The sequence below is a fragment of the Drosophila mojavensis genome, unplaced genomic scaffold (genome assembly GCF_018153725.1).
Source record: "Drosophila mojavensis isolate 15081-1352.22 unplaced genomic scaffold, ASM1815372v1 contig_36, whole genome shotgun sequence".
Taxonomy (NCBI): Eukaryota; Metazoa; Arthropoda; class Insecta; order Diptera; family Drosophilidae; genus Drosophila; species Drosophila mojavensis.
Genome location: NW_025318858.1, coordinates 18,217,928 through 18,443,526, shown reverse-complemented (window position 1 = coordinate 18,443,526; position 225,599 = coordinate 18,217,928). Strand labels below are relative to the sequence as shown.

The following is a 225,599-nucleotide window of genomic DNA, read 5'->3' as shown; positions in this document are numbered from 1 at the left end:
GTGTATTACAACAAAGCAGACTACTCGGTGTTTCTCATAAATTATACTTTCAACTTTTATTTCTGTTTCTTATCTTTCAGTAAGGAATTTAATGGAACGATATTCTCTATTTCTGCACTCTCTCTCTCTCTCCCTCTCTCTCTCTCTTTAGTGTTAGTTATATTCTTATTTAAATTTATTTAGTTACAAGAGATCAAATAAATGTTTATTGTAAAAAAAAAAAAAAAAAAAAAAAAAAAAAAAACAAAACAAAAAAACAGTATTTCATAAGAAATCAAACGATGTTTGCTCATATTTTGACTAAATTATATTTGGACTTTGAACAAATTTAAATAAACAATTTGTTCAATATGCTATGAATATAAAAAAAAATCTTGATGAATTTATTACATTATTGAAAAACCAATGGAAATATAAATATTTGTAAGTAATATTAGTATTTTGACGGAATTGTGTAGTTAACAATTTGGAGCTTGACCTTAACAAGGTCAAACAGATGAACAGTCGCAGTAATCAGAAACCTTTTTGCTTGACAAATTCATACATGAAATAAAACTATGCTAAGGTCGCTCACGTAAAATTTACATAAAAATTAACTTTTATATGCAATGATTTATTAACTTAAATTGTGGCCTGCTACAATTTTACAAAGATCTCCTGAGCATGATATGTAGACAGTGCGTATGCGTAATATAATGCAAATTATAAAAAATTTCCGGAAAATTTTCTGCAATTATCGTTTACACAGTTTGATTCGTAATCAATTAACAAGCCATTAGGTCTATCTTTATGATTTAATTTCTGTGAACATTTTTTGTTTTTGTTTTTTTTTTTTTTAATATATTTATGGCAACAACAATTTAGATAAGTGACAAGTTAAAAGCCAGCTGATAAGCAGTTTAAAATATAAGCAGTTTAGTATAATATTTTACCTTTTTGCCAGTATTGCATAATTGAAAAATTGCAGAATTGCAGAAGAAGAACAAAAGCGTTGAACTTCAACCAAATGCCCCTGGGGCAAGCCATTGAAAGTGAAGAAAGGTAAGAATTTCATATATTTTAATGCCATACTAAGCAGCTGGGTGTATGACACAGCCCCTCCACAGTCAACTTCACTTATCAGCAATTACCAAAACTGGTTTGGACTCGCCAAAGTCCACGGTAGATGGCCCCCCCGTGGTAGCTGAAGTTTATTGAAAGATTTAACACGGCCGATAGCCGATAGCGCCGATAGCGTTGGCTTGGCCAACGAATAATTGCGCCGAGTTTATTGTTTTTATTAGCAAGCCAACAAAATAAAAGCAAAGCCAAGCAAACGCGAAGCAAAGGCAAAGCAAGCCAAACAAGCAAAGTAAAACCTTAAGTAAAGTACTTCTTCATTTGTTTAACATATATAAAAGTAATTTTAAATGCTTTATCTGAAATTTAATTTGTATTTATTGCAACAATAATTGTATTAATTTTTAAAATTTCAATTTAATGATAATGATGAATGAATGAATAATAATTATAATATGTCGTACATGATTTAAATATAAATAAATAAAAAAGATAAAATTTAATTAAAATAATTATATTTATGATAAATATACATATTAAATATTTTATTTTTATAAAAAAATATTAAATAAATTTATTTTTCCTTCCCATGCGCTACAAATTAAATTTCAAATGTCAAAAACTGCAACCGCAGAAAATACAAAAAAGAAAAAAAAATACTGCTAAACTTAGCTAAAGCAAACCGAAACCAAGACACAAGCAAAAAGCCCTCAGTCAAACTTGAAAAAGCTTGCGCATATTTGTACTTGAAGGCAAAGCTTTGCCTTGAACAAGTTGGCAGCGCCGCACAGAGAGCGCACAATCAAGCAAGCGAAGCTTTTTATCGTCATTATCGAAGTATCGCAGCTGCTGTTGCTGCTGTTGTTGTTGTATGTATCTCTTGTTGTGTTTTCTGCTGCTGTTCGCTTCTTTTACATATTTTGCCAAGCTTGAGTTGGCCCGTTAATTAATTTCATATGCTCGCTCGCAAGCTCCCAACTCAGAGTCGTTTTAGCCGAGCTACCAATTGGACGTCAATTGTCGCGCTCGCGTTCTTAACATATCCCAACTATTGCCACTTTGCCGTTACACCGTCTCGCCACCTCGCCGCGTCCTGCCCATAAACATTACAAACCGAAGCCTTTGTACACACTGCTTGTGTGTGTGTATGTGAGTGAGTGTGAGTGTGTGTGCTTCGTGCGTCTATTGAGCTTGCAAAATCTTTGTAAAGTGAAACGTGAAATCACTTTTTTTGGCCCATTGCCAATTTTGTTTCATTTTTATTTTTAATATTCAAGTGAAACAGTGTGAATCTTAAACCATTGTTGCGGTAAGTTACGCTCAGGTCACTTTTCGACTACCAGTACTCAGTAATGTTGCTGTTGTTTCTACTGTTTCGTTGTTGTTGTTGTTATTTAGTTAGTTATGCGCATGTGCGGCAGCGTTGACACACTTTCTGCCTTCGCCTGCAGCAACAGGCTGCCACAGTAAGTCCGGCCTGGCATTCAAGTGCCAGTCGAACGGATTGGCAATAAAAACAATTACCACTTGACTGCTGCTGTTGCCTGCCGCCTGCAGCATTTCGTCAGCGATTCAATCTAGCCGCCTATAGATAATCAGCACCATCAGCTGCTGCTTTGGGCTTCCATTTGCCCGTAATGAATTTCATAAATACATAAAATACCTTTAAGGTCCTAATCTCACGATAAATCGAAAACACTTTGCATAACTACACTTAAGGAAAAGGTGGTAAAATGTAATTAAAAGGTGTAATCGCCGATTTGGCCTTGAAGGTGAAGTTTTAATTGAAAGTTGAAATTTAATGAGAAGATTTATTTTTGATTTTTTTTATATTTTTTTATTTATACAATATGTTGACTGTATGCATATGCGGCTAAACTAGTTGTATCGTATATAAACCATATATAGGCCGCTTCAGCTCTTAAGGAGTGGCTCTAGGAATGTGCTGGCTGTGACCGTTTTAATGTGTTGTTTTTGGTCAAGAATGTGATTCAAATTATTTTCTCTATTTTTTGGACTATGTTAAATAATTTAACTAAAATAGTTATCAAAAATTAATAAGATGTTTGAGACTTTCGGCATTACTGTCGTCCAAGAGTACCAATAACAACAAAAGAACTGAACATAGTCACAATTCAATATTCGCATTTCCCTTTGAGCACACCTCGTATACTCATTTATATTCTTCTTTTTTTTTTTTTATATGTAGTCATATTAAAGTTCAGCAACTCAGGTCCAATTGCCTGTTCTTTATTTATAAACTGCAAACTTTCTTCGTAACTTGAAAGCTGTTTTGCTAAAACTTAGGATCTACATGTACATTGTACATATGTACATTATATATACCTTTCAAGGGTATAAGGGTAAACACTTCGCCTTACCCAAAAATTAATATATATTACCTTCAAACTAACATATTTTCAAAGTGTAGTTACAAAAAACGTAAAAGCAGTAACTAAACAGTTGTTCCTGTAATTTTTTCAAATAACCTGCTCATACTTTTAGAGCCAAGGTACAAGTCATTAAAATTATTTCCAGATTTTAAATTTATTTTTTGCAATTTAAGTGGGCGAAATTGCTTGAGAAAGTTTATAACTGAGGGAGGAACTTTAACCCATGAAAATCGTAATAAAGATGTTATTTGCCGAGAGTGTTTTTTATAATTTTAGTTAAATTAGCCAAGTGAACGTAGGTCAATAGGACGCATTGTAGATAAGCTGCAGCTTAATAGACAGTAAAAAGACTTAGTCAGCAAAAAGAGAGGAAATGTATCTGTATCTGCATGCTTATCTACATTTGAATTTGTAGCTGTATCCGTATTTGCCGCTGTCTTTTTATATTCTCTGATGTATCATATACATATCAACGAAGTTGAGCTCATTGTTATTGTAGCATATGTTGAATGGGCATTAACTTTGAGTTGTCCCTTTGTCAGTGTGTTAATTGAAGGTTGTTGAGCCCGATACGCATGGCGTTTGATTGCATACAATTTGCAGTTTGCCCGAGTATTCGCATTCGCAATGGTACGATATACAAATATACCTTCTGTGCTATTGCTGATTCATGGGATTCGCGTACGTTGGCCTTATAAATATTTTATGCCAGTCAAATGGTCAAGCATTTGTGCTAATGACACCAACACGTTGCGATCATACACTGATACTCTAGCCGATTCCAATTGTGCTTCAATTTGTATTTGTCTTAACAATTTTAGGCTCTTTCAATAAAATATCAACTGCTGAAAATCAATGGCCTTGATGACTCGACGACTTTGTATGCCGAATAAGCCAAGATGCAGTCAGTTTCTGAGGAGCATAATAAAAGTCTGTAAAATAAAACTGAAAAACCAGTTAAACATCTTTAACAGTCGCTAAGATTTCAGCTGTGTACATGTGTTCCACCAACTGCCTATGTATTTGTCCTAAGCATTTAAATTGTCAAGTGTGGGCTGCAAAAAAGACACAAAACATAAAAATCCACCAAAGCCGTTATTGAATTAGTTTTTTTTTTTTTTTTTTTTGGTTGGCATTTGCTTATATGCGAATCACAGATTCGCATGTGTCAATCCGTTCTTGAACTGAAGGCAAATATAATGCATAGTATATATAATGATATATGTATATGTCGTTACCAATGATTGGCATCGAAACCGGCTTTACTTGGTTCTAGAGCTCGGTTTCTTGACCGGCAAAAGATTTGGTTTACGATATAACGTTTGTATGCAAATCTTTAAGCAATTTTAAGTGACAGCTACTTGTGACTAGCTTTAGAGTGATTGCAAATTTTTAAATGAAAAAATCAGAGTTATTCGGTCAAATTATTTACGGAAATGAACATTTGGTACGCAAGAGATATAGAGTGTAAGAGCTACGGATATAGATAGAGAGAAAGAATGAAATGTTATACATATATAAATTAATTTTTTTATTTAAAGTACTTTTCCATATCCTTAAACCTTAAGACAATTTTAAAAGATTCTGTTTATATCATTTAACACGTTATATATCTAAATCAGGGTGACTTGCATAAATCTTGCCATCCATCTAATGTATTTGCAACGTTAGCATGAGCTGGGCTTTATATTCTTTTTTGGGCGCGTCGAAAATTAGCTGACATATAAATATTTTAGATTTAATATATATAACAAACACCGAACCCTCATGGTCAAATTTTTGTTGTTGCTGTCAAAACAGTTTGCTCTAACCTTGTTATTATTATTTTTTTTTATTTTTGTATTTTTCGTACGTGATCATTTTATGAAGACTGTTTTTAATTCTTTTATTGAATTAATTCTTGGAAATTTTTAGAAAATTATGAAGTTGGCATGATTGGTATATATTATATTATCTTTCATTATTTTCTAATAATTGAATACTGGGCATTTTCTTTCCACTACTCAAAAAAAAGTCTTTGTCTGAAAGTCTAAAAATAATAAAAATTTGAATAATATTGTTAATTACACAAAGTCGACTTGTGAATTTGATGAAATCATGCCAATATTATAAAAGAACTCTATACATTTTGGATACGAAATTGATTAAAAAATCAAATAAACAAACTGAGAAGAATGAAGGAAATAGCATAAATATAAATATTTAAATAGTATGATAATAATATAATAAATATCATTTTCCATTTTTTTGCATTACTCTAATAGCGAATTGAAAAATATATTAAAAGCTGACATGTCTATTGGCTGAGAACATTTTTTGAATTATATAGAACTCTCATCGATTGAAAAACAATTATTAAAAACAATTCATAGCTTCAGATTAGAAGAATAATAAATAATAAGTATTGATATAATCTATACAATAACAAACTCATATTGTTCATAGTGAATTGTTTAGATATATAGTCTTATATGTAAACCAATACAATTTTGTCATTTCGCTTTATCTTATTGTTGTATCGGTTACTGCAAGCGAATTCAAAGTTCAGCTGGGGATAAAACCCAACATATAATGAGCTCAATTTGCATTTAGCACTATCATTTCTGCCCGCAGGTAATTGTGAGTAATTGCTGGATGTGCTAAGTTCAGTAGACAACAAGTAAAAATGGTTTAGTCGGGCGTCAATGATTGCCTAATACTTGTTCTCTACTGAAAACCTGTTGAATCGGATTCAGTATGGGATTGATCAACAAATATGCAGTAGAATAATATGAATAGAATAAATGAATTAATAAAGTCTTCAGTAGAACTCAGCTTTTCGTTCATCAATAGAGGAGGGGACCAAGAGTAAGCCAAACTCTAATTCACGTCTCTCGACAGAGTATTTCCTGATTTGCCACACCGCTTGACGGCGCATCAGAATCTCTATAAGACCAGCCCATCAAAGAGTATATAATACAAATTTCAAGCCTGCATTCTTTTTACTTCCTAAACGAGTATAAATACGATCTGTGTGTTATATTTCTAATGTGTCTACATACATACAGCCATCAATACAGGTTATTCTACTTGGCTGTCATCAGAATCTTTAGTTTACAGTATTACGAAATTGTTTTCACGACTCTTGCAATTAGCTCGTTACCAGTTTGTGAATAGTCATTATAAAGGCGGAGCTCAGGCAGTTCTCAGACCAAAAAAAACGACGACAGAGACTACGACTCGGACTACGTATGCATATATCTATAAGCTATGCTGAAGCTTATTTATTATTGTCAAGTCATTGGCAAGTGTATGTGAATATTTTTTCACTTTTCCACGATTTTTTTTTGCTGGTTAGAAAACAGTTACTCTTATGAGGTCTATAAAATTTGTGTAAAAAAACAGTAATTTGCATTTAATGATTGGCTGCCTGATCAATTCGAGCGATTGACCGGATTTATTTATGCGTGTCACGCTATATCTATATCTAAATATATTCATAGATATAGATATTTATCATTAATTTTCTTTTTTCCTTATGACTTGAGCGCAGTTTGGAATTTTACGGGCATTTTCTAGCAGATCGTGATATATTAAAATGCCATTTTCTGATGTTATTGTTTTTCTAGCGTTAATCAAGCAACTACTGAATTTAACTTTCTATCGGGTGCTTAAGAGCTCTAGTATGCTTAGAAGATAATCGATTGCACTTACAATCTGTACATGACATATATATTTGTATGTTATGTACGCAACCCATTAAGTATACAATGTGTGTATACATAAGGCATTTAAATACCCTCTGGAAACTACGATAATAACAGTTGACTAGAGATGGGTGCGTGAATTAGCGTGAGCGTGTTGTGTAAGTCCTTGAAACCAGACTCAACTTCATTGCCATTTCAATTTACCCAAACAAAATTGTAATTTTGTTGTAGTCATATATATGATTTAATTTGCACCTTTATTTACGTCCCTTTCTTTTGGGTTCGTGTAGGTAACAAATTATAGTAGCTGTTGCTTGCTTTTAGTGCATTCAAGGCCAAATGTTTTTGGTAACACACCAACATGAATGACTATTACATAGCAAAATTCGCCAAATACTTTTAGTGGTAGTCTATAAAGTTCGCTCTTATAGTTGTGGATATAGGTAACATAGGTATATAGACTATATACAGAAAAAGAATGAATGACTTTGAATGTACGAGTGCATTTGCATAAAGAATGGTGCTGATTGACATTTTTTGAATTGAAAACATTTTCAATATTTTGTGTTACTAAATTAATTTTTATACAACTTTTAGGCTTTGCTTTACATGTTTAAATTTTATTGTATTTTTAAATTTTATAAAAATACAAGCGCCCTTATAATAGCAATATTCGCAAACCGAACTTTGACTCAAAGAAATATATATGAAACTAAATGCAAATTTGGAAGGTCTAGCTTAAAAAAAATGTAAGAGATCTGATTTAATAAACATTGATACAAGAAGAGTTAGCGAATATTTTAAATAAATTCAATATGCTTGTGCTGTAGAAAGAACTTCAAAAAGGTCTCTAACAGATGCTAATTAAGAACAAGTAAGAAGGCTCCAGTCGAGACTGCTCGACTAGGAGATACCCTGAACCCTCCAAGCTGATATTCTAATCATTCTGCACTTATTCTATGTAGACATACATATACACATGCACTTATAAGCACGCGCTCTGCTAACTGCGTAGTAAGCAGCAGCTGCGCTTGGGCTGCGCTGCAATGTGGACAATATGTATTATGACAATTTATTTGTCGAATAATTTCTTTTGTAGACATACAATCTTAATAAAACTTTCAGAGCGTAATAATATGGTTAAAATGTGTGTACATTCCAAAGCACAAGTCTCTAGTACTTGAAATGCGTTTTTTACAAATTGGGGGCGAAGGGGGCGTGGTATCCAAAATCTGTAAAATACAAAATCTTTGTATCGATTAACTTTATATACAACGCAAATTTGAAGACTCCAGGTTTAAAAGTGTTCAAACTAGGCTGAAAAAACCAAGTCGATTTTTCGATTATTCTCGATAAAAAAGTTATCGGATGAGTTATCGAAAAAATAATGCAAACTCGTACTGCCTATGGTATACACGAGTATGCATGCCAAATTTCAGCTCTCTAGCTCTTATATCTTCTGAGATCCTTTTGCTCATACGGACGGACGGACGGACGGACGGACGGACGGAGGGACGGACGGACGGACGGACGGACAGACGGACAGGGCTATATCGACTCAGCTCGTCGTCCTGATCAAGAATATATATACTTTATGGGGTCTGCGATGATTCCTTCTGCCTGTTACATACTTTTCACAAAACCATTATACCCTGATTTCCCATTTTCAATGGGTTCAGGGTATAAAAAGTCTCGCTCTTAGGGGAGCCATGCAGAGAAGAGCTTCAAATCTCAAGGTCGAATTTGTTTATAAATAATAAAAGGCATTGATTTAGCTCGTCATTCTTATTAATATAAATTTTCTGGGTTCAACCACGTCTTCTTCTGCTTGTAATGTGCATTTTAACAAACATATTAATTGCGCATTTTCCATGTGTTCAGGGTATGATTATAAAAATGATAGAATTTTCCATGTTTTCCCCATTGCAACTATTTAGTTAGTTAGCTTAGGATTTCTTATTGATTTAATTAAAATCAATCGAGCTGGAAGTAAACAAGTTCTCGTTTAATTGTGGATTATATTTAAATACGATAAATAAATTAGCTTAAGAATGCAACCTGTTTCAATGGATTTGTGCTTCACTTACTCGCTCATCTCTAATTTCATTTATGACTTTTGCATTCGGCTTTGTTGCTTTGGACTGGAGCGCATAAATCTCTGTGTGTGTATATTTAAAGAAAAGAGTAACCGATACCAGTTATCAGCATACAAATAATGCCCAATAATTGCCAGTTAGCTCGCGACTACTGAGTGATTAAACGAATACATATTGATAGACAGCTAGCCAGCCAGCCGGTCAGCTAGTTGCTTATATTTACTTGCAGTTTTATACAAACTTAAGTCCAGACAGTTTCCGAGTTGCCGTCGACAGTGATACGTCTCATTTGCTCTGCAGTTCAACAAGAAATTATAGCAAGCAAGGTCAGTGATAATTGCAACAGGAATATACTGCATAAATTTGTCGCAAAGGCTTAAATTATTCGCTTTATTGACGTACAGAAATGTCGAGTAATTTGAGTCGTTAAGTATAAATAAAGTAAGCTGATTACCTGTAGACCTTGACTGAGAGTGGTTTTATTATTTGATTATCTCAGTCAGCGAAAAGAGAACTGTACTTAAAATATATTTAGCCCAGCCTTGAGCGGGATGAATCAGACTGAATGCCAAAGGGCGAGCGAACTTTCAGTCTTTAAAAGTATACTGAAGGGCGATTGTCTATATGGGTTATTCATAAGGATAAACAAGTTAACAACAGACTTAATAAGAATGTAGTTTTGATACAAAAAAAAATAAAAACTCTTTAATCTGCATAACAAAAGAAATAAAATGGTAAAAGGGTTAATTAAAAAGTGAATTCAATAATTGATTTTTTATATTAATTATAGACTTAAAGTTAAATTCTATATTCCTTGACTTCCATAGTCTCCTTCCTTATTAACTATTAGCACCTTTGTTCTCTGTTTCTTTGTGAAAAACTGTCTCATAAACTTTTTTTTTAAACCTTGATGCTCTGTTAGCAGCGGCTTCTTTTCATCGAACGATATGCACAGGGAAGTCGAATAAAATTTAATGTTTTTATCTGATATGCCATAGAAATGTTTTGTTTAGGAACGCTTTGTTTATGCATTGATCGAAAGCAGATAATAAAAAACAAAATCTATTGCGAAATATATTGAAATACAGGTTTTATAGCTAGCTGGAACAATGACTCAACAGGAAGTTTATCTTTGCTGTCAAATTAAAATTGTTATCTATCACAATATATACGAGATTTACTTAGCACAACTTTTGGCAAGCTTTCACTGAATATCTATATTAGATATAATCAAAATATTTTGACAGCTTAATGCTTGCAGATCGGTTCGTCCTTTATATAATTGATGATCAATTTGATTTTTCATAGCGGAGCATCATTAAACGTAATTTTGTTGTCAAGCTTCTGTAATTTACGTGACACTTTGCATGCGGCTAATTGGTAAACACATTTCAGTCACGATCCGCGGCTCAAATTAGCTGCACGCTGCATTACTGTCTTAGCTTTGTGTATTTTAGCCTGTTTTTATGTTTAAGTGCTTAAATTTACTCTGCCTTACATTGTTGTACATAAGGTCTGTAGTCAAATTTATGCGCATAAATTTATAGATTGTTGAACTCGAGTCAAAGTTGACTTAAATACAAAGCCTATAAATAGAAAAGACAGTGAGTAAAGGAGAGAGTGAGAAACCGAAAGAAAAACGGAAATATAAAAAAAAAAAAACTTGAATTACAAAAATTTTCAATTTTTTGAGTGTACGAACTGCACACGTTGCCTGAGTGGTTAAACCACAAACGCAAATATCAGCGGTTTCTATAGATTTCAATCATTGTTCAAATTGAATAGTAAAGCGGCTTCAGCTGTGCTCTGGCCTTGACTTTTACCTTGAAAATGTCGCATTCAAATAGATTTACTAATTGCTTATTGGCCGAGTCGTAAAACGGCTTTTCGATCAGTTTGATGGGCGCCTTCTCACTCACACACATAAACACACACTCTCTCTCTCTCTCTCTCTCTCTGTATATTTGAGTTTTGCTCGCTGTTACTCTCCTTTTTTTGCGCTCTGCATTGGGTCAAGTGTGGAGCATAAGTCGCTACGTCATGCTCTGTCAAGTTTGAGCCGCTTTTTTTCATTTTGTTAACCAAGTCGTTGCCAAGTCTTTTACGTGTAGCCCAAACTTGCTGAAACATAAAGTCGGCATAAAAAGTTTTGTATGCAAATCGAAGCTTGAATACTCTATACAAATATTAAATGCGGAAGTTTGTGAAGCAGCAGAAATGGGAGTTGAGCTTGGCTTGATAAGATCTATATATATAAGTCTATGTATATAGAATTATACATATACATATACATATACATATACATACATAGACTATAGATTATCCATGGGAAACATATATAAAAGAGCTCGTTGTTGAACAAAGAATAAATGAAGAACAGTATTCATATTTATAATATTTATATTTATAAACTAAAATTTTTATCTCAATTTTTATATTTACTTTTTGCAGAAATTCTTGTATTATAATTCACTCTTAAATATATGTAAGATTTCTTTCTTTTTTTCTCTTTTAACATTTATACTATATTTCCATATATAAGCACAATAAGTCGAATTAAGAATTAATATTTATAGTCAGCAAATTATTTCGAAACAGTTTCAGATGCACTATAGATAAAGCTAATGAAACCTTTGCATTCAACTACTACAGTGATAGCCAAACTTCATTGTTTATGTTAAGCACCTCTGCTGTTAGTGTGTTAATGAAAACCTTAGTGATTCTTCGGCGAGCGACGTGTGTCTAGTGACGTTGTGTGACCAGTTTTGGTAACGTTGTCTATTTGCCGCCCTAGCGTCCCCGGCCACTGTTTTCGGTGTATGTATTGGTGTTTATTTTTTTGTTTTACGGCAACGTCTTCCGTTGTGGGCTTGTTAATGAAGATCAGCATTGAGTCATGTTTTTTCGAGCATTGGGCCAAGGCATTGAACCGCTACGAAGGGGCGGAAATAACCCAGTTGCGGCGATAGATCTACGGCTACAAAAATCATGGACTTTACCGAATTAACTTTTATTCTCGTTCGCAGCACCAACTAGTTAAGATGGGCAAAGCGGAATGCATTAGCTACGATGACAACCATGTGCCATACATAGATCTGGGCAGTGCACGGATACGTATGGAAAAGGAGCAGGCGCCCGACTGGGCCCTCCAGAAGGCACAAGACGAGCTGCGCGAGTTGCCCGGCATTAAGGAGCAGGCCATCAAGGAGCTGAGAGAGTTGATACAAAGTGATTAGATAAGATAAGCATGGCAGTAGTTGCAGTTTATTTACATTCACGATTCACAGATGAGAAGCACTTGACCTTGCCGTTAGATGATGAGTATATGATGATGTTTTTGCGTCCTTGCCATTATTATCCCGAGAGTGCGCTGAAGAGAGTAAGTTTGCAGCTATGATATACATACATATGTGAATATTTGTTTTATAATTATTATTTTTCATTTTCGGCAGCTTAAGAACTTTTACAACATGAAATCCAAGTATGGCATCGCCTGTGAGAACATTGTACCATCAAAGCTGAAGAATGTGTTTGAGAGCGAGATCTTAAATCTGTTGCCCAATCGAGATCAGCATGGTCGTCGGATACTCGTGCTGGAAGCGGGCAGTAAGTATATAGCATGGGACAGATATATGTAGATATAAGCTGAACTCTGTTTACTCTTCAAGAAAAATGGAAGCCATCGAAGGTGCCGCTTGTGGATCTGTTTCGTGGCATACAGCTCACCGTGCTGGGCTCCATGGTGGAGCCGTTTTCACAAATCTGTGGTGCCGTTGTCATAATTGATATGGAAGGTAATAAAGCGCGAGTTTATTGTGTTAACGGCACACTGGTTAACGGCCCATTAACACATTTTAATGTCTCTATTGCTGCAGGTCTACCTTTGAGCCACATAACACAGTTCACGCCATCGTTTGCCGCCATGCTGTTGGATTACGTTCAGGAGTGCATTTGCATGCGCCTGAAGGCCGTTCACATTGTGAACAACTCGTACATCTTCAATATGCTCTTTGCCATATTCAAGCCCTTCATTCGCGAGAAGCTGCGCAAGCGCGTAAGTTGCATATTTATATGTTTGTATATACTTGATTTCAATTAAATATATTTCAACTTATCTGCTTCTCTCTTTATTGCAGATCTTTTTCCATGGCAAGGATTGGAAGGCGTTAACGTCGCACATTGATGCCAGTGCTTTGCCGCCCAAGTATGGAGGCACTGCCACATGGGAGCTGCCGCCCGGCCCGTTGCTCGGCGAGTTCTTCGACTGCTACTCGAAGGACTATGAACGTAAATACCCACCCTAAAAATATTCTACAGCTCACAAATATAATAATAACATTTTCTCTTTTTACAGAGGCCGACAGCTATGGCTATGATGAGGGCTACAAGATGTCAAAGAAATAATTTAAATATCTCTGTTATACCTCATTTTTGTTTGTATCGTATTTTATATCAATAAGTTGGGTCATTTGTGATATTGCAAATATTGTTGTACTTTTGTAATTTGTAGTTATTTTCTCTAGAGTATTCAAACAGAACATCGGACGCCTAACTAGGGTTTGTTTTTGCTAAGGTTTATTGTACTATATAGCTTAAGTATTTGTCTTATGTGCGTATGTATGTATGTTTGTATACGTTTATTCTAATGATTGCTGAAGTTGACGTAATAAAAATCAAAATTTTGTTACCCATTAAACAGACCAATATTATTATAATTATTAAAACGATTTCTGAATATCATTTCCATCGAACGATTTTTATGCTTGAGCAGTCAATCCTACAGTTTGGGGGCTACTGTGGCACTTGCAAGCAGTGCGAAGCTATTGGAATTAAATTTGCTTGAGCCTCTTACACACAAGCAGTGTATTTTGTAAGCAGTGTTTTTCGACAAATTTCACTTGAGCTTGGCTACAGTTTTAAATTCACAGATCGCAGCTCTCTGCAAGCAATGCAGAGTTAAGCAACAGGTTTTATAAGCATTGTATGCAGCACTTTTCATTTCAGTTACGGTTTGCCATGTTTTCAAGATTATTTAATAGTAAAAAATAAATATTGGCTATAACAAATATCACGCATTCTATAACAAAAAGCCAATATTTATGCTTTTACTTTTAACCACTGTTTTATTTTATAAATTCTATTTTAATTTATTTTATTATACAGTAAATTGATATTTATTTATTGTTTCTTGTAATATTTCCGCCAATACAAATTATATAATAATCACATATGTATGTATATTTTTGTATATGCATATAAAATCTTTAATTTGATAATCAGTTTTAACATTTTAAAATTTTTGGTCATCTTCATTACCCTAAAATTTCAAATACCAACATAAACTTATTAATATATGTTCTATGTATATAGAGTATTCGTAAGATATGATTTCATTAATTTCTTCTCCCAGCTATATAATCTTTGGCATTGCCAGCTATGAATGTATTCCGGAGTCGGAAGGTGTATACATACATATATACACACATATATATATATGAAAATTTTTTTTCCTAAACTAATTGACTATAAACTATTTAAAGCACTAGGACGGCTAGTTGTTCCAGTTGAATTGCTTTAGTCCTCCGGTTTGCTGTCTGTGCCCTTGTTTATGGCTGTGACTTCATTGTCACTGGTCTGTGACTTGGCTATCACTACGGCGGGCTTGATATTCCGTTCGAGCAACGGTGAGCTGTCTGGTGATTCTCCAGTATTTTTCTCGCACACCAACGTGGAGGCCTTGGACTTGAGCTCCTCGGCGCTGGAGAACTGAGAGCGACTCTTGTACTGGCCGTTGCTCTTCTGCTGTGTCTTCACGTCGTACTGACGCGACTGGCACCAGCTGAGCAGCTGCTGTATGGGCATCCAGAGCAGCAGAATGAGACCGACAGCCAGGCAGATACCAGCAAAGATTTGGCCAGCCAACAACAGCACGGGCAACAGCTTGAGCTGATCAGCCAGCTCGGGTGTAATTGTGACCTTCTGCTCGAACCAGATGAGTGGAAAGAAAATGCGTGGAATGTCTGTATACAATTGAATGCCGTCGATGGGCTCGACGAGCATGTTGACCTGAAAACGTGCCGCCACCTCGAGCGGAATGCCTGTGCTCGGTTCCACTACCATATAGAACTCGTGCTGCTTCTTATCCGGCTGCAGTCCCTCCACCTGCTCCACATAGTACGGATCGGCATTGTAGAAATGCGGATAGGACATGAATACAGGTGAGCCGAAGCGACAGGAACTGATGTTCATCACACCAGAGGGCACGCATTCTCCGCCACAGAAGCAAAGATTCTCGGGATAAAGTGTGCCTGGAAGAGAAGAGTTTAAAATAAAACTAGAAAAATATATGAATTGAACAAATTTAAAAAATATCATTCATTTAACATTTATGCTTTCAAAAACTACTTAATCTTTCTGGCTTTAGGGTATGTATAAGTCTAGCATTGTTAGCGTAAGCCTTCTTGTAAAAGTTATTTGATATCTGAGTCATATTATCTACTCATTCATTGGAAAATCATTTTTTCATGGATCTCTTTCTGGCTCTATTGAAGCAGAAGATTTGCAATTGTTCGAAATTCGTGAACAGATTCATCTGCCTCAATAATTTAGATGGATTTAACTCATGTTTAACGTGAATACTATTCATTACATAAAATCTATTGATTGTGAATTTTAATTGTTGTTAATCTATACTCTAGACAAATTATATGGCAACCGAGGCATTTGGCTAAAATTGATATGCAATTCAACAGACAGACAGACATCAGTATGTGGAAATCTTCCTATAAGCTGCCCTTCTATTAGTATATATACCCAAGTTTCCCTTAGCTCATGCTTACCATTGTCAACGGAGCGCTCGCCGCCAGAGAACTTGTAGCCCTGCAACCCCTCGATTTCCACCGTCTCCACATAGTCCAATGGCAGGGTGCGGCACATGTCCGGCGTGAAGAGGCCAACACTGCCGCCGGGTTGCAGCTGCTGCGGCTGAAACTCGCCAGCCGAGCCATTGGTCATGCCGCAATACGAATCAAAGAAGCCCGTGTGCGTATTATAGTTCCAGGAGTGCATCTGACCCAGCTGGGCCAGATTGTCGGCGCCAGTGTAGACGTTGAAGACGCCCGTTAGATCGGCGCTGCCGTTGCGCGTATAGAACCAGCCGAACTTGTCGAAGGGCACCTTCACCTCATCCCCGAAGATGGGCATGGCCATGGCCACATCGATCATGGAATCGCTGTAGCCAGTGAAGAGCATCTCATCGACCGTTTTCGTCACCGACATCTCCTGGCCATACAGCTTCAGGCCCACATCGACCATGCCCCGCTTCACGGCGTTCCACTGCTTGGCCGTGGCTGCCGCTGACTGCAAGAGTTCATGGATTGTTGGACAAGATCGATATGAGCAGGGGTCGGCATACTTACCAGAGCCACTGCATTCAGTGTGGTGATCTCATCGTCCAGACTGCCCGCACTGCCGGCCGCATCGAAATAGTAGAAGCTGCGCCGCCGATAGGTAACCGAGCTGTTTGCCGGATGCCAGCTGATGTTGACTTTGTCGGGCTTATCGATGAAGCGATATGGGCCGAGCTGCTGCAGTATGGGCTTGCTGCTCAGATTGCCAAACTCCTCGGGATTGGTCCAGTTGTACAGATAGATGTCCAGGTGCAGCTCCATCGGTGGCGTCTTCCAGTTCTCATAGACACGTGTGTCGGGCGCGAGCGCCATTTCCTGTACAAAGATCAAATCCCAATTGCCATTAATTAAAGAATCTTAACAAGTGTGCATCAATTGAGGCGGCTTGTTTGAGCCACCTGCTCGACGCGACTCGTCTCGTCTCGTCTCTGATTTGGCTTTTGATTGGCGTTAAGCGATTGCAGCTGCACGCATCACGTCGCCTTACCTTATGCTTGATCCAATTGAATATATCTTCCCAGAACATGCCGCACATAATTCCAAAGAGTCCAAGGCAAAATCCAAAGATGCCAATGAACAGGCCGCGGTTGCTCTTCTGCCGCCACATGGCGCTGTTCTGTGTAGGCATGGCTGACGTCGCTCTGCTGCTTTCCGCTGCTCCAGTAGTTAAAAGTGTCTCAATGCTATTATTAGCCTAAAACGTGAAGCCATAGAAAATTGGGAAATTCATCACGTGAAAAAAGCAAATAAGAAATAGGCTAATAACTAGTTCTACTTCTTGGCCAGACTTTAATTTTGTTGTATGCTGAAGTCGTTAATGAGGTTGAGTCGGCTTGAGCAGCTGTTGCAGAGTGATTTGTTTGATAAAAGAAATTTTAAATGTTTCCTTTAAGTGTTAAGAAAAATGGTTATGAAGCATTGATTTAGTTTGCTGACTGTAAATGAAAAGTTTCGAATTTTCTTGACAAGTTTGTATTTAAAAGTTTTTGACAAAAAACTCTTGGAAATTTAAAACACTTACAACTCTGTTTTGTTTTTTTTTTTTTTTTTTTTTTATTGTATTTGTTAAAACATGAGTTTTACAATCAAATTATATGACTAATATATTGCATACTTTAGGGAATGATTCAACAGGGAGTCTTAGAAAATGTATATAATTAAGCTGCATTTAACTAGCGTCCATATATAAGTAAAAAAAAAAAACATTTTTAAAAATGTTTAATTTAACAATATTATATTTTATTTCTGAAACTAAATCTGGTTAAAGCTGATCACAATCATTAATTTAAAATAATAAAAAAAATTATTAAAATACAATGATTTTATTCCTGCAACTAAACTTGGCTAAAGCTGTTCACACTTATTACTGGCCTTTCCTGTTTTAAATAAAATACATTATAACACGAAAATTGCATATCAGTAAATAAATAAATATTTTAAGTAGGCGGGCGAGTGAGCTGTCTGTGTGTCCAACAATTGAGTGGATTTTGCTAATAGCTGTGCAATAATAATGACAACACGTGAGTAACTTGTTTACACCCAGCCAAAGTAAATAATCGGGCATTTGTATTCATATTTATTGCGATGGTGTGTGTAGCTGTCATATCAGTGTTGATAATTGCGAAGACTACACATGCAAGCCGGCATATATAGAAATATACATATATGTATATTTTTTCCATATTTTTATAATCGCTGTGACTTGATACGTATGCGTAATGTATGTACGAATACTTAATGTATCTGTAAAATGTTTGAATTACAATTGCCGTTGCTGTTTACAGCTACCACAAACGATATACGTTTGAGCTTGTTTGAATAGAAAGCAATTGATACGCGGACCACAGCGTCATCAAATGGCGTTAATCAATTGGGCGGCTGTCAGTGATAAGCGTACTTTGAACCCGATAAGCAGTGGCGGTAACTGAAGACAGCCGGCGTGCAAATCCCGGAAATGCAAACGAAATTACATTTCACACTGCAATCTTATCGCTGGGTCACAGGTCCACAAGCCATATTTCCTTCCAAATTCACACGTAACGTGTCACGTTCAATTTGTTCAGATATATTTCTATATACATATGTATATAAATATATGCTAATATATACATATATGTATATGGCGTGGCTCTATGCATGTGTTTGAATGGTCGCTCGGCTCTGTGATATTTTGCCATAATTGAGTCTATCAATTGACCCCGATGTGAGCTATAGTTGGGTCTTTGACACTTAACGTTCTGCCGTACCCAACGACTATATATAAAAGAAAAGCTCGCATATCTATATAAAGAGAGCAGCAACGCGTTGATGAATGCATTCATGATGTTATGAAAAAAAAAAAAAAAAAAAAAAAAAAAAACAAACAAAAAAAAACAACTACTTGCCGGCAATTCGTATAAACTTTTACTCTATTCTAATGGGTATTGTAGCTGGCATGAACTTTGCTACCAGAGCAGATTGAGCTACATCACTGCCTATAGTCGAATATATGTCTATAAGGGAATGTTTATTCGGAAGGAATCCTCATAAAATTGTTACAAACATATAAGAAATTATTATTTTATCTATTTATTATAAATAGAGCTGTCAAATTGAGAAGTAGATCCGTTGCATCTAGTTTTCATAATATTATTAATAATTTCAAAAGAAATACCAATATCAACTTCTAAAGAGATTTTTACAGTGACTGCCTAAAATAGAGTATCTGATCTTCGACGTGTTGCAAATTGTCTTTTTGATTGACAATTACTTAGTTATATTTATCAGGAATAATATGAATGCTTTTTAAGTGTGCGAATATATTTTTTAATATAATAAATTTAGTGAAGTAGTATATATTATATACAATCTCCACATTTTGGAGAGAGCATTTAACGTGTACTTTTAATGTGAATTTAACTTAATTGAAATCAAGATCAACGCTCAAAACATAAAATGACATGCATGCCATGGTACCCATATATATCTGTATATAGGGGCCAGATGTTGACTAAATTTTATGAAAAGAGTCGAAGTCTTTGCATGGAATAATTGCTTTCAATTAGGTTCGTTTTTTCTTTTTCTGTCTCTTCTTCTTCTTCTACTGAGTGGCGATTCGCGCTCTGCGGCAAGCATCAAGCATTTTTTTTTCATTATTATTAAATTAAGCATGTGATATTCCACTTTAATAATAAATCCAAAAAGTTAAACGACAATGTGATTCGAGTGTGAAAGAAATGAGTTGTAAATGCCAACAAATTGTTGACGAAAAAAAAGTAGAGCTCGAGTTAACATTTGTGATCTTTGCATGCAAGGGAACTGCAGCAATCGTATTCAATATATAAAACTATAAAACTATAGACTATAGACAAGGATCTCGGAAATTGGATATTATTCTATAATTTCTATAATTTATTTGCTTTGCTCTGTGATCTCTCTCTCTCTGTCTCCCTCTCTCTCCCCTCGCAGAAATAACTAAATATGAAAAATATGAACATGTTAAATGAAATGAAACTAATTTCACGTGCAAGTCCCGAGCTGCTCAGCGCTGATCTCTACAGATCTACTGGCATTACTTTGTTGTGTATTTTTAACAGTTACATGTGTACTGGAAATGAATGAATTATTTATTTAATTGCTCTGTTGATCAACAGCGTTTAAAATAACATACTTGGCGCAGGTTTAAATCAACTGCTACTTGATTAATATTTATAGTATATAAATTAATCAAAAAGTGACTTTTGGATATAATTTAAAATTTTTAAAGAATCATAAACCATAAAATTCTATAAGAAAGATCAATATTAGTTCTAGTCAAAACAGGGTCTTAATTTTTTTTTTTTTTGCCGACGGAAATATATCTACTAACTATATACATATATTTTTGTTTCAAGCTTGAATCGTTTACAATTTTGATTAGTAAATAAAATTATAATAAGCAAAGCTAAGCAATTGCAATGTTTCGTATATAGTATACACATAAAGTTTGTAATTAAAACAAGAGAGTTAATCACGCTAGTTAATCATTTAATTGAGCTACGTCAATGAAAATTATTTGCATTTCTATTGATTATGCAAATATAAAATTAATGTGAGAACTGAGAACTTCTAACCACAAATACACGTGAATATTTTATAAACAAATGGAAACTAGATATGCTCAGATATGCGAGTATATGTATACATATATACATATATATATATATATATATATATATATATATATTTTGCATAATCAGACAGTGAGAAGTGTTATAAGTGCAGCCTAGTCTAAAATGATTCCTATTCAGATATTAATATTATCGACAGTCCGACTGAGACTCGAATACAGAGCTGACCGCAAACATGGCATTGTGGCATAGACTTGACTCTAAAAACGATTTTTTGTGACAACAGCGCAATTTGCAATTGTTGCTATGATTGTAAGTACCACATAAGTATATATACAAATAGACATTTACTATATCTTTGCACTTGCTTCCCACTAGAGAGAGATATAGATACAAATGCCGCCTTCTCTCGCCTCTTCAGAGATGTCAGCGAGCATTGCTTCCTGACCTATGCAATTGAATTTGTTCGTATTTTTAGCAGTCACTAAATGTTCATTAAATGCAACAGCTCCGACTGCTCCGAGCGCTCTCTAAATATTTATTTACTCTATTACATTTCCGTTTTCTTTTGGCTCGTGGGACGAGCAGCGATTAGCAAAGCGCTCAAGTGAGTTGACAATGTTCATTTAATTGGCTTTTAATTAGCTGAATCATAGACAAGTTCCAAATAGCTGTTAATTTCTTTAACAGTCGAGTTGAATCAGAACCAAAATGTGCCTTAAGTAAAGTTAAAGTTTGTACTTTTACTTTTGGATTTGCCATTGTTTGTCTGGGCCTATCGGTAGCTAGATTAACAGCTCAAGTACTTAGTACTTGTGTGTGTGTGTATGTGTGCGTGTATCTATAAGCGTGGCCATTGTCCATTGTTTGTAATCTTGAAAAGTCTGTGTGCGATTAAACAATAAGCATTCTTTTCTGTTCAATATTTATTCTTGGTTTATTATGATTTTCCATTTTCTTATGGAAATCAGCTGCTACTTTTGTTCGAAATCCTTTGATTTCTGTTTGCCCAACGGTAACTCACTTTTGTAGCTTGTCCACACGCTCTAAGGCTCTGAGGATGCGCGAGCAGCGCTTGCGACACGCGACAAAAGCCGAACGAATAAAGTCGGACTGTGAAAAGCGAATGCGAACGCGAGTGCTAAGTAAATTGCGCTTGTGTACCGTTACTCGCCAATGCTCGATTACGACTGTTCGCGGCCCTCTCTAGCGGACGGGCAACTCACGGGGCTGGCGTTGGCGCTGCCTCGACGTTGGCTACGGCGTTTCTGTTCTTACTATAAGTAGCTGGGGACGGGCGGCTGCTGCTGCCGCTGTTGCTGCGGATGAATATTTGCCTCTATGCATACATACATAATTGTGCCGGTGTGTGTGCGAGTGTGTGGGTGTGCTTGTGTTCTAGCGTTAATTTTCACTTTACTTATTTCTATATGAGTGTCATTGAAATTTGAATTAAAATGCATTAAATATCAAGTCAGTGGCTCTGCAACTGCAATGTATGAGCAATCCTATGAGTGCCACTCAAACTGTAGCTTGAAGCTTGAGTCTCTGTGAGTCAGGCAAATCAAAGCAGTGCACTTTAGACTGTAGCTAATTATTTATTTATTTTCACCTGATGTATTTTGAAATATGCAAGAAAATTGCAAATTATTCGTCAGATCAGCGCAGCTTAAACTGTGGCCTAGTTCTATATTTATTTAGCCTTACATGCATTTTTAAGTACATTAAAAATTGTAATCATTTTTGCTGGGCAATCTGGAGCAATTGTAGAAGGCGTTATCAAGCGAACGCCCCAAACGCATTCACTTCACAAGCGCACATATGTATATATTTCACTCTCCTCGTATACAAGCTCCAGCTGCTATATGTGTTGAGGGCATTTCATTTTTGACGGCTGTACATATGTATGTGGAAAAGTAAACAAATCATTAAAATCGAATGGTACTGATATCAAATTGTTCAGGTCTTATCAATGCGGCTAATCATTCTGATTAGAAATATATATATAAATGCATGTATTCGCATTTACATACATGCATATATTTATTACGCTTCGAATGTAAGTAGTCCATTTGTTTGGGCAAACGCAAATATTTCTCGACAATTGAGCAAAGCCATCCAATAGACTTAACATAAAATTGTCACCTGCTGAGGCAATAAAGCAATCAAATGTCGTTACACTAGTTGAGTTCGCTTATTGGATTATGTGGCTAGTGCGCGGTGACCAAATGTCGTGACTATGCGGATTACTGGTACCACTGATTAGTGACGGATGGCGCCTAAGCCGAGCGCTGTCCGTCTGCGATTATGCTAGACTGTGGCAATTAGTTCACACTCGCCTTTTCAGCGAACTGTGAACGACAAACCGCTGAAAGTAGGACAATTGTGCGCGTCTCTTTTGCTCTTTTAACGGTTGCAGTTCGTGTTTTGAAAAGGTTGCTGCACTGCTTAATGGTATATAATTTACTGCTTGATTTGCACTGCTTGTTGCTGAAGGTTTGAAGCTTTTATATGTGCTGGCAACGCCTTGAACGAGAGCTCGTTATATTTTAAGAGTGTTGAATTGAAAAACACGGAAAATACATAGGTGTATGCATATAAAGGGAAATAAATTTATGAAATATTATAATTTTATTTTATTTATTTATTTTTTTTTTAAATTAATATACTACAAGATATACCTATGCATTAAAAATCTGCCTACAACTATATATAATAGAATGAGCAGCATGAGGTTTAAAGTTTTAATGTCTTGTTAAGCACTTTAATATGTCAATAATTCTCATGATTCGCTTTTTAGTTACGGCTGGCGTTTATAATTTTTAAAAGGTTCATTCAATTGAATATTATTTCATTTCAGTTGAATTGTGCTAGCAACTCCGAGAACTGAAGAATATCTGAGTAAATCTTGAAAGGCCCAAAATGAAATTTGCTTTTGTGTTTTATTTGGCTTGCGGCCCGTTTCTAATTGTTTTGGGTCACAGGCAGCACGGTAAGAAATAGAATTTAAATAAATTGTTTCTCATTGAATTCGAGCCTCATTTTAATTTTTATTTAGCTATTTGCCGGCTTCCGCCGGGTGTAAGAGGAACGTGCAACATAGTTCGTAATATGTGGTCCTACCATTTGGATACGAATGAGTGCGAAATGTTTCCTTATAATGGATGCCTTGGAAATTCAAATATCTTCCCAACACTGGAGCTCTGCGAAGACGTTTGTAAGGTACACAGAAAACATAAAAAAATAAACACCGATGGGAAAAGGGCAGAAACAAGTTAAAATAACAAACGATCGATTCTATAAAGTAAGCCAGTTATGTTCATCTGGAAGAATATTACCATATATAATCCAATCCAATTAATGTCTGTACTAAATACTTTTGATAACAAATAGTTTTAATAATGTTGATATTACAAAGATTTTTAAAAGACGATGTTAATCTTAGTTCAGTTACATATAGTCCGTATTATTTGTACTTCCAAAGTCTTCAACATGATGAGTGGAGCGAAATTGTATTAGTATAATGAGGTAACATGTAGCGGCGCCAGTTATCTGCCGATGAGAGCCATAAATAAATAACTTTAATGAAATATTCGTATTTATATGGAGACTAACCGTGAAAATAAGCGTGCGATCCAAGCGAAACAATCCAGCGGCGGTGAATTTGACTTTGCGATGGGAGAGCTGCAGTGAGAGACGGAACAGCCGATCCCTCAGCTCCGGCTCGTCGGTTATATTGAGAATCTTGTGCACAATGGCGGCGCTGCAGCTGCTGTGCCTGATGGTGCTGCTGCTGGCCTCGACGATCAGAAATATGATCACAATGTACCAGATCATTTGAGTTAGGAAGAAGGCAAAGAACTCATCGGCTTCAAAATAATCCAAGCGTTTCGGATTCAACAGGGCCTCCAGTATATAGAAGTCGTCGAAGAGTATGAAGAGGAAAGATATGGCAATGATACCCAGCAGCGGATAGGTGAAATACTCCTCGATCGTGTGGCAAATGTCGCAGAGCAAATTATGTATGTTGGCCACCTGTTTTATGGCGTACTCTGGATTCTGGCGTATTATCGACGTAACACTGTACCTTTGCATTGGTGTGCTGATCAAATTACGCAGCCGATGCGCATACCGATGATTGTTCACCACCGAATGCATGGGCGACAGCTCCAAAGCGCTGTTCAGCTCAATGTGAGCATCCAGAATGTCCTGGAGAATCTGTGTAAGTAGCGGTTAAATATCAATTTTTATTTTAATAAAGAGCATAACGACGTATATACATATACATATAATATGTAATTATATCATACGTAATTTGATATTACTTCAGTCATCTATCTGTAGAGACTACACATTGTTTACACATTATTGTTTTTCTGTCCTCGTTGTGAGCGTGGCAACTCGTAAAACTTCGGCAGAAGAAATTTAAGAACTTTGTTTGGACCATGAAGGAGTATTATACAGTTGGTTGGGTTTGACTGAATTATTCGTATTTGTTTTTCTTCAAATCTCTGTTTCTATTTATTGTCTCCTGATTGCATAAAGGTCTAAGTCCATATAGTAGTTTGCATAAGAACTTAAATGCTTATGTGCATTATCGCTTTCTGAAATATTATTCCTTTTCTGTTTCGCCTTTTACTTATGGCTGGAATTACTAATTTTATAAAGCATTTGTATTAGTTTATTTACGACTGCAGCTCCAAGAATAACTCTCAGCGCTGAGCAAACTCATAAATGAACAGAAAATTAAATTTGCATTTTATTTGGCTTGTGGTCAGTTTGAAATTGTTTTGGGACATATTAAATCCAGTAAGATACATAAAGCTAACTAAATTTAGCAAATCAATTAAATTTGATTTGATTTTAATTTTTAGTTGTCTGTCATAATGAAGTATTCCATTGGGATGGAATATTTCTTGACTTTCTAAGGACTCACCTCATTCACCATACTGAAACGACTCTGGGCCAAGTGGGTGGTGCAGAGGAACTTGAAGACCATTAGGCTGATATTGATGTGGGGCAGCGCGAATGCCGTGAAGGTGACAAAGGATGGCGAAATGGTGGCGCTGACCAGCAGCCCATAGCTGACACACATGTAGACAACGTTGAAGATCACAATGCCCATGGAGATGAGAAAGGTGAAGAGGAGAATACGGCGGTAGTCCAGCTTCATGCCCAGGCGCACAAAGATCTCATCCACGATGATATTGTTTTGTATAATGCTGACCAATCGCTGGCGCTTGAACATGGCGAATCCGAAGATGGTGCACATGGCTATGATGCCAGTAAGGCGCAGTGTGCCATCGCCCAGTTTGGTGATGTTCGTCTGGAAGAAGTAGCCGATGATGGAGTCGCCCTCGCGTATGGATGCCACAAAGCACAGCACAAAGAAGAGGAAGTGCACAATGCCAGCTATGAAGGAATACGACGAAGTGTGCACCTCCTTGTCCGAGTTGAGGTTCAGCTGGAATGGTGCCAGGCCCACCAGCGATATATAGGTGAGCGGACGCAGCGATTGGAATACATTATCCGCCTGTGACATGCGCTTCAACACCTTCAAAACCATATCGAATCCAAGTTTGGTCTGCCGTGTCGCGAATTCACGTTAGGTCACCTCGCGCGCTCGCCGCTAACTAAATGCGAAATTGTTGTAGGTCGTCAGGCTGGGTCATATGTCAGCATCGTTAGCGCACCTGGAACAGAAGTCGTTTGGACAACTGGACGGCTTAATAAGCTAATATCAATATCGGTAAATATTTAATTAAGCTTAAATGCGTAGCATAGCGTCAGGTGCTGCTTAGCAAGTGCAACAAGTTATTTACGAAATATATACAGGTGTGTATGTATGTATGTATGTATGTATGTATGAATGTATGTATGAATGTGTGTGTGTGCGTGTGCGTGTAATTATGTATCTGATAAAGCCTAATTCACTCATACATACCAAATTCCATGACCAAAAGAGGGTAAACAAATTTGTGGACGACTTTAATGGATTATGCATATGAAAAGTGCTTAAGTTCATGTGGTTTTAAATTGTTTTTATAACTTAATATAAATATATTTTTTTTATTTAAAATTTTAATGTTACAATTTTAATTTTTTTTAATCATTAACGTGTTTGCCAATTGTAAAATGATTTTGTACACATAGTTTTCTTTTTTTTTTTGTTTTCATCTTTTCTTATATAATAATATATTTAATTTTAATTTTACTTTGAATGAAAATCGAAACAGGTTGCAATGTTTTTTTGCAAGTTTTTGAAATGAAATTATTTTGGATCAATTGGAAAAGATTGGGTTTGATTTAAGGTTTATTTCATCGTCAGTTAAAAAGTAAATTGTACTTTTAGAGTGGGAAACGACTTGTTGTATATATATTATGTATATAAATATATGGTCTTCATTCATATGCATATATAAAACTCTATATTCACTCAATATTTACTTTATAAACTAAAGTAACAGGGGTAATAAATATAGAGTTTTATTATATCTGCAAACGGGTTTTCTTAATATTAACAACACTTTCCAACTATTTTTTTGTAATTAATTAGCTTAATTGAACGAACAGGGATATTCATTTCCGTGCTACATTTTACACTAATAGAAAAGCTGTCGCCATAAATTAATTTTTACTAGATAAAAAAGTGTATGTAAAATTTAAGAAATAATCCAATAGATAATGTTATACAATGTCTATTTTATATAACAATACAAATATTATATATAAAAACATTTAGTATATGTTTGAAAATGGATTTAGCCTTTAGTATATCTAAGCATATTATATGCTTTTCATTCATTTGCGTTATATTACTTTTGTTATATTTAATCCAATTTTCATGTCAATCTTTGTACAAAAAGGGCATCTGTTGTCTTCCCATGATTATTTAGTTAAAGCTATCGACACCATAATTTATATTATGCCTCATTTGCTGCCAGATGTCATATAATCAGCTCAATAAATTTCTTCATTTATTGCTACTAATAAATAGATCTATGAAAAATACATTGACAATACATGCAAAAGCAACAGCATCGAATTAAACCGCTTAATATTATTGCCCCAAAAAACCATTGGACGTAACATCGACAAGTGTTTTCACCAGGTCCAGATTCAGCTCGACAAACCTCTCCGTCGCGCCACTAAACTGTATGATTCGTCATATTATGATACGCTTCGCAACAGTCGAAGCCGGTGCTGCTCTCATTACTGGGCGAATTAGATGTGAACTGTAGTAATATAATGAGGTATGTGGTCAAAGCACCGCTGATCTGAAAAATTGAGTAAAATAAATAATTTGTTTAAAAGTAAATTTTGAAATGTGAAGAGAAAATATGGTATAAATACGTTGTAAATAAAATTTATAATTAAGTTTGAAGTAATAAAAATCAATCCTGTATAAGATGAAGAAATTTTATAAAATTTTATTTCAATAATTAAAATTTAATAAAGAATATAAATATGTTTGTATATACATATGATAAACAAATTTTAAATAATATAAATAAATTAATAAAATGAAATATACAAGAATATTTCTTTTTATTAATTTTTTGATTTGAATAATATAAATAAATATCATCCATGAAGTGACTCCACTACTCACCGTAAAGTAGAGCGTGCGATCGATATTAAAGAGTCCAGCCGCAGTAAAGTTAATTTTAAGATGCATCAACTGCATGGAGAACTGATGCAGTTTCTCTCTCACTTCGGGGCTCTTGGTCTTGTTGAGCAGCGAGTGCACAATGGCGCCGGTCTTTTCGCTCTTCTTTATCGCCCGGTTGCTGCCCTCGACAATGGAAACGATGGCAATCAAATATAATATCATTTGACACGAGAAGAATGTCACGAATTCGACGGTCTTAAATTTACTCTCGCGCTTCGATTTGCCCAACAGAGTCTCGAGCACATAGTAAGCATCAAAGACGATGATCAAGAAGGCAATTGAAATGATCGTGAGCAGTTGATAGGTGAAATATTTGTTTGCAGTGGCAGCTGCCTCACAGATCAACTGATGAATCTCCATGGACTCCTGAATGATCTCAGCGGGATCTTTGGTTACGATCGTGTACATCGAAAAAGAGTCCAAGCATTGCAGTGAGCGTTGCTTCTGCACGGCCTTAATGCTGCGTGTATCCCACTGATGGGCCAGGTTCTTAAGTACCTGAAAGTATACGAAAAGGAAAATAATTAGCTCAAGCATAGAAGTGATTCAGAGTCAGAAACACCTCATTCAATGCACTCAGGTAGATGCGTAGCTTGATCAACAGTCCACTGATGACTATGCTAACAATGCATACTATAAAATTGGGCGAGAAATAGCTTACAACCACCCAGTAGCTAATGTATGAATTTACTCGGGGAAAAATCCAGATGAAGCTATAGATCACAAAGCTTAACAGCGTGAGGAATAGAAATGTCGACAGGCGAATGATTTTTCTGGTTGCTTCACTCTGCCTAAAGTTTACTCCAACGGGTGGAAACGCCTCCTGCTCCAAGCCGTCGTATATGGCCAACAGCTGCAACACGTCCTGGCCTCTAAGTATCGACGTCGCCATCACAACTACAACCCCAACCATGCCATTGAACAACTCCAGGTCAGCCGTGAACTTGGACACGTTCGTCAGTGAAAAGCTGATCATCATCGAGTGCCGTTCAATGCTGGTGTAGACAAAGTGCGCCGGATAGAAAAGCAGTCGTAGAACTGCGGTAAACAAACCGCAGTAGGAGAGTTTCAATCGATCTCCTGAACTGTCCACATAGTACGGCATAATTCCACAAAACATAGCCATATAGAAGATGAGACGGTAGCAGTCGTAGACATTGACCGGGTGCACAAATCTATCCAAACAGCTCGGCAGCCACATGGCGTATGAGCAACGCAGGCGATTAAGCGCCTAGCCCGAGTCATCAAAACCTAGATTTAGATTGTGCCTAATTAATTAAATAAAAAACCAATATCGAATGAAGCTAACGTATTGAATCTATGACGAATAGCCTTACTTTGTTTATAAGCAGAGAAATAGCAAAAAGAGCAGGGGAATAAATTATGAGCGATGTGTGTAGAGGCAAAAAAAAGGTATGGCATGTTGGAATACCAAGCAAATTGGATATATATTTGCAACCTATTCAGAATTATTCCCATTCGCGTTTACCTTATTCAACGCATCGAACTGTTGCCAGCAGCGGTGCAGAATAGCTCCGAAGAGCACGACAATGCTGAGCAGGAATAATTGAGGCACATAGAAGGCAACGGCCACAGTGTAGCTGGGCCGCACATCATTGTAGATTAGCATCGAGATCGAGCTGGCCAGATAGGCCAGCTGAACGCCCGCGATGAGAAGAAGTTTTGTGTGCCGCAGACTCATAATGCGGCTGTAATTGAAGCAGATGCCCACGTCGAGCAGGTGATTATCGATGCAGGCGATCATATCGCAATGCCGTATCAGAAGTCGCACGCGCAGGCCACAGCACAGGAAGAGCGTGAACATGCCGGTCATGCCGATGAACTTCTGCAGTGAGTCGCCCACCTGGGAGATGGGTGAGTTGAAGAAGTAGCCCACTATGCTCTGCTCCTGGACGAGGGCAGACAGAAAGCAGTAGCCAAAGAAGGTCAGCTGTAGCAGGGCATTCAGATAGCCCAGACGACTGAGCTCAAAATGGCGCGTCCCGTGGCCACGCAGCCGGAAGGGCGTCAGACCGAGCAGATAGGTGAAAAGGAGCAGCGTTTGCTCAGCGCCGTAGGCGTCGCGTGGACTGAGCAGTTGCCTCCAAATTGGCCACATGGCGGTGAAGAGCTCAAACTGATTTGGACAGCGGAAGTGATGCACCTTTTATAGAGCGACTGCAACTTAGTTGCTCACATTATTTATTGATATAGCTTAAAGCCTTGAACTTCGTCTAGTCGGAATTGAGGAGCTAGCTGTCAGGTCTCGCGTAATGGGAAACCTGTCGGACTCTCATTCTATTTCATGACACTTTCATTTTGTTTGTTTTTGCTATGAAATTATAAAGTGAGCGCACATGAGGTGGACAAAGCGTTTATGTCCCCCAACTTGCGAGGGATGAGTTAATTAATTTAATTGAATTTGCTACGCTGCCAATAATTGGCTGACGTTAACTAGAGTATAACACAAAGGACTTGGTATACGTAGGTGTATGTGTATTCCAGACAAAAAATATCCCGTAATGTAGCCAACTGTGAGTACGCATTGAAACATGCAATATTTTTATGTTGTTTGTAATTATTCCCATGTGTCATATTAATATTGCCGTGAAACGAGATAAGAACACAGATAAATAATGTTAAAATCGGTCAACTTATTTTTTTATATGCATAAACATTTTTAATAGCTTTTTAAGATTCAGTATTCCCTAGACTTAAATAATGACGTGTGTAAATACTAGTTTTTGGGAAACCCCTTGTGTTAAGTATGGCTGTGTACATTTCTAGAGAATTCTTTGTTCTATAAATACGTCACAGTATATAAAGTACAATAAATAAATATATTAAATGTATATAGGGGAGTAACAGAACAAATATATATAACTCATTTGAAGGTGATACAAATAAGTATTTGTAAGTAATGAGAGCGGCACTTGAATTCTATTTGTAAGAGCAGACGTAAGGTATGTTGTTCCTCCTGGGTTCGCTTTCCCAATGCTCGCTCTGGCTATATTTGTTCTCCTTAAGTTCCTTTAATTCGCTTACTTACCGAATTATTGCATTGTTAAAATGAAATTCAAGACGGTCGGACGTTGTTGAGATATTTTAATGAATTTTAAAATTAAATAAATGTATTGGTTGTCAATATGAATAAAGTCTTTAATATAAATTTTTGCCAAATATATAATTGTATGTGAATTTATTTTTATTTTGTAAATTAAAAAAAATTGGAAAATTTTGATAAACAAAATAAAAGTTAATAATAAATCAAATATTTAAGTATATAACAAAATAGAAATAAAAAAAGACAAAGTAAACTTGTTGAGTTAATTTTCATTATTATTTAATAAAAAGTTTGATACTATTGTTTTTAGAAATAAAATATGTAATAATAATTTGATCAATAATAAAATAATAATAGTTTGATCAATTTTTATGAAAACTGCCGTGAAGGATTTTTTTTTTCTGCACATCAGATCACATCAGATCTTCTGTATCGATTTAAAAAACAATATAGCGATAGCTGGTAGCTATTTTATTTGTGTGTACTCGTATGCCTTAAGTCTGCTGCTTACCTTGTTAACCATAACAAATCGCATCTCCACCAGGTATGTGAAGCAAGAGAACATGGTAATGGCTATAGCTATGACCGTATGCTGGACCATAAAGGTGAAATGCAGTGCCCAGGTGGGCTGCGTTCTGGATGAGTAGAGCACTGCAAAGGTGCCCCAGGAGAACCCAAAGTTAACGAGCATCATGGAGATCATGACGGCATAGCTATACCGCAGCACCTTGCTGTACATGATCTTGATGCCAACGCTGTGCAGCTGCAGATCCATGGTATGGAACTTTTGCAGGCACTGCTCAAGCCGGTGCTTGGGTATAATGGCCGTCAGATAGATGACCGTGACGCCAATGAAGCCGCTCACGATTTGCATCAAGTCGCCGAAGTAAGTGATGCGAGAGCGAAAGAAATAACTGGCAACGGACTCACAATTGTTGCGAATGGTCAGAGTATAGCAGACGGAGTAGACGACGATATGGGCAATGCCGTTTAGGTAGCCGAACCAGGACTTCTTGATGTCCCTGCGGCCGGTTTTGCCATCGCTGCAAATGTAAAACGATGTCAGTCCATGCAAATAGGTCACATGGAAGAGTGGACGCAGACTCTCGTACAGCTGCTTGGCGGTGAACCACCGACGAACGCGACGCCTAAACGGATGTTGCAGCATAGTATTCAGTTCGATTTCCACACTAATATCCTTTTTGGTGTCCATGCTGCCTTATTCGCCGTGGTCTGCACAGCTGGAGCTTTACGCGTCAACTGAACACAAGCAGCACAAATAATTTGCATGTTGCCGGGCGCCGGCGCTCGGACCGGACCGGACCCTGTTCTAATGAGGTGGGGCCAGAACTCATTCATTTCATACTTGTTGGCTCAAAGTAAATAATTTTAGCATTTTTATGCCGCATGTCAGCGAGTGCGAGTATGAATATGATTACAAATACAAATGCGAATATTAATACGAATACGAATATGACTGAGTGTAAGTGCTGTTAGCTTAAACTGTTCTATTTAATTAATGGCCATTTACAGGTGACTGGAAGCCTTTCCCTTGGGTCCCTCTCTTTCTCACTTTCTTACTACCCAGGAATCTAATTAGTTATACGATTTACCCACATTTTAAAAGGTTACACTTTTTTCACTGTCCGTCTGGCTGTCTGTCTGTCTGTCTGTCTCTGTCTGTCTGTCTGTCTGTGAACCCTTGGGCACTTTAACTCTTACTCAAAGAATTTCTAAAAGACAATTGAATTATTCATAAGGAATATTGAGCAATGCCGTAGCTCTGTTGATTCAGAGTTGGACAGACGGATTGATGACAACTGCAAAAGTGCTAATATAGCTATGTAGGTTCTATCTCTGTGTCTGTCCCTGTCTATTTTTCCACTCTCACTCTCTATCACTTTCTCTTTCTATTTCCCTCTCCATCAATCTCCCTCATTCATTCTGCTTCATTCTCTCTCTCTCTCTTTCTATTTACCTCTCTGTCACTCTCCCTCATTCCTTCTGCTTCACTCTCTCTCTCTCTTTCTATTTACCTCTCTGTCACTCTCAATCCATCTTCTTCACTCTCTCTTTCTTTCTATCCCTTCTCATTCATTCACTCTTCTTATCTCTCTCCCTCCCTCTTACAATCTCTCTATCTCTTTGTCATTACCACGCTGTTTCTTTTTCTGTCCATCACACTCATTTTATATCTTCCTTTCTGATTGTCTCTATATATATATATCCCTTTCACAATATCTGCGATGCTAGCACTAATTTAGTATGGTTGATATCTACTAAAATAACATAAGCAGAACGAGTAAATTCTCTTAGTTTTTGTTTTGTTTATATATGATTGTCCTCATGTAGCTTTGTTAGTGTCTTTTACTCTTATTAATACTTATTACTAAAACTCAAAGATATTTATGGATTCCCCGAATGAGCTGCAATATCTTCGCATAAATTTATGGTCATTGCTCTGCGGGAAATTAGCAAAATTGTTTGTTCATACAATATCCATAAAAGGGTGTAAAAGGTGGGAAGGATTTCCAGTTGTCTTCGAGAGCTTTGAGACGACAACAGCTCAGCGCTCAACGGCGTAGAAAGGTTCTGTGTGTTTTTAGAATTATACGAAATAGCTGGAGTACCATAAAAGAAAGGGGAACAGTAGTAAACAACAGCCTTTGCTTCCGTGACAATTATGATGCTCATAAAGCTGATAAGAGCAGCAAAAGTTTAACCCACGTGTGTTGCTTGTAAACTGTAAATTTATTGACAGTAAATGGGTTTGTTTACCTTTTTGGTGTCACAGAAGGATGAGATAAGAGCATATTAAAATATGATTTGAAGGACTTCTAGGACGCTTTCAGAGCATTATTGGGAATGGAATATTACAGCTGTTCAAGATACTTAGACAACCCTTTCTGTAAGTATTAATCTAAAATTATCACTAAGCTAATATTTTTACAAAAATACAATTTTTAATCGCAATATTCAATATATACAAAATATAAATTTATGTATATTCAAAAATTTAAGCTTATCAGAAGCATTACGATATACATAAGCTTATTGGATTTATTTTTGTATGCGTTATTTTTATCATGGTCTATGACTAGGGAGTTTCCTGTCTTTATCATAGTTATTTGTTATTTGTAATTGACAGCTTGACTGTCAGCTGACATGTCACCAATTACTATTTACAATTACTAATCGGGTTTTATCTTATCTTTTATGTATATTTTCTACTTCGATAATAGTTGAGGAAATATATATATGTATGAATATACATATATCACAATTTTTGATGAGCTTTGATTATCTAAGCATCAACATTATTGACTTTTGTAAAGACAACATCTTTAGTACTTACTGCTTGATAACTCTTTTCTTCTATGCAGAGGACATTTTAGCTTTAAAATTGACCCATCAACAATAAAAAGCAAATAACTATCATGCTGGGAGGTTAACATCGCTCCATATTGTTCAGTTCCTACCTTTTGCACCTAAACACACCAAAATAACAAAGCACCGAATTTATTCTAATAATCACCTGCACACATGTGAAATTAAATCTATTTAGGTAATCTATTAGAGGTCAGGTCACAAGCAACAGTTTAACAAAAGCGTAGTCAACAAATATCTGAATTAACATAAATTAATTTCACACTTGATTTGTGGCTGAGCAATAAGTGTTGTGCCCTTACGGTGAGCAGGCAATAGCTTCCCTCCCTCTGCCCTAGTTTCACTATTTGCGCAGGCCTTGAGTTGGGCTAGTCCAGGGAGTGCGGGTTAATCACCGTGATGTAACTTACCTGATTCACGATACTCAAACGTCGCTCGAAACTGAAGGCAATCACGCAGAATAAACAAATCGCAATCGAGACCACCGAGTGCTGCAGGAAGAAGGTCATGCAGACGCAGAAGGAGGGTGTCACGCCCAGGGACACGAGTAGCCGGAATACGCCCACAAAGTAAACACCCAGAATGAGCAGCTTGCAGACGAGCAACATGATCGAGTAGCGAAAAATCCTGGAGTACTTAACGCGTATGCCGATATTGGAGAAGTTCGTATCGAGACTATGGAGAATTGTCAACGTGCCCAGGAGCTTACAGCGCTTCAATATCGCCGACGTATAGATCACAACGCCCGTAATGAGTCCATTAAAGATCTGTAAACGATCGCCAATTGTTGAAATCTCTGTGCGAAAAAAATAACCGACAATTGACTCGCCCTGACGCAGCGAAGTGATGTAACAGAAGCCGCACAGCACAATGTAAACAAATATATTGAAGATGCCAAAGCACGACATCTTTATATACGATTCACCCATCTTACGGCGCACGACATGGAACGGCGTCAGGCCATAAAGAAAGGTAAGAAAAAGTAGTGGACGCAGTGCCTCGTAGACCTGCGACGATATAAAGTACTTTCGCACCCGACGCAACGCCGTGGACATTTTGTATGACAAGCGACAAATGATGAAGCCGCACAACCGTTAGCTTCCAAGTGACAAATCGAACTGCAGCCAGGACGACGTTCCGCCCGATTCGCTTGCTGGCGAAAACAAAAACATATCGCAAAAAAATGAAAACAAAAAGAGAGAGAGTGATAGACTGACTGAGAGAGTGAAAGAGAGCATCATTCACGGAAGTGTAACCGAGGCGTGGGCGTGTGCGAATAGCTCATTATGATGTTCATCATGCAGTCGGCTTTTACTCACTTTCCCAGTTGGCAGAACGTGAGAGCAACTCACAACGCTCGGATTATCGCAGCAGCCCAAGCTCAACAAGTGTTGGTGCTTGTGTTGGTGCGTGGCCTTGAGGGTGAGCAATGCATAGCATAGTCAAGCAGACGCCAGTGTCTGGCTTTAATTTAGTTGTTAGCATAACTGAGTTCTCTCTCGTCTCGCTTTCTCTATGCGAGGATGTTGACTGGTGGAGTGGGTGGCCCTTGGCATTGAATAAGTGATACAATGACGTATCAAGACAGAGGACCTCTGTCCACTCGGCTCACTGCTTCGCAGACAACATCCTGCTTGTTATGCATACAATTGTCCAATAATAAGGCTGCTGGGTATTCTCTGTATATTTGGTATTATTTTAATACTATATTATGATATCAACTCAATATAATTTTGAAGGTTGATTAAGGCAGCACAAGTAAACAGGAGTTTGAAATTTAGGGGCGGTCAGGCTATTCCTCTGAATACATGTAGTAATTGGAAATATAACATAATTATGAAATATTATAAATATAATAATGAAAATAGAAATAATGTATATTTTATAAATATAAATAATATGATTTTAAACGATAATTGAAGACTGTATTTTTAGAATATATTTTAGGTATTAAAATATATATTTTAATTTTTTTTTTTTTTTTAATAATATATTTGATTTTTTTTAAATGATTTTTTATCTACCAGAAATAAATATTTTTAAATTATTTACTTGTTTAGTTAATAATCTAGCTATTCAAATGCTTATATAAATTTCTACTCTTATCCCCATTATTATTCGAATCCCGATAGCAGAAATTTGTTCTTCTCTAATATTGTTGCAACTGCTGTCGCTCATCCGGAAGTAGTCAGACGCTTTCATGGCTCGCAATTCATTATCAACACATATCCTTGACACTCATGACTACACACAAACACACACAATCGCATGCAGACAGTCACACTCAGCTGCGCCGCTCACGAGGCGTATGCGCAATATGTAGCTGGTGCTGAGCAATGGGGTATGGCGTCTCTTGGTCATATGCTGATCAGTTTCTGTTGGTTCGGTGCCTTGTGCGCATGCATAATGTATCGCGTTTATGGAGCGTGGCATGCTAAACAACAAAATAGTTTATTTTCGATGACATTTGAATGACGTGCCATATACTTAAGCTAGCGGACCGAGCAGGACACCGGATGGATTTTTTTTGCGCAAACTCGAAAATTCAATTTAATTATGTCAGGTATGTGAGCGGCTGAACATGGATATATATCAGCAGGTACAAATATGCAAAGGCTATTGACCTACATAGAACTGAGTGCTACTCATATATGCTATGTCATTTGTCATATGAATTTCTGCGACCCATTCTAAGTTGTTTTTAATTACAGGAATTGAACCCTTTTGAGACGGAAGTAAATAAATATATAATGTGAGCTATAGAAAAGTAAGGAGTTGCACGTTAAAAAAGAAGTCTTTAATTCTTTAATTGAACCCTTTTGAGACGGAAGTAAATAAATATATAATGTGAGCTATAGAAAAGTAAGGAGTTGCACGTTAAAAAAGAAGTCTTTAATTCATATGAGTTTTTAAGAAGTAGATATGTATATATATATAGGCTTAAAGATATTATTAACTTAAATCGAAATGAATAACGACTCACCTTGTGCAACTTTTTGAAGCGGCGTTGAATAGAGCCGGCCAACAAACAAAACATGCAAATGGTTATCGATATGATGATCAGCTCGTACATCATGCTAAAAATTAGCTGAAATGTGGGCTTCACCTCCATAATGGACAGGCAGACGAGGCAGACAATTATGATGGTGGAATCCAGGGTGGAGACCAGCAGTAACACCAACAGAATTTGATATTGAACCTGCCTATAGTCAATGGGAAAACTCAGGTGGTCCAGATGCCTATCGACGCGCACCAGTTTCTCAAGGGCGTTGCGTAGATGACGGCGCAGGAAAAGCGGCAATATGAGTATGACGATGCCGGCAACGATGCCGGCGACGTCATGCATCCGGGCACTCAGCTGCGAGATGTGGTTGTGCATGAAGTAGCCAATTAGGCTCTCCTTCTGCTGCAGTGTGTACAAGTAGCAATAGGCGATCAGTAGCCAGCGGCTGATGGCATTGGCAAATCCATACCACGATTCGCGCACCACTTGCTCGCCCTGGCAACCGTCGCGACAGATGGAATACGGCGTAATGCCCAACACCAGGGCCATCCCAATCATCGGCCGTATGCTGCCATAGAAATCCTGAGCTTTGAAGATGCGACGCAAGGCCAATTGCCAGCAACGCGGCGGAGCTGAATCGTGGCGTAACATTTCGTCAGGCAGCGCACGGAGGACTAAATAAAAACTGACATGTTCTCTAATTGAGGCCTACTTTAGGGAGCTAACGTCTAATCGACGACTGTCTGGTTTCCGCTTGTTATCAGAGATTAAATATCGCGTATTGTAATCGCATTTAAGTGCTCCGGCAGACTAAGCCTCTAACTCTCCGCTCTTCGTCTCGCTACCTCTCTGGTTGTTTACAAAATGAGTAATCTAATGAATTAAATGTGAATATTGTGTAAATGCGTAAGTGAGGCTCTGCGTCAATTGTAGCACTTCTGTTGACTTAGCATCAAATTTAAAAATATTAAAACTCAAAAAAACAGTTCCCTTGAATAAAAAAATAAATAATTTGTCTATATTTTAGCTTAGATAAATATATAAAAATATAATTAAAAATTCACATATGTACATATATACATATATACATATATATAATTCAATATTACATATGCAAAGTAAATGTAATTCAACAAAATATAGAACAATCTTATGTCTCATTTCATCAAATTTTAAAGTAGATTTCTAGTCGACCATTGAATTTATCAATGAATTTATTCTGCTGCTGGTTTCATTATTTATTCATTTTTATTTTCTTATCATCTGTTTAGCTGTTTTACTAATGAATACCAACAACTCAACGCTTAATTCTATTGAATTGAACAGGTTGTGAAATTGAAACCAGGCGTTCAAGTGCCAATCAGATAATTCCTATATACTTATTTGATTGCTGTTCTGTACTGTAAAAATCGATAAAAGCGAAAAGCAATAAATAAATATAAAAGGAATAATTAAATATTTATATATATATAAATTGAACAGAAGAAAACGTAATCATTAATATAAAATCAATGTTTAGTATATGTAAAAAAAATGTTAGATTGAAACTGATTTCTGTTTTATGTGCTGAGACCCTTTACTTTAACTCACATAAAGCCTATCTCTTGGCTCTCTTGTACATTAAATATACATTTCAGATTATTGCGATTTATCGTTGCATATCTTAGGGGTTTTTATTAAAATCAACGGACTAAATATCGTTCGCTGAATAATTTACGGGGCTGTGGTTGCGGACGGAACAAAATGTGTGGCTGTGTGAAAAATGTTAGTTCGTAGAGAGTTAACATCAACTGGGTTACTATACTGTTAGTTAACTAGAAATGTTAAGGTACTGTGGAATACTCTATGGGGTGTGCCATGCCTCCTTCTGCCTGCTACATACTTTTACTTATACACACCATTATACCGTTATTTCTGTGACTAATTGCTAATTAGAGAATCAAAGCTTAGTAGAATTGGACTCAGAATAGATTCAATTTGAATACTACGCATATTGATAATACATTCTTTAGTTTATAAATTAAATGTTAAGTCAACATCTTATAGAATACTAAATAAGGCAACGCTTGACTCACGTCCAACCAAGCAGATGCAACAAGTAGTTGCTCGTACTCGTTGTCATTGGCATCATCTCCATCTCTATCTGTATATCTATCTCCATTTACTTAGTCTCCAACTCCAACTAGGCTGCATCTTGAACAATGCCAACGAGATTGCATAATGAGACCAGCTTAATGAGCTGACAGCGTCAGTTGCCTCGTGCATACGAGAAAAACGCAACAAATCATGCGCCTTGCTATAGAATTTTGTCGCACAATTTGCCAGAAATAACAATAACAATAACAATAACAATAACGTTAGCAACCGCCATAGAAATGGAAATAACAACAACAACAACTAAAGCCCGACATTAACAAGTATTCACAACGAGCGAAACTGCAGTACTGGAAAGTCTACATTTCTGTGGTGCTGTGGTTGAGTCTGGTCTGGTCCGGTTTCGGCTTGTGGCCTGTGGGTTGCCCTTTGCCAGCAACCCATGACAATGGCGCCGCCTGTGTCCTGTCGGGCACATCGCCAAGCTTCCTTTAATATAATGATCACATAGACAAATCAATGAGGCATGGGGCACATTTTTGTTTCTTATACGAGTTTTGTTAGAAGCATTTACATTTATGCGATAAGATGTTTGTTGATAACAAAATAGACGTTTTCAATTCTGTAAAGGTTACGCAAAACATTTTTATTTAATAATACAGTTTGTTTTACAGGCGTTTTTTTAATATTTAAATCTATTTTTAATAATACTAAATACTAAATAATCACATTAAAAATTTTTGTTGACATTCTATTATAAATTGTTTTTCAATAACTGAAAAAATGACCTGAAATGAACCCAAATAATATAGAATATAATTAAATACAGATATTTTTAGCTACAATATGTTTATGATGATAAGAGTGCTGAAAGCGCCACCTGTCGGTGGTAAATATGTGGTTTACTCATACAATTCGCTGATATACGCGAAAGTGGGTGGGGTATATATGATAAGAGTCTCGACTTAGCGGGCTTATCACCGCAGTAGACCCACAAGATCAAGGAGGTCAAATGAAATTTGATTGTCAATGCGAATCGGATTGGGCTCAGAGCTTTCTTCCCAACTGCCTTCGATCAGTTTTCACTGTTGATTGAGATCGGACGGTTGCGAATCGGAAATGTGGCGCACAGGCATTGTGGTACAACAGGCAAGACGCCAGGACTTGAGGCACCTATTGTGCCGTCATCAGAGCTCAGCCTCGGCGCCTCCAGAACTGCCCAAGTCGGCGGATGTGGTGGTCATTGGTGGCGGCTCGGCTGGTTGCCATACGGTTTACCATCTGGCCAAGCGGGGCATCAAGGCGGTGCTGCTGGAGCGGGCACAGCTGACAGCGGGCACAACGTGGCACACGGCTGGTCTGCTCTGGCGACTGCGCCCTAGCGATGTGGACATCCAGCTGCTGGCCAATTCACGCAATATGCTGCGCCAGCTGGAGGCAGAGACGGGCCTTGATCCCGGCTGGATACAGAATGGTGGCATCTTCATAGCGCACAATGAGACACGCTTGGATGAGTATCGACGCCTGGCCACGGTTGGTGCTGCGCTGGGCATTGAGAACGAGATACTGACGCCCGAGGAGACACAGAAACTGTTTCCGTTGCTCGATCCGAAGGCCTTTATTGGCGCTCTCTATTCGCCGGGCGATGGCGTCATGGATCCGGCCATGCTCTGCACGGCCTTGAGGCGGGCTGCAACAAGCAACGGCGCCCATGTGATTGAGAACTGTGACGTGCAGGAGATTTTGGTCGAACAGGGTGCACATGGTAAGAAGGTAGTGGGCGTGGCAACGTCTTACGGCAATATACGCACAGATACCGTTGTGAATGCCACTGGCGTATGGGGTCGCGATCTGGTGGCTCGCCATGGCACCCACCTGCCGCTGCTGCCCATGAAGCATGCGTACATTGTGTCCGAGTCCATTCCGGGTGTTCGCGGTCTGCCTAACATACGAGATCACGACTATTCCACCTACTTCCGCATACAGGGCGATGCCATCTGCATGGGCGGCTACGAGCCGAATCCCATTATGCTGGACCCAGTGGCCAAGGACTTCCACTTTGGCCTCTACGAGCTGGACTGGTCGGTGTTCGAGACGCATGTGGAGGGTGCCCAGAAACTGTGCCCCGCCTATGCCAAGTATGGCGTGAAGAGCACCGTTTGCGGCCCCGAGTCATTTACGCCGGATCACAAGCCTCTGATGGGCCCGGATCCAAACGTAGCCGGCCTCATGCACAACTGCGGCTTCAATTCGGCTGGCATGATGTTCGGCGGTGGCTGTGGCGAGCAGACGGCCCTGTGGATCATCAACGGGCAACCGGATGTGCCCATGTTCAGCTTTGATCTGCGACGTTTCACCCCGGACCAGGGTCGAGCCACCAAGTGGATACAGGAGAAGTCGCACGAGAGCTATGTGAAGAACTACAGCATGGTTTTCAAGTACGATCAGCCGATCGCCGGCCGTGACTTCCAAAAGGATCCACTGCACGACGAGATGCTGCAGTGCAACGCCTTCATGGAGGAGAAACAGGGCTGGGAACGCCCCGGTTTCTTCTTGGGCTCCGCCGTAGAGTCGGCAGCAGTGATGCCCTACGACTGGTATGGTAGCTATGAGAATGTAAGGCACAAGGATAGCGGCTATGAGAAGGTACTGGAAGGCGATCTTAAGTACAGCAGTTTCTCTGAGCATCACGACTTGGTAAATGCTGGTAGAAGGGTATTGGAATTGAAAATTAAAAGTCTCTATTAACAGATTGGCGCTGAGGCACTCGCCTGTCGCAACAATGCGGTGGTCTTCAACATGAGCTACTTTTCCAAGCTGCTGCTGGAAGGACCACAGGCTCAGAAGGCCGCCGACTGGCTTTTCTCTGCTAACACCAATCGGGACCCAACCAAGTGAGTAAATAATTTAATTATTTTATTTTAGTTATAAATTGGTATCTACTATCAAATAAGTTTTCTGCTAGCCTTAGTGGTACTTTAATCAAGTCTAAATAATTCATTGAATACAGATATTAAAGAAATTTTTAAAACTTTTTATATAAATGAAAAATACAAATAAAAATAAAATAAATTTTTCAAGTTATATATTAATTAATTAAATTAATTTAAATTTAAATATTAGAGTAATATTTGAATTTTATATAGATAACAAAAAAATTATTTCCCTTTTACATTTAATAATTTATTGCCAAAAAAAAAAAAAAAACGTAAAAAAATAATAATTAGTTGAATTTAATATTAATTAGATTAAATTTAAATACTAAAAGAAAAATTTAATTCCGCATAAACACCACAAAATTGAAATAATTTTATATTCTATATTTAAATTTTATGTTAAAAAAAAAAAAAAAAAAAATAAAACCAATTGTAAATCTTGTTGTTCCACAGAACTGTCTACACTTGTGCACTGAACGACGCTGGCGGCGTTGAGGCGGATGTTACCATCAGTCGTCTGGCATCTGGATCGGGCCAAGTGCACGATCCCAAGTTCGAGGGCCAGGGCTACTACATTGTGGCCGGCGGAGCATCTGCCTACTACACATACAGCACTCTGCGCAGTGAGATGCGCCGCAAGGGCTTCGATGCCAAGCTCTCGGATATCACGGCTGATCTGGGCGTCATTTCGATACAGGGACCCAAGAGCCGGCAGATTCTGCAGCCGCTGCTCGACTGCGATCTCTCGGATGAGCATGTGGCGCCCAATAGCACTCGCCTGGCCACGCTGAACGGCATCGGACTGCGCCTGCTGCGCGTCAGCTTTGTGGGCGAGCTGGGCTATGAGCTGCATGTGCCCAAGCGGGACTGTGTGGCGGTGTACAAGGCGCTAATGGCTGCGGGCAAGTCCCAGGATTTGCGCAACGCCGGCTACCGGGCGCTGTACTCCCTCAGCAGCGAGAAGGGCTATCATCTGTGGAGCTTCGATCTGCGCTCCGATGATACGCCCTTACAGGCTGGCCTGGGCTTCACCTGCCGCAAGACGGGCGACTATCGCGGCCGTGCCGCCGTGGAGCTGCAGCGTGCCGAGGGCGTTAAGAAGCGCCTGGTGTACCTGACGCTGCAGCAGCAGGTGCCCATCTGGGGTCTCGAGGGCGTCTACCGCAATGGGGAGCCTGTGGGCGTCCTGCGCCGCGCTGAGTATGCGTACACGCTGGGCAAATCTCTGGGGCAGGCGTATATATCACGCGCAGATGGGCAAAAGGTGGACGTGGACTATCTGAAATCGGGTGACTATGAAGTCGATATTTTGGGCAAGCGCTACAAGGCCCACTGCCATCTGCGCAGCCCATTTGATCCCACTGGGCAACGAGTGCTGGGTAACTACGAAACGAAATAAAAATTCATAAATGTGGGAAGACTGAATAAGTATTTTTGTAATACATTTAATACTATTCTATTCATTGTATATATGCTATAAATAAATATCACCAGCCATTAAGATGTGTCTTAAGTCGCTTAACAACAACTAGACTATATAGTATAACTTTATGCTGCTGACTGCAAATTTGTACAGCATCAAAAATTGTTTAAAAAATAAAACTATTTATAATCAGATTGCTTATAATTCTTGAATATGATTTTTGTTAGCCATATGCTGTCATTTGATCAGCTCACAATAAATGGATACTCCAGGGTCAGAGTTAAGTTATATTTAGACTATACTCGTATATCAGCGGTGCTATCTTTGAGACTTAAACCAATTAGAAATCCAAGGCTGCTCGAAATTTTTCAAATATTTCCAACAAAAATATTAAGTATTTTGTTATACATTTGCTTTTGGCAGCTCAGGCAAATAATAATTAGTACTATGAAAAAAAAAAAAAAAATATATATATATATATATATATATATATATATATATATATATATATATATATATATATATATTAATATATCTATATCACAATAAGCACGCTGAAGGCTCTTCACATAGAGCGTTTGCTATTTTTGGTTTGTTTGAATAGTTTTATGAGGTACGAATTGGCAGTCTCGGCTGTATAAACATTTCCTTGAAAAATGCTGAATTCTATTTTTTTTGCAAACTTAGTTTTATATATTGTATATATATTATCTATTTATTTTTTGATTTGATTCAGGGCCAGTGGAAAATGTTTGGATAAACTTGAGTTAGGCAACAATTAAATTATTTTACCGTTTCGAAATGTACGTACTTAATAGCAGATGATAATGGTTTGGGTTTTGGTTTTGGTTTCTGTTTCAGTTACAGAATCTTCGAGTCAGTCACTGGGTTATGGCTAAGAGGTTGCCACAGCCACAGTCACAGCCACAGCCACAGCCATATCTGCATAGAGACAAGTTAATTAGCTCTCTCAAGAGCCGCAAACACCACAGACCAAGTTAATTATGGGGCCATATAACAACAATTTGTTGTTATTGTAATTTATCATTGTTTACGCTTTGTGCGCGCACTTCTTGAAGATTCTGCCGCTAAACGAACGACCTTGCGGCGCGCTAGAGGTGGGAGGAGATTAGATGAGGTGGGGTGATATATCAGCGCCCAAAAACACGCGTAATGCCAATTAAATGACAACACATTTCTTTGCCAATGCCCAATTTTCAAATGTTACATAAACCGAACACAAACAGCAATGAGCCAAAGAGCAAAAGGCAATTAAAAACTTTTCGTGTTTAATGACGAGAGATGTCAAATGGCTGATTAAGCGACAGCCAGGCGCACTGTGGGCTGCACGAGAGAAAAGTGAAAAGCGGCCTACACACTGAGCGACATAAGTACATAAACATAAGCAACAAATATATATATATATATATGTATATACATATATAAAGATTTACTTGATACCATGCTGCTGTGCGCGTGAGGCCTCGAGCCGTTGGCTTCATGGTAAGCCGCTTTAATATCAGCCAACTTGGCTGGCTCTCAATTCGAAATTGCCTTCATTGCCAGCATTGCCTGGCGGGGGTCATTTGGTGGGCCCCAAATCCAATTGCAGTCATAACCGTGGAATGGGGTGCTTGGCATCTTTTATCTTCTTTGTCCAGCGCTGAGTTTGCAAGTCAGCGTGTTGCGGCACTTGACGTCCAACCGACACACTTCAAGTTCAAGTTCAGGCTGCGTCACTCATTAAGTCAATCGACCGACTGCAATTTGGCAATGTTCACACTTAATGGATTCACACATCTGCCAGATGGGCTGCTTTGGCTCCAGCTCCAGCTCCAGCTGCATAAATCACTTGAACAAATGCGCTCAAAGTCAAGCTGCCTGCACAGCAGCAGATTACTATTTTGATTTCGATTGCCCCTTCAAGCGACATTATGAGTTGCAATTAAAATTAATTTACTCAACGACCTTCGCTCGTTTCGCCTCAAATGCATTTAAAGCGCATCTTCACCTAACTTTCAGAGTACGTGTGCGTGTGCGTGTGCGTGTGAGGATGCGCTATTGCCTTGTCGTGAACTTGAATTCAAAATTGAAATCGAAATTGAAAGTTGATCTTTACTTAATTCGATATTGCAATTGCAATGAGATAAGCATAAAACACCTGCTGACAGCACATAAACATGCAAAATCCATTCAACCAAACCCATTAGCACAGCATTAATCAAAATACCATTTGTTTAGGCGCGACTACGCAAATATATGCTACAATTAAGGTAAAGCAGACACAATAAATACTTAACTATTTTTGATATTTCTTTTTAGTATTTGTTGCCTTTATTTTTCGTTTCTCATATTTTTCTCCAACTTGTGGCTAATGATGAGCATATTTAGCCGGAAGCAATAGCGCTTCATTGATTTTACTGACAATATTGACACAGTTTTGTACCCCCCTGCAGCTCACCCATCTCGACTCGCATTACATAAGTGAAATGTAAATAAATAAAAATGCTGATAAATTACGAGGGTTATTATTTATTTTTTTGTATGCCGCCAAGGGGCATAACAAAGGAGAAGCAAAATAAATAAATAATATATATATATACATATAAGTAATCGATAATCATTTGTTCAAACAAAATGCGTAACGGCATCAAATATTTTGCATTTATTTCATTCAAATAGATTATCATTCGTATTTTTCACTAATAGATAATTTTGCCAAGCCACAGGCAACAAAAGACTCAGGCAACAAACTTGTTTCGAGGAGCTGCTTGCCTGCATACATGTTGCACGAGCCGCCGCTTGCCAATTGCAGCTCAAACCTAACACGGTGACACACTTATACACACACTCATGTGTGTGTGTGTGAGAGAGTGTGAAGTGTAATTCATTGTCGATTTGCTGGGCCATAACTCAATTAACAATGAGATGACCAACTGGAGTTTGAGTGGAAATTGCGATTGCTTGACTCATTTGGACTATTCATGTTCGATCATGGGCATACATTGCCAGACTCACTCACACATACACACAGAGAGATGCGTCAAGCGCGGTTTGAGCCATGTTCGAACGGCAACCACAGCGCTGTCGTCGTTGGCTTTGGCTTGCCGTGCACCTTATTTTCGTTTTGTTTTTCATTTTTGCTTTTGTTGTTTTTGTTTTTGTTTTGTTTTGTTTTGCTTTTTGTTTTGGGGACAAGCTATAAACCGTGGCAAGATCGTCGTTGCGTTCAGTTGGTAAAAGTGAAGCGTTGCGTGCGGTTGTCTCTCTCCACACTCTAATAAAACAATTACAAGTACATCAGACATATTTCAGTTTCGTTCAACTGGCAAGCGCCGCTGATTCGTTTGTGTTGCTAGCATCGTAAATATATATAGTGTATATATATACACGCTCACAAGGTGATTATCTGCGCATATCCTGGCAGGACAATGCTATGAAAAACCGTTTATATGTGAATCGCTTTGATTTTGTGTGGTGGATTTTTATGTGCGAATTTTTGGTTAAATTAGTTGATACCAAATGAGTTCAGAGATAAGAAAACGTTTGCATTTTGGTGTGTAACTGAAATTGATCAGAAATTGGTCATATAGAATAAATAGATTTTATTTAATATTCATGAAATGTTAATTTTATCTGAGTGAAGATCAAGCTTTTATTCAATGATTAATTCAATGAGAACTTTTAAGTTTACATTTACAAAAACTAGTTAATATATTAATATGGTAGAAAAGTTCGAATTTGGATTAGAATTTAATTTATTACTGAAAATATGAGACTGAGCTGGATTTTATTCAAAAAAGTGTTAGGTATTTACAATTTATTAGCATCTTTCATATACATAGGATTCTAGTCTTATGATATAAAAAGAACTAGACGAATAGAAAATGGAACATAAAATAATTATTATATACTCAAAAGGCAAATCAAGTGACTCTTTATGAAAAATCATAAATAGAAACGATTATGATTTTTTATATATATACATAAATACCATACAAAATATAATAAATTATATATTTTATATCATACTTATAGCTTATACCAATAATAATTTGGGAATGAGAAGTAAGATCAAATAAATATAATAGAAGAGCAAATATGTTTATCAATTCAAATCCAAATATATAAAAGAGAAAACGAAATAATATTTACTAATAAATAATAATATTTATAATATAATAATTTATATTTATTATTATTTATTTTTAATATGAATTTTTGCTCTCCCTTCCTTTTGTCGAATTTTGTTGGAATTCCTTTTGCTTCACACATCCTTTAACCTAAACTAAGAAACATTTTAACTTTCATTCTTAAGCCCTTCTCGATGTGTTATTTTACCGCTGCAAGATAAATCGAGCGTTGCACTTATTTAGATACGTGGGGCTCCATATTTACTGAGCTCTTTATCTGACAGCAATTAACCTGCCCTAGTTTGGCTTAAAACGCTGCTGCTGCTCGAGAACGGCCCACACCCATACACACACGCAGACACGTGCAGCCCCTATGCATAAGTGTGTGTGTGTGAGTTGCTACCAAATTACATGCATTGAAGCAGAAGATTGCGCAATATGTTTTGTATTTGGCCGCCTCGGTGCAAATGAGCGGAAAATCTAATTTTCCAGTCTCATGCAAATTTTGTTTTATTTTCGTTTTTTTTTTTCTTCGTTTTATTAGTATTTGCAATATGCGAAAATGTCAAGCTGCGGTCATGGGAGCTAACTGCTGCTGGCTTCTGACTGCTGGCGACTGCTACTGCAGCTTGGAGGTCGTTAAACATAAAACATAAAATAAATTCACGATGCTTTATGGCGTTCAGGCGAAAAACAGATAACAGTTCAAAACTCACTCACGGCAAATACCCACAAAAATATATATACTTAACATTCTTTTGCTGTTGCTGGTGTTGTATTGCAAATTGCACAGCTGATGAGCAAGTTTTGGGCATCGTGACCATATAATGCAGCCAATCTCAAAAGAAGACAACGAAATTCCAGTGAAGAAATCGCAAGTCACGTCGCCAACGACTCGTAACAGCCAACTGCAATTTCAAGGCTGCTGCCGAATTGACAACAAATAATTTATTTTTGATACAGCCGCGAAAGTCGCTGCCAAACAATTGCAATTGATCTGCACAAACACACACACACACACACACGTAAACAGAGAGACAGACGCCCAGAGGAAAGTTGCCCAAAGTCAGCTCGGGAAGTGTGACAAATGTGCTATAGCCCTGTGCAGAGATGCTGACAAATTGCATTTAACGATTCGGCTTCAATTTGAAGTGCAAAAGGCAGCCACGATCATTAACTGCCGCCAGTCATCGTGCTGCGCAGCCACGCTTCAAAGTACCTTTCTCTAGGCCTGGCTCAGACAGTTGCTCCCACAAAAAAGAAAAACATTTATTCAATTCATTAGCGTTGCGTCAAAGATCTGTCGTGGGCTGCTCAAAAAGATTTGCGTCCAGAAGCGTCTTCAGCTCATTGCTTTTTAGAGATGTAGACAGTTTTTTATTTATTTTCATTTCTATGTCATGACCAAAAACTGAAAATATTTTCACTATCATTTCGTGGCATTGTTATTGTTATTTATTTAGTTTTTTTTTTTTTTTTTTTTTTTTTTGCCAATTGCAAACCTGAAGCTGTGCTCGCTGAGCAGTAAAAGTAACGCACCTTGCTTAACCAACCTGACAGCTCCTTTGCTGGCTGTTGTCTGTTGGCCATTTCATCTGCCCCACTGTCCCACACTGCTGTAGCGCTGTAACGCTGTCCAGCTGTCTGTCTTGTCTGGGACGATCACAAACTTGCTCAGTTGCGAGCAACTGGCAACTGGCTGACTTTCTTCCACAGTCTGTCCAGTTTTTCTACATATTATTTGCGCGACTTTGTTTACCAGAAAGCCTCTCACACCCCTACCACATATCTCTTCTCGCATACTTCGCACCTGGTACCTGGTACCTGTCCAGTTGAGGCAATTAAAAGCCTCAGCCAGCGCATCCGCATGCAACTTTCTTAACAGTTTACGGCGCATCCTGCTTGGCGCATAGCCCTTTCAGACTCAACAGCACTGAGGCATTCTAGTTCACAGCATTTGACCCAGCATTTGACCCACCGGCACCGTCGTCGTCCTCATCTTATGACAAATATTGCAACATAACAAAAATACGTTCTCTTTACATGCTTCTAATTGACGTGAACCACAACAACAACAGCAACAACAGCAGCTAGCAAACATACTTAACAAGATACACAAAGGCTTGGAGCAGACCTACTTTAAGCCAAGAGACGCCCCAACTGGTTGTTGACAGTTACTATACTTAGTTGTGCTAGTTGTTGCTGTTGTTGCTGTTGTTTTCCAGCTGTCAGTGGTTTGTGGTTAGCAAATCCGTCTTCTTTAATTGTTGTCATCGGTGCATCATGCTCAAAACTACAAAAAACTTGTCTCACCTCTACTTCTGTGTTCTACATACGAGCACGATACTAACCAAACAAACGCATAGACCCACTCTACCTGATAGTCAACAGATTTCTCTCCCAGCTCAAATGAGATGAACGATCTGATTTAACATTGATTTCTAATTAATAAAACAGCTTTCATTGCACTGATGCAGCAGCCAATGATAGATCTTAGGCAATAGATTTGTAATTTTTTAGTTACAGATTTTTTGACAAAATGTATTATTTAATTTATTTATTTTTTAGAATTTTTTCTAATATTTTTTCTTATAATTTTCATTATTTTCATTTATATTATTTTTGTATTTTTATTATTTTATTTTTAATTTTCATTACTTTCTGCAATTTTGAATATATGTATTTTATATTCTAAACATTATTTTTGTATATTTTATATATTTAAAAATAAGTAAAAATATGAATCCAGTTTTGTTAGCTTAAATATTTTAAATTTTGGGCAAATATGAGATGACTGGCAGATGATGTCTATGACTGATTGATTGAGTGATTGAGTGATCAGTTGGCTCATTGACTGATTGGCAGACTGATTGACTGTTTTGTGAACAATGCGCAGGTTTCTGATAAATGGGGCTACGCCAAAGATCACCTGGCACTTAATCAAAAATTGCTGTCAAATTTCGTTCGTCAAAATTGTGAATGATTGCAAGCTTAAGTTTCACTGATTCCATTGAAAATAAATATATGTATGCGTTTTCCAAATTACTCAACATAACTAAGACACCTAGTGGCAAAATCAGACCAGCTATCAATTAAGAAGTAAAATTAGTAATATATTTATATAAATGTAAATAAATATTTTCTTCTTCTTATGAAGAATATAATTATATACATTTTAAAAATATATATACACTTTTTAATATACAATGAAATTTATTTATAATTTTATAATCAAAAAAAAAAAAAAAAAAATTAAAAAATAACCATAGTCTTAACACTTCCTAATCAAATTTTCTCAACCATGAAAATAATTAATTATTTTTTTTTTTAAATATATCTAAAAACATAAATGAAATAAGATGTAAACATGGGCTTTAGATATGAGCTGCGAATTCAATTAATTGAAAATATTTGCAGTCGTCTCACACACTCAACTAAATTTGATTAGTCTTCGACAATTTGGCAGCCAAATTAGCCAACTGGTTCAATAAAATTTCGTAGCAATTTATAAAGCAGCCAATGAATGTTTAAGAAGTCGTGATGCACACATAAAAAATTGCATTCGATGCAATGCAAAAGAGGAAATACTTTAAATTACACAAGTGTGAAAACCAGTTGCAAAAAGTGCATAAGCTGAAGATTAATTGTCGCATAGATATAAATATATATATAAATATATGTATATATAGATGTACATATATGGTAGAGTTAGACTTGCTGTGAGGCAATGGCAGAGGGAATGCAGCTGCATGGACAGGCCAAATGTTATGGGAAGATGGCAAGATGGCAACGCATGGAATGGCATAACTTAACACATACACATACACACAAACACACGTTGAAAACACAGCACACATCGCATATTGGAATGTTGCACAGATGTTCACGTTAATAGTGAAAAATTAAAAAAATATTAAGCATTCAATTTGTTGTCTCTCAATTTATTTGGCAATTGAGCACGTTTTGAAGGTTGATTTGCCATTTATTTGAGCTGAAGCAGCTCCACGCTTATTATTAGTCACATTTAAAACCTAGGTGGGCGATCACATATGAAATGCCTTTCTCCAAAAAAAAAAAAAACAAAAACGAAGAATGATCCACGCAATTAACAAGTGCCTGAAAAATAACCAAACGCAACAGACGAAATACAAATTGAAATATTCAATCATTGCATAACAATTTATAAGCGTTTACAAATTTCAACAACAATTCCAATTGGCCTCTTCAAACAGCCAAAAAAAAAAAAAAAAAAAAAAAAAAAAGAAGAGACAGCTCTCAATTGTATTCGAATTTGGTTTTGGATTTTTAACTCTTTTTTTTGTACTTTTCATTGTTTTTCGTCTTACCCACGACAATTAGCCCAGCCAAGACGTGTGCAATGCACATAGGAAGCGCAAATGAGGCAACGGAAATTTGAATTACAAAATTTACAAGCCGTGAAAATGTTGAAAAAAATAAATATATATATATATATATTGAAAGAAAAAAGTTGAAGACAATTGTGCGTGGCACAAAATGTAAAAAGCAAAAAATACTACGAAAAAATCAAAACTAAACAAAACGAAACGAAACCAAAGTCGTTAGCTCTGTTATCAGACGGAAGAGTCAAGTTGGACAGCTGAATATTCAGCCAACTGTGTGTTATATATGGCCCAACAGCTACAGCAATAACAACAACAGCAACAACAACTACAGCAATGCAACTTTCTCCATTAAAGCCAAGAAAAAATAAAGTCTTACTTGGTATGCAAACCCAGACGATGTCAGAGCTAGAAAACTGTCGGGCATGGCATGTGCCCCGCCTGAGAGTGTTGGCACTCTGCCTAGTTCTCTCGTTGTTTAGTGTAAGAGCTCTGCTGTTGTGTGTTATATTAGGCCAGGTCAGTTTTTTTTTGAGTGGAATTGGGCGAAGGTTAAGAGCTTCTGCGGGAACGGACTGTAGTTTGTTAAAAATGAGTTGGCCAGAGACCAGACTTGAATGTTTGTAGAAGAGTGGGACTTGAACAGTATTTCTTTTAATTGTCTTTTATATATATGTATAATAAAACAGTTCAGCAATGAGCTGTGAAATTGCCTATTTCTTTTGTTATGCATTTAGCTTGCAGTAACTCTAAAACAGATGAGCTAAAGATACTCCTGTCTCAACTATGTAATATTCAAGTTCGAGCTGGAATTTCACAGTCTACCATCAATGTAAACTCAAGGTCAATTTATATAGCTCCTACCTATTAGCATAGCTTTAACATGGCTCATACACCTCTTTTCCAATTTATTTGCCTAACAAATGTTTAAAAAACTGCTTAAGCCGGATCTAATTGTAATAAACATATTTATATAAGACCATTGACTCATGCAAGTGTGATGAGTCTTAAAGGTGGCGCAGCTGTCATCAATAGACCATAAAATTTGCATACAATTTTGCCTGGCTAAAGCCATAACTTATAATAGATAAAAGCATAAAACAATCAACTAATTTGCATGCACAGTTATTAAACAAATCGACAGAGGATCATCTGTTGTTGCCAAGCAGAATTTTTGCGATTGATTATAGAATTCTTTTGATTACGAAATAGGGCTGACTGCACTGCAAGGCCGTTACAAATTGGAATGGAAAAAACTACTCAATTAGGCGAATTGAACAAATTGAACAATTGTCAGCGACAAATTCCATATAGAAAGCCAAACAAAACACACAGTCAAAATCGCTCAAAATCGGTTCGATTCCTATTGAGTGTATTGGTCTGGTATTTCCAATCACTGATTTCGCATAAAAAGATGTCGACTCATCCAAGCGGAAATGGAAATGGGTTGGGCACCATTTTGGGCGTTGGGTCACTCGGCAAATACTCAGAAAAGTACATGAAAATGGAAACCTGAAAATAAAATCTAAATCTAAACTGAAAACAGTTTCAATTCGCGCCTAATCGAAATAACTTTGTTTGCGCTTGCAGCTTTACTTCTCCCGTCGATTAACAGCCGAGCCAAGCCTACTGCGAAATGTTTGTGCTGCGCACGTTGCTGCTGGTGGCAGTGAGCGCCACTGTGGCGCTGGCTCAGCGTCGTCTGGCGCTGCCCGATCCGCGCAGTTGCGCCAATCGTGTGCGACATGCCACCTACCGCGATGCCCGAGGCGTCTCGCACTCATACTTCTTCAGCTGGGAGCATGCGCCGACGCGCAGCCTGGAGGTGGACTGGTTGGATGCGCGCAACATTTGCCGGCGGCACTGCATGGACGCCGTTTCACTCGAGACGCCCCAGGAGAATGACTTTGTGAAGCAGCGCATTGCGCGCGGCAATGTACGCTACATCTGGACCTCGGGCAGAAAGTGCAACTTCGCTGGGTGCGACAGGCCCGACCTGCAGCCGCCCAATGAGAACGGCTGGTTCTGGTCAGGCTCGGGCGCCAAGATTGGCCCCACCTCGCAGCGCAACACCGGCGACTGGTCGTCAACGGGTGGCTACAACCAGCCACAGCCGGACAATCGTGAGGCGGCCCAGGGCAACGATGAGAGCTGCCTGTCCATTCTGAACAACTTCTACAACGATGGCATCAAGTGGCACGATGTCGCCTGCCATCACATCAAGCCCTTCGTCTGCGAGGACTCCGACGAGCTGCTCAACTTTGTGCGCTCCCGCAATCCCAATGTGCGTTTATAATTCTAAAATGTAAAACTTAAATTAAGCCTACAAGGAAACAAAACAAAAAGAGAAAACATATTTATGTAGCATTAAACGGAGCATTGATTGATTGATTGATACAATACTCTTCCAGCGCTTTTGGCCAATTCCGTTCTCATTTTTTTTTTTGAATAACATTTCCGTGTTGATTCGCGCATGAAAAACAAAATTGTTAAATAATTTTAAAAACAAATTGTTAATAAATATACCAATTGAAGCTGATAACAAAAAGTTCACTCGAGTTTTCATTAAAGAGAGTGGAGGAGATTTCTCATATAAATTATGAAGAGAATTTCAAATTTTCCATTTAATAATATTTAGCTAGCTGCATTTCAAATTAGCCGCCTACAAATAGCTATAAAAAGCGAAACTTTTGCAGTTGCTTGAGCATCTGACACATAGATGGCGCCACAATAGCGGCGATGCGTCTTGATGCTCCTATACGATTGGGACAAATGAAAATAAGCTTTCGGATTGTTTAGTGGCACTAGGATGCCATAGTTTTTAAATCGAACAGTTGACATGGGAGCTGCCAAATTGCCGAGCATTTGAATCACATCTATAGTTTCTTAACACTCATACAGTTTTACACATTAAAGTATAAATAATAAATTATTAGATTAGTTACTACCTACTGTCCATATTATAACTGACCACACCCATTTGAGGATACGTTTCGGACATAGTGATGCAGTCTAATAAAATGGATACAAAAAGCGAAACGAAACAGGACATACTTAGCAAGTCCAATCCAAATCACTATGAGTCCGATGGCGAAGGCGAATCGTCACTGAATCCTTACGCTCTGGAGTTTATACCTTCGTATCTGAAGTGTGGTAAGAACGATAATAGCAAGCGTTCGAGTGGGCAAAAGACAAAAACTGAGGCAACCTCAACCACCACGCTGGTGCAGCGTGAAGTAGTCGGCGATGCATCCTATTTGCAGGCCCAGAGGCAGCTGTTCGAGCTGCTCCACCAGATGGGCGACAAGTTCATGCCCCTCAAGGCGATCAACGTGAGCCTGGCAGCCGATGGGCAAGGCATCAATGTTCTGTTCAAGGCCGATATTTCCGGCGTCACCGGCAAGCAGATGCTCGACGAGAATCTCTGCCAGGATGCGGCCCTACATTTGGATGTGAGCGACTGCTCCCTAATACCACGAAGACTGCCCAATGTGCTGGCCGCCAATTTTATGGTGCGCATGGGCGATGTCCTTAACGATAAGATGGAATGGAACGAAGATTCCATGGGATCAGGCCGTCCTACAATTGCTTTACAGCCAATCGATGAGAAGTACTTGGATGTGAAGTCATCGATGAGTAGCAAACATTCGATCGAGAGCAAATTATCCGTGGAGAGCAAACGCAAGTCCAGCTCCAATGCCACTATCAGGGACACCAACGTCGTGCAACAGCTGGTGGGCAGTACAGCATCCAAGGAATCAATGTCCAAAAATCCGAAGCAGCAGCTGCCGGAACCAGTGCCAATCAATGGTACTCTTCTCACGTTTGATAAGCCATATATCGCCAGCAAGGCGCACATGAGTGCTCCATCTGAAAACTGGAAAAATATTAAGATGTCCAGTGCCAAGGCTGAGACACGTGCAAAAACCATGCATGCCAAGCAGGAGCCCAAGTTTGAGTACGTATTCCAATTATATATCAATTGAATCGGGCGCATATATAATATATATGCATATAAAATATCTAATTTCAGGAAAAAATCGAATAAAGGCATACATACACCTCGACAAAGTTTAGGGCAAATCATCAAAAAAGGTTTGACTAGTGGCCAGAAGTTCGTGCCGCGAAGCACGCATACATCCCTAATGCGCCAAACACAGGTGCAAAAGGTAATCGCCGTGAATGTGTACAAATTTCATAAATAGAATATATATTCTCACGATCATTTGCAGCGCTTGAGTCTCATGAAAGCGACCGACAATTAGAATCTGATTAAAATTAACTATATTGATGCAATATATGTATATATATGCAGATAATTACGGGAGACATATGGAACTAAGGGACCAGTAAATTAATTCTTTTAATTTTACAGAACAGTCTGACTTCAGATCAGGACTTATAATTCGTAAGCTAATGATTTGTCGTATGTAAAAGAAACATTATTTAATTACCCAACACTGGTTAAAGCCAAGCAAGTAAAAAAAAAATAAAAATAAAATTTCAAAAATTATTGCACATTTCTTTTGATGTTTAACAAATATTTTATTTAGTATTCGATTTCACTAGAAAATGCATGTAAATATATATTGTATATTCATGTTGTTTAAATACTTTGGTAAGTTCTGTTTATGCTTCTGGAACTTAGGTCTAGGTTTACATATATGTATATTATTTGTTCTGGTAGAGCTGCTTAACTAACGCATAGTATTGTAAAATAAATTTGAAATTTAATACATTGATTTATATTCAAGCTAAATATTTTGATTTTCAATTAATATAGATTATTTGTTTCACAGTTCTGCAGCTCTCAGTAGATTTAGTTAGGTCTGTTTACTATAATTTCATTATCAAACAATTTTTGAAATCGAAGACACAGCAGAGTTATACTAATAAAGGATATCCTTGAGTTTAATAAACAGGAAGTACGTTTAGGTATTTCAATATTTTCATTTTACTGCAGGCATGCATCACACTGGAAATAATTGTATATGATTGTAAAAAGAAACTATAAGTACAAATTATATATAAATAATAAACTAAAATCAATAAAACAAAATTTACAATCGTTAAAACATTCTTAGATGTATGTACAATATGTATTTACTTAAAATTTAATAACAATTAATCGAGTTTTATGAACTTCACAATTTTGTTTTCTCTTTCGAGTGTACTGGAGCTTGGTCAACTGGTCGAAAAATTAGTCACAATTTCGTTTGTCTGTGTGAGTGGATGTGTGCGTGTCGATATATATATATATATATATGTCGTTTATATATAAATATATGCGTATATTGTATATGTAGATCAATATTCTATATAGATGTTTGTGTGGGATATATATATGGTATTTGCTGGTTTGCATGGGCTTTAATAAACGGCAAAACCAAAACCTAAAACAGAAAGTAAAATTGAATTAAATGCATGAATTGGCTGACGATTCGATAGGGTTCAAGCAATTAGTACAGGTTAGGTTAGATGTTTGCTTGTTTCTTTTTTTGTTTTAGTAATTCAATTGTTTATGGTTAGTTTGCGTATATTTTTTTGCTTTTTCGTTTTTTTTTTTTTAGTAATGACTACCTGGACGTTAGTGGTATGGATGCGTGCGTTTAGCATTGTTAGATGAGACACAAACCAGGGGACAGGGCGCATTGCTAGGTTTACCTGCCACAACAACAACGATAACGACAACATCAAACATCAAAGGTCAAAGGTGAAAGATCAAACATCATTACAAAAGGAACACCCAACAGAGTTTAATGCTACAAATTACGCTTCTACGTTGCTTTGTTAAAACCGTTTTTAGTAGCTGTGCGTATAAGTGTGTATTGGTATTTGTATTGTTTGGTTTTTTGTTGGTATTTTGTTTTTTGTTTTTGAACTTAAGCTGTACTTGAGTTATGTGAGGCCCCACTGATCGCATTGAATAAAGCCATGCTATTGCGCTGGGCGGCTGCGTCGGCATCGTCGCTAAGCGGCTGGAATGACTCGTCTTGGAGTAACTCACTGAGCGCTTGACACAGCTTCTCATAGTTCTCCTTCAGTACATGGTGGTATTCCTTCTGATCGGCACTGATCATCCGCTCGTTCACGCAGAGCGCCTTGTGGCAGACGCCAATAAAGTCCCTGCAGTTCGAAAAGAATTTAACATTAATCAAGCATATTCTCAGTGTTCAGTAAACAGTTGGTCTCTACCGGAATACGTCCTTCAGATCCTCAACACGATCCAGCGAAAAGTTGTTGATCACCTTGGCGTCCAGAAAGGCGTGTGCATAGGCCAGGGGACCCGCATTCACAGTAACTGCCACGCTGCCCTGCAGGCGCAGCTGCAGCTTCTTAACATCGGCCGGCGGCAGAATGATCTCCTCCAGCTCTGAAACCTTTGATTGCATCTCATCTATGGCCACCTCAATGGGGCTCAGCTCGATGATCTCACGTGATTTGACGGGTATGCGCTTGAGCACATACGGAAACGAATATCGGGCTGCAGACATATACAGATACATATAATACATCACTCAATCACAACTGAATGCATAGCTTTAACCTACTCTTAATGACCGTCTTGCGCTTCCATTGCTCCTCCACGCTGCCGCGTGCTGCGCCAGATTTGGTGAAGGGCGTTTCATACATGAATGTGTCCACATCGTGATTCTGCTCGAACTCGTTCAGGCGCTGATCGAGCTCGTCTTTGGTGAAGAACGGTATGACATGGGTGACCTGTATGTAGGCTAGTTTGGGATCCAATTCGTCAACTTTTACCTGCAAGCGAACAGAACGTAACGATTCACATAAAAGGCAATAAGAGCCTGAGAGAAGCAACTGAAGTGGCTATGTGAAATTGAGGCATAGATGGCGCTAGTAAAAATGCTTAATGGCTTTCTAAGGTGAGCTTCGAAGCATAAACAATAGATGGAGCAACTTCTCGTGATAAAAACTTTATGAAAATATTTTAAATTGATAATGAATTATATTGTTTTTCTAACTTTTGGTCTATGCTAAACTATTTATATGTCTGCTTTAGCACCTATAACGCAATAGCAAAAACTATAAAAAAAAGGGTATTTTTCGAAAAATTTTCAAACGAGTATACATATGTCTATGTCGATCACAGTTGCTTGGAATATCTGAGGCATGGGCTTGCATATCACAGCAACATATGTGTTTCGGCTTACAACAGCTTTACAATATATTCAATCATTTCAAATGTATATCTCTAAAATACCCATGTTATAACTAAATAGCACCGTACAAATAGCAAATTGTTTGTATACCCACAGAGTGCACTAGTACCAAATTTCAATTATAGTTAACAATTTATCAGCCAATTAGTTAGCGGTTAACATGGACATTGGCAATGAGATGCACCAACAGTTCATCAAGGACTTCATCCAATCGCTGCAGGCGGGCAGCGAGGACAGTAACTGCTGCATAAAGAGCAACAGTCGAAGCCTGAGCGAATCATCGCTCAATCCCAACGCGGCTGAGTTTGTGCCATCCTACATGAAGAGCAGCGATGCTGAGGAGGAGGAGGCGGAACCCCAATATCAACGAGAGGAGACAAAGGCATCCGCCAGCTCGTCAACTACACTTGTAAACAATGCGCCGGTGGGCGATGGTCCGCACATGAGCAAGGACGAGACGCTGGCTCGCATTCAACGTCAGCTATTCAACTTGATGAACCAACTGGGTAACCCAAACATGCCACTGTTACAGATCCAGTTTAGTCTGGTCGCCAATGGTCAGGGCATCAATGTTCAATTCTTGGCCCCGGAGAGCAGCAAACGGCAGTTGCTCGACAAACAACTTTGCCAAACTGCCTCCCTTCGCCTGGAAGTGAACGAGAATGCATCACTATCGAATCGACCTGGATATAACTTAGCCAGACAGTTCCTGGACCGCATGGGCGATGCATTGAACGAGAAGAGCAAGGCAAAGGCGCCAGTCATGTGTCCCAAGTGCACGGCTCTTCCCAAAAAACGCAGCTTCACTGAGATGGAAATCGATCGGCAAATCGAGGATATCAAAGCATTTGAGAAGCTCATAAATGAAGAAGCCGGCACCCGCTATCAGGAGGCATTCAAGCAGCTGTGCCAGAAACTCGGACTCGAAACTCGCTACGGAGATGAACCGATGGAAATTGATCCCGTACCAGTCGCTATTCCACTGGCAATCAGCGAGATCAAGAGTGACCCCACAGATAGCACTGGGACACATTTTCACGAGGATGATCTGTCGAGCTACGAGTGGGATCCGTTCATGCCAGAGTTTACGACCATGAAGGTTTACAGGTACTCGACTCCCAATGGCGCTGACGCGCGTGCCAAGGACAACACGCAGCATCCGGCTGCGGGGCAGAAGTCGCTGAAAGCGGAACACGAGCAGAAAACGTCAGCCCCACCGAAAACCATTTGCCCAACTCCGAACAATGCGTCTACAGTCTATCCCAAACTGTACAAGGTCAACAACCATGTCAAATGGAGCAGTTCGCCAGGAGTTCGTAAGGCTACCACCCACAAGGACAAGGACAAAGACAAAGAGAGCAAGATTCAGCGATGGCGCTTCAGTTCACCAGCAGTCGTGACTTCCGGCAGTCGCACCTCAGCAGCAGCAGCAGCAGCAGCCGCAGCTGCAGCAGCAACAACAGCTACAACAGCAGCACATGCAATAACAACAGCAAGAGTTGCATCAGTAAAAACACCTGAGGCAACAGGATTGGCGGCCAAGAAGACAATCGAACGAGTGCATCAAAATGGCAATCGCATCAAACGCTCCTACCAATTCTCCGTCCAGCCCAAAACTGCCCAAAGCATCGTATCTAATGCGGCGAGCAAGACTACCGCGAATTGCAAGCTGGAGTCACGTCCACAGCTCGCCACGCCCAAGCAGCAGCCAGACCATGTCCATGTGTAAGTAGTCTACATTGGAGGGGAGAGACTGTCTCTGATTGGACTTCCTCTTCCAGTAGTAGTAATAAACTGAGCAAAGCAGCTACCTTGAGCCGCACAGGCGGCGTAGGACAGGCGCAGGGCACTAAGCACAGTACGGCAACAGCTCAACGAATTGTGGCACCACGCAGCACCCATGCCTCCCAGATGCGGCAGTCAGAGGTGAAGCGCGTAAGTTGGCCTTGACAATCGAAAAGAGAAATATTTTAAATCACATTCGCCCTAATTCCACCTCTTGCAGCGCCTAAATCTAATGCGGGGCGACACCGACACCGATGTCCAGTTCAACGAGTACCTGTTCAAATGAGCTAGTTCCCTGATTCGTTTTATGATTGTGTTGTTCATAACAGCATCTGTCCAATTGCATAACAGTCTACTTCTTCTTTTTAAATGAGTTGTCAATCAGCAGAAGCAGCTTGATTGTTATCGTATAGTTAGTTTGTTAGCCCGGTCGAAAAAATTCTACCTATATCCATGAATAACTATCTATATATAAATTTTATACTTAGCTGAGCTTAAGCTGCAAATTATATAAGATTGTTAAGCATTCAATATAGAGGCAGTGATTATGTTGTTATATATATATTTGTTTTAGCGAACATCACAATAAAAATTTTTATTCCTGTAAGCACAATAAGTGTGTGCAAATATTTTAAGCTGCTTTTCAATTTCACTTGCTCGTTATAAAATACTATATATTCTACTGATCAAATCATTCCTACCAAGTTATGGAGATCCTTATCATAAGAAACAAGTTGATTTTTTTTCGAACTTACCGGCGAGGAATCCATTATGAGCTTGACTACATCGGCGCCGAACTTTTCCTTATACTGCTTGGCTAAGCGTTCAGAAATTTCGCTAAGCGATGTTAGCTTTGGTTCCTTGTAGACGAACTCGATGGCATGATCCTCCTCGAAGTACATCTGAAAAATAAATAAATATATCAGCTCCAGGATGTTTGGATTGACAGATGATCAACTCACCATGCCATAGAAGACCACTCGATAAAAGCGGCCGAGCATGCGTTTGCCGGACCGATTCACCTCGACTATTTTATTGTAGGCCTGGGTGAGATGCTCATAGCTCTGGGCCAGCTCAATAAAGTTGCGTGCGCGCTCGTAGATGGGCAGGATGAGTTTGTAAAGTTCGCCGAGGCACTCGAAGCGCTCGGCACGATCTAGGAAGTCGGCGCATTGCTTTAGTTGTTCCAGCAGCATTTGTTCAGTGTACTGCGAGTCCTGGGCGCCGGCATCCAGCTTGAGGCCCTGCTCATCCAACGGAATGTTGCGTGATATCTTACCAAAGGCCGTCGAGGACCAGCTGAGGGTGCAGCCGCCGCGTAGTCGCAGATATTCGCACATTAGCGCCGCAATATGCAGATGACAGCAGGCGGCCTCCGAGAGATTGCCGTTCTGCTCGTGATTACGGGCCATGGTTACCAGCCAGGTGTGCCGCAGCTCTGGCGTCGAGGCATACGAGTTGGCCAGCGAGTACTGCAGCTCGAGCAGGCGTTCCGGGTCCATGTGATGCGCCTGCATCTGTGCCGTGGCCATCAGCACTGTGCGCACGCGTCGCGTCAGATCCTTGACCTCCAGGGGAAAGCCGGTGCCCTTCATGGCCTTGTCACTGTTGGCATAGCTGTTGATGATGGAAAGGCTCTCCTGGAAGCGCGCATTGTTCAGCCCAATCACATTGCCAATCATTTGCGACACCGAGATGATGACCTGCAGATGGACGCGGGTGAGCGCCTTGCGGCCGCTGAACTCAAAGTTGCTGCGCATCAGCAGATAGAGAACGGCGCAGGACTCCTGGCGTATGTGCACCAGCCGGCTGTCGCAGGCTTTCAGCAGCTCATAGACCATCTGGCCACAGAGCATTGCATTGCCCTTGAATAGGGCCATCGAATAGTTGTTGATGAAGGCGCGCAGCGCGGCAAACAGATGCTTGGACAGGCGCTCCGACTGGCCCAGCTGCAGGAAGCGCAGATAGACGCGTGCCAGCTTGGGCAGCACCAGACTGTCCGCCAGTAGCTGGCGGAATTGCAGCACGTAGAGACCGAGGCAGTCCAGTATGATCATGCCCACCTCCGTGGCCAGGTTTGATTCGTACAGCGCTTGCTGCGATCTAGCACACAAGTCCATGTCCTCGAGCAGATGCTCACGCGTCTGGGTGAGGGTGCCAGTGCTGGGCTCTGCGCTGCCGTTCTCCACCACAGGCGGCGTGCTGCGAGCGGGTAGAGTATTTGCTTTAGCCGGCCTCTGTACTCGAGCCTCGCTGGCCATCACAATGTTCTTCTTGCCCACGTAGCGGAATTGCAGCAGGCACAAGTCCAAAATGGACAGGAACTGCAATGTCTCCGTCTCGTTGCAGCTCTGCCACCAGGCGACCATTTGATCCTGTGACAAATGCTTCACAATAAACAGAAAACCGAGCAGCAAATCTTTGCTCTCCGCTGCACTGAACTTGTCGCAGCGTGCGAGAATCTGGGCATGGGTTACGCTCACGGATCGATTGTGACCGTTACGCATGGCCACGTCCATTTCGCCATTGGTGTAAGCGCCGATCGTTGTGGTGTCCTGTGAGTGCTAGGGCAAAGCAGATTTAATTATTTAATTTAAATAGACAATTGAATATATTTTCTAATTAGCTTACGCCTGAATCGGAGTTCGAGTTGAGCGACAAATTCGAGATGCCGTTGCCAATCGCCGAGCCCGCAATGGCGGCCAGATAGTTGTGGTCCTTGATGTGCATCGAGGTGCGACAGGGACTGGCAAGGTCAGCGTGGGGCGTGAGGCGATTCTTGGAACGTGGCGTGGAAGTTAGCGAGCCGAAGGTCGAGGAGTCTTTGCTGAATACATAGCTGCTGGAGCAACTGAGCCGTTTCGTATACGACGCCGAGTCTGCATAGACATGGCCGTTGGGCGTGCTGGCTCCCGACTCGGACAAATCATCGATGCGCTGCAGATTGTCCATGACAATTCCCAGCCAGGGCACATACAGCAGAGCAATGCGGCTCAGCTGGCCGCGTTGCTGGTAGCGCGCGTCCAACTCGTGCTTGGCCAGCAGATCCCTGAACACGGACAGCGCATGGCGTCGCACGTGGCCCACCTCGTTGAGGCTGCTCTTCAGCTCCTGCAGCAGCAGGCCGGATAGAAAATGCTGGCGGCAGAATTGTTCCGAGAGCGTGTAATGCTGCAGCAGTTCGGGTGGTCGATTCTTCGGATTCAGCACGAACGGCAGATTGAGCGGCACGTAGTGCTCGTGCTGGCAGATCTCCTGCAGGAAGTTGAACTTGTACTCGTGCAGCACGCGTGGATTGCCAGGCGCGAACTGTTCCATGTAGAAGCGAATCAGCTTGAACACAAAGCCGCGATCCATGTAACTGAGGCACTGGCGGACAAAGCGCGCCAGCGAACGATTCAGCAGCTGGGTCTCCTCGCCGAGATCGTCGTAGCGGGTTGTTATATATGGTATTAGCGCCTTGACCAGCTGCTCCACCCGATCCGCATACTCCTTGGGAAAGCGTTCGTTGCGAAGCATGCGAATGCGACCCGTGGCCAGCAGATGCTGCGCCATGCTCTTCACAATCAGATCGAAGAAGATCGACGAGTAGCGCATAAACTTGTTCACGATCAGAAAGTCCGTGTTGTTGGGATTGAGCAGGTAGGGCAGATGGCGGCACAGCTCGCCGTGCACGGTGCGCGATCGTGCTGTTTGCTGACTGTAGTAGGGCGCATGGAACACATACTTCACGTACGAAGCGAGCAGCTCCGTGCGCTTGGCCTCATCGCTGATCTGGTGTATGACGTTCGTTAGTAGACGTATCACATTAAGCCCGATCTCCTCGGACTGTGTGTGCACCAGCAGCGTGAACAACTCGTTGAGGAGCGTGGGCAGAAAGTTGATCAGGGAGCGCATGTCGATGGCGTGCGCCGCTTTGAGGATCTTGCAGGTCTCCGTCTCGGCGGGCAGGGCTCCTGTCTTGCCGCCCTCCAGCAGGCGTTCGCAGTGGGCAAAAAAGTTGTGCAAATGCTGATCGGATGTCAGCACCGTGGAGTCCAGACGCAGGCCAACGCTGAATAGCGCTCGCTGATTGTCGATCCACTGAATGTCCGGACCGCAGTTCTGCTGAGAAATTGAAAGGGTTTGTAGGCGGCCGTAGGGTGGGGTAGTAGTTACGGATGCAGTGCATGAAGAGAATGTGCGGAAAAGAAAATACAGAGAGCGGGTTTTTGGTTAGGCAAGCACGGAATGGATGTGGATCAAAAACACAAAACACGATGTATGAGTCAATGATCGATGCAAGCAGCGACGACAGCAACAACTTACCCCTTTACCCCAGCCCAGCGGCTGTATGGATAGATAGCCAACGGGCAACGTGGCTGCCACGGGCAGCAGCTGCTCCTCCAGACAGATGCGATTCTTCTGCAGCAGCGGCAACCAGGCATAGCCAATGGGCGTCTCAAATGCTGCGTGCGCATCGCGTTTCTTACTCAGATTACAGGAGACGTGATAGAACGAGAAGAGCAAATGATGCTCCGGAAAGAGGCCAAGCGGCAGACGCAGTTTGATCTCCTCATACCACGTGGGCGTCACATTGTGATGCAGCACCGGGCAGGCGATCTGCGAGACCAACAATTCCTGGCCAGGTCGGCCATAGATGCACTGTGAGCAAAGAGAAAATAATGAAATTAGTTAAAACTTTTAATTCAACATTGGAATTCCTACCGTTAGAGGTTTACTGTACTCGCCATCGCCATCTCTCAGCTCGACGACGACTGTGATGTTGCGAGCGCGTGAAAAGAGTTTTTGACTATCGAATTGAAGGCTCAGGGGATACACATAGAGATGGTTACAGAAACTGGTATAGGGATGCGCATCACGTTCGTTTTGGCCCTGAAACTCGGCGAGTTCCAGAGTGAGCGGCTGCTTGGCGGAGGCACTGAAGGTGGACAAGGGCGCCAGGGACTTGGTCAAGCCGCAGGGCGTCGTTTGATCCAGCAACTGCACCTGCAGGCGCATATAGCCCGGTATGACGTTCAGCTTGCTGAATTTCTCCGGCTTGCGGTAGTCGGCCAGCAGCTTTAGCAGCTCCTCATCGCGCAGCTTGGGCAGCTCCTGGCGATAGATGGTGCTGAACTCGCATATGCAATTGGAGTCCACGTCCAGCTCATGGCTGTAGGCCTTAAAGAGCGGCCGGGCGGCCCAGGCAAAAGGCTGGCGGTAGTGTCCGATGTGCTGGGCACAGCTCTTGGCCGTCTTGTGCACCTTTTGGCCAAGCTTTGGATCACGTGCGGCCTTCATATATGGCTCGGCCGCCTGGGCAATGCTGCACTGCAGCACCTTCTCAATGCGAAGCACTAGATAGATATCCGCATGCGGCGCGCTGACCGACAGCATGCACTGGCGCAGCTGATGGAATTGCTGGCGAGGACAGCGCAGCAGCTCGGATGAAACGCTGTCAAACAGCGAATGTGGAGCCTGGGAAGCATTGCGCTCATCGTTCTCCACACGCCTGGGGATGCCACAGTCCGCCACGGAGGCTGGCACTGGGGTGTTGGGCAGCATCTGGGCCGCACTGGGCTCATTTATGTTGAAGTAGAAGTTCTCACTGAGCTTACGTCCGGCCTTGGCGTCATATAGCGCCAAGCTGGTTATGTACGGCTCCACCTGGCACAGCTGTTCGCCCGCAGCACCATCCGCCATATCCACCGACTGACATTGCAGGCGAAAGCGCAGGCATTGACAGCTGAGTAGGACGCGTGTGCCAAAGTGATCGCGATACTGCTCCACATTATCGTTGCCCACGGCCTTGGCGGTGCTCTGGTAGCAGGCGAAGAGACGGCGACGTTGCTCCCGACGCGCCTGCGCTATGGAGTGATCCGTCTCGCGTCCATACTTCATCAGCTGCGGATGCAGCGACTGATCCAGGCCCTTGAGTGTGCCAAAAGTGGCTGGTTCCGTGGCCGGCGGTTGCAGTTGTGGCGTGGGCGTGGCATTGGCATTGCCATTGGCAGGCTGGCGTTCTAGCGAGGCGTTGCGCTTCTCCTCCTGCGCCTTGTTCTGTGCCAGCACTGAGGACAGCTTGGACAGCCAATCCTTAAAGTCCTGCTCGTTCTCGGCGGCCAAGGTGAACGATTTGTGACCAGTTGTCATGCGCAGCTCAAAGCAAAAGCGACCACGTTTAGGATTCTGTTCCGGAGAGAATCGCATTTAGAATAGGTTAGATTGGAGATAACATTTTCTGACTCACCTGCACCACTTCCGTGCAAAAGTCCATGACAATGGTGGCCTTGGCCTCGCACTGCTTCTCATCTTTGTGCAGCTCGAGTATGTAGGTGCCATCGATCTCCTGGCGCAGATAACAATAGCGGCGTTTGAACGACTTATTGCCGATGTTGGCAAACATGCGATCCGCGGCCGAGTCGGGCCCCTTCAATAGGAAACCTTGTTTGGTAATGCTGTCTGCCTGGGAGCGAGTCATCTGCTCATCGATGCGGTCCTGGTCAGCATCGATTTCGTATACCTCCTCCAGCAGCTCCTCGGCAGGTGAGGTGCTATCAGTAGGGACATCAAATATCAGTAAAGATGCTTGGCTGGAATACCCACACGCTTACCTGGGCAGATCGTTACAGTTACCGCCATATGCACTGTACTTGTAGTGGATGAGATGATTCTTGGCACGGTACGTGTAGAGCGCCTGGCGAGTGAAGCGCGTGCACTCGGCACGCGTGCCCAGAGCAGTTGAATCTGTCATATCCTCGCTGGCCGCTGGCTCCTCGTCCGCATACTCATCCACCTCCTCGGGCTGTGCCAAATTCGAGCGCAATGTGTTGGAGGACAAGGCCGAGTCATAGGATGACTCCTGCGAGGTCTTTCGACTGACCACCGACCCATTCGAGCACTGCGAACTCTTGCGCGACAATTGCCCATTGCCATTCGAAAGGCTGCCTGTGCTGCTGTGGCCATTGTGAAGGCTGCCATTTGACTGCAGGCTGCCCTGCCGGCTCACCTGGCCGTGCCCGTTGCTGCCCAGCACAATTGGCCCATGCAGTGGCGTAACAATAGCCTCATTGGCTGGCACAAATCGATCTGCGACAGATTTGGCAGTGGTGCGCTGCTTGCGCGGCATGACAATTTCCTGGAATACATGGGGAGAGCAATTATGTTTTAGTAATGAGGAAACTTTGTGAAGGCTAAAAATATATTTCAATTTACTATTGACTATCAGAAGTTATAACAGTTAATCTAATATTAAACAACTAAGAGGTTGCGCGACTAGAAGATACTCTGGACACGCGAAGAGGTGGAATTACAATATATTACAATATATTACTCTTCTTCATTAGTAGATCTGGAGAATCTCGTTTAAAAAGCGAAATAAATTGCTCGATTTTTATTGATATTATGAAATTGACCGGAGTTTTTAACTAGTAATAAAAAGCTTCTAAAGCGTGTTGTATACACGAGGGTACATTTAAAATTTCAAATCTCTAGCATTTTGGTTATACAAATCGGACAGACTGACTTGGCTATAAGGACAGCTTCGTTCATAGATGTGACTAAGAATATATATACTTTACTCAGGTCTGGCAACCAAAAATTTATATCCTGATTCACCATTGAGTTTATATTTATATATGCTAAATCTATTCAGACTATCAGTATCCACACATGTTTGTTTCTTACTGGAATTATTAGTTAATTTCAAGTAAAGTTATTCAAATATCTCAATTGGGATCTCCTTTCTGAATAAACTAATCCTTAGATCCAGCTTTTCGTTTAGCTCCAACTAAGCACTAGATGCATATTTATCGCTAATGTACATCTCAAACGTACGCATCATTGATTTATGACGCCGCATTTCATTCCGGGCCGATCCGAAAGTAAAAGTTTTGTGCATACCCAGTGAAATGAATAAATTATTCGTTCAGGCTTTTAGGCTTTTGCCACGCAACTCACCGAGACATCGTCCGCTGGATAGATAAGCAGCTCGCGCTGCGGATCGTTTTGTATGAGTGTTTTATTTTTGGCTATAAAGGCTTCAAAGTCGATTGGCTCCACGACGAGCGGTTTGTTCTGCAATGAGATAGAGAGTGAGAGAGATATAGAGAGGGTGATAGAGAGATGATATTTTGGTTAGATTCTTGTTTTCTTGCTAATTTATGTGTGCCACTTGTAAAAGCACAGCGCATCTATAAATACGTATTGCTCCCCCAATAACTAAATACTTAGGGCTATGCTGACTCCCATTTTCGAATTCATGCAACTCGCGCCCGAAAGAATTTATTGAATTTAAGCACGCAATAAATTTATGGCCATTTGCCTATAGCCACCCGATGCCGCCCCACGAACTGCTCGGACCTTGACCGCATTACATAGCGGATGTCGACGTCTCTGTTTGATTTTGATATTTTGTTGTTGTGTCTGGCAGAGGTTGCTGCTGCGGCTACGGCTGCAGCTTGTAATGATATGTTCCATGCCATCTACACGTTGGCGTGGGCCGAGCCATTGGCATAAACAAATCGATTTTGTTTAGATATTCGGCAATCGGCATTCGACATTCGACATTTTGCAACGGCCCGCAGCCAATTTGAGAGATCTCATTTTGCGCATTCGAGTTTCAGAATTGGCCACGATGACACTATGGAGGTGCGCCGGCAAATTCAGTCTGACAAGTGGGTAGCAGGTGATATTGAGCGGCCCAACCCTTTGTGACATGACGCCAGCTCGAAAAGGTTAAAGTGTCATTTCCGGTGTCGCTTACAGCTTGACGCGAATCCCCAGCCTGGGCTTGGCTCTGGCTTCAGTTAATGGCGAAATGGGAGCATCGTGTGATGCCTTCAGAAAAAAAAAAATGTGACAAGCAAAGGTGTCGGCCAGTTAAACAGGTCAAATATAGGTATTTGTAGGTATATAAAAGCATTAGCTAATAACGATTGTCTGAGGTCAGCAAAGCGTTTGCTAAAACCAGAGAAAGTAAAGTAACTCATAAAATCATTCTGTGCGAGACTCGTAGAGAGTGAAAGAGATTTGAGTAAAGTCTTTAAAGACCAACATAAATTATGATCCGCGATTCCATTGACGTCTACAATATTTTAATACATTCACACCTTCACAAACATAATGAAAAGTCAATTAACAATTTGATGAATTTAGTCATTTATAGCCCAATTATAATATCCTTAAGATGAATAATTAATACAAATTTGCCATAAGTGAACCTGAATTAAATTGTTAAATCATACAAATGTTACGAAAATAGCAGAATTTGTATATCATTTTGTGTTATTCATAAGATTATATATTTCTGCAGCGGTTGCCAAAAAAAGACATAATCGAAAATTCAGTGAAATCTTGAAAATAAATTTATATAATTAATGCAAAGAGCGAACGAAAGGGAAGATAAACAGAAGCCATAAAACAGCTTAAGAAAAAGTTAGCATAAATCTTAAGAATTTGCATATGTCAAAAAAAAGTAAAGGTAAATTTTCGATTTGGATCTCGATTTCCATTTGAGCAACTCTGCCAGCTATACGCTTCCCATAAAGTCACGTCCATAGCTCGTTTCTTATAGCCACTGCAGCCTGTAGCCTCTACCCTGAGGCGTTCATGTGAGGAGCTAAATGTCAATGCACTTGTCGCCTGTTCGCGGTGATTGCCTGTCACATGTGAAAAGCATTTCATTTTATAGGCCCAAGTCGTGCTCTCCCTCTCCCTCTCTCTCTTACTCTCTTTCACGCCCCCCTATCTTTTGATTTTCACTCACGCACATACATGCAAATTGCCTGCCTCCACGTCGTCACTTGCGCAATTATAACCCCCACTCAAAAAGTCTGAGCCGGGAGCGACGACAAGTGCATCGGGCATTACGCAAAGCAATTACCAAATCAATTGGGCAGCCAAACTACAGCATATAACGGCTTTATATGGTATATACCCAGTAAAAAGACGCAATTGGGTAGGCATGGAATGTATCAAGGGAACAGTGGGTATGGGCTAGCATACTAAGTAGATAAGCTAGATAATCTAGAGAATATTAGGTAAATTATGATTTGACTGAGTATACATCATTTTGTTAAGCAAATAAAAGAAAGTCTTGGGAATATTAGGCATATCATTAGATTCATCATTTTGAAATGCTATTTTTGAAAAAAATTATCGATTTAATGAATTAAATAACTTTAATTAAGTTTACCCAAGAATTAATATTTGTATTTCAAATATATTCATTTCATTCATTTTGTAATTTTTTCAACTTCAAGCTACTCTGCTCCATTTTAGGTTCTCCAAGCAGCAAAAAAAACAATAATGCATCAATTCCTTGCTGTGCCCATGCCATAACTCTCGTAATGCCACCAAAAAATAATGTTGAAAATGCAACAGAATCATCTTTAATGAAAACAAACTTCCCTCGACATACAACATACTTAGTTGCTCTCTTCCTTCATCAATTGGCTATAAGAAAATAGTTCTCAAAGTTTTTTTTTTTACCGAGCTTCATCATTAGCATTTAACAGGTTGGCAACGTGTTTTTTAGAGCTAGTTACGCATACGTCGGAGACCTTCAAGCGGAGCATGGAAAAATGCCATGGGCGTTACTGAAATGCCAACATCCAACATTTAACATGCCAGCAAACTTGTTCATATCAGTCAATATGGGCGCAATCTTTCGCTGGATCTGAATACACAGTCTTACACGCAAATTTGTTATAAAAAAAGAAATAAAAGCTGATAGGGAACGAAACCGCAGCGGCTAACCACAAGAGCAACAGCCATTGGTCCAGCTGCCTGGCAAGGCGTGAAACCTGAGCATCATCATCATCATCATCACCGGCATCAGCTGCATCTTGATCATCGTCATCAGACAGCAAACGCTATCATCAGACGCTGGATTGGGTTGGAGGCGCCACCACGAAACGTGATGATTTCTATGCCTGGCCATGCGATTGCAGTGGTGCAGTGGTGCAGCCAAGTGGCATGCGGCTACTTGTCGCTGGTTATGGTTAATGTTCGATGGCTACGGCTATGGTAATGGCAATGACCGAGCCGAGAGGGGCGTTCGTTGATTTCGATATGGCAGTAGCAGCATGTAGACATCGCCTTGCCAGCCAGACCAGCTCAGGCCTGCGGAGCCCAGGCCATGTCAATGTCTATGAGTGCAGCCCCACAATGTCGCCAAAGCAGAGCAATCACTCCCCTATGGCTGGGTCGCTTTCCCCCCTTTTAGCCCACCAATCGCCAATCAATTTAAATTGCAACAATGCAGCCGCCTTTTCATATAAAAAGATCTTGAGCCGCTTAAATGAGCGATACAATAGAGCGGCACAAATAGTCGGGGGAAAATTGCATTTTTTGTTGTTTTTGTTTCGCTTTGAAGTGAATTGGAAACCATTGAAGTGGTCTGCCTTTAGGCATCGCTTCAAAACTGATTTGCATTATGGGCCTATGGAAAAGTTTTGACTAATTTTAGTTTTGCTGCGTGGGGCGAACTTTTGACCCACACTCAAAACAAATCAAATGTTCTTTGATAAATACACCAGTTCGCATATAACGCAATATTTAAGAGCATGTGCCACTATAAACTATATCTAAAACAAAAAAAACTGTTTTTATAACAAAAAAAAAAAAAAAAAAAATTATAATGGGCTTAAGTGATCCACTATGGAATAAAAGTGTTTTGCCATTTTCAAGAGATTTTTTATGGTTTTAATGGAACTTTCTGAAAGTAAAATGTATACATATATTCATATGCATGTAAGAGAGATATATCTGCATGTATATTATAGATATATACTATGGGCGAATGAACAAAAAACATTTGATATATAGAATAAAATAAAGCAAATGTACATGTCAAATATTTATATATACATATATATATGTTAGAATTTATATATCTCTTATAGTAAATATATATTTTTTGTTTATATAATTAGTATACTATAATTTTTAGCGCTACCATCATGAAAACTAAAATGTAATGAAGAAAATCCATATGTATATAAATAACAATTTTACTTTACTTTTCATTTTCTAAACGTATTTAAAAATAAATCCCAATTTAAAATGCTAAATTGGTGTTTTGCTTCAGTTTTATAATTATCTACTTTGCATTAAGCACTTGACCTATATTCAATTCAATAAATATTTGTTACATTTAAATGATTTTATTGTCATTTCTTGAGAACTTATTTGCATATTCACAACAGCTTCAATTTTTGTTCTGAAAAAAAAAAAATATATATATATTCTAATTTTTGCGTCAAGTTATATGAATTGCAATTTAAAGAATTTTGAAGGCCATTGGAATTGCTGGAATTGATATAACCATATTGTGCCAGCTTTATCAACAAAGCTCAAAACATGATTCAGCTCTGTAAGCTGATAATAAATATAATGTAATACATAAAGTTTGTTTTTGCACAATTCAAGTATGAAAACATTGAATATAAACACTATAACTTGAGGGACTTTTAATAGTTATCCGTCCTATACTACATACTCTTAGTTTAGACAAACAGTTCGCATATATATTTTTTATCTAAGTATGTCCGCCACATCCGCTGGATGGACTGTCGACCCTAGAGGCACACGCCTTGTCCTCACTTCTATTTTTAGCCGTTTCATATTACAAATACATACAGTTATTTACATAAATAATAAAAAAGAGGGAGAAGGGCCACCAGACTGAGCTGAGAATTTGCATGAATTTCGCTGATAAAAAGAAATACTTTGCATTGCAATGTCATCATACAATGCACTGGGTTATGCTTATGTTTGTTTGCGTGGATACTCCGAGACTTTTTTATTTATTATAAAATTTCATTTTTGAGCTGCGTCTGTCACTGCGCCCGGTTTCCCAAGTGACGCAGCGGAAAAGGCCGCAAAAGGCGCGACAGTTTCGGTTTTGGTCATCATCAGGGTAGGCTTGGGTGCAACGAACCCGTCAAAAAAATTGTTTATACACGAACACGTTAACTGGACTTGAACATTGGCGTTAATTCAATTTGTGACGTCTAGTCAGCGAATATTGAGCTGGAATTCGAGCAAATGTAAAGCATGTGAAAACTGTAATTACAGATGGGAGTTCTATCATGCTAGAATCAGATTACTCTATATATACTGTATAGTAATTTGATTTAGAAGTTAATTTGATTCAGTGCATTAATACAAATCCTTAAGATTTAATAATGCTAGCTTAAATAATAATTTTTAAAAATATTTTTAGTTAGTTTTATTCTGAAAATATATTTATTGTTTGTAATGAAGGCCGAAAAACAGAAATGTTAATATTTTGTAAGGTGTAAAAGAGTTCAATCTCAATCTTCATATATTTTAAAGTCAGTCAGAAATAAATACAAACAAACCTTTGAATATCACCAAATGAAACCGCCTCATTCCACTTGAGCTTTTGAGAATCTCTCGCATAACTCTGACAAAACAAACGCATTGACAATATTGAACTTTCTAAGCTGCCCGACAATTCTATTGATTTGATGTGGAACTGAAGAGAGCTATTGTATGTAGAGCTTGGCGCAAAAATAAAAAAAAGAAGAAAATAAAAACAAATTTCACCCAGTTTGGAAAACGGCTGGCCCTAAATCTTAAGCCTCAATACAAATTGCCTGATGATTTGTGAGCGAATTTACATGCGCGATTCCACAAATGAGGAAGTTTATCATTAGCCGCACAATTCAAGCCTCAAACACGCTCGACAAATTCGAGGCATTCATTAGATGGCTTTTTGTTCATTTGCGCACAATGCGATTGGTTGGATGGCGGGCAAGCAAATGCAGCGGCTCATTTAAATCATTTCGTATAATGCCAATAGCCATGGCATTATAACTCACATATTATGCTGCACTGCTAATCGCATCACCTGACGCAACACTCAAGTGGGAAAAAGTGCCGCAAGACTTTCATTCGATTATGCAATCTACATATTATTAAGATGGCACTAGGTTATTTAATTGGACATATTAATAGACAAATACAAATACCACTCTCATTTGCATGAGCTATATTTAAATGTAAAATTTATTAAGTGCATTCAACAATTTCAAGTTGTCAAAAAATATTTGTAACGAAACTTTTCGGCCTTCCTCTATCACTCGACTTGATATTTATAATTTGATTGCTCAATGCAGCGAACGAAAGATCAGCATTAAGGCATCCTAATTGGCTTTTGCGTTCTTGAAACTTGTTTTTCTGGCCACCTAAATGGCAACTTCAGTGCTGGCTTATGGTGGGTGTGGCATCGTCTCGCTGAAGCAGTTGCCAAAGTTCAAGCTGTAGCTCAAGAGGTTTATTCAACTCGCCAGCCAAAGACAGCTCGGCTGCTGTGACAATTGAGCAATTAATGGCAGACATTTACTTTTTGGCCAGCTGCTTGATTAGCGCCTATTACACAGTCGCTGCAGATAGAAAACGAACTAAGATTGGTCTCTTGGCCATAATTAGTTGGCCGGCAGGCGCTGACAGGTTCTCGTCTGTTGTTTTACAGCTATTTATGGCTATGCTCTATGTACAATTGAAAGTGCTAAGTACTATTTAGAAAGTAGACATCCACATGATATATAGACATGCCTGTGTGTGTAAAACACACACATGCACACATGCACACCCAATTTTCCAGTGGAAACAGCAATTGCACTGAAACTGTCAACTTTCCCAAGCAGACGCCATAGCACAACGTTCATTAAATTGTAGACGGGGCAATTACGAGTTTAGATTGAAGACGTCGCAATATTCTTTCAACTACGTTCGTCTAATGTGCTTTTTACTCCAAAAATGTTTTGTTTTTCATTTTGCTTATTTTTTTTTTTTTACAAAAGTTTGTGTTTGCTTTTCTTTTGCTTTCTATCGTTTTGATTTCTAGTGCTTCGAATCGGCTTTAATTATTATATACTCTTGAGAATGTGGGAAGAGCTGTATCGGTCGAGTTGCATTTGATAGGGCATAAAATATAAAAAAAGAATAATTTTTAAATTTAAGTTGAATTAGTATCATAAATCAAAGTCACCCACTTCCGTTTGTCCAACTTGGCTTTGGACACAGGGTATTTTCAAGTTGACTCTTTTCAACAAAAAAAAAAAAAACAAGTAAGAAAGCTCTAGTCGAGACTGCTCGACTACGAGATCCCCTGAACCCTTGGAGCAATAGATATTTCAATACTTTTTCGCGACTTTCAGCTTACACAAGAAACACGCACACACACACACACGTACGCAAACACAGGCATACATACACACACACGCATACAGACACACATACACACTTACACGCATACATACACAAACCCATACACACACATACACACACACATACACAAACACATACACACACAAGCAACCACGCATAAACACGCATGGGCTGCAGTGTGCGCTTACTATGAGAACTTAATTGTTTAATAACTTTTTTTTATGGACGTACGATCTTCATGAAATTTTTAGATTATGATTATAACATGAATATGCATGTAATTGCCAAAGCACAAGTCTCTAGTATTTGAAATACGCTTTTTACAAAAGTGAGGGTGAGGGGGGAGAATTTAGAGGTGGGGGGTAAATTTTAACAAAAACCGAAATTGTATAAATTGCATATAGGCATACATTAAAAATTTGGAGTCTCTAGCAATAAAGGTGTAGAAGATATAATTTTATAACTGGGTTTCGATAAGGTTTTTTATCGATAAAAAAGATCGAGATGAGTTATCGATTTTTAATGATAAACTTGATATGCGCGCTGTAATTACGGACATTTTAAAAAAAATTTGAAGTCTCTAGCTCTTATATCTTCTGAAATCGACGCGTTCATACATACGGACAGACGGACAGACGGACAGACGGACAGACAGACGGACAGGGCCAAATCAACTCAGCTCGTCACCCTGATCAAGAATATATATACTTTGTGGGGTCTGCCACGCCTCCTTCTCCCTGTTACATACATTTCAACAAAACCATTATACCCTGATTTCCCATTGAAAATGGGTTCAGGGTATAAAAATCGTTGATACTAGTTTATTTTGTTATTTCTTTTTTTTCGCTGCTTCACATGTCCAAGAATTGAAAAACTGTTGTTTTTTTTATACGATTAGCTTTTGCACTCTTGTCGCGTGGGAACTTTTTTATACATTTTGAGCTCTTTCTACTTTGCACTGCACTTGCTTTTTCATGCGTTTGCTTTGAAGTTGTCCTCAAGGCTGAGCCCCACCGCCCCACAAGCCCGCTCACGCCTTCCTCAGCCCAAGCGCTTGATTTGTGGTCTATATTGTTGTTGCTGTTGCTGTTGTTGCTTGCGCCGGTCGGTCAGCAAAAGCTGTTGAGCAACTGCCAGAGGGCAAAATGAATTTGTTGAACTAAAGTAGCCAATGCGGCCGAGGTGGGAAGTGGCAAGTGGCAAGTGAAGTTAAGTGTATCGTTTGACCTTGAAGGGTTAGGCTAGCAGGTGACACACATCTTAATGCAGTTGGGAAGGCCTTCAAGCATTACTTAAGTTAACTGGAGACTTGAGTTCTAGATAAATATTAATGCCGTGCACAGCTCATATACAGGTATAATGTAATACATATTTAGGTATTTAATTTAACTTGTTATCCCTTTATATAAACAATTTTGTATAGCTTACTGATACTTGAGCATAAGTCAACAAGTGTCCGGAATGTTCTCTATTTATCATTATATTTGTAGAATCATTGATATATAGAGAATCATTCATTGATTTGTAGAATCAAAGAGAAAATAGAAAAGCATTCAAGTGTTTAAACTACTAAAACTTCAATATTTGTTCATCTAATGAGTGTACGAGAAATCAATAATCAGCAAACAGTAATCAATAATCACTACTGACCATCATATATTCACCAGTTACTATCGTCAATCTCTTTGCTTTATTATTGACAATTGAACTTTCATAGAAAAAATGCGCAATGCAAACGATTTCGCCACCCACACGTACTGCCACGCCTCTAAAAAACAGGCATTACTAAAACTATTTAGATGCCATCGCACTCCATGCAGCGCACTCATCATCTATCTACCCTTTCTCCTGGCACTTTTCGCGCTTTTGTTATTTGCGAATGTCTGCGACTTTTGTGCTCTGTTGACAGTTGACGATGTTGTTATTGTTGTTTGTTGACGTCAGTTGTCGTTGTTGTTGTTGCTGTTGCTTTTGCACTCTACTCTATTGCATAATAAACAAACAAGCTGCACAACTGCCACCCAGTTGCAGCCCCCTCTCAAACAGCAGCTACTTCAATATCAATTTAACTTTTTCTCATTTAACTTGTTTAGAGACTCTGAGCTAACGAACAACGCAGTCAGCTCCTATGGCCAGACCTCTGTGAGTGCATCTATCATTAACTAGAAAGTAAGTTTAGCTGTGTCAAGTGGAAGTTGATATACGCTTCTGGGCGAGTAATTACTAATCTGGGCTAGAATTTACCATGATAAGATGTATATATTTCTAAACAGAAACTCATTTGACAGCTGACAGTTGTTCAGAAAAAGTTTGACAACATAAACATCCACTTCTATACATTACTTACCGAATGCCCAAATCAATATACCCACATTGGGTAATGCATACAAATTTGACTGGAATCGTAAAATGCAAATGGATATTCTCAGATGCTCAACAATCATTTTTTACGACTATTCCCTTAACAAATGCCATTATATTTGCAAATGTCATTCACTTCTCCACGGTGGGCGTATTTAGTCGATGCGTTGGCAATGCGTGAGCAAGCATTTAGCACTATCTATACAATTCTACTTGAGTTCGTCTACACGGCAGATTTATCTGCAGACTTAGCTGGCAAATATTTAGCAATGTATCCACATTAGAATAGACATCGTTTGTTTTATCTCTCAAGTCTCGGGTTGACATAGTTACTAAACAACAAAAATTAAAAAAAAAAAAATTATATGCATATAGCTAGCTCGCTTCCGTATGGAGCGCTGACAATACAAGCTTTGTCCCTCGCTCTCTGTGCCAAAGTTTGGATCTGTCGTGCCTTTCAGTGGATTTCATTCGCATTCTTTGTTTTTCTGTGTAAACGGGTACAAAACAAGAAAAAAGGGTTTGTAGACACACGAGACACAATGCGACATGTCAGCGACCTTTGCTTGTCTGATTTATCACAGAATCTTTTCAGTGTTTGTGTCTGTGTGTGTGTCTAGGGCTCGAAGGCCCTACTGTCCCAATTAAACGAGCTGAGCCAAGTTTAAATTTGACATTATACATAAATATATTAATGCATGCAGAGAAAGATTCGCTGTAAAGATTTATATTATTTAAGAATTGACATAATCTGCATAAATTTGTTTAAAAAATTCCAATTACAGCAAAACCTAAATAAATATCTAAGGAAATATACCGGCTGTCGAATAAATATTTAAAAATTATAGTAGTAGTCCATATTGCTATAATTTAGTAAATCTTTAAAAGATAAGTAGTGTATTATTACTCAAAGAAAATAAAGATTTGATCAGTTCAGACCGATTTTTCCTCAATGCTAAAAAATATCCAATCGCAGATGATACATGTATTACAATTCTGTAAACATTCTTTGGTATGCAAGGCTAAAGTTTTTAGCACTTTTATCAAGAAGAAATACAAAATTGCACAGCTAATTAAATTGAGTTTACAAAATCGTGAAACTATTCAAGGTAATTAGTAATTCTAGTTAAAAAGAATGGAATGAACAATGGGAATATGTTTTGCTTCAATGATTATATATTTCAATTGAAAGTGAAATCTATATTTATTTACTCAACCAATTAACAAGAAATAATACTTTAGTGTATATATATTATATTCGAAATATATTTTCACCCATTGGCGTTTTTGCGAACAAAGCATTGAAAATGTTTATATATTCATCCGAAGAGGCTTCTTTATATAAATATTGTAAATCTCTGCGATTATTAGGCTGCGATAAAATTCGCACCTTTCACCTAGTCGTACGTTCCCTAGTTTCTCTTACAGCATTACGGACTTACAGACGTACAGAGCCTAGATAAACTTATGGGTTTCACACATTTTCATTTTTGCTGCTGCTGTGGCTGTCGTTGCTTCACTTGCTGTGGAATCCACAATCTGTTTATTTATCTGCCACTTCAATTTGTGTTCTCTGCATTATTTATCATTGCTCAAAATCTGAGGCGTGATCATAAATTAAGTTGCCATTAATTTAAAAAATTCGCAGCGCTTCGGATTCGCAAGAAATCTTTTTATTATAGGTCATGCTACACGAATGTTTCTTTTTTTCCGATGTAGAATATTACGCTTTGTGCGAAAATACAAACGAAAATTCCCAAATATCTAAACAAGACAACAAAGACAAGCGAGTGCCCGGATCGGGAGTGCATGACTATTGCAATACCTGTATATATAGGTAAATATACAATGTTAATCTATTCATTTTAAATGAGCAAAAGTCAGTAAAATTTACCGATAGATAAGGAACATTTTGTAATTTCTCATTTATATACATACAACATGTATATGTATGTATATAAGAAGCCAATATACCCTATACCCATACCATTTTCATTGGCTTCAGCATTCGCGTGAGAAGTTTTTTTTTTCACATTTTGCGCACAAAACTAAAAGTTAGATACATTTAATTAAATTATTTTTATAGTTTGTTTGTTTTTCGTTTTGCTTTGCCGGTGCCGACAATTGTGCCAAATTTCCGGTAAATTTCGCAACAATAACAGTAGGAGCGTGTATTATTAATAGTTTATTTTATAAGCATCAAATGTGTGCGGGGAGGGTGTCTCTGGGGTCCACAATTTGCGGCTTAAATGGAGCATTCAGTGGCCGTGAGTCAACATAAACAGCGACATAACAAGACTCATAAAGCATAAAACTGATTGCACCTGCAGTTTTGTTTTCTTTTTTTTTCACTTTTTTCTCAACTCTCATAAAAATAGAAATAGAATTGGAAAAGCTTAAAACTTGATTCGTTCTCAGTGCAGGAACAGGTTTCGGATTTGAGTTTCGAGTTTCAAGCTTCGAGTTTTTCCACTAAACACCATTTTCAATGTCAATATTAGCACGACTGTCAGTCCGTCAGTTTGTCAGTCTGTCAATCACTTCCACCTTAAAAGGCGGGCGGCAAATTGAATTTAGATAAAGATGCATCTACTGTTTTTAACAGAGGAGTACAACATCATCGTGAAGACGGTTTTTAATGTCTTGAATTGTGGAAAGTTGGGAGAAATAATCGCATGACTTATGTGTGCATGGAAAGTGCTTGAAAATTATGAGTCGAGATTATCGGGGAGTACATTAAATTACACTTAAATTATGCATGACATGCATTCATTAATCATTCAGGAACTCAGTCTGATGAGCGTGCCATAGAAAGCATTTTATTAGTTAGCCCAAGTGAAGGTCGCGTTCTGAAGGCAATCAATAAGACCTTTGCTTGTTGTTGCCAGTCTATATATATCGAGTGCAGATTATAGATGGCTGAATGTAGGTTAAATGGGCTTGTTAATTGTTGTCGTTACCAAAATGGAGAGACTGCGCTGATAGCTTCCAGGGCAGTGTATCTAAAATGATAGAGAAAAGCAGCAACTGGCTTGGATCAGTACAAGCTATTAAGTTCAAATGCTTGCACATTGATTATATATAGCATATTTATATGTGTGTAAACATTAACTATATATGAGATGCGTCGCGAGTGTACACAGAAAGAACTTTATATAGACAATTCGGAAATATATACAATAATTAACTGATGTTAATACTTATAGTTTGCATATGATGAGGCAGGTAAACATATTCAGGTATATGTAGCGCTCATTAAAGCGCAAACACACGCACACATACACACATATATATATTTACATACTCACAAAAAAGCAAACGTCAAAAGTTCAGAGGCGATGCTTCCGTTCGCCAAACAAATGAACAGCACGAAAACTACAGCAAAATGTAAAAAGTAAAAAGAGAATACAACACAGAATACACCTTTATAGCAATAACACATAGAGAGGAAACCAAACAAACATGGATACGATAGGGTACTGGACTGGCAGATGCTCTATTGATATAGTTTGGTATGCTGTATTTCAATATAAACATAATATATGATTGAATTTATTTTTATGATTTAGTCGAAAAATTCTTTAATTTTACAGCCACTTTTGGTATATAATTCAGCACATAATCAAGAGGAAAGTACGTATATTCTATATTTGTTTATGTGAACCAAAATATTAAAAAAAAAAAAAAATTAAGTAAAATTTTTTAATCTTTAATCTATTCATGTGAATCGTTATTATAAAATTTTAGTTCAATTATTTATATATTTGTCTTGTGTTTTTTTGTTCTTTTTTTTATCGTCTCAATTTATAATGATATTCAAATGAGTTTAATTGCCTTTTAAAATATAATATAAAAAATATATATAAAATATTTGACTCAATTCGCATCAAGGAAAATAAAAAATAAATATAAGATTTTAATCTTCACTTTAATTAGCTACAACTTTTTATGTTTAGAAATAAATATATGTATGTTATATTAATGTGGTGAATTAGTAAAAAAAAATTTATGGAATTTTCTATAAAAGAAATCTCTGCAAAATAACAATTTCTTCAACATTTTTAGATTGCATTAATTTTCAATAGTTTACAGACATAATTCATGCCTTGAACGAGTCAATAACAGGGTATTGCGAGACAGAAACAGTAACCCTCCCCAAGCAGTTGAGCCGTGACACAAGCGCTCAACACGTGAAGCGTCACTTTCGACAAAAATAAAACACAATCAGATAGAATGGGTAATACGAGCGTACGAGTAAATAGAGGAAGCACTTAAGCAAATACAGCTATATAACATACATATATCTAAAACTATATATATATATACACAAAAACTTTAGTGTTCTGAATGAAGAGCGAAATATAATATAAATTAACATTGTATCATAACAAATGCCGCCAATAATAGTTCTACGAATGAATTATGTGCATATGTACTAGATGTTAATTTGATTTGCGTATTTCTGTATATAAGGTAGACAATGCATACATATACATATATATGCCTCTATATATATTTGCGCAACTAAACAAATACTCGTTTAGCACTTGAGCCACACTCAACTGAATCTTGGGCAAGCTGATGGATGAATATATAGCTATTGTACTTTTATGGAACCCTGTTTATAATGCATGTTTTTTTGTTTTATGTGCTCAACATAAATGAGAGATGAAGTCATACCCAAAAAGGTGGGCAGAACAAAAAATAAAACATAAAGGCAAAACGTAACACGTTCAATAAATGAAGTTTTTTGAGAATTTTATGAGATTTATGAAGGCAAACATGGAATTGATGGAGCTTAAAGGAATTAAAAATAACAATATAACAAATATTATATTTGAAATATATGTTTCTAATCTAGAAATTCCAAGCTTTATCAAGCTGGCATATATGAATCGTAGTTTCTAAACGCTTGAATTGAGACCGGCGGAAAGTTTAGACGTTTTGGCGGCTTGCAAGATTTTCTTTATAGTGGTTTCCGAGAAATTGTATATGTTGAGCAAACAACAACTGTAAGCAGCTAAAAGCAAAGATCACTTGAAAGTACAATAGAGAAGTAAATGCACTGCGAGGGTATTATTTACTTGGCAGCAAGTTTTATATGATATAGGCCCTGGTATCTATTGCAACTGTAAGTCAAGAGTTTACGGAATACATCTGTATGTATGTCAAGAAGAGATATTAGGTTTAGTATGACATTTAATATTCTTCGTTCTAAGCAAAGGTATTTAAATACTATAACCTTGTTTTTATATACACTATAACAGTTTCCGATCAGCTTCTATTTTATTGCCAAAGTTACATAGTTGAATACCATAGTGATTCACTCCATGCAAATATTTGCATTCTTTCAATCATTAAAACTAAGCAATTTATTTTAACTCTGAGTAATTTGCAATGTTCACCCTAAATTCCATTGAGCTCAAATATCATTAGCTCCACGAGCCTATGAATAATCAAATGCATATACTCGTGTATGTGGCGCATGGATTGGTTTTGGGGCGTGACTTTCTTCAGGAATCGAGTGCAGCATTCTCCACGTGTGACTGCCGCAAAACTGTTCCACTAATTACATTACTTGGCCCGCAGCACACAAAATCATATTATCGGAGGCAACATTAGATGCGCATCAATGCCAATTAGAGAGTGGTTCATGTTGTGGGTGGCACTCATACCGAGACCCTCTGCCCCTACTCCCACTCTCTTCCTCTCTAATTCAATTAGTGCGTAATAAGGCGGTAAGTGATATCAGAGCGCGCATATCGTATGGAGCGACAGTTGTCCATTGACATTCAATCAGGCCATACAAGCTTAAAGAAAACAAAAAACAAATGAAAACCAAATCAAACTAATCTGCATGACTGCGCAATACTCTGTGCGAAAAGTTCAGTTCAGTTTAATTCACCTCATCTATAATTTGACGATACATATTTTAATTTGTAATATTTTTACCTCTTGGCCAATCCCCTTGCTCATCTGCTGAGTTAATATTATATATTTATATTATACAGTAAAAACTGTTCTAAACACAATTTAAGTTCCACATTCAAACCGCTTTGCATACAAAATTGCCTTTATCTTAACACAAATTGATGCTCGTAGATAATCTTATAATGTTGACATACATCCTCTCTCTTTGTCTGTCAACCTTATAAACTAATATACTTGCTTTGCCGTTGGTCAACAGTGTATAGTATATATAAACATGTAATAACAGCTATATGGCCCAAATATGTGTTTAAATAGAGCTGACGGTACCGTATCTTTCAGCTTGTTGCGGCTCTTGCACAGCGAATGACCGCAAATTGTTTACATTTTTTTTCTGTCTTGTCAAATTTCACTTTAGCTTTGTCCGGCTTGCTGTTGGCCCAAATTTAATTTTGCCAAAATAAAGTAATATTTATAATAAAAGTAAAACATTTGGCTTAGTGCGCATATCAGTTGGCTAATTACCTTATCAGCTGCCCAACCCAAACTCTAGCTCTTAATCGTATTAATTAAATACGTTGACACCCGCTGCGCATTTTTGTTGTTTTATGTTTTTGTCTCATTTTGGGGTCAATGTAGTGAGAGACGAGTAGTCATCGGTTCAGTCTCCGACACATTTACAGTTACGACATTTCATTTGTTTATTAACAACCAAATGGGCTTGACACAGAGTTCTGACTGTGGAGTACTTGAATATTTCGCTTACATTATTTATTATTTATTTTAGGAGCATTAGACACTTTGTTAGGGGAGAGGCTGTTAAATAACAAATGGCTGAATGTAGTTTGTTTTTTATTTACATAGTGATAGAGACATACATATGTGTATGTCATTTGGGGTAGATAGAATATTTTAAAATAGTATTTAATTATAAAATAAAATGTTTACGTATATTTTCTGCCATTTCATAACTACACTTTCCTGTAGGCACATTTCATTGCACTGTTTAAGGCAAACATATCATTATCAGATAATTATTTTTCAAACATAAATATAAACAAAAGTCGAAGCTGCGCTATTTCAAATTTCACGACCTTGACGGCTGCTAGCCAGCTAAAGATTATTATTATCAAAGCATGCTGAGAGAAGCGGCAAACGAGAGAGTAACAGACCGAGGGAGAAACAACAACTGAATAAACTTGCTATGGCAAGAACAAGTTGTGAAAAGTGGAGAACTTGTCTGTAGGGCCCACGTCCATTGACAGTTGTTGTTGCTTATGCAACCTGAAATTTCACTTGAATTTTGCTTGCAAGCATTTCACAAACGTCATTAAGTAAAATTTAAAATGTGCCAAAAGGCGGCGGAAAAAAGAGAGAGAGAAAGAAAAATATGATTAGACAACGGAAAAGTCAAACATTTGGATATGTGCCAAAAAAAATCTAGAGCTGACAATGCCGATATAAAATCTAGCTTTCTATGGCATAGTGACAGTTGTGCTCCAGAAGGAGAGGAAACTTTCTAGCTAAATTGTTTACACAAAATTATGCAAATAAAATAATTTTACTACAATTTCCATATGCTCTTAATATTAACACCTGACTTACAAATAGCATTTTAGATGAAAAGATTTTGTAAATTCCAGGTATTTTAGCTTTTTTCTATCACTCCTTTCTAGAAATAAATTCCTGCAGCTAAAAATTGGGCAGCACCAGCTGAAACTTACACTGCAGCACGAGCGATAGCGCGAACATGGAATGTGAAGGAATGAATAAAAATTTAAAACTGTTCGAAAAATGTTTACGAAAAAAGAATTCAATTACAGCTATTTGATTTACTGCAAACAACAATAATAAAGGCTGACATGCAACGGGACACACCCACAGCATGAAAGCAGCAGAGCTAGAAAATAGTAAACAAAACAAGTAGGGAAACAAATGCAAATGCCAATGCAATAACAGCAAGCAACGACAACGAGAAGAAGAAGCGGGAAACAAAATGTAAAAAACAACAACTTACCAAAACGGCGCTCTCACGCACCACCTGAGAGACGCTCTCTCTCAGCTGTGCCGCCATGCCCGGCTTATTCAAGCCGCGCGTGAATTTACGCTCCATTCTCGATTTCCTTTTGCCTGCGTTCTTCTTATTGTCACTGTTGTTCGTGTTGTTGTTGTTGTTAGACGCATGCAGGGGTTAAACGATGCATGGAGAACAAGTTGTTTTTGTTGTTGTTAGTGTTGAAGCTTTTTTGTTGTTACTTATTGGTCGTGGTTTGTTTCTGTGCGAGCCGGCGTCGACAGACACAGGATGCGCTGCCAGCGGCTCTGCTGATGACTAATGCGTTATCCTGCGTTGTGCAGCTAAGCTTTTCGACACAATACATACACAACCTTTGCGGCACCTTTAAAGGACACACAGCTTAGATTTTGTTGTTATACACAAAACTGGACCGCGCACACACACGTAAATACACACACACGCACACTTGTACAATTTTAGGGCGCAGCACACACGAAATTTTTGACGTATTTGTTGCTTTTAGCACAGCATCCAACTGTTTTTTCTTTTTCTCTTCCTTTTTAGCTTTTAGCGAAACGAATTTTTTTACTCAGTTGAACTTTATTTTGCAGCTGTTTAACAAAAAAACACTGATAAATAGGTTTGCGAGTATTGTTGAAATTTCGTTGACCGTGTTTTTTGCTGTTCACTTTTGTTTTTAACGCCTTTCGCATCGTCTGTAGCGCTGCGCGTGTTTGGTGTTTTAAGCAGTTGGTAAAACGCTCATTTCGTATTTTTACCCGACGCGCACAACCGCACCGCACGAATTTCGAAGAAGAATAATTCCATTCGGGCTCGAGTCGATACGTATCATGTATATCGATGTTGTGTGCTGGCAACATGTTGCTAACACTGCAAGCGAGGTTGGCAGCTCTGCCGGGAGTCAATCGAACAGCTGTTCGGCTTGGCGCCATAGATAACAGCTGTTGAGAACGCATTCAAAATAAGTGGGAGCAACTTTCAAGTAACAACTGAATGGGTCATCAAATTAATTGTGCGCTGTTTTTAAAGATTAAACGCACTTTAAGAGCAATTGCAAACAATTCAATTATGTTAGGCTCAAAATGGCACTGTTAATTAACAGTTATGTAAAGCTCAAAATGGCACTATTAACAAATGACCAGTGCTGTAAGCAGGTTACATACTGCATACCCGCTATATTTAAAAAATTAAAGTTATTTTTTTTATTTTTCCATTTATTTCGATAATATTTAAAGTTGCGCACAGGAAAATATACACAATGAATATTCATAAATTGATAGAGATGCTATAAAATTACACACAAATGTTGTTGTTTTGTTGGTTTTATTTAAATATTTACAATAAACAATTAATGGATCATACAAAAACTTGCTCCCTCTCTCTTACTCTCTTCCACTCTTCTTATAAAATAGGTATTATAATCTTAAGAAGTTATCTGCTCCACCATATGGTCCATGTCCGAAGTGTAGAGCATCCGATGTGGACTCGGATCGAGTGCGCGCATCCAGGACGGAGGCCACTCGCTGCTGGCCACTGATGTAGCCAAGTGAGCCGGAGCCCAAGTAGACGTTGCCGTTGGGCAGTCGGATGTAGCCCAATCCGCCTGAGCCGAGAGCGATGGCATCGCCTTGATTTGCACGCGGCTGCAAGCTCAGGGCCTGCTGCTCTAGAACCAACGCATTGGCACGCGAGTCCAGCTGGAAGCCAACACCCGTGGACGTGGGCGTGGCACTGGTGCCACTGGCGCCCACACTCGCACGATATTGATCCAAGAAGCCGGAGTTGAGGAACGGAGCTGGGCTGTCGCTGATGTCGTTGTCGATGATCTCGATGACCGCATACTGCTTCAGCTGGCGTCCATTGGCCACGTAGGACTCGCCCGGCGAAAAGAGCGCCGTCTTGCCGAAGGGAATGCGCAGCGGCTGGGCAGCAGCCGGAGCACTGGGCACATGAATGGGCAGCGACTGCTGTGTGGGCGACTCGACCTGCACCTTGGCATGGGCGTTGCCATGGAAGGTGATTGAGGACAGCGGCGCAGCATAGGCGGGCGCTTGATAGCGGCTCACCACGGGCCCAGCTGGCGTTGGTGGCAGATAGCGGCTGGCCAGGCTCTGCGTTGGCTGCTGGATGCGCGTTCGGGGTAGCGGCGGCAGCGCCGGCACAGGGGGCAGCGGCTGCACCGTGGGCAGAGGCGAGAAGTGGTGTCCCGTTAAAATGGCCGAGGACGCCGTCGGGGCATAGTGACCCGCAGACGGACGATCGTAGTGATAGCCAGCGGGCTCAGCTGCCAGAGGATGAGCAGCGACCAGCAGGAGCAGGAGCAACAGCCGAGGCAGCTCTGTCAACAAGCGGTACATCTATAGAAAAGAATGAGAGAGAGATTGAGTGATTGAGTGAATGAGGTGGAGTGAGTCTCGTTTATGGCGTCATAATTAATAATGGAAGCCCCAATCAATCTTATAAATGTTTAATGAGACACAAACATAATTGTTGAAAATCACTTAACGTTTACAGTTAACGGTTTTTGGTTGTTGCTTTGATTTGGCTTTTGTTTATTTGTGGTTTAACCTGTCCACAGTGGATACCCTATAAGCGATCGAGAGAAAGCATATAGACTAAGACAGTGGGTTGGGCATGGATACTACTCGTATATAGAACTCTATTCATTCATAATAAATTAAATCGATCTATTGCGAATTGCATTAATGTCAGGTTTGCTCAGAGCGTTAACTGACTTCAGCTAGAGTTTTACAGTTGTGATATTTCTATATCTTTATATACCTACAAACTATAGCCTATATAAATGTCTCTAGCTCTATATATATATATTTTTATATTTTTCATATTGTTTATTATATTTTAATATTTATTATTTTATATATATGCATATACAATATTATTATTTATAAATAATTTTTTTTTATGTACCAAAAATTACATCTCTTAAATAACAGAGAAATTATTAATTTTATAAAAAATAAAATCGCCTACTCTTTATAGAGCATTTAAGGTTCATCAACTCAGCGGCACTTCGAGTTCGCGTAATTTAATTGATTTAATTTCGTGGCAGCACGCTTGCAGCAGCCACTGTACGCGCGCTCCGGCTGTAAGCTGCGGCGCGTAATTGGCGTGATATTTCAAGCATGGATTGCGGACTCGCATGTGGTTGCCCAAGGCACAGACAGCGATCACTACCGTGGCCAATGGCTATAATGGACTGCGACTAATTAGCCAGCTTAACGAGGAAGCCCTCGACTCTTCGAGCAGCTGTCAGCTGGAATCAATAAGTAAATACCCTTTGGCTCTGGCAGCAGCAGCAGCAGGTGGCAACAACTCCCACCCGCTACTCCATTATCGACTCAAAACGCCCAAGAGTTGATATTAATCAACTGCGAGTCGAGCCACAATTGGCGGCAGGTTCAAATGTGCCTGCCACTGGGTGGACTAGTTGCAGCTTGTGGCGTGTGGCAAAAAGCGCTTTTGTTGCATGATGTTGTTGTTGTTGTTGCTGTTGTTGCTGTTGTGCTTTGCGCGTGGGCGTCGAGTCAGCGCGGTTCATGGGAACATAACTCAACCATTCAACAGTATTTCTACATCAATTTGGCGCTTAATTAAGCTATTTAACAACAGCAACAACAACAACTAAGGTGAGGCGTGTTTTGGGGTTATAATTGTGAAGCCTTTAGTCGCGCTTGAATTTCTATTGAATCTATTGCAAATGGGCAAGTCGAACATATTGTTTTTGCGAAAATATCTATAACAGACATCAGGAGGCGTGGGTGATATCATGAAGTAGACATTCGTATGCACTCGAACAGGGTATAGAGTCGGGTCTTTGTCGTTGCAGTCTTTCATTTGACTGTAGGTCTGTCCATCCGCCTGTGAATCTGTCTCTCCAGCTATAAGTCTGTCCATCCGCCTGTGATTCTGTCTCTTCCTCTGTAAAATTATTCATACCTTTGTGAGTCTGTCTCTTCATTTATATGTGTGTCCATCTATTTACAAAACATTCAGTCTATAACTCTGTCTCTCCATCTGTAAGTCCTCTCTCCCACCATCCATTTACATTTTTAGCTTTTAGCTTATTTCTTATATATAGGATCCAGTATTTCCATATAAAACAAGTAAGAAGGCTCCAGTCGAGACTGCTCGACTAGGAGATACCCTGAACCCTCCAAACTGATATTCTAATCATTCTGGACTTCTTTTATGCACACATACATACACATGCACGTATAAGCACGCGCTCTGCAAACTGCGCAGCTAGCAGCGGCTGCGCTTGGGCTGCACTGCAGTATGGGCAATATTATGAGAAATTATTTGTTGAATAATTTCTTTTGTAGACATAGGATCTTAATAAAACTTTCAGAGCGTATTCATATGGTGAATATGTGTGTACATTCCAAAGCACAAGTCTCTAGTACTTTAAATGCGTTTTTTACAAATTGGGGGCGAAGGGGGCGTGGTATCCAAAATCTGTAAAATACAAAATCTTTGTATTTATTAACTTTATATACAACGCAAATTTGAAGACTCCAGGTCTAAAAGTGTTCAAATTAAGCTGAAAAAACAATGTCGATTTTTCGATTATTCTCGATAAAAAAGTTATCGGACGAGTTATCGAAAAAATAAAGCAAACTTGTACTGCCTATGGTATACACGAGTATGCATGCCAAATTTCAGCTCTCTAGCTCTTATATCTTCTGAGATCCTTTTGCTCATACGGACGGACGGACAGACGGACAGGGCTATATCGACTCAGCTCGTCGTCCTGATCAAGAATATATATACTTTATGGGGTCTGCGATGATTCCTTCTGCCTGTTACATACTTTTCACAAAACCATTATACCCTGATTTCCCATTTTCAATGGGTTCAGGGTATAAAAATATATGTGATATATATAAGAAACAGTTTTATAGGATTTATATTATATTATTATAAGTATACTAGTAGTATATATATATACAATAATATATTAATAATATATATAGATATATATATATAATACAAAATATACATATATGCATGTACAACGTCAACTTCATACTCAACCTCACTTGTTCACATATAATAAAGACTAAAGTCAATGATCACAAGCACTGATAATGATGTCTGATGATCTAGCACTAATCTTATTGAGACCGTAGCTAGGGACAAGGATCGTGCAACACGTGAATAAGAATATGGATAATCTTTAATAATAACTATTGATAATTTCCCTCTTCTAATCAGGTAGTTCTACTGCATATGAAAACAGGTTTCAGTTAAAACATAGCAATTATAAATGAATTATATTTCAAAGAATAATACATAAATGAAAGTGTCCAATGTGATTTATAACCAGCCTTCAGCACCAGTTGACAGCTATTCATCGGGCTGATTGCAAATGAGATGAAATGAAATGTGCTTAAGAGCTATGAAAACCGGTTGTTAGCTTACTTAAATGCTAGCTTAAGTAGATTGCGTATGTAAAACAAAAGTTATACATTAAAGTTACATTTATATGAGAATAAATAAATTATCTTATATTAATCTATATTCCCTTAGAAGGAAAATTATATATTTTGTCATAAGCTAGATTATTATATATTATATATTTTATCATAGGCTATATTATTTATTTATTTAATGTTATATTCCTTGGAAATTTAAAAACTGTCCATGTTTCAGTCCTACATTATTTTAATACTCAAGTTATATATTTAGAGGTCGTTAAAAAAAAGGTGAGAGAGATAAAAATCCATTAAAAATTTCTGAAATCCGAAGAATTATTGGATCTCGCAGTCAAGCAGTCTCAACTAATGCACTCTTTTTTGCTCCATTTTAATTCAGTCAACAATCATTAACAGTTATATGAATGCAAACTGAAATTAGAAATTTCAAAATGAATTTAGTCAAGAGCCAAGATGTGTCTACATTAAAACGAAAATATGTAAATTTATGTGACTTTAGGAAAATTATTGCATATGATAATACACTGCTTCGTTTTTTAAAAATTAGTTTTTAGCTATCTAAAAGTTAATAAAGGTTCAAATTAATTAACCAAGCTCTGAATAGATGAGCAAATTGGTAACTTCAGTAATCTAAAGTAATTTAAAACTGCTGTTCATAAATTGTATCATGGGCTAGACCTTCATATTCCAATTATTTAATGTTCTAACATTCCTGGATAGTGATATTATTATACAGTCGTTATCTAGGTCTAGGTCGGCCTTATAAAAGCCGAGGGCTTTCTTCTTTCCGCCAGACTCAACTTAACAATGTCAGTTAAGCTTGTGGCTTTTTTGCTGCTCCAAACCGCAGTAGCTGTCCTGGCGGGCGTTCGCCCATTCAATGAGCTCATTAGACGACCACCGCGCCTCGATGGTCGCATTGTTGGTGGTCAACCTATAAACATAACAGATGCTCCATACCAAATTTTTTTAATAACTCCTGGATTTTTTTGCGGCGCTGTCCTGATCTCGAAGGAGTGGATACTAACAGCAGCGCATTGCACCTGGTAAGTCGTTCCGGCAGCATATTTCAATTTCAGAAATTATCCCCTATTCTTTCTACTCCAGGAAAGTTAAAGCCAATTCTATACTCGTGGTGTTAGGCACCACTGAAATCTCCCAAAACATGCAGCCGCAAAAAATCAAAAAGAAAGTTGAACACGAAAAGTACAACAATTTAGATTTCGAATATGATTTTTCGCTGTTGCAGCTGCAGGAACCAATTGAATTCGATGAGACCAAGCAGGCTGTTAAGCTGCCGAAGCAAGGTCAAGAGTTCAAGGACGGTGAAATGTGTTATGTAAGCGGTTGGGGCAAAACACTGAATCCTGAGGAGTCAAGCAAGTGGCTGCGACAGGTGAAGGTGCCGCTGTACAACCAGAAAGAGTGTAGGAAGCGAAACCTTCTAATCGGCATTGTGACAGATAACATGATCTGTGCTGGCTATTCGGAAGGTGGCAAGGATTCCTGTCAGGGTGATTCTGGTGGTCCCTTGGTAAATGGGAACGGTGTGTTGGTGGGCGTGGTGTCCTGGGGCAAGGGATGCGCCTTACCCAATCATCCGGGCGTATACGGTAGAGTATCCTATGTTCGTGAATGGATTAGGAAGCACAGCGGTGTTTGATTTGCTAACTAACTAAATAAAAAACCAACAATATGCAGCAATTATAAAATAGTCTCCAATCATTTACCCACACCTATTCCAAAATGCAGAAATGAATAAAAATCTGACGGTATACAGATGCTACCAATTCCGATTGCTAATACAATTATTATTACTATTAATGGTATCGATTAATATCTATACAAAAATTCAGTTATAAATTATAACTTCTACATAGGAATGAGTTTCTGAGCTAGAGCTAGTCTCCAAAATCTGTATTAATTTGTATTTTTATACCCTGAACCCATTGAAAATGGGAAATCGGGGTATAATGGGTTTGTGTAAAGTATGTAACAGGCGGAAGGAATCATCGCAGACACTATAAAGTATATATATTCTTGATCAGCACGACGAGCTGAGTCGATATAGCCCTGTCCGTCTGTCCGTCCGTCCGTATGAGCAAAATGATCTCAGAAGATAAAGGAGCTAGAGAGCTGAAATTTGGCAAGCATACTCGTGTATACCATACGCATGTGTGCATAAAAGAAGTCCAGAATGATTATAATATCAGCTTGGAGGGTTCAGGGTATCTCCTAGTCGAGCAGTCTCGACTGGAGCCTTCTTACTTGTTTATGCTCATTCACGAACTGAGTGTATTCTTTTTGTGCAATGTCCGTATTGCTGTCCGTCCGTCTGTCCGTCCGTTTGTAGATCCGCGTCGACCACCCAAGATCGTCCATTGGGGAGGTGTGGCAAATCGATTACGACTGTATGCACGAGTAAATTGGAAATTTTAAAAAGTTATTTAGTTAATAACCGATACGTGCATATATAAGAAAAGCGAATAGAAAACAACTTATATGACATGAATGAAGTTATTGCAGACCATAAAACACTTCTTCGCTTTAAATTAGCCTTTTTGTTATCGAGAAATTAATAAAGTTTGAAAATATTGAGCCATGCTCTAATTAAATGAGCAAACAGGTAATTTAAAGTAGCAAGGTTATCTAATGCAATTTAAAACACCTTTTCATTGACTCAAGTAATGCATCAAGGTTATTCCTGACTTATCTCTCACTTAAAGAAATATTTTGTGCATTCATTTTCTAATTATTTTTGTATGCCAAGTCAGCATTCTTAGATAGTGGGATACTTAGATAAACTTTTTCTTTGTTGGGTCGGCCTTATAAAAGCCAAGAGCTTTCTTCATTCCGCCAGAGTCAACTTAACAATGTCAGTTAAGCTTGTGACTTTTTTGCTGCTCCAAACCGCAGTAGCTGTCCTGGCGGGCGTTCGCTCGTTCAATGAGCTCTTCAGACAACCTCCGCGCATCGATGGTCGCATTGTTGGCGGGCAACCTATAAACATAACAGACGCTCCATACCAAATCTCTTTACAACTCGTGCTTCCACTATCTTTGATACATGATTGTGGTGGCTCACTGATCTCGAAAGAGTGGATACTGACGGCCGCGCATTGCACCTAGTACGCTGTTCGGAATGCAGATTCTACTTTCACAAATTAACTTCTTCTTATTTCTACTCCAGTGGTAGGAAAACTAATCAACTACGCGTGCGGCTTGGCTCCTCTGAAAGTAAAAGAAATGGGCAGCTTCTACGAATCAAAAAGATTGTTAACCACGAAAAGTACAACCATGTAACTACCGATTATGATTTTTCGCTGTTGCAGCTGCAGGAACCAATTGAATTCGATGAGACCAAGCAGGCTGTTAAGCTGCCGAAGCAGGGCCAAGAGTTCAAGGACGGTGAAATGTGTTATGTAAGCGGTTGGGGCAAAACACTGAATCCTGAGGAGTCAAGCAAGTGGCTGCGACAGGTGAAGGTGCCGCTGTACAACCAGAAAGAGTGTAGGAAGCGAAACCTTCTAGTCGGCATTGTGACAGATAACATGATCTGTGCTGGATATATGCAAGGTGGCAAGGATGCCTGTCAGGGCGATTCTGGTGGTCCCTTGGTAAATGGGAACGGTGTGTTGGTGGGCGTGGTGTCCTGGGGCAGGGGATGCGCCTTACCCAATTATCCAGGCGTATACAGTAGAGTATCCTATGTTCGTGAATGGATTAGGAAGCACAGCGGTGTTTGATTTGCTAACTAACTAAATAAAAAAAAAAAACACAATATGCAGCAATTATAAAATAGTCTACAATCATTTACCCACACCTATTCCAAAATGCAGAAATAATAAAAATCGGACGGTATACAGATTCAGGTCCCTGTATAGCACGCGAAGATCGTGTCATAATCCGTCCCAAAAAACAATACTAATACGAATAAATATTTTTTATTTAAATGAAAAAGACTGCTGAAATCCAGTATTCGGTACTCAAAATCATGCTTCTTTTTCATGCTGATTTTCATTACTTTAAGGCGCAAATTACATTTGGCTGTTCCATTATTAAAGTCAGAATAATACGTTTTCACCATATTCAATTTTTGTACATTCGCAATTGGTTCACTTATCACAGGAGTTACTAACGCAAATATATCAAAAATATCGGGAAAATATTCGATATTGGGCAAAACATATTCCGATATAGATATATGTATATTTTGTTAAATGATATATCGATATATTGATATTTTGATATATTTTCAACAACTCCTTTACAGAGTGACAATACTCGCCCATACAATGTCTGTATTGTAGCATATTCTAAGAATCATAGTTGAGTTTGAGTTGTGCTAGAATTCTCTGCTGTTATTTTAGTTTAGCTTTCTTTTAGCTCGCGCTCTAGAGGTGAATTGAAAGCCGGAATCAATTCCACGTTGAGCAAAGCTTATTTTCTATTGAATTTTTTCTTTTTTTTCTTTTTTGCAAATATGGCATTGTTGGTAAAGGGTTTTCCCCTTAACACAAATGAAAATTTAATTTTATTTTGATAATTTAATGTGTATTCCAGCTATGGAGTATAATTGAAAACGCAGATTGGCCGGGGTTAGTCACCCCTAGCACCGCAAACTAGAGCTTTCTTACTTGTCTCAATTTGTTTTATCAAGATTGAGTAATAGCGCTGTAATGCAAATGTATATGGGTGCGACAGATTAAAGCCAAGTTGGAGATTGCTTTTAATTTGTGTCAAGAGAAAATTGAGCTTATCATTTAATATGAAGTATTTCTGAAATTTAAATTGATTGAAATAATTGAAGTCAATATACATACAGTTATATAAATGCAAGAATAAATTAGAAATTTTTAAAAGTAATTTAGTGAACAGCCAATAGGTGTATATATTGGAAGAATAGAACAAAATTTTGTATATGGCATGAGATAAATTATTGGAGACCACAACACGCCTTCTCGCTTTAAATGAATCTTTTTATACTCATTCACGAAAGTTAATTATTATCATTCACGATAGTGAGTTAGTATATTGGTTTTGTACAATGGCCGTCTTGCTATCCGTTCGTCCGTCTGTCCGTATGAACGCAGTTCAATTCGGCGCTATTGAAGCTAGAGACTTGAAATTCGGAACACATACTCGTGTATATCTCCGATTTATAAAGGGCTCAAATTTTCGCGATCCGCCCACTAGGGGCGTGGCAATTCGGAAAATGCATTTTTCGATATGCCAGAAATCATAATAGTTAAGAGCTAGAAAACTGAAATATAGATCCGCGTCGACCTTGGGTGGTGATCTTGGGTGATCACGAGCTATGGCGGATATATCTGCGCCCATTGGGGGCGTGGCTGAAATTTGGAATATAGATCCGCGTCGACCACCCAAGATCACTAGCTATGGCGGGTGTGGCGAATCGGATAAAACTGTATCTCTACTTATATATATAGCGAATAGGATCTGAAGATATAGTGATTTTTTAAATTTTGCTATATTTTGGACACACAAATTTTGTATATATACTCGGGCTGACCACCCAAGACCAAACAGCTTTGTCGGATATATGTCCGCCCACAGGGGGCGTGGCAAATCGGGAAAAACTGAATTTTCTACAGTATTAGAGAGAAACTTTACTAAATTGCTGATTGGATGTGAATGAGTATTGCGCAGTCGGTAATGCCCGACTGCAACGTTCTTGTTTGTTATCTAGAAATTAGTAAAGTTTCAAAATAATGAAATAAGTTCTAAAGGTATCTTAAGGTAATCTAATACAATTTGAAACACTTTTTCATTAGCTCAAAAAATGCATCAAGGGCTATTCCTGATTTGTCTATCATTTAACAAATATTTTGTATAAAGATTTATATTTTCTTCGATAGTGGGATTATTAGACAATCGTTTCTAGGTCTAGGTCAGCCTTATAAAAGGCAAGTGCTTCCTTCCTTCCGCCAGAGTCAAATAAACAATGTCAGCTAAGCTTGTGACTTTTTTATTGCTCCAAACCGCAGTAGTTGTCCTGGCGGGCGTTCGCACGATACAACAGCCAGTCTATCGCCAACCTTCGCTAATCAATGAGCTTTTCAGACAACCACAGCGCATCGATGGTCGCATTGTTGGTGGAAAACCTATAAACATAACAGATGTTCCATACCAAATCTCGCTGCAAGTCTCGTTTCTAATATTCTTGAAGCATATTTGCGGCGGTTCACTGATCTCGAAGGACTGGATACTAACGGCAGCGCACTGCACCCAGTAAGTTTTTCGGACTGCGGGCTCTACTTTCAGAAATTAACAATAATTTCTTCTACTCCAGTGGAAAGAAAGCTAATCAACTACGCGTGCGGTTAGGTACCTCTGAAACTAAAAGAAATGGGCAGCTTCTACGAATCAAAAAGATTGTTAACCACGAAAAGTTCAACCATTTAAATTACGATTATGATATTTCGCTGTTGCAACTGCAGGAACCAATTGAATTCGATGAGACCAAGCAGGCTGTTAAGCTGCCGAAGCAGGGCCAAGAGTTCAAGGACGGTGAAATGTGTTATGTAAGCGGATGGGGCGACACACTGAATTCTAATGAGTCAGACGAATGGCTGCGACGGGTGCCGTTACCGCTGGTCAACCAGGAGCAGTGTAGGAAGCAAAACCTTCTAATCAACATTGTGACAGATAACATGATCTGTGCTGGCTATTCGGAAGGTGGCAAGGGCGCCTGTCACGGCGATTCTGGTGGTCCCATGGTAAATGGGGACGGCATGTTGGTGGGCGTAGTGTCTTGGGGCAATCCGTGCGCAAAACCAAACTATCCGTCCGTATTTGCTAGAGTATCCTATGTTCGTGAATGGATCAGAGAGCACAGCGGTGTTTGACTTGCTAACTAACTAAATAAACAACCTTCAGCAGCAATAATAAGATAGTATCCAGTCATTTATGCGCACCTATCTCAATTGGCTATGCAGATTGCAGCACAGCGGAGACAATTTTTGTAGGATCGTATATAGATTTTTATAAAACTTAGATATTTGTTATGCTTCGGATACCGGTTCTCAATCCACAGAACAAGGGTGTTTATGAAACAAATCAGTTCTAACAATACAGCTCAGTGGCTGTCAACTGCGCTGTCAACTGCGCAGTTAGCAGATTGCCTGCAAATGCGTGTGTGATTCAGGGAATCGAGTAGTCTCAGCTAGAGCTTTCTGGCTTGTTCTTCTCAAATACAGCTTTCAGCTGCAAATTTTGATACAATCTCTGTGTTGGCAAAGTCTGTTGCCTAAGTCCTTTGTTTGGCTCTGTCTATAAATCAGCTGACACGCACAAGAAAAAAAGAAAATGAAAACAACTAAGAGGGCTCTAGTCGAGACTGCTCGACTAGGAGATACCCTGGACCCTCTAAGCTTATATTCTACTCATTCTGCACTTATTTTAGGCATACATTCAAACACACGCATTCACACGTACATCTAATCACTGCGCTGCAGTGTGGGGGGTATGTTATGAGAATTTACTTGTTGAATAATTTCATTTGTAGACATATGTACAAACTTAATGAAACTTCCAGAGCGTAATCATATAGTTCATATGTGTGTACATTCTAAAGCACAAGTCCCTAGTACTCGAAATACGTTTTTTACAAATTGTTGGCGAAGGGACGTGGTATCGAAAATCTGCGTATGGTACACACGAGTATGCATGTCAAATTTCAGCTCTCTAGCTTTTATAACTTCTGAGATCGAGGCACTCACACGGACGGACGGACACGGCTATATCGATTCAGCTCGTCGTGCTGATCAAGAATATATATATTTTATGGGGTCTGCGATGACTCCTTCTGCCTGTTACATACTTTTCACAAAACCATTATACCCTGATTTTCCATTTTTAATGGGTTTAGGGTATAAAAAAAAAAAGCTCACACAATTCTCAAGATTCGTATAGCCACAGATTCCATTTGTAATAAATTTTGCGCTCCACAATGTCCACAATAAATCAATAAATGTGACCGAACGCAACTTTTTGTGCAGTTTTTTATCGAGTTCCTTTATAATATATATATAATTTTTTGCATACGCACCCAACGCATTTTTTACGATCACAGCCATTGCAGCGTGTGCCAAAAGTGGACAAGAAAATTTAAAAAAAAATGCACTTGGCAAAAAGCGGACACTGGTCCAAAGCAGAGCAAAAAGCGCGTTGAGTCTGTCACAGCAAAAAAAGAAAAATAAAAAAATATATATACTGTAGTATCTAGTATCTAGAGCTATGATAAAACAGATTTCATTTGCGCAGAATGAAAGATGCAAGTAAAAGTTGAGTAAGAAATATATGTATATTTGCATAAAAACTAAGCCAAAAAAGATTTCGCTGTATTATAAATCTGTTGCAATCTCCAGCTCTCATCCTTTCAGCTAACTCTTGAGTCAATATTTGAGCAGCCTTTTGCTGTGATTCGTGCAACTTTGAGCGTACTTGACGCGCACTTGAAGCCTGCGCCATCGAAAGCTGTTGCATCACTGCAACACTTTGGTTTGCCTTCTGGCCCCTTTATGCGAGCAGGCTGGCCATAACAGAAAGCCGCTCGAAAGGCACTTGGCCAAAGGCAGCCAGCCAGCTAGTCAGCTAGTCAGCTAGTCAGCCGGCCAGCCAGGCTGGCGATGCCGATTGTCGATTGCCGATTGCAGTTACAGTTCCAGTTCAAGTCTCAGATCTCGCGTCGCGGCTCTGGACGCTCAGGTCTCAATTCGCTGTTGGCCATTTCGAATTCAATGAATGAATTGCATTGATTGAGCGACGTCGCACGCACCTCACTTCGAACTGGTCCACAATAGCAACAACAACAACAACAACAACAAGAGCGAACAACATCCACATCCATTTAAGCGCTATGCGTCTCACTCCTTCCCTCTCTCTCTTTCTGTCTCTCTCTCTTCTGCTACGCGCTCTATAAATTTCGTTTGTCGTTTGATTTTCCACTCTCTGCTCCTGCGCCGAAAAAAACTGTGTCAAACTACGGCGTTTGATTTGTTGTTAACTTTTGCGTGGCACTCAATTTTTTTTTTTTTTTTTTTTTTTTTTTTTTAATATACCCTCTATTTAATTGAGAAGAGGCTACTACTGAATATTATATTATATATACTGTTATTTATTATATTTTCTATTTGGATAGACTGACGAAAGTGTAACTATGCTGCTAATTAATAGTACAATGCGTTAGGCAACAGATTTAAAGAAACGAAATCAAATTGAAGGAAATCTTTATAGATTTTTATCTTATCCTTCAGACCATCCACCTATCTATTTATCAATCCAACTATTAATTTATTTATTAATATCCAAAGATGAGTCTCAGGCAATATGTAATCTCGTCAAGTCTATATATTAGGTACTTTCATTATCAAATTTTAAACCAAAAATATATTATAAAGGCACATATTTAATGTCATGTACAGGGTATCATTTAGTCGTACATGCCCAACAAAAGTCTATTGGTCATTTCTTTTTTTTTTTTTGGCGCGATTGCATCAGTTAACGCAGCAACAGCAGCAGGCTCCCAGTCATATATATATATTTGGGACGGAAATTAGATTTTTGTGCAAATAATTAAAATCCTTGGATACATAAACTTATTTCTTTTTTGGCTAGGTGGTTTTGGGCCTGCGTGTCCAATGCGTTTGCCGCTCACTTTGCTGGCCAAGCTGGGGGCGAAATGTGGCCAAGATTGGGCGATAAAATGCAATCAATGTGCGCATATTAAGTTACCCAGTAGCAGGATGTCACGTCATACCCTGGAATTGGGCAATCGCTAGATGTTGTGCGGCGGGCGTCACACGAAAGTGCGTCACAATTGTTTACTGTTTTTATTTCTTAATGAAGTGAAACCCGTTTAATAAACTGGTCCGATCGGTCCGATCAGTCGGTCAGGAGGGTGGTCTAAATACATATATACTCGAATTCCACTCATCGAAACGCAATGCACAGTCAACGCACCTCACTAATCAAATCAAATCATCCTCCTTAAAAACGACGACTGCCCCATGGTACAGGCGATACAAATAAAATAGAAACACCAAGAAAACACACAAAACATAATAATTAATGATCCCAGCGAGACTGAAAAACTGTCTTATGACAAATGTTGCGTATACGCAACGTGCGCCGCTGGCAACATAGAAACAAAAAACGACGCGAGGCCTTGCAGCTCCGCACGAAGAACTCTGAATGCTCTAAAAAGTGTATAGATATTTATTTATATTTAAAGTTTGATATTAAACTGATTTGAAATTGAAAGTTCATTTAATTTGATATATTTTGAACAGATTATAAATTAAATTTTACTGAAAATGTTAAGTCAAAATTTATTGATTTCATAATAATAATATAATACACATAAGCACATAAAAATTAATTGAAGTTCATTTTATTGAATTGAATTGTTTTATTAAGTTTTTATTATTTTGTAGCAATTTTGATTATTCTTTTACGTTTCTAGTAAGTTAGTAAAACTTATAATGACAATTTGATTGAGCAACTTTATTACAACAATTTCATTCATTTATGTAGGTCTTTGCGATGCTGAATTAAATTTTACTACTAAAGCTCTATGCCCCAAAAAATTATGAGGCTGTCAACTTTTTATGGATCATAAAAAGCAGTTGACAAATTTATAATTGATTTCAAATTAGACTCAAACTGAAGCTCAACAATAAAAGTTTTATTAAGAAGAATAGTTTGGTATAAATATGAAAATATGCCAAAATGGTTTTTCAAATGGTTTTTTGAATTATGAGAAATCCATATAGTGAACTTTTATAATTATTATTATACTTTTTTTTCAATATAGATATAACAATATTATCATGTAATATTTTTCGTATTTCTATCATACATCAGCTTCACTCAGTTCATCAATCATAATCAAATGTTGTTTATTGCTCTCTCTTTCTCTCGTTAAACAGCTGTCAATATCGCATGAATCCAAATGCATTTCTAACGACGTGGCTACTAAACCTTTTAGCAAATCTCAAGAGTATCAGAGCGAACGACAAGTTTTTAATTACCCGTACAACGTGGGCCTTTCGAATGCGTAAACTAGTTAGATGTTGTTGGTCAGGCAACGCAGATTTCAATTAAAATCCAAGCGCTGTTTCCAGTCTCTGGGAAGGCAGATAGCATTAGGGTGTGCCAGAGCGTTGGAGTTGTCGCTGCATGCTTTTGCGGAGCTCCATCGCCATCTGCTTTGAGCCTGGCGGCGTTCCAAGAAAAAAACAAAAAAACAAGAAGCAAAAAATTTGCGTAAGTCAACGCGTATTCGAGCGCCGCCTTTCCAAATGGCTTCCAATCTGGCATCGGCATCGACATCGCAATCTGCCAGCCCCATTGCGTCCAAGGCTGCGCCAGCCCAAAAGCACTTTTGGCTCTAGCACCGAGCGGGAGGGAAACGGAGTCCAGACCGATCGCCTGCCTTGTAATACGCGTCGCTCGACACACACACGCACACAGCTAAATTGATTGACTCGAGGCGTTTTTCTCTCGTACGCATTTTACCTGGCATCTGTGCCTGGCTCTCTGTGGCTTCGGCTCTTTGCTGTTTCGCGCCAAATGCGACCGCATTAAAAACATTGCTAATTGATGTCGTTCACAGGCCTCGCCGCCTGCTTGCCGCCCTCTTGCCGTTTGCGCGTTGCAACACGTTGCACGTTGCACGTTGCAACAGCAGATCATTTGTCAACCGAGCAACTGCAACGGCAGCATTCGGGCAATCTTAATTCGTTTAATTGCCCGTGGGGTGCCAGGTAATTAAAAGCCAATTTAGAACACTTCTCTCAAACACCAACAGCAGCAACAACAATAACATCAACAATTTCGTAATATTTATAAACAAAATTTCTAAAAAGCCTGAACGAGAAGCTTAGAAGAAGTTATATGACAAAATACTTGTAGAATCTTAAAATTGCAAATAGAGCTATGATAAATCTTAGGCTAACAAGCCTGCCATTATATATTTTCCAGCTGAACGTTGTCATATGAATAATTTTCAAGTTAAAGAAAAGTAAAAAAAATTAAATCAAATAATAAGTTTGCTTGGAATGCCTGAGTATTAAAGCAAACTTTAAATAAAACAAACAAAAGGCAATCCGTAATGCTTATTAATTTTTTAGCTTTGAGCCCAAGACTTTTGAAATATTTTTACAAATTTTGTCAAGCAAAAAAATAAAGACAAAAGTATCAAAGAAATTCTTTTACAGCTCTCTGCATTCAAATATTCTAATTTCATGAATTAAAATTAATTAATATTTTGCAAATTGTTTTTTTGTGTGCGATAAATCTTATAGCAAAATGTAAAAAAGAATTAATATATTATAATTGTATGCAATTTTTTGTATTTTTATTTTTTTTTTAATAACCAGATAAACCCATTTTGAAGCATAATAAATTTTGAAGAGACAAATACGGTAACACTGCAAACTGGGTACTCTAAAAATGAACTGATTTATATTAAAAAAAAAAAAAAAAAAAAAAAAAAATAGCGCAATAGTAGTTTCTACGTTTTTGTTGTAGTTAGCTATATTTATTTATTATTTTCTTTGCAAATATATTCTATGTAAATTGTAGTGTTTAGTATTTAGTTATTGAGTAAAATCCAGTAATTAATAAATAATATATCAACTTTTATCAAGCATTCCGCGAAAATAAATTTTTATTAACATTGTTTAACATAATAAATAATTATTTAAAACTAGAATACTCTAATTGTTAAAAAAAAATTATTTTTCTAATTAATTATATATTTTTATTTGATTTATTTTTTGTAAGGTATTAAAACCAATTTTTATTTCAACCAATGCTTATAACGATTTAAAAAATAATTATACCCCTTAGTAGAGTATATAAATCTGGTTTTTCTGCTTGCAAACAGAGCAAAATTGAAGAATTTGTATTTTAACGTGTTCAATAACCTGTGAAAGCCGTATACAGGTAAGGATGAATGGTCTCCAAACAGGGCCAAATCATTGGGAATACCATAATGATTCTGAATAATATTACATAAACATGATTTGAATAACCTCGAACTGCAACTTTCTTGCAGTTCATGGCAACAAGAGCCAAACACACGCAATCAATTAACACATTCAATGTTCTCTTTTGTAAGAATTCGTTATTAAAGTTAACGCCTTGTGCTCGATAGTTTATGGCAGCGGCTGTTGCGGCGGCCACGCCCACATGCGTTTACTACTCGCCCAAGCCCCAAAATGTGTAATGGAACAGGCCAAAAAGACATTGCACAATAATTTGCATTAAATGACAGCCATAGACAAGCCGACTTGACCCAGATACCTGATAATAAAATGTGTAGCCAGTATAGCCCACGATGACAGGTGTTAGCACTCGCTGCCAATGGAAGCTAAGAGTAGCACCGTAGAACGAAGAGCCAATGAAGTAATTAAAGCGCCTTTATTACAAAATATCAATTCGAACATAAAAAAATCTATGAGAACAGCTAATGCAATTATTCAAGTTTGAATGTAGAAGAGAAGATAGATTGGAGGTAGGGGTCCAATGGTTACGCAACTAGAAGATACGGGTTATACTCACACATGTATAGTATATGTAATTAATTAAAGCATTTGCCTACTTAATGATGGCTAGAATCTAAAACAGATTAGAATGAAATACTTCAAACTACTTATAAATATAAGATGCTTAGACATTCTTATAGCTTATATTTTATGAAGGCATTACTCAGCTGGCACAAGCTCTAAGCACTGTTCATTAACCACATTAATGCGCATATATACATATTTATAAAATAGCTACTTAAGCTAATTGAAGTTCGTTGCCTCAGTCATTTGCTTTTGTTTTGAGAAAATAACAGCTAAAAAGACTTGGTTGAACAATTAGATATCTACTTACATTATCATAGACTGAAAATCAGAGCAGTTGACAGATTTTTTTTCTTATAATTGTTCTCTTTGTATTTTTTTTTTTTTTTTTTTTTTGGCATACGACGCGCTGCCATTTCGAATGTCAATAGTTGAGCTGCTGCTAATTGCCACAAAGTGTCAACTAAATGCTGTTAATGCTGTTACAGCTCTTGTTGCTGTTATTGTTGTTGTTGCTGTTGGTGTCTAGGTAGTACTTCCATTTTCTTTTTTTTTTTAAATTTGTTGTTGTTGCTTACTATTTTGGTGGGGCACATTCTAACGCCTGTGACATATCACGAACTTTGGTTTTTGAGAAATGCAAATGCAAATTCAGTCAAAAGATAAATTTGCATTGCGCTCGCATTCGAATTGAGAAATCAGCGCGCAGAGATTCGTAGAAATCGAAAGGCATGCGTGACTGGCCAAATAACTGACAAACCCAAAATTTTATGAAAAACAACAAAAACAAAACCCACAAAACACAAACAAAACCCCAAACTGATTGACTTACTGTCCAATTGAACCCGTCTTTGAACTCTGACCAAATAATGCTCATAATAGCCAATCGCTTGATCTTTCGGCTGGCCCAAAACGCTGCAGGGCAATCTACACAATAAACCCTTTTGTAAGACTTGAGGAGATAAATAGAGAATTGCTTTGATTTCAGAGCGAAAGCATCAAAATCGCAAGACTTCTGTGTGAATCATGCGATTGAGGGGCCAATGCCATTAATTACATGTTAACCTGTTTGCATTGTTTGAGCCATTCAGTTTAAATTGTTATTCACTTTGTTAGTTTAATAGCATCTTAATATATTTGCCTGTAAGTTCATATTTAAGTACAGAGATTTTAAGGCAAAGAGAGAGAAAGAGACAGAGAGAGAATGGGTTAGCATGCATTTCATTCCATTTCATTTCTCATAGTTCTCTTTCACTTATATTGCATGCGATGCAGTAATGTGAATGCCTTAACACAACTATTAAAATTCAGAGGTAGTGAATATTTATTATACACATTTCCTTTAAAGACTCAGGTAGCTCTAAAATATATTCAATCAAGTCGATCACAGCTTTTGTATTACTTAGAACTTGAACACGTTTCCTGATTCCTGCCTTGAAGATTTCTTCAGACTTGCTCAATCTTTAATCATTCTCATTCTCCCATCATATATCCAAGCATCAATCATTTCGTGACAAAATTATAATAAAATCCCAAAGGTTACAGTTAGAGATTCGTGACAATAATATTTAATTTAAAGTATAGGGCACAGCCCACAATTGGCCTTATAATGAAGACTGCAGGGTATTCGGAATACCCGATAGAGAACATCAAGACACGAGCTGATGAAATAATATTAAATTGACTTTTACTGACTTTTGACTGGCGCCGAAGGTTAGTTTCGTTTATTTCGGGGCTACTGAATTTAATTAGCCAACAATCCCACAAGATTCATAGAAGTTTGTTTTGTAACGTCTTTTTGATTTGTAGACAGCACGCTGGGTCTTATTTTTCAGTTTCGATTGTGCATCGAATCGGATGGAATGCTCGTTGATTTCTAGACGAATTCAATTGAATTCGTGTATGTTTGCCCTTGTTGTAGTTTGGCTTGTGTTTGTTTTGATTATCGATTCGATTTACAGCTCTCATTACGTAATGAGTCGCTGACGTTGCACTTATTGTTGTTGACGCTGAGCTCGCTTGTAATTGAACTCTGAACCCAAATGTTGGTTAATTTGTATGCCTAGCCAAAACTGATTCCGTTTGTTACACAACCAACAACAGCCATCAGACAGGGGTACGCCCAGGCAACTGGCCCAGTGAGGGGCCTTGAATGCACTTGAGGTTAGCCAGAGATGCCTGCCCGGGCCTGGCCTGCAACGAGCCGTGGCTCGCTCCAAATGTGACTTTAGCAGGCCAGCTCGACTAGGCAATCACTTGAGCCGCTCTGCTGAAACTCAATTAATGTCGTTAGTTTCACTTGAGTCTGTCGCATAATGCATTTGGCTTTTTGCTTCGAGCCTAGCAAATGTCAATCAGGCCGTACGCATTTCTGGGCGCAGTCGGGCCTGTGGCATATAGCTTATATAGCTTATGGCATATGGCATGTGGCATGTGATATGTGGCATATGGCATATGGCTTGCCCAGCCTCAAGCTAGTGCCAGTTGCGCTTAGAACCAAGTCCAATTTGACTTGGCAATGCGTCGACTTCATTAAGATAAATATCAGTGTTCCCTGTTCTATTAGTCAAGCAGCTGTCATAGCTCAGCTTATTTATGGCCAATCTTAACGCAGTCAAAAGCCAAAAGCCTATCAAAATAAACTTAATTTAATTAGCAAAGTATTTAAGACTCTTACTCAATTCAATTGAAGCTCTAAAAATGAAAAAATAAATTTTGATTTTAATGATTTGTTTAAAATTTTGAGACAGCGAAAATAATTTATTTTTAATATATATATTTAAAAAATATGTTTAAGAGCATTCAATAGTATTTCAATAGCAAAAACAAATTTAAATTAAATAATAAATTAAAAAAAAAAAAAAAAAAAGATATTCAAAATAATATTGGCGTCAAGTCAAATAATTTTATATGCGTAAAAAATATTTTAGAAAATATATATATTTTTTTCTTATTCATTTCAAAGTTAGAGTCGAATTATAATACTGATACGAGTATTTTGAATACAAGAAACTTACATGAGGTAATACAGATAAATAGGTTAACATGTGCATTTGCTAATGCTTATGTATATATTGCGCTGCCTTTTATAGTAAATGAGAGCAGGGGGTTTGCGCTCTGTGCAAGAGTATGCGAAATGTGAATTTAATGCGGTTCGTTAATTTGCAGCTTCTACGAATTTATGGCATAGTTTATTGTCTTCATTAAAGTTGTCAAATAAAAAAAAAAAGAAAGAAAATGACGAATAAAAACAAAAAGATGCGCACTGGAAAAAAATTAAATTTATATCTGATATATCTGATTGTCGTTGAATTGCGTAAGAGTTGACTTTTGTCTCAGCTATGACAAGAACGTAAAATGTCAATCAAATTAATCAGACAGCCTCAAGTCCAAGCTCAATGGCTATTGTCCAAGCGACTGGCCTTTCATATGACTTTATTTAATTTACACAATTTGAAGTCGTGGGAATTAAATTTGCATATATGCAAATCGAATATTCGCATATTGTGTGAATCTTAGCCAATCTTTTCTTCTATTTTGATATTGCTTGGCTTGGTCAATGTCATGCAACATGTAATCTGATGTTGGCCATAAAAAGTTACTTTCAAGCCGGAAGTGAAGGAGTTCACCGAAATTGAATGAGTGGCTATAAATATTTTATGAATTGCTTGCATGGCAATCAAAAGACTTAGGCAACAAACTGGCGAATAGCTCAATAGACTTACTAAGAAATATCTGAAATGCCAATAAATGAAATGCGTTAAGCAGTTAACACGCCGCACGTTACAGCCAACAAATGTTGGCCGAGAGCCGTACATGAATAATTCATTAGGCAGGATCAACGGAGGTTGCAGACCCGAGACCAGAGGCTCAGAGACTCAGAGCCTCAGATATTTGGAGCACTCTCTGTAGTTAGCCCTGGTGTTTGACAATCTGTCGCTGGCAGATCGTATTGTATGTTAATTTGTGTTCATTACAAGCGAACTCTTTGTGTGCGCGACCTACCACAGCTAGAGCCGCAATGGCTTATTCAGCTCGACTCTCGCAATCCATTGCCGAATTTGACATTTTCAATTTCAATTTCAATTTCGATTTCAATTTACTGACTGCACTTCAGTGTCTCGTTGTTGCTCAATTAAAATTAATATGCAAATTTGTTTAACTAACTCTTGCTCTTGCTCTTGCCGCCTTTGACATCTGTCCAATTGATTATAGACAAATCGAATTACAATAATAATGATTGCATACTTTCACCAATACATTAACTTATGTATGTGAATATATGCACTGAAATCTGGAATTCTCAGCTGAGCTGACATTGTTCTCCCAACAAAGCAGAAACCAGAATACAGCCGACAACATGAGCTGTTCAATAAATTGTATATTTAACATGTCTAATTGTGAATTTATATGTTTGCTAAATTTCGCAAAAGTCGCAGTTGTCTGAAGCTGTTGAGCCTGAACGTATTCAAGTTATATAATTTACTTAAATTCCATGTGCTGCTCTGCTGGTTTAACATGAATTATTCCTTATTAATTATGCATGCTTTGAGAATTTAAAATTTAATTATTGAGAATTTTTGTTTACTATTGATTATTTCTTTAACTCAATAATTTTGTATAACTTTTTAAATTTGATTTATATTTTTAAAATATTCTTTAAGATATGTTTTATGTAAATTAAATTTTTGTTTTTTAATCTTTTAGAATTAATTTAATTTTATTAATTGAGCAATTCGTTTATTACTTATTCATTTACTTTTAAGAATTTAAAAGACTTTTTTTTAAATTATACTAAGTTTAATAAATATTTTGAATGTAAGTCAATATCTACATAAAAATTTTTATTATTGTGAACGATAAAAAGACATAATTTTTATATTGAAGGGAGAAAACAATGTTTTTTTTCATCTGCTAATTAAATTTAAAAAATTCCCATTTTGAATATTTCCTGCTTATATTCTCTCTATTTAATATTTATTTTTGAAATAATAATTTACTGAAAACAAACCTTATAAATTTTAAGGATTAAGAATTTAATAACATTATTAACTTCCTTCACAAAACTCACCTTTGATATTTTTATATTATTTTAAATTCCGCTAATAAAAATATGTATCCAAAATATTGCGCATACGTCGCAGCTGCAAATGCAAATTTGTATTGGAAATTATGAATAAATTTGCTATAATTAAATATTGATTAGCACAGTTTCGAACGCACAAAGGATGCTCACAGATTTACTTTTACAGAGTATATATATACACATAAATATATATGTACTTAGCACATACACTTCACTTCCGCGCCGTTAGTTTAGTTATAAATAAAAAATATCTAGAAGATACTTTTTAGTCGCGCACGCGTTGCTTTCAGTCTGAAGCCGTTTGCTCCACTGAACCACTTTTTATGCAACGCCAAGTTGAAGTAGCCAGCGACTCGATCCGTCTCAGACTGAGAGCCGAGACTGAACAGACAAGCCGAAGTCTTAGTCGCAGTCGAAGCCGAGATGCAAGCGAGCCGTCGCCTCAGCCGATTCAGTTTCAGGCGAAGATACTTGAGGTTTGTGTCTCCGCTAAGCGCCCACTGTGCATGTACTACATCTATTTCAAGCACGTCAAGTTGATTGCATTCGATTATCGCTTTGATGCGAGCTGCTGTCCATGGCCTTTGTGGGACTTAATTAAATTTGCTAACTTATTTTTCTCCTGTTGTTTTGTTTTGTTTCGTTTTTGGCCAACTTTGCATAGTTTGTTTACTGTCAATTGGATAAATCATTCGTAAATTAGTCATAAATTGTTAGCCGAACCACAAATTTACGTAGCGCCGGTGGCACTTTGGAATTGGCAAACAATTCATTTTTCAACTGCACGCTCCTTGTGTCTAGTTTTCGAGTTTTTCCTTTTTCGCTTGATTATGAAAATCATAAATTTAATTTAATAACTTTATTCAAACAATTGAAGTGGAATTCTCGATCGACACGCCTCGCCGCTTTATCAACACATAAACTAAACAAAGTGGCAGCGTGCGCATGTAAAGTTTCATAATCATTTGGAGTGCAAGCATAATTTGAACACGGCATCTGTATGGCTCGCATGCCACACCGTGCGGCATGTGGCACAGAGCGTGTTGTGGCAGCCAATACAACCCCAATGGGTCACACCAAAGTGAGTGTGAATTATTGCACTTTGCCTGAACACGACATCCACTGGGCCCGCACTGAACTGAGGTCCGCAATCCGTGGCTACATATTGACAAAATATCCACCAAATTTGGCGTTAGTACACGTCTCTAAGTATCTACGGCCATATTGCATATGGCCAGGCACTCAAATTGTGAGCCACGCCAAGCCAAATGTTATCTAAATGGCATTCATTTCACTCGCTTACATAAACTCGGACAGGCCTCTGCAAAAAAGGTTGTGCAATCCATTCGACTACTCCCAACTGTCCAAAATACTGTGTCAATGCTGAGTTATATGCTGAGCTCGCAGAGCTTCTTAGATTTCTGATACACTCTGCTGGGCAGAAAATGTATATGTAGAGATTATTGAGATGAACCTTACATCGTTTGTCATTTGATAATGCTCAGCGTGCATGTGTTTGATATATAACAACAATTAATTTATTAATAGATAAACAACTCATAATTTTAATTATGTGAAATAAAATAGGATATTTTTATGTATTTAGTAGACTATTTAAAGGCTTTAAAAAACAATAGGAGATATGAATACATATTTTTTTAACTCTAATTAAAAGTATGAATTGTATATTTAAATATTCAAAGGTCATGTAGATTTTTTACTTATTTATTTTTTTTTTTTCGATTCACACTAAATATTGTAGTAATTTTTGATTTTGTTAATTGTGAATTGTTTAAAATATTAATTTTTTAATCAAAGAATATTAAAAAAAAAAATATGAAATATTCTTTGATTCTTTTTAAGAAAAAAAAAAAATATATATTTATATATATATTTTTAAAATATTAAGCTCAAATACATATAATCTTTGAACCTTTTTAGAACACAATATATATATATATATATATATATGTTTATTTAATAAACTCAACTTTACTTACTAGAATACTAATACCTTGCTTAAGCATTTGACAATAGTGTGTTAAAAGAATACAAATAAATACAATGCGCATTATTTTATTCAGTTTTAATATGATCATTAGTAAATTTCAAATTCTGTGAAAGAAATCGGAGAAAAATTCCCAAAAAATAATTAATTTATTATTTAAGCAGAGTATTTGCATGTCGTATCCCTTCCTCTCTCTCTCTTCCCCTCTCTCTCTCTCTTTCTTTCTCTATCTCACCCATTTTGTTATTGCGATTTCTCATTGTCAACTAATAGTCTTTAGTTAAATAATAATGCTATTTTTATTTTTTATTTATTTGTTTTGCTTTTACTGATAGTCTGATACGTTCATGCGAACCAGTTTTGTCTTGGCAATATTTGATATATTCTATTGTATATCATACACACTCAACGAAACTGTTGATACTCGCCTCTGCTGCTGCCCCGATTTCCTATTCGATTTGCATATCTTTGCCGAAGCAGCACACACCAAATACAAATCAAATTGTGTTTTAAGCATTTCAACGCCTTCCATTAACACTCGCCGAATCATGAACTGTTAGACCACCCTGAGTAATGTTTTGTCAATTGGCTGACAACTCAATTGACGTAGGCGCCTTTTGTCTATTCCGACTGACTTCTGATTTTTAGTGGCTAATGCGGCCCAGACACGCAACGCCTGAAAAGTCATCGTCAAATAATTCCCACCGACAAAAAGTCAGCATAAATAACAACAACAACAAGAGCAACAACAATAATAATAACAGACAAGAGATGGAGGCGCACGTTTACAGCAAATAAAATTAGCTGCCTGTCTTGGTAATTGCGGCACGGCCAAAGCCAAAGCCAAAACCAAAAAGCCAGCCCAAATCAAGCCAAGCCAAGCCAAGCAGCAGTCCCGTCGCTGCGACGACAGTCACCAACCACGACGACGCGACGTGAGCCCCGTCTCTAAGCCTGCATTCTGCATTTGGCAAGAAGAACGAGGGATGGCAAATTATTGTGGACCACATTATTATTTATCAATTCACAATTTGGTGTTTATGTTAGCCATTAGAGCATTGGTAAAGCCCAGCTGACTAAGCAACCTGTATATTCAGCTTTTCATTCACTACCTCTCGTCCCATAAATAAAAACTCTGATCTTTGGTCTAGAAACATAAACAAGCTGAACAAGTTAATGAAACATTTTTGGGATTGAAAGCATTAATTAGAGCAACGCACTTTCTGTCTCGCTGCTAGTCATCTTTAAATTAAATTAAGTGCCTAAATGGCTTTTAAACCATTTTATCAGTGCTTAGATCTAAAGCACAATTTGATATTTTAAATTAAATTTATGAAGTGTTTAAGCAACAGCAATAAATATAAACAAATTTTAAGCAATACTAAAATAAACATTTTTTTATAAATGTGTTCTGCAGTAAATGTTGAAAAGATGTTCATAAAGAAATTACAATTATTTATAATTACTTTTTTTTTAAGAAATCTGTTACTATTATTTGTTATAATTTTACAAACAAACAACTTAACCGGAAATTAAAATGTAATGAAGATGAGTAGACATATTTGCTCAACGATTTGTAAAGAGCAATTTACATACAGTTATAAACCTTTTCAATGCTCGATTTACGGATGAAATGGCTTTTGGATATTTTGTATAAATACATACAATTTTGTGGATTGCAATTTCTGCCAACAAAATCATAAAAAAAAAAAAATTAATAAACCAGTTAACATGGATATAGAAATATATATAATCAGAAAATTTTAACTTTTAATTTTAAAATATAAATTATGGTGGACGAAATTTCTTTATATGTATGTACCTATACAAGTACTTAAATTTTTGCAATTATAATTAATTTGGAACTTTTTATTATTAAAATTTGCAAATAAATAGTTGTAACTGAAGTTTTAAAATTTTATTCAAGTCTTAAAATTTATTACTTCACTAAATATATTTTAAAATTAATATTAAAGGATATTGTATTTGTTCAAAAATAAAATTAATATTTTGTAATTTATATTTACTTTTATATATATATATTTTTTATTTTTTAATATTGTATTGTTTTTTTTTTTCATATTTTGTATATAATAAGTACTTACGCAATTGACGAACCATCCCAAACTGTATATAAAATTGTAAGGTAAAATATTTTAGAGCGCACTTAGCAATATTTGTATTTGGAACTAGTTCATTTGCCTTTTTGTCTGCGACTCCAGCAACTTTTGAATTTGAGGAAAAGAATCGTAAAGTCGGAGAACATTTAGGCTGAACAACTCGTGCAGCTCGATTGTCTTGGCCATGTTGCAATTAACTGCCAACTAAACAGCAATTGGCCACAATTATTATTATTATTATTATTATTTTCGTACGGTTATTTGTGCAATATTTGCTGTTTGCTGTTCGTTGTTTGCTCTCGACTTTTGCAGCATTTGGTAATTGTTTTTGGCATGTTTACCATTTTAGTCGGCTGGGCTTTGGCCGGTACATTTGTATATCTCTGTGCACTTGGGCCATATTAAGCACATGTCTAAGATATAGACTGTTTGGCTTCCGTGGCTACCGTTTGGCCGCACATGCGTGGAACACAGAGGCACAGTCATAGTCACAGTCCGACTCAGAGTCAGAGTAACAGATTTTGGCTACAGATTCCGCTAACGCCAATGACCTTAATTCGCAATGGTCATAGCTCGTTTTTCTTCTGGCTCCGCCAATTTGCAGCACATATATCACAAGCGGCTTAAATCTTTCGCCCAGCCGGCCAGCAGAGTTCAAATGCAGTTCGATTTTTTGTCATTTGTATTCGCTTGTGGCACAGCGTGTGGGCCCCGAGGTGTATCTAATTCTATAATATGTTTCCCAGCCGAGCAGAGCACAAAACATGGATTACTACAAGGAAAGCTTTATTAGTAACAATATCCATATAATTCATAATACATTCTATAACAGCTAGACAGACACTGCTTATAGTTGTTGTTCTTATTATTGTTAATAAAATTCTTGTGTGTGTAAAGTGCATCTTAAAATATAATTTGGCTTTACATATTCGGTAATATTTTGTGTAAAAATATGTTCGCGGTATTTGTATATTTGCACTATTTCAACCAGGATCTGCCCATTGTACTATTTATGTATTTCAAACAAGTACAGTAATCATAAGGCTTGCTTAATTGTATTAACTACTTACTAGTGTTCCAATAAATACATGTCTATGTATATCTCTTCTCAATATCTTTTCTTGTATATATTATATATATTTTTATTTCATAGATTTAACAAAATATATATAATATATAATATATATATATATAAATATATATATATATATATTTTTTTTTGTTGAAACTATTTTTTACATATTTTTATATGTATAATATTTTTATTTAGTTTTGTATTTTTTGTATTTTTTTTTTTTTTTTTTTTTTTTGTACATTGAAGATTATGAAAGATAGAATCAAAAATTATAAACGGCCAGCCGAATATCAAATACCCTTATAGACATATAATTTTCTTACGCAAATAACAGATAGTAGAGCAGATAGATAAACTTAAAGCTATTTATAGAAGAGTGGGATACTTTCATGTTTATAATAATTTATTCATTAATATAAATTTATAATATTGTTAGATTATGTTTAACTCTCAGAAAGATTTAGAAATTCAAAGGTAAGAAATTCTCTGTAGAAAAGTTTCCTTTCAGACTGAAAAACAGACATAAATTTCAATTATATATATTTAATTAAACATTTTCAACATTAAATCTGAAAATATTTTATGTGTAAAGAGAGGGTAAAGTAATATTTAAATGTTCTTTCTCTTTTGCTTAACTGTAGTTTATTAATATAATAAAGACAAACACGAATGTAACATTGAATATATTTGTAAAATGTTTGTATATTTTATATAATTCTGATATTATAATTAGTTAATAGATTTGCAAAATTGTGCAAGGTACTTGAATAAACTGCTATAAATCGGGCTGTGGGTTGGATCATTGCCTGCCTTTGTCTGCCTCATGACTCGAATCACTCAAACCAGTCGCATGACTCAAATCGGCTCGAATCAATGTCTCTCTCATTCTCTCTCTCCCTCTCATTCTCCCTCTCTCTCTCATTCTGACTCTCTCTCTTATTCTCACTCACTCTCTCTCTTTCTCTCTCTCTCTCTCTCTCTCAAGCACACCCATTCACTCTGTCTCACTGTCTTTTCCTCTGTCTCTCTCTCCCTCTATCTATCTTCCCCCTCTCTCTCTCTTTCACCCTTGGCCTGTGTGTCTCAATGATAATGCGGCACTGGCACTCGGAACTCATGCCTCTCATCCTCATCGCTGACATACATGCGGGTCAAGTCGGAAGCCACTGAGACATTGTCACTGCTGCGATGAGAATTGAAGATGTAAAAGACATCGGCAAGCATTAGCAAACTGGGTAAATAACAAGCCCAAACAAAAAAGCAAAACAAACAAAATGTAAATAAATAAATAATCTGAAATAAAATCAGTTAACAGAATTTCAGTGTCCAAATACAAATGCACCCGATTTGCATTCCAAATAGACGCGCCTTTTTTGAGACCGCCCGATGGATAGATAAATAAATTAATATTAGAGTTGGACAAGCAACCGCCTCCAAATTTGGCTGAAATCGATTTCGCCTTAAATTGAATAATTGCCCGCCATAAATTTATGTGAGACACTGTCGAAAAAATACCTGGCATGCTTCCGCCGTGCGACAGGGCGACCATTCAATATATATACATATATAAGTATACATAAAAATATATATATATTTATATATATTGACAGCTTGACATTCTGTCAGTTGTTCGATCAGTCGCTCGCTGGCTTTTTGGCATTTGCGCAATGTGTCTAATTGTCAATTAGCTGGCCCGCTCAATCTCAATCTCAATCCCAAGAGCTCTCTAACTCACTCACTTGGCAATCTCGTTATCGTAGACCGACGCCACCATCGCACTGTACTCCTGATCCAAGTTATTTGGCCGTGCAAAGTGTGTGCCCGTCACCTCCAGGCGCTCGAACGACGACTTCATCACGGCATCCGCATTCGCATCCGGTGAACTGTTGCCCAACATCACGCCAGCTGACTGCGATGAGACCGTGGCCCCGCAGCCGGAGCTGCTGCTGTTCTCATTCGGTGGCAACATGAACGTACAGTTGCTCAACTTGTTCAGCTTGGCCAGCGTGCTGCTCGGATTCGCTGTGCACTGCGCCTGCTGCGTGGAGGCATTCGACTTGCCCATGCCCTCGTCTTCGCCAACTATGGCGCTGTAAAGATAAGAGGGAGAGATTTCTGTGATTAGGCTTAAGGAATGACAAGAAACTTTCTAGAATTATATATCTCTACAGAGATCTTAGCTGCAATAATTATGAATGGGCTATAAAAGAAATCTTAGAAAATTTATATCTGTCCTGTATTCATATTTGAACTATATTTGAAGTCCTCATTATCTCCTATATATGTAGCTCATACATAACTATTGCCTTTCATAAACAATGTATGTTGCCTTTGGTATATATATTTAACATATGCTAATGCTCCAATTGAACTGTAACAATTAAAAGGCCAATTATTAAATATTTTGGCTTGTTATTGGATAATCTCAGTCACGGTAGCTCTTCGACACACCTAAACAGCCCATCAAACGTTGCTCAATTAACCCTTTGATGGCTTGGCTCATACACATACATATATAATATATTGTATTTGTATTTACTAGGAGTTTATTCTCACACCCTGCGCCTGGCCCAGTGGCAATTGCTGAGTCAGCCGAGCCGAGTCGGCTTGAAACTTGTTTATTTAATAATTAAAATGATTTATGCGACTGATTGATGTGGTGCTGTGGCTTTGCAATCCACACCAAAGAGTGCAATTGCTGTCCATGTTTTTCAGCATGTTGCGCTTAATGCCGCGCGTCTGTTGTCTGTTGTCGGTTGCCTCATAAATTGCAGCAAAATGTTAACAACATTTCGGGCCAAACCCACAAAAACCAAAAAAGAACAAGTAAGAAAGCTCTAGTCGAGACTACTCGACTACGAGATCCCCTGAACCCTTGGAGCAATAGCTATTTCAATAATTTTTCGCGTCTTACAGCTTACACAAGAAACACGCACACACACACACACACGCACGCACGCACGCACACACACAGGCATACATACACATACACACACATACATACACACATACACACACACACACACACACACACACACACATACATACACAAACAATTACATACATATACACACACACAAGCATAAACACGCATGGGCGGCAGTGAGCGCTTACTATGAGAACTTAATTGCTTAATAACTTTTTTTGTGGACGTACGATCATCATGAAACTTTCAGATTATGATTATGACATGGATATGCATGTAATTGCCAAAGCACAAGTCTCTAGTATTTGAAATACGCTTTTTACAAAAGTGAGGGTGAGGGGGTGAATTTAGAGGTGGGGGGTAAATTTTAACAAAAACCGAAATTGTATAAATTGCATATAGGCATACATTAAAAATTTGGAGACTCTAGCAATAAAGGTGTAGAAGATATAATTTTATAACTGGTTTTCGATAAAGTTTTTTATCGATAAAAAAGATCGGGATGAGTTATCGATTTTTAATGATAAACTTGATATGCGCGCTGTAATTACGAACATTTTAAAAAAATTTGAAGTCTCTAGCTCTTATATCTTTTGAAATCGACGCGTTCATACATACGGACAGACGGACAGACGGACGGACGGACAGACGGACAGACGGACAGACGGACAGACAGACGGACAGGGCCAAATCAACTCAGCTCGTCGCCCTGATCAAGAATATATATACTTTATGGGGTCTGCCACGCCTCCTTCTGCCTGTTACATACATTTCAACAAAACCATTATACCCTGATTTCCCATTGAAAATGGGTTCAGGGTATAAAAAGAGCAAAATTAAACCAAAAAAAACAACAGCAACGCGCCCCATGGAAGGTCGCCGCAGTTGCGACTTGAATTTGCCAAGTCTTCTGCCTGCTGCCGTTTAACCAAACCACAATAGAATGCAATACTGAATGCATGTTCATATTTGTTTACCCACTGGCAGACAGATAGACAGACAGCCACTCGCTGGGACATTTCGGACAGAGAGTCGACCCACACGGCTCCACTCCACCTAGAGTGAAGGCATTTCGGCTTCAGCTGGAATCGCTCGCTGTTCGTTGACTTCCTTGTGGGCCGCACAACAAATGTCAATTTCAATTTTCGCCAGGCGTCAAATTAAATTACTTTTTGGAAAATTGCATTTTGTAAACGCCCACGCGCCGCAGGCGTAAAATCCATGAAATAACTGTGCCTCGTGCCCACTTGCTAAGGCCATTGTGTTAATTTGCGCAAAGTTATTAATAATAAAGCAAGCCAAAGACTACGAAAGGCGTTTGGGCTAGAGCGGGTTAGAAATTAAAAATCAAAATATATATATAATATATGCAAATACATATAAGAAAAAAAAAAAAAAAACTTTACATGATAAAAAAAAAAAAAAAAAAAAAAAAAAACAGTAACAGAAAAGATAATAGTAGTCAGTAAAAAAAAAAATATAACAAATAATGGAATTGTAATCAGAATAATATCAGAAATATAAAAAAATATATTAAAAAATTAATCGAAGCTTTTAAATATGTTTAATAGAGCACATATAATTTTTTGTTTACTTAATAGAATAGACAAACGGTATTAAGTTACATACCATAATTAAATTTTGGCAAGTAATTGGAATAGAAGTATAGTAAAATATTTCGGAGGATATATCCTGATTTCTAAATTAGCATTTCTAATATAATCAAACAAAAAATTTTTTAAATTATTTAAATTTGTTTACAATTCAATTTTTTTTTAACGGTTCTTGCCTCTGTCTACATTAATCATACATCTTCTATAGATTTGATGATTATATCGTCGTCAATTGCTCAATAAACACTTCTGCTCAAAGTGTATTAGGTTTCTATCACTCATAACTTATCTACTTCAAAGCTTATCTCGTTCAATACATAGTCACATATCCATTTCATGTTTTCATGTTTTTTCTGGCTGATTTGTCAAATTGACAATAAAATTTGGTATCGAAGTCGAAATCGCTTTAAAATACTGTTCAGTTGTCATTAATGGTTGTTGAGTGCTAAATGCCACCGAGATGTAAACATCTGCTATGAATTCAAACTGTCATAGCTATAACTAATATTCCATATGAAGTCGTTTGTATTCAGTTTCATGTTATCTTTCACTGCGCTGTCAATCAAACTCAGCGGAGCAATTAATTGACACAGTTAGCAAATAAACTCTGGTCGGGAGTGCCCAAGTAGGAGATGCCTTGAACCTCGTGAGCAGCAGCTAATACTATTCTAGTTTACATTGCCAGCTTGACAGTGATAGATGGAGTTGAATGTTGGTCTAGTTTAGGATGATTTGCTAGTGCTTAAGCAAAAACGGTATACCCATTCCGTATAGCCATTGACAATAGACGAGGATTTTAATATATAATAGGGTTATAGAAAATGTCAATTGAAAATTTATTTATTGATAATAATGATTTATTCAATAAATAAAACTCTGAATTGATACGAAACATATTGCAAATATCATATTTGAGAGAATCTTCAGCTAAGCCAACAATAATAACAATAAATAACACATATTTTTGTCGTTGCCCAATCGATGACTAAGCAACGATTATTAATCACATTATTTATGTATATGCGAAGTGCTAACACTGAATGGGCGTGAAGATGCACATCAAGTCTCAGCCAAGCCATTCTAATGTGGTTTGCCTATTTACAGTCCAACTTATCGGCAGCTTGTCAAAGTGGTTTTGTGTGCTATCAAAGAATCCGCTTTTCGAATTGCTCATTGAGCTTTAATTGAAACCTGTCTCCAAGCATCAAGCAACACACCTAAACCAAGAACTGACGCAATTGATTTGGTAAACAAAATATCAATAGCATAAATCAGTTTGGCAGCATCAGGGTTCGAATTCGCTTATGCGAATGCAGAAGAACTTGTTTGCGATAACTGTGAGCTCTGCACGCATGCGACAATTATCTGCGGATGCGATCTTTAGCTTGCGGGAATTTGACTTTTACTTTGGCACAAAACTCGTTTCACATTAGCGCCCAAAATGTAGCAAAGTATCCTAATATAATAAATAAAATACCATCACAGTGTAGAATGCAAAGCGTTATCGAACAACAAATTAAGAAGAAGCTTGAAACTTGAAATACCGTGCAAAGTTGTCTTTCCCATGCTATTGAATCGAGTTGAAGATGCATTTGTAACATTTGCCAAATGTCATTTAGTATTGTTTGAGCGTTGTCGGTCTGTTTTGAGCTCCAATTAAAATTTATCGTTCGTTTATTGCCTGTACCAAAGAACAATTTAAATTACTTTTTTTTTTATAACAATAATGGCCCAATTGCAAATTGGCAATTAACATTGAAGCTGTGAGCACTGATTAGATGTCTCGATGCTTGATCAATTTATTACGCTGCGAGAAATATTTAATAATATTTATTGAAGAATAAATTAGCTTAAGATTTATAATTATATGCTCATATTTGAGTATAAAAATATTTCATTTTATTTTAAATAATTTTTGTTATTATTTATTTTATTATTATTATTTATTTATTTTTTATTATTTGTACTTGATATTAATCATAATTAAACATATTTCATTTTATTCACTTTAAATTTAATTTTTAATTTTATTAATTTATATATATTTTAAATTAAATTTGTCATTAATTGATAATAATAGTTTACAATTATATTTAATTTTCTTCCTCATAGGCTTCATATCACAACTTATAAACAATTTATTATTATTATCATTATTATTATTATTTATTTATACATGTATATATTATATTATAATTTAATTCATTTTATTTTCAACCTAATATTTTTTTTTTGTCATCTCTTTATTCCAACTTCAGCTAAGCCTCTTTTCCCTCAGTGAACCTTTTGAGTATTATTTTTGATTAGTTAACGAGGTCGCAATTGCTTTTGCGCCACGTCGGCTTAATTAATTCGTATCAATATTGATATTTTTGCTACCGTCCACGTTGCGACTTGGCCCTCGACTGTATCCATCCAGTGGAGTCAAGATACCATCGCTACACGTGCTAATCGCGATGACTTCATTTCGTGTTCAGCTGGGTGCGCTGCTGACACGGGTCAGACAATGTATCTCATGGACACAGCATTGATTTGAATTCAGTCTCAGATTCGCGAAAAGCTGATGCAGAAACTTTAAAGGTGTCAAACGACAATATTATTCAACAGAAAAAAGACAGAAATAGAAGCTAGGGTATTTTAGGCAGAAGGCGACTGGGAAATGCGCTGCAAGCGATTAAAATTAAGTTGAATCATCTAGCACCCAAAGTCTTAAACAAATTTTGTTAACTTGTTCTCTATTTTGTTCATGTAAATTATTATTGGTTAAGTTGGATGGATATAACTGAGTATTTCATAAATCTTTTAGAATGAAACTTTAAATCATTTGTTTACTAGCTTCATCGTCAGATCATAAATATATATTGCTTGCCTTAGATCATTCGCTTGCTGAAGGCTCCTAAATTAAAAACTTTCTTAAATTGGAAAAATTTTGATTTTTTTAAATTTATGCTTCTCCAACATCAAAACTTGATATCAATTTATGTCAAGGTAAAGACATATTTTAGCATTGAAAAACATTCTTATATATATAAATATATTTAATTTTTTTATATTTTTTTATTTATTTTATTTTGTTTTTTTTTTTTTTTTTTGTAATACTGTACAAGAGATTTTTTAGAATCAGAAATTTTTCTCAGTTAAGTTATATATTAATCTCAGTTATCTAAGCCTGCTAAGCCTGCTGCTCAAAAAGATCAAAAGTTTTCCAGGCCACCTATTGCCTGTTGCGAACCTGCCCAAGTCGATTCAGCTGCCCAATTTTTTGTATATATTTTCCCCATATCAAGAGTTCAGGGTGCATTTATCTGCGATCATAAAGCACTGTGCAACAACAAACACGAAAAAGAGAAGAAACAAAAAAAAATGCTATCATAAACTGTACGCAAAATGCCGTTCAACATGAGCAGCAGGCGATCGTGTGAGGTCCATAAGCCTGCGCCGAGATGCAAACAACTAGATATATGTATGTAAACACACACACATGTATATGGACAGTACCGAATACGGATGAACAAGCTTATGAATAAAGTTAGAGGGTAGGCAGGGGGCACAAACCGTTCTAGGCTTTAACCAACACACCAGACAATGGCCAACAATGGGCTGACATTTAGTGCGAACTGTGAGAGTTGCTGCAAACTGCAAGCTGTGAGCTGCAAGCTGCAAGCTGCAAGCTGCAGGCTGCGAGTGGTGCAACGGCAAAGGCAACGACAACTGTCAACACACGAAAGTAAATGTGGAGCTCTGTGTGGAGTCGGGTCTTAAAGTTCATAAATTGCATTGAGGGCGCCATGTAAACAATATGTTTGCAGAGCGAGCGTCTTAACGGCTGCTGTGTGCCATAAATCTGTTGGCTTTCTGGGCCTTTCGGGCACTTGGTCAACGGTTATTTTCCTCTCTTTTTATGGCACTTACCAATCGCCGGTGTCGGCTGTTGGGCCGGGTCGCTGATTGCATTTGCTGCGCATGACCAACTGCAGCCAGTTGGGCACAGGCGGTGTCGGATCGGGTGTGTACCTGCCAAGAGACAGAGAGACCAAGAGACAATTAATCAGTCGATCACACACTGAGAGAGAGAGAGAGAGAGAAAGAGATAGCGGAGCTACGCACCTGATGATCGAGTTGCAATGTTTGGCCTTCGGCACGGCAAAGATGTCGCTGACAGAAATGGCAGCACCGGCTGCCGCTGCCTTCTCCACGGCGGCATCTACCTCCGGTATGAGCGCCAGCTCCTCGGGCTCCGCGTAGTCGGCGTCCAGGCTGCCAATGGAGCTGAGCGAGTTGCGGGCGCCGGTGTGATGATAGCGCGACGAGGCGCTCGACGAGGGCGTCTCCTCCAGCTCGCTGGGATCGAATTTGAGCGTCACTATAAGAGCCGAAAATGAGGAGCAGAGGAGAGAGGCACAGAGCATATCGAAATACACCGATTAACAGACACACACAGCCACAGTGAGAGAGATGTTTTGTGAGATGCAAGCGGAATAGATTTCAGGAGAGTTAGACATGGCGCATAGATTAGTACAGCGATATACGTTAGGTTGAAGAAAATGAAATGACGTTGCGAGTGGATGCGGGCGAGATTCCCATAATCAAAATTTGTGTCGTCGACAAAGAGAGCAAAAATTATTGATAACGGTATATACATCACCTTCAATTTGAGTAACTCACGTTTATCCAACGGCCCCAGCTTCTTGGCCAGCCCGAACATCGTCTCCGGCGTCCAATAGTCCGGAATGCGAGCGAATATGGAGCCCGCATCCGCCGGCAGCTGTATGCCCAGCTTATGGAGCAACAGGACAAACGGCTGATACAGCATCGTCGTCGACTGCTCGTTGTTCCACTGGACGACCGGTATGGACTTTTGCTTGTATATGTAGTGATAGGCCACTGGCTCCATGATGGGATCCGCTTCGGCCAGGCTGCTGCCGGACTTGAGCATCAGCTTGATGTAGCAGCACTCGAGCAGCAGCTTCTGCAGCCAGACCAGATGGTGCGACTTGTGCTCCTTAATAATCAGATCCAGCAAAATCTAAATAAGAAGTCGGTTGTCGTTTGCTATATTCTAGGCCCAACTAAGCTCCCAACCCACCTGTACGTCATCCGATGGCTTGCCGGCGGCGCTCTCCTTCAGCTCTATGCCCGACTCGGTTGTGGCCGATGTGGGCGTGGTTAGCAGCGTTCTCTGATACTCAGCATCCTCGAATTTCATCAGATCATCATACTCCAGCAATGTTATAATGTCCTTCAGATTATTCCAATAGATTAGCGACATTCCGAATAGATGATGATGATATAATGTTGCTCATACCTGCTGCAGCAGCTGTTGAATGATGGAAATACGGGTCTTCAGCTTGTTGCCATTGTTGCTAAAGAGCTTCACGATCTTGCCCACGATATCATTGTTCTTTTTGCTCTGCACGTAATACCAATACAGAGTGTCCATCTCCTCCTGCGACCAGGTGCTGTAATTGCAATTAGAATTACATCAAATTCTGTTCAGTTTGCAGAGTATCTGCTGGTCGGTTACACTCCAGCTAACCCAAGTGGCAAGCTTACCAAACTGTGTGCTCCTGGTTATGCTCTTTCGTCATTTCAGTCAACGATGTTGTTGGTATAGTCAACGGCGATTTGGGCGGAGTGTTCATAAACTTGTGTATAACATGTTCAATAAGATCTGACCAATCCTGCAGGATAAATAAATATATTAATAAAAGAACAGATTTAAGTCTGTGGCAAAAACAAACTCACATCGCATAGCTCGTAGTCCGCCTCCCAGATGCGAGAGTACGTCTTCAGTATAATTGGCTGAAAGAGCATGCCAATCTGGCCCAGGTCACCGCCAATGTGGTGCATCATGGTAAAGATGCAATCGTTGACGAACTCGCCATTGTTATCAAAGTCCTCCAGGAGAATGCCATAGTAGTGCATTACCTCCAGAGTGGCAAATCTAGTGGGAGTAGCAGAAGTTTAAGGGCTTCATTCAATTGGGCATTCATGCTTTGACTCACTGTGCAATATGCTCGGACAATCCGATGGTCTGGCCGCCTTCCAGCTTGGCAGCGCTGTCCAGGATCAGCATCAAGATGTGATTGGTCACCACCAAGTCCTGCAGGTACTGCTTGGAATGGATGCGCGGATTGAAGCGTCGCAGCAGCAGCACAAACAAGCAACGCAGATCCGAGGTGGCACCGATCTGCAGCTGGAGCTGGTGCAAGCGCAGGCGATCGTCCTCGCTGAGGTGCGTCACCTTGTTGTACGTCTCAATGGTCTGAAGGAACTCACGGATGGCCGTCACCACCAGGTGCATGCGCCGCAAATAGGGCTGCAGATCGCTGCCCTCCTGCTGGGCATTCAGCTCCAGCTGCTCGCAGAGGCTGACGCCCTCGTAGGTAAGGTAGCTGAGCACGTCGTAGGTGAGTATAGTGTCAATGTGCTCCATGTCCAGCTCCAGTTGAGCGGCGAGCTTCAGAAAGAACGTGACCAGCCAGAAGAAGTGCGATGTGTCAATGAGAACCTTTTGGATGAAAAAACAAAACTCGATCAGTTGAGATTCCAAGACTATCAGCAAATCGACCTACCGTACTCGTTAGGAGCTGCTTGTGCAGCTCCTCCACCAAATAGTTGTAGCCCTTGAGCAGGAAGTCAACTGTGAACTCCTTCAGCAAATTGGATATATCATAGTTTGTCGGCATGTGCTGCACCAGACCCTTCATGTTGATACTGGAAATGGTTGGCAAGAATATCAATTAGGCTGTCAATTACTTCAGATTCAGTAAATTCCCATTCAGTACTCACAGACTGCTCTTGCTGCGCTTGACCAGCTTCTTGCGACGCAGCTCCTTCTTGTCCTGGGGCGACATGAGCGTGCGCTGTTTGTTCCTTGGCTTCGTGTTGCACGGCGGCTTCTGATGCTGCGGCTTGCCCTGGGGTCCGTCATCATCGTTGCTGGATGTGGAGATGGACTCCTGGTTCTCCACCTGGGTGGCATAGCCACAGTCCGAGAGCTCCGACTGGGAGGAGGGGCACTCTCGCTTCTGCGGACAGCACTTGCCCTTGGTCAGCTGCAGTTGGCCCGCATGCGAGGACTTCTGCCCCAATTTGACGGCCGAGACGTGCGAGTGCGACGTATAGCTGTCCGACAGCATTTCCGACAGGGTGCTGCGCCGTGAGGGCAACGGTGCCGGCGGCTTGAAGGGCTCGTAGCAAAGGCTAGTTGCTCCACACAAGGACGATGTGGTGCGGGTCTCTGTGGCGGTGGTGCTAGCGTACACCGCATTGGTAGTGCTGTTGACATTGTCAGCTGGTTGTGTTAGATTCAGTGGCTCCGAACTGACGATAGCCGCTTCCTGTACGTACTCCTGTGCCTGATCCTCATAATCGTCCATGGCCTCCTCGGTGCTCAAATGCTGCTGCTGTGACGAGCAGGGAGCCCCGAAAATATCGCTGGCCTCTTCCGAAGCGTTCGGCTCATCCGCTGTCGCCCTGGCCATGGCATTCTGATACTCATGCCCCTTGCGACTGACCTCCTGCAGGGTGGCCTCGGTGCCCTCGCGCAGAGCCTGACGCCTCTCATCGCTGCCCTCCTTCTTGCCGTTGCTGCTGCCGCCGCCATTGCTGCCATTGTCCGAGGAGTCGGAGGTGGGATCCGAGGTGAGCATGGGACTGGAATCGCCGCTGCCCTTCTTCGGCGGCGATGTGTTACTCTCGTTGTCCTCGGAGCTCTCCGACAGCGATGCCTCGAACCACAAGTTCAGTAGCTTCTGCAAGGTGTTCACATGCTGATCCTTGTAGATCATTGCGATCAGCTGCACCATTGTGACGCCCCAGAGCGCTCGCTGCGGGCAGGTCATCAGGTAGAGCAGCAGCTTGTCGATGCTCTGTATGAAGAGATTCCACAATATGATATTCTGCATGGAGACCTGACGCTCGACGCTCGACTGCATCACGGGCATCAGGAAGTGGGCGTGGGTCTCTGGTATGTGAAGAATGTTGCGTAGCAGCAGGAGGCAGTTGTTGATCTGATCGCATTTGTGGGGCGACAGCTTGGTGTCCGACTCCAGAATATGTTTCATATACTCAACGACGCTCTTTGTGCTCTTCGGATCGGTGAAGGCCTCCTTGCAGCTGTAGAGCAGCTTGTTCAGCTCGAAGATGGTGTGTCGGCCCACCTCAGTGCGATTCATGATATCAACGGAGAAAAGCCACTCCACCGGCACGGTAAGACTGACCAGAATACGTATAACAGACTCCAGCACCTCATCATCCTTGGCATTCTCCAGCAATGGGATCAAATTGGAGCGCACGTTCTGACCAAAGCCAATGGCACGGCGAAAGGTGCGCAAGGTCTGATCCTCATAGGTGAGCTTGTAGTTGATCTCCTTCAAAATGGCTAGCGTCGAAAGAACTAAGTTAGTTGAACGATCATTTAACTCTCAGACACGAGACTTACCTAATGCATTGGGGCTGACCACATAAGTGTCTCCCACAAGGGAGCCCAGCGAGGAGAAGACGCTATGCAACTGAGGCGTTGCTAGTAACCAGTCCATAACAATTCTGCTTTATTTGATGTCTAGATTGTTATACTCGTATATTAAGGTGTGATTTCTAGTTTGCCAACTGTGGCACATTGTCAGAGTTGAACATACAAGACGATCCTTAACCAAGGACAACAGACGATTTATGGCAAGTGCTGAAAGTCGTATAGAAAATGGTTGACAAAATTACAGTTTATTTTGATTTAAATGCTTTTTATTTTACATAAATTTTGTTTAAATTTTTATATATTTTTTTAAATAATATAATTCTTTCAATTCTTAATTATTCAGGTACTACTGAAGAATAGAGATCAGAATGATTTTCTTTGTCACAACTAAACTATTTTTCACTGGATAGCGATTTTATAATTTTTTTTTTAATTCAGCATTTTATATAAATATTTATAATATATAAAAAGAATAGAATATATGAAATTATATAAAAATCAATTATATTTTCTATACATATTTCCATTTAAAATATTAAAGACAAAAACTTAACATATCAACGGATCAAGAGATACCAAAACAGGTTCTTATGAATTTCTATAAATTCTTGAGGTAAATGCTCTCACTATGCAAACTTGATTTAATTAAAAAAAAAAAAAAAACTCTGAATATTTATTGTTTGAAATTAATTATCAAATCTTTTTTTATATTATTATTATATTAATTTATTTTCATTTTACATTCCTATTTTTTTCCTATTTATTCGCATTAGCAGAATTGTTAGCAAAATAAAATGCTACAAATATAATTATGCTATGAAAGTATTTGCTTTCTGTGTATTGTTTTTAAAGCTATCCCATATTAAAATGAAAAACCTATATCCCAACATCAACTCTTATTTGTGAATTACCTGGCAGATAAGCAACGGCACATGTTGCGCTCTTATGGCGAGTCAAAATTATTCAATTGAATTGAATAAGACAAATATTCGTATTCTTCGTCAATTCAAAAGCTGGCATGCAGCATTTGCCGTTCCGCAGTCGAAGCTTTGAAGTTCGTGGCACAAAGCGGGTCATAAATAGAAACCAGAGCTGCGCACACACTTGGCTGCATGTGACCAGCGCCCCACTAGCTGAGTCTCTCGATTGCAACAAAGCACCACACAGACACACACACACACACAGATAGAGAAGCCCTCTCGCTTTCAGCCCGGCTGACATTGGGATATCTGGCCGCGCAATGTGCAAGCGCAGCAGGCAGGATAATGCGACTCGCTGAGGCGCACATATACGTTGCCAACACGTGCCTATTCAGCTTTTCAGCTGATGTCGATTTGCTAGCAGCTGCAACTATAGCCATGTAACCACGCCCCCTTGACACGCCCCACCCCCCTAAGACATGGATTGCAATATGGAAATGGAGAACGAGAAAGACTTTAGCCCCAATCTCCTGCCCTTGCCGTGTCATACGTAATCATTGGAAGCATAAGCACTGACAGCCATACGCAGCCCGCATGTGACTTACACACACACACACATATATATATATATATCCACACTCACACACGTACACAGCAACATTGCGGTAGTTTTCCCTTTCGACTATTATGTAAACAGGTTAGCTGGTTAACAATGCTTCAATTGACTTTTTATGCACATGACACGCCTCCCCATACACTGCAAGAAACCGTTGCAGTCTTGCCAATGTCAACGACCATTAATTAATATTGATTTAAAACCCAAGCTGGCTTTGTGGGCGACTTGTCAATGTGAGCTATTGTCATACAAAAATCGTTGCATACTTTTTAGCGGAAGCGTGAAATGACGTACTAGAAAGTGCAACAAGTGATCTAAAGTGTATTTAGAACATCTAATGTTTGCATTCCAGAGCATGTGCCTGCATGCGAATCTATTCGATTGATTGACAATGGAATATAAATAGTGTGCTATTATACTATCAATTTATATTCTACCGTCTTCAAGAAACAGTGAGATGTGTGACTGAGATTAGATTACAATTTGTATATATATTAGATTTGTATGTTATGTATATATCAATATACATACATATTTGTACTCTGAGCAGGTCAATAAACCATATTTGCTGTAAGTAATCTTACACCAAATATATATAATACAAATATGTACGTAAAATATATACATACATAAGTCATTTTCAATCAAATATTATGTGGGCGAGGTAGGTAATCACGTAGATTATATATTATTCATAGCTTATATAAAAAATTTAATCTGTGATTTGGTATATGTAATTAATGCAAATATATAATATTTGCTTGCGAAAAATGCATAACAAATTATTAATTAATTATATATTATTATTATTATAATTTTTTTTTTTTTTTTGCTTGAAATTATTCTTAAGTTAAAATCTTAAAGCCACTTTAAATTTCTATCATATGCACGCAACTTGTTTCTAGATTTACCTTCTACAACCACACATGCACATTCACTAATACACACATACACATACAAATGTATGTATATATGGACTACTTTATATGCTTTCTATACTGTTCTACTGTTGAGGCGATTCGAAAGTACAGCCCCAATTCCGTTTCCTCCAGCAGTTATGAAACCAAATAAAATTTCAAAGAGAGCTTACATAAAATTTGCTTCACAAACAACAAAACAACAAAAGGAAAAAAATAAATAAAATAAAGAAATAGATAAGATTAACGATATGCGCATTGCATTTGTAATCAAAATGCGTTTTCATTCTTTCGCAAAAAAGAGAGTGAAATTCATTCAAAAAACGAACGTATATTTAACATTTGATACGGTGCTCTAGACAACTCTTTCTCTTCCTTTCAGAGTCATAAATAAAAGTTTTCTTATGCGAATATTAACAAATCAATACGTCTGATTGACAAATTTTACATTGCAAATCGAAAGAGGAAATCAATTTTTGAATAGCTATCAAAACGGCATCAAACGGCTGTCAAACGCAGAGACATAACGACTCAAATCAAACATATATGTATGTATGTAAGCATGTATGTATGTTATCATAAACAAAAATTTGGCAAAATTTGGAATATATAAATACAGATACATATATACAAAATAAATAGGTCTCTTGCCTGTTTCATTAGGCGGTTCGTATCGTGGACTAAGTTTGGCAGAAGACTAGCATAGCCTATAGCCTGAATGACAATTTTAAAATATATATTAATTAAATTAAATTAAAAATTAAATAAAAATAAGTTTTTATTTTAAATAAATAAAATATTAAAATAAAATATTTTTTAAGGACTTGTTTAATTTTAAAAAGAATTTAACAAGTTAAAAAATAGACTGGATATATACCAAATTTTAATTGAATTTATGTCAAATTACTGAAGATCGTATTAAAAAACAAAAAACTAAAAAAAAAAAACACACAAAATGCATATTTTTCAAAATATTTCTCGAACAGTTTCATATGAGAATTCGCTTGCTCGCAGGCTGTACGGCGGGTCAGTGACTGCTGATTGAATGCATTTTTTCGCTGATCTTTTTGAATTGTGTTGAGTGAATATTTAAATTTCAGAAATGTGCTTCTGTGCATGTTTGTTATATAACAGCTCGCATACTTCCGCCTTGTGTGCTAGGAATTACAACGCTATCAAAACGAACTGGGACAAAGCTACCCAAGCGACGCTCTATTAACTTGAAACCTTAAAAACGCCAAGTTTGCGAATTAGTTAAAGTTTTGAATTTGGCGCTTTGAATGGCGTAAGCTTCGTGGGCCTAAACTTTTGTTTAAAGTTTTGCTTTATGGGACGTAGAATACTAAGATAGGTCGTGTAGTACGTATTATATATTATAATGATGCTTACCCGATTCTCTTGTCTGTGTCGACTGCAGCTGATAGTTATTCCACAATGGTTAAAATATTATTTATATATAGTTCAATTTAAATATTTGTTGAATGTTTTTCTTTTTCGCAGCTGTAATTAATTCCACAGCTAAAAAGTGTTAGTCTAAATGCACTTTAAAAATGTTTATATTTCTATCGTATTTTTGGTAAAGTTTAAATGTTATGTGCAGAATTTTTCACGAATGTACAGTGCTTTACATATAATTTGTTTGTTAACAATTGGAATAAGTTTTTAAATTTGTCTATTAAAAATCTTGAATTCTAAATATAAAAATAAAAAATAATATATACAATATAAATTAGATGCTTTCAATATTGATCACTTTATAGAATATTCTATCATCTAAATTTATTGAAATGATTTGTGCACTTTACGCAACTCAAGTTCAACTTACGTAAAATGCAACAAAACAACAAAAACAATCAATTGCACTTTTATCAATTGCTTAGAATATTATTCACTGCCATCAACACGCATACACTTAGACTTACATCTATCTTATTTGCCACTCGCAAATAATTTGTTGCACTTGCAAGCTGTGCGCTTAAATCATTCCACAAGCTTGCGCTTTTTATGTGAATTTATAATATATAATGGGGTTTTAGTTTTTTGATTATTATATTGAAAGTATATCTTGTTGATGTGTTTCGAATCACACAGCGCAATAACACGAACCGTTTGCTTGAAGCTCGCAACGTTGAATGTTCAATGGATTCGCACTGCTGCTCCAGTGGAAGCCGCCGTTGCAGCGAGCCGAAGCTTTTTCTCACACACACAGTCGCGTGCTCACGTTCACATTCACATTGCACTCGACGTGAGACGGTGGAAGCTTCGGCCACCAGTTGCCGTTGTGCCGGCTGTCGGCTTGTGTTTGTGTGACGAAGCTCTCTTGTTCTAAAGGCTTCCCTCTCGCTTCCGCACACGGACCGTTCGTGTTGTTCGAGTTGCTCACGTGTAGCCACAACGTGCGGCACGTTTGTTTGTCTACTCTGCTGGTGGTGTGTGTGTTTGTGTGTATGTGGGTATGTGGGTATGTTTTCGTGACAGTGTAACCATAATAATCACATACCGTTAAACGATTTCAATCTACGTCGCCTCCCTTCGACCGCGACAACGACAGCGACAGCCCGTTGCTCTCTATTGATTCTTGATGATTTCGTATTGCTGTTGATGGCCGAGGTGGACGTGGAGGGGACAGTGGTGAAGTGGTCTGCTGTTGAATAACAGTTTTCGCCGTTGAGCTATTTTTACACAACATCGACTCAACAGTTGGGCAGCTAACGAGGCGTATGCGCAATGAAATGCAATGAAAAACAAAAAGAAAACAACAACACTTCACGTCGACGTCGTCTGCTGGCGCGAGCCCCAAGCACGTCAGCTCTACGCGACTGCAACAGCTCTAATGCCAATGTCAAACAGCAGTCCACATAATCGCGATTACAGACGATCGTTCTTCATATGAGCGTATCCAATGGCAAAATGCTCGAGTACAAAATGAAAAATAAAGAAAACAAGCAATTTGCCATTTGGTCTGAGTTAATGTATGCATGTGTGTGTGTATACTAAGGTGCCACTGTGTGTGTGTGCTTCCATGATCATTATCAAGTTCAGGGTGAGACACATAAGTTATTGGCATCAACAACTTACGACAATAACTTAAAATCAGCTGATACAGGTATATACAGGTTGTTATTAATTTAATTTTTGAAAATTGATTGCAAATGTTTAGATCCTGCGCTTTGATGGCCCTGCATTGCATTGCCAAAACTTTAAAATTAAAAATAAATGGAAATAGGTGAAAAAACAAAATCCAATTTTCGATTATTCTTGATAAAAAAGTTATCGGCTGAGTTATCGAAAAAAAATATAATAAACTTGTACTGCGTATGGTATACACGAGTCTACATGCAAACTTTCAGCTCTTTAGCTCTTATAACTTCTGAGATCTAGGCGTTCATACGGACGGACGGACGGACGGACGGACAGACGGACAGGGCTATATCGAATCAGCTCGTCGTCCTGATCAAGATTATATATACTTTTTGGGGTCTGCGATGATTCCTTCTGCCTGTTACATACATTTCAGTTATTAAGGATAATCATCAGTAGAAATTAGTTTTTAAATACGTAGTATTCATTGTGTATACGCACACATAACCAGAAACCTAACCGCAAACGTAAATAGCAAATGGTGCAAAGGTTAGAAACAAACACAGCCGAAAAGGACCCACAGCTACGCACATATCCTTGTCACATTCCTGACAACGCAATGCGACAACCTGTACATGCGTTGCCATAATGTGCGCAGAGCAGGTCGCGTGGTTGAAGCTCGGCGGCAGCCTGCCTGCTGACAGCCTGTGCTGCACTCTGGGATAAGTTTGGAAAATGAGTGGAAAGCATTTTGGTATTGCTGCATACTCAGATCATTTATTCAATTAGTTAGCCAATCAAACACCGCTGTGCTCCCTGATCCATTCACGAACAAAGGATACTCTACCATATACGGTCGGATAGTTGGGTTTCGCGCACGGAATGCCCCAGGACACCACGCCCGCCAACACGCCGTTCCCATTTACCAAGGGACCACCAGAATCGCCCTTACAGGAATCCTTGCCTCCTTCCGAATAGCCAGCACAGATCATGCTATCTGTCACACCGCCGTACCGACTGTATATCTTGCTGCACTCCTCCTGGTTGAACAGCGGTACTTGCACCTGCCGTAGCCACTCGTTTGACTCATTAGAGTTCCATGTAGAGCCCCAACCGCTTACATTACACATTTCGCCGTCCTTAAACTCTTGACCCTGCTTCGGCAGCTTAACAGCCTGCTTGGTATCATCGAATTCAATTGGTTCCTGCAGCTGCAACAGCGAAAAATCATAATCCGCATTTGAGACATTGAATTTTTCATGGTTAATAATCTTTCTGATTCGTAGAAGCTGCCCATTTCTTTTAGTTTCAGAGGTACCTAGCCGCACGCGTAGTTGATTAGTTTTCTTTCCACTGGAGTACAAGGAATTATTATTAATTTCTCAACGTAGAACGTAGTTCGATCAACTTACAGGGTGCAATGCGCTGCCGTTAGTATCCACTCCTTCGAGATTAGTGAACCGCCGCAATGATGCTTGAAGAATATTAGAAACGATAATTGTAACGAGATTTGGTATGGAGCATCTGTTATGTTTATAGGTTGGCCACCAACTATGCGACCATCTAGGCGCGGAGGTTGTCTGACAAGCTCATTGATTAGTGAAGGTTGCCGCTGGTCTGGCTGGGGTATCGAACGAACGTCCGCCAGGACAGCTACTGCGGCTTGAAGCAGCAAAAAAGTCAAAAGTTTAACTAACATTGTTAATTTGACTCTAGCGGAAAGAAGAAATCGCTTGGCTTTTATAAGGCCGACCCAGGCCCAGAAATGGATTATCTAATAATTCCACTATCTAAGAATGCGGGGATAGTATACAAAATAATTTAAAAAATAATTTTGAGTTTAAATTGGCTTAGATTACTTTGAGTTTCTTATTTGCTCATCTATTCAGAACTTGGTACATTAATATGAAATTGTATTTCCTTCTAGATAAGAAGAAACAAAATGCAATAATTTTCATTTTACTTTCCTGAATTTATTTTAAAATTTGTAATTTATTTTTCCGGGTATTTAAATATTTACGATTGTTGACAAAATTATTATTATTATATTTATTATAGTAAAAAAGCTCTAGTCGAGACTGCCCGACTACGAGATCCCCTGAACCTTTCGAGCAACTGATATTGCAATAATTACACATACACGCACACACACAGACATACGTACGCACGCATAAACACGCATTGGCTGCAGAGTTGGCTTACTATGGGAAGTTAATTGTTTAATAACTTCTTGTGTATGTACTTTTCGATAATGTTTTCAATCGATAACAAAATAACGGGAAAAGTTATCGATATTTTAAGCAAAACTCGATATGCGCGTTCATGATATGAAAAGAGTATTGAATTTTAAAAAAATACGTAAGAGAGTCACATAAATCTTAAATCATAGTTATTGTGTTTTATTTGTTAGGTCGGGTACTTCTGGAACCTCCCTCGGTCGTTTATTTCATTCATTCAGTTAGCTAAACACCGCTGTGCTCCTTGATCCATTCACGAACATGAGTTACTCTGGAGTATACGCCCGGAAAGTTGGGCATTGCACAGCCAAAGCCCCAGGACACCACGCCCACCAACACGCCGTCCCCATTTACCATGGGACCACCAGAATCTCCCTGACAGGCATCCTTGCCACCTTGCATATATCCAGCACAGATCATGCTATCTGTCACACCGCCGTACCGACTGTATTTCTTATTGCAATCCTCCTGGTTGACCAGCGGCACCTTTACCTGGCGCAGCCAGTCGCGGGACTCCAAAGGATTCTGTGTGCTGCCCCAGCCGCTAACATAGCACGCATCACCGTCCTTAAACTCTTGATCCTGTGTCGGCAGCTTAACAGCCTGCTTGGTCTCATCGAATTCTATTGGTTCCTGCAGCTGCAACAGCGAAAAATCATTGTTGATATTCGAGTAGTTGAACTTTTCATGTTGAACAATCTTTTTGATGTTTAGCAGTTGTCCATTTCGGGAGCATTCAGAAGTGCCCAGCCGCACGCGTAGCTGATTGGCTTGCTTGCCACTGGATTAGAATGAATTGCGGTTAGTTTCTCAACGTAGAATCTGCTGCCGGAACAACTTACAAGGTGCAATGAGCTGCCGTTATTATCCACTCTTTCGAGATTAGTGAGCCGCCACAAATGTGGTCGGATGTTTGCAACGAGATTTGATGTGGTGCATCTGTTATGTTTATACGATGGCCACCAACAATGCGACCATCGAGGCGTGGCTGTCGCCTGAAGAGCTCATTTACCAGCGATCGTTGGCGCTTGACGGGCTCAGGTATCAAACAGACGCCCGCCAGGACAGCAACGGCGGCTTGAAGCAGAATAACAATCACTAATTTCGTTGACATTTTTGACTTGACTTTGACACACAGAAAAGAAGTGCTCGGCTTTTATAAAACCGGACCAGAACTTCAATAGGCTAAGCTAACAGATAGTCAAAAAACCCCACTGAGTCTTTATCTAAGTCTGCTAGGTTGGCATACTAAAATAATTGGAAGAAATGAAGAAGCAATACATACTCTAAACGAATATTGGATACACTAACTTTAAGAAAATAGGAATATATTTTACAAAATATACAAAAATTGAGAATTGCTCTTGATGGACTTAATCAAATATATAGATTCTAATTTAATTTCTAATCTACTTTGAATTAAGTTTATTACCTTACAAGTTTATTAAAAAGACCTCTTAACTATCAATACACAAAATATATATGTTTGATTTTTTGTATAATACTTACTCAGTTTCACATTTCATATACGATAGATTACAGTACTTTATTTTCACACTAGATAAAGTCGAGCTCTAGCTTAGCTTTAGCCTGTATAGCCGAACCAACCTCGATAAAACAATTGAAAGTGGGTCAAGTGTATTTTCGGTTACACCAAAGCACATTGCTTATTAAGGTATTCATTTATAGCCAACAATTCTTTACAGTGTTCCTATTTCAATTCAAGTATCTCTTATAACATGCATCAGATCTTTACTCAACCACATAGATTAGATTGCGTCCGACCTCGGTCAGTTTCCCCGAAAGATTGACGCTCACTCGTTTATCAGCCACATCAAGAACGAAATTGCCCTCGCTAAGAAGTGTCTTGCCCGTTTTGTAGTCCTGGAAGTTGGGCAGTTTCCGTGGACCCATTACAGGATCCTCATAGCGCCAGATTTGGAGAGTGGACAAATCTGATTTAAGGCCGATAATCTTGGCGAGTTTTTCGCGCAGTGACTGCACTGTGTCACCTTCAGATATGATGGTGTTCACCTGAAACAGTCCCGAGCGTTCCGTTGGATTTACCAGCTCAACTGGCACGTGAGGCGCAACACTGAAGCTGATGAAGGGTGAACCAGGGCGCACTTCCTCGCGCGTCTTCTCAGGTGCCGAGGGATCATCAGTGTATTTGATTTCCAGAGTTTCCAGCTGTTGCAGAAGAGTGTGTAAGTAAGTCAAGCATTTTCAGGTAAATTTGCTACTCACATCCAAGGTGTTCTTCAGATAATCGAGATTGCTGAGCAGCACCTCGCGCTCATCGAACTCCAGAGTGACCGCTAGTGCAGCCACGCCCTTGCCCGCCTCCACTTTCTCGCGTATCATTTGTGCAAAAGGCATCACACGCTTCATGAACTTTTTCAATTCGGGCTTCTGCTGCAGCGTGACTGCGATTAACTTGTTGTCGGGCAGCGTTTTGGTGTCCTTGTTATACATCTCCCGCATGGTATCCAACACGCAGCACTGCCACGGCGGATACGTTTTGGCCACCCAAACGAGACCGCGATTGGGCTTCGGCGTCTGGACATCCACAGCCTTCTCTTTGCCACCCTTGCCCCTGACTTGCAGCAGATTCTTCAAGTTAAGGCGGAAAGAATGTGCTGCCTCCATCAAATACTCAGAGCGCATGATGTCGTTCTCATTTATAGCGCCCACTTCGGGCCAACGGGCATGGACAATAGATTCCTTGTTGCCCAGCAGACCCCACACATGCTCCGCCATGTGCGGGCAAATCGGCGACACTAACAGCGCCTGGCGACGTATAAACTCCATGACCAACTCCTCGTGCATGCCCTGGGCACCACACAGCTCGCGATACTTGTCACGAGCCAGCTGCAGCTCATAGAATCCGCTGCGCAGGGCTTCCTTGAACAACATACGCCGATAGTTATCATCCGTCTGTTTTGTCTTCAGGTTCAGCTCGCTCAGGAAGACTTGGTCATTGAAGGTCCTGGCAGCATCATGGCGCAGGCTGGTGCGCGTAGCCAGCATCTCCTTGACCCACTCAATGAATGTGTACAAACGCAGAATTCCCGCATCCGCGGTGCTCTCCACAAAGTTGGCGTCCTCTACGCTATCGCCAGCGTCGGCAAGGCACAGGCGCATGCCGTCCGCCGAAAATTTCTGTACAGCTTCGTAGAGGGTCAGGAAATTGCCATCTGACTTGGACATTTTAGCTGAATTGAGCAGCAGGTGACCATTGACACGCATGCCCTTGGGCCACTTCGTTTCATCATTGGGCCAAATGGCTGCATGATTGTACAGGCAGAAAGTCAAATGGTTCTGAATCAAATCTTTGCCAGACACACGCAGATCCATGGGATACCAGTACTCGAATTCCCGGCGCAGCACAGCCAAGTGCTCCTTTTTAATAGCTGTCTTCTTTGGCAGAGGCGTCTCTTTAAAGAATATATAGTCCCAGACGTCGGCGGTCATATCTTCAGGTTTGATACCTATAAAAAGTACATTTTTCAGGAGTCAGTCATATAATAGACAAGCGTTTTACAATCTCAAATACCGAAAGGTCCTGGCTTCTCGCCACGGAAAGTGCCGCCTTGCAGCAAGTGAACAACCGTATAGAAGGCCATATAGATGGTTGAGTCCGACAACGATTCAATGAGCCACTGCTCATCCCAGGGCAGTTTGGTGCCCAGGCCATAGGTACGCGAGCAGGCGTACTCGTGCAACCAGTTCAGGCACGCCTCAAAGTTGTTGCGCGCCTCCTCGTGGAACGTCTCCATGTCCTGCAGTATTTTCATTGCCTGTGCCTGCCATTCGGGCTCGCCATAGTTCAGATACCATTGATTACACAGCGCCACCACGCACTCATCCGCTGAGCGTGACATGATCAACTTCTCTGGTTCATAGTAAATATCCGCCTCCTTGGCATCAACCAATTGCTTTTGCAACATCTTTTTCACGTCCTGAATTTTACGACCAGCAAACTCGCCCACCAGCATTACGCCATCATAGAAGCCTGTGAAATAAAAACATATCAATCAGAAAAATGTCTAGGATTCATTCATATAAATTTTTAATCTTCTCAGTTGATTATGAATCATTAATCCCAAAAGCATTTTAAATCAGTCTTTTTTATTCTAATTAGCCTAACAGTTGGTAAATTGTGTGATATATAATCGAAATTAAAGGTAACTATGTATATGCATAATTCATATTTCAAAATTCCTTAATAGATTCCAAAAGCAATTATACATATCCCGCCTCCAATAATTACACTTACTCTTCAAATAGCAAAGCTCCTTGGCTTCAGCCAGTTTTTCCTTGTCGTTCTGCGATTGAATCTTGAGCGTGTCGTAGGCATGCACAGCACTGAGCTTGCCGAGTGTTGGAACTTCGATAATGGGTATCGGCCCGTATGGCAGCACCATTTCATCGGTTAGGCCATACTTTTGACGGAATGCCTCCTTCTTCTGCAGATCCAGGAGAGCCGCATAGTCGTCGGGCGAGTCAGAGGGCACAGAGGTCACCACGCCCGTACCTTTATCCGCTTTAATACTCAGCATAGGCAGTGTGTAGATTTTTTTGTGACTAGTTAGCGGCGCCGACAATGGTACACCTAGGAGCTCCAGGCCAGTCACTTCGGCCAGTACAACAATTTTGCCGTCTTCGGCGGTAAAGCCTTGGTAAGACATGTTCCTAGCGGCACGGTGAGTACTGACCCACACTTCGTTGTCGCGCGTGCTTTGCCAGGCAATGTACTTGATGTCTGGATGCAGCCAGCAGTTCGTCTGGCCGTACATCGTCTCCGGACGCAATGTTGCTGCCACCAAGAAGATGGGCTGCTTAATGGCACTGTAAAGAATTCAATGACATTACTGTCTATGTTTACAATTGCAGATCGGGGCATTACCTTAAAGCTTTGGGTGTCTGCAGCACTTTCATTTTGATCAGAGTATATTCTTGGGGGCCAACGCCTTCGCCGCTGGAGCGATCGTGATCCATGCAGGGCTGTCCGTCTTTGGGCGAATAAATTGTATAGCGCTTGCCATACATGATCTTGCCGCGCTGCTTCAAATGATTAAACTGCCAGCGAACAAACGAGTCAAAATAGGGATTCGCATCGGTAGTTATAAACGTGCGACGCCAGTCTACGTGCACACCGATGCGTTTCAGATCCTGCACCGCCAGCGGTGGGAAATAGCCCAGCCAATGCTCGGCATTGGCGAATTGCTTGATTTCCTCATCCTGCAGGCCGAGACTTTGCATGATTTGCCATTGGTATTTGGCACTACCCGTTTTGGCCACAGCTTTGCTCTTCTTTCCCTTGGATTTGTCCTTGGGCACCTCCGACTGCGACTGCGACTCAACGGCTGGCGCCTCTTCCTCCGTGTCCGGAAACTTAGGTGGATAGCCAAATGTCTCCAGCTCTCGTGCCAGCTTATCAGCGCACGCCTTGATCGGCATACCCGTGCAATGGAATCCGAAAGGCCACAGCACACGACGTCCCTTGAGACGATGGTAGCGCACAGCATACTCGGCCTTCGACATGGAGAATGTGTGCCCCAAGTGCAAGCGTCCATTCATATAGGGAAACGGAAATGTGACAAAGAATTTTTCGCTCTGCTGCTTTTTGGGCTCAGTTGGGGCATCTGTTTCGTGTACACGCTCCTTTTCCCATCGCTGTTGCACCTCGCGCTCGATTTTCTGCAGAAATTCCACCTTAAAGGTGCCTTTGCGTTCGACATTTGCCTGTTGGCGTCATGCATATATTCAAATATTGTAATTACTTCGTTTTTGATTGTCATTCGATGCAAATATTGCATCAGGTTGCGGATTTTGTCCCCGTGGAATTCATTATTGAATACACCGGGTAGTAAGCAAGTTGGCTAGGCCGGTAATATTTTTATATGTTTTCACTTACCATATTCCTTTATTTGGCTGCGCAGTTTATTATAGGTTCACTTAATATTTACTGAATTAACCAGCAACCAACAAATTGCAAATTGCAACGTGTTTACTTCGCTACGGCGGCTAAAAGGCTATTATCGTTCTTGCAATCGAAATTCGTAAGCAAGTATCGATATATTGAGGTGGGAATAAAAACGATGTTTGATTTCTCACGCACAGCATAGCATGACGTTACGACATTCGTTTATTACTTATATTTTATATAAAATGGAGACGATCAACATTTTCCACCCTCATACATGTTCTAAATTCTAATTGCGCGTTCCTCAAACACTTTGCATATTTAAACGTGCTCAACTGTTCTGCAACTGTTTAGTATTTAATTCAATATTGTGAGTATTTTATTATCAAGAAGCGATGCTCTTATTATTTTATCGATATTTTCAGTCCACTTAACCTACTTTTTTTTTTATTAGGTGAAAAGTTTTAGATTTAGGTTAATATTAGCTGAATTACGTTATTTTTTCGAGTATTTGTATTAAAAAATGCGACCAGTGTTTGCATTTTTGCTGCTGGCGCTATTGTGCGCCTGTCAGATGAACAGCGCAAATGTGAACACCAATGGCGAAGATGAAACGGACAATGATTTTGCGGAATTCGACGATGACTTTGTGGATGCCAGCTACGATACAGAAACCGCAGAGAATGCCGACTCATCCAGAGGTGCAGGCAGAGCAAGCCACATAGAACGCCAGGAAGTGCCCAAGAAATATGTTTCTAACGATGACGAGGAAGACGGTCTCGTTGAGAACGACGATGAATTTGAACATTTCCAGGACGAAGAGGAGTTTGAAGGGTACGATGCTGGTGACACCATGGAGCCACCCATTGATCAGAAGACGGAGCCAAAGCTGAAGATACCGAATATACCATTACATTTCCGCACCCACTGGGATTCCTATTGGATGGAAATGCTAATGGTAGCCGGTCTCCTGGCCTATTTCGCCAACTTCTTTGCTGGCAAAGCAAAGAATGCGCGCCTGGCGCAGCTCTGGTTCAGCACGCATAAAGCTCTCCTCGACGAAAACTTTGCGCTGGTCGGCGACGATGGTAAGGTAGAGAACGAGAATCCGGGACTGATTAAGGAGAGCGAAAGCCTATACACCCTGTGGTGCTCCGGTCGCACATGCTGCGAGGGCATGCTCGTAGAGCTCAAGATGATCAAGCGTCAGGACTTGGTGTCACTTGTTGCGGGTCTGATGCGACCCCAGCTGGATCAGGTGCACATCAAAATCGAATTAACACGTGGGCTAATGGATTCATTTGTGTTTGCAGTCGGCAGCAAGAAGACCATAACGAAAATATTTAAAGAGTACACAGATTTGGTAAGTCATGAAATGCTGGTCTAGCGGAAATCAGTTTAAACCTCTTCATTTTCGTTTTTTGCAGAGCAAGTTTTGTAGTTTAGTTTCCAAACCGGAGGATCGCTATAATGTTCCCAGTGGTTTTGGCGTGCTTTCTGAAATTCCAGAAGCCACATCCGCCATACTCGAGTCACGTGTTATAACTGCACTTAACAAATACCAAAGCTATATCGATTACCTGCACATCTCGGATCAGTTCAGCGGCCAAATCCAACAGGAGGAAGGCAACACGCTGAAGCAGCCAGAGACGCGGCCTGTGCTATTGGCCGGGTTCAATCTGCCCAAACATGCCGAAATGGAGACCATTAAACCCTTGTTATTGTTGATATTTTACCTAATGGAACGCTTAAAAGTCTACCGTATGTCCAAGGAGGTTAGTGGTCACACAGCTAGTCAGCGCTCTACGAGAAAAGCAATATCCTAACACCGTAAATTTAAATTGCAGGCCAAAGCTAAGGCAGACAAGAATCGTCTGCGCGTCGAGGAGGAGTTCCTGAAGAGCACCCATGCCGCTCGTGCCGAGGCAGCCGCTCAGCGCCGCGAAGATAAGCGCAAGCAGGAGAAGGAGCGCGTGCTCGCCGAGGAAGATCCAGAGAAGCAACGCCGCTGGGAGCTCAAGGAACAGAAACGTCAGGCCAAAAAGAATGCGCCCAAAATGAAACGCCTAGCAGTTAAATCGCTATAGATCTTGTTGCGCTCATTTACAAACCCTAGAACAGTTTGCGGCCATTTCTCAAATGCCACACTAAAGCAATAAAGTATTTGATTTTCTTATTGAGCGCCAAACAAAAAACGAAAAACAGTCAGCTTCAAATTTTATTAACTGATAAAATACAGATTGTAGCAAAAAATTAATGGAGATTTCGTGGGATTAAATTCACATAATTGTTATTTACAAAAACAAAAATATTTTGTTTATTTTATATTTTGATTGATTGTCTAATTTTTTTTTCTCATACTTTGATTTGTATATAAATGCCTTAAGCAGGTTTCAGTTTAAGTTTTATATCTATATATCCCTGTTTTCCCTGATCGAAATCAAAACCTGAATCCTGAATTATTATGTAGAAATTTTTATAGGGTTCATCTCCCCCAACCGCTCATCCGCCTTCCGGCTTTCATATAACAATCCCCTGTAATCTCTGGCACTTCCTCCTTTGAGGCATTGCAACATGAAGAATGATTTTGAACCGCATTTATTATAGAGAAATTATTATTATATATATGCATGCATGTATGTGATGTGTGATTTTGAGTATTTCTAAATCCCGTTAGACTAAAGATTCACCGTGAGCTGAGAGAAAGTTGATGTAGTTTTGCTAGAGGTTAGCAAGAGCTCATCAGACATTTCGCACCTTCCTGAGAGACGCATTCTTTGGCGCTTTGGCATTAGCAGCACAGAGGCGCGCGCACACACACGCACAAGCACAAGCATACACACACGCACACACACATACACACAGGCACAGGGTGGACAGCAGTTGGATGAGAACATTGAAATCTGGTGAAAACTGATCCGTGTTAACATTTGACCGGGAAGCAATTCTCGTTGGACACGTAGGCGATGTGATTGCGTAGGGTTTTGATTTGCTTTTGGGCCGCATCGAAGCTGTAGGAGAGGGTGTTGAGCTGGCCTTGCATTTCGCGGATGACCGCTTCGCGATCGTTGACCGACAGGCTGGCTGTGGCACGGCATTGGGCCAGCTCCTTTTCGAGGCGATTGATTTGCTCCTGTTGCTGGGCTTTGATCATCTCGGCACGCTCCTTGGTGCCGGCAATAATCTTGGCGGACTCGGTGCGCAACGTGTCCAGATCGTCCTGTGTGGTCTTCAGCTGCTCGCAGAAGAGATCGCGCTGGCGCAGCAGCTCCTCGATTTCATTCCGGGCCTGGGACAGATCGAGCTGGCACTGGGCCAGCTGAGGTCCCAGATCCTGGGTGGGAGCCTCCATCTGCGTCTTGCAGGACTTCAGCTCCTTGCAGACAACCACAAGTTTGCTCTGCAGATCATCCTTCTCCTTGCACACCTGCGCCAGCTTCAGCTGCTCGTTCTCGAGCAACTTGGGGAAGTGCAGCAGCTCGTTGAGCTTCTCCTGAAACTTGGAGCGTATTTCCTTCACCTCCGTGTTGATCTGCTGCTCGATGCGTTTGTTGTTCATGTTCAGCTTCTCCAGCGAGACGCACTGCTCCTCGACCTTCTGCTGGGCCAGCATGTACTTGTTGCGATAGTCCTCCAGCTGTTGCGACTGCTCTTTCATGATGCACTTGAACTCCAGCTGTTCCTCCTTCAGCTCGTTGACCCGGGCACGCAGCAGATTCAACTCAGCGGCGTCAGCGTCCGAGGTTGCTCCTTTGCCCCCGCCACCACAGCTGCCCATGAAGCCCTTCATCCTAAAGCAAATGAAAAGAAGTTTATCAAGGATCTCAGCTGAATGCTAAAAGCTCTCTCACCGTTTCTCCAGCTCCTTCATTTGGCAGTCCTTGCGCTGAAACTGTGTCAACAGTCGTGCGTAATTCTCCTTCATCTTCTCGTACTTGTCCGCCTTGGTGTTGCGCTTGCCGCCACAGATGACCAGCGGATCGGGATCCTCTGGGCAAGGCGGACGCGACGAGCCAGCATTGCAGCTATCATCATGATCATGATCGTAGTCATCATCATCATCGAAGCCGCCGCACGACGTTGGCTCCTGTGTCTCGCGCTTGCTGACCTCGTTGAGCAGTTTCTTCACCGAGCATTGCATGTTGACGATGCGACGCTTCAGCTTGTCGAGCGAGTCGCTCTTGCTGCAGGGTGGCGGACACGGCGGTGGACACGGCGGTGGACAGGGCGACTGTGCACGCTGGCGGGAGCGCTTCGCTGGCCGACACGGCGGCGGTGGGCAGGGCGGGCATGGAGGTCCTTGGATGCTGCTGCTGCTGTCCTCACAGGGCGACTGCGCCTTCTGGCATGGCCCTGGATTGCAGACCTGCTTCGGCTTGGACTTGGAGGCCATTATGGCGCAGGCGATTTCCTGCATCATTTTCATGTCCTCCGGACAGGCGCCCTTCATCTTCTGCATGGCCTTGCTCAGCGCCTTAATGAGCCGATCCTCCTGGCCCTCCGCTTGGCAGCAGCTGGAGGGGGCCTCGTCGCTACACTCGGTAGCTGTTGCGCCACTGCCTCCAGCTGGTGCGCCACAGGGACCCATGCAATATGGCGATATATTGTCCTCATCAACGGTGGTGGTCATGTTCAGTTCGCGATAATGACGACGGGATCCGAAGTTCTGCAGCTTCACGGCCCGGTTCATCATGGTGTGCAGCTTGATGTTCTCCTGTTCCATACAGATGCGCAGACGTTTGATCTCGCGCAGCTCGTTGCGCGTTTTACAGGGTCGCTCGCACATGTCCATCACCTGCATCTTAATGTCCTGTATAATCCTGTTCTGGCAGTCGATCTCCTTGATTAGCGCCAAATACTCGTGATACATTCGTCTCTGCTCCGGATCATCCGAAGACTCGCCCAGGCGTGAGAATAAGTCATCTTCAATGCCCTCCTCCATGCCACCCTCATCCATGGCTGCCATGCCATCGTCCTCATCGAACTCCTGCTCTTCCGCGGCTCCCTCGTTGTCAGCCATTTTGATGGATAATTAATTACTCTAAGTAAGCAAAATGATGTTGCCCCTTTGTCTCTCGTGTGGTAACGTTCAATGGTTCCAAGATGGTTTCTTTTTTATATAAGCTCCAATCACTCGTAATTTTAAAGCATAATCTTAAAATTTTGGTAATATATTCTGGAATTGATTACTATAAAATTTTAAGGTGGTTGTGTTGTTTTTTTAAACAACTAAAATGAACTGAACAATGTTTGTATGGATTTACACGCATCGAAAAATATGTGCCCAGGCCTGCTTTGATGTGTCCTATGCTCGAAATCCAAGTTCGCATTCTCCACATAATCCCAATCAGAGTATTCAATATTTTTGGGAGTCAAATTGAAGCTCTTGGTATATATTTTTAAGCAAACAAGTCATAAATGGCACAGGAATATATAAAAGATATATTTTAAAATATTTTTTCTATTTTCTCTCGTATAGTTATATAATGAAATACTTATGTATATTTATTATGTTATTTATTTATTATGCATGCTAAAACTGAAAAAATTGATGTTTACTGAAATGCTTTTCCATCCAAAAATATGCAGTTTTAATTTTCAGATTCCAGGAATAGTGTTGCCCTCTAACCATTATTATTCTTTTTAGTTTTAGCAAACTGAAATCAAAGAAATAAGGTTTTATATATATACATAGATATATGTAAATTATGTTTCGGATCATATGTCAGCGATCTAAGCTCAAGTGACACAGATCATATATAATTGATCATGGTCATATATCGTAGATCGTGAATCTATAATCATAGATCTAATATAATGTAATTAATAGATATAGAAATATAAATCTATAAATAATGGATTATGGATATACATATATATAGCATAGATTAAAGATCAATGATATACAATACATCATGCAACAATGTTTACAAATCACAGATCTTTTATTCATATATCATGGCTAAAACATCACAATCGTGGATCACGGATCTCTGGATTGAGAGTAAATACTGCATTATCCTTATAAAACTTGGTATCTTTATAGACGAAGATATATAAACTTGTTTAGTGTTAAATAGAGATATCGTCGGATTCCACCTTTGCTCAATTTAATTCACTTGAGTAACACGAATTGCTGGTGAAGTTCTCTTTATTCATAGCATTTATTTGAGTTTTGAAACTGATTTTAAATCAAGTTTACAACCAACTAGGATACAGCCTCTGAATCACCTAACAAGTCGCCTTCTTCGAATAGTATATGATTATAAATGAATATTATATAATTTTAAAGAAAAATATACGAAATTGCTCTAATTTTTGAAACATCCTTTAAAAAATCTCTAGTTTAGTAGGCATTTATAAAGAAAAAGAAAAAAATCGTTGATAATAATTTGATATTGTTCCATGTTGAACTACTAATTATTTTTGGTAAATAAATGTGAGATTCCTTTTAAAATTTATCTGTTGGTAAAAAGACAGGACAAAAATTACGGAAGTGTATAGAGAAACCGGCTGAGCACAAAATTATTGTAAATGTTAATTCCGGTCAGCTACAAAGCTAATAACGAACCGGCGACCAGAGGAGTCTCCCCCGTCGGGCAAGAGCAGGCCGAGTCGATGGGGAAGCAACCGGAGGGGGACAACACAAACGGCAAGGCTCTGAAGCAGACCAGTTACATAAGTCTACACAACAAAAATCTGTCGTCGAGCGATGCCAACAACAACAACAACAACAGCAACAGCAACAGTAACAATAACAACAACGACTGTGTGGACGAGGACGAGGAATTGGCGCTAAGCGACGGGGATCAGTTCGGCTTGGTGGACGACGAGGAGGACGATGAGGAAGAGCAGCGGTCGTGTACGCCGAAGAGACGAAGCGTGCCGCAGGGCGATGAGATGGGGGCCAAGCTGAAGCACGAGCTAACCAAGTACAAGCAGGAGCTTAAGGAGTACAATGAGACGACCAAGGACCTAGAGAAGAAGTACATGAAGATCAACTTCGAGCTGAGCGAAATGCAGCAGAAGCACGGCCAGTTTGTGTCCCGACGCTGCCCGAGTCCGGAGATGGAGCTGCCAAGCGAAACGGATGGGGATGGGGATGGAGGCCTGTTAGACAGCTATTGCCCATCCTCCACGAGCATGGACTCCGATCTGACGGTCACGGGTCGCCACGGCAAGAACGTCTTCTGCAGCAACAGCAGCTTCATGACGGTGCTGGCTGTGCCTAACTCCTCCGACACGATACAGGCGGCGCCAACGTCGCTGGGCAAGCGCAAGGATCATCGGCATCAGTCGAAGCTGAGGAGTCAGCCAGCTGGCTATGGCCAGCAAGTGTTGGGGCGTGGCCATGCACGCCGGGCCCTGCGCACATCAGCGTCGGAGCAGGAGAATGACCCATCGTTCAAGGAAATGTACCATGTCCTCAAGGACGTGATTAATACGCAGCAGGATCACAAGAAGAATTATGGCTACGATCTGGACAGCGGCGAGTTCAGTCAGCTGTACAGCACAATTAAGGACCTCAAGAACGAGCAAGTGCAGTTCCGCAACATCATACGGCACCAGCAGGAGCGGATCAGCGACTACCACACGCGCTGCGTGAAGGCCCAGGAGATCATGAAGACGCAGAAGCATGAGATCGACAAGCTGCACGTGAACAACCAGCAGCTGGAGTCGAGCATCTACCACGACATCGACACGCTGCGCTCCAAGATCGACAGCAAGCTGAAGAGCGTCGCCCAGCTGCCGATGCTGATGCGCGAGGAGCACACCAAGTACGAGAATGTGCTGCGCGAGAACTGCCTGATGGCCGAGAAGCTGCACTCGCTGCAGAAGGAGGCCGCTCAGCTGAAGAGCAAGATCGACGACCTGGGCAAGCGCAAGCTGATCACCGTCAATCGCTTGAAGGCGGCCGAGCGCGATCTCAAGATCTTCAAGAACTACAATGCGGCGCTCAAGACGGAGAAGCGCCGACTCGCCGAGGAGCTCACCACAACCAAGCTGCAGCTGGACACGCTGCAGGCGGCGGGCAAGCGGCAGCTGTCGCGGCATCGCGAGCAAACGGAGAAGCAGCGTCGCGAGCTACAGAAGCGCATCTATGATCTGGAGCTGAAGCTCAGCCGCAGCCAGAACTCGACGTCGAGCCTGATCCAAGAGCGCGACAGCCTCATCGCCGAGCTGCAGACGCAGCTGCACACGCTCGTCCACAATTTCGAGGTCTCGCAGAAGCACATCCGAGTGCTCCGCCGGCACATTTACACCATGACCTCGGGCGGCGCGACAGGCGGCCCCGCCAGCGGCTCGCTCCCTGTTCCGCTCGGTGGTGCCACTCCCCAACGCTCCACCGCCACCAGCGAGCAGGGCATGACGCGAGCTGTCACCCAGAGCCAGCCATCCAGCCCCGGCGTCACACGACTTGGCACTCCGCGCACACTGAAGGCCAGAGCCTAGCCTCAGGTCAGCTCTCTGGTCTAGCGGCTCAAGCAACTTGAGGAGATGGCCAGGAGCAGCTGTGACTCATCTGCATATAGATCACCGACTCCTGGGCCATATCATCAAGCTGCTTGCCCCCCGCTACTCCAGTGGACGACAATGGCCGCTGTGCCCCTCGCCCTGCGACGAATTTTACTAGTGTTGTTTCCCCGTAGTTTTTAAGGAAATTTTCGTGTATAAATTATGTTGAAATTTACCGTTTTAAGTTTACTCTTGCCTAATCAGACTTTGGCAGGTGAGTTCAGCCATGCATTTGCCTAAGGATTCAGGATTTGATTAAATAATTAGCTTTGATTATTATGGAAATTTAAGTTGTGCAGTAAATTGTAATTTTTATATTAATCAAAAATAGTTATTTAAAATGATCTTATTAAAAATATTAAAAGTATACCCAAATTATTAAAATTATATTTTTTTAAAATATTAAATTTGTATTTAATTATATTTTTATGACTCGAAAAATTTGTGGAGGAACTTAAATATTTTTGTTCTTCATTCTCAAGCCTTTCTTATAGTGAGGGTCTTCAAGTGGATTTCTCTGAATTATCATATAGTTGTCTGCATTTTATATTGATGACTTAACACCATTGAGTCTAATATACTTTTAAATATATTATAAAATATTGTACATCTGCATTGCTATGATTTATTATGTTCGAGAAAACCCATTAAAAAATATTGATACAATTGAGGGTAAGAGCTCTCACTCGTTTGCCCTCATCTCAAGGCTGTCCTTCGCAATAGATTTCCAAGGGTTCTTGCTGATCTCATGCCAGCTGAAAAGTGCCCACGATTAGTAATCAAATTATTCGATTCTAAAAACAAAATAAATCTACTCAAAAAAAAAAAAAAAAAAAAAAAAGTATTGTGTGTAAACAGTTCGAGTCGAATGCGAATGCTCGCTACACAGCTGATGCGATTGTACAGATATTTTTAAATACATATGTATGACTATATATACATACATGTATATATAGTTGATGCTGATATATATAGATATACGGTATGGATAAACATATTCCACAGCCACTTTGGAGGCATGCTGCTGAGTGGGCTCTGTGCGAAAAGTGTTTGCTGCTTCCGCTGGCTGGGCTGGAGGCGTGGCGCTGCGTGAAGGGGGTACGGGCATAGTGCTGACAGCTGTGTAGAAGAACTCTCGTGTGTGGAGAGCAAAGAGCAGAGCGACACAAAATAGCTAAATTTATAACAAAAACTGAAACTGAAACAAAATGAGAAACTCATGTTTTCAATATTCGAGCGAACGGCGGGGGGCTGGCGCTGACCTGGCGAGAGCCAAAGGTGCGACGCCAAAGCTAAAGCTTTTCCGCTTTTCCACTTTTCCGCAGTTGAGTTTTTGCACGCGACGGGAGCGGCTGCTGTTCGACAAAGATGCGACACGCTTCGCTGCTCAAGTGGAATGCCAACGAGCCGATGACGCACTGCAGCACCGCCTCAACAGGCAGCTACGCATTGTCGCTGCCACTGCCTCTGCCTCTGCCTCTGCTGCTGTTCATGATGCTGCTGCCAGCTGTTGTGGTCGGAGCTGAGAGCTCCTGCCTCATACGGGCCACGCTCTATGTAACGCCGCCGGAGCAGCGCAGCGTGCAGGATTTTGGTCTGCCGCTGGACATTGACTGCGCTGCCAATGGCAGCGCCACTGGTGGAGCCGTCTTTGACCTGGGCGCGCAGCGTGTGGCTGGCAAACTGCATGTGCGCCTCAATGGCAGCCAAACGCCGCCGCTGGCCGACGTGGCCGGCTATGGCCTGGCCTATCTGGACAATTGTGCGCAGCTGGAGAGCGTCGAGATCGAGCGCTTTGTGCTGGAAGACAGCCTGCCCTTAAGCTGCGGAACGGAACAGGAGAAGGAGCAGGAGCTGGAGCTGGAACGACTGCGTGTTGTCACCCTGCGCCACAACGAGCTGGGCACGCTCAGCGGCAACAGCTTCGCATTGCTGCCGCACCTGCAGCAACTATTGCTGGAGGACAACTCGCTGCGGCTGCTCGAGCCGCTCGAGGGATGTCGAGAGCTGCAGGAGTTGAGCATACGACGCGAGCGTCAGCTGGCGCTGCGGCAGGCGGAGCTGCTGGAGCAGCTGGAGCAACTGCAGCGCCTGGAGCTGACACAGCTGAAGCTGGTGAGGCGTGAGTTCCTGGAGGCACTGCCTGGTCAGCTGACTGAACTGCTGGTGCAGCAGACGCTTGTCGAGCCCCGACATCTACGTCTCGGCAATGGCACCGAGCAGCTGCTCCGCCTCAGCCTGGTCGAGTGTGAGCTGAGCAGCTTCGCACTCGATGCCTCCATAAGCTCCAAGCTGCAGCAGCTCAACTTGAGTGGAAATGCGCTGAGAGAGCTGCAGCTGTCGAACAGCTCGCTCATCAGCCTCGATCTCAGCGCGAATCACCTGCGGAGCTTGAACAGCACTTGGTTTGCCCAGCTGCAGCATTTGCAGAGTCTGCAGCTGCAGCAGAATCAGCTGCATAGCGTTTCGTGGCCGCAGGTGCTGCAGCTAGCTCCTGGGAGTCTAACCCTGTTAGACCTGAGCTCCAATGAGCTGGTGCGCCTGGAGCAGACAGAGCTCGCGGCCTGGGAGCAGGTGCAGCAACTGCACATACACATCGACGATAATCCGTGGAGCTGCCAGTGGCTGCTCAACTTCTCGCATGACCAGCCGCAGCTGTTTCGCCTGTTCCGCTATGCCAAGTACATATCCCTCATCAATGTGAATGGGCTGAGCTGCAAGCCGCAGCTGGAGAAGGAGAAGGGGAAGGGGGCACTGGAGCCAAGCACTTCACGGAACAAGACTGAGGGCAACTGGTCCGTTAGCCACGGTCACTTGAATGTCTCCAGTCACACGGTGCTCTACGGCAATCCCTTGCAGCAGTCGCACAGCCAACGCTCGGAGGCACTCGTCATAGTCTTCATGCTGCCGCTGGGCATTGCGCTGCTCTTCCTGCTCCTGTACCTCTATCTGCACTGCGAGCGCATGTTCCATTGGTCATACTACTCCGGCGGACTGCCCTGCTTCGGCGGCGGCAAGGCCTCGAGCAACCATCGCTTCGTGGATCACATCGACATCGTGCGCTATCCCATCGCCAATGGCAGCAGCAGCGCCAACGTGGCCGAGGAGCTGGACCAGCCCATAGCTCTAGCTGATGGCTATGAGACGCCAGTGAGCGGCTCCGCCTCCATTTGCAACTGCGCCGGTCCACGGCAATCCCACGGCAGTTGCTCGCGCACCCATCACGTCACCTACGAGGCCATGCCCACAGATCTGCCCTATCAGCTCTATACAGAGATCAAGGAGCCGACGGACACCAACGAGGCGGATGAAGCTCCAGCTGAACTGCCTGCGGCCTCAGCGCCCATCTACGAGCGTTTGGGTTTCGAGGAGGAGCAGCCGATGGAGGTCTAGCTATCATCGTGTTTCATGAAGTAAGCAAAAGAAAGGCGATTCTTGTGTTGCTGTAGATCTTCTCTTAGTGTTATCAGCACAATATTGTCGTCTGTTTGCTGTGCTAGATGATCTAATCGTACATGATTCAGAGTTCCAATCAATAATCAGAGATTACGTACCCTTTAAAAGCTGTCAAAATGGGTAATATGAATTCTTGGAAATGTATGTTAGAGAAGATGGGAAATTGTAGTTAAAAATTATATTATATATTCTTATATATCAATCCATTTCTTATATATAATTAATTCAGTTACTTCACCTGAGCTGATCTTACAAATTTCTGACTCGTTTACTATCGAGCGTAAATTTAGATCAAATAAATAACTACAGTAACTCAAAAATAGGAGCTGGAGATTCTAAATGCTGGCAGCAAAATTTATAATTCAACTTAAGATATCAGAAATAGTATTTGTGAGATCATTTATAAACAGGACATATAGTTCTATGGGTGTACATCCGTATTAAAACAAACTTCTATATGTGACAAATACATTTTAAAATTTTTATTTTATAGCTTAAGCTAGTTTCTATAACATGAGTAAAGTTATTGATTTATATCATGCTCTTTATTAATAGTTAATTTCTTGAATTGGATCATAATGCAGTTCACCCTATAGCCTACTTGCACATAAACGATTATCATTTGCATAAATCTAAACAGTATTCAAGTTCAAGATGTTCAACAGTATGCAGTAGCCCTGGGACTGCGTCTGATCCCGAGCAATACAATTTAAATAGATATTTTATATTCTTATGCATAGACAATATTTGCATTTTAGCATAAGCTTATATAGAAATTTCTCTTTAAACTTTTCATAAACCTAATTTATATCATTCCAGGTTTATATATGTATTTCCCATCTTGATGGCTGATGCACTAAGTGTCTATATGTGGGCCTTGGATCGGCAAGAACTATTAAGTTTGTACGTCTCGTTGTTGTTTGGTGTGTAATTTATTGCCTAAGTCTTAATTTTAATTAAACACTTTATTTGTAATTATGCATTTGGTGTGCAGCTTAAGAGCTCGCTGGCTTCTTGGATGGCACAACAATGCGTCGTATGATGCCCTGTGATTTTTTGACCGGCTTTACATCCTGGCTATTTGCGTTCTCCTTGCCGCAGGGCGGTGGACTGCACACATCCGGGCTCAGATTGTGCACGATGGGCGCATTGCTGCTGAACTGGACATTCTTTTGGTTATCCTCGGCAAACAGATCGCGCTTCTTTGTTAGTATGGAGCGCACTGCACAGTGGCCAGCGGCTTCAGTGTCCATGGCACTGGCTTTGAGTCTGACTGGCGTTCCTTTGCGCAAGGGCTTCGCTTCACAAATTTCATGAAATTCGAGTGGCTCTTGCTTGGTCTTAACTGGCGTACCCTTGCGCTGAGGCTTGGCTGGAGTAGGTGCTTGATCCTGCTCTTCATCATCATCGATTTTTGCTTGGCTCTGACGTAATTGGATGGGCGTGCCCTTGCGCTGAGGCTTAGCAGGCAAAGAAGGAAGCTCTGCACGTCCCTCAACTGATTCCATTTCAGGTGACATCAACTGTTGCTCGCTTTTCACGCGAATATGTGCAACGGGAGGAGTGCTAATTAAGGGAGATGAAGCGCTCAGCGGCTCGATGACCGCAGTTTGCACTGGCTCCGTTTTGCATTCGACCTGCTCCAGCTGTTGCTGTTGAGCCGAGTTTTCCGTGGACGGCTGCTCAATTACCTCACGCTTCACTTTAATTGGACAAGAGAGCTGTGCATATTTAATAGCAGGACGAGGGACCGCTTCTGGCTCAGCCTTAAGCGGAGTGTCCAAGAGAATAACATCAGTTTGCACATTGACGCAAACTGCGGGCGGCTTCTGCAGCGTATCCACTACAATAATCTCAGCTTTTGTTGTCACATTGGCTGGGGCGGCGGTAACGCTGGCTATGCGTGGCAAGGCAGCTTTTATTTCAGCTTCCTTGATATCGAACTCCATGGCTTTCATGGGCTTAAAGGCAATCTTGTGCTCCATCAGCAGATTCTCGCGATCGATCAACACGCAGCGGGACTTCAGCGATTCAAAGCGCCAGCTAACAACAAAAATAACTGTGTTAAAAGAGCTCACGAGGTGAACGGTTTGCACCCACCGTGCCATGTCCTGTTGCATGTTACGCAACTGTTCCTCGAGCGTGGCATTTTGGATGTGCATGCTGTGCAGTTGGGTCTTCAGCTCGTCCGTTTCGCGTCTAAATGGAATGGGAATGTTGTGAACTAAATCTAAACGCAGCCTAACCTAATAACGGCCTATCACAATAAAAACAATCTGTAGCTGGTAAAGCTGAGCAAATGATTGCAGAGCTTTTCTACAGCATGGCCCAAGCGTTCGGCCAACTCATACTTGCAGAAATCCAGCATGGAATCAAGCCAAGTCACCGATTTCTGTCTGGCCAATTCGCGCAGGCGCTCTTGCGTCACATTCAAATTGTGCTCCAGTTTGGCATTTTGCTGCAACAGCTTGCGAATGCGCTCATTTAGTTTATCTGCACAGAGTGAATCAGAATAAGTTAAGACAGTCTTATACTCGAGCTCTCCAAGCTTACTCTGGTAGGTTTTGTCGGCGCTGCAGAAGATTGTGCTGCATGCTTGGAGCTCAGTGTGCATGGCTGCGTTCTCCCGCTTGAGTCGGTGTATTTCGAATTTGCTCTCATTGAATATCTTCTTCATGTCCAGGTAGCTCTTCTTTTGGCTGGCCAGCAAGTGCTTCATCACCTGCCGCTGATCGTCCACCTCAGCAAACAGTGAGTTGCCTTTGCGATCTGCAAGCATTTTTAATTTTAAAAAAGATTTCAACGATCTCCACTCGCCTACTCAACCATTGTGTTCCGGGGCACTGCTGAGCATCGCTATTTTGGCATTGGCATCCACCAGCTGCTCCTGTGTGCTCTCCAGCACCTGCAGCTTCTCCTCGAGTTCATCTCGTTTGCTACGCAGATTTTGCTCCAGGCAATCGATTTGATCTTTTAACATCTCAATTGTTTTCTGAGAGGACAATATGATTGTAACAACAGGATGATATAATCTATTTACTCACCTCCTGCTCGGCTATAGCAAAGGTATTTTTCACTTTAATCTCTTCGTATTCGGCCAATTTATGCATGAGCTCTGCATTCTCCAGCTCCAGTGCATTAAACCGTGATGTGATTTCATCGTCTACACTGTTGGCTTTCACCAAGGCAAGCGATTCCAGATCGCGCACTGCGCTCTCGAGCTTCGCCTTGAGGCTAACCGCATCCTCGACCTTGGCATCGTAGTCCTGCTGCAAGGTTTCATGCTCCAGCTGCAGGTTCTTGTATTTGCGACGCAGTTCCTCCAATTCTTGCTGCACACGTGGCTCTGGCGTAGGACCTGACGTTTGAGATTGGGCACTTAGATGCTCTAGCTCCTGGGTTAAATATCGTTCCGCCGCCAAGGATGTGTCTAGGCTGCGTTTTAGCTCATGTAGGCGTTGGGCATCCTCCTCGCTGCGCTCCTTAAGTCGTTCATGGCGCTCATGCAGTAATTTGTACTCTTCAACTATGTCTTCTATGGTTAAAGCATTTAAATCTAAGTTATTATACATATTCAAGCCGTTTTTTTCTCTAAGGCGTCAACAATTTGAATCAATTGTATAAAAGCGACGCTCAAATAGCGCTGCTATGCAATATATATCGATATTATTATGCGCTGTACCGATTAGTGGCGATGTGTGAAGACTGTGCAGACAGTAAGATGAATGCTGTAATATCAAATAAAATATATTTATATAAAATATTTATTATATTTATATATCTGTATATATATAATCCTTTAAAACATGCAGAGGGAATATGCCATTCCTATCATAGACAAGTCGACAGCATGAATTTGTCAACTTGTCTTTGTGAATGGCAACTTTTTACTAGCGCCATCTGTTGAGTATTTGTTGCGCGCCAAATCAAATTTTGTTTTAACTTTTGCATATATTCAAATGCAAAATCATTTTTGCAAAATTATAGGAGTGGGTTTTAAACAGTACATTAAAGTATTATTAAAAGTATATATAAATATAAAAAATAATACATAATAGCGCATGTTTGGTTTTTCACTGGCCATCTGGTTTCCATGGAAATTGGCAAACCCAAACAAACATTTTTAATTTTTTCAGTCTTGAAAAAGAGTTTCGATAAAATGCAGGAAGATGCCGCTGATAAAACGCAGCAATTGCAAAATTTTCAATCAGACGATTTGCTGGAGAAGCTGAAGCTGCTCAACTATGAGAAGCATCTGCTGAGAGAATATAAATTAAAGCCGCTGTCGCGGTTTTATTTCGTGAAGGCAACAAATCCCGGCGAACAATTCTTCATGTTCACGCTGATCTGCTGGTGGTTGTGCAGAAAGCTGGGCAAGGAAATGGAGCGGCCACAGGAATACGATGATCCCAATACGGTTATAGCAAAGATAATGCAAATACTGGAGGAAATCGTAAGTTCGTTTAGCTAAATGAAAATTTGAAAATTGAAATTGAAGCAGTTGAATCTCCGCAGGATGTCCCAGTGGATTTTGCTCCCAATAAGCTAATGCGGGGCGCTGGACCCATCTGCCTCATGGTACTTGACGTGCTGGCCACGCAGGCGCTGAAGGTGACGCAAGTGAATTATCAACGCCTGCACATCGCCCAGGAGGAGGAGTTCGTGGGCGACTATTTGGAGGACAATGCGGAGATCATATTGGAGAAGTTGGAGGATGAGCAGAATGCGGGCGCCCTCAGCGACGACAGCGATCTCGAGCTGGAGGCGCACAATTTCAGGCAGCTCAACTGGCTCAATCGCCAGAAGCGCTCGATGGGCGAACTGCCAGCAGGCACGACGGACGAGCTGAACGCTCGGCTCAGCGATCAACAGGAGTGGCGCCTGGAGCTGGAGCGCGTGCTGCCGCAGCTGAAGGTGTTCGTCAAGGCCGATGCCCGCGACTGGCGCACTCACATCAGCCAAATGGAGACGCTCAACACGAGCATCGCCAACGTAGCCGAGACGACGCAGGCGCAGCTCAAGAAACTCCACAGCGAGTTCACCTTCAGCCTGGAGAAGATCGAGAGCCGGGAGAAGCACCTGAACAACGAGCTCCAGCAGCTCATCCAGCAGTACAAGGAGCTCTCCATTGAGCTATCCACCGTGCAGTACGCTCAGACGCAGCTCCAGGACGAGTCCGAGAAGCAGATGAATCAGCTCAGCGAGGTGATGGCCGAGCAGGAGCTGAAGAAGCAGGAAATGGAACGACGCGGACAAGTCATGTCCGATGGCAGTGAGTATGCCACGATGTGGCTTATATTTGGAGCTGTTCAAATACGAGTGGACGTTGGAGGAATTACGAGAGAGTTTGATTAGTCCGATCGATTCTGCTGAAATTGATTTCTTTTATATTGTTAACTTTTTTAATTAATCAATAATTTTGTTGTGCCTCTTCATTTAATTAATAGTTAAAATATTCAACTGTTGAAAATGGAATATTTTTTTGTGCCATTTACATTTGTTTATTATTATTATTATTATTCTTAAATTTTTTTTTATTTTTAATTATTTTTATTATTTATTAAATTATATTTTAGTACAATTTACATATTTTTTTTTTAATAAGAAAAAAAAACTAATAATAAGAATAAGAAATAATTTTTTAATTATTATTATATTCTCTTTTTTTTTTTTTTGTAAAATAAAATTTTATTTTCATAATATTATTTAATTTAAATGATTTTTAATAAAATTAATTATTATTATATTCTTTTTTTTTTTTTTTTTTTTTTGAAAATAAAATTTTATTTTCATAATATTATTTAATTTAAATTATTTTTAATAAAATAAATTATATTTTTTTTTTAATAATAACTTTCTTTTTAATGTTAATGTTTTTGTTGAATTAATTAAACTAAACTCTCTCCCTTAAGCCGCATTGTGGAATTTCCCAGTCTTTCAGATTATTATATTATCTATAGAATATTTCGTTTACATATCTGCTTCTTTTACTTTAATTCCAATTCTGCCAGTTTCTGCCTTTGTCTTTTACTCTGACATGTGCTTTTCATTTCGTATATTCTATATACAATATTACTCCCCGTATTTCTCTCCCCTTCACTCCAGTCGTAGCATTTGCATTGCTCTCTTTGCCTCTCTCTCTCTCTCTCTCTTTTCGCTCTAGTTTGGAGCCTCTTTTCAAATTAAAATATTCTTCTCCAATTCATTTCATTAAGTCTAAACAACTTGCGTAAATTCATGCTCAAATGTTCTATGATTCAATAATTGATGATTCATTATTATTTATAGCATATCACAGTAGATACCCAATCGAATAACTCAATACACAATTTGTTACTCATTGCTCAGTGAATTCACATGGACTCAGAGTACCTCTTGGCATTCCGTTCGTTGTTGTTTGTGATTTTTAGTGGGAAATACCAATGTGTCGAATTAGGGAGTGAGCTGCAAGAGGCTCAACTGATTCATAGCTTATTTCTTTAATGGCTCTTACTCCCACTCCCCTCTTTATCTATCTCTCTCGCTATTATCATACATAGTTATTCATTTGATTTACCATCTTCTTGCAGGCTCCGTGCAGCAGATTAAGAAGGCGATTGTCAAGCTGAAGGATGACATGGCCCAATTGAATCTGGAGGTGGCATTGCTGGTGCATGCCTACGACCAGGAGACAGTGCGTCAAGCGCTCGACCCTGCCGACCAGGCAAACAACTGATAAGCGAGGGAGTCCATTCGGTATTTAGCATACGAATGCGATCGACTCGACACGACCCGGGCATATTTCACACTTGGCCATGGGTGTGCTGCTGCTATTGTTGTTGTTGTTGTTGTTGTTGTTGTTGCTATGTTGGCCTTGTTTACACCGATCGATGGCTATCGATTGGGGCAACAACAGCAACAGGGCAGACCACCGGCGTTGCTCCGCCCCGTCGAACGTTGTTTGATTTGATTGCTGCAGTGCAGCTGATAAGCTTTGTAATTGGTTGCTAAGCCAATAGGGCGGTCAATTATCACCTCTTTGTTATCTACACTTCACACGCACACACACACACACACAGTCACACTCATACTCAAGTAGACGCACGCGTGTCCTGCGCTTGATCAGATAAGCAGCCACATCGCACTTAGATGAGAGGATGCCGCTACTACCACATAACCACGGACCCAACCACGAACCTAACCACGAACCTAACCAAACCAATCCGAAACCAAAGCAAACCTGAGACGCAACCGCGAAACCGTTCGCCCGTAGGTGTTGCTCTACCCTCTCCCACTTTCTATCTTCTTCACTCTCTCCCTCAGTCTCTCTCTCTCTCCCTCTCGCACTTACTCTCAGCTCGCTGCGCACGCGCAAACGCTTTGTTTGCCCACTTGGCCAGCTTATCAGCCCAATTCCTAATTCCCAATTGCTCAGGTCCCTGCAATGCGCAACTTGTTGTGATTTGCGCTGCGGCTGTGGCCAAAGGTGCTAAAAGGTTTTCCCAAAACACACCATACAACAACAACAACAACAACAGCAAAACAGCTTGGCAACTGCTGCGGACTTTTCTGTGCACGCGCTCAGGGTTTTCCATCATCCTTCAAAATATAACCGCATATGAAGCCAAATAAACCCAATGTTGAGATACTATATATATTCTCTTTTTTTTTTTTTTTTTTTTTTACCCTGAACCCATTGAAAATGGGAAATCAGGGTATAATGGTTTTGTTAAAAGTATGTAACAGGCAGAAGGAGGCGTGGCAGACCCCACAAAGTATATATATTCTTGATCAGGGCGACGAGCTAAATCGATTTGGCCCTGTCCGTCTGTCTGTCCGTCCGTCCGTCCGTCCGTCCGTCCGTCCGTCCGTCCGTCCGTATGTATGAACGCGTCGATTTCAGAAGATATAAGAGCTAGAGACTTGAAATTTTTTTTCCTAGGTCCGTGTATATCACGCGCATATCAAGTTTTTCTTTAAATATCGATAACTACTCCCGATATTTTATTATCGATCAAAAACCTTATCGAATGCTAGTTATTTAATTATATCTCCTACACCTTTAGAGCTAGAGCTTCCAAATTTTAAATGTAGACTTATATATATTTTATAAAATTTCGATTTTTGTTGTAATTTTCCCCCCTCCCTTATATCCACCCCCTCACCCTCACCTTTGTAAAAGACGTATTTTAAATAGTAGAGACTTGTGCTTTGGAATGTACATACATTTGAACATTATGATTATGCTCTGAAAGTTTCATTAAGATTGTACGTCTAGAAATTAAATTATTCAGCAAAGAAATTCTTATAATGTTGCCCACACTACAGCCACTAACCAGAGAACACAGTTAGCAGAGCGCGTTCTAATACCTGCGTGTGTATGTATGTGTGCCGAAAAGAAGTGCAGAGTGAATATCAGATTAGAGGGTTTAGGGTATCTCCTAGTCGAGCAGTCTCGACTAGAGTCCTCTTACTTGTTTTTTTGTATATTTATACATATGAAATAAAACTTAAAATATAAATAAAAGTCTATTTATAAAATTCAATGTCAAAGAAAATAAATGTCTAAATGAAAAACTGTATATATAAAGCTTTTTATATGATTAAATTTATTGAATACTAAAAATACATAAATTTTGGTTTCTAACTGACTTGACAACAATTTTAATTTAATACATTTATTGTCTATTTATATTTATAATATCAGATTTATTTTATAAAAATAAATACTTTTCTGTTTCAATTTAAATTGAATACATTTATAGAAATTATTAACGCTTTTAAACTTAATGGAAAATATTTGGTTTTTTTAAAGTGAGTTGTTCATGAATGCAATGCAGATATTGCATAATATTTTTAATTTAATTTCAGTTGCAAGTCTCAATAGTTATGGCTAAATATCTACGTGTAAGTATAAATTACACAAAAACATTAAATATAATTGGAAAAAAAAAAAAATAATAATATTAATAATAATAATATTAATGTAAAATGTAATAGTTAAGAAACAGTTAAGTAATTCTCTCAATTTATTTTTCATGAATATTTCAATTTAGCTATTTTTTCTAGAAAAAGCTATGTTTTATGTTAAACCAATCTAATGTAATTTTATTTAGTTTTGTTGACTATATTATGTTTCCTTATGGATTTCAGTTTACCATGATTTTAGTTATGTATTTAAAAAAAAAAACTATTTAACTATTTAGGATCTAATAATAAATGTGAAAGAGACTAATAAGAGCTTTGTATAGATCGCAAATATTTTGGGCCAGTACCTATTAAATATGTATTATGTACATTTATTTATATATGTCTAATCATAGTTGAGAAATATGAATTGCTCTCTTCTGTAGTACATTTCCATCTCTCTCTCTCTCTCTTTCTTTATTACATCCACACTCTGCCTCTCCCTCTGTCCCACTCTCTCTCTCTCTCGTCGCTCTCGCTCCATCTCTGTCTAACCGTGGGCATGCAAAATAGAGCAAGTCAAAAGTCATTTTGTGGCTCTTTTCGCTTTGCTTTGGCATAAATTGCATTATTATTAGGCTTATTTGATATGCGCCGACGACCAAAAAGCTGCAGTGAAATTGCAAAGCCAACAACAATAACAACAACAATAACAGCAGCAGCAGCAGCAGCAACAACAACAACAACAGCAGCAAGCAACTGACTGTAGCATTAAACTTGTTGTTGCTCCAAAAGCCAAAAGCAACTACTGTTCATTTCCCACGGTAGGATTCGGATGCCATTCCACTGAGTTGAGTGGCAGGCAACTGGCGACTCGCGACTCGCGACTCACAACTCGCAACTCGCTCTGGGGCTGGTTTTTGGCCAAAGCAACAACAACAGTTTCTCAGTCTCAATCTGAGTCTCCGTCTCTGGCTCAGTCTCAGTCTCTGGCTCAGTCTCGAGTGTCTCTCCGGCTCTCTGGTGTCCGCGGAGTGGGAGGAGGCAGCGCTGGGCGAGCAGCTGGATAAGAGCGAGTACGCGAGATGAGTTTCATTTTCTCATTGTTTGGCACGATCAACTTTGCAACAACAAGAGAAAACCTGTTGCCCGCCTCAGCTGTACGTTGAATGAACAAATTTGTGTTCAGCTTTTTGTCTTCTTTTATTTTGGCTTTTTGTTATTTTTCTTTATTTTTATTTTTTATTATTTTTTTTTTTCGTTTTAGCCTCTGGCTAAAAAGCATTTGCTGAGCATAAATCGTGATTTGGCCCAAACAACAGCGAGAGCAGCAGATACTGACGCGAGTTGGGCCAAAACCCTTTGCCCAAACCCTATGCCACAGAGACGCCACCACCTACAAAGCAGCAAATTGCATTTCTTAGTTCTGGCCTAAGTCCTACATAGGGGTATTATTTATGCATCTAGAATTCATTCATTCAGAAACAAAAACCTCTTTTCGACCAAATTCATTGAGAATTCTCCGCTTTTTTATTTGTTTTGGTTTGGGTTGGGTTTCGGTTCATGTCAGCTTGTCAACGTTTTTTGACCGCTCGCTGTGCTCGTTATCATCTGAGCCGCGATTCCAATCCCCATCCCAAATCTATCTGCCTCTCTCTTGCTCTATCGCTCTCTCTTGATATAGCCATCTCAGTCGAAACATCGATTTAAATGCAAATCAATGTAATAAAACATTTTTCTCTCACTCTCTCCCCCTCTCTCTCTCTCTCTCTCTCTCTCCCTCTCTCTCTCACTCTCTGTCAGTCTTCTTCTCTGTCTCTCTCTGTGACTTTTTTGTTAGATATATCAAATACGATTAATTTTAAATTCAATTTGTTCAAACTGAAAATGGAGATGGAGCTGTAGCTGTAGCTGTAGCCGAGGCTATAACTGTGACTGTGACTGTTGTTGGGGTTGGGGTTTGCAGCTGATGACACCTACGCCCAGCCAACACCTCGACTCGTGTCCTCTTCTTCTTTCTTCTCGCAGTCGACTCTAAATCAACGGAAGTTCATGTGGCGCTAAGCACATGAAAATCGATCGTAAATCTTGTTTTCACAGCTTTCTAAAAAAAAAAAAAAAAAAATACGAAAAATAAAAAAATAAACATCGTTCAGCTCGAGTAATGCGGGGGATCGCATTTTGGTCCAGCGCACAATAAAACTGTTGACCATTTGAACAATCCCTATTATTCGTATTATCCACAAAAGGTATTTAATTTATCGTCCGAATTGTGCTTGGTGTGGACCCCAGAAAGAACAACAACAATAATTTGATTTGAGTTTGCTATTTAGCTACGTTTAATCCTTCCTTGATTTGATTAGATTTTCGTCAAGTGCGCATGCTTCAAGGATGGTAGCTGAATAGAAATAAAAACCCTTTCGAAACCATTAAGTATATGAAAATATTGCTGATGGATGTAGTCTATAGAGAGTTATAGATATATAAGGATGGTAGCTGAATAGAAGTATATAAATATACTGCTGATGGCTGTAGTCTATAGAGAGTTATAGATATATAAATTGGCATGGCTATAGATCTAGATGGAAGTTAGGAAATGAAATACTATATGGGAACGCATACATATATACTATAAATAATATATCGAGTGTCTATAATAATATGTTTAATATTAATGAGAAAATCAATAAATAATAATAATAAATAAAAATAATAATAAAAATATATAAGTTAATATTTAAGTGGATTTTCTCTCGTGCTTATGTTAATTTTCATACTAATGAGTTTCCAGTGTGTATAAAATTACATTTAAGTAGAAGAGGACTTGGGTGCTCTATAAATATAAAACACAACACTTTTCCAAGCCGAAATTTTATAATAAAATTAAAAATAAATTTAAAAATAATGTGTGTCATATAATTAAAACAACAGCAAAGCAAAGGGCATTCTAACTGAGAAAGCTGACTGAGGAGCGTCAATTAAAGTTGAGCTGACTTATTGATCAATGTTAAATTATATTATTAATTTGAAGTAACTTTTTGCTCATTATCAAATTAAGTTTGTTTTTAAACTATAATACTGTATAATAGTAAAAACTTCCTTGTTTCCTAGTCGACAAACCCATCTCAGCTATACTCTCTTTTACATTTAATTATTTCTAACTAAATTTTCAAAAATTTCTGTAAAGTTATTTAGTTAATTATTCTTAACTAGAGTCTAATTGAATTTTCTATAACTTCTGTACAACTTTTTAATATCCTTTCGTTATTTATATGTGTATATATATATATTTGATTAAGTAGCACAATAATCAACTGCTCGCACAGACTCGAGCGCTCGCAGCTGGCGATGACTTGACAAAAGCAGCTCGAAAACAGTTTGCACTGTGCGCAAAAGTATTAAATTTCATTAATTGCCAAAATTAATAAAGAGCCAACAACAACAACAACAGACAGTGAATAAAAGAATAAAAGAAAAAAAAACATTTTGTGAAAAATTAAAAATTCATACGGCAGCGCTGCGGTCGCATAAATTTCAACACTACAGAGAAGCTGCGGCAGCAGAAGGGGGTAGAAAGAGGCTGCCAGCAGACAGATGCGAAGACGCAGAGCAGAAGATGTGGGCGGCTCAGAGATATGTTTCAATATACACTATATATATATATATAACTATATATATAACTATATATATATATATATATATATATATATAAAGGCTTTGAAACTGGAACGTTGTCAACAGCTGCTGCTGCTTCGGCTGCTTCTGCTTCTGCTTCAGCTTCTGCTGCTGCTGCTGCTGCTGACGAGCAGGATGACAAAGTTTGCTGCGATGATTGCCTCACGGTAGTTTTGTTGTTGTTGCTGTTGCTTTGGCTGTTTGTGACAGAGTTGCCAGGCTGCCATTCAAGGTGTTTGGCCAAAACAAATGCTTGGCTGGCACTTAAAAAGCATGATTTATTTTCGCTTAGCCACGCCGTGAATCCATCTGCATAAATTTGAATTATGTACGATCGTAAATTTGTGCCTGCCCAGCCATGGCATATTGTGTATATACATACATACATATATATATATATATATATATATATATATATATATATATATATATATATATATATATATATATATATACATATGTTTCTATTTTGGAACGCACAGTTAGTTTTGGCTGGCTGCCGTTATAGCGCTGCGATCCATCAATGAATTCGGAACTCAATGAACTCGTACTATGGCCAAGCAACGACAACAACAGCAACAAAAACTATCGCCCATAAAGCGCTATCGATCGTCGATCGTCGATCGTCGCACAGCCTCTCTGCGCGCTTCTCAGCCTCATTTTGTATGCATTTTAGTTTGTATGTTAATTTTTATTATTATTATATTTGGCTGTTGTTGTTGTTGTTGTTGTCGTTGTCTTCTTCTTGTGTGCTGTTTGGTTTCCAGTTTCAGTGTGTGCCCATTGTGTTTTATTTAATTTTAATTTTTATTTCGTAAATTTTAAATTTGTTGTCACTTCTGTAGGAGCGCAAAAGGTTTTTCCATTGTTCGTTCAATTCTGAATAAAAAGCTGAATTCGAAATCGATTTCGTTTGTTTTTTATTATAATTGGGTGCGGTGCGGTAGTTTTTTTAAGGCTCTCTACAATATCTTCTTCTTCCTCTCACTCTGCTTAGCTATATATATCTTCTTTTTCTGAATCGCTGTCATTGTAGCGACAATTCAATAAACCCAAACCAATTCACAAAAAAAAATAAAATAAAATGTGTATGTGTGCGTGCGTGTGTGTGTGCGTGGCGATTGTCTTTTTTTATTCATACATAGAATATTAATAAAATTTATGGTTTATTTGGAATTTTCGTGGCTTATTAATTTGCCATAAAAACCTGGTGGGCAAAGTGTGTGGCAAAAGCAAAGTGGCAATCGGTGGCACATAGACGCCGAGAAAGCGAAACAGCTGACACACACACACACACACACGTGTGTATCATCTCAGGCCTATTCCCAGATGAATCACAGCTTGTTAGCAAAGTTCACAGCAGAGTTGCGTCGATTTGCTTGAGTTTATTTAGGTTTACCTATTCAGTTGATTTTTTTTTTTCGTTTACAGGTAATTTATTTTTGCAGCAAAGAATTCAACCTCATATATATATTTATATAACCAACCTATGCTTACGCATGTAATACAAGTAAAATACTGAATCTAGTTAAAATCTAAATTTTGAATGAATCTCTTTCATACGATTTAATATGATAATTGCTTTGAGTTTTACTTATCACAACACGCCTCAAATAGTTTTGTTTAGCGAATCACGAGCATCTGGGTTGCCACACTGTTCGATGCACCATACTGCATTTGTTGCTAAGCCTCCTCTTTCTTCGGTTATCATCCATCTGGGGATAGGACTTTCTTCCTTATTAATATATTATTAATATATTCACTTTTTCCGCCGGAAAACCTTTTCGGCAAGAATATTTGAATATTGACTTTATTTTATGCTTACATGATAATAATAATAATAATAATAATAATAATAATAATAATAATAATAATAATAATAATAATAATAATAATAATAATAATAATAATAATAATAATAATAATAATAATTATAATAATAATAATAATAATAGGTTTCAGTTAAGTGCTCAAATGTACATATATAAATAATAATATACCATTTAATAAACTACATATTTGAAAAATAAATGAAAATATCAAAAACTTTAACGATTTCGATAATATAAAAATACGATTTTGATTAGCTCTGAAATGTCATTTTCATAAAACCAAATCTTTTGTTTTCATTGCTGTTAATCACTATGAATGCCAAAGAGAAACTTTTTATGATTGCCTCTTTTTTTATATCACTGTCTGATCCTTCGACTTAATTGTTTGTTTATGCACTTTAAATTTCAACAGCTGTCAATAAAGAGTCGAATATGTACTTGCAGTTGCTGCTTCATAAGGAATTGTCAGTAAAACAAAAAAACGCAAAAAAATCAATTTGCGTATCGCCTGATTGGATATATGCAAATGTGAAGCCAAAAATGCGGAATGAAGCCATCAAAATCGAATTGAAGTTGAGTTTAAGAAGCGTTGACTCAAATATGGCAAAATCTCCACAGCGATGCGCCGCACAAGGAGAAACAATTTGAGCATTCTTTTATTTTCTCTCATGTTTTTAAACTTTATTGATGCTTCATGTCAATTCGCCAGCTCCGCAAAGCGAAAACTTAATTAAAAAGTCCAACGGCAAGCAAGCCGGGGGAACAAAAAACAATAAGATGAGAAGAAGAGGCAATCCTTTTTGGGGCCACTTAATTAAAATCACAAAAGGCGCAGAGTTATGTAAAATAACGAATTTTTGTATATACATATATATTATTTGATCATTTTGTTGTTGAGTCTCTTTTTTCTTTTTTTCTTCTTCTTTTGTTTTTTCGTGAATATCTGTGAATGGAGCGTTTGTTTCATTCAGCAGCAGATGAGCCGAAGAAAATGAAAGGCAATCAGTTAGAGCAGGCCGAAAGCAAGAGATAAACAGACAATAAATATAAGGCCGGCCCTTTTGCGGCGCATTACAAAATGTATTTTGGTATTTTTTTCTTCGTTTTCTTGTATTTCTTCATGTTATTTGTTGTTTGCGAGGCACAAAGAGGCCACACAGCGACAGTGGTTAAAGAAAAACGCATTTCAAGAGTTTCCCATGGCGGCACACACACATATACACACGCACACACACACGCATACAAAATGGAGCCGCAACAGTTAACAAAGTTGGCAGCGCAGTCAATGCGGCGAATGCGTAATACGGCTGCCTGCTGCTCTGCCACTGGTTTTCAGCACTCACGCATACACATTGAAAGTCACACACATACGCACACACACACACACACATAGACTGGCACATGAGAGCGAGAGACAGTCGAGAAACGGGTTAAGGGCAGGCAACTGACAGCTGAGCGCCAGCAGCGACGCGAACGCTGCTGCTATTGGCCGCCCAAAAGCGCCACAAGGCAACGCCCACTTAACAACTGAGCATACGTTTACTTCTGTGTGTGTGTGTGTGTGCGAGTATTCGAATGTGTGTGTAAAAGAAAGTTGGCTGCGTTGCACAGCAGCTAGATGACAGCCGACAGCTGCATAACAGAGATGGAACTATACAAGCGTATATAGCAGAGCGCAAGCGAGAGCGAGATAGAGGTAGACACACAGAGCGCTTTTTGGAGCAGCTACTGAGCTTTAGCATATAATTTGTGTGTTTGCGCACGCTCTTAATTAATATGTAAGTCTTTCTGTTGACAAACGTAGGCGCATTTAGGCTTAATTAACAGACGCAGCACGCACGCACGTAACGCCCCAGCGTTGTGCTCACTAAAAAGAAAAAAGAACTTAACTCACCTGCTTTGCTCTCGCGCACACACACTCACACGCACACATACACGTTCAAATTAACACACGCATACAGCGTCACTCAGCGCTCTCATCCAATCAGAGCGCATTGCGCTCACTCAAACTCGTTTTTGCGCTCAATTGTGCTAGAGCGAGACAGTGCAGAGACAATTGAATGCAAGCAGCGAACAGCGAAAGGCGAACAGCACCACCACGAGCAGAAGCAGCAGCAGCAGCAGCAGAAGCTGTTTTATGCTCTTGTTGTTGTTGTTGCGCCGCTCAACTGTTTCAACACAGGCAGCTGTTAAACCCATCAAGCTGAAGTTTCGATCGTAACTTTGCAGTTGACTCTCGCGCACAGAAGCGTTCGGAAGTGAAATATATTTTATTAATAATATTAGCAGTCGATCTGTGCGAGCTTTCTGAGCTTATAAGCTTTGAATCGTGTAAGCCCCGTCGCCGTCTGGCAAATTACAAAAGTGAACGAAATTCGAAAAGGTGAACAGACGACGGAACAACTGCAATCAAATTGTATTTGATTTGTTTCTTCGCTGGCAAATAAGCATTTGCATTTGGTTTTGCGGACTAAAAGGTAAGCAGTCGCCATTTTGTTAGACGTTGCCATTTTGTGGCTACTGTTGAAAGCTACCGCAGTTACGCAGCAGCAAAAACGACATGAAGAAAAAATAAGAAGACGAACAACACCGCAACAAATACGGCGCGCACAAAACTCGCATAGACTGTGCGGCAGATAGACAGAGACAGAGATAGAGAGTGAGAGCAAGTGCGCTTTGAGCGCTACTCGTCTTGCGCATGCGCAGTAGCCGAAGCTTATAAGAACTTGCTTCGGCTTCTGGTCTTGAGCTTCTCCTTCGTGTCACGAATGCGTCTTCGGCTTCGGCTTTCGCGTTCGTGCTTGACCAGTTAGAAAGAAGAGCTAGGCAGAGCTGCTGCTGCGGCTACGGCTGCTGGCGTGGCTGCTGCTGTTGCTGTGGCACTACAGTAGTCCGATGACTCACACACACACACACACGCACACACATTTACATACACATACACATTCACTACTGTATTGAGCCGCACTCAAGGCACACACACACATACACAGAGCCACACATCGAAACGCCTCGGTCTTTTGGTCTTGACTGCGTCGTCGCCGCTTCCTCAACTTGGCAGCAGCGACGCGAGCAGCACAGCAGCAGCAGCAGCTCTCGGCAGCAGCAGCAGCAGAGTTGACTACTATTTCTTTCAGTTATTAGTAGCATTCATTCATTCAACTTTGTGCCGCGCAAGCGTGCGTAGTTCCTCAGTTCCTTCGCGTGTACCTACCAAGCAAAAAGCAAGAAGCAAAAAAAAAAAATTAAATTAAATAATCATCATAATAATAAAACCGATCTACATTGTGATTCCATATATACACACACACAGATAATCATATATACATAAGCCGTTGTGCTACGTGACTTTAATTCATTCGTCGCCTGACACCAGTCGCCAATCGTTGTCGTCGCGTTAATTCCAGTGATTAGCAGCTGCAGCTACCAACATTTTGTCGTATTTCCCATTGGGTAAGTTTTGCCTATACGACTGCGCAGTTACGCAAGCGTCGCCATTGCTATGGCCCTGGCTGCGCAGCTAGCGTCGATTCGGCTGCACCTAGGCGGCGGCGTCGCACAGTAGCCAGTAGGCAGCGTTGGCGCTTATGTTATTTTTGTTCTGTTCTTTTCTCTTTATTCTCCGTTGCTGTTGTTGCTGTTGCTGTTGTTGTGTATGTGTTTGCTTGGCTACCAGTTTTACGCGCTTTCATTGGCCCAAGCCAAATGTGCGTGAGAGCTGTTCGATGTGTGAGTGTCTTTGCGTGTGCAAGAGCGTGAGAGTTGAAAGAAATGGTTTGTCAATGGCGTGCGTTAAGCTTTTTTGCCTGCGTATTAAACTGCCACAAAATGGCGAACATAACAGAGTTTCTAATAAGCCAATTGCACACATCTTATTACATCAGCAAATAAAAACAATCTATATTTATATTTTCTACATATGAATTACATTACATTTTATCTCATTTATTATAATTCGAATATAAGAATTGTAATTGTAAATTGTATATTGAGCTTGCCTCGAGCTGGTTTCTCTTAAGCTATCATGATTTTAATCGTGTGCCGACGGCATTTTTTCAACATGAGCTTATGTGGCCTTAGGTCCGCTTCAGTCAGTTGTAAGTCCATGAGTCAGCACTACTTGGACGACTTCTTATAAACGATGAAGGTCTGTGCGAGGTTAATAAAACTTGCCAAACGTATCATATACATAGACAATGCGACTCACAACCGCAAATGACTTGTTGCCAAAGATCATCAAATTAATTTTGGCTTAAACTAAGCTGTGACTCACGCACAATGCTTAGTATTTTCGATCAAGCTTAGCTGAATGAGTCGCCAAATTTTAACAAGCTGCTACAAGTCTCACTTTTACTATTTATATATTTTTGTGTATATATTTATTTACATATATTATGTATTTATGTATATCTCTTCTATATAGAGGTGCAATTGTGCTCAGCAGGAAATGTCTGAGAGTGAGTGACCTCGTCCTTTTTTCTTCCTTTGGGACCACACGCTGCGTGCCATCAATTAGGCACAAATTAGTTAAACGTACGATCTAGCAGACATTTTGCACCTTTCACGTGGGTGTCTTAGGCTATAGTTGTTGTCCAAGCTGCACAACTGTCTGTCCGTCAGTCTGTCATAACCGATCACGCAACGCATTCGAACGCATCTAGTTCGCGTTTGACAAGGTGCGTGTTTTCCCACAGGAAAAAGAGAAGGGAAAAAACTAGACATTTGTCTTTCGGTCAGCACTTGAAAGATCCTTTTGTGGTTAGGTGTTGTCTCCCTTGCTTCAGTCTCAGTTGTGTCCAGTTTCGCGCGCCCCGCACCCTTGCATTGTTCTCTCATTCTTTGGACTACTTGAAGCACGGTGTCTAATTGTTGTTACTGTTGCTGTTGTTGTGTGGCTGGGGTTTTAATTTTCTTGAGAATTCTGCGCCATTAGCACAATTAGATTCGTATCAAATCGTTTCGGTGCCTTTGTCCTTTACATTTTTTATATGGCCTGAGCCGTGCGGCTTATTGTCATTTTTTCCACATTTTCGGAATGTAATTTTTAATGACACCTTGCCAACTCACCTTGTCCGCCTCCAAAAGAACTCAAAAAAGGGCCACATTGGTAAGTGTGGTAATCGCTTTTGACCATGTCAGCTACGCTGGCCCTTAACTGTGTGCGACGTGTGTGTCGCTCCGCTGTCTGTCAGTCTGGCTGGCTGTCTGTCTTCCCTTCTTCTTGCCTTTTAGTTTTTTAGGTCCTGGCAGCCTTATCGGCGTGTACCGCTACACATTATCGCTGGGCCGGGGTGTTAAACTGTAACTTTTCGGATTTTGGCTTCGTGGAAAGGCGCTGGCGCACACACACACACCCTCGCACACACACACTCACACGGACACTTGCTAAACGATTTAGATACAGATTCAGATACGTTGCCTTTCTGTCTCTCTCTCTGTATCTCGCTCTCCCTTTCTGTTTGTGTGTCTGTTTGTTGCCATTTTTGGTGCAAATCTAATTTCACGCAGCATTAACGCCTTTCGCATGCCCTTCACAAGCTGCTGCATCTTCACTTTAACATCTGAAGTCTGAGTTTCACGCTGTGTCTTGATCTTTCACTATATACACACACGCACTCCCTCTCTCTCTCTCTTGCTTATATATCTCGACTCTCTGCATGCCTTGGACCTCTCGTTGTGCTGTGTGTACAAAACACTAATTATTTTCAGTGCGGATTAATGGGATTAACTGCATCTTGTACAACACTTTATTATACAATATTTTGGCCAGTTTCAATGTCTGCTTAAGCGCTTATGCGTGCATGTGTGTCTGTGCGTGTGCGTGTGGTCTGTTGACTGTGCTCGAGCTAATGCTAAGCGGCTTTGGTTAGAATATCAAATGGAAAACAGCAACAGTTGGCAAACAGCCAACGGATTATGCAAACACAAATTCACAGTGGCTGCGGATAGTAAAGATCTATCTTCTTATTCATGTATTGCTGATATTTATATGGGAATTTTCACAAACGAATATTGTTATAGATTTAGGGCGTAAACAGAGTTTAGTCCCGAGTAAAAGCATAATATTGAGCGATGAGGAAAGATTTCCATGTGACTTTACAAATTTTCAAATATTTTATATATTTTATAAATAAAATACAACATTTTTTCATGTTAATTTTTGTAATATTTTTAAATATTATTTTAGCATTTTAGAATTTTTCAAAAATATTTGATCATCAAGTAGATTTTATTTTATTTTTTTGTACAAATTCATTTTAATCATCTTTTTTTTTTTTTTTTTTAATTCCATTCAAATTTAACTCGAAATACTCCTGCTTCGTTAAGATCACTTTGTTCTGCTTTAAAATCGCTACTTAATGGTGTCTCTGCTTTGTAGATGCACTTTTGATAAGCTAAATGAATTCAACATGATTTATTTATAAACAGTTAGCTATAGCTGATCTTTCGCTGTGAGCAGGTTTTAAATTGTTGATAAACAACAATGAGACATTATATATGAAACTTAAATAAGAACAAACTAGAACAATGCCTGTTGATATTTCAGTTTACCAGCAACAAATCTTGTATTTATCAAAAGTCTCTAGAGATTCCTGAAGAGTTAAACTGACTATGTATACAGTCAATTAAGCTAAAAGATTATTTCAATTAAATTTGTTTCAATTAATTTCATCCATAACAAAACTGGAATCCCAAAACAATTACATTTATAAAGCATAAAAATATTTCCGAATCAGATAAAAATATCAGTAAGCCCAAATATCTCTTGCATAAGTCGACTGTATTCATTGAGTTTGACTCCCCTCAATGGTTTTCCAATAAATAAGCTGTAACACTTCTTCTTCCCCTTCCTGTCCCTGGTCTTCGTCTGCTTGTTGTTGTTCTTTGGTTTACGCATTCATCTGGCTGGCTCATCTGTCAAGTTAAATAAAGTTGAAAAGCTTAGGCGCAGTCGTAAGCCGTGGCTAATGCTGCTCCAGTTAGGCCCACGCCAAATGCCGTCGACAAAAGCATGGCCCAGAGGCAAAAAGCCAAAAAGCGTAGCCAAAGGCCAGAGCGAGCTCAACAGACAGACAGAGAGACAGAGGGACAGAGGGACGGACTCAGCCTGCAGCGCATCCACAACGAATCCCATGGCCTTATGCAGGCGCCCTGTGTCGCATGATTAACGGCGTTAAAATGCCAATGTGACGCCACATTGTGTACACAAATTAACATGGACTTGGACTACGACTTGCTCGCTACCTTGCTCCCTCTCCATCTCTTTCTCACACGGTGTCTCTCGGTCGCACTCCTTCTAAGAGCTGGCGACCAGCGACCTGAGCGTCAGTGTTATAATTTGAATATGTTTAGTGGGCATTAATGTTATAATGACAATAACTACGTAGCGTCTGCGTCTGGTGCAGCACCCGCTGTGACTTTTGCCTTTTGTTGTCAACGTTGTGGCCCCCAAAGCCCCAAAAAGCACCAAAGCCACTTTATTTGTCTTCCTCTTGCAGCCAAGCTCCAGCTGCGCGCACCCAACAAAATCAAAGAAAACGAAAAGAAAAAAAAAACAAAAAACAACAACAACAACAACAAAATAAATAAAAATGAAAATAAAACTCATATAAATATCGAAATCGGGGCTTGCCGAGAGACGTTGTCGCTACCAGTCAGCGCAGGCTTTTGTTTGCACAGAGATCTTCGAATCCGAATCCGAATCCGAATCCGAATTCCCATTCCAAAAACTCCAAGAATGTATGGCATAACATTAAGGGACTGACGCGTATTTATATACATATTCATATGCATATATCCAAAAACCAAAATTAAAAAAAAAAAAAAAAATGTTATCCAGCGGCGCCGAAATGACAAAAATAAAATTACATAAAAAATAACAGTTGTTAACTACCGCGCAGGATCCCAAAAGAAAGAAGCAGCAGGCATTGAGATCCGTTGAATATAACCAAAAACAAAATCATCGGGCATAAATTTGAGGCGCTGTTTCGGCCCAGGCGCCAATTAAAAATAAACTTGTTACAGCGCCACTTTAATGAAGCGACTAAAATATGGCAACTGAATGCGGCAAGGTGACGTCGTAAAGGCATAAACACCACTCCGAGTGAGTTTGTGACGCCTTTCAGCATCTTTATAGCGCCCATAACCATAGACGTCCATAGTGGCCTATGTGAACTGGGCCGTCGCTATGGCTATGATCATTAACTTTTCATGTACGCTCTTTATAGAGCAGTTAGAGCATTGTAATGTATAATTTTACACTATTGCAGCCGTATAAACATATCATATATCATATGCCACTCTCAAGTGAGGCTGAAGAAATTACTTCAATTTATATAGAATTATATGAATAATTGATAACAAATATATATTGGACACATGTGATTTTTACTGCTTTGATATCGTTTGACCTCTTTGAACCCAGCTATTAGCTGAGTTATAATCTTTAAATTTGATATAAGGTCTTTTTTGATAGCAAATTTCTTGTTATGCACAAACCTTGAAGCATATTATATGCTAAAGTCGCTTAATATAAAGAAAATAAACAATAGAATGAATTTAACGGTTTAATTTAATTATTTAATTGATAGTCAACACAGAGACTTAGCTATAGTGAGTTTTAACGTCATGATGAGTGTCTATAATTATTTCACCTACGGGAACTCAGTTAATAAGCAGCAATGATTCTAAAATTTGGTATTCCAATTCTTTTTCACAGAAAATGTTTTTTATTGCGATAATCAATATAATCGTAACACATATTTTTGTATTTCCCCGAAATTCCCTATTGAAATAAATGTTTACTATAATCAAACAATCAACCAATTGGAAAATCAAATCTCTCGTTAAAAATTTTTAAACAAATAAATTACATATTAAATTATATTATTCTGAAGTGTTAAAAGGCTTGTATCCCGAATGAATAGGTTATCCTCGAGCTGCTTTCAAGTGAATTCAGGTCAAGCTGTAACTATTTATGGATTTCGTATTTTAATTTCAACATTGCGCAGGCAACTAATTGAACAATTGTGTTGCGGAAGTACAGTTGGCGACAGAAGTGACGGCTGACTAGTTGGCAAAAAGAAGAAACTCAAAATAAATAAGAAGAAGCAGAAAGCAAGTCAGTGTTGTCGTTTAAGACAAATTATAAGCGAAGGTTAGCAACTGAAGCTGGGCGGCTGGTGATTTGTAAATGTCAACACCAAGTTCGAGTTCCACTTACGTATGGGGGCTAGCGGTTGAGGTGGCTTTAATGACTCATTTTCAATTTCATGTTGCGTGATTTAAGTTGACAACTTGTTGTTGTCGAGATGTTTTTTTTTTTTTTTTTTTTTGCTTTTTGTTTTTGTTGTGGTATTTTTGCTCAAATTTATTGGCACATAAAAGATGTCGCAGGCGTTGCTAACTTTATTTAACTTTGTTTCTTTTCTCTCTCTCCCTCTCTCTGTCTGTGTTTTTAGGTGTTTGCCTTAAAGTGCGCCATAAACTAAAAGGCAACGGCAGCAGCGGCAGCTGGAAATACGGCCCACCCAATACGCATACAACAACAACAACAGCAGAAACAGCAACCACTGCGAAGCTAGCACACGGAGAAATCACAACAACGCCAACAGCCAACGAGCAGCGAGCGTGTGACAGTTGACAAAAAAAGAGGAGAAGAGGAAAAAAACCAACTTAAAGAGGAAAAAAAAAAAAAAGAAAAAGCATTGCCACACATACAGCAAATAACTGTTATCTGCCATAGCAATAGAGATAGCGATTACGCTTTGAGTACCGTTAACAGCGTCAAACATTGCGCTCATTGCACACAGAGCAAAGCTCAAAGCTTTCCAAACACAACCCCACTCAGCGCAGCGCGAGCACTCACTGAGTGCAAGAGATCGAGCACACACAATCAACCAGAGTGAGCGAGAGCGACACTGTGTGTGTGTGAGTGCAAGACAAAGAGAGAGCGATTGCAAGAGAGCAGAAGCAGCAGCAGAGAGTGAGTGTCTGTCGTCGGCAGCGACGCCAACTGAACGAAAAAATTCACCCACTGATTGTGCGAGCACTGAGCGCGCGCGCGTCGCACGTAGGCTAAAAAAAGAGGAAAAAAACAACGAAAAGAGGGGAAAATATATCGTCTGTCAAAATGTTTGCTGTAATGCGAATCGACAACGATGACTGCCGGTCGGATTTCCGTCGCAAGATGCGTCCGAAGTGTGAGTTCATTTGCAAGTATTGCCAGCGGCGTTTCACCAAGCCCTACAATCTGATGATACACGAGCGCACGCACAAATCCCCAGAGATAACATATTCCTGTGAGGTCTGTGGCAAGTACTTCAAGCAACGTGATAATCTGCGTCAGCATAGGTGAGTTCAACCCAGATATACAACATATATAGTATATATTCTAGTATAAATATTCAAACTCAAGTTGTACATAAATACACACACACACATACGCATAGGTATAGCTGCTACTTTTGGTGGTTCTTTTAAAAAGTGCATGGAAAAAAGAAAAAATTTAAATCGTTTTTGGTGTTGGTTAGCATTACAATATACATATAGATTTATATCTGTATGATATATATGAAGGTGTTATTTGTTTATTATCTTGTCAAAGCTTTGTTTATATTATGAATTTCTAGAAGAGATATTTTCAGCTTAGCAAAAAAGTACCTTGATAAGTTTAGCAGAAATCAACGGATTCCCAGTTATTATTACATATAAATTCTAGTCACGAAATTAATATTAATGTGAAATTATCTACTAGGCGTTTCGATAAGCTACAGTTGAAATGATGTTTAATTAGTAAATTATTTAGTCATACTTACTTTTTATGAGGAAGCCGTCTATAAACCTAACTAAACTGTTCGGTAGTTATTAGTTGAAAGAAAATTATAGCTATTGGAAATAAAAAAGCTCAATTAATCTAAAAGTGTTTTTATAGTTTGTGTATGTAGAATATATAATAGAATATATAATATATGCAGCATTTATTTTCAGTATATTCTATATAATACATATATTTTATATATTGCATAGTCGGCATTATTAAATGCTAAAAAGATATATGCAGGTATATGTATATAACTCCATTTTAGTCTTCAGTTTTGCTTTTGCAAAAGCAAATGCAAATCATTTAATAAAAAAATTTAAAAAAATATGAACATATTTATATACGTACATATATGTACATATATAGCTACTGTATAGTCTATAGTCTTAAATATCACATAGAAAAAGCACACACATACACCCACACACACACATATTGCACCATAAACACACTAGAAAATGTATTCCGCTTAATTATTGGATAAGTTATATGCAAATATAAATATATATTTATGGATATATGTATATATTTGTTCCACTATTTATCACAACACGTCTCTTTTTTACATCACCTTTTATTTGTTTTCTCTATTTTCTCTTCTATTTGTAGATGTAGTCAGTGTGTTTGGCGATAAGCTAAAATATCATAAATACAATATATATAAATGAAAAAAAGAAAAAAAAAAAAAAAAAAAAAAAAAAAACAACAACAATACACAGCAATATATAATATATATATAAACGAAAAACAACATCTGATATCTAGCACCGCAGCACCAACAGCAAACAACAACAAATGCACGCAATATTACAAAAGATTAAGAAAACTAAATGGAAACTTTTTTGGGCCACTGTCATACACGTAGAGTTATCGATAGCTGCTGGTAATCGGTAATCGGCAGCTCGAAAGCAGCAACAGCAAGCACCAACGCCCACCGACCCACCCTCATGCACCGCACACACACAGACACCAGCACACGCAAAGCACACACACACGCAAATCACACACACACACTCAGCTTTGATGCAACGTCAGCAGCAGCAGCAGCAACTACAGCAGCGGCAGCAGCAACATTCGCATCGGAATGCAATCGGGTGTTGGTATTCGATAATTCGCTTTTGGTTTGGCTGTTCATTTTGTTTTCTTAAATATTTAAATTAATTGGTTCTGCCACGCCCACCCAAAAATGTTGCGCAGGCGCAGCAGCAACAACAACAACAATCATATCTACAACAGCAGCAACAACAACAACAACAACAATTTACAATAATCTTTGCAGAAATTTACACATGAATACCTGTGGGCGTGCGTACAACAAATAAAACAACAAGCAACATGTCACATGCCACAAGCAGCACATGCAACACATGCAACATGCAACATGCCTCAGCCAGATTGCAAGAGTTTTGCTTTGCTTATGGAAAGCACAATTAAGCTTGAGCTTTTTGTGCTTTCGTCCAGCCAACAGCAAAGCAACAACTCTTGCAACATAGCCACATCAATCCCATGCATCAATCAGACAAACAATCTATCAATCAATCAATCACTCAATCCATATGCAATCACAGCTGCAATTCTCTTGCCTTATAACTCGGAACTTGTGCGATTCTCTCGCTATTCATATTAATAATACAGTTAATTAAAATTTAATAATAATAATTAAAACAAAAACAAATACATAAATTCTAAGTATTTTTTATTTTAAATTCGCAAGCACGTTGAAAATGTATTACATAAATTTTATTATAATAAAATAAATAATAATAATAATAATAAAAAAAACTATTACTAAATAATAATATAAATGCATTGTTTTGTTTAAGTTTATTAATTAAAAATACAACAAAAAATTTAAAGAAACAAATTTAAAAATTTTAATTTTCCCATACAAAATAATTTCTTTGCAATAAGATTGTAAATGTTTTGCTATTTATAATAATAAAATAAATAAAGAGAAAATTTTTGAAAATACAAAAAAAAAAAAAAAAAAAGTAGAAAAACCAGATGAGAAATCATACGCAATATGTATTACATGCAGCGTGCCACGCCCACAAAGAGGGCATTGCTTGCGTGCAAATAAAACTAAATAATAATAATAATGAATAATGATTAATGCATAATAATAATGATAACAATAATTATAATAATATTCTATTTTAATGTTTTTAATATGTATAATGAATTTTTGTTTTTATTTTGGCATTTGTGTGGTAAAGACAAGAAAACAATAAGTAAATAAATAAACATATTTATACAATGTAAAATCGACTTTCAATTGTTTTTCATTCTGCTAACTGTTTATTTTGACAGCATTGGGCAAAGAGTTGAAACATGTTGCGCAACATCTAAAGATGGGAAAAATACCTATAATATTTATTGTATTATTATTAATATAATTTTTTTTAATTTTTGATATATGTACTTGGGTTTGTAGTTAAAATTCAACTAATTATTTTTATTATTTAAAATTAAAGGAGAGCGTCGGTGAGATTGAGAGAGAAAGATATCATAAGGGGGAGCAATAATCATAAAGAGAGAGGGAGAGAGAAAGATTGTTGCGTGTGATTATGATAGATAAACAGAGAGAGGAAGAAAAATAAATTCAATATATCTAGAGACAGAAAGAAAGAAACAGAGTGATATCATGTGCGTGCAAGCAAATGAAACAGAGCCTCAGAGACACACTACATGTATATTTTTATTCTTTTCAAGACTTACATCAATTAAATACGAATGTATTTATACCATAAAGCTTTGAAATATTCAATTAGAATATGTTGACACAGATCAATTGAGATATATCCATGGGCATGTAACCATATACATATTCATTCTAATTATTTGTCACTCGAATATTCTCACTATTTCAGCGACAGCTCATACAAATGTTTTATTACACACACGTTCGCACACACAGAGATACGTCTGTTTGTCTGTTATTATATAAGACATCTATTAAGTTAAACGATTAGTTAAACGAGAGAACGTGCTGTTTGCTTGTATATATTCAAATGATTGACTGATTACCCAATGCATTTATGGATGTACATGACATGACTCTGCTTCTGTGAGCTAACTGCAATGCACAGCTCGAACTGAAGTCATCCTCCATCTCTCTCTCTCTCTCTAGACACATAAATAATATTTAATCTAAGTATAGATAAATATAGTGGGAAATGCAAGCTAAGGCCGTGGGCTGCAAACAAATGTAAATTGACTTTTGAATTGACAGATATATATTTTATTTTATTGGTTTTTATGCAATTCATAGATTTTGAATATTTTTATATATTTATATTTATATTTATATATATATATTTATATTTATATTTACAATTTAAAACTAATTTCGTATCCATTGGAGAAATAAAAAACCTATATTATTTTTTTTAAATAATTTTTTTTTATTTATTTATATATTTTTCGGCAATGCTCTTTCGTTTTTGCTTTCAACACTCTTAAAATTGAAATAAATTTAATCATGATGTAAACAACATTTAGAATTATTATTTTTTTAAATTAAATTTAAAATGTTTATAATCTGTTTTTTATTTTCGTTTATTCATTGTTTCTTTTTATTTTATTTTCACCCACACGATGTGTGTTTCTTTTCAACTAGGTTATATATTATATACTAAGAAATATATTTAAATTAGTTCAATTTATATATTTTTCTGTAAATGTTAAATGTGGAATAATAAAAAATCAAGATTTTTTTTATATTTTGTATAGAAAATATTGCAAAATAAAAAATTCAAAATTTATTCTCATTTAATGTCTCATTCATTCCAAATCAGTAAACTTTTTTTTTGGCACTGATTATGTATATGATAAATAGTGGTCATTCCATCAATCAATTAGCCTCAAGTGATCGACTGAAAGTAAAATTGTCTAAAATCGAGTTATTGTGCTCAAAACGATATCAATTTCTTACCCCGAGAGTTGAATCATTTGTCCCGGCTAAACAAAAATGTGGCCAGATGTTGGGTACATTAGAGCAGAGAGCAAGGCCAGATTCCAGCTGTGAGTGTGTGCCTGCTACATCGTATGTCTTGGGTATTTGCCGCATTTCGTATTGCGTATTTGCTGTCATTATCACGAGCATTTGCCCCTAGACACACATCATTAGGTGCTCCATTAGGTGGGCAGCCCCTCGCCGGCCCCAAGTGGGTGCCGCACGCTACCTTTGTCGGCGTCAAGTGAGCCCCACGCGTGCAGCGACCCTTTTAACAAATTAGTGAGCAGTGCTGAGGAAAATTTGTTCACATTGCAGGCGTAGGGTGTCCGTGCGTCATAAATCATCTGGGCCAAAGAGTGTGCCACACGCTGCGCTTCGTGTTAATTAAATATTGACTATGTTTTGATAAGCCGTAGCATTGCCGCATTTAATTTTCCCCGAGAGAGAAACGAAGAGAAACAAGTAAATGAAATAAAATAAAATTTAAATGTTGCACGCGGCAGGATGCGCCACTCGGCGGCCGGATAATGAAAGCGTTTCCAAATGCGAAACGAATGCTGGGCCAGCTACTGTGGCGAGTGTGCGCGTTGGCCAGGATGCAGCCGCATGTGGTCCGCTGTGGAGGCACGTGTGGTTTTCCAGTTAACCGCGCTCCGCTCGCCACTGAGCCGCTTCCTGCTGCTGCCCGTTGCCGTCCGTTGCTGTCCGTTGCTGCGTTTGGTATTAAAACTAAACTGTTTCCACCTACCCGCAAAAAGGACGACAACTGGCGCAGTTTGACTTCTGCAAATATACAGACTGAGAGCATCTACCTCTCGCGCGTTGGCCAAATCGGCTGCAGCGTCTGCGCTGCGTGCTGCGTGCTGCGTTTTTGGCCACCACCCGCGGCTTTTGTTGGCTTAGACGCAGCCCTCAATCTGAGCGCTTCAGCGACTCCCTCTCATTGCTTACACCGCCCACCCACTCTTAGGCCGACTCAGCTCTTATCAATCGCGGCCATCAGAGCGGGCATTGTTGCTGCGGCTGCTGCTGCTGCTGATTCAACACTTCGGTAGCGCAGTCTTCATTTCCGCCTTTGGCCTGGCTGCACATTTCTCTTGGCCAAGTGATTCATGCGCCACTTTGACCAACTGCTGCAGCCACATCATAAAAACGATAAATAGTCGTCAAGAGTCTTGCTCTTAGTTGCTTTACTAACTCTGGATTTGAGTCATCTCCGTGCGACTTTCTAAGCAGCGGCCTTCGCTTAAATCTCATCGGTTTGCGGCCGTGCAACGACAATATTTGGCAACAGGTTAACAGGTTTCAATTGCTCAGCTTCAAGGTGCGACGGCGTCTCAGAGACTGCGACGGCGACGACGACTCACACCTGAAGCGACGTCGTCTAACACTCATTAGATGTCATTTGCTGATAAACGCTTTCAAATACCCTAACCCAAAAACGGGTAGCTTCATTGGTTTAAGAGGTTTATTATTTACTTTATCACTCAGTCTGTGTTCTGAGCAGAGAGTTAATAAAGTTGTTAGTCATGGACTTCAATGATCATCAATTAGTCGGTCACTCAATTAGTCGGTCAATCTGTCAGTAGGTCAATAAGTCGACTACCGGACTCAGTCAGTTAGTCAAGCACTCAGTTAGTTAATCAGTTGAGTAGTCAATCAGCCAGTTAATCAATCAGTTAAGCAGTCAATTAATTATTCAATCAGTCAGTTTATTAGCTTTCATTCAGCCAGTCAGCGCGGTAATCATTCGAGAATGCAATCAATCGCCAATCAGTCAGCAGCCTAGTCAGTCAGTCAATCAGTCTGTCCATCATTTAGTTAATCAGTCAACCAATCAATTAGTCATTATTATGTATGCAGTCCTTTTATCAGTCAATCAATTATTTCAGTTCATCTCATATCAGTCCATCTGCATGTCAATCCTTAACTCAAATATTTATTCAATCAGTCAATAAATCAATGCAGATCAGGAAACTATAGAATCTGGAATATTTATATATCACAATCGTAATTCAATATTCTGTTCGAACACGTCTAATATTATTTTCCTTTCCTTTCACCCATTCGTAGAGCATTTGCTGTTTGCCATTGCCGCAAGGCTCATTAATTCCGTTTAATTTATACGTAATATCTGACAGAGGCAAAACTCCAACTCAGAGGCTGAGACGCGTCTGGATTGCCTGGCAGCCGCCAGGCATGGCATCACATGGCATGGCATGGCATGGCCCATGCTGGATGAGATACAATCTGGGCGACGTATTGGAATGCTCCACCTTGTTGTCAACACGTAGCATCGCATAATTTTACTTTTACTGTTAAGAGACGACGCATCTGTCCGCGCGGTCTGTCGTCATTGTTGGACTGGGAGCCGCTCCTGTGCCGCTGTGGGCTGCAATTAAAAAAGCTCAACTACTACTACCACAAAAAAAATAACTAAAAAAAAAAAAAAAAAAAAAAATGTACAGAGAGTCAAAGCCCCAAACAGATGCCAGACACTAAGAAGTGGGCAACTGGCACCAGCTCCAGAGCTCGAGAGTGCGGCACGTACAACGTGCGGCTATTTGTCTGCTTTGTTGTTGTTGCTGCTGTTGCTGCTGCTGTTGTTGCTGTTGCTGTTGCTGGCATTGTGACTGGCCAAAGATTTGTGGGCCAAAGCCAAAAACAAAATAAAACACTGGCAGACAAACGGTTCGGCATGGCTCGGTACGGTCGGAACGGTGCTGCATGCCCGCTGCCTGTCGCTTTTAATCTAGCAAAGCAATCGTTGAATGCCACTAAACTTTTCACCACAACTTATATCAATTGTCGTCCAATGTACGACGTCAACGCGCCTCTGATATATTGGATCTAAAAGTGATCGTAATCGCAAAGCGGAGCAAGCCAGGACCAGACCAACTGTCTGAAACTCTGGCTCTGGCACAGTCTCAGTCTCAGTGCCACAGCCTTAGCCTTAGCATCAGCCTCAGCCTCAGCTTCAGCTGCAGCTCCAATTCTGATTCTCGACTCTGGAGCCTGTCTCTCTTCCTCTGTGTGTGTGTGTGTGTGTGTGTGCCAACAGTTAAGGGACCAATTTGTCCTCGACGGCGGCTATCACAAATTTCAACATGATCGCGACTGCATCGGGCTGCACCGTGGCATTCACATTACACTAGGCCAATCTTTATGGAAATAGACGGGGGAATTTTCCAAGGAATTTCAATGGCATTTTTATCGATTTTTAAAGAACTTATCAATCGAGCTCGCATGTCGTATGTAACCCATGGCAATAAATGGAATTTTCACATTTCAATTTTCTTAGAACTGTTTTAATATATTAAGTAGCCCAACTGCATTACAAAGCTGGCTATTTATATGGCTTTCCAAATTTAATTACTAAATTTATTATTTTTATTAGACAATCATAAAGTGCAAACCACATGCTTTTATTGTCGTGTCTTGACTTGTCTATTTAACATTGCATTAACAGCTCAGAAAGTAGCCGTAGGCTTAAAAGTGTAACAGTGATTTAACATAGCTACTACATTTCATTGAGTTAAATGAAATAAAAGCAATGTTGGTATATATGCATTAGTGCGATTATTCATACAGTTACTGACTCTCATATCCAAATCAAGGCACTCAACGCAAGTGGAGCCGAATGGAGCCGAAGTCTCTTACTTGGAGAGAAAACGAGTGAGAGCAAGTATTATACGATCAACTGTAATTTACGGGTTATGATTTTCTTTTATCAAATTAATTAATTAAAGTAAAGTATGTACGTATGTATGTATGTATATATTTATATGAAGTAGTATGAAACCAGTTTAGTTGATATCTAAATTAAAATAACTCAAACATTATGACATATTTATAAGAGCTTTTGTTATAATGCATTTCGAAAACATGAACTCCAAATTCAATTTATAATACAAATTTATGCACATATATTCCTTTTAAATTATGTTTTTTATTTTTATTTTTGCCTTTTACCTTTTTGCAAATTGACTTTGTAGTCGTATTCGGTTTTTATTTCGTCAATATTAAATTGATTTTCCATTAAGTTTATGTATAACATTTAAATGCAACTTTTAGTCTAGTTTTCAAAGACAACTTAATTTATTTTTAGTGGTTCCCAATCAACGACTGATTAATTGTTATTTAATGCAGACATTGAACAGAATGATTAATAAAGTATTTTTTATTGAAATATATTTTTAAGATCTTCTACTTGTTTACCTTCTCACACATGCATTTGTTTATCATTTGTTAGCAGTCATATGTTGAATCAGAGCCATTAAATATATGTTTACTTAAGTGTATATACATATATATAATTGTTACTAAATGCAAATCATGTCAATAGGATCTCTTCTTATCTATCTATATATAATTCATAAGCTTTATCTGATTATCATATTATGTTCCTTGATTTAGCCACAGTGTAATTTTAGCTTGCACAACGCTGTTGTGCAGTGTACCTCGATTCAGCTGTCCCTGACCCAGCTCTGCGCTGGCCTGCAGCTGGCAGTCCCAGTCCCAGTCCTAGTCCCGCTGTCCGGTTGTCCGGCTGTCCAGTGGTTGCCTTCTGATCCGCCTTCCGAGTTTGCATTAATTTATGAAGTGATGATGACAAGTGGGATAACGGGGTCATTTCGCGCTTAATGTCGCCAACACGTAAAATGATTTGCATCGAAGCGAGCAGCAGGCTCGAAAGAGAGCCCCAATGCCAGTTGCCCGATGCCCAATCCCGCGTAACTTTAGAGCCTGTCGCAAGGCTGACGTAGAGACTAGGGATTGTGCTGGGCCGCCGCCTGCTACCCAGCTGCAGAGATCCTCAGCGAGGACTTATCGCTGCCGCCCGATCATAACAACACATTTTAAAGGGCTTAAGAGGCGGCGGTCGACGAGGCGTCTTTGTTGCTCTCGCTGCTGCTGCTGTTGCTGTTGTTGTTGTTGTTATTGTCAGTTGCAGCCGAAGCTGACATAAGCGGACCGCAAACGTGACAGCTCACTTCATTCAGCTGACAGTTTGGGGGCTTTCTACTTATAGCTGGAGTTGTCTCTGGGCAATTGCTTCAATATTATTCCTAATTTGGCACTTAGGTGCGTCGATCGTGCTCTGCAATGGGATACACCGAATGGGCATCTTATTTATATTTCTCTTATTTCTGTATTTCTGGACTGTTCTTCTTCTCTCGTTCATTTCTGTTTTTTTTCTTCTTTTTTTTTTTGGCTTTTGGTCAACTGTGGTCTGCCGGTCTTTGCGCCGTGTGCGTTGACATAAATCAAGCGACTTCCAACTTTTATCACGATCTCCTAAATAAGGCGATGCGGCTCTGCAATCCGCTTCATACATTACACGCCGCCGTCGCAATCGCTAAGTAAGCTATCATCAGGCTACGTTCCCAACCAGGCGATTCGCTCTGTCACTGTGGGCCAGCCAGTGTCAACCAGAGGTCCACTCGGATCTGGTCTGGTCAGCCCGGTCAGCAGCAGATCCTCTCATCTCTCTGCCGCTGCGACTGCTCCGGCTGCTGCTGCTGCTGCCGTTACGGCCTCGTAAAATGCGTGTGCGCTCCGCGCGCGCCTCTTAATGACAGCTTGAGGCTGCGGTCAGCTCTGCAGTTGCCTTACCTTTGCCCTAGCAGAGGATCATATGGCTATCTCAGCATGTTTGCTACCAGCACCAAGTGGGGAGCTGGAATGTGGGTAAGTTCTTGGGGACAAGTGGATTTGGTATATTTGTATGATAATTGAACGTTGATGCAATTTTGGGTATAAACAAAGTATAGAAAATTAGCTATCATATCATATTTGAAGATGCTTATTAAATGTATTTAAATTTCTCTTCCAACAGGCTGTCAAATATACTATTAAAGAGTTAAAACTATCTCTGTTACACCTGACTTACTGCCATCAATATTTTTGAAGCTTAAGTATAACTAGAGCATACCTTACATATGAAGCTATATCAGTTTTCACGCTAATGCATATACATACGTATATGTTTATATGTATATAGTTAATAAAAAGTTTCTCAAGAAATAAGAGAGTATATCAAAACTGGGTAATAAATAATGTCCTGTTAATATTTTTTTTAATAATTGAAATATTTTATGATTTTTAATTTAAAGTATTTTTTATAAGACAAATTTGTATAGAAACTAAAAATTAATAAGTAGTTTTGAAACTTTTAATTGACCAAAAAATAATTGCAAATATTTAAAATTCATATTTTTTATAATATTTTAATTTAAATAGTTTTCGTAAGTTTTCAAAATTAATCTCTGTAATACTTTAGTAAGTAGTTATAGTATAATATATATAAATAATATATAAATATATATATAATATATAATATTATAGTATTATATAACATTACAGAATGTTAATACTATAATATTATTACTATAATTTGAAACGCACCTCAATGCATTTTATTATTGATGTACTTGATTGACATAAAATACGCTATTACAAATGACGATATATACACTTTTACAATTGTTTAGATCTCAGCTGTGGTCGCCCTTCCATAAAGTGTATTTGATGTTTCGTAGTGTGAAAATTAGAGTTTTCTTGCTTGTTTTCCGCTGCTTGCCGGCCGCTGTGGTGAATTGTTCAGTGAGTTTTAGCAAATGCGATTAAAATGTCACAGAAAAAGAGAAAGAGAGAGAGAGAGAGGGAAAGAGAGAGAGAGATAGACGGCTGCGTGTGAAGCAAATGTGGCACAAACGTTGTTGGCCGTCTGTCAACGGGCCGTGAATGCGCAGACTCTAGCCATGTTAGCCAATCCCTCCAGGCCCCCCTTCACCACACACACACACAACACACCGCTCCACCCAGTTACCCCGCTGAACAGTGTAAATTGTAAATGTCTGGGGCGGCGGCAAGCCTTACATGTTGCGCTGTGCACGAGGACCAGAGGCTCAGCCAGAGGCTCTTTGCATAATGATGACATTCCGCTGCGTATTTGATTAAGAATTTTGACAGGCGACATAGTGTCGCTTTGATGGCCACCCAGGCCAGCCATATCCAATGTCAGAGTCCCGATCCCCAGCGTCCAGCGAGTCGTCTTGTCTTGTCGTTTTAATCAACAGCGCTGATCAATAACAATCAACATGTTTGCTGATAATTTCGCCCAGACAGCAGACCCGCAGCTCCTGCTCCCGGTCCCACTCCTGCTCCCGCTCCTGCTCCCTCAAATCCTCGCTCTCTCGTTTGTAGGTGGCGTTTTCTGTCTTCTTCTTCTTTGCCTTTTTTTTGAGTCACTTTGCGGTGCATTCCTTTTAATGGTTTGATTGATGGCTGGCAGCTCTGCTGATCGGGCTGCCTTGAATTTGTCAGCAAATTTGTCAGCCACAGGGGGACGCCAAGCAAAAGTTTGACACAGCGCTAACTGGTTTTTCTGTTATTTAGGGAACCGCGCATAATCTGGGGTTTTTTCTTATGTGCATATATATTTTTTTAAGGCTTACTGAATCACTGGCCAAAGCATTTTCGCGGAATGCGGCGAAAGTGAGTGGATGACCACCTGGCGTAGTCACGTGGAAAGTTGTTCCAACTCTCTAGGAAAATTGCCTCATAGAACAGAGCTGGAGGATGATTCAAGGAATGCATAGAAACACATTGTAAGCTACTACATTAGTATATTTAAATTAATTAGCTACGGTATAATTTTATTTTAAGCATAACAATATGAATGTCATGCGGAGTATAGTTTTCTATGTCAAGCAGGGCTTTGTTCATTTATGTGATGAGTGAAGAGTTACACCCGGAAGGATGTGGAAGAAGAACTGGAACCAGTGATATATAATCAAGACACTTATAAAACACAAATAGAATGCTATTCGAATCTTAAGTCTCTTCTGCATGCAGAAATGAAGAAGTCAAGTTTTCAGCTCCAGTTGAAAGGAAATGACAGGCAGGCTGAGAAACAGAGGAAATCATATAAATGCTGGATAAATATATACATATATTGTTAGATTTATACATTTACTTTATAAACGATTACTTAACTTTGTATTAGTGTAAATACGTTAAATAAATATCTTTATCTATATTTAAAATATATTTATAAATATATTTCTAATATTTCATACATTTTGATTAGTTTCAGCTACGCATAATTATTTAAAGTTTATTTGGATTTTGAACGGGCTAATAAGCGATACATTATTTTCTATAAATTTGTTAGTCTTATTGATCTGCAGTTTGGAAGAAGCTGCAAAATTTCAACCAAGAAAATGAAGAGTTTAGCTTTAATACTTCTTAGCTACGCGTATTTCCTAGTTTCGAATGCTCTATCCTTTGATCGTAAGTATGCTGGTAAAATGTTTTGTTTCTCTATCTAAGGTCAAGTTTTTCTAGCCCGCTGTTTTGCAACACCGAGTCTAAATGATGATGTGCAGAAACCGAAAATGAAAAGGCAATGGTATTTCAATTTTGAAAAGAATATGTGCATTTCGTTCAATTGGAATGCCACTTTGCCAAGTGGCGTCGAAAATCGTTTTCCAACAAAATCCGACTGCTTGCAAAGGTGCAAGTACTAGTCAAAATCGGTATTATAAATACAATATTTATTAAATATATAATATAATTTATAAATTAGAATTTATAATACATGTGCCCGTCATTCAAGAAAAGATGAGAGTGTCTGAGGAAATTCAATGAATTACAGCCAAATATTTTGCGTATATTTGATTAGTGAAGAAAAGGAAGTGAACTCCAAATTTAGAAGTAGCCAGCCTTATAGAAATTGCGATGCTGGAAAATATCAATATAAAATATTGACTTTGGTTACAATAGAACTTCCATCACAATATTACATTATATTTTTTGCGGATCTTTGATAATAGTCTAAACTAATTTGTCTGGCAAGCAGTTGAAGCTGAATTGAAGCAGTTGCTAATGATTGGCTTATAGCCAGGTTTGCGACCACACATTATACTAACCATAGCCTTAGAACGGAATTGAACTGAACTACGCCCACAACAGATCAGAGCAGATCAGAGGAGATCGGGGCAGATCATAAGAGATCACTAGAGATCATGTCGCTGGAGCATTGCCAAATCTGGACAAGGCCAAAGATAATTTGCAACAATTTGCGTCGCCCCAAAAGAAGTCGAGCAGCGCACAAAAGGCGAACGCAAAATGTTGTTTAATAATTTAATTTGCCACAATTTAGCAACGTTTATCAAAATCAAGAGCCATATAGAAAGTCTGAGGAGCTCACTGTCTATGGAGGTAGGGCAAATATATGCTATGTATGTCTAACCACGATGACGATGACGAGTCAGAAAACTTAAACTGAAACTAAAACCGAAACTGAAAACGAAACGCGATGGGATTGAAAAGTCGGATTACCGCGCAGATAAACGGCTACCTAAGTGAACGGCATGCAGGAACGTGATCAGCCCAATTTTAACGCCCATCCAAAATCGACGATGCTACCAGAAAGACGCAAAGAATGCGAGAGAGAGATAGAGAGAGAGAGAGAGTGAGTGAGTGAGAGGGGGGAGGGTAAGAGGTATCCAAGTCGAACCATTTCTACGAAATGTGGTGGGCGCAGAGTCCGTCATTTGGTCAGCGTGCGAGTGCAGCCTATTATTAAATTGTCAAAAGGTCGAGAAATATTGTATGTGTACGCAGTAAGCAGCCTGTGACTGTGTGTGTGTGTGTGTGTGTGTGTAGTCTCAGCGATTTGTGAACCCTTGCCAGGGTCAGTGCGGGCCCTGGCAACGTCTGCCATAACCAAGTGGAACGGCAACTCCACCTCCTCCAACGTTTGCTCGTCTACGACGACGCGCGTATCAGAAGCAAATCGAGCTAATTGGGGCAACGGGGCAACATTTACGTGCTGCAAGGGGCGTGGGGGGGCGTGAGGCGGGGGCGCTGCACATTAAGACAATATGGTCTGGCTGCGATCCTGCCTGCCTGCCCACAACATTTTGTTTATTTTGTGTTTTAGGCCGTGTGAATTTTCAAAGGCTCAGGGCTAAAAAAAAACAAAAAAACAAGCAACTGTCGAAATTCCAAGAGGGGTCCAGCGCCTGGCCTCGCTCTAGGGTTTAGCCAGAGCCAGAACCAGAGCCAGAGCCAGAGCCATCGGGGCACAGCTCTCGCGCTCTCGATTAGCGTCGTCTGCTGCCGCTTCTGCCGTTGCCGTTGCCGCCGCCGCCGCCGCTGAGCAAATGGTGGGCGTATCGCGGCATTTATTACAGCCAATGTTACAATTTGTGGCTTTCGGATTTATGCGTTTATTCAGGCAGCGCCCCGAAATGCCAGACGGCTTATGACTGGCCAGCGGTCGCCGCGGCAAGCGGGGCAGAAGTCGGCAGTAGTCTGTTCTACCGACTAACCGTTCGCTAAGCTACCGAAAGCTGCCCAGACGCTGACTCGACTTCTGCTGCTGCTGCTGTTGCTGCTGCTGCCTGCCGTCTGATTGATTTCTGGGAATCGGACGCACAGCTCCGCACAGTGCCACACAGCCAAATATTTAGAGTTCGTTCACAACAAAGTTATGATTAAATGTGTGTTCGGGTGGATCAAGAACAGCAACAACAGCAACAACAACAACAGCAATCATAAAGAACAATACTGTAGAACTATGCGCGGTGGCAAGTGTTATCATTATTGTGGTCAGCTCTATTATTAATTAGCAGCCAACTGGGAAATCGTTTCACTGGCTCTCTAGCAATGATCGGCGTGAGTAATGGGTGGGAACTTGATAGCTTTGAATCGATTCTAAAGCAATGCTCACATCAGTTGAGATGTGTTTATAAGAGCAGACATATACATATGTAGTACATAATTATTTGAGTAGTAGGCTGTGTGCTCGCTTTTGTCTGCCTGCCTCTAATAGAAACTATGGGAAATGGGAACTCTGGTCGTGGTGATGCAATGCCACATTAAGACTGGAGATGAAGCAGCAGAGTGCCAGAGCTGACGACGCCATTACAGAAGAACTTTCCCTCATTGCCATGGAGATTTAGGACATACTTTTGTATAGGTGAGTTTGCCTGAGTATTGCTTGTACCATGCTTAGCCATGGTTGACCGTGGTCTTTCCTCTACGATTAATGTAAGTGGTACTGCTGGGATACCAAATTATGGATCTGTGCCTCGTGGATTAAATTAAATTAAATTAATAATTAATCATTTTTAAATATAATAATAAAACTAATATCATAGCATAATATATCTGTCTAATTAGTATCCAAAAGATTGCAAATCAATTAAGGCAAAATATCTTTATTATCAAATGAAAAGAATTCCATTCAAAATAATTACCTTCGATACGGGTTTCACCCCTTTGTCCACAATATGTCAAAGACAAGCATATAATAGTTATTTAATTCATAAACTCATCAATTATTACAATATATGTATAATAACTAGCATAGATAATATTCTCAGAGAGATTACGCTTACATATTTACCAGAAGCTATTAGTCGAATATAGCGGTAAATTAGTTGCATATGGGGTAGCAATTACTATCGAACATTTCTATTTTCATTTTATTTTAATCAATATAATCCAACGTCTATCAATACGGCTTCTTATCAATTTAATCATTTGCCACTTATCAATCAATTTCCCGTGTGGCATTAGGTCTAATGAGTTTTTCATATACCAACGCTCTTTTATCTATATTAAACATTGCTCATCCATGGTTGACAATAATAGCTCGATATCGCTGCGATAATCGTCGCGGAAACCAAAACTGAAGCTGAGTCTAATTTCAGCTCATATTTATTTATCTTTCATTCGCCTTTCTCCTCTAACAACAGATTTGACCCATATCGATTAGTCATGCTGCTTTATGAAAATTTCCATAATTAAATGGACAAATCAATGTGGCTAATTAGGCTGACAGGCGGTCAGCCGGGCCCAGCCCCAAGTTCCCAGGCAGACGGTAGCCGATGTCGGGCTGGATGATCTGATAATGCTTCAAAGGCTGCAATTAAAATGCGATCAGCAGGCGACAACAAGCTGCGATCCAAACGCTGACTAAGTAGCCAGCTGACTAACTAGAAATTAACATAAACTCCGACTACAGACTTTACGAGCTCAAATTGACACACATTTCATAGTCATAGAGATAGAGAGAGAGAGAGAGATAGGGTGAGAGTGAGATGAGATTGCATATGGTGAGGCGTTCAGGCCTAATCGATTATAAATGTGCCTACCTATGTGCGATTAAAATAAATTGCAAAAGCCCAGTCCTGCGCTGCGCTTAAGTTTCATAATTAATTCAACAGATCCAACAACTACAACAACAACTGCAGCAATAACATTGACCACAAGAGTAGCACCGGGTCTACATTGTGATTCACTAACCGGCCCCCAGTTTGCTCCCGCTGCCCGTTAACCAGACGCTTCGCCTGCTTGTCAACTCTTGTCGCCCATATAAAAAAGAAAACAAGTATAAGCACTGTAGGCCCTGATAACCGTCTGCCCAATACTCGTTCGGGAATAAATATTAGGATTAATGAAATCTTAGGGTCTGTTATAAGACTCATTCATTCAAATTGTTAGAGCTAGAAGTTTCCATTGCCTTTATTTGTGTTGTATATTTCTATTTATGTACCACATATTTATATCTGAGTGTAAATTTATAAATGTTTTTTTTTTTTAGTTAAATTTTAATTTTTTTTAATTCAATAATTACACCAAATATACTCTTCTCAGAGCATCAAGAGGTTGCCGCTCTCTGGCTTGATTTTATTGCGTCAAGCTCGTATCACTTACCGGATATATAGCCAACGCTACGGGAACATAAACCTTATCTAAGCCTAATATACTCGCCTCGCCTCGACTCCGAACGGGCATAACGAGGCAGCAACCGTGGCTCGTTTCATAAACTCTTGTCAAGCTATCGCCACTCGTCCACGCTGCTCGTCCACAGCCACAGCCACAGCCACAGCCACATCCATATCCGCAGCCTTATCCACAGCCATATGCACGTCCAGTTCGTTGTCGTAAAGTCGCTGGCAACACCTAGAATGCAAGCAGCTCGCTGCTTATGAGTGTATTTTCGAAAAGGTGTCAGGAAACAACTTGTCGGAATGCATCTAACAAGGAATTCGATTTTGCCAGGCGTTCCAGTTGCTCTGTTCGGTTGGTCACTCTGTCGGTCAGTCGCCGTCGTCGCCGTCGTCGCCGTCGTCGTCGTCGTCCGCCTCTCTGTCCATCCGGCCATCGGGCTAATGGCACGTTGCATGTTTTACCACGCTTGATGACATGAATGGGCGCGGGCCCCAGACAACAGTCCACACAATCCCCACAATCCAGACATGCAGCTCCATTTTGCTTCCCTGTTGGCTCGCTCTCGCTCTCGATCTCGTTCTCTCTGCCTGTTTCTCTCCCTCTACCTCTTGAATGGTTCGGCTACTCAGTTGTTTTATAGCTTCGTTCCTTCACTTCTTTGAGATTGAATAAATCTTGTAATTATTATCGATTTAATAGACTAATTGATTAATATTTTGGTAATTAAAACTAATTAATTAATTTAAATTAATTATAATGAAGATGATTTATAAGAAATCGTTAACATATTTTTAGAAAATATATTCCTATATCTATATATATTTTCTATATTCAAACATGTTGCTAGAATTTTCCTTGCTAAATACTAGTAAAGTGTAGCGTATTACATTAGTTACACTAGCCGAACCATTTTCGGTCTTTAACAAAGTGCGTGAGACAGCAAAGACGCGCAATGCGTGTGAGAGACAAAGAGAGAGAATGAGAGGGTGAGCGAGATAGCTTATTGTTGATAGCAACACAAAATGATTGAATCAATGTAGCAGAAAGCTTTTGTACACACACACACACACACACACACACACACACACACACACACACACACACACACACACACACACACACACATTTTTGTATATTTAGTAAAGGCCAAAAGGAGGCATGTCGAATGAAAGAATCTGAAATTTTTGGAATTTTTGTTAATTTGTAGGACGACATTTTGGCTGCCCCTGTTGTCTTCAATGTTGATGAAGGTGATCAGTTCTTGAGCTCGTCGAACTGCGCTGCAAAAGATCAAAATGGTAACGTATTAGATTAGAGTTTACTGTTTGGGATTTTGCTGTTTCAGAGATAAGCAAAATATAAACAATTTTTCAGTGAATTCCGTAAGCAAAAAAATTAATTGAGAAATTAAGAATTTATTATTCATAGCTGATTATGAAACAACAAAATCATTAAAAATAAATAAGCAAGTAAAAATATGATAAGATGATTTAAAAATAGTTTCAAAAGTTCCATAAATAGAAGGTGATTCAGAAGAGGAAACAGACATTGTCTTCATTATCTCTGGGGAAGATTCCTTTCCCTGTCAAGCTTCTATTATTTAGCAAACTATTCCAATGATTTCATAGTTATTTCAGCTTCTAGGGCTTTATTGCCATGCATTAATATCTTTATTGCATTTGTATGCGTGTAGCCCCATATATCGATCACAATGATCACTTTGGAGCCACAATTCCAATGTGGAGCTTCATTCAAGCATTTACTTTGTTTCACTTCTGTTGTTATTGTTTGTTTTCCTTTTCTTCTTCTTTTTTTCTGCTGTTTTCTGTTTTTTGATCGTTTTACAGCTTGCAAAGTTGTCACCACTTTCCTGGGCAATTTGTACGCATTTTCAATGGTGGCGGCATATCGAAACTTGTGTATCTCAGCGAACAACAACAACAACAAAGGGGCACAACAACATCTCGTAGGTGTTTATAATGTACACTTTCTTGTTGTTGGCGATCGATCGAATCGCATCGCATCGCACCGCATCGCATTGCCTCGGATCGTATTGGATCGGATCGGATCGGTTCGCAACCGGAGTCGAGTGAGCCGCGAGTGTGGAGCGCATTTTCGCAGTTTACTTTTTGGACATTAAAACATCCGTTTACATAGTATTCCCATTAGCAGTTGCTCTTGTCTCGACTTTTGCGACGCCTTGTCTGTCCACCATGTTGTCGTTGTTGTTGTTGTTGTTGTCTTTGTCATCTTGGCTGAGCGCGTTGTTCGATCCTCGATTCGCCTTGTCTCGGACACGCGACAATCTTTGGTTTTTTTTTTTTGTTTTTTTAATATTTTTTTTTTTTTTTTGTGGCTATGGCAACGATTCGTTCTTCACGCGCGATTTCAGCTCCAGTTGAAACAAAAGCAAAATTAAATTGTTATGAACACAAGTTTTCGATATAAGTTATGCGGCTGCCCCTACTTAACACATATTTATGGCGCGTGCAGCGGTAGCGCAGATTCTTCAGATACTCTCCATTCGGCGTGCCCTGGCCAGTTCGCCAAACGTTGTAAATTACGGGGTTTATGGGCGTTGAGTCAGCGCTTGGAATGCGAGCAGTCATCGAGCAGCCACCTTCACACATCTCGCCAAATGGCCGCTTGGCCAATTTAATGGGGGTTAACAATACCAACGTGTGGCGCCCTCTGACGTTGCGAATCCACTCATCTCATCGTTGAAATGCAGTTAAAAACGCTTTGTGAATACACTCTTTTACGTTTCCATTTCATTTCATTGTCTGTCAAGTTAACTGAGAGTAAAGGTAGAAGGGTAGAAAAAAAGCAGTCTGCTTGACCATATATTGTATGTACTTGAAGCATGTGAAACTATTAAGGATGTAGACTACATATATGCGTTCTTCCATATTCGAATTAGAACTTCTCTTCAATTTATTTACTTTTGTAAACATAAATGGTATTAATACTTGTGCATATTTATGCATATATATAACATATATATAACTTCGTGCAATGAAGCTAATATACCCCTTAATTTTAAACAGGTGCGGGTATATGCCCGCTGGCCATAACATTTATTTAAGCGCCTTCCATATGCGAACCAGACTTAATTAAATATCAGTGACATTTATCGAGTCTCGTGTAGCTGTGGCACGCCACTTTAACGATAAAAGTGGGTGCATATAAAAAGCACAGCCACAGCCAGAGCCACAAACATAAAGCAACACGAACCCCACAAAAAAGAAAAAAAGAAAAAAAAAAAAGAACACGAACTCAAACTCGAATCAGAATCAAATACCGCAGCTCTGTCAAATATAAATCACCGAAAGCTCGCGTTCCCTAGCCCAGGCAGGCATCAGTGGCCCATCTCGTTTCAGCTGATTCCAGCTCATGCCGTCTCGTTGCCTCAGCCGGCGACGAGCAGAAACTCGCGTCTGGGGCAGCCAATAAAAAGCCAAATTGGCGGCTGTGCAGGAATGTTTAATGATGTATAAAGCATGTTAGAGTTTATCTTTATGGTGGCGTTCCTTTTGCCAAAAACCCACAACAACAACAGCAACAACAACAAGTCAAATTATTTTCAAAATTTGTCTCCATGCAGTGCGTTTTGAATTTATGGCGCTCGATGCTATCAAAAAAAAAAAAAAAAAAAAAAGAGCTAAAAATTATACAAAATTTATAAAATAAAATAAAATTTGTCACCGCGTTCCCCTCTGCGCTGCTCTGACCTGTCTGTGCTATCCGCTCGCTGCTGCTGCTGCAATTGGGCCTGGCTAATCAAGTTGCCCATTATCGGGCAGGGAATGTCAAAGTCATCGTTGCCGTTCGATACGTGTGCCAAATGTGTGTGACGTTTTATCGACCTGCCGACTGTGCCGACTTCCGAGCGCTGAAATACGCCGCCAGCCTTATCGCCGATTCGGCTCGGCCTGTGCCCTGATCTATATCAAATCTAAATTTCTCAGTTCATTATCGGTTTGTCGGCACTCCAACTACTGAAAACGGAATTTCCCGCATACTAAGTACACCCGTTGCTCCACAAAAATGGCCGTAGAACGGGTGTTTGGAAAAGGTGTATAGTATTTATAACTAGATTTCTGAATTATTGGCATAAGTTTCAACTGCTGCAATCGAAAATTTCAACAACCTCTATATAGTGGGTGAAAAGGGAAAAAAATGAAGACGTTAACCAACCGTAATAGATTAATATATTTTTTTTTAAGAATATGGTCTTAATTTTATTAAGTTAGAAACAAATTTTATAAATTAAAAAATAGTTATAAATTAATAAGTAAAAATCTTTAAATAGTTCAAATAAATAGGAAATAAATTACATAATATAAAGTAAATTACAAATAAATTTTATAAATTAAAAGATACTTAAAAATTAATAATTAAACATCTACAAACAATAGTTAATATAAATGGGAAATGAATTACAAAAATATTAAACTCAACTATTTTATGAAATGTTTAGTGTTATTTAATAAAACATTAAAATAAATAAATTAACGGCCAAATTAATGAGGGATATAAATATAAAATATAAAGTGAAATAAAGTAAATTATTTGCGAATCTATGTTATCAAATTAAAAGCAAATAAATAAATTTAAAATTAAATGTAAATTTGTATGTATTTAAATTTTGATAAATAGAAATTCAATATACAATATTTTATTTATATAGAAATTATGGTGAACGAAATAAATATTGTGGCATTGAAAATTGGTCTAATTGATTAGGAAACTTTAACTAGTATGTTGTTGATTTTATCTTTTTCTGTTCTTTTTCTGTTTCGGTAGACGTCGCATATATCGCAAATATTTTATGATTATTTTGAAGACTGATTGATTCTTGCAACTTAATGACGCAAAATTATTATTTTGACCGATAACTGAGCCGATACTGTGGAATGTGTTGGGGCTGGCCAGTCACGGCTAATTTCAATTTAATTGCGAAACACGTGTGGGACTAGGTCTAGGTTAGATAAACAAAGTGGATGGAAAGGTAAGATAAGGTTTCTTTCCCTATAAAGAAAATGAAGGGAGTTAGAGCAAAATACTGAAAGGTTTCAAAAATAATGAAATGAGATATACTCTTATAATATTGTTTTGAAATTAACAAATTGTAGACTTGAGCGATTGCTAAGAGGAAAAGATAGAGGTGTCTGTCTCTTTCCCTCTACCTCTATCACTCTCTCTGTCTTTCTACCTCTCTCTCTCTCTGTCTCTGTCTCTCACTCTCTCAGTCTGCCTCTTGAAATCTCTAACTCTCTCTCACTTTACTCGTCTACATTTCAACATCTGCCTGTCTTTCCCTTTCTCTCTCTCCCTTCATCACTCTCCTTGTCTTTCGCAAATCTCTCCCTCTCTATGTATTCTGATCGATGGCCAACACTTTCTCTGCCGACACCCACAACATCAGCTTTGGCCATACGCAATCATATCTCAATAATTTGGCATAGTTTCTGTTATTCTCTGCAGTTGTTGTTGCGCCACTCTATATACATACAAACGTACATATAACTATATAAGTCTGTATGTATGTATATATTTGTGGGCACGCACGCATTGCCATCGATCCGCTGAGCTTCATCATGTCGCATAAATAATAATCAAAAGTAACAATTTCTATAACGCCGCTGAGCCACCCACACAGAGTGAGTGCCAGAGACGCGGACCCGCATGTTAGGCAAGAGACCAAAGCAGTCTGTGCCTATGTAAGTGTATGCATACATGCATATATATTTATGGACATGGGTGTGTGTCGATGTCGATGTGGATGTACAACAAAGTAGCCGGCCGGCCACTTGAGTAACAGTCGAAATTTATGGCGCAAAGTACAGTGCCCGATTGTCACCCAGGGATGGCAGGCGGCTGCAGGGCTGCAGGGCGGAGGGCGGAGGGCGGCCGGGGGTGTGGCAACCAGTTTGAATAATGCTCAGTTGGGGCAGTTGGGCAGTTGGAGCTGGGACTCTGTGCAGATTAGTCACATGTCAGTTTCAATTATCGTCGAGTCAATTTGTTGAAAGGCCACAGCATATGCAGCCAGCCAGGCAGCGAGCCAAAGTCTTTGCACCCATTCGGCTGTGAGCAGCGTAGAGTCAATCGATACCGCGCGATTCGCGATTCGCGATTCCAATCCGGGCGATTTTCGCTTGAAATATTCCAACAGCGTTGCCGCCGTCGCCGCCACAGGGGAACTGGGGCAGCTGGGGGAATGGAACTGTGGCCGTGGTCATTGCTGATGCTGATGCTGATGCTCTGGCCAGGAGCCACCAAGCGCGTCTGATTATCGGCAGGACAACAACAACCACAGCAGGCGCATCGTTGGCATAGGGCATAACTCAGATGCTCTGCTATGATAATTTTCAATAAGAGAGCAACAGCCAGAGTGAGAGAGAGAGAGAGAGAAAGAGAGAGAGAGAGGGAGAGTGAGAGGAATGGAGTCGAGAAATTGATGATGCTGAGTATGTTTGGAGTCAGCTTGTTTACACAATTCAGCGCACATTGAGGTCGTGTTTGGTGCGGTGTCGTGTAGCTCTTGGCCCGGCCAGGAATTTGTTTGTTGGCAGTGCCATCAAAGAGGCGCCGAACTGTATATCAAGATCAAGATTGAAATCGTTGCGATGTGTCGCATCGGCTCGCCAAAGATTTTTCAGCTAGACAAATGCAAGATCAATAGATACAACAGCAGCAGCAGCAGGAGCTGCGCCAGCCACCACATGATCATCGTCATCATCATTATCAACATCATCATTATCATTAGCATTAGCCATAACATTATCAGCGTCACCCAGTTCACGTACGCGCTCTGCTCGCTCACGTACAAGCGCTATTTGTTCTGCTGACAAATTGGTATCTGTATCCGTAAGATACAGGCTGCGACTGCGACTGCGACTGCGACTGCGACAGCGGCTGCGACTGTTGCTTTGCCTGATGTGGCCAAAAGCGTGTCAACACATTGTGAGCCAGAGTGTGAGCCGGCTCATTTGTCAGCTGCCGAAGCTTTGCTTTGTTTGGCTTTGCCTTTGCCGTTGCCTTTTGAATGCTCGGCCATTTGTCTTAATGGCTCAATGCAATCGCCGAGTTTCCCAGTTTCCCAGCTTCGCAGCTTCTCAGCCTTTTAGTTTTTTTCTGTTTTTTTCCCCCTGTTTTGTCAACTGCAGTCCCACGCAACAGGCCCAACTGACATTGGCCCTGACTCCGTCGGGGACTTTGTCACCTTTATTCAGTCAGCCAGTCGCATTGTTGTTTCGGGTTCCACTGCACCGCTAATGCGAAATATCAATTTGTACTTCACGACAATGTCGCTGCTTGTGAAGCTTATTGAAATTCGAATAGATCGTAGTTCCGGTGATTTTTCTTCTTCTTCTGCCTCAGCTCCTTCATCTGTTTTGTGATTGTCTTTTTGTTGTGGTTTCTGTGCTTTGTACTGTGTGTGAGAATTGCGGTTGAGATCGCGGAAGCGGATATTGGCTAATGATGAGGGCGGCCAGCTATGACTAATGATCGCGCTGATCGATATCTGAACTGAATTTAACAATGTCAATGAGTATGTGTGAAGTAACTATAAAAACTCTTTAGCAAGTGTGACCTATTCGTTCGTGACTCGATCGATGTAAGACATGTGATTCAATAACGGAACCTAATAACTGGATCAACGATTTACTTAAAAATCATAAAAGTTGCAGAAACATTGCTGATCAAGCTTTTAGAAATTCTCTTTAGCTTCTGAAAATAAGGATATATAATTTGTTTGATTTTTTTTGAAACATTTGAATAGTTCAAAAATCACTATAAATGTTTCAGCTGCATCAAACAGTCTTAAATATATATATATTTTTTTGTATACAACTGCAACCCATAAGAGCTTCTGGTGGCACTTTTGCCTCTCTTTTCAGGCTGAGCATGAACAATGGAAAGAAATATAAATAAAAACGTCCCCAGAATGAACTGGAACAACAACAAAATTACCAATTTCTTCACACAATTCATGCATAAAAATAATTCCCAATTAGCTGCGGACCCGAAAGGTAAACAGGCAGGCGGCGCCTTGTGGATTGCGGCGTTAAAATGCCGCAGCGGTAAAACGGAAAAAAAAGTATAAAATAATAATCGTAAAAAGGCAGGATGAGAGAGAGAGAGAGAGAGAGTGGGAGAGGGAGATCGGAGATGCATAAACTCAAGATCCCAAACCCAAATCCAAAACCAAAACCAAATCCCACTGTGGGCAGTTGTTGTGCGAGTGCGACATGATGTTGATATGTTAACAAGACACCCGAGAGTGCCAAGTGGTGTGTGAGCTAAGCTCCATGCCCCGCGACGATCGTCAACAGTCGAGGTTGGCGTCACAGTTGGCATCACATATATATAAATACATATACATATACATATATATATAGTCATATATATGCCTTAATCCGGTAGCGCTGTTTGGCATATGTGAATGGATGTTTGTTTTTGCAAATGCGCCAAGGATAACAAGCCTCATCCAACTGCCAAGTGTGACTGTGTAGTGCCAGGCCCGTCATCTTTTAATTTCCACACACACACACTAGCCTGTCTACTCTATGGTTCTGTGTGTGTGTGTAAGTGGAACCCACACAAGACAAAAATGTTATGACCTCAAGTTTTGGTTTCTAAAAATGCGCTTTGATTTATTTTTATTGATGAGCATATAAAAGCTGGCTGGCCAGCCGATTGGGGCTATGGGGCACAGTAGTAGTCGCCCCGGCCTGGTAGTAGTCATCGCACACCAGCGGGGGGGAAGTCCCACAGTTCCCAAGACGTAGCTGTAGCCATAGCAATGGCATCGCAGCATTTCACGCTGTGTGAACGACATTTTCGTATGTGCGTATATGGGGGCTGTTCGTTAAGGATTCCCTCCTACATTTCATAATTCACGGAATATTATATTCCAGCTGCCGAACAATGCTGTTTGGGGCCGTTTGGCCGTTTGGCCGTTTGGCCGCTTGCCCTCTTGGCCCTTGGCCCTTGGCCTGTCATTTGCCTGCCTCACAAAATATATTCTCATTAAAATTGTGCTTTTTGGTGCTTCTTGTCGTCAACGGGCAGCCGCAGTCGCAGTGGACACCTTGGGCTTGGGGCGCCCCGAATTCACGACTATCCGCCACTCAGACAGAGTCGAACCGAGTCGGACAGTTAGCCACGCCCACCCCCCGTGGTTTTGCTTCCGTTGGAGACGCCACTGTGGCGTGTTCTGTGGCCCCCATTCCGGCGACTCGGTGGAAATCTGAAATCAAAGCTTAACGCTGTTTATGTGCAAATGTCGAAACAAAGATATTTCTTTAAATTGATAAAGATTAACCATAAACAATGAGGCATGCAACAGAGCTCCGAGCTCCCAGCGGCAGCAAGTGGCTGTCTGCGGGGCGCATAGCAATGGCCAAGCTTGAAACTTTGCTGCCAACTTTCAGAAATTATATATAAGTGTATACGTATGTATATATATATGCATATTATGAAATTGGAGTCGAATACCTTTATTTCAGACAACTCAGTGACAATGGAGCTTATGAGTCGGCTATGACACCGTTAAATGGCATGTGGTATATCCTGAAATAATTTATATGCTTCAAGCTCTTGCATTTATCCTATTTGAAATGAAACCAAATGTCAAATTTGAAAACAAAAAATTAAATAATGAATTTGTTAAAATTTAAGTTAAATAAATGTGGTAAGTATTCTATAATAAATATATATTTAAGATTTTTAAAACATTTTTTAATGCTATAAAATGTTTTAATAATGTAAAAGCCTAAATGTATTTATCAATATTATAATATGAGAAAACTATAAATAAAATATACTGTATACCGTAAATTGATTTACAATAAAGTGTCCCATATAAATAAATAAATATAAAAAGATTCTTTGAAACTATTAAATAATATATAATATATATAATATTGTAATATTTACCCAATTAAAGTATATTTCTACTTTTAAATACTAAAAATATTTCAACGTATGCATAATTATTTCAAAACATTCACATATATATATTTTTAAATATTATCCGTTTTGTTTTAAAATAAATAATTTTTTTTTTTTTTTTAACAAATTTGCATATTGCAATTTTATATATTAATTTCAATAAAAACAACTAATTGTTACAATATATAAGTAGAGACAGTTTCTGATCAACTTCTAACAGAATAATAGCCTTTTCATGGATAAATCTTACACACCAAATTTAATTTCCAAGATTTATCAAATGTTTCCAAAATCACCTCTTGGGTACTCTATTAAATATATTTTGCACCTGTACTATGCACATTTTGTTGGAGCATATTTCTTAAGTAATGTCCATTCAAAGAGCTCGACATTCATTCATTGGATTCACACGAGAGCTTAAAGTGTGGGCCTCTGCAGCTCCATCTCTAGCTCCATCTGCTTCTCCATCTCGATCTTCATCTGCATCGCGAGCTTGGAGCGGGCAACCTTCTACCGGATGTGGGCGTTGGCAGGCATGTAATCTGATCCCTGACAAATCGGTCTATTAGAATCGTCGAAGACTGTGTTGAAATATTTGTCGCATGCGCAGCTTGAGCAAAAGAAGTTGAGGCAGTAGAAGAAGAAGAAGAAGAGGCAGTAGAAGAGGCAGTAGAAGAGGCAGAGGCCGAGGCAGGCGAAGATGCCGCCAAATGGACGCTGCTGCCCTGGCGCAGCCCCGAAACGGCGTAGGTGGCGCAGGGCAAATGTGCATTGGGCCGGGGCATAACCCATGAGCCATGCCACACGCGGGCAGCGGCAGGGCGGGAGCGGGGACGGGGGCGGTTGCGGCAGGCGCAAGTCTTTGCCACAGTTACAGGCGGCGCGTGTGCCTAGCCCTTATTTTTTTTGGCTTTGACTTCGAGTTGCTTTTCTTTTCGTTTTATTCTTCTTTTTCTGCTTCTTCTCTTCTTTTTTGATTTTATGAGGCGCAAGTGGCGACGTTTTGTGGTTGCGAGGCAGACGTTGGCTAAAATGTTGCACGGCGACAGCGGCGTCGACGACGACGGCGGCGACTTGGATGGACTTGGTCTGAAGCGGCGCCGCAGCAATTCATAAACGTGGGCGATTGATTCTCTCGTACCGTCGTCTCATGGCCTCCATCCTCATTGCCGGGGCTGTGACTGCGGCTGCGACTGCGACTGTGGCTATGGCTGTGGCTCTGGCTCTGGCTGTGGCTTTGGCTTTGGCTGCTTTTGGGCTTTGGCTTTGCACACTAAGGCTCGGCAAATGGCCCGCGGCATTGCGATTGAACTTCAAGTTATGATCGTCGTCGCAACGACAACAACAACAACAGCAACAACAACAGCAACAACAGTGCCCACATTGATGGACGTTCGCTCACGAACGAACTTGGCTACAATAACAACAGCAACAACACACGCTGTTACCACTTATTGATGGCACATTGTGATGGTGATGCGTTCGCTCCACAACTTCAAGACCCGACAACGACCCAGCCACAGCGCCCTCCGCCAGCTGCTCCACCTGCTCCACCGCCCGCCCGCACTCCACTCATGCGCACGTCGAATAGAGGCGTTCTACTCAAATGTATGATACCCACCCACGAGCACAGCCAGCACAGCTGTAGCCAAAGAGACCCAAACTATGATGATGACTGCGAATGATGTGGTGTATGTGTGTGTGTGTGTGTGCCATGCTGGGCTCTACCCTGCCCTCTGTCCCTCAGAGTGAGCCTTAGCCTCAAGTTAATGTTGCTTAAGGTGCATCCATGAAGCCAACTCTCGAGCAAGCGCCCCATGCATTCATTTTAAGAGTTGCTTCGCTTCATTTTGTTACTTTTTTTGGCCCAAAAGACAATGCAAAATTAAGCGTTTCCTTTATTGTTGTTGCTGTTGCTCGTTGCCTTTGTATTACTTTAAGGTGTGCTCCAGGTAATAATTTAGTTAAATCATATTTTCGGCAAAAGACAAAACAACAACAACAACAAGCGAGCTCTTTGCACTGCAGTTAAAATTATTTGCCTTTAACACTCACTCACCTACTCAGCGCCGCCTATCCGTCGGGGTCTTGACGCGGACTCGTTGGGGGCAGCTCCGGCTCCAGCTGCAGCTCTCAAACTCCATGAATGGCGCAACATTGTTGAGCTTGGCACACACACACACACACACACATATACACATGCGAAACGGAACTATGAGCTGAGAACGACATCAAATCATATTTGAGCACAATTCTGACGTTTGACGTTTAGCACAAGTTCTCTATGGCTCGCTCTGTATAATGGCTTCATTTATGGACGCACTGAGCGCATTGTCAATGCAGAGTTATGTGCAGTGCTATATATTTGAGGTATATATATTGGAGAGTATATATCTGACAGTCAAGGAAGAGTTATGGCTCTAGGGGATATTAATATGAGAGTTATCTGATATAAGAAGATGAGAGAATTGCCTAATTATATTTTGGGATGAATAAAAAAATATTTAAAAATAATAATAATTATGAAAAATAAAAAGAATTACTACTTACATGATCATTAGAAAAGGATAGAATTATCATAAAATTTGATTATTATACTATCGCTTCATATTGATTATATGAGGAAATATTAGTAAATATAAATATTAATTGATTAAATATTTTAATTGGGATTTTTTAAATTATTTATTTTGCCAATATTTTTATTTATTTTCTTATTGATTTATTTATTTTTGTATGAGACTGTTACATGTAATTTTATATATTATTAATGCTTAAATACTATATACATTCTACTCCTCTAGAAATCTATTTAATATATATCAAATTAATATAAAATCAAATCAAGTTCTGATATAATATAGATCGATAATTTGATTATTTGCCAGCAGCTCAGCTCATTTGTTGGGGTTACTGAATAATTTAAAATCAAATCAAATCAACTTGAATTCACATCGATGAGAAACTAAATCAATCCTTCGTTGATTTCTTGTGAGCTCTCACATGTTTATTAAATTCAAAATCTGAAGCTTGTTAAAGTATCATTTACAGTTAAGGTCTTTGGTAAATGATTTCCATAAATTACCTGGCTTATTTATTTTGCATTTATCAATTCCCATAAAACTGCTTATCGACAAATTTCTTCACACTCTCATATATCAAAGATCGTAGCAGCCAGAGAGCTGGCAGATTAGTACACTTAATATTTAAGCTGAATCTGATGTCAACCTGTTTGGTTCCCCTAAGCCGAAAAAAAAACAAGAATATCTCTGTCGAATCACTTTAGTCAGTTGCAATAAATTAGGTAAGTTTGGAGGTTGCTCGGCAATCGGAATTTGAGTTTGGAGTGATGTTTTCGCATTCAATGATTAACATTCATTGCCAATTCAAGTCAATTTTCGCAGACATAAAACTCAGCTCAGCTCGGCTTGGATCAGCTCAGCTCAGCTGAGATCAGCTCAGGTTGGCGACAAGCTATAAATATGACCAATATTTAATGCCAACTAACGGCAACGTCTTCATAAGTCAAACGTGTCTCAGCGCAGCCTCGGCTCGCAGCACCTACAAGTCGTAGATATAATCATAATTTCAGCTGCTTTTTATAACCAAATATACATGAAAACAAAGCATTCAGAGGTCTCATCTTCTTCTTCTTCTTCATCATCTGTTTCTTTTTTTTTTCTGGCTTTTGGCATGTCATAAATAAATGTTATAAATAGTATCATATCGGATGAGCCAGCAGCAGCAGCAGCAGAAGCAGCCACATGGAGCTACCTCCTCAGCTACAGGCGGCCTGCCGCTTGTCTTGTCTAGCGATAAATTACAGTTAGAGCTGTACCTACCGTATACGCCACGGCTTGAGCTGCGACCAAAAACCGAGACCTGGTTGTGCGCATTTTTAAGGTGTGACCAAAAGCGAACGAAACTCGTAATTTTTTAAATTAGCATTTTACCCTCTCTCACTCTCACACACACACACTCGGTCTCTTCTTCTCTTTCAGTGCGTGTTGTCATAAAACCAAATTTACAAATTGTCCCCCAACAGCAGAGGGAAAATAAAAAAGGCACAAAGAATCAACTCATATGCGGCCTATGGCTGCGACGACATAGACATCATCGACATCATCAGAGAGTGGAAGCTGCAGCTGCAGTTGGAGTTGAAGTTGAAGCTGGAGTTGGAGTTGGAGGGAGCTCTCAGGGCCGACGATAAACTCATCAATAAATTGCCTGTTGTCTGGCTGTGGTTTGAGAGACAACAAACGCGCGACACCACCAACGCACTTGATGATGTGTCCACCGAGAGTCCAGCACTCTTCGCCGTCGTCGCATCTTCCCATCTTCCCATCTCCCTGCTCTGGCTGCGTTTCGGGTGGTCGGAATTTCTTTTTGGTGAAGCGCGTGGCTAAGTGGATTTGTGTGTTCGTTGGTGCGCGAGAAAAATGTTTATTGTTTCAACATTGTTATCAGCCTTAAGTAAACAGACTCTGCTCAATTTTTGATTTCTAATTTGTTTACCCACACCACAAATGGAAACAAATTTTTGCTTATTTACGAGCGTAACTCTCAACTGACCAACTGACCAACCGGAAGAGCTAGAGTGACAGAGCGAGAGAGAGGGAGAGAGAGGGAGAGCATCTCTTCGACATTAGTCTTTTCCACACTTTGTGCTCTTATCTTAGCTTGACCAAGGAATTTCTTTCATTTTGTTCGAGTCTCGAATTTGTCTGAATTTTGCTCAGAATTTATTAGTACAAAGAAGGCGCGTGGTTGCATCATCAATCAGTTAGGACCCTCGACTTATATAGAGAGACCAAGAGACCAGCCAGAGACCAAGCCACCGCAACCGCAGCATCTTTAACGCTTCGCGCGAACCTAACAAATTAATTTTGTCGACTCGCCTGAGCTTGGCTCTGCTCTGCTCTGCTCGGCTCTGTGGCTTTTTATATTTGTAGGTAGCTGATGACATAAACGGGTTAAGGATAGTCGCTTAGTCATGTTGCCATGCCATAGAGTACCTTAGTTAAAAAATTAACATCTATATAGCTGAAATTGCATATGCTCAATGATGGACTGATGGATCGATTCGAAATAAATGAAACTAGAGAGCGAGTTGGCAAGAGTTTGGATAGGATTTGGTTGCACAAAAATATGTTATCTTCATTGAATAACCAGCTTTAAGTATTTATTTTTATTAAAATAAATAATAGGAAAATAATACTTTAAGATTAACAAAATTCGAATAACCTAAAAAAATAAAATAAAAATTATTTTTAAATTAAATTTTCTTTAAATAAATAATAAAAAAAATAAATTTCTTTTTACAAATTTGAATGAATAAAAAAAAAAAATTGAAATAAATTGTGACAGAGTTACATTTCAACTATAAGCATAATGCTCTCTCAAGAACCTTTAATACCCATTCTAGGCTGTCATCCCATTCATATTCAATAAAAATTCAATCTCATTCATACAGACAGCTCTCCTGGCGGTTTCAGTGCCCTTTCTGTTTTCTTATTCCCATCAGAATCACTTAGCTCAAAACTCTTTTAGTTTTATGTGTTTTATGTGTGACACATCAAATGCGCATTTGTCAGTTGCGTTTGGTGCCATGCCCCATTCAATCGGCTGCTCCTGCTCATAGCTAAGCCGACAGTTGTGACATTATGGCGCTCGGTTGATGCCCAATTAGGTTGAGCTATGTCAACGATTACGACACCCAATAACAAAGAGCAATCAGATGCAGATACAGATACAGATAGAGATACGAATATACAGATACACACTCAGGCTAGCAGAGGTCCAACGCTAAGCCGCTGCAGGCGAGCGATAAGCCCAGCCACACAGAGATCCCAGCTAAGTAGCGTCGCAGCTCCTTAAAACCCAGCAGATGCACGTAACAATTCAATTCTCTCTCACTCTCTCTCACGCACTCTTTCTTTCTATCACTTCGGCTCAATTACGAGCATTTGAGATCAGCGATGCATATAACCAGCTATATATCCGGGTACCTAAGCAAAGCAGGAACTGCCGTTGACAGTTAACGGGCCCATTTCGAGTGGTGCAGGACAATGGCTGCCCTGCGGATGGATATATATTTCACGCTTATCAGCACCCGTTATATGGTATCCCTTGTCCGTGCTATCCCGCCAGCCCTTCATCCCCTGCGCCCAGCAGCCAGCACCCAACATGGTTCACAAATTGCTGCCAGACGCCGTCGCTTATCCGCGCCTTGTTTTTGTTGTTTATTAGCTTAATAATTTGTGCCCACTTTAGAAGGTCTCACACACTCACTCACCAACTGGTGGTTGAACATGCGGTAGGCGTGGCATGGTGTAGATTACATGCGAAACAGTTGCTGCTAATGGGCCTGCTGCGTGAGGGTAAGTCCGCTCCTAACGGGGGTAGCTCAACCCCCGGAGGAATCGGCAACCATGCTGAGATAATTAAATCAACATTCGGGGGGCGGGTAAAGCGCGTTAAGTGTTTGAAGTTCGTTTTGATTGCCATTTATCGTTTATCGCTCGTCGTTTATCGTTCAATCGTTAATCGTGTCTAGCCCATGGCAAATTGTTTCTCTTTTTGCGTCATGATCTGCGCTCTGTGTGTGTGAGAGTGTGGGCTGCTTTTCTTATCTCTGTGTGGTGGGCGTTAACAGCTCTCGCAAAGTAAACAAAACATTTTTGCATATCTTAAATGGATATCTGACTTCTGCTTTGAAGTAGAGCCAGCTACTCTATAAACATTGTTGAATCTGGTGCAAAATATTCAACGAATCACTAGGGGGTAATTGAGGGTGAATATATGAGACGGTGTTGGAGATGGATGAAAAGATTTCTTGGAAACAACAAATATGGACAATTTAAATACTTTTACAATTTACATATATAACAAAGGAATTCTTCAGTTCTTCCAATTTATGTTTTCCTTTCAAATACGTTCCTTAACTCCTCCAGCAATTATGGAAAGTTTTTCAAATACTTCATATTAGACTATATTTCAATATTCCTAGATTTCTTCCAATTTATGTCTTATGCTCGTCAAATCCTCTCCATCAATTTTCCAGCACTCGTTTAACCTATTTCAAGTACTTCAAATATGCCCGCTCTTTAGTCAGCCTAGTTGATATGCAAATAGAAAGATTTCACTAATGGCCTATTAATCACTTGTCCAAATAAGCGACGAGGCACCAAAGAACCAGGCCGACGATTCACATGGAAAACGTTGAAGAAATCCCACACATTGTTAATCCTTAAATACACACAATTCGAATACAGTTTGTAAACCAGTCCTAAAGCAAAAAAAAAAATATTTCTTAAATGTCATATTTTCACTAGAAGATTGCAAGATCCAAATGAAAGAGAGCGAGAGAGAGGGTGCTAGTGCGAGTGAACGGAAATTTACAACTGCGACAATAGCAACAACTGGGCGGTTATTACAACACCTCGGCCAGAGAGACAGACGCTTAACTCCATATTTGTTGACAAATACTCAAAGAGGCCTGGCAAACAGAGAGAGAGAGAGAGGGAGAGGTAGAGGCAGAGTTGAAGGGGGATTGGGGCTAAGGCTAGGGGTTTCCGGGCACAGACGATATCCGTGCAAAGCAATCTTGTCACTATATTATGACGTTAATGACAAATTGACGGCGAAATGCCTTTGATGTGTGTGTTGTTTGATTGTTTTTGGTTCTAATCATGCCGACTGCCGCCGAGGTAGTTCAGGCCAACGGGCTGCCCAAGGGGTGGGCGAGCAGTGGTTGGGTGGGGCTGCTGCTGCTCAAATGATTTTCGTTTTCATTTAACCGCGCGTCCCCTCAATTAGCTGACTCTAACTCTAGACTAAACGGATCTTATCAGTGCCCAAAAGCCATATAACCCAGTAAATATATATATAGAGATATATGCCCTAGTCACTCGCTCACCCACTCTCGCTCTCCCTCTCTCTGTCTCTCTCTCTCTCTCTCTCTCTCCTTGTTGGCAGAGATAAGCCGCTGCACTATCTGCCGTGTGAGTGTGGTTAGTGTTGGGCTCTATTCAGCTTAGGTCTGTTTGATGATTATGTGTCGAACACAACTCGCTGCGGCGACTGCTCCGTGCTACGTGCCGCGAACTTGTCAAACAAGCCCTGGGCAAATACTGACAGGGGCGACAGAGAGAGAGAGAGAGAGAGAGCGAGAGAGGGTCAGAGTGAGAGAGGGTGAGAACGAGAGAGTAGGCATCCAAAAAGTGCAGAGCTCATTGCCTGTCAATTATATTGTACTGCTCTCAACTTGAAATACTTACTCGCTTCACATTTGTCGCATTTGTTTGCATTTGCGCCCCGAGTGCCATAAAAAAAAAGAACGAGCGAGTCGGCTGCATCAAGGCTCAACAGTTATAGCTAGAATGTATGCGTATACATATACATATGTATATACTATATATATATGTATATTTGTCAACGCTAAGCATTCTCGAGACTGTGACACACCCGCGGGGCCTTGACAGCTACCCCCTTTGCCAGGATGGCCGTCGGCATAGCGCGCACCGTCCAATAAAATCTAATTACCTCTTGGAGCGCTGCGTAAGCATTGCCTATCTATTCACTTGCACGAGTTTCGGCAGCTTTTCTTCTCCGAACGGTAGAGTTGCCGTTGGAGTTGGAGTTCGAGTTGGAGCTGCAGTTGGTTTTCAGAGACCCCAACTAGTTGGCTGCCAGTTCCAGAAATTGTGCTTCGACCATTCTTTATGGTCGTTTGGCGTCGGCAATTCGCTGCGAGTCTTCAGAAGAAGTGTCGTTTGGTATGCTAGCATAAGAAGAAGACGAAGAAGGCGACAGACTTAAGAGAGTTGTAATAATACATGCAAATGAGGTTAAAGGTACAAGCTGCAAAATAAGCTCTGAGCGCTATTCTATTATGTCTCCGAGCCACTTTACTGTAGGAATTTGTGTGCGAGTATTAGAAATTTATTCCAACCAAAGGCAGATATGGAAATTATTTAAATACAACTATGTCTTGAGTGATTCGATTATATTTTAATTATGCTGTGATCTTCAGGGGGAGCATTAGAAATTGACTTTGAGAATTGTAATTGATTGTTATATGGACTATAAGGAATTCATTTATTATTAATTTAAATCTAAATTATTATTATTAAAATAATTTGTTTTTATTAATGAATTTAGTTAGTTCAGCTTTGTGATTTTTATGCGTTAAATTTGGAATGAACAAATAGGATATATGTTTTTAGAGGAACTACATATTAGTTGATATATATAGCCTTGATTTGTTGAATATGAATCAAACTTAAAAGTAAACCACGAAGAGCGCAGCAAGAGCAAAAGATATATTCTTCCTCTAGCCTTCATGGTAATGTTCTTAACTAAGAGCTAAGATACTAAGCTAACTATATATAGGTCTAACTTATTAAGGTTAATCTCATCCAATGAAAAGTCCCATTTATAATCTCTATCATCATTGCTTTCAATTTCCATTCAATCATCAAACCAAACCCATTTTAGCCAACCGACTCCTTGTTAAATATTAAATGGCATGTCTAAGACTCAGACCTCAAGCTCTTTGGCTTGCAGGAGATGCTAGCTCAAGGGCTAGCTAGCTTGGTGTGTGTGCCTCCAATATATAAAAACATTTACAATACGACACCTAATTAGGCACAAGAACGCCGCATAATTTACGTTTACGTTGCGTCAAACGTTGGCGCAGCGACGTCACTCAGACTCACTCAGACTTAAAGTCAAAAGTCTTTGGGCGAAAAATGGGAACGCCAGCGGCGATCTTTTGGGCTGGACTTGGTCAGGAGATGGAGATGGAAATGGAGAAAAGGAAGGAGGAGGAGATGGAGAAACGTACATCAGCGCTGTGCAAACATGGGGATTCGTTCTCTATTGAGGTGCCGTCAGTTTTTGACGGGTTGGTGGGGCCTCCTCCAGACAGAGGCACAGAAACAGACACACATACATCAAATCATAAAGCAAATGGTGCCGACAAACTAACTGGACGAACAGAACACACCAAGGTAGAGCAGACCAGACGAGCATGACATTTACATTCACATTCACCTAAATACAACAACGACAACAACAACGAAGAACGTTCCGCTTTTTTGCGTTGGTTCCGGGAAACGCAACAAAATTTCACAAGCACAACGAAAATATTTTCAACATCAACTTCAAAGAAACCAAAAACCAAACCAAACCAAAACCAAAGCCAAACCAACTTGCCACGCCTCAAACACTAGACACAACATTGTTGTTGTAGTTACAGTTGTTGTTGCAAATCGAACTGCTGTTTGGTGATGGGCTTATTAGAGTTTAGCCAGTGCTCGAATACGTATGGCGTCCGTACGTCCAGCTCTAACATTGTCAATGGGGCGTTGCGGAAACCTCAAAGCAAAATTTAGTGCGCTCACTTCCAGTGACCGACGGAGCGAGCGGAGGCTTTATGACGACAATGCGTTTGCTGTCATAATTATTAGTCAAACACAAACAATGAATTTCATAATTTTCCCATCAATATATGTATGTATGTATGGATGTGGAGAGACGGCAACGGTCCGCGGTATAGGCCGAGCGTTAAATGTTTAAACATCCGCTCGCCCGCACGCGCCTCCTGCTGCTGCTCGCCTCACAGAGCTGAGGCTGTGCCGCAGCTGAAGCTGAAGCTGGGGCTGGAGCTGGAGCTGGAGCTGGAAATGAAGCCGTCGCGCATAAAGTGTGAAATTGCTGGCAATTCGCAGAGACGCTGCTTCAAACTGTAACCGAGTCTGAAGAGACTCCATCCAGTACGCGGTCCGCAGTCCACAGTCTCGGCCAGCTGGAGCTCGGCTTGGCTCGGCTCTTTGGCTAATGGCCCAAAACGTTGTCGCTGGTGCTGGAACATGTCTCGTTCTCGTGCTTGTTCCATTGAATAGAACAATATCCGTGCAAATATTTGCAGAGAGCGAGGCGCGTGTTTAACTGTTGCCACAGTCACAGCAACAGCAACAACAACAGCCAAAGGTAAAGGCAATGGCAATGGCAATGGAGAGGGGCGTGAGACGGCGGGGTCTGGGGCTGGTCAAGAGCTGTGGCACCATAATTGTTGTTTGATCGTTGTAATTGGTTTGTGCAGGAAATGCATAACTACGTCGTTTGTTGGCGGCTTCACATTGATCCGTTTAACGCTAGAGACAACAATATCGCCGAGACGGAGCGAGCGAGATGGACAGTTGTCGACTTGGTCGGCTTTAGGCTTTTGAACTTGGCCCAAGTTGAACGCATCTTTGTCGATCATAAAAACTTGTTAGCTTTGTGGCGCAAGAGGAGACAGCTGCCAGCTGGCCCAGCCCCGGGACTCCCCTCTCCCTCATGTGGGTGGGTGGGCGTCGCAGTAATAGCGCCTGCTCCACAATTCCATGTCATTGGCTTGTCGGACATTGTTTGGCTAGGCGATAAGGCGAACGGACGGCAACCGATGGGAAAATAGTCGAGTAGTCGCATTGTCTCAGGGCCCGTCTGTTGTCGTTTCGGTTGTCAAAGGCTTGTTCGGCCGTGGAGTGTACGCCTTAATGGTACATTAATTGCCCGTGTTGGCACTCGAGCGATAAACATCGCTACAAATATTTGATTTCTCTTTTTCGTTTTGCTACAAGTGTGCAAACAGTGTTAACTACGTGTGAGAAACTAGAACTATGATCACAGCATGGCTGGGTGGGGGGCATGCTAACGAGGTCAGATCGCCAGACGAAAGGAGCGCAACAGGAAGCACTCTAAGCACTCGAGAATACGCTGGAAATTCCTTTGTAGACTCAACTGAATGAAAGTCCTGAGCTCCGTTTTGTTAACTCATTTCCTGGGAAGTAAGTTTTTCCTACTAAAGTACTTTCCTTGAGCTGAGAGATACAAATTTCATTGATTTGAATTAATTTATGTTTTTATTCATATTAAGTTATCTAATAATAGAGTTTGTCAAAGAAAATTTAGGAATCGACATTTAAAAATTATTTTTCTACAAAGTTCTTTAAATTCGTGAAATTATATATTTTTGAAATTTCTTTCTAGAGATCTGATGTAAAAGTTCTGGAATTCGGATTCATTCTTGTATATTTTCTATTTTCAAAATTGTCTTTATAGCATATTTGTTTTATGATAATTATGATTCTGAATATTAATTACCTGTAAAGTTTATGCGAGCAACGTCTCTGACCTATATCCAAAATCTCAATAATAAAAAACTTTTCATTTAAGTACTTCCATTAGGCTATATCATTTATTCGATAATACGATAAGAGTCCACAATTTACTCATACATCTATTTATATATATTATAATATATCCAAATAAAGTCAAACTTTCGATATATATTTCTATGTTTCAGATATCCAATAAATTACCAACTAAGAAATATCATTAGCTTAAATCGTATAGTCTAGACACAAAGAGAACTACGAACTATATTAAATGCTGTTAGCTGTAAGCAACTTGGAGGCCACGAGACGAGCAACACAGATCAGACACATTGTGGAGGGATTCGAGTTCTTGAGAGCTGCAGATGAGATTGAGATAGCGCCTCCCATGCTTGATAGACTGGGAGGTCACAACACGTGATACGTTGAGTAGAATCGGATTTGCCAGTGGCCTAATCGCTGACGGCCACAAGGTCTCGGCTTGTGGCTGAGCCAGCTGATCCGGCGCCAGTTGAATTGGGCAGTACCATCGATAGGCCCAGATCGGAGCTGGAGCCGTTGCTGCTGCCGCCGAATAGATCGCCCAGGCCTCCGGACATTCCGCCCGTGGCCGACAGATTATGCGTCAAACTGTGGCGCCGCAGATCACAGTTGCGCCGAAACACCTTGCCGCAGGAGGCGCAATTGTAGGGCTTGATGTCCGTGTGGGTGAGTAGATGGGTCTTCAGATTCGAGCGCTGATTGAAGGAGCGATTGCACACGGGACACTTGTGCGGCGACTCCTCCATGTGCAGAATCTTGTGCACGGCCAGGGTGCGCGACTGGCAAAAGCCTTTGCCGCACTCGGCGCACTTGAAGGGCTTCTCCTTGGAGTGAATGTACCTGATGGCGGAAGGGAACAGACGAAAGGGTGATCAAGTTATTAAAATGTGAAAATATAAGTGAATAAATCATTTCATTCTGTATTCATTTTTACTCGATTTTAACTAAAGTGATCTTTAGCTTAATCATAATTAAACTAGACCAGTTCATCCTAACTCAATTCCATACCATGCAAACACTGCAGTGTTGAGTTTGCAAGAGGAAATAAAGATATTCTTATAAAGCTTGACGAAATAATATTGTCAATCGCTGAAATGCTTAAATTAGTAAGTCGAATTTCAGATAAATTCTTATATAAATTTGTTTACTTTTAAAAAGTTGCAATAAAGTTAGTTAAGTTTCGTTAAATGCCATACTGTTACAAAAAATATGAATGATCATTACAAAATCCTTTCGTTAAATTTAAAATACTTTCGTTAAGTCGTAAATTGATTACACAAACTTTTAAAGTGCTTTCGTTTAAGTTATGAATGCATTCGATGAGCTGTGAAATACTTTCGTCAAGTTGTGAAATATGCTCGTTAAGTTATTGAATATAGTTTTGAAATTAAGAAATACTCTCGTTAAGTTGTGAAATACGTTCGTTGAACTAAGACTTTAATGCAACTTTACTTTCTGCCCTTCTGCCTAATCCCCATTTCCTTATACAAATCGACATTGTTTGCTTCTTCTTATCTCACCTATGATCTCTCAGATGATCCTGACGCCTAAATGCTTTGCCGCATATGTCACAGGAGTAGGGACGCTCGTCCGTGTGGGTGCGTTCGTGGATGAGCAGATTGTAGGACTTGGTGAACTGGCGATTGCAGAACTTGCAGATGAATTGCTTCTTCGAGCGCTGGGCAGCAGCCGCGGCAGCCGTGGAGCTGTTGGCCCCATCCTCTGCACCGCTGCCGGCGCCGGCCGCCATGACGCTCAGCTTGTCCTGGTACATGGTGGCCTGCAGCGAGTGTAGCGAAGTATCCGCATCGGCGGCCCCAAAGCTGCTGGGATTGAAGATGAAGCTGCCGTAGCTGCTGTCCAGATCGCCAGCCTCAAAGGACAACGCATCATCGCCGTCGAGCAGCGGCAGATCACACTCGGCTGCCAGTTCGGCAGCTGTGGCACAATCCAGCGCCGCCTGCTGATTGGCTGCAGCGGCGGCCGCGGCAGCAGCAGCGGCCACAGCGGCGCTCACAGTGCTAATTGAGGGCAACGGCGGAATGCACTTGGATGTGTTAGAAGAGCAATTGTTGTTGTTGTTGCTGCTGTTGTTGTTGTTGCTGCTGTTGTTATTGTTGCCGCTGCTGTTAGAGTTGCTGCTAGTGCTGCTGCTGTTGTGGCTATTGCTGCTATTGTTATTGTTATGGTTGCTGCTGGGTGAACTGGTCACAGTTGCTGAGACGCTTGAAGCGCTGGAGGAGCAACTGGACTTTAGCTCAATACTTGAAATGTCAATTAGTGTGGGCAATGTCGCATTCTGCTCGGCGTCGCTGTTGTTGTTGCTGCTGTTGCCGGTACTGTTGCCGCTGCTGTTGCTGCTGCTGTTGCCATTACTGTTGCTGTTGCTGCTGCCACTAAATCGAAACACATCCGATTTGCCAGTGAGTCGCTGCAGTGCCAAATAGGATTCGAGCGCCTGCAAATTGAGTGCTGCTGCTGCTGCTGAATTGGCCGGCAGCAATGCCGCCTGCTGCAGGCTGCTGACCATGGTGCCCTGCAGCGACAGAACGACAGCGGCAGCTGCTGCCAAGTCATTGGTGGCTGCTGCTGCTGTTGCCGTTGCAGCGGCCATTGCTGCTGCACTCGATTTGCTGGCCACAGCAACTGTTGCTGATGTAGCGCTAGATGCTGTTGTTGCTGCTGTTGCTGCTTTGCCTGTTGCTGTTGATTGAACTTCTGTCTTTTTGAGCTGTTGCTCAACGCTGGCTGTTGTCGTTGTCATAGCTGTTTGCTGCTTGTTGTTGTTACTTTTGCTGGCTGCAATTGTTGCTGCTTCAGTTGCTGCTGTTTCTAGCGGCTCTGACGTATTACAGGCGTCTGCTGCTGCTGCTGTAGTTGTATTGCCTTGCTGTTGTTGTTGCAATGTTTGCATAGTGTCGTCGTTGTTGTTATTGTTGTTGTTGCTGGTGGCGGTGGTGGTGGTGGTGTTTGTGGTATTGTTGCTATCGTGCTTGCCAGCTGCAGCAGCGGCAGTCAATTGCTTCGCTGCATCCATAAAAAGCCCAAAACACTGATCCACTGATCCACGCACACACAGCAGGATATCGAGCCAGCAACTTGGCCCGTGGGCACCAGAGATGCAACGCCTGCTGTTGTTGTTGTTGCTTTTGTTGTTGTCCGGTTATTGGTGCTGGCTTTGAAATTTGCTTTTCTGTTTTGTTATTGTTGTTGTTGCTGTTGTTGTATTTGTTTTTTATTGTTTGGCGCACCTACGCAGGTTGAGTGTGGCTGTTTGGCTGGCTGGGCTAGTGGTTTGCTGCTGCGCTTGGTTCGTGGCTTTTGACTTTGCACATGAATATTAAAAACCACACGCCATCATAAATCACGCCTTAGTCACGCTTTCAAAAGTCATAAAAATCGAATTTGACGTTCCAAACGGCAAACAGGCCAAAATGAAAACAACAAACACAAAAATACACTGAAATCACTGCTGACAACAACAACAACAAACAACCAACCACAACAACCACAATAGCGAGATGAGCACGAATGGGGGTTGGGGTAGAAGCAGCAGGCACACGTCCAGCGAGTGGATCAAATGACGTCTCACACGCGCTGCAAAAGCTTTCAAGCTTGGCCCACAGCAGAGAACAAGAAAAGTTTTGATAATGTGGGCGTTATTGTCACAGAGAACTTTTGGCGATAGGAGAGTTCAAACACAGTTAAAGTTTTGCTTTTTTTTATACTCGATTTCAATTTAATCGATTTCTTTTTTCACACTTCCGTTAATAACTATTTATGTATATAGCGATGTGCGTTTTATTTGTTTTTGATTGAAACCAGGGGCGGATTTGCTGCTGCTGCTGCTGTTGTTGCTCTGCGATTAGCCGTTGTGCCGTGTGCGCTGCACAATATTGGTAAAAGATCACGGAATAACTAAAAGTCCATTGCTCTGCGAGCGGCGCGCGGACCTGGACCTGTGCTCACTTGTTGCCGTTTGTCGTTTCGTCTGACCAAAAAACGCGTCTCTCACCAATACACATGCTCGCACACACACACACACACGCCCAGCACACTTCACTGAGTGAGCGCAACAGACAAACGATCGCAAAAGTAAGAGAGAGCGAGTGGGAGAGAGAGCGCGAGGGAGCGCGCTCACACAGCAGAGAGCGCGCTCTGAGTGAGAGCAAAGCGTGAGTGCAATGCAGCCAGGTGTTGGTAGCTGCTGCAAACGAAACTCGTTTCGGCGCTGCCATCTCTTGAGCACTCACACACACACTCGCTGCAGAGAGCACGATCACACACACACATACAGCAAATGCTAACCGGTTATTGGCGCTCGCAGTTGTTGTTAATATGGCAAACGCTTATTTTTGAGTGGGTGTTCTTTCGCAATTGCTTTAGAAGTAATCGCTGCGATTGCTGTTATTGCTGCTGTTGTTGTTGTTGCTGCTGTTGTTGTTGCTGTGCACATAATTTGCCATTTCTTGTTTGATTATTTACTTAGCTTTGGCAATTTTGTTGCTGCATTTGTTTATGAGTTTCACTTTTCGCATTTCTTTCTGATTGTCGTCTTTCTCATCCGCCTTGCTGAATTATTTAATTTCGTTCTTTCGTCTTCTTAACTTATATATATTTTGTGTAGCAATTATGTAGTATATCATTTTATTTGTATGCCCAAATCCAGGCACGGGGCCTGTTTCGAGAACTTGCTCGAGAGATCCGAACAAATCGCTGATAGCCTTGAGCGATAGTTAAAGTCGTTGCTTGCACTTGACGATGCGTTGCTCGTAGCCAGGGACTTGATTTGGGATTAATGTAGAATAGGAATATAAATATTCGCTTCGACTCAATTGATTCGCTTTCATTTTTTTACTGAAAACAAGTTAATTGAATGGAAATGCTTGATTGATTAAGTGTCCGTTTAGACTAGACAAAAAATATTTTAGTTAAATAACATTTTAAATTAATTGAAGGTCCAAGTAGGGTTTATTTGTATGCTTCAAAATATCTTGGCTTAACACAAATTCAAGTAGTAATGTTTTTTTTTTTTTTAGCACATTTCTTTAAGAAGAAGAAGCTTTTTACCAATTAAGTGAAAGCGTAAGTGGTAATGAATTTTTCGATCAGCTTTACACACATCCAAATAATACCACTTCGGAACAGTTTGTCTTACTGTCGTAAATGAAGGAAGAATAGGATCAAGAATATTTATAGTAGTATCAGGGAACGTAGACGAAGTAATACTAATAATAGTAGTAGTAGGAATAATGGTAGTAAAAGTACGAGTATTAATAGTAGCAAAAATAGTAGTAGTAAAAGTAGGAGTATTATAACCAAATGGGTCTATTGGAAATTTCAAACTTTCGAGCTTCTTAAATGAAAAATAAAAATGTTGCCTAAAGCTAACTTTCAGAGTTACTAGTGTACAAGATCATAATAATATTCGCCTTACATATTTTAGTTATTTATGGCCGATATATTTATTTCTTATGCCCAAAAATATATAACAATTAATTGCAGCATTCAAAAGTTGTAAAAATTTGAATAACACCTTAACAATCGAATTTTATTTTTATACAAAGTGAGCCACTTGGATTTCTCAGTATAATATAAAGAAGCTATAAAAATATTTCACTAGAAATCGGCGAATCACCTGTGAAGTGCATATCGCCACAATTCTTATCTTTGCAATATATAAAGTAGGCTATTTGCACACTTTTTGACAGAGCTGCAAAAACAGTTGACCCGCTTTAAAAATATTTCTCACAATGAAAATTCAATTTTAAGATCAACAGCAATGATTTCTCTCAGTGTAATAACCTGCTAGCTGTTGCCCATTAGCGAACGCGTTGATTTCATGGGGCCGTAGGCGCTACCCCCAACGAATGTGTGTGTTGTCTGCCAGCTGCCCCCCACTGCAGCTGCAGCTGCAGCTAGCAAAGCACACGCCCCACAGCTGTGAATGCCGATGCATATGCAGTTGCAGTTGCAGGGATAGGCAGAAGGACAGACACCGACACACTCGCATACACAGATGCAGTCACAGAGATGCAGAGAGAATCACAGCTGCAAGTCGAACGCCCAGAATTGTGCAAGAGCCAGACGCAAAGTTGGGATTGGGTCTACACTTACACGTCCAAGATTTCAACTGTCAATTATTTCTGTATGCATAAAAGTTGAACTGTGGGACTCGCCAGACTCAGAG

The 225,599-nt window shown here is 39.7% G+C and overlaps 24 protein-coding genes and 5 long non-coding RNA genes across 52 annotated transcripts; 14 read left to right on the top strand and 15 right to left on the bottom strand.

Moving 5' to 3' along the window:
* Nucleotides 1-1,972: 1,972 nt before the first annotated feature.
* Nucleotides 1,973-13,930, top strand: LOC6577230 (alpha-tocopherol transfer protein-like). 2 transcript variants are annotated; one of them, XM_015165567.3, is made up of 8 exons: nucleotides 1,973-2,368; nucleotides 12,261-12,462; nucleotides 12,522-12,613; nucleotides 12,687-12,840; nucleotides 12,903-13,028; nucleotides 13,110-13,288; nucleotides 13,371-13,521; nucleotides 13,589-13,930. In XM_015165567.3, the coding sequence occupies exons 2-8, from the start codon at nucleotides 12,276-12,278 to the stop codon at nucleotides 13,636-13,638; spliced, it is 939 nt and encodes a 312-aa protein (XP_015021053.1). In that variant the 5' UTR covers nucleotides 1,973-2,368; nucleotides 12,261-12,275; the 3' UTR covers nucleotides 13,639-13,930. The 2 variants fall into 2 exon arrangements, with proteins under 2 accessions (XP_015021053.1, XP_002003199.1); XM_002003163.4 differs by lacking the exon at nucleotides 1,973-2,368 and adding an exon at nucleotides 9,489-9,560.
* Nucleotides 13,931-14,744: 814 nt separating this feature from the next.
* Nucleotides 14,745-21,939, bottom strand: LOC6577229 (protein peste). Of its 2 annotated transcripts, XM_015165566.3 has the most exons (5): nucleotides 21,756-21,939; nucleotides 17,131-17,337; nucleotides 16,653-16,958; nucleotides 16,074-16,593; nucleotides 14,745-15,542 (listed from the first exon to the last, which is right to left on the bottom strand). In XM_015165566.3, the coding sequence occupies exons 2-5, from the start codon at nucleotides 17,269-17,271 to the stop codon at nucleotides 14,809-14,811; spliced, it is 1,701 nt and encodes a 566-aa protein (XP_015021052.1). In that variant the 5' UTR covers nucleotides 17,272-17,337; nucleotides 21,756-21,939; the 3' UTR covers nucleotides 14,745-14,808. The 2 variants fall into 2 exon arrangements, with proteins under 2 accessions (XP_015021052.1, XP_002003198.1); XM_002003162.4 differs by lacking the exon at nucleotides 21,756-21,939 and having other exon boundaries at nucleotides 17,131-17,589.
* A 2,204-nt stretch (nucleotides 21,940-24,143) lies between these two features.
* On the bottom strand, nucleotides 24,144-26,297 carry LOC6577228 (putative gustatory receptor 28a). The gene is made up of 3 exons (XM_002003161.4): nucleotides 25,668-26,297; nucleotides 24,347-24,949; nucleotides 24,144-24,283 (listed from the first exon to the last, which is right to left on the bottom strand). Exons 1-3 carry the CDS (start codon nucleotides 26,295-26,297, stop codon nucleotides 24,182-24,184), a joined length of 1,335 nt encoding a protein of 444 aa, XP_002003197.1. The 3' UTR covers nucleotides 24,144-24,181.
* Nucleotides 26,298-27,683: 1,386 nt separating this feature from the next.
* Nucleotides 27,684-35,957, bottom strand: LOC6577227 (putative gustatory receptor 28b). 3 transcript variants are annotated; one of them, XM_044008681.1, is made up of 3 exons: nucleotides 35,265-35,957; nucleotides 28,344-28,901; nucleotides 27,684-28,008 (listed from the first exon to the last, which is right to left on the bottom strand). In XM_044008681.1, exons 1-3 carry the CDS (start codon nucleotides 35,907-35,909, stop codon nucleotides 27,880-27,882), a joined length of 1,332 nt encoding a protein of 443 aa, XP_043864616.1. In that variant the 5' UTR covers nucleotides 35,910-35,957; the 3' UTR covers nucleotides 27,684-27,879. The 3 variants fall into 3 exon arrangements, with proteins under 3 accessions (XP_043864616.1, XP_032584909.1, XP_043864617.1); XM_032729018.2 differs by lacking the exon at nucleotides 35,265-35,957 and adding an exon at nucleotides 31,979-32,708; XM_044008682.1 differs by lacking the exon at nucleotides 35,265-35,957 and adding an exon at nucleotides 28,966-29,615.
* A 1,451-nt stretch (nucleotides 35,958-37,408) lies between these two features.
* On the bottom strand, nucleotides 37,409-38,509 carry LOC26527941. Its single transcript, XM_015165561.1, has 2 exons — nucleotides 37,838-38,509; nucleotides 37,409-37,429 (listed from the first exon to the last, which is right to left on the bottom strand). The coding sequence occupies exons 1-2, from the start codon at nucleotides 38,507-38,509 to the stop codon at nucleotides 37,409-37,411; spliced, it is 693 nt and encodes a 230-aa protein (XP_015021047.1).
* A 2,516-nt stretch (nucleotides 38,510-41,025) lies between these two features.
* On the top strand, nucleotides 41,026-44,505 carry LOC6577226 (sarcosine dehydrogenase, mitochondrial). The gene is made up of 3 exons (XM_002003159.4): nucleotides 41,026-42,649; nucleotides 42,704-42,846; nucleotides 43,342-44,505. The coding sequence occupies exons 1-3, from the start codon at nucleotides 41,072-41,074 to the stop codon at nucleotides 44,285-44,287; spliced, it is 2,667 nt and encodes an 888-aa protein (XP_002003195.1). The 5' UTR covers nucleotides 41,026-41,071; the 3' UTR covers nucleotides 44,288-44,505.
* Nucleotides 44,506-47,431: 2,926 nt separating this feature from the next.
* LOC6577225 lies at nucleotides 47,432-55,347 on the top strand. Its single transcript, XM_002003158.4, has 2 exons — nucleotides 47,432-47,712; nucleotides 54,396-55,347. The coding sequence occupies exon 2, from the start codon at nucleotides 54,442-54,444 to the stop codon at nucleotides 55,099-55,101; it is 660 nt and encodes a 219-aa protein (XP_002003194.1). The 5' UTR covers nucleotides 47,432-47,712; nucleotides 54,396-54,441; the 3' UTR covers nucleotides 55,102-55,347.
* Nucleotides 55,348-55,636: 289 nt separating this feature from the next.
* LOC6577222 lies at nucleotides 55,637-62,381 on the top strand. Of its 4 annotated transcripts, XM_015165560.3 has the most exons (5): nucleotides 55,637-56,055; nucleotides 57,928-57,937; nucleotides 60,441-61,714; nucleotides 61,771-61,924; nucleotides 61,995-62,381. In XM_015165560.3, the coding sequence occupies exons 1-5, from the start codon at nucleotides 55,811-55,813 to the stop codon at nucleotides 62,058-62,060; spliced, it is 1,749 nt and encodes a 582-aa protein (XP_015021046.1). In that variant the 5' UTR covers nucleotides 55,637-55,810; the 3' UTR covers nucleotides 62,061-62,381. The 4 variants fall into 4 exon arrangements, with proteins under 4 accessions (XP_015021046.1, XP_015021044.1, XP_015021045.1 ...); XM_015165558.3 differs by lacking the exons at nucleotides 57,928-57,937; nucleotides 60,441-61,714; nucleotides 61,771-61,924; nucleotides 61,995-62,381 and adding exons at nucleotides 56,839-56,974; nucleotides 57,038-57,318 and having other exon boundaries at nucleotides 55,642-56,763; XM_015165559.3 differs by lacking the exons at nucleotides 55,637-56,055; nucleotides 57,928-57,937 and having other exon boundaries at nucleotides 59,917-61,714; nucleotides 61,774-61,924.
* On the bottom strand, nucleotides 57,406-88,090 carry LOC6577221 (dedicator of cytokinesis protein 9). Of its 13 annotated transcripts, none has more exons than XR_001449452.3 (14): nucleotides 87,264-88,089; nucleotides 82,279-82,320; nucleotides 69,716-69,832; nucleotides 68,371-68,894; nucleotides 68,007-68,310; nucleotides 66,482-67,945; nucleotides 66,083-66,418; nucleotides 64,406-65,881; nucleotides 62,737-64,338; nucleotides 62,530-62,676; nucleotides 59,357-59,567; nucleotides 59,001-59,289; nucleotides 58,470-58,931; nucleotides 57,406-58,198 (listed from the first exon to the last, which is right to left on the bottom strand). XR_001449452.3 is itself a non-coding variant. In XM_002003154.4 (14 exons), the coding sequence occupies exons 1-14, from the start codon at nucleotides 87,357-87,359 to the stop codon at nucleotides 58,176-58,178; spliced, it is 6,750 nt and encodes a 2,249-aa protein (XP_002003190.2). In that variant the 5' UTR covers nucleotides 87,360-88,090; the 3' UTR covers nucleotides 57,406-58,175. The 13 variants fall into 13 exon arrangements, 12 of the variants coding, with proteins under 12 accessions (XP_002003190.2, XP_015021039.1, XP_015021033.1 ...); XM_002003154.4 differs by having other exon boundaries at nucleotides 58,813-58,931; nucleotides 87,264-88,090; XM_015165553.3 differs by having other exon boundaries at nucleotides 58,699-58,931.
* On the top strand, nucleotides 75,012-75,792 carry LOC116803994. The gene is made up of 2 exons (XR_004364041.2): nucleotides 75,012-75,275; nucleotides 75,336-75,792. It is a non-coding gene; the product is annotated as an uncharacterized LOC116803994 (long non-coding RNA).
* On the bottom strand, nucleotides 75,771-76,845 carry LOC122757253. Its single transcript, XR_006357216.1, has 2 exons — nucleotides 76,236-76,845; nucleotides 75,771-76,170 (listed from the first exon to the last, which is right to left on the bottom strand). It is a non-coding gene; the product is annotated as an uncharacterized LOC122757253 (long non-coding RNA).
* Nucleotides 88,091-88,578: 488 nt separating the features above from the next.
* LOC6577220 lies at nucleotides 88,579-111,450 on the bottom strand. Its single transcript, XM_032729382.2, has 2 exons — nucleotides 111,409-111,450; nucleotides 88,579-89,641 (listed from the first exon to the last, which is right to left on the bottom strand). Exon 2 carries the CDS (start codon nucleotides 89,639-89,641, stop codon nucleotides 88,700-88,702), a length of 942 nt encoding a protein of 313 aa, XP_032585273.1. The 5' UTR covers nucleotides 111,409-111,450; the 3' UTR covers nucleotides 88,579-88,699.
* LOC6577218 (CLIP domain-containing serine protease B14) lies at nucleotides 93,533-96,667 on the top strand. The gene is made up of 4 exons (XM_044009138.1): nucleotides 93,533-93,786; nucleotides 93,848-94,400; nucleotides 95,524-95,867; nucleotides 95,930-96,667. The coding sequence occupies exons 1-4, from the start codon at nucleotides 93,548-93,550 to the stop codon at nucleotides 96,483-96,485; spliced, it is 1,692 nt and encodes a 563-aa protein (XP_043865073.1). The 5' UTR covers nucleotides 93,533-93,547; the 3' UTR covers nucleotides 96,486-96,667.
* LOC6577216 (trypsin-7) lies at nucleotides 98,703-99,648 on the top strand. Its single transcript, XM_002003149.4, has 2 exons — nucleotides 98,703-98,991; nucleotides 99,053-99,648. Exons 1-2 carry the CDS (start codon nucleotides 98,705-98,707, stop codon nucleotides 99,606-99,608), a joined length of 843 nt encoding a protein of 280 aa, XP_002003185.1. The 5' UTR covers nucleotides 98,703-98,704; the 3' UTR covers nucleotides 99,609-99,648.
* Nucleotides 111,451-116,865: 5,415 nt separating the features above from the next.
* Nucleotides 116,866-134,241, bottom strand: LOC6577215 (protein timeless). Of its 4 annotated transcripts, none has more exons than XM_015165546.3 (15): nucleotides 134,020-134,240; nucleotides 133,487-133,788; nucleotides 129,612-129,851; nucleotides 127,958-129,551; nucleotides 127,741-127,882; nucleotides 127,171-127,676; nucleotides 126,911-127,109; nucleotides 126,719-126,846; nucleotides 126,471-126,624; nucleotides 126,252-126,404; nucleotides 125,831-126,191; nucleotides 125,273-125,528; nucleotides 125,078-125,179; nucleotides 118,366-118,716; nucleotides 116,866-117,135 (listed from the first exon to the last, which is right to left on the bottom strand). In XM_015165546.3, the coding sequence occupies exons 3-15, from the start codon at nucleotides 129,706-129,708 to the stop codon at nucleotides 117,087-117,089; spliced, it is 4,092 nt and encodes a 1,363-aa protein (XP_015021032.1). In that variant the 5' UTR covers nucleotides 129,709-129,851; nucleotides 133,487-133,788; nucleotides 134,020-134,240; the 3' UTR covers nucleotides 116,866-117,086. The 4 variants fall into 4 exon arrangements, with proteins under 4 accessions (XP_015021032.1, XP_002003184.2, XP_015021030.1 ...); XM_002003148.4 differs by lacking the exon at nucleotides 116,866-117,135 and adding an exon at nucleotides 117,309-117,809; XM_015165544.3 differs by lacking the exon at nucleotides 116,866-117,135 and adding an exon at nucleotides 117,309-117,809 and having other exon boundaries at nucleotides 125,831-126,167.
* Nucleotides 134,242-135,933: 1,692 nt separating this feature from the next.
* LOC6577214 (trypsin-1) lies at nucleotides 135,934-136,892 on the bottom strand. Its single transcript, XM_002003147.4, has 2 exons — nucleotides 136,591-136,892; nucleotides 135,934-136,531 (listed from the first exon to the last, which is right to left on the bottom strand). Exons 1-2 carry the CDS (start codon nucleotides 136,875-136,877, stop codon nucleotides 135,976-135,978), a joined length of 843 nt encoding a protein of 280 aa, XP_002003183.1. The 5' UTR covers nucleotides 136,878-136,892; the 3' UTR covers nucleotides 135,934-135,975.
* A 664-nt stretch (nucleotides 136,893-137,556) lies between these two features.
* On the bottom strand, nucleotides 137,557-138,959 carry LOC6577213 (trypsin-1). Its single transcript, XM_002003146.4, has 2 exons — nucleotides 138,258-138,959; nucleotides 137,557-138,196 (listed from the first exon to the last, which is right to left on the bottom strand). The coding sequence occupies exons 1-2, from the start codon at nucleotides 138,527-138,529 to the stop codon at nucleotides 137,641-137,643; spliced, it is 828 nt and encodes a 275-aa protein (XP_002003182.1). The 5' UTR covers nucleotides 138,530-138,959; the 3' UTR covers nucleotides 137,557-137,640.
* Nucleotides 138,960-139,052: 93 nt separating this feature from the next.
* Nucleotides 139,053-143,470, bottom strand: LOC6577212 (leucine--tRNA ligase, cytoplasmic). The gene is made up of 6 exons (XM_002003145.4): nucleotides 143,336-143,470; nucleotides 142,325-143,163; nucleotides 141,695-142,266; nucleotides 140,972-141,430; nucleotides 139,663-140,906; nucleotides 139,053-139,605 (listed from the first exon to the last, which is right to left on the bottom strand). Exons 1-6 carry the CDS (start codon nucleotides 143,336-143,338, stop codon nucleotides 139,168-139,170), a joined length of 3,555 nt encoding a protein of 1,184 aa, XP_002003181.1. The 5' UTR covers nucleotides 143,339-143,470; the 3' UTR covers nucleotides 139,053-139,167.
* LOC6577211 (PAT complex subunit CCDC47) lies at nucleotides 141,507-145,653 on the top strand. Its single transcript, XM_002003144.4, has 4 exons — nucleotides 141,507-141,602; nucleotides 143,799-144,707; nucleotides 144,772-145,119; nucleotides 145,192-145,653. Exons 2-4 carry the CDS (start codon nucleotides 143,868-143,870, stop codon nucleotides 145,429-145,431), a joined length of 1,428 nt encoding a protein of 475 aa, XP_002003180.1. The 5' UTR covers nucleotides 141,507-141,602; nucleotides 143,799-143,867; the 3' UTR covers nucleotides 145,432-145,653.
* Nucleotides 145,654-145,926: 273 nt separating this feature from the next.
* Nucleotides 145,927-148,603, bottom strand: LOC6577210 (kinesin-1 heavy chain). Its single transcript, XM_002003143.4, has 2 exons — nucleotides 147,196-148,603; nucleotides 145,927-147,135 (listed from the first exon to the last, which is right to left on the bottom strand). The coding sequence occupies exons 1-2, from the start codon at nucleotides 148,362-148,364 to the stop codon at nucleotides 146,268-146,270; spliced, it is 2,037 nt and encodes a 678-aa protein (XP_002003179.1). The 5' UTR covers nucleotides 148,365-148,603; the 3' UTR covers nucleotides 145,927-146,267.
* A 1,064-nt stretch (nucleotides 148,604-149,667) lies between these two features.
* Nucleotides 149,668-152,236, top strand: LOC6577209 (nucleoporin GLE1). The gene has a single exon (XM_002003142.4). The coding sequence runs from the start codon at nucleotides 149,879-149,881 to the stop codon at nucleotides 151,796-151,798; it is 1,920 nt and encodes a 639-aa protein (XP_002003178.1). The 5' UTR covers nucleotides 149,668-149,878; the 3' UTR covers nucleotides 151,799-152,236.
* A 937-nt stretch (nucleotides 152,237-153,173) lies between these two features.
* On the top strand, nucleotides 153,174-156,299 carry LOC6577208. The gene is made up of 2 exons (XM_002003141.4): nucleotides 153,174-155,274; nucleotides 156,137-156,299. Exon 1 carries the CDS (start codon nucleotides 153,230-153,232, stop codon nucleotides 155,252-155,254), a length of 2,025 nt encoding a protein of 674 aa, XP_002003177.1. The 5' UTR covers nucleotides 153,174-153,229; the 3' UTR covers nucleotides 155,255-155,274; nucleotides 156,137-156,299.
* On the bottom strand, nucleotides 155,774-158,963 carry LOC6577207 (protein Spindly). Its single transcript, XM_002003140.4, has 6 exons — nucleotides 158,362-158,963; nucleotides 158,144-158,309; nucleotides 157,871-158,086; nucleotides 157,669-157,810; nucleotides 157,418-157,516; nucleotides 155,774-157,360 (listed from the first exon to the last, which is right to left on the bottom strand). Exons 1-6 carry the CDS (start codon nucleotides 158,887-158,889, stop codon nucleotides 156,313-156,315), a joined length of 2,199 nt encoding a protein of 732 aa, XP_002003176.1. The 5' UTR covers nucleotides 158,890-158,963; the 3' UTR covers nucleotides 155,774-156,312.
* A 508-nt stretch (nucleotides 158,964-159,471) lies between these two features.
* Nucleotides 159,472-162,969, top strand: LOC6577206 (intraflagellar transport protein 57 homolog). Its single transcript, XM_002003139.4, has 3 exons — nucleotides 159,472-159,770; nucleotides 159,833-160,589; nucleotides 161,887-162,969. The coding sequence occupies exons 1-3, from the start codon at nucleotides 159,477-159,479 to the stop codon at nucleotides 162,030-162,032; spliced, it is 1,197 nt and encodes a 398-aa protein (XP_002003175.1). The 5' UTR covers nucleotides 159,472-159,476; the 3' UTR covers nucleotides 162,033-162,969.
* An 8,953-nt stretch (nucleotides 162,970-171,922) lies between these two features.
* On the top strand, nucleotides 171,923-181,485 carry LOC6577205 (protein drumstick). Of its 2 annotated transcripts, none has more exons than XM_015165543.3 (3): nucleotides 171,923-172,187; nucleotides 179,172-180,063; nucleotides 181,142-181,485. In XM_015165543.3, exons 2-3 carry the CDS (start codon nucleotides 179,843-179,845, stop codon nucleotides 181,164-181,166), a joined length of 246 nt encoding a protein of 81 aa, XP_015021029.1. In that variant the 5' UTR covers nucleotides 171,923-172,187; nucleotides 179,172-179,842; the 3' UTR covers nucleotides 181,167-181,485. The 2 variants fall into 2 exon arrangements, with proteins under 2 accessions (XP_015021029.1, XP_002003174.1); XM_002003138.4 differs by lacking the exon at nucleotides 171,923-172,187 and adding an exon at nucleotides 172,863-173,163.
* An 11,097-nt stretch (nucleotides 181,486-192,582) lies between these two features.
* On the top strand, nucleotides 192,583-193,117 carry LOC116803958. The gene is made up of 2 exons (XR_004363988.2): nucleotides 192,583-192,788; nucleotides 192,843-193,117. It is a non-coding gene; the product is annotated as an uncharacterized LOC116803958 (long non-coding RNA).
* A 6,437-nt stretch (nucleotides 193,118-199,554) lies between these two features.
* LOC122757272 lies at nucleotides 199,555-201,168 on the bottom strand. Its single transcript, XR_006357243.1, has 2 exons — nucleotides 200,975-201,168; nucleotides 199,555-200,874 (listed from the first exon to the last, which is right to left on the bottom strand). It is a non-coding gene; the product is annotated as an uncharacterized LOC122757272 (long non-coding RNA).
* A 9,035-nt stretch (nucleotides 201,169-210,203) lies between these two features.
* LOC122757204 lies at nucleotides 210,204-211,733 on the top strand. Its single transcript, XR_006357141.1, has 2 exons — nucleotides 210,204-210,510; nucleotides 211,208-211,733. It is a non-coding gene; the product is annotated as an uncharacterized LOC122757204 (long non-coding RNA).
* Nucleotides 211,734-219,422: 7,689 nt separating this feature from the next.
* LOC6577202 (protein sister of odd and bowel) lies at nucleotides 219,423-223,371 on the bottom strand. Its single transcript, XM_032729190.2, has 2 exons — nucleotides 220,930-223,371; nucleotides 219,423-220,249 (listed from the first exon to the last, which is right to left on the bottom strand). The coding sequence occupies exons 1-2, from the start codon at nucleotides 222,444-222,446 to the stop codon at nucleotides 219,820-219,822; spliced, it is 1,947 nt and encodes a 648-aa protein (XP_032585081.1). The 5' UTR covers nucleotides 222,447-223,371; the 3' UTR covers nucleotides 219,423-219,819.
* Between the last annotated feature and the right edge of the window lie 2,228 nt (nucleotides 223,372-225,599).

Bases quoted from the DNA above. Each gene is read 5' to 3' on its own strand.
- LOC6577230 (XM_015165567.3), top strand. From the start codon at position 12,276: ATGGGCAAAGCGGAATGCATTAGCTACGATGACAACCATGTGCCATAC. The intron at 12,841-12,902 runs GTAAGTATATAG...TTACTCTTCAAG, and splicing joins ACTCGTGCTGGAAGCGGGCA to AAAAATGGAAGCCATCGAAG. The intron at 13,289-13,370 runs GTAAGTTGCATA...TCTTTATTGCAG, and splicing joins GCGAGAAGCTGCGCAAGCGC to ATCTTTTTCCATGGCAAGGA.
- LOC6577229 (XM_015165566.3), bottom strand. From the start codon at position 17,271: ATGCCTACACAGAACAGCGCCATGTGGCGGCAGAAGAGCAACCGCGGC. The intron at 16,959-17,130 runs GTAAGGCGACGT...ATCTTTGTACAG, and splicing joins TCAATTGGATCAAGCATAAG to GAAATGGCGCTCGCGCCCGA. The intron at 16,594-16,652 runs GTAAGTATGCCG...GAACTCTTGCAG, and splicing joins CACTGAATGCAGTGGCTCTG to TCAGCGGCAGCCACGGCCAA.
- LOC6577228 (XM_002003161.4), bottom strand. From the start codon at position 26,297: ATGGTTTTGAAGGTGTTGAAGCGCATGTCACAGGCGGATAATGTATTC. The intron at 24,950-25,667 runs GTGAGTCCTTAG...CTACTTACACAG, and splicing joins GTTTCAGTATGGTGAATGAG to ATTCTCCAGGACATTCTGGA. The intron at 24,284-24,346 runs GTTAGTCTCCAT...TCTCATCGGCAG, and splicing joins ATCGCACGCTTATTTTCACG to ATAACTGGCGCCGCTACATG.
- LOC6577227 (XM_032729018.2), bottom strand. From the start codon at position 32,680: ATGGACACCAAAAAGGATATTAGTGTGGAAATCGAACTGAATACTATG. The intron at 28,902-31,978 runs GTAAGCAGCAGA...GTATACTTTCAG, and splicing joins GATTTGTTATGGTTAACAAG to GTACTTAAGAACCTGGCCCA. The intron at 28,009-28,343 runs GTGAGTAGTGGA...TCAATTTTTCAG, and splicing joins ATCGCACGCTCTACTTTACG to ATCAGCGGTGCTTTGACCAC.
- LOC26527941 (XM_015165561.1), bottom strand. From the start codon at position 38,509: ATGTTACGCCACGATTCAGCTCCGCCGCGTTGCTGGCAATTGGCCTTG. The intron at 37,430-37,837 runs GTGAGTCGTTAT...ATCCATGTTCAG, and splicing joins GCTTCAAAAAGTTGCACAAG to CCGCTCACATACCTGACATA.
- LOC6577226 (XM_002003159.4), top strand. From the start codon at position 41,072: ATGTGGCGCACAGGCATTGTGGTACAACAGGCAAGACGCCAGGACTTG. The intron at 42,650-42,703 runs GTAAATGCTGGT...CTCTATTAACAG, and splicing joins TCTCTGAGCATCACGACTTG to ATTGGCGCTGAGGCACTCGC. The intron at 42,847-43,341 runs GTGAGTAAATAA...GTTGTTCCACAG, and splicing joins ACCAATCGGGACCCAACCAA to AACTGTCTACACTTGTGCAC.
- LOC6577225 (XM_002003158.4), top strand. From the start codon at position 54,442: ATGTTTGTGCTGCGCACGTTGCTGCTGGTGGCAGTGAGCGCCACTGTG.
- LOC6577222 (XM_002003155.4), top strand. From the start codon at position 60,150: ATGGACATTGGCAATGAGATGCACCAACAGTTCATCAAGGACTTCATC. The intron at 61,715-61,770 runs GTAAGTAGTCTA...TTCCTCTTCCAG, and splicing joins CAGCCAGACCATGTCCATGT to TAGTAGTAATAAACTGAGCA. The intron at 61,925-61,994 runs GTAAGTTGGCCT...CACCTCTTGCAG, and splicing joins GGCAGTCAGAGGTGAAGCGC to CGCCTAAATCTAATGCGGGG.
- LOC6577221 (XM_015165553.3), bottom strand. From the start codon at position 87,359: ATGGAGCGTAAATTCACGCGCGGCTTGAATAAGCCGGGCATGGCGGCA. The intron at 82,321-87,263 runs GTAAGTTGTTGT...CTATCATTTTAG, and splicing joins TGCGTGAGAGCGCCGTTTTG to ATACACTGCCCTGGAAGCTA. The intron at 65,882-66,082 runs GTAAGTTGTTGC...TCAATTTCTCAG, and splicing joins CGCTGGGCTGGGGTAAAGGG to CAGAACTGCGGTCCGGACAT.
- LOC6577220 (XM_032729382.2), bottom strand. From the start codon at position 89,641: ATGTACCGCTTGTTGACAGAGCTGCCTCGGCTGTTGCTCCTGCTCCTG.
- LOC6577218 (XM_044009138.1), top strand. From the start codon at position 93,548: ATGTCAGTTAAGCTTGTGGCTTTTTTGCTGCTCCAAACCGCAGTAGCT. The intron at 93,787-93,847 runs GTAAGTCGTTCC...TTTCTACTCCAG, and splicing joins ACAGCAGCGCATTGCACCTG to GAAAGTTAAAGCCAATTCTA. The intron at 94,401-95,523 runs TGATTTGCTAAC...CAGCATTCTTAG, and splicing joins TTAGGAAGCACAGCGGTGTT to ATAGTGGGATACTTAGATAA.
- LOC6577216 (XM_002003149.4), top strand. From the start codon at position 98,705: ATGTCAGCTAAGCTTGTGACTTTTTTATTGCTCCAAACCGCAGTAGTT. The intron at 98,992-99,052 runs GTAAGTTTTTCG...CTTCTACTCCAG, and splicing joins ACGGCAGCGCACTGCACCCA to TGGAAAGAAAGCTAATCAAC.
- LOC6577215 (XM_002003148.4), bottom strand. From the start codon at position 129,708: ATGGACTGGTTACTAGCAACGCCTCAGTTGCATAGCGTCTTCTCCTCG. The intron at 126,192-126,251 runs GTGGGTTGGGAG...CTTCTTATTTAG, and splicing joins AGCCATCGGATGACGTACAG to ATTTTGCTGGATCTGATTAT. The intron at 117,810-118,365 runs GTGAGTGAGTTA...TTCTCATCGCAG, and splicing joins TACGATAACGAGATTGCCAA to CAGTGACAATGTCTCAGTGG.
- LOC6577214 (XM_002003147.4), bottom strand. From the start codon at position 136,877: ATGTTAGTTAAACTTTTGACTTTTTTGCTGCTTCAAGCCGCAGTAGCT. The intron at 136,532-136,590 runs GTAAGTTGATCG...CTTGTACTCCAG, and splicing joins ACGGCAGCGCATTGCACCCT to TGGAAAGAAAACTAATCAAC.
- LOC6577213 (XM_002003146.4), bottom strand. From the start codon at position 138,529: ATGTCAACGAAATTAGTGATTGTTATTCTGCTTCAAGCCGCCGTTGCT. The intron at 138,197-138,257 runs GTAAGTTGTTCC...ATTCTAATCCAG, and splicing joins ACGGCAGCTCATTGCACCTT to TGGCAAGCAAGCCAATCAGC.
- LOC6577212 (XM_002003145.4), bottom strand. The intron at 141,431-141,694 runs GTAAGTGTAATT...TTTATTTCACAG, and splicing joins GGAGCTTTGCTATTTGAAGA to GCTTCTATGATGGCGTAATG. The intron at 139,606-139,662 runs GTGAGTAGCAAA...CTTCTGCAACAG, and splicing joins ATCTGAAGAACACCTTGGAT to CTGGAAACTCTGGAAATCAA.
- LOC6577211 (XM_002003144.4), top strand. From the start codon at position 143,868: ATGCGACCAGTGTTTGCATTTTTGCTGCTGGCGCTATTGTGCGCCTGT. The intron at 144,708-144,771 runs GTAAGTCATGAA...CGTTTTTTGCAG, and splicing joins TTAAAGAGTACACAGATTTG to AGCAAGTTTTGTAGTTTAGT. The intron at 145,120-145,191 runs GTTAGTGGTCAC...TTTAAATTGCAG, and splicing joins TCTACCGTATGTCCAAGGAG to GCCAAAGCTAAGGCAGACAA.
- LOC6577210 (XM_002003143.4), bottom strand. From the start codon at position 148,364: ATGGCTGACAACGAGGGAGCCGCGGAAGAGCAGGAGTTCGATGAGGAC. The intron at 147,136-147,195 runs GTGAGAGAGCTT...CATTTGCTTTAG, and splicing joins ATGAAGGAGCTGGAGAAACG to GATGAAGGGCTTCATGGGCA.
- LOC6577209 (XM_002003142.4), top strand. From the start codon at position 149,879: ATGTTAATTCCGGTCAGCTACAAAGCTAATAACGAACCGGCGACCAGA.
- LOC6577208 (XM_002003141.4), top strand. From the start codon at position 153,230: ATGCGACACGCTTCGCTGCTCAAGTGGAATGCCAACGAGCCGATGACG.
- LOC6577207 (XM_002003140.4), bottom strand. From the start codon at position 158,889: ATGTATAATAACTTAGATTTAAATGCTTTAACCATAGAAGACATAGTT. The intron at 158,087-158,143 runs GTTGAGTAGGCG...AAATGCTTGCAG, and splicing joins CAGTGCCCCGGAACACAATG to ATCGCAAAGGCAACTCACTG. The intron at 157,811-157,870 runs GTAAGCTTGGAG...CACTCTGTGCAG, and splicing joins CGCCGACAAAACCTACCAGA to ATAAACTAAATGAGCGCATT.
- LOC6577206 (XM_002003139.4), top strand. From the start codon at position 159,477: ATGCAGGAAGATGCCGCTGATAAAACGCAGCAATTGCAAAATTTTCAA. The intron at 159,771-159,832 runs GTAAGTTCGTTT...GAATCTCCGCAG, and splicing joins TGCAAATACTGGAGGAAATC to GATGTCCCAGTGGATTTTGC. The intron at 160,590-161,886 runs GTGAGTATGCCA...ATCTTCTTGCAG, and splicing joins ACAAGTCATGTCCGATGGCA to GCTCCGTGCAGCAGATTAAG.
- LOC6577205 (XM_015165543.3), top strand. From the start codon at position 179,843: ATGTTTGCTGTAATGCGAATCGACAACGATGACTGCCGGTCGGATTTC. The intron at 180,064-181,141 runs GTGAGTTCAACC...TTCTATTTGTAG, and splicing joins GATAATCTGCGTCAGCATAG to ATGTAGTCAGTGTGTTTGGC.
- LOC6577202 (XM_032729190.2), bottom strand. From the start codon at position 222,446: ATGGATGCAGCGAAGCAATTGACTGCCGCTGCTGCAGCTGGCAAGCAC. The intron at 220,250-220,929 runs GTGAGATAAGAA...TTCCGCCATCAG, and splicing joins GATCATCTGAGAGATCATAG to GTACATTCACTCCAAGGAGA.